Raw genomic sequence first — 267960 nt, 5'->3', positions numbered from 1 at the left:
GGTGCCAATCACTTAACTTCTGGCGGATTATCTTTTCGAGTTTGTCTTTGAGGCTAAAGGGCACTGGAGAACCTCCCAGAGCCAAGGTCCTATAAGCCACTTACCACCCCACGCCCCCTTAGTTGTAAATACCGTGTCAGCATAAAGCAGGACAACAAGCGATAGTTATACTGCTTTTTACAGCTATGAAGATGAAAGGAGGTTTTTCCCGAGGCACCTGAATTCTGACCTCCCGTCCTGCCTCTCCCTTATTTTGGTTGCCCTGCCACTCCCTTATTTTGGTTGTTTTGATTGGAGTCACAAGATGAGATAATTCTCCTTAACATTTGTGTCTTGTATAGTCAACTTCATTATCTACAATTCGTGATAATGCCACATTTTGAAGTCTGGATTCCCTTAAAACTTAGGCCTCTGATGCTTTGGGCAGGCCCTACAGAACATGAAGTGTGGGGCCTCCCTGGGGGCGCAGGGGTTAAAGTCTTAGCACTATCCAGCTATCACCAGCAGTTGGCATGACCACTGCTCCCCTCAGCAGTGTATTTCAGTAGATCCGCCTGTTCTGCTGCTCCCCACTCTGTCACTGGTAGAATGTCTCACCCCTCCCCCCACCTCTGGCCTACACCCCAGTTCCTATATGCATAAATAAAAATATCTTTTTAAAAATGGGCTTAGGGCCTCCCTGGTGGCCCAAGGAGTTGAGCGCAGTGCTGTGAAGCAGTTTCGCAGCCTCTGCAGCGAGAGCTCAATCCCCAGCCAGGAAGCTACCCACATGGCACAGCAGACCTCTCCTGTCTCACCAGCTGCTCCCCTCAGCAGTGTGTTTCAGTCAGTCTGCCTGTTCTGTTCCCCACTCTGTCTCTAGTGAATCCTCTCACCTCCTGCACCTCTGGCCTGTCTGTACCCCAGTTCTTGTAATCATAAATAAAAATAAATCTTAAAAAAAGTAATAAAATAAAAATGGGCTCAATTCAAATGGGCTTAGTTTCTTGTATTTTTTTTTTTTTTGAAGATGACCTTTCATCATTATCTTCCAGCTCCTAAAAAAAAAAAGCAAACAAAAACCCTATCTATACTTCTAGGACAACTCAATGGCATTATCCTCTTGTACGCCTTCATTACAAAACATCACATTACAATTAGTGGCATCTCTTCCCAGATCAAAGTCTCTCAAAATAGAATGTCAGTCTCCATCAGAATCCTCTGGACTACTTTTTAAAAAAAGTGAAAAAAGATTCCTAGACCCCTTCTCAGACCTAATAAATCAGACTATCTGGGGTGGGGCTTCAGGACATGCATTTTTAAATAGGATTAGCCCCTAAACCAGAGATGAGGAAACACTAAGGAAAGAAATGAGAGGAGAAACTTCCTGGAGGGAAGACATTGCATTACTCACCTCTGTAAACCAAGCTCTGGAGATTCTAACAGCTGTTTAGTGAAGTCAGCAAAAGACCACACCTAAAGTTGCAGAGGGAGGAATGAGGAAAGAACTAATAATGTGAATGAGTCTTGTGACCATTTCACATTTATTGTCTAACTTAATCCTTTAAACTAATTTAAGAGATTGCTCTCCCCTTTCACAGAGGAGAAAAGTGGGGCTCAGATTCTCCAGTTAAATTTTCACTATTATGTTTAGTTCCAAAGTTTGTATTTCTTCCATGATTCTAAGCTAGTATATGCCTGAAACAGGAACTAGGGTTTGATTTTTTTTCCTAGGTACTGAGCAAATGGGCTGGATTTAATCCAAGCGCCACCATCCTTTCCTCCGTGCTCTTCTTTTGCTCCTCCAGGACAAGTCAGAATTTAGTACCTGGTCAGTGAGGACACCTGCAGCATATGCTTGTTTAGACAGTTCCCAAGAGCAAGTGGGCGGGACCCATCTTGTCCAATTTGTTTGTAAAATCCTGAACAAATTTCTTTAAACACAAGAAACGAAATTAATGGACATTTCAGAAGCCGAAAATTTTCTCACTTATAAGAAATAAAATTATGCCTATAACATAGCAAGCCTCACATGTATTAAGTGGTTACATTTCAGCACAGCAGTCAAGGCTGTACCGGTCTGCCCGGCATTTATTCAGGTTCGTCTTCCCATTACTGTCCACCGCACTCTCCTACCCTTAACTTTGTTTTTCGAAGTTTCCCCCAAAGTATGCCTTGCTGGGTTTCCAAAGTCCAGAAACAATTCGTCCTTTTGTGTTACCAATGTCATATTGTTATAGGACAGGGAGAGGGGCAGCCCAAACCCCGCAAACCTGCCTATTCTAAATGGGTTTTGCCATCCGCCGCATCAACACAAAACATAGGAGACTTTAATGGGAAGGAACTTTAATAAAAACTAGGAAACAATACAGGTAAGGCAAAGAGTCTAGTTTCTAAATGAAGCACCCAAAGTTACCCGTCCCCTCGTGGGTAAAACTCCATCCATATGGGATCGGCCCAGAGCAAGGCCCCAAAGCCTGCCACAAGTCTAAAGCATCTTCCAGTGGGGACCCACAGAAAAGAGTCAGAAACAACCAAACAAGCCCGGAAGGAAAAGAGCAAAATCAACATCAAGATAAAAGCTGCCATTGTCACCTCCCCATGGGTCTCACCCACATCTGTGTCACCCCGTCCACGACCAAAAGACAAGTGCTGCTTCTTCACGTGTCTCTAGGCTCCATGTGCCTCCTCCAGGTCTCCTGGCTCCATCCTGCTTCCTTCCTCAGTCTCTTCTGCTTCTCCTCTTCCTGCTCAGCTCCACCCTCCCTTGGGTGGGGCAGGGAACCTCCCCCTTTCCTGGGGACCACCCTGTTACAATATCTTCGATTAGAAAAACTTCTACGATGTCTTTCCAATTCCCCTAAGGTACTGAATACTGTCCTCTGTTGTTTGCTTTTGTGACATACCTCCATTAGAGGTATCTATGTATCTGATCTCCTCCAATTCTCTAAGCAATCTGAGGCCCAGATGATGCCTTTCTGCTTTGTATCTTCGAGGTTTTGCCAAGAGCTGACACCCAGTAAATACTTGTTGAGGACATGTCTCATCCCTAACATTCTGAATAAGTCTCCAGCTAGTACAATGCTAAAGATTCAGTTGGTTGCCTTTTACCACTTAAATCATTCTTCCTGACATTTTAAGCCACTTTTCATTAGTTCATTTCCCCCTTTTAGCAATCTGGTAACTGAGAACACTTTACAAATGAAAACACACACACACACACACACACACACAATCCAAAGCCCTCCTTTTACACCACCAAAATAACTTTCCCTCTCAGTAACCTTTCAACAACATCTGTTAAGCACAAAACAGACTAAAATGTCTTTAACCTGTTCTTCCTACATTAGGATAAAGGCACTTAGAAAGAGAGTCCCTAACAAAGCATTAAAGTCTCAATAGTGGGGCCTCTCTGGTGGCTCAAGAGGTTAAGAACTAGCACTATGAAGCTGTCCACAGCCACTGCAGCATGAGTTTCATCCCTGGCCAGGGAGCTACCCACATGGCGCAGCAGACCTCTCCTGTCTCACCCACTGCTCCCCCCAGCAGTGTATTTCAGTAGATCTGCCTGTTCTGTTACCCACTCTGTCTCTGGTGAGATCTCTCACCCCTCACAACTCTGGCCTGTACCCCAGTTCTTGTATGCATAAATAAATGTTTTTTAAAAAAAGTCTTAACAGTCTTCTAAACCTTAACATTCTAGCTCTATGAACAAAAAAACAACATTTGCAGTGCAATGATGACCTGAGAAGCTGGATGGAGCATTACAAGTCCCTCAAGGGTCGTTTCTGAGTCCTGGAAAAGCAAGAACTAATTCAGGAAAGAACTGGCACAAGGCAGGTTTCTGTTTGGAAAACCCAGAAGCTGTTGAGAAATCCAAAGCTGGCTACAGATGTTCTTTATTATAATTATTTAAAATGACTCATTCTGGGCCTCCCAGGTGGCGCAGCGGTTGCCCGCAGCCTCTGCAGCACCGGTTCGATCCCCGGCTGCTCCCCGGCCACCAGAGGAGGGTCCCACATGGCGCGCAGACCTCTCCTGCCGCCCGCTGCTCTCTTCAGCAGTGTACTTCGGTCCTTCTGCCTGCTCTGCTCCCCGCTCTGGCTCTGGTGAATTCTCTCACCCTCCTGCGCTTCTGACTGTACCCAGTGCATGTATAAACAAAACAAACAAACAAACAAAATAAATAAATAAATAACATGCCTCTATTTAAAAAAAAAACCTACTAAAAAAATAATAAAATAAAATGACTCATTCTGTACCTTTGCTGTGTCTTTGCTTCCTTATCTGAGAAGCACTGTGGTTCATTCCTGCCTAAACTGTACCTTGTACTAGGAAGACTTTCTTCAGGACTGCAACCAGGCAAGTGGCTCTGGTGATTCTGAAGGCTCTGAAGGAGGAAGAAAGGCCTAGAGGGAAAGTGAGCTTTTTGTCTGAGAGTTAGGAGGCATGATCAAGAACACAATTTGTTGTTTTTGGAACTGAACCTGGCCCAACCTTCTCGAATATTCTCTTTTCTGAGAAGAGCTGCAAGAAGACAGTCCTGACTGTAAACTCAACTGATGATCTCTGGAACTTGCTGACCCTTTGCAAACACAAAGGTGATCTGAAACATGATGGGGAAGAAGAGAAATGACAGACTCTAAATTCCATAGTCCATCTGCATTCTTAAGCGTCACTGAAGGCGGGTTGGGGACACCGGAAACCCAGAGAGAACCCTATACCCCAAACTGAGCAAACAGAACTTTTCTTAAATTTAAATCAGATCCCTAGGGACTTCAGCTGGAAACAAACACACAATCAAAACATTTCCCTCCCCTAAAATACCCAGTCTCAGGCTCCTCAGGGATCCTCAGCTCACCAGACCAGAGGAAGCAGGTGCTTAACGCCAATTTACTCTCAAGAGTCACCCCACTCCCACTCAGACCTCTGCACACCAAGGTGGCCCCGGTCCTGTCAAACAGTAAAGCTTTAAAAAAAAACAAACCCAAAAGTTCCTCTTTTGACCAAAATACGAAGCAGTTTCCCTTTCCCTTTCCTCTCCTGGGACACGTATCCGAGTCTCTTCCAGAGTCCAGAATGGAGACTCACACCACCCCAGGTTCCCATTCCCAGAAAAGGAGACTGTCCCCGACGGGATCAACAAGTCTGGGAAAAAGACCTGCCCTCCCAGGGCATCCGCAGCTGAGACTAAAGGAAGGAAGGGGAGGGAGGAGCGGGGGGCTGGCCAGGGGCTGGCCCGGTTCCCCCTCCCACGGAGCTGGGGCCACCCTGGGGGCGGGCGGAGGGCCGGGCTGGAGGAGGAGAGAGCTGGATTCATAAACAAACCCGCCTGGGCCACGAGGTGCCCAGAGGAATGGGGTGGGGTTTGCAGGCCTCTCAGACCAGGTTGGAGCTGGATAACTAGTGTGGGCTGGGCCCGGGCCTCTCCACCCCCAGTTTCCGGCTGGGGGTGGACCATTTGGCTTTCCCCAACCGCAAACCCCTCCTTCCTGCTCGGCCCTCCCTCCCTCGAGCCTGACGAGGCTGCTCAAATTCGTCAAGGCCTGACACCTGACTTCTTGTCTCCTCTTCAGGAAGTTTTCACTGTCCCCAGGGCTCATGGTGGTTCTTGTGGGGAAAAGGCCCTGGAAAGCCATGGTAGTTCCTCTTTGGGGTGGCTAAAGGGATGGTGGAGAGCGATAGGTAGGAGAGAACTAGAGTCCCACAGACTTTTGCCTCCTAGAGAGGTTTTCCCACTGCCTCCCTGACGCTGAAGTCGCCCTCTACCTCGGCCTTTCTCTCTGCTCTCCCCTCCCCCACAACTACAGGTCAGGAGTGCCTGGACAGTCCTCCAGAAAGAGCTTTCCTGGCAAGGCTGGTAACTAGCACCTTTAGCTACCAGAGTATCCCCTTCTTACTGATTAGGAAATGAATTCAGAATTTGAGGGCCTCCCTGGTGGTGCAAGGGGTTAAGCACTGCACTATGAAGAAATCTGCAGACTCTGCAGCACGAGTTAGATACACCGCCCTCCCCCCCCCCAGGGAGCTACCCACATGGCGCAGCAGACCTCTCCTGTTTCCCTGCTGCTCCCCTCAGCAGTGTATTTCAGTCAGTCTGCCTGTTGTGCTCCCCACTCTGTCTCTGGTGAATCCTCTCACCCCCTCTCCCCCACAAAACTCTGGCCTGTACCCCAGCTCTTGTATGCATAAATAAATAAATCTTAAAAAAAAACAAAACAGAATTTGGGGCGTGTGCCTAACTCAAGGTAGTTAAATGGGACTCCGATGCCAGTTCTACTCCTCCAGCTTTCCCCAAAGAAAGCAATTGAACCACATAACCTGTCATCTCAGAGATGTTACTGTTAGGATAAGGGAAAAATAATGGTATACTTTGGGACAAAGGCAACCTGATAATGGCAAAATTATGAAGGTGGAATGTGAATGATTGAAGTCTGGGGACTACATCCAGTGGGTACTGTACTGGCCTGGTTTCACCCTCTTACATGCAGTTACTTCTCTTTTTTTTTAAGATTTATTTATTTATTCTGGGTGTAGGCCAGAGATGGGGGGGGGGGGCAGGGGTAAGAGGAGTCACCAGAGACAGAGTGGGGAGCAGAACAGGCAGATCCACTGAAATTCACTGCTGAGGGGAGCAGCGGGTGAGGCAGGAGAGGTCTGCTGCGCCATGTGGATCACCTCCCTGGTGGGGGATTGAACCCGTGCTGCAGTGGCTGCGGACACATGCTGCTGCGTCTTAACCCCTTGAGACACCAGGGAGTCCCCATGCAGTTATTTTTGGGAAGGATGAGGGAGAATGAGAATTTTTCAGCGAGGGAGTAACTCTATGATCTATGAGTTTCCTTCCAGAACCTACATTTTAAAGTTTGAGAGTGATCAGAAAATTTTTTAAGGCAGGAACTAGTAGAGTCAGGAATTTTCTCTGAGCAACATCACCACCTAAGGTCCTAGAGTGAAGAGGCAGACTTCCTGCTCACTGCAGGGCTGGTCTTGGACTGGTTCTAACCCCAACCCTGGTTAGTCTACTCAGTACTGCAGGGTACACACAGCAGGGCTGAAGGGAAGCACCAATGCCTGTGTGGAATCTGTTCCAGGGCAGATCCTGCCTAATCCTGCCCCAAAACTGAGCCAGTTCAAGCTGCCTATGCCAAGCTTACAATCCTCTGAGTGTCTGCTTCCTACCCGCAGCCCACCCTGTGACCTTATAGGACAGCCACCAAGGAGGGAGGCTGAACCCAGTCAGAGTCAGCTCCCAAGCTCACAGGCCATTGTCTGCCTAGGCCCTCTCAGGCTTAGCTCTTCCAGCAGCTTCACATGACCAAATCAGACAACCAGACATGTCTATTAGATGGTCCCGATGTGTGCAATATGAAGACAACTGCTTCACCGAATAAATAATCTTTTCCAAAAAATTGAAACTGAGGGGCCTCCCTGGTGGCATAAGGGATTAAGCACAGTATGGTGAGGCTGTCTGCAGCTTCTGCAGCAGAAGTGCCATGCTCCCCGGCAGCCAGGGAGCTACCCACATGGTGCAGCAGACCTCTCCTGTCTCGCCCACTGCTCCCCTCAGCAGTGTATTTCAGTCAGTCTGCCTGGTCTGCTCCCCACTCTGTCTCAGGTGAATACTCTCACCACCCCCCGGCACCTCTGGCTTGCACCCCAGTTCTTGTATTCATAAATAAATAAATCTTTAAAAAAAAAAAAGGGAAAAAAATGAGAAAAATCCAAAAGGTAGGTTATTCTACAGGGCAACTGACTGTTCCTTCAACAAGTCAATGGCACAAAATAAGAGAAAGGGTTTGTTTTTTTTTTAATAGAGGCATGCTTTATTTATTTGTTTGCTGGTTTGTTTGTTTGTTTTGTTTATACATGCACTGGGTACAGTCAGAAGCGCGGGAGGGAGGGTGAGAGAATTCACCAGAGCCAGAGCGGGGAGCAGAGCAGGCAGAAGGACCGAAGTACACTGCTGAGGGGAGCAGCGGGCGGCAGGAGAGGTCTGCGCGCCATGTGGGACCCTCCTCTGGTGGCCGGGGAGCAGCCGGGGATTGAACCGGCGCCGCAGAGGCCGTGCGCAGTTTCGCAACCCAGCGCTCAACCGCTGCGCCACCGGGGAGGCCCAAGAGAAAGGGTTTTTCTACTTAAAAGAAACTTAAGAGCAAACCAATTACATGCAATGAACAAACCAACTGTGTTTAGAACAAAGCAACTGTAAGATGTCATTTGGGGACAGATGGTAAATTTTGAATATGGGCAATATTATATGATACTAAGAAATGATTGTTAATTTGGGAAGCATAATAGTATTGAAAGCATAATAGTATAAAAACATGCTTTTATTACAATGGGTATTGAAATACTTAGGAATTTAATTTCATAATATCTCTTTATTTTAAAATAATTTAAAAAACAACTGACTTAAATATAGCAAATGTTAGGCCAGTTATTAATAATTATTAATAGCATTAATAGGGACCCCCTGCCAGCCCAAAGGGTTAAAATGCAGCACTATGAAGCTGTCCACAGCCACTACAGCACGAGCTCGATCCCTGGCAAGGGAATTGACCCAGCAGACCACTCCGGTCTTGCCCGCTGCTCCCCTCAGCAGTGTCTTCGGTCCATCTGCCTGTTCTGCTCTCCACTCTGTCTCTAGTGGATCCTTTCATGCCCTACATCTCTGGCCTGTACCCCACCTCTTGTATGCATAAATAAATAAATCTAAAAAAATAAAAATAAAATGCATAAAAACTGAAACTAAATTATAATAATAATTAAAATGTCCAGTGTCTCCTTTCTCCTTTCGTACCCCCACTCCCGGTCCCATTTCCCTTCTACTGGAGTTCATGTCTTCTCAGCTGCTCTGCTTCCTTCGCCTTGCCACATCAGTCTGTGGCACAGTGCCAAAGACATGCCACCTCTTGCCATACATCTCAAGGTTTGGTGATTTAGAGGAGGGAAGTAAACGTCTGAGACTTCTTGTTACAGAGCCTTTTTAGAATCAACAGCTGGGTGATTGTAGCAAAATTTGGGGGGGACTTTCTCCCCTACACTGAAGCCACCCGTGTCTCAGCCACTCAGCATCTGTCACACTGTGGCTAACCCAGAGGATTGGAAGAACTGAGCGATGTCCCCCGGGGCAGACACGTGACAAGATCGAGAAGGGAGAGAGTGGGTTGGACAACTTCCTGCTTCCCAGCCTTGGAATTATTCATCCCCCATCATTCTCTGCTCTCCCCACCCCGGACAAAAGCCAAATGTGATCTGTGCAAGATGAAGAGCTAGAAACTACGGAAGATGAGATGAAGGAGCCATGATCCGCATCAAGGAACCCATGGCTTAGTAGACTCCCACACAGCTCCGTCAGAGTATCCTGCTTCACGTGCAAAGTAGGAGATGCATGCAGAAGTAATCCCTTTTTTCTTTTAAGGTTTATTTATTTATTCATCCAAGAACTAGGGTGTAGGTCAGAGGTGCTGGGCAGGGGAGAGTATTCACCTGAGACAGAGTGGGGAGCAGAACAGGTGGATCTACTGAAATACACTGCTGAGATGCTTGTGCTGCAGTGGCTGAGACTTTAACCCTTGTGCGACCAGGAAGGCCCCCACAAGTAAACCCTTAAGAGACCTCGCGCCCCCATTTTCTCCCCAACAAATTTCTACTCTTCGAACTCCCACCATCCCACTCATAGCAGTAACCAGTCATCAAGTTCCATGGATCTTATTCCACAAATATCTTAGATTCATCCCCGTCTCTCTTCATTCCCCTAGTCACTGCCTTAGTTGGCGTTCCCATCATTCCTTAAGTGGTGATATTACCTAGAGACAAAGACTGGATTCCTTATCTCCAGGTAGATCCTCTTCAAAATAAGCTCCACAGCCTCCCTGGTGGTGCAGGGGTTACAGAGAGCTCTACCAAGCTATCGCCAGCCGCTGCAACATGAGTTTGATCCCCAGACAGGGAGCTACCCACATGGAGTGGTAGACTTCTCCTGACTCGCCCGCTGCTCCCCTCATCAGTGTTTCAGTCAATCTGCCTGTTCTGTTTCCCACTCTGTCTCTGGTGAATCCTCCCAGCCCCCACACCTCTGGCCTACATCCCAGTCCTTGTATGTAGAAATAAATAAATCTTTACAAAACAAAACAAAATAAGCTTCACACTTCAGACCCAGGGAGTCTTATTATAGAACACAGATCTCATTCTCTGGTACAAATCTAATCAAACTTTTGCAGGCCCAACATTTCTCCTAGGGACATCAGCAAAGCCTCAGCTATGCCCACTCAACTACTTATTCACAAAATGGGCCAAGCTGTTTCCTCTGTGACATTCCACTGACACACACAGATGTGTGCCTGGAGTGCCCTTCCCTCACTGTAATCAAGAACTTACCTGTCAAGTTGCAGAACAAGTTTCATCTCTGGAATCCTTTCCAGAAGTACCATTTCTCTCTCTAGAATTACGCCCTCATTGCAACCTCTGCTTTCTCTACCTCATAGCCCCCAACATTTTGTTGCACTTACTTCTCTGTACATTTATAAACACTATGAAGTGATGTGAACCTCGGTGGTGGAGCCACAGGTCAAAGTTCACATCCAGATTTAGGAACTGTGTAACTTGAGGCAAGCTATGTAACCTCTCTGAGCCTTCATTGCTTCATCTATAAAATGAGGACGTTATTGGGCCTCCCCGGTGGTGCAGCGGTTGAGCGCTGGGTTGCGAAGCTGCCCGCGCAGCCTCCGCAGCGCCAGTTCGATCCCCGGCCACCTGGTGAGGGTTCCACATGGCACCACAGACCTCTCCTGCCACCCGCTGCTCCCCTCAGCAGCGTACTTCGGTCCTTCTGCCTGCTCTGCTCCCCTTCTGCTCCCTTCTGCTCTGGCTCTGGTGAATTCTCTCATCCTCCCGCGCTTCTGACTGTACCCAGTGCTTGTATAAATAAATAAATAAATCTTTAAAAATATACATGAGGAAGTTACTAATTTTTTTTTTATAGAGGCATGCTTTATTTATTTGTTTGCTGGTTTGTTTGTTTGTTTTGTTTATACATGCACTGGGTACAGTCAGAAGCGCGGGAGGGTGAGAGAATTCACCAGAGCCAGAGCGGGGAGCAGAGCAGGCAGAAGGACCGAAGTACACTGCTGAGGGGAGCAGCGGGCGGCAGGAGAGGTCTGCACGCCATGTGGGACCCTCCTCCGGTGGCCGGGGAGCAGCCGGGGATCGAACCGGCGCCGCAGAGGCCGCGCGCAGTTTCGCAACCCAGCGCTCAACCGCTGCGCCACCGGGGAGGCCCGGAAGTTACTAATTACCTGGAAGGGAGAGTTGTAGAAAAATTAAATGAAAATGTGGTCAATCTTCTTTGCTTTTTTTTTTTTAAGATTTATTCATTTATGCATAGAAGAATTGAGGCATAGGCCAGAGGTTGGGGGGAGGGGAGGGGTGAGAGGATTCACCAGAGACAGAGTGGGGAGCAGAACAGGTGGATCCACTGAAATCCACTGCTGCGGGGAGCAGTGGGCGAGACAGGAGAGGTCTGCCGCGCCATATGTGGCTGTAGTGGTGATAGTGCTGAGACTTAACCCCAGGCCACCTGGGAGGCCCCTAATGTTTCCTGTTGAATGCGTGGGCTGAAATCACCTTCGTCTTGAAGAAAGAGAAGGAAGGAAAGAGAGGAACAGAGGGTGGAAAGGATGATGGATCTTTCTGAACCCGTCCTCTGACTGCCACATAGCTTCCCCCCGGGGGGTTAGGCAAACAGTTTGGGTATTCTGTTTTGTTTCACAGCCAGGAGTTTCATGCAGTGATTAAGTCTCAAAGTTGTGCCCCTAAGTCAAAGAGAAAAATGAAAGAAAAAACTTGCACTTCAAACAATTTTTCAGAAGATCAATCTATTTAGCTATCTAGCTGTCTTAAAATCCCTGAGAGTAGGAAAAAGAGAATCAAACAAAGCGTATAGAAAAAAAAAATTAGCTGAACATGGACATTTATCCTTTTTTTTTTTTTCAGCTTCGTGGCTTCCTCTATATTGATGTGCCTCTTATCATCCCTCACAATTTCAGTCCCTTCCATTTACCACCCCAAAAGAAAGCAGTGAAAGGAAGGAACTGTGGGGGTTCAGAGCCTGTTGGGCCGTTAGAAAGGAAACAGAAACCAAAACAATCATGGATGTGACAGAGACTGATGATCAAGAAGGCCAAAGCAGAGTGAGAAAAGCCCCTGTGAAGTCGGACTCAAGAGAGTCTTAGCAGGTCAGGTCCGGAGGAGGGAGGCTGCGTTTGAGCCTGACAGAAGAGGAGCAAGTCGGGGAAAGGGAGCCACCTCTCTCTTCGCAGAATGGGACCCCCCACCTCAGGGGTAGCCGCTTCACCGACCGCAGACACTTTCATCACCGAGACAGTGAACAGAAAGATGTCTTCCTTGTGGTGTTCCTGGTATAACTGACCCGCGGTGGCTCTGGTGGGTGGAGTGACGCGGTTGACAAAGAAAAATAAGGCTTCCTCTGCTCAGGGATGAATTCTCTTCGGGAACAAGAAGAAGATCTGATCATCTGTGAGATCAGAAGGCACCAAGTATTTTGTTTAGTCCAGGTCTCCTATCCGAGCTTTGGGGGCCTTTTCTACTACTACCCGTCCCAAGTCTGGCATGTCTTTCTGAGCTTCTTGCCCTCAGTACTTCATGAACTGGTGCAGCCTGGTTGGACCAGGCTGGGCCCAAGGAGTCTGGGGGGAGGGAGAAGAGAGAGTGGGGGAGAATGGGGGAACAGGTCAAGGGCATGGGGAATGGGGGTGATGTGAGGGAGGTAATGGGGGTAGGGGATGAGTGGGTGGAATGGGGATCAGGGTGGAGGGGGCCACACTCACATATTTTTATTTTATTTATTTATTTTTTCGCACATATTTTTATTTTTATTTATTTATTTATTTTTAATTCACAGGTTGTAAGTTTTTTATTTTTTTTAAATAATAATTTTTTTTAAAGATTTATTTATTTATTTATACAAGCACTGGGTACAGTCAGAAGCGCGGGAGGGTGAGAGAATTCACCAGAGCCAGAGCGGGGAGCAGAGCAGGCAGAAGGACCGAAGTACACTGCTGAGGGGAGCAGCGGGCGGCAGGAGAGGTCTGCGCGCCATGTGGGACCCTCCTCCGGTGGCCGGGGAGCAACGGGGATCGAACCGGCGCTGCAGAGGCTGCGGGCAGCTTCCCAACCCAGTGCTCAACCGCTGCGCCACCAGAGAGGCCCAATAATAAATTTTATTTTTATATTCCCCATACAATTGCAGCCCCCCCCATTCTGACCCCAATCCCTCCCCTCCCGCCCCCGCCCCCCTAAAAGTGTCTCTGGTTCATAGTTTTTGTTGATTTTGATTTTCACTTTCTTATAGTTATTCATTTTCCTGGTCCCTTATTTAAGTTTTCTAGATTCCTGCTATGAGTGAGACCATCCGGTATTTTTCTTTTTCTTTTTGGCTTATTTCGCTGAACATGATCCCTTCCAGCGCCATCCATGTTGCTGCAAATTGCATGTGTTTATCTTTTTTGAATGCTGAGTAATATTCCATGGTATATATGTACCACATCTTCTTGATCCAGTCATCTATTTTTGGGCATTTGGGCTGTTTCCAAAGCTTAGCTATTGTAAACAGTGCTGCTATAAACATAGGGGTGCAGGTGCTCTTTGGAATTGATGTTTGTTTGTCCTTTGGGTAAATACCTAGGAGTGGAATTGCTGGATCCTATGGAAGCTCTATGTTTAGTAGGTCCAGAAATCTCCACACAGCTCTCCACAGTCCCACATATTTTTAAATCTTGTAGAATTATTCCCATACCCAGCAACAGTTGAAACCAGAGTGACAAGGACATTCCAGACAGAACAAAGGCAAGGCAACTAAGTATTGCCGAACATTAAGTTCTAGACACAAAGAGCCTTGAATGTTTGGCTTATGAAGAACTCCTGAAGGATTTTAAATCAGGAAAAGAGAGTCTGAAATGTGGATCTTTTTTTCAGTCTCGGTGCAAAGAGCCAATAAATTAATCATACGCTGAGTTCATAGCATACTATTATCATTTGAATTCATATAAGTTTCCTCTCTATTTTTTTTAAAGATTTATTTATTTATGCATACAAGAGCTGGGGTGCGGGCCAGAAGTGCAGGAGGTGAGAGGATTCACCAGGGACAGAATGGGGAACAGAACAGGCAGATCTACTGAAATACACTGCTGAGGGGAGCAGCGGGCAAAAAAGGAGGGGTCTGCTGCACAATGTGGGTTAACTCCCTGGCCGGGGGTCGAACTCAGGCCATTGTGGTGGCAGCTCTGAGACTTTACCCCTAGGCCAAAAGGACTGAAGGAGCAAAATCAAAGTATAAATCAAGGTAAGTGCCGCCATTATCAGCTTTACCCATGTGTGTCTCACTCACATGTCTCTTCAAGTCTCTACATGTCTCTCCTCCATGTTTCTCTTCCAAGTCCCCTTCTAACAGTATCAGATGGGAGTCAGGGTTGCAGAAGCCAGAGAGACCCCCCCGGTCCAGGTGTTCAGTTATGTACCAAGCATGTTTAACTGTATTCCTAGTTCCCAGTAACAACCATGCTCAAGAAGTCCAGTTCAGGGGCCTCCCTGGTGGCACAAGGGGTTAAGCACAGCACTGTGAAGATGTCAGCAGCCTCTGCAGCAGGAGTTTGGAGTTCGATCCCCAGCCAGTCAGGGAGCTACCCACATGGCGCAGCAGACCTCTCCTGTCTTGCCTGCTGTACCCCTTAGCAGTATATTTCAGTAGATCTGCCTGTTCTGCTCCCCACTCAGTCTCTGGTGAACCATCTCACCCCCCCCCAATCCCTGGCCTATACCCCAATTCTTCTATGTGTAAATAAATAAATCTTCAAAAAAAAAAAAAGAAGTCCAGTTCATGCATACTTATAATCCAAGGTGGCAGCATCTAAGTGGGGGCAGAGAAATGGCACCACTGCAATGTCATGCTCCTCTCCCCTCCTGTGGAAATGCGTTCTATATCACCTCCACCCCCACCTCTTCTCTTATGACTATTCATTAATCCTTTCTACAGTGTCATTTAATGTGGGAAGCCTCCTCAAGACTGGACTGGTTGCTGCCCCCTAGCGATTAGAACTTATAATAACAGTTACATCACGGGCAGTGAAATTTATTTTATTTTTTTAAAAGATTTGTTTATTTATGCATACAAGAGCTGGGGCACAGGCCAGAGATGTGGGGGGGAGGTGAGAGGACTCACCAGAGACAGAGCAGGGAACAGAGCAGGCAGACTGACTGAAATACACTGCTAAGGGGAGCAGTGGGCGAGACAGGAGAGGTCGGCTGTGCCATGTGGGTCAGCTGCCTGGCAGGGGATTGAACTCATGCTGCAGTGGCTGGCGATAGTTTGATAGCGGGTCTCCCCGTGGCGCAGTGGTTGAGCGCTGGGATGTGAAGCTGCCTGCAGCCTCTGCAGTGCCGGTTAGATCCCCGGCTGCTCCCCGGCCACTGGGGAGGAGGGTCCCACATGGCACGCAGACCTCTCCTGACTTGCCTGCTGCTCCCCTCAGAAGTGTATTTCAGTCAATCTGCCTGTTCTGCTTCTCACTGTCTCCGGTGAATCCTCTCACCACCAGCCCCCCCCCCCCCGCATCTCTGGCCTGTACCCCAGCTCTTTTATGCATAAATAGGTAAATCTTTTAAAAAGAAGAAGAAATAGACCTTTGCTTGCTGAGTTGAGGCCTAGGAGTCAGAACACCTGATGAGTGTCTTGCCCTCTCTGAGACTAGACTGAGACAAGGGAAAGAATTGGGACTGATAAGCCTCTGAGATGTCTTCCTTCAACTGCACTAGACTCATCTCTGACAGCTTGGCCATTGCCTCCTGCAAAAAGGTGCCAACACTTTGCCCCCAGTCATAAGCCCAGAGTGGGTGAAAGGAGTGTTTGAGAAACTCACTCCTGCCACCTGGTGGCATTGAGCAGCCTTGCTCACCCTTCTGTCTGCAGAGAGAGGGGAAGAACTTATCTGACAAGTCTAGAAGCTATTCGCAGCCTGCTCTTCCCTCCAAAGGTTTTTCCTCCCTTGGCATCCCTTCCTAACACAATGAACAGGGAGGGAGTTAAGGTCCTGAAAGATCCTAATTCTGAAAAGATTGTGGTGCATACCTCTACCATAAGGGATTTAAAACAGACACTGTACTAAAAATAAATAAGGATATGCCACAAAATTCTGGTTTCTCTTATGATGACTATGTTAATGCTTTTGTTTTATAAAATATGAAATGACAAATTATGTCAAAATTTCTATTGTTTCCAGTGTCCTTGCTTTGCTACCCTGTACCTGCCCTGCCTGGTACTGCCAAGTACGACTGGGGAGCACTCTGTGTGCCCCACTTTGGAAAAGAGAATCTTCTGAAGTTAAGCATTCATTCACTCTTTGGCTTATAGACTACTTGAGGGCAAGGGTGATTTTATTTTTTATATTTTGGTCTTTTTTAGGAAACCACAATACCTGGAAGATAATAAATATTCAGTGTTTGGTCTTTTGTCCTGAGGTGATGATTCTAAAAAAAAAATCATCTGAAATGAAGCACTCACTGGCCTGTTGTAAGGACCTTTGGGAGCCCATCTGTCTTGCTTGCTAGGTGCTTACCATGTATCTCTACATCTTTATTTATTTTTTTTAAAGATTTATTTATGCATACAAGAACTAGGGTGTAGGTCAGAGATGCAGGGGGTGAGAGGATTCACCAGAGACAGAGTGGGGAGCAGAACAGGCAGATGTACTGAAATACACTGCTGAGGGGAGCAGTGGGGGAGACAGAAGAGGTCTGCTGCGCCATGTGGGTGACCTCCCTGGTGGGGAATCGAACCCATGCTGCAGTGGCTGTGGATAGCTTCGTAGCATTGCATCTTAACCCCTTGTGAGACCAGGAAGGCCGTATCTCTGCATCTTTAGTTTTTTACTTTGCAAGTCAGTGCCCCTCCTCCTGCTCCCTCCCATGAAGCCTGATTTCAGTTCTAAGAAATAACGTCAAAACTCTACAACTTTAGAACTGGAAGGACCTAAAATGCTTAAAAAAAAAAAAAAAACGCAACTCTACCATTTGTTGAAAACTATTTTTTAAAATGGTTTTCAGTAAGAATAGCCTTTTTGAATTTTATTAAATGTCTTGTTAGCATCTAGTGAATTGATGATGTGATTTTTCTTGTTCAGCACATTGACATGTGCTCTTTTTAAATGCATTCCACTACTAAAGACCCATTCTAGGCTTCCTGAGGTAAATCAGCAAGAAATCTTACAGCTCATCCAGGTCTGTGGTTTTCAATTAGATGCAGCCAAAAACCTTCATTTCAGATGAGGAAATAATGGAGGCGCTGAGAAGAGTGAAGTGCATCATTTGTGCTTTTTAAATATGGTCCCTAGTTTTTTTCATGTTTCTTTTTTTCCTAACCAGGCTGTCAAAACCCCAAAGAGCAAGCACTGAGCAACCTATGTAGCTTTGTCTCTAGAATATTTCACCCAAGGGGCACTCACTCAATACTATTCACTATTAAATTGATTAATAGGCTTTCATACTGCAGTCCAGCAAGAAGTTGCAGGCTAAATAGGTAGCTGGAGGAGGAGGAAGTCATACCTAATAAAGGACTTCTAGGTAGCCAGAGAGGAATACTATTAAACCTGTGAGCAAAGATGGCTTGAGGCCTCCAGTCCTCAGGTGAGTTGAGAATTGGAGGAGATGGCTTCTTTCCACAAGACTGAGGAAAGAATACACTGACTTTTGACCAGGCTGATTAGCTTTGGTTCTTCCTATGATTGTTGTTTTTTTTTTTTTAAGCTTTACTTATTTATGCAAGCACTGGGATACAGGCCAGAGGCATGGGAGGGTGAGAGAATTCACCAGAGACAGAGCAGGGAACAGAATAGGCAGAAGGACCAAAATCTACTGCTGAGGGGAGCAGTGTGCAAGAGAGGAGAGGTCTGCTGCGCCATATGGGTATCTCCCTGGCCAGCTGGGAATGGAACCAGCGCTGCAGAGGCTGTGGAGAGCTTCACAGCGCTGCTCTCAACTGGCTGCACCATCCTTCCTATGATTGTATGATCATCTGCTCCCTCACACCTCTGTAGTGACTTTATGTGCCAGATTTCCTGAGACTTCACATTTTCAAATATTTCCTCTAAGCCACTGAGATGTTCCAGAAAAAACCAGACCATGCATTTGCATTCCCAGCTTTTCCAGAGCTTTGTCTCATACTCTACCCATGCCCATGTTTGTCCCCTTCCCAGCAACAGACAAACAGAAGGCAGCTAAGAATTAGGCCCCTGTACTGGATGTGCAGTGGGTAGAAGAGGATAAAGCTGAAGAATAGGCTGAAAGGGGGTTAAAACCTTCCTGCTCTTCTTCCCAACCACCCTAGCTAAGCTAGAAGGGCTGGGCAGGGGTGGGGGGGCAGTGTGAGTGTGCTGGTGGAGGTGGAAGATGGACTGTCACCAATGAGACCGCAGGGCCTCAGGTTCCCAGGCTCCTGGAGTTCCCTGGAGCTGCCGTCTTGCCTTCTCTTTGTTCCATGGCTGCAACAAGTAAATCTCCTGCACAACACATGCTTCTTCTCCAGGAATTTGGAAGCAACTAGAAATTTCTGTGAGGGAAGCATAGAGGGGAGCACCCCAGACTTTGTCTACACTGTTCCCAGGATCCTGACCTGAAGAGTCATGACTGAGAGCCACCCAGAAGTGGAATAGGGTAGTGAGTGTTGTCTGGCGGGGCACAGGCACTTTTCTGGCCTGAGTCTGTCCCCTCACCCTGGTGAACTAAAGCCTCCCTGCTGTCCTACCCCAGTGTTCTTGGAGTCCCAAAGCAAGGCCCAGGCCCAAGGAGAGTTTAGAGAGGTAAGGGGTTGGGTGAGGAGTGTTTGATCATTTGTACGTGTGCATTGATTGTATTCCTGTGACTTTGTAAATCTTCTAAGGCCTGGCCCCCCGGGTGCCTCAGTGTCACCACGAATGTCATGGCTATGTGGCTGTGACATGCGGTGTGCCTTTGTGTGTCAGGCAGGGGCTCCCTGTGGTGTGCATGTACTGGGAGGGGGTGATGGTGGGAGCGTGGCTCCCTCGCCTCCTCCCCCAGCCCTGCTCCCATCTGGCCTTGATCAGCCTGTCCCTGGGGAGGGAGCCGCGGTTTCGGATACAGGAAAATGTTCCAGGAAGCGGCCACTGTGCTGGGCCCAGCTCAGACTCCCCTGGCGGAAATTGTTCCAGGAGGGAGGGGGGCAGGGAGTGTTGAGATAGGATTAAGGGTGGAGGGGGCAGCTCTTGGCTCTCCTCCCTCGGGATAAGGCAGGATAAGTTGATGAGAACCTGGATGCTGCTACCTAATTCATTTCATGCAGGAAAGCTGAGCGCCAGCAAGAGGATTCCTTTTCTTATCTGGTTCTCTTCCCAGGGATGTTTAAGGACTGGGATCTGGGTGGCCTCTGGGGGTCCCTTTTCTGGCCCTGCTTGCACGTTCCCAAGTTGGGGACCGGGACACCTGGGTCTTGTCTAAAGTGGTGCGGGTTGGTAGAGAGGAGGGGGCGAAGAATTCAGTCCCCTCTTCTCCCCACTGAGGGGGCTTTGAAGCTCGGATCCAGGACTGGGAGGGCTGCCTAATTGGCATAATGGAGGTTAATGGGGCGCCTGGAGGGGTGGCCACGCTCCTAGATCAAAGAGGCCAGCTCTTCCCAACCGCCACAGCTGGAGGTCACAGCTGGAGGGGGAGGGGCGGGGCCGGGCCAGCCGGCAGGGGGTGCTCGGGCTCCTGCGCGCGGGGCTCGGAGTCCGAGTCCTTCTTTGGGAATTACTTTCGCCTGGAGGGTGGGTGCCCGCGGGGGCGGGGGCGGAGGGGCCTGAGCCCCAGACGCCCCTCGGGTGCGGGGCGCGCAGGGCGGGGGCGCAGAGGTGCGCGCGGCCGGGCCGGGGGTGTGCGCGCAGGCGGCGCCGGGCGCCGCAGGTCCAGGTCCCGAGGAGCCGGCACCCCGAGGCCGGACCTGCGGCCCAGATTCGACGGGGCCCAGAGCCCCGGGCGGGGCGGCGGGGGCACCGCAGCCCCCGCCCCCCCGCCCCGCCTGGCGCGCCCTCCCGGGCTCTAATCGGCGCGGCGGCCGCAGCGGGCAGAGTCAGCGCCGCCAGTCTCCGGGACGCGACTCCCAGCAATTGTGGTCGGGACCGCAGATATGCAGCTGCCTCCTGCCCGGGCGCGCGGCCCGGCCCGCCCCGCCCGCGCCCCGCCCCGCCCGGCCCCCGCCCCCCCACCCCCGCGCGGGGACCCCGCGGCGCCCCGGCAGGTGGCGGCCCCGAGCCCGGCCCGGCTGCGGGGGACGGCCGGGGAGACCCTGGGCTCCCCGCCGCGGCTCGGGCCGCACGGTCGGCCCTTCTGGGGCTCCTCGATCCCAGGCACCTGGAGTTGGGCTGAGACCCCCCCAGTCCGGCCTCCACGCGGAAAAGGGGGGCAACGCTCCGAGGCCCCGAGCGGGCGGCGCGGTCGCGGCTGCGGGGCGAGGGCGCGGTGCGGGGGGGCTGCGCCCCAGGGGTCTCAGGAGCTGCGCCTGGGGCAGAAGGAAGGGCGGGCGAGGCAGCCGGGCGGACGCCGGACTTCAGGGGGTTCCGTGTCCGAGAGAAAAGCGGCGGGCGGGGGGCGAGGCAGGGGTGAATGAAAAAGAGGAGAGGAAATAGGTGGGGAGGGGCTCGGGCAGCTGAGAGAGAGGAGAGAAACCCGGTTCTTAGCTCCAGCCGGCTCCCTGGACCCTAGGGCCAGATCCAGCCTTGCCGGGGTCATGCTCAGCACTGAATAGAGAGCCCCCCAAATGCCTGCCTGGCCTGTGTGCACCTACACACACACACACACACACACACACACACGTGTCGTCTTTGACTGCTCCCCTCCCTCACTGCCCAAGTCCAACCAGACACCCAGTCCTGTCTCTACCAACTTCTAAATTTCACCTGACCATTTGCTGCTCCAGATGACATCCTCTCCCCTGCAGCCTGGCCTGCTACCACCAACCAGCTCCCCTGTCCTCATTTTGCCCTCCTCCAAACTCGGACAATAGTAACAGGCACCATTTATGAAACAACTGCGAGGTGCCAGACACTGCGGTAAGAGTTGCACATGTATTATTCCTAATCCTTATAAGAACCCTGAGAGGTTGCTGTATTATGTTTCCCCTCGTTCTAAAGAAGAATCTAAGGCATCAAAGGTTAAAGAGTCTACCCAAGCTTACACCAGAGTAAATGGCTGATTTTCCCAGAACTGCTTGGCTCTAAGCCCCTAATCCATTCTCCTCTCTGCAGCTGGGGTTGTCTTTCGCATATACAAATATTCCCATATGTCGCCCTTGGGATCAATTTCAGATCCCTTACATAGCTGATTAGACCTTCCGCATCAACCTCCACTCTGTGGCTCGGTCACACCCATCTTCCTGCGCCTCAAAAGTGTTGTCAATCCCTCATATCTCTGGATCTTTCTTATACTTTTCCTCCTGTTTATAAAAGTTCTCCCTCCATTCACTTGACTAAACTTACCTTCTTCCAGGAAGCCTTTCCTGATGCCTCAAACACCAACCGAGATTCTTCTTTTGTCTCCAAAACCATTCAATACTGACTCTCTCAAGATTCTTTCCCCTCATGCACTTTCTGATCTGTGAGGCATAGGCCTGGGTCAGGCTCAGCTGAGTCCTCATGCTGGAACCTTGCCCTTTGCATGTAGCACGAAGTAGTTACTTACTGAGCATTTGTTGAATGAAAAACGTTCCTTGTCGTCCAGTCTACATCTCAAAAAGCTGCTCTTAGGATGAAGCAGAGCAGGTCAGAGATGGGGGTGGTGGTGGTTGGGGGAGATGTGTGTCTAGGATTTTGGAGGACCATTCCCTTGGATTGCTCAGCCCCATTCCTAAGGACCGAAGATATGATCAGAATCCTGTCACACCAAGCCTGCCGGCCACTAACATAGTTCATGTGTCATATTCCATGGTTTTAATTTTTTAATTTTTTTTTTCCAAGAAGGCACTTCCTAGAGATGACCAGGCCTTAATTCAATGCCTGCCCAAGCGAGACATCCACTCAGGGAAGGTTCTCGTCCACGCTCCCTTGCATTTCCCGTTGTCCCCTGTCGTCCTAGCTCTTCCTTCTGCTAAAGCACTTCTCATTCTGGTTCTGATCTACCCCCCAAGAACTGCTACTTTAGCTCAGGGCTCAATTATCAACGAAAGAAACTGAGACTCAGGGCGGAAGGGAGCCAGGGTGCTGGCTAGCCCTGGTGCTGAAAGAGGACAGACTCCTAGCAGCGAGGGAGGCTGAGGCAGGCACGTCCCTGCACATGTATACACACATGTTGGGGGTGGAGGCTTCTTTTCCCAACTGCCTTTACAGAAGTCGCCGCAGGCCTCTTCAAAGGGTCCCTTTTCCTCAGTATCCTCAGTTCTGCCTCCCAGAATAGGATCTTCTTCCCCAAGCTCCCCGAACCTCGGCTCAGAATGCTGGCTCGAGGCCCTGGGCAATGTCCCCATGCCTAGGCCCGGAGTGGATCTTCTACACCCAAAGAGCAAGATTCCCAGATCACAGCCCCATAATTTTGGAAATAGCACCAACTGTTTTCCCCTCTGTCTTTGTTTCCCTGACACTGCGGGGGTGGGGGGGTGCTTCTTCTCTTTCCTGTCCCCTCTGTGTTCTCCGTCACTGGTGTCTACACCAGAGACAAGGGCTGAGCCTGGGTGCATGGGGGGTAGTGGCCAGACCAGGGGCCCGGGACATGAGCGCAACTTTCCAAGCTTCTCTTCCAGGCCCCTGTGGTTGGGGAGCTCCACAGAGGGAGAGATGAGTCAGTGGGGCCGCAAAGCAGGGGGGGCCTGGGTGGGGGTAGGGATGCCGGGGTTCCCCAGGGCCAGGGAGTTCACTGGGGCCATCTGGGTCTCTGACCTCTGGTAGATATGGAGTGTAAAAGCTCGGTGAGTCCCCCAAAAGTACACCAGAGGTTCCTACACTAGTGGGATTTGCAGGTGGCAATTTGTAGGACTGGCAGTGTCTGCCACATCACCCTTATTCCCAGATCCTATAAGAAGAGGGGTTCTAAATCCCCTCTAGGAGATCTCAGGGATCTCTAGAGCTGTAAAATTATGATGACAGGCCCATGTGTATGTATGTGACCTATTTCATGTGTGTGTGCGTGTTGTTTTGTGTGAGTTCCTGTGAGGGCTATTCCATGTGACTGAGAGTCTGCATGTGTGTGTACTGCTGTCTGTCTAGTGATGAGGGTTAGTGAGTGTCCTGGTGTAAGTATCATCTGTATGCATATGTCACTGTGTGTCAACATGGGTGCCTGAGGAGTGTGTATGTATATATTCATGATTCAGCATGTTTGCAAGTGTGTATGTGAGAGTGTCACTCAGTAGGCATGTATTAGAGCATGCGTCAATTTCTGCATTTCAGGGGCCATCTGCTATTCACTGATGATCTGTCTAGGGCAGCCGAAACTTCTAGGACAACAGACAGCAGGGCTTAGGGGTCTCTTTGGATTAGGGACCCAGAGGGAGTCAGGCCCTGGTGGGTAGGCAGAGGGCAGTAGGTGTAGAAGGGCACAGCATCCCTGAGGGGGAGAGAAGTCTCTCACTCTCCCCAGATTTCACCCTTTCTCCACCCCCAGTGATCTTTCCAAAAGATCCAAAACCATTAGAGATTGCTGAGGCAGGTTCCAGATCCAAACCCCTCTAACCTTAGAAATCCCACCCTGACTTCTAGGGAAGGGAGGGAAGGGAGTGGTGGTCTCTGTGGTTCAGCTCAGTCCTGGGGTTGAAAGATCAGAAAGGCACCATCCCACCCCTTCCTTCTGGGGCGTCCATCTCTTGGAGCTCAGCGTCTGGGTGGCCATGGGCGGAGGCTGAGGGGCCCCCAGGGTGGTGGGGGGTGGTGGATAGAAACCAGATGCCTAGGGGGTTTACACTGGAAGGACCAGAGCCGCAGCCTCTACCCGCCCCTGCCACATGGCGCCTCTGCCTGGGCCGCCCCACCCCCTGGGAGGCTGGGCTGAGGGAGGCCTGCGAGGGTGGAGGCAGGTCCTCGGTCAGGGCTCCCAGTCACTACCCCCAGTCCTGAGGGCACTAGGAAGGGGTTGGGGGGACTGGACCCAGGAATTCCAGGGCCTCTGCTGGGCTGAAAAACTATTTTTCCTAAGGGTGTGGAAGAAGTCAGAACCCAGAGTCCTGAGGGGGTAGCTGTGGGCCTCAGGTAGTCCTGCTGCCTGGCTTTGGCACAGACTTTTGGGAGGGGACTCTGTGTCCAGGGGCACATTGGGGACTCTGGCTCGCACCTTCTTGGGGACCCTGCCCCTTCCTTTTTCTTCCCCCTCACTCCTGTCACTTCCGAGATAGGATTAGAATGGGAGAAGGGGGTCCTCCCTGTACCCCTCTCCTCTCCCCAACCCTATTTTTCCTCTCCCCCTTTCATCTTTCTTTTCCCCTTTCCGAGGGTTAGAGTGTCTATTCCTCTCCTTCCCAGTCTAGTCTGAGCTCCGGCCCTTCTCCTACCTGCTGTTTCTCCCTGGAGTCTCCGTGTTTCTCTCTGCTTCAGTTGCCGGCCTGGCCTGATGTAACTGGTCTCCAGTTTTTTCTGTCGGGGTGCAGCAATTTCTCCAAAACTTCCCCCTTAAATTGGGGGGGCCCTAGAAATCCATCTGGGACCTCAGGTTCTCACACCCCCACCAGGAGGAGACTGTGAGGTCATGGGGACACCCCAGCATGGGCACTTCCTCTTGGGCAGACGGGCGGGGTGGCCCGGGTAATCATCAGACACAATTATGTGCTATTTATACTGCATCCCCGCCCCCCACCTGCCTGGCCGCTTAACCCTGTGCCTCCTCCGGACCTGGCCAGGCCTCAGGCTATTTTTCTCTGACCTGTCCTTCAGAAGCCATTGTTTCCTCATTTCTGTTCCAGTGAGCTTCTTCATTTTTTCCTGCTTTCTCTGGGTTTTGTAAAGCCACACACCTGGCCTCCTGTTTCCCTGCTCTCTAGCTCTTATAGCCCATCGTGTCTCTTCAGATTCTCTCTTTCTGTGTTTCTTCTTTTGATTATTTTCCTTTGCATGCCAGCTCCCCAACCCTGTCCCCATCCCTAACCCTGTCCCCAAAAGTTGGGCCTGCAGGGTTCCTTGGCCAAATTACCTCAAGGGGCTGAAATCCAGAATTCCTGGGTCCTACCTTAAGCTTGGATCCTGCCCGCAGGGTAACTGGCGGTGCAGCTCTCCCTAGGCCTGCTTCTGCTCCTTCCCCTGCCCATCTTTTCCTTGGAGAGCTGGGAGAGCAAAAGGAGCCAGGAAGGGGGCACTCAAGAAGAGAAAGCAGGACTGTTTGGGGGGGTGAGGGGTGTGGGGAGGTACAGGGCTCCGCTCCTCAGACAGGCAAAAGGGAAGGGCTAGGTGCTGGGAGAGAGCTATGTTGGGGAGTAACTTGCAAAACCACCCCAGCTGGCTGGACCCCTCCAGAGAGAGAGGCTGTTTCTATCACTTGGCTGCCCAGTCCTCTCCTCTCCTTCCCTCCCCCACCATGTAAACTTACCTGGGGTCCAGGTTTCTGTTAATAGATTTTTGGGGTTTCCCACTCCCAATCTGGTTCACATTCCTTCTCTTTTGCCCGATTTTGATGAGAAGTCAATGTCGGGAAGTCCTGCCTAAGTTCCAACTTCAATCCTTCTTGCTGGAGAGGGAATTGGTGCGTGGATGGAAAGGGAACACGCGCTCCCTCCCAGGAAAGTGCCATCACTCAGGAGAACCAGCTATCAAAGAATGGCGATTAGCTATGTGGCACGGAGCTGGCAGGGATGGTTAATTGGTGGGGAATGATGGCAGCTAGGGCATATCTTTGGGAGGGGGGTGGTAATCCAAAGAGACTAGGCTTGCCCTTGGGAAGGATGAGTTGACCCAGTGACCTTCTCCCCCCCACACCGCTTGTCTTAACTGTTCTCAGAAATCAGGGCCTCCCTGGTGCTGCAAGGAGTTAAGCACAGCACTGTGAAGCGTCTGCAGCCTCTGCAGCACCAGTTCAGTTTGAGCCCAGCCTGCCAGGGAGCTACCCTCATGGTGCAGCAGACCTCTCCTGTCTCCCCGCTGCTCCCCTCAGCAGTGTATTTCAGTAGATCTGCCTGTTCTGCTCCCCGCTCTGTCTCTGGTGAATCCTCTCACCCCCCCCACCTCTGGCCTGTACCCCAGTTCTTGTATGCATGAATAAATAAATCTTTAAAAAAAGTTCTCAAACTCAGAAGATCCAGGTTCTGCCCCACAGAGTGAGAGAGGCCTGGTGTTACTGCCTAGGAGTGAAACTGAGGCTTTGGAAAGAAGACCGTGGAAGCCCCAAGCCTATGCCAAGTCCTCCCCTACTCTGCCCCTTCCTTCAGGCCTTGCTTTGGAATCCACCGCAATGACCCTAAAAGTTTGGGCAGCAGAAGCCTCCACCCCACACTATGCCCTCTCTCCTGTCTCACCACACACACACACACACACACACACACACACACACACACTGCTCTGGATCCCGAGGTGGGGAGCCCGGGAGGAAAGCATCCCCAGGCCGCCGCGGTGTGTGTGCCGCCCGCCACGTGAGCTTGTGTGTGCTCATTCATGACAGCGGCGGAGCCGTGCGGGCAGCAGCGTGTGCATGTGGACGTGTGTGGATCGTCCTGTTTGTCCGTGAATGTGTATGTCAGTGTGTTCCAGTCTCTCTGTGTGAGTGTCGTCCCCAATCCCCCATCCCCCCCTGGATCTCTAATTAGTGGTTTGGGGTTTGTTCCTTTTCCCTCCTGTTCCTTCCCTCAGCAGCGCAGCAGCAGCCTCAGCAGCCTCAGCAGCAGCAGGAGCAGCAGCAGCGGCCACCGCCAGCGGCCAGAACTCGGGAGTCAGAGTAGGACGTAGGATCGGAGCTGAGTGGGAGCAGGCGTGCGCCGGCCTGGGAGAGGACCAGATCCTCCCAGGCCCCTCAGGCCACCCTTGCCTGCACTCCCACTGCCCGACTCCAGAGAGGACAGAGCCAGGACACCCAGCCCCAGTGCCCCCAGGTACTTGATACTGGGGAGCTCTGGGAGGGGTCCCCACTGATGCCTGGGGGGGAGGGCTGGGGGCGGGGTGTGGGATACCTGGGCTCACCGGCCCTTCAAGTCTTCCTCCCAGCACCCCCAGGAAGCCCTGACAACTTGCCCTGCTCCTACCCTCCTCCTGTTTCCACCCCTTCCCCGGGAGCCTGTTTCTCTCTCCCGCCCAGATCCCTTCTTTGGGGAGCTCAGCAAATGGAGCAGGAAATTTGGACCCTCTGCCTCCCTCTCTCGCCCTGCTCATTGGATCCGGAGCCTTCTCCGCTGGGAAAGCTGTAATTAGAGGGTGGATCCCTACAGACAGAGAGCAGCCCCCCCACCCCCCACCCCCCAGTCCCTTCTAACTTTAGATCTCTTCTCTCCCATTCTCCCATTCTCCCTCCCTCTCCCTCTCCCTCTCTCTCCGGCTCGCTCTCTCCATCTGCCTGGCTCCTTGGGACCCGCTCCCCAGCCTCAGGATGGCGTCCTCCCTGCTTGAGGTAACTGCCCCTCTGACCCCGCCCGCAGAGCACCAGCTGGCGGTACTGTCCTCCGGGCCTGCCTCCCAACTCGTGCAGACAGTTGCTTCCACGCTTGTCACTTCCAGGGGTCCCTCTGGTGAGGTCAGAGGAGGGGGCAGGAGAAAGGGGACGAGAGTTGGGCCGGGGTCAGAGAACACACAAAGAAGATAAGAGGGGACCAGGTCAGAAGGCTTGGACCCGAGGTCAGCCAAGCACCCCAACTCTGTGTGCGGAAAAGGGATGGAGAAGGGAGGGAGAGGCGTGGAGCAGGAGGAGGGGGGTGGGCGACAGAAGGGCAGGGATGGTTGAGTGGGAAGAGGGCTGGATGGGGTACAGGGCCTTGGGGTCCTGTCCCCTGGGACCCTTAACCTGGCAGCGTCTGGTTTGTATGTGGGGAGGGGGCTGGGCCTCTGGACCCGTGTGTGGAGGCCAGGAGGGGGGCTATGAGAGAAGGGCGCAGGGCAGTCCTGTGCATGTGGGGGGGCTGAGAGGGAACCAAGGAGGAGGGCCAGGGTCTGAGGCCGCCTGCCCAGCTTACAAATATTTAACTTTCAGCCAAAGACAAACTCAGCTCTATTTTGGGAGTGGGAGGCTCCAGGGCGGATGGGGCCACTTCCCCTCCAGGCTGGGACCCCAGCATCCCTTTCTTCTGGTATTGGAGATGGGGGCGACTAGAGTACCATGGGGTCAGGGCTTAGAAATCACTGACTCTGCCAAGGTTTCTGGGGGACTCATGCCCATCGTTGGAAGGGGGGGTCATGACCACTCCTCTCCAGCGGGACTGTCCTCAGCCCTTCCTGCTCCTGAGTCTCTGACTCTGTTTCTCTGTCACCATCTCTGTCCTGATTTCTGCGTCTTTCCACAGGATCTTGGTCTCAGAGACCCCTCCCTTAAGGTCAACCCCCTTCAGTTGCCTCAAGCCTTCCACTTTCTGGGTCCTCTCATCTCTGCTCCCAGAGCATGAGCTCAGTTCCCGGGGTGGTCTGCAAAGAGGAGGAAGACCCCTTCATCCTGGGGAGAGAGACAGAGTGGAGCCCTTCACTGCCTGTGTTCATTGGCCTGAACGGAGGCTGGAACAGGACACAGGGTGCCAGCGTGCGTGGCTGGCGTGGTCAGGCCTCAGTGTGCATGTGTATAAGCCAAGTAGCCGTTAGTCCACGTGAGGACCGGTGCGTGAGTGGAGAGAGTGAGCTGGTGACTGAGTCTGAGGGGATGGCATACAAGGCAGTGGGGTGGACACCATGCCCCTTATCATTGCTCTGTATCCATTTGGGGGTCTCCCCAGGTGCTGTGCCCTCCGCTGCAACGAGGGCAGAGTGCTCACCCCTGCTTTTCCCCAATAGACTCTCTGCTGGGCTGTCATCAAACCACTGTTGTTGGTCCTGCGGACACTGAAAGAATAAGGTGCATGGAATCCTGGGTCCACGCAGGACAAGGGACCATGTCAGTGGGCTTGGGCATCATGCCAGAGTTGCCAGCGTGGCACTGGTGCCTCAGGGAGTGGCTCACCCAGAAGCCTGCTGGAAAAGCACAGATTGGGGTGGCACATGGCAAGACTAGTATATCATGGAAACTGGGCTTTCCTGTCTCCTCACTCCTGTAAACTGGCGATGCCCCAACACAAAAGCATACCAGTCTCTGCATCTCTTTTACCTGTTTTTTGGGCATGGACCCCAATCTGGGCCTCGCCCGGACCCACCACCACCACCAAGAATCCCTCACCTCTTCAGAAGAACTTGGGGGTTCAGAGAGGAAAGTAGCCCCTGGGAGGCTCACCTGGGAGAATGAGCGGGGAGCAGGGAGGAGGGAGGAGCGGGAACAGACAATTGCGAGAACTAAACACTTTGGAAAGAGGCTGAAAAAAAATGAGAACTGGAAACCGGGACTTTGGTGCTGGGGGCAGGGGCAGTCAGCGCTCCGATGTGTGGTGACATTTCCAGGGGAGGCCGGCAGCACCTCCAGGGCCCCGGAAAGAGCTCTCCAGGCCTGGCTGCACATCTCAGGGAAGGAGCTGGGGCAGCTCCTCATCCAGTTCTTTCTCCAGAGAACTCCCTGAAGGGCTTACAATCTCTTTGTTTTGTGTTCATGGCTGGTGGGGCACAGGTAGGAGGGAAACAGCTGTCAGGTGGGACTCCTGGACCCTAGGAGAGCAATGCATTTGCTCAAGCGCTGGGCCCATAATAACCCCTTTCCAGGACCCGCTCCCCAGCTCTCAGGCCAGCGGGCAGGCAGTGGCAGAAGGAAACGAAGGCCCTGGTGGAACTCAGCCAGGTGCCCAGCTCTTGGCCCGGGGAGCCCGAGTGCTCTGCTGCCCCTCCTGGCCCTCTGACCCGGGGGCCACTCTCCCTGGGGCCGGGGTCGTGGCTGGCCTGGGGCTGCCTGCCTTCCTTCACCCCTCCCTTCCTCCCCACAGCTGGGTGGGGTCCCTGGGCTTGGCTGAGGCCCCTGTGGCCACAGTGTGAGGGCCTGGCGGGGGGACGGCGTCGGCGTTTTTTAAAAATAAACCAACCGCAGGGAAACCAACGGAGCCGGGCAGGGCTGGGCAGAGGGGGAGGGGCGGTCAGGGGGAGAAAGAGGGAGGAGCGGCCTGGTCTGGGGGTTTTCTGGGGCCCAGCACCGCAGGGGTTTTCTCCTAGGTGGGAAATCTGCTTTCCTCCTCCCCCGTTTCTAGTTCCTCCCTCCTCTTTCCCTGGCCCAGGCTCTTCCCATCACTTCCCTTTGTTTATTCTCCTCTCCTCTCTCCTGCCTTTTGTCTTTGACCTTTCTGCTCCCTGCCCATTTTTGCCCCTCAATGCCAGTTTCACCTCTCTGTTCCCCTTTTCTCCATCCTTGGGGCTTCTGTGTCAACGCCTCCCTCTTCGTGAGGTCCTTTGCATCCCTTGTCCGGGTCTCTGCCTCTTACCTTCAAACAGCACATTTCTGCCACCGCCTTCTGCAGGGCCTTGGCCTGCCCCGCCAGCCGCCCTGCCCTCGTGCTCCCTCTGCTTGGAAGTCACAGGCTCCAAGGAAACCCTGGCTGGGAAGAATTGGAGGCCTTTGGTGGCTCAAATTTGGGCATCCATGAGGTCAACAGGGAGCCGTAGCTTTGCTCTTGGGGTGCGGCGCGGCAGTGGTGATCGTATACACCCTTCCCTGCCATCTTAAGATCCCAGAACTCGCTCCAGGCTTGGTGACATCCACACATACCACATGCTGGCCGCTGCCAGGAAGGCCTGGGGACCCTGCAGTCTGGGGTTCTTTTTCAGCTTTACCTGGAAGTCACCAGGTACTGGGGCTTCGGAGGGCCCCAGCAAGGAACTGTTCAGGATCCGCCTTTGAGGGCATCTTTTGTGGTGGGAGGCTCGGTAATGGGTGCCAGTCAGGGATTCTGGGTGGCATCTCCTCCTGGGAGGCCCTGAGGCTGCCGTGGAGGAGCACAATTGGGTATTAAGGGCACTCTGGCTTTCTGAAGGCCCCCATGGCCCAGCCCCTTCATTCACTGCAATGTGAGAGAAGGGTGAGACCAGCTTGGGAAGTGCCTGTCGGGGGACACTGGGGCATGGAGGAGTGTGGCTGTGAGCTGGGGTTTTGGCAACCCTAATTCCCTGCCCTAAGGGGCATAAGGACCTTGGGCTCTTCCCATCCTCCCAAAAGGGTCCCAGCTGGCTCCACAAAGCAGGAGGGGCCCACTGCCCTCTTGAAAGGCACTTTTGCCTCGGCCACAGCCCTGGCTTGGGGCAGCCCTATTCCTTCTCAATGTCTCAGTGTCTTCGCATCACTTCTCTTGCTCCCAGCCTAGGGTCCCTGCCAAGAGATTCCTTACCAGGGACACAGGACACAGCCTCAGGGAGACCGGGCGACTGCCTTGGTCAGGAGCCAGAGCACAGATAGGAAGTGAAAGCTGGGACTATCTGGAATGGGGGTAACTACAATCCCCTGATACTTTGCCTTCTCCCCATGCTGCTCTCTGAGCCCCACCGGCCCTCTCCGCATCCCTGACTGTGGCCTCAGGTCTGAAGCCACTTCCAGGGGTGAGGATCCCTAATTCTCATCTCACCCAGGGACTGCCTCTGGCCCAGCATCTCTCTTAACTATTAAAGTGTTTTCTCTTTCTCCAGGCCCTTGCACCCCCCCAGCAACTGCTTCCTGGATTGGGGTGTTAGACTGCAGTCTTGGGGCTGTCCTTCCAGGACTCCATCTGAGCTCTGCCCTGACGCCCTCCTCGCCCCCCAGCCTCACTGGCCCCTCTTACCTCTAATTCCCTGTCAACTCTTCCCTGACCCCTTTGTACTGGTCTTCAGGTCTCAGTCTTAGAGCCTGGCCTTTGTTCTGCGCTGCTCTCCCTAAGCGGCCTCCTTCTCTCCACAGGAGGAGGCGCACTATGGCTCCAGTCCCCTGGCTATGCTGACAGCAGCGTGCAGCAAATTTGGTGGCTCCAGCCCTCTGCGGGACTCAGCGACACTGGGCAAAGCAGGCACAAAGAAGCCATACTCTGTGGGCAGTGAACTTTCAGCCCCCAAAACCATGGGGGATGCCTACCCAGCCCCTTTTGCAAGCACCAATGGGCTCCTCTCACCTGCAGGCAGCCCCCCAGCACCCACAGCGGGCTATGCCAATGACTACCCTCCCTTCTCCCACTCCTTCCCTGGGCCCACGGGCACGCAGGATCCTGGGTTGCTAGTGCCGAAGGGGCACAGTTCTTCTGACTGCCTGCCCAGTGTCTACACCTCTCTGGACATGGCACACCCCTACGGCTCCTGGTACAAGGCAGGCATCCATGCAGGCATCTCACCGGGCCCAGGCAACGCTCCTACTCCTTGGTGGGACATGCATCCTGGGGGCAACTGGCTCGGTGGTGGGCAGGGCCAGGGAGATGGGCTGCAAGGGACACTGCCCACCGGCCCTGCTCAGCCCCCACTGAACCCTCAGCTGCCCACCTACCCCTCTGACTTTGCCCCCCTTAATCCAGCTCCCTACCCAGCTCCCCACCTCCTGCAACCAGGGCCCCAGCATGTCTTGCCCCAAGACGTCTATAAACCCAAGGCAGTGGGCAACAGTGGGCAGCTGGAAGGGAGTGGTGGAGCCAAGCCCCCTCGGGGCGCAGGCACAGGGGGCAGCAATGCCTACGGGGGCAGTGGAGCCGGGCGCTCTTCCTGCGACTGCCCCAACTGCCAGGAGCTAGAGCGCCTGGGGGCGGCAGCAGCCGGGCTGCGCAAGAAGCCCATCCACAGCTGCCACATCCCTGGCTGTGGCAAGGTGTACGGCAAGGCCTCCCACCTGAAGGCCCACCTGCGCTGGCACACAGGGGAGAGGCCCTTCGTCTGCAACTGGCTCTTCTGCGGCAAGAGGTTCACCCGTTCTGACGAGCTGGAGCGCCACGTGCGCACTCACACCAGGGAGAAGAAGTTCACCTGCCTGCTCTGCTCCAAGCGCTTTACCCGAAGTGACCACCTGAGCAAGCACCAACGCACCCACGGAGAGCCAGGCCCAGGCCCCCCTCCCAGCGGCCCCAAGGAGCTGGGGGAGGGCCGCAGCGCAGGGGAAGAGGAGGCCAGTCAGACGCCCCGACCTTCGGCCTCACCAGCACCCCCAGAGAAAGCCCCTGGAGGCAGCCCAGAGCAGAGCAACCTGCTGGAGATCTGAGCTGGGTGGAAGGTCTCTAGCCCCAGGGTGGCCTCCCCAGCCTCTCAGACTCCGTGGACCACTGCTTGCCCCTCACTCCCTTTGCCCCATGCATGCTGCCCTCCGGGGTTCTCTCTCCCACCTGGGCACCCTGGGCCTGGGTTTCTCCCCGCATGTCTCCTCTGCTCACCTGCGCCTGCCGCGAGCCCGCTCAGCAGACTCATCTCAAGCCTCACCTGTGCCTGATTTCCGCACCCCGGCTTCCTCAGCTCCCCTCCCCCTGCTCACAGCTTCTCTCCTTCGCCAGACCAACTCTCTTTCCACTAACTCCCTGATGTACTTCCTTTCTGCCTCCCAAGCTTATTCACCACTACCCCTCGGCTTCCAGGCTCCAGCTCCCCAACTTCTTATTCCACTGCTTTCCATGCTTCAGAGCCTTCTTCCTTTTACAGATGATGATGATAATTTATTGCCCCCTGGTGGCCTCTTCATTAGGAACCAGAGTTAGGGGACTTGGGGTTTAGTGACCTGGCAGGGAGTAGGGTGCCCAGAGGGGGGCAGACTGATGGGGATCTGATCCCAAAGACGGGATGACCCCAGGGTCAGGGAGGCTGCCCCCACGCCTGTATATTTAACCCCTATGTTCCAAGAGAAATGAATAGTAATAATAGTAATTCTATTTATGTAAGTTATGATGACAGGTCAGGTAGAATGAGCTGGGAGGAAGGTGGTCCATTTTTGCTATGGAATTTTAGCCAAACGCATCTCTGTATAGAAAGCGTCAGTGGAGATCTTGTTAATAGAATTTCTATCATCAGGGTCTCCGTTAATGGGGTGTCTCTTTTAATGGATCTCTCCTAATAGGGTTGGCTAGCTAGATCTCTGTTCAAGAGTTGATTGGGTGTCTCCCACTTAGGGGATCCCTAATATTCCCAGTCCCAGTCAGAAGCTGTGAAACCTCAAGTCCTATGGAAGGGAGCACTGGACTATACCCCAGCTCCCTTGGCCCCAGAGCAGGTTCCTCCACCCCCCCCTCTGATACCATGACCCCATCAGGCTAATCCCTTGTTGCTATGGTTATGGAGAGAGTGCAGCTGCCATTTTAGACATGCTCTTTGGGGAAGCCCACCTCACAGGAGGACATTGGTTTGGCGGTGCCCCTCCTGAAGAATAGGTGGGGGAAGGCTTTCTCTGGGATCAGATTCTAATAAATCAAGTATTTATTGGTGCCTACTCTGTGCAAGGCACTGTACTAGGCCCGGTGCCTAGAAGCCATGAGAAAGAAGAATTTATATAGCTAGGAGGACAGAGGTCCCCAAGCTGATTGGGGGGTGTGCTCCCAACCTGGGTCTTCTGATGCTCCCAACTCCACCTCCAGTGACTTTTAAAGCCGCTTCGTGCCTTTGAATGCCTTTCCGGTGACTCTGGATCCTCCTTTTCTATCTCCTTCCTCACGGCCCCAGGTCAAAGGGTTAAAGCCGCTGGAGCTTGGGGACAGGGTAAAATCGTGGAAGGGAAGGGATCATGTCCTCATGGAGTCTTCTTTTTTTAATTTAATAAATAAAAAGGTCGATTTTAAAATGTGTCCTGGTGAGAAAAGGGGAAGAGGCCGGGTGAGCGAGAGGGGTGGACGCACGAGTTTTCCTCGGCGACCAGGGGCCTGGCCCTGGGTGCTCCACGGCGCCCACCGCCACTCGGGGCCCGCGCCAGCGCGCACTGGACCGCCCAGGGGCGCCTGCTGCGCCGGGAGGGCAGGGCGGTTCCTTCCCGGCTCTGTCCACCTCAGGCCCGGCCAGGGGCCGGCTCGGGCGCCCGCCCCGCGGCCGGCCACGGCGCAGACGACGGCTCCGGGTCGGCCCGGCGCGGCCCCCGGCGGGAGGACCCCGCCTGGCACGCCCCCGCCCCCCGCCCCGGGCCTGCAATCAGCGGTGCCCGCCGCCGAGCGAGCGCGGGAACAAAAGCCACTCTGTGGCGGCGTCCCCGAGCCACAATCAGGCTTTGTGCGGCCCCCGCCCCTGGGGCTCCCCCGCTGGGCCGAGGGGGCGCGCAGGCCGCTCCCCCCGGCCCGGGCCCGACCGCGGGCGGCGCCCCTCGCTCGCCGGCCGGCCCGGCGCGGCGCTGGAGGGGGGGCGAGGCGGGCCGGGGGGCTCCGGTTACGACCCCCCCGCGCCGGCCGCCGCGCCCGCCCAGGTGCGAAATCTCCTGCCCGCGGGCGGCGCGCGGCTTCAAAGGCGCTTTGAAGAAACCCGGCTCCGAGGCCGGCTCCGGCGGCCGCGGCGGAAGAGGAGCCGGCCGCGGGCGGGGGACGTCCGGGACAGGCGGCGGCCCGAGGGGACCCCCGGCCGCACCCCTCCCCGCCAGCGGCTCCCCGGGACCCCCCAGGACCCGACCCTCTCGCCCCCGGCCCCGCCCGGCCGGGGCCAGCGCCCGCCCGCCGCAGCCCGGCGGCCCCCCCGCCGGCCCCTCGGCCCCTTTCATCTTCCCTCGACTCCGCTTGGGGTTTTGCTGGGTTCTGGGAGATAAAAACCGCCTCAAATAGCGGCGGCGCGCTGCCAGGACAAACAGGGCCGGGCGGGCCATGTGCGCCTGGTTACCGGCCCCGGGCCGGGCGCCGGGCTCGGCGGCCCGGGAGGGGCGGGGGCGGAGCTCCAGGCCGCGGGCTCCGGCGACGCCTCCCAGGGGGCGCCCGCGGGGGGCTGGAGCGTCGCGGGCCGCGGCCGGGGCGCAGCCCGGAGCCCCGCCCCGGCTCCACGGAGGGCCCGGGGGGACGCGGAGCGCGCGGAGACCCCGGGGCGCAGGGTCAGCGGCGCCGCGTCGCCAGGGCCGTCGCGCCCCCTAGTGAGGCCAGCGGGGAGGGCGCCGAGGCCTGGCTTGGGCCTCCCAAGAGCCTGCAAATTGGGAAAACCGTTCAACAAACATTAAATTAGCCATATGAGGAGCGAGGCGCGCATTAGGAATACACGCAGCACGGCTCCTTTCCTCCAGTTCATATTACTATTATTTTTAAAAAAGATTTATTTATTTATACAAGAGCTGGGGCACAGGCCTGAGGCGTGGGAGGGTGAGAGGATTCACCAGAGGCAGAGCGGGGAGCAGAACAGGCAGACTGATGAAATACACTGTGAGGGGAGCAGCGGGCGAGGCAGGTGAGGTCTGTTGCACTATGTGGGTTGCTCCCTGGCTGGCCGGGGATCGAACCGGTGCTTCAGAGGCTGCGGACAGCTTCACAGGGCGGCGTTCAACCCGCTGCGCCACCGGGGAGGGCCCCCTCCAGTTCATGTTACAGGGGTAAGCGTCAGGCACCTAACTGATCATTACAACACAATATGTTGGCGGAAAATCAGGAGGCAGGTAAGGGAGGTGGAAGTTGCAGGCCCAGGTCATAGTATTTTCTTGGGGGTGTCTGAGGTCGATTGGTGTCAAGATTGAGGTACAAATAAAAAAAAAAAAACTTCCTCGGTGGGTCCTCAGCGCTTTCCACTAATCTGTCAGAGTCCAGGACTCCCTCTTCAACTTGCTCTGCTCCCCCTTCTCAAGAAACTATTCTCAGTCACTTTCCCCAAACTGCCTCCCCTTTTGTGTTAGGTCTTTAAGCTTTCCGTGACTTGCAGGGTGACAGTGAACTAATCTTACAGATTACACAGGGGCTACTCCAAGTGTGGTCAGTGCATATCACCTCAGGGTGGGGGGGCGGGTGTTGGAAGTAACAGCTTCAGAGCTACACCTCAGAATCTGCAGCTCAGCAAGAGCCTTGGGTGTATTCTTTGTCCATTAACATTTGAGACCTAGTAGACTAGAGGCTTTTCTTGGTGAAGTGCAGTTTCTGAGGCACCTTCTGGAGCCCCTTGTTTTCTGACCTGGGATAACTCTCTAGGGGAGAACTTTTCTTTTTACTTTTTAAAAAAGATTTATTATTTTTTTAATTTATGCACACAAGAGCTGGGGTGGGGTGTAGTCTGGAGGTGTGGGGTGTGAGAGGATTCACCAGAGTCAGAGTGGGGAGCAGAACAGGCAGACTGACTGAAATACACTGCTGAGGGGAGCAGCGGGCGAGGCAGGAGAGGTCTGCTGCGCCATGTTGGTAGCTCCCTGGCCAGGGATGGAATTCGTGCTGCAGTGGCTGCTGATAGATTCAGAATGCTGAGACTTAACTCCTTGCACCACCAGGGAGGCCCTGATTTGTTAAATGAACCAACCAATGCCCAAGATTACCTATTTCGTGAGGGAATTATGATTAAAAACAAACACCCTGTCATGTGTTTGACACTTTGCAATTTAATAGTGACTTCATTTCCATTATTTTGTATGGGAATCAACATATGAAATGATCAGAACACTCTGCAAATGAGGAAGATGAAGTTCAGAGAATTCAGTGACTTTTCCAAAATCAGGGCGGAGTAAGAAAAGTAGCTCTGACCCGTTTTCTTCCAGTTCTAGTTTCATCCTGAGGAGCGAGAATAAGGTCAATCTCACTTGTATTCTTAAGTGAGAATGCCTAGTTTTGGTATTTCTAGGTCTAATCTCCATGTTTCACTTTCCTCGAGGCTCTGTACAGTACTCCCCTTGCAGGGTAATGTTGTAAAGGTTATGCAAGCACTTCGCCATAGCAAGTGCTTAGTGGAAGTTGCAGGCCCAGGTCATAGTTCCCATTTTCCCTTCCACACCTGGGCCTGTGGGCTTTAAATTCGGCGGGTGCAGGACAGTCCCTCCCAGGGTCTCTCCTCTGATTATTTTCCTCCTCTCAGTTCCAGTCACTGCCCGCGATATAGTTTATATTTTCCTCTGGGCTATCCAGTCTTGGGAGGGTTTAATTAGGTACTTTCCTGAATGTGGCTTATTTTGGAATTGCTGGGGGGAGGGGACGAGAACGGGAGAAGAGAAACAGACAAGAGAGAGAGAGAGAGACTGCTGGGGAATCGGAGCTGGGAAAAACAACAGTCTCGCAGGGGATAAAAAAACAAACAACAAAAAAAAACCCGCTCAGGCCCTCAACCCGGGGGTTGGCTCTGCGGACGTGTCTCTGCTGTTCCTCCTCCAGCCGCCAGGCGGCGCGCGAGGACGCCCCGGAAGCCTGTCCCGAGCCTGCGCATGCGTCCTTCTTCCCGGTTCGCCTTCACTTCCGTTGGGCGTCTCACGCCGTTTGTCCCGGGCGGCTTCCCGTAGCGTCCGAATGTAGCCCGGGAACTGCGCGTCGGAGCCGCGGCCCCGCGGATCTGCCGGGTCCGGACGCCCTGTGGCCGGCGGGATGTGCACCCTGGGCTTGTTCCCGCCGCCGCCGCCTCGGGGCCAAGTCACCCTTTACGAGCACAATAACGAGCTGGTGACCGGCAGCGGCTACGAGAGTCCGCCTCCCGACTTCCGGGGCCAGGTGGCCGGGCGAGGCGGGAGGGGCGCCCGCGGCGAGGGGGCCGCGCCTCGGGGAGCGGGGTGCGGGCCGGGGCGGGGCGCGGTCTCCAGGCCGGCTGACTGGAAACCGCCTGGCCCGGGGGGAACAGGTCCGGGGTGTGTTTTGGGACTGAGGTTGGAGGGTGAGGGGTGCGAAGGTGTGCTGCCCACCAGAGGGAATGGGGGGAGGAGGGTGAATCTGGGGTGTGGGGGTGCAGGAGGAGTGCTGAAAAGTTGGGGAGTGTCAAGAACTGCTGAGGCACAGCCTGGAGCTTTTTCTCCCCGTGGCATTCCTGGAAAGGAAAAGGCAAACTGACGTTTATTGAGCATTTGCTATGGGAGAAAGGCTCTGCGTAGGGCCTGCAGCAGTGTTAGGACGCGGTAATCACAGCGGCCCGGTGGAGTCTTAGTCTAGTTTTGCAGATAAGGCAGCCAAGGCCGGTTTGTGGAAATGGGAAAACAGGTCTCTGGAGCCTCTTGCCCTTCACCGAGCTCGGAGGGCTGGGGATGGCAGGGCGTGCAGTGGGGATCCCGGGGAGAGATTGAGTGTCACACTTTCTCACTTCTCGGCTATAGTGGATCAATCTTCCAGTCCTCAACCTGACCAAGGATCCTCTGAAGACCCCTGGGAGGCTGGACCATGGCACAAGAACTGCTTTCATCCACCACCGGGAGCAAGTGTGGAAGAGATGCATCAGCGTTTGGTGAGACAAGGCAAAGGGTATCCTGGGCTGTGGTCTACAGATCCTGGAGAAAATGAGTTTGCCAGCCTTCTGCCTAGGGCGGCCCATCTCTTTCTAGCTCAGAGCCATGTATCATTCATCATGTTAAATTAGCAGTTCTTATTGTGGAGCTAAGGATACCCTGCTTTCTGATTTGATTATGTGAACCTTTTCCCCTGTGCCCCCACTCATCTTATTACTGCTTTGTCAGCCTCTAGCTGGAGCTCAGCAAGGCTAGGCATGACATTACAGTGGATAATCTTGTGAGTAGGTCAGTCACTTTTCATATGTAAGAATGAAGCCTTAATGCCTGCATTCAGTTCCAGGCTGTGGCACATTTTTAAAAAAGATTTATTTATGCATACAAGATCTGGGGCACAGGCCAGTGGTGTCGGGGGGGGGGGGTGAGAGGATTCACCAGAGACAGAGTGGGGAACAGAACAGGCAGACTGACTGAAATACACTGCTGAGGGGAACAGTGGGTGAGGCAGAATGGGACTGCTGTACCATGCAGGGTTGCTCCCTGGCAGGGGATCAAACTCATGATGCAGAGGCTGTTGATAGCTTCATAGTGCTGCATCTTAACGCCTTGCACCATCCAGGGAGGCCCTGGATGTTTCTCTTGCTATTACTCTTTCCCTTACTAATGTCTAATTAGTCCTCAAATCCTATTCGTTCTACTTCCTCATTCTCTCAAGTCTGTACTCTTCTCTGTCCAGTGGTTCAGACCACTTCGGCCATTTTTCTAGATTCTGAGGTAGCCACTTACCCCATCTCCTCACCATTCTTGTCCCCCTCTATTCGGCAACCAGACTGATCTTTCTAAAATGCCGGTGTGATCAGTTTCTTTCTCTTTTTCAAATCCTTACATGGCTTTGTGTTCATGGTCTCATGGTAAGTCGTGACCGCTTCACTTGCTCACCAAGCACTGAAAGAACTCTGAGCTTCAGGGGCCTCATTGGTAAAACGGAAGGGCTCATAGTAGTCTGACCCATAACTTCCTCTCCTCATCAGGCGTGATATGGGCCTTTTTGGGGTGCTGAATGAAATTGCAAACTCAGAGGAGGAGGGTAAGTATTTTTCCCTCCTGTTTTTGCTAGTTTTATGGTGGGCAACTCCCTTCCATACTCTCCCTGACCCATCCCACTTCCTGCTGGCCCAGCCCCTTTCTCTTAAGCCCTATTTGTCCTGACCAGTTGTCTAGGTTGGTGCCATCTTCGCTTCTCCCCTCTACCTCCGCCAAGTGCTCCGGAGTGGGTGTTCAGAGTGAAGCATCTAGAGCACTTGTGGGGCAGGCAGATGTGGGGAGTGCTTGTCCTTACTCTTCACTCACCCAAGAGGGCACCAGTGAGAGGCTGTGAGTGGTTTAACCAGAGCTGCTTCCTCAATCCCACAGTGTTTGAGTGGGTGAAGACGGCGTCCAGCTGGGCCCTGGCTCTCTGTCGGTGGGCCGCCTCCCTCCACGGGTCCCTGTTCCCCCACCTGTCTGTAAGTGTGGCCTCCTCCCCTCTCCTTTCCTGACTGCTGCCCCCACCCTTTGCCTTCTTTCCACTGCTTATCCCCGAGGTCAGGGTGGGCAGACTGCAGGGGGTGGGCATGGCCTAACGCCCCCACGGGCTAAGCCCCCCTGGCCTCCGCGCATGGGCCGCCTCCATCCGCTGGCTTTGTTCTTAGCTCAGGAGTGAAGACCTGATTGCTGAATTTGCCCAGGTCACAAACTGGTGAGTGTTCAGCTCCGGGGTTTTGTGGGAATGAAGTTCCTAACCTTGGAACTGGTTTTGGGGAGACAGAAGTCAAGGCAGTAACTACTCCCACCCCTTTCCTGACTGCTCCCCACATTCTCTTACCTCCTAAGGAGAAATGAAATAAAAGTAAAAAAAAAAAACAACAAAACAAACCTGTGCTCACGGGAAAGGATCCAGGCTGGGCTTGGGTGGGTGCGGGTTTAGCTTCCTCAGGCTCGCTCCTGCCAGGTCCAGCTGCTGCTTGCGGGTCTTCGCGTGGCACCCCCACACCAACAAGTTCGCAGTGGCGCTGTTAGACGACTCGATCCGCGTGTACAACGCTAACAGGTGTGTGGAGCCACCTGAGCGGGCTTGGACGTGTCGCGCTCCCCTTTCCTCTCCAGCCTTGTTCCCGGGGGAGTCCTGCAGTTCCTGGGCCTGGGCCACAGGGCTTCTTCCAGAACTGGGGTCGGAGGCTCCTCTGCTGCATGTGTCCTCTTTCCGGATCTAACCTTTATTCCGTGCCACCGTACTCCTGGGCGAAGCTTGCTTGTCGGCCTCTCCCTCCTGCACCGCACTCGGCCCTGCTTTGACTCCGCCCCTGCCCTTTCACCCCAGCACTATAGTCCCCTCCTTGAAGCACCGGCTGCAGCGGAATGTGGCAGCTCTGGCCTGGAAGCCCCTCAGTGCCTCTGTCTTGGCTGTGGCCTGTCAGAGCTGCATTCTCATCTGGACCCTGGACCCCACCTCCTTGTCTACCCGGTGAGTCCAGCAACCTCTGATTCTGACGTGGTAATCTGTTTCATCATTGTTGTCCCATGGTATTTTTTTAATAAAAGACTTATTTTTATTTATTGATGCATATAAGAATTGGGGTGTAGGCCACAGGTATGGGGGGGTGAGAAAAATCACCACAGACAGAATAGGGAGCAGAACAGGTGGGCTGACTGAAATACACCGCTGAGGGGAGCAGCGGGGAGACAGGAGAGGTCTGCTGCGCCATGTGGGTTGCTCCCTGGCCAGGGATCTAACTTGTCCTGCTGCAGTGACTGCCAAGAGCTTGATAGTGCTGAGACTTAAGCCCTTAAGACTTAGGTCACCAGGGAGGCCCCGACTTTGAAATTCTTTCAGCCACTCTACACCTTTCGTGTGTGTATGTGTAAAAGAACTGGAGTGCAGGCCAGAGGTGTTTGAGGGGGAAGATTCACCAGAGTGGGGAACTCAGAGGAGCGACACTGACTCTGACAAGGAAAGGCAGAAAGATGGGCTTTGGAGCACAGGCTGGCTTCTGGCGGGAGGGGTGGTAGGTAGCTCAGGGAAAAGATTGGCACCTTGAGGGGATATCATAGATTGTCCCAGGCTCTGCGGTGGATGCTTCTGAGGAGGGGGCTGTTGTCTAGGATGGAGCATGTGACCTTTCTCTGGCTCAGCCCGTTCTGGTTTTACTGGCCACAAACTTTTGTCTCCTTGGAGCCTATAGGATCCAAGCCTTCCTTGGATCCTTATTCATTTCCCCCAATCTGGGGAGCTTCGGCCGGGGGCGTTGGGATTTAGAGGCTTCGGGAGGAGGTGAGGAAACCAGATCACAGTTTTCTGACCACACTGTTTCCCCTGCAGTCCCTCCTCTGGCTGCGCCCAAGTGCTCTCCCACCCTGGGCACACGCCCGTCACCAGCCTGGCCTGGGCCCCCAGTGGGGGGCGGCTGCTCTCAGCCTCACCTGTGGATGCCGCTATCCTGGTGAGTTGTCCCTACCCGCTTAGCTGTCACTTCAGCCAGCCCTCAGCGCGAGGAGCGCGCGGTCCTCCACCATCTGGTGGTGGAAAATATCCTGGGGGAAGGAGAGGGGTAATTATCTGTTCAGTCTTAAACTTACCAGGCAGGGAGCTGCATCATCTAGACTAAAATTCTGCCCGCTGTAATTACAAATATAAACTTACTCCGGTTTTTAAGCTGCTCTCCCACTTTCTCCCCATTCTGTGTCCTCGTGCCTCAGGGAAGGGCCGCCCCCGGGAGGAGACAGGGACGCTTGAGTTTCCTGTCTCTCTTCTGCTTCCACTCCCCAGGTGTGGGATGTCTCCACAGAGACCTGTGTTCCCCTCCCCTGGTTCCGGGGAGGTGGGGTTACCAACCTGCTCTGGTCCCCGGATGGCAGCAAAGTCCTGGCTACCACGCCTTCAGCTGTCTTTCGGTGAGTGGGGGGAGGGGAGAGTGAGGGCCGAGAGGAAGGTCCTTGGCTCCTGGGACTGACAGGGAAGTTAAGTCCAAGTTTTCGAATGTAGTGGCCCTAAGCTGTGATTTCCCTGTAGAGTCTGGGAGGCCCAGATGTGGACTTGTGAGAGGTGGCCCACTCTGTCAGGGCGCTGTCAGGTAAGAGGAGGCTGTGACTCACAGAAAGCGCAGAAGAGGTGGACGCTGGATCCCCCCAACTTGTCTCTCCTCGTCTTCTATGTCTTTCCCCCCTGCATTCCCCCGCAGAACACCCTTGGCTTTTGCTTTCTGACCCCAGACAGGCTGCTGGAGCCCAGATGGAAACCGGTTACTCTTCACTGTACTGGGGGAGCCGCTGGTTTACTCCTTGTCATTCCCAGAATGCTGTGGTGAGTTTGGGGAAACACTTCTGGCTACGGAGTATCTGGGGGAAGTCAGAGGCAGGAACCCGCTGAACATGCTACTCTGAAAGGTAAGGCAGGTATAGATAGGAGCTTGGGAGACTGCAGAGGCACCGGAGACACGGCAGGGGTCAGCAGGAGGGTCTCTGCCTGTGTGAACCGCTTCTCCCCTCATCCCCAGGTGAGGGGCAGGGGCGAGTCGGAGGAGCGAAGTCGGCAACGATAGTGGCAGACCTCTCTGAGACGACAATACAGACCCCGAGTGGAGAGGAGAGGTGAGCAGAGTGGGTGAGGGGGGAGCGGTGAGTGGGACCGCACTGAGCCCTCCCAACCCACTGTCTCCTCACAGGCTTGGGGGAGAAGCTCACTCCATGGTCTGGGATCCAAGCGGGGAGCGCCTGGCTGTGCTCATGAAAGGTGAGCGGGGAGGGAGGACTCGGGTCACGGCCATCCCCCACACTAGCTGTGCCCATCTCTGGCTGCAGTTTCTCCCTGCCCTGGAATCTACCTCGAGTTCCTCCTTCTCCCCGGATCCATTCTTACAGGAAACCCACGGGTCCAGGATGGTAAACCAGTCATCCTCCTTTTCCGCACTCGAAACAGCCCTGTATTTGAGCTACTGCCTTGGTAAGTGCTGGGTAGATGTTCGGTCTGGGCTCCTCACCAGCCTTCCCACACCAAACCCCAATCCTGCTGCACCCCTCCTGCCCCCCGCTGCTGACTCACCTTTTCTCCCTAGTGGCATCATCCAGGGAGAGCCAGGAGCCCAGGCCCAGCTCATCACTTTCCATCCTGCTTTCAACAAAGGGGCTCTGCTCAGTGTGGTGAGTAGACCAGGTTGCTGGGGTTTGGGGAGTGGGGTGAGGTGCCCTGACTGCCACGTGGCCCTGCTATGTGGCCTTCCTCTGGCCCAGGCTCTCAATAGGCTTTACTTTCGCCTCTCTGCAGTGCTGGTCCACAGGACGAATCGCCCACATCCCACTGTACTTTGTCAATGCCCAGTTTCCACGTTTTAGCCCAGTGCTGGGCCGAACCCAGGAGCCCCCAGCTGGAGGTGGAGGTTCCACTCATGATCTGCCCCTCTTTACTGAGACATCACCAACTTCTGCCCCTTGGGACCCTCTCCCAGGACCTGCTCTGTGCCACTCCCCTCACCCCCACTTCTAATAATAAAAAATTCCCTTCTGTGTTTTCCATTTAATGAACAGATTTACTTTTTCCTGGAGTTGCACTGGGGTATAGTGGGGAAGAAAGGGGGGTAAAAAGAGGCATGTACTTTGGGTAAAGATACTGTCATTTTTTAGCCACTTGTGAATTGGGCCAAATTATTTCACCTTAGGAACTAGGTAGTGCTGAGGGAGGTGCCTAGCAGAGGCTCTGGAACATCACAGATGTTTCACTCCCTCAAGTTCAGCAAGTTCCCAGAATGGTGCAGGACAACAATGGGGCAAGGACTTGGTCAGAATGAGAGAGAAATTTTATTGACTTAGGAGATCTGTGGAAGGCCTGGGCGTTGAGCCAAGGTGGCACGGGCCATGCTTAAGGCACCCTCTCGGGTGTGGTGCCCACCAATAAAGCCGCTGGCATGGACAAAGATGCAGCCAGGAATCCCACTGACCTGGTCCAGGGCTTCATCTCGAAGACCGCGCCACGGCTCCGGCAGGGGCAGCCTACAAGTGAGCAGAGAGAAGTTGGTGGAAGCAAATGGAGGCCTGAGGACCTAAGGGAGTACAGCAAAGGCCCAAGTTAGTGGCCGCTTCTGAGAGGCCGAGAGGTCTACAGGGCGCTCTCCCTGGGGCTCACCGGCTCTGGAACGAGTGGGGCTCCTTGGGCACACACTGCACTCGCCACTGCCCCTCCTGGTCGGTGTAGATAACAAAGGCAATGGTGACCGGGGGTGACAGCTCAGACTCCAGGTGGTAGAGGTGCTCCTTCCAGGGACATCCACCTTTTGCCAGTTCCACTATCTCCCCACTTGAGTCTACCTAAAAGGAAAGGGGCACAGTTAGAAGGTTATGTGCAGGAGGAGGAACCCAGTGACCAGCAGCAGCAGTACCTCATTCTAGGCCTGCACCTGGAATCGCTGGGCCAGGGCCTCTTCCACCAAGGCCCGCGCTGGCAGCCAGCTGTGTTGGTAGAATTCGATTCTCTGCAGAAACTCCTCCTGAACCAGATCCATCGCACACTTGAACTTGGCCTGGGAATCAGAACCATGGTGCTGGTTGGCTGGGGGTGTGGGGCAGGACACAACTGCCCCCTTCCTCCCTGGAGGTTCTACGCGCCAGCCGCCTGGCCCGGAGTCCTCCTTACCTCAGTATCTTGGTTGGGCTGATTCCAGGTGGGATTAAGCCGAGCAACCCGGGCACTCAGGGTGGTGGTCAGTGCATAGCGAGGCTCGCCCACTTCCCACTGGGAGATCCCATTGTCCACTGCATCCACTTCCTCCACGAAGTTCTCGTACATCTAAGGCAGCAGCACGGGAAATGCTCTTGAGGGCCCTCCATTTACATCAAGTGTTAAAGGTTTTAAAGTATGTTTATCACACTTTCATTTAATCTCCACGATAGTTCTGTGAGGCTCTCTCAACATTAACTAGATGAGGAAAAGGGATGGCCAGGTTCTGTGGCTCAAGGTCAGAGAGCCAATAGTGCTGGGGCTGGGATGTGAATGAACTGATTCCTAGTCCGGTGCTTGCTTTACGGCTGCACAAAGCCCCACCTAGGCCCGTGTATGGAGCGGGGAATGCTGGCTTCGGATCAAGGAAGGCCTCAAGTTTCATGAAGGGCTGGAACTGGTTCTCCATGGCTGAGGGAGGGTCCACCTCCAGATGGGCCAGGCTGGCTATTCAGTGGGCTAGTTACCAAGGTACAGGAGGGTCTGGCCAATACAAATGGGGGGTGCGGGGTGGGGTGGTACTGGGATGTGATCCCGGGGAAGCCCATGATGTGCCTCTGCAACAGCTGCTGCACCTCCTGACACTCAGGATACAGTAGGACAAGACCTCAAGAGTTTGGGGCAAAAACAATGTGGGTTACCAGTGCTTAATGCAATACTGCCTGACGAGCTAGCCCACACACCAACATATCGCTAAAGTGCAGCCCAAGTGCTACTCTCAGGCCCAGAGAGACCCCCCAGCCCAACGTCCCAACGTCCGGACTCTATCCTGATGCCCAGTTAGAACTTGGGTTTCATTCAGTCAGTTGGTTAGGAACCCCTCAGCCGTAGAAAGCAGTTGAAAACCTTGCTGTTCCAAAAATTCCAATTCAACTATGTTGCTCTCCCTTTTAGGATCATACCAGCATTGTGTGATGGGGAGCCAAACACAGGCAGAGAACTGAACTCAACAGTTTACACCCCCCAAATAACAACTGGATCTGAGTTTTGATTCATGACCCTCCAAGAGTAGGGCCAAGAAGGGCTCCTTAGAATGACTGGGGCCATGCACACCGGGGCCACCAGCCCTATTGCTTCCCTAACAGTGGGAAGCTACTGAGCTGCTCACAGGGGGTGCTGGTGGAACCTGAAGATACTTTCACAATCAAGTGCTTCCTGGCCCTGCCCCGCCCCACCTTGTGTGCCCCAGGGAGTCATGATTCTAACCAGTCATGATTACCAAGCTGTTGACTCATCATTTTTGATGTGTCTGGCCAAGAAAAAGACTGGGAAACACCACTTTATAAGGTTTTCAAAGCCCTTCCCCAAGTAGTACATCTTGTTCTCGTGTCCACCCCAGGAGAGAGAGAGACATTCTCATGCTGGGCGATGAGCCTGGCAGGGAGGGCGGGGGCCGGCTACGGGTCAGGAAGCCAGTCCGGGTGCTGCAAGAGTCCCACACCAGCTGGCCTGGTGGAGATGCACGTGTGGGTCCCCACCTTGTCATAGAGGGTGCCCACTATGCTGTCCTCTTCACTAGTGCCCAGCAACTGGGCCAGCAGCTTGTGCCCGAAGTGCAGATAGATGAGTCCCGCACTGCTCAGCTTGGTCTGCCACGGCTTCCCGGGGGACAGGGAGCTCATGGTCTCTGTGAAAGACCTAAGGAGCACAGGGAGGCGGAGCTGAGGCGGAGGACTCAGCCCCATTAACCCGCAGGCCAGGGCAGTGAGGAAGCTGGGATGTTACAGGAGGTCCATAACATGGGCCTTTGCTTAGAGTCTCCATTAATGGCGGTTACTTAGTGCTTATTACATACCAGGCTTTGTGCTTTAGACATCAGGGATAAAAAAAAACAAACAAAAAACTAAAAAAACCACGAGATTCTGTCCCTGGCTTCCAGTTCATCTGCTGGAGGCAGACAAACACAAAACCACAAGGCAAATGCTCTAGTTATAACAAGGAAAAGAAGGAAAAATGGGAAGGGAAAAAGAAAGGCTTCAGAGGAAGACAGCCTTCAGTCACTCCTGAGATGAACGAGTGGTTGTTCACTAAAGGCTGAAGGACAAAAGGCACTCCGGGTGGAGGGAACAACACGTACAACGGCTAAGAGATGGGCCTCTTCACGGGACTCCAGGAAAGGTGTGATGAGGAAGGTAGAAGATAAAGCTAGAAGGGTAGGCAGGCCATATAATACTTGGGAGGTTGGGATTTCCCTGTAGGTAATGGGGAGCCACAGAGAATTAAGTAGACAAGTGCATACTAGAAAGAGCATCGTGCTAGCCAGCACAGATGCAAGGAAATGAATCAGAGGCAGGATGAGGAGAGGAGGAATTTGAACACAGTGGCACAGAGACTAGGAAAAGGTATGACAGGATAGGTAAAGAAAAAACTACAGCTGTCACTTTGAAAACCAGTCCATCAGAATCTCCTAGGGAGTCATTTTTGTTTTGATGACTTTTATTACTGAACAAAAAATATGCAAAATATTCACAGGGTATAAAGACTAATAATAACAACCTCCACTCCCAAGAAAAGGTTCAAAAGGCAGCAAAACTAAATGAATTATTGATGGAAACAGGTACAGACTATACTATATATAAGAACAAGGATATGATGAACATAAACTTCAGACTGTGGCTTATTTCCGGGAGAGGGTGGGGGAGAGGAATCTTGACACCATTTATGAAAATAATATGTAGGGGGTCTCGCTGGTGGTCCTATCAAGCTATCACTGTTGTGGCCCAAGTTCGATCCCTGGCTAGGGAGCTGACTGACATGGCTCAGCAGACCTCTCCTGTCTCCCCGCTGCTCCCCTCAGCAGTGGATTTCAGTAGATTTGCCTGTTCTGCTCCCCACTCTGTCTCTGGCGAATCCTCTCACCCCCTTTACCTCTGGCTTACACCCCAGCTCTTATATGCATAAATAAATAAAAATAAATCCTTAAAAAAAGAAAATAAAATGTATACTTAAGCAAAAAGAGAAAGTCAGAAGATGGAGAGAGGGAGAAATACTTAAAAGACACCTAAAACAGAACGTCATTGTGACCCTTTAAACAGTAGTGAAGTGAGGGGAGGTTTTGTATTTTATACACCCCTAAGTAGAAACACTGGCAGGAGAATTGTGATGTGAAATCCCAGAGAGAAACTGACAGATTGGAAGGAAGGAGTTGAGGATGTGGGAAATTTCCTTTGAAAGTCAGCAGCAAGGGGGCCTCCCCGGTGGCGCAGAGGTTGAGCGCTGGGTTGCGAAGCTGCCCGCAGCCTCTGCAGTGCTGGTTCGATCCCTGGCTGCTCCCCGGCCACCAGAGGAGGGTCCCACATGGCGTGCAGACCTCTCCTGCAGCCCGCTGCTCCCCTCAGCGGTGTACTTTGGTCCTTCTGCCTGTTCTGTTCCCCGCTCTGGCTCTGGTGAATTCTCTCACCCTCCCGCGCTTCTGACTACCCAATGCTTGTATAAATAAATAAAAATAAATCTTAAAAAAAAAAAAAAAAAAGGAAAGTCAGCAGCAAGGGCCTCCCCGGCGGTGCAGCGGTTGAGAGCTGGGTTGTGAGGCTGCCCACAGCCTCTGCAGCTCTGGTCCGATCCCCAGCCGCCAGGCAAGGGTCCCAAATGGCACGCAGACCTCTCCTGCCATGCCCGCTGCTCCCCGCTCTGGCTCTGGTGAATTCTCTCACCCTCCTGCCTTGACTGTACCCAGTACTTGTATAAATAAACAAATAAATATTTAAACAAACAAACAAAAAGAAAGTCAGCAACAAGGTTATTTGCAGAGGGGTTTGATGAAGTAGGGGCTTGAGGAGGGGGGAAAAGAATGGGATAGTATTGTGGGTGAGGGGACATGCTGGTAAAAGAAAGATCTCCCAATGGAAGAGTGAATGAAGTAGGAGACCACACACATCTGGGCAGTGACCAACCCGCCAGCAATCTAAAGGCACGTGAATGGATTAATTCCAGTTGGGGTATGAGTCGGGATGACTAATGACAGTGCTGGTGGGAGAAATGCCTGACTGAGCCAAAGCAGGAGTGAGTTAGGAAGGGTGCGAGGACTGGCAACCATGAGAGGCCTGGGCAGATGCCAGGGCAAAGGGAGGTCCAAGGTCAGGTAGATGGATGCTGGGAAGGAAGGATGGAAGCCTACAGTTTTTGGTTTTTAGATTTATTTATTTATGCATACAAAGGTTGGGGTGCAGGCCAGAGATGCGTGGGAGGCGAGAGGATTCACCAGAGACAGAGCGGGGAGCAGAACTGGCAGACTGACTGAAACACACTGCCGAGGGGAGCAGCGGGCGAGACAGGAGAGGTCTGCTGTGCCATGTGGGTATCTCCCTGGTTAAGGAATGAACTCGTGCTGCCGAGGCTGCGGACAGCTTCACAGGTTGCGTCTTAACCCCTTGCTCCACCAGGCAGGCCCAGAAGCCTATAGTTTTAAAGGGACTCAAGATTTTGATTTCAAGGATGAGGCCGTTCCTTTTGCTGACGATGACGGCAGTGGCTGGCTGAACGGGGGCCCTGAGGAACGCTTAAGTCAAGAAAGTTGAAGAAATGCTACCTGAACTCACCTCTGGTGATGATCATATCGGTGTCTCTGAGGATCATACTCGCCACCCACATCTACCACGATGTCACAAGCCGCCAGTTTTTCGGGGTCCCGGGTCCGCACAATCTCTGCATCCTGCGGTGGACACAGGTTTAAGGGGGCTGCCAGAGAAGGTGTGCGCGGCTGGCGGGGAGGGGTGGTGTTGTTGGGTTTCCAGGGGAGCCGGCGGGCAGGAGGGTGCTTGGGCCACCGCAACCGCTGGAGGGGCCCAGTGAGGCGGCCGCGGCCCACCCCGGAGACACAGGCCGACCTCGGGGCAGTTTCCGCACCCGGAACTCGGGCAGGAGGCGCAGCAGGGCGCACGCCAGCGCCTCGTCGCAGTGGAAGGTGCCGCTGTGCGTGCCTATTCGGCGCGGGGCCATGAGGTCGCTGCGGGGCCGCTTGGGGGGCAGGACGGACCCCGTGCTGTGCATGCGGTGCCCGGGCTGGGGGGGCGGCGGCGGCAACAGCAGCGGAAGGAAGCCACGCAGGAGGCGCTGACCCATGCGGCTTCTCCCCGAAGGCCGGGGCACGACCCGGAAGAAGAAGCGCCTACGCAGCCCCACTTCCGCCGCGCGGCCGTTCCCTGGGCAACAGGCCCCGCCCAAGAGCACGCCGCCCAGCGCGGTTGGTAGAAGGATCCCGCGGGTGAAACCCTCGGTGTGAGCACAGCATCAGCTCTGCAGGCCAGGATCCGGGGAGCGGCGCACCATCTCGACCCAGCCCCACCCGTCCCAGCAGAGTACCTTGCTAAATGCAAGAAAAGACCACATTCCGCCCAGCTGACACATTTATTAGCATGAAACATAAGCACCATTTCTTCCCCAACTCTAGGAATTCACTCCCAAAAGTCCCAGGCCCCATTTCTGAAAACAAGTTTCAGGCCTTGGCAGTAGCTTGATTTGCCCCCAACGCTGTGAGCTGCTGAATCTTCTGGCTCATCATCTCCATGACAGCTGTGGGAATAAAACAATTAGGCCCTGGTCAGGACTAAGGAGGAGAATGTAGAGTTACAGAAAAGTGACAGGGCAGACAACCAACTATAGTTTGTTAAACTTTTAACACAGGAATCTTCTCTGAGGGACAAAAACGAATACAAATTTAGAGTCTATGTCAATATAACCACAGGATATAAAAATGAACATGGTATTAAATGAGTCAGATAACACTAGAAAATTATAATGTGGAAAAGAGTTTTGCCTTTATAACAGTGGCTCTCTATCCTGAATATGGAACAGAATCAGCTGGGAGCTTTTTTAAAAACACTGACCACCCTGGAATTCAGCCACCTCCCTGGTTGGTTTAGTTCTCATGGTGCCGCCCAGGCTGTCTGTAAACTACCTGGGTGATCCCAGTGTGCAGCCACAGTTGCCACTGCTAGTACTAGTTCATTTTCATGTATTTTCTTCCCATCCCATCCCCATTAAATGGAAATTGCACAAGAGAGACATTTCTTCTAAATTCCTCAAGCCCCCAACCCAGGAATCTACAAATAATGGGAATACAATGCACAGCCTAGAGAATTATACATCAGAACATAGCCTTAATCCAACTAAGCGGATACTGCCACTCCCAGCAGTGATGATCTTTGCCATCAATGGGACTCTACTTCTAGTTAAGATAAAAACTTAGTGTTGGCCACTAGATCAGCACAGTAAGCAATCATTGTTGAACTTATGTAAAGTGGCTTCACAGAGTTTCATAAAGGAAGAAGCTTGCTTTGCATTAGAAGGGAAGGAAAGGAATTTTAATTCAATTAAGGGAATACTGCCATTGTTCACTCTGCATTCCATGTTGTTTAACATAGAGGTAGAAGGGCTCAGGAGATACCTCAGGCCAAGCTTACCCTGTTTCATGGCATGCTTCTCCTGTAAAGCTGGCTGGATTTTTTCCATTTGCTTGGTGAGGAAGTCTATCTTCCTCTTGAAGAACTCCTTGGCATCCTCAGCTGTCTGCAAGAGGTGAATGAAGGGCTAAGAGACCCCATGTTGCACTGTAGATGTTCCCTTCAGCTCCCTTTTCCTGCTCAGGGAGACATTCCTGTGTTCCCCCCACTCACCTTCTCTACATAGTAGCCAGTTCCCACATCGATGAGTACATGTTCCACATCATGTAGCTTCCCCGGAACATACATCTGAGAATCAAGGATTAAGGAAAAAACTAGCCCAGCATGAGCCATGACTCCCTGTCAGCCAGCCTGCTTGGCATCCTAGGACATTCCTTTTCTAAAAAGAAACGGACTGAATAATCTGGGGCCCTGAAAACTACACCAATAATCTTCGAAGGTGGCGTAATAGAGAAGTTGGTTCCTTATGGAGAAACTAACATCTGTTTAAACATTCTCCTACTCTTAGCCCACCTGCCATCTTCCAAACAGTTCTTATCATTCTTCCCATTAGCCCCTCTTTAGAAAGACTAGATACAAAGATACTTTCCTACTGCTGTTGAGTAATAAAAGCAAAAAATCAGAATCAGTCTTGCTTTCCCTCAACACCCTCAAGCATGAACTAGCTAATTCCTGATGAATTTAATATCCATTATTTAAGTAATCCCTACACTGCCATTCCTGTGCTTCCCTTTAGCCTGTCAGTTCCCAGGTTACACAGTTGTCTTTTTTTTATTTATTTTTATTATTTTTTTTTACAGTTGTCTTATTGTCATAACTGGCTCATTAAATAAAACACTCAGTAGGTAGACACTCCACTGTTATAAAGAGAGCCACTGTTATAAAGGCAAAACAACAGTTTAGGAGAAAGTGTTACAGTTAAATTAAAGTTGAGGATTAATAGAGCCACCCCCCTTCTGTTATTAGTAATAATGTAAACCACTAGTTTTATCTCTATATCAATATCCTCAAATAGCAAAGGAAAACAATCATACCTCAATTCTACATACTCCCTGGTACTCACAAGACATTAGCTGGAGATTGGCTCCAGATTAAGACAGAAAATCTATGTGTAATAAGATTCTTCCATAGAGGCACGCTGGGGTTATCAAAACTACTCTTGTCCCCTCTTTATTTATTTTTTTTTTGGGGGGGGCATGAGGAAGAAAAGGCAGTTCCTGTGGAAAGGATACAGAACTTGTCAAAGGGACGAGTAATTCTTTCCCTGTGAAAGCAATTAAGACAAACATCTGGAGGAAGGCTGGCAGCTCCAAAATGAAGGTGTTAACGGGTGTTCCAATAGGGCACAGAGCCCGGAGACAGTATGAAAAGAACCGAAACAGGGGGGACAGGAGCGGAGGAATGTCCTGTACTTTTCAATTCTAGATAGGCAACATGCAAAGGGCTCATGAAGCGGCATACAATAGGTATGGACAGTCTTCTCCCCTCTAGTACGGAAATTGGATTGAGAGACAGGACGAGAGGAGAAGCCAGGCGGCACAGCCCCCCGATGGCCTCCACGCGTCCACCCCATACCCTCGTTGGTCTTGTTCAGCACGTTCAGACAGTCCTTGGCTTCCACATACTTGGTCTGGACCACCTTGAGCTGGGCAATGGACGTGGATAAGAACTCCACTTCCTACAGGGGACGGAAACAGGGTCAACACCGGGGCTGGAGGGGGCGGAGGACTAGGGGTGAGCACTACCGAAGAGGGGGCGGGCCCTGGGGTGAAGTGTTTCTCCTGGAAAGGGAAGCCTCCCAAAGTGGGGAGGAATGCGGGGCGAGAGAGTACCCGCGGGCATGAGATGTGGAGATGTGTGGCAGGAAAAGGATGTTTCTGGGGCCCGTCCCCACCTGGTCCAGCTGGTTCTTGAGCATTTCTAGCTGCGGCAGATTCAGCTCGGTGATGTTAACTGACTGCGCCATGTTGGGAAGGAGGACTACCGACGCGGAAGTGACGCTCTAGCCGCCCTCTGCACATCTCTATGGCTGCTCCAGGCGGCCTCGCTGCGCCGGACGTCTCTATGACCCTCCGGCCCAGTAGGGACGGAGGCCGGAAGCTCTTGCACAGACCTCAAATGTTGAGGGGCAGGGGCGCCTTTTCACAAAACATCGCAAGCCCCCAGTAGTGAAGTTGTAGCAGACAAGACGCCTGCCCTCAGGAACTTAAGCTTTATTGCTCAATACCCTGTCTTGTTTTGTATTTCAAAAGATTTATCTATTCATGCATACAAGAAATGGGGTACAGGCCAGAGGTGTGGGTGGCGGGGTGGGGTGAGAGGATTCACCAGAGACAGAGTGGGGAGCAGAACAGGCAGAGGGACTGAAATCCACTGCTGACGGGAGCAGCGGGCAAGACAGGAGAGGTCTGCCGTGCCATGTGGGTTACTCCCTAGCCGCTGCTCGAACTGTTGCTGCAGCGTCTGCCGACAGCTTCATAGGTTGCATCTTAACGTCTTGCACCACCCGGGAGGCCCTGGTCAATACAGTTTTAACCACATTAGATGTGAGGAATACAGGAGAGTTTTAGTTACATGCTTCCTGGGAGCTTAACAGTTCAGTTGGGGAGAGAACAGTCATCGTGAGCAGCAGAACGCCATGGAATTGGCTGCTAAAACGCAGGGCGCTGACAAGTTTAGCAGTTGTCTGTAGGGAGAGATCGGTCATTAATGTCCACTTAGGAGAGGGGCAGGGCAGCTGTGGCTCTGCTGCTAGGTGTCAGTCCCAGGGTAGCTGCGGGGGCTCTGGAAGACAGACCTGATGGTACCCGACCCACACACTGTCACTGGGAAAAGCCTCTGTCCCCACTTGGAGCATTTGAATGCCCTCTTCTTCATCTTGTCAGCTGAGGCCCCGCCAGGCTCAGCTTTATCCTTGGCTTTGCCCTTCTTCCCAAGGTTTCTCAGGCTTTAACAGCCGCAAGTTGTTCTCATCTGTTTAGATTGTTAAACGTGGTGGGAGGGGAGCAATAATCTTGTCTTCAAATATTCCCAGATGAATTACACAAAACAGGGTTCAAATGATAAATCTTTATTATATTAAGATAAAATCAAAAGGAAATGTTTCATAAAAAACACTGAGGAAAATTGCTTAAAACATTTATCCTAAGGGTTAAACAACATTTGGAGGTAGAACAGTCAAATGACTTCTGTGGGTTATAGGACAATTTCAAGGGGTCACCGCAAGCAGACAGGCAAGCCATAGGCTACAGGTGCAGCCCCAATAAGATACTTGAGTCGGGGAGCCTGCCGGGCCTGGTTGACATAGTAGAGAAGGGGGGCTCCTGGGCCTGCACCGAGCCAGCCCTGCAGCAGAGCCTCTGTGTAGCGGTCAATGTCACGGTCTGTCACATCCCAGAGGTTACCCAGAAACAGGGGACTGGGAAAAGAGAAGGAAGAAATACAAAATAAGAGCTCTATAACAGACTCTACGGGCAAACACAATTGGTGTTGGTGGTGGATGAGTAGAGAATTGAGCCGTGAGGAAGTCCCATGGCCCATAGTTCTAGGTTAGGAGAGGGAAAAGGCCAAGGCACGTGCGGGAACTATTACTGGGGGGGGCGGAGGGGGCACAAAGGAGGGAAGATTTAGGAGTTTACACTGGGGAAAGAAACTGGGGTGGGGAACTTAGGATGGGCATTGCCCTGGAGACTCACCAGCCGGCCATGATATACTTGAGCACGATGCCAGCCCCCTCCAGGTTTCCATGCACAGCCAGGGCTGCACTGCTGCAACCAAAGAGCAGGGCGACTGCCCGGCAGCTCAGCCGCAACACAGCCTGCCCATCTAGGAAGCGGGCACCGGCACCATGGCCTGCATAGCTAAGGCAGAAGGAGATGAGCCTGCACCAGCAGTATCAGGCCTTTGCTATGTCTCCAGGGGTATCCTGAATCAGTCAGGGGCTCCCCTGGGATTCAGCCCTCCCCACCTCCCTGCTCTAAGACTCACATATATAAGTCATGTTCTGTCAGGGCCACCTGCACCTGCTCCGGCCTCGGCACCTCCCCGACCACGCCTTTCCAGCCAACTTCACTGCAGGGGAAAAGTAGGAGTTAAGAATGGGGGTGATGTGGCAAACAGGGCAGGGGGCTCTCAGGAGGTGGACTGCAACATTTGATCCTGGAGAAGAGTCCTTTACCCTTATATGTTGCCTCTGCCCTTCCCACTCACTCCCTTTTTCTTCCCCCCCACTGACCTGCTGAAATTGGCTCGAAATTGCTCTTCTGTGCTTGATAGGTTTTTGTGAGGGTTCAGGACATAGAAGGTATTGCGCGGATCCACCCCATGGCTCAGCACCGATGAGGCCCCAGCCTGAGGAGACACAGGATCAAGATATCTTGGTCTGGCCACAGGGCCAAGTTTTGACAAACTCCAACCTCTTCTCTGTGACTGATCCATTCCTGAGACCTCCGTCTTCCTAGATTGCTTTTTTCATTTTTTTCCTGTTTTCCCCAAACTATCAGTCACCCCCAGTCCGCACATCCTAAGCCCCACCTCTTTGATGATGGAGTAGCTGAGTAGGAAGTGGAAGGAGGGTAGCCGAGTGACAGGCAATGTCCGGAGGCTGGGCATGCTCTCCCATGGCAGTTTCTGCAGGTCCTGGGCAAAAAGAACTCTGAGGTTACTGTCCCCAACAGTTACACACAGGATCAGAAGGGAGTGGGGGCGAGTAGGTGCCCAATGCCCACCAGACACTGCAATGCCAACCCTAGCTCTGTACCTTGTCCAGTACTAAGACCAGGTGCTTATTGCTTGGTGTTGTCTGACCCTGTAGACGCCCCAATGCCTCACTCAGAAGCTCCTGGGCTCGTTCCGGCTGGGCTGGGCACAGCCCATAGGCTAGGATCTGGACCTCCTCAGGGGTGAGGGTTCCAGCCCCACTGAGCATGATCTGCAGGGAACAGTGGCCAGTGAGGACACAGCTCCCCCATCCCTGCTCCCAAGGACAAGTGGGAAAGAATGAAGTGTAGCTGCTTCACCCTTCCCTGATTTTTCAACTTACTTTCAGCAGAGTGGAGTCAGGGTATTTCCAGCCACATTCCTGCAGCAACTCTTGTAGGCGGGAAGACTCTTGGGCAGGACCAGGGTCCTCACTGGATGGCAGTAACAAGCCCCTCCAGCAGCCCAGCACATGCTTCTCCAAGGAAGTGATGAGAACCTGAGTGTGCAGAAACAACCGTCAGTCAGTCAGGGAGGAGCTGACTCTCTTTCCCAGAGGAACCAACATTTTGGAGAAGACGAAAGGGGTGTTCTATGTGTATTTGTCTTACACTTGTTCTGCCAATCATAAGAGGCAAGAAGTTTGAAACAGTTTGCATTTGCTGAGACTCTGGGGGAGGATGGGTCAGATGATTTGTTGTTACATGTCACTATTTTGATAACTAGGAACAGGTGGGCAATGCAAGCTAAAGCTATGCGGCTGATACTTGGGCTGAAATCTGTTTTCTTGCATGTGTCTTGAAGCGTTTCATTGCCACAACACCGTCAAAGTTTGGGGGTTTAATGTCTTGCTTAAAGACACTTCCCAAGTGATCCCATTTTTTATTTAGGCCTTCACGTCCGGAACAGATTTGAGGTAGTTGAGAAGACCCAGCACCTCTGGCCGCACCACACCCTGGCAGCACACACCTCCATCCTGTGGTCCAGCTCCAGGCGCCCCATCCACCACTCCCGCTTGTCTGTGCAGCTGCTGTTCTCTTTCTGATCCTTCTGGATGGCGTCGAACTCTTTTAGGACCGAACTCAGAGGAAACTTTAGAGGTGAGATAATGAGATTTCGGCTTCTCCATGTGACCCCACCTCTCCATTCGCCCCCACCCGCCCCAAAATGTGTGTTTGACCCGAAGCCTACCCTAGGACACCTACCTTGTTCTGGGCGGTGGGGATCTGCACAGTGACCGGGGGATGGTCTTTTTCCAGTCGTGTCAGTAGGAGGGTGTCACCCACAGTTCCAGGCTGGAGAGTGGCCAGGGCCAACACACACACAGTCACTCCTGACACACAGGACATACCCAAGGTCATTTCAGCTGTGACGAGGATTTCCGTTCCCTGACTCCTGCACTTCGTCCCTATTTATCACTCAAGACAAGTCCAGGGAATCTTCCCTGGCCCCCGGAGTTCAAGGTGCTCTCCTGTGCTCTAACAGCTTCCGGTAGGCAGAGACCAGATCTTATACTTTGTGTCCCTCAGAGAAGTTAACAAGGGGCCCTGCCCAGACTGGGCACTGAAGTCATCCATTAACAAGTGTAACACTAGTGCAGAAGGCCTCAGGCACCCTTAAAGACAGATACTGAATTTGTTGAAAACTCAAAGTTGAGGTTAGGGGGGGAAAAAGGCTTCCAGATTTAGGCTAGGCTTGTTCAGTGAGAAGCAAAATGACTAAAGAAGGGTTTGATATGTCCTTCCACAAAGACCAAAAATCTACATGAACTAACTAATCCCTTAGCCCACTTCCCCAACTCCTCAGTAAAAAGGCACGTCAGGGCACAGGCGAGCCCGCCACCTGCCGCCATACCCCTGGGAAGCAGGGCCAGGTGCTCCTGGAAGCGCTCCTTCTCGGGCCGGGGGAATGGGCCAGACCCCGCAGTCCTGAAGGAGAAGAGGCGCTGGAGGCGGGCCAGCGGGACGTCTCCAGGCCTCTCCTGGAGGCTCAGTCCCTGCAGCTGGTCTGCCACTTCAAGTGCTCCACGCTGCTTCTGGGCCTTGCTGCGGGCAACACAAGCGGGTGAATTCTCCTTCCTTGGAGGCCTAGACCCTCTTCAGTTGGCCCCATTTTGAGTCTCACAGGTGGAGGGCACTAACCTAAGCTGCCTGTGGAGGTGAGTGAGTAGCTGGTGGCGGCAGGTGATGGAGACAGAATCGATGACAAGGCATGCAGTGGCATAGGGGTCCCGGTGGCCCAGGCACAAGGCCAGGAAGCGGCAGAGGTTGGCATAGGGCCCACTTGGAGGGCAGTGGCTGACTCCACGGAAGGCAACACTCAGCGAGTCGCAGATGGCATCCAGGGTAGAGAGATCTAGAGGAAGGTCAACACGCTCAAAAGATTCATAGATGAATCCCCTACTTTCTGGCAGGCATCATGCTCCAAGCAGGAGGTCTACCTCATCTCCCACTCAGGAAATAGCAGGTACCGTTTAGGGAGGGCGATGTGCCACTTGGGGAGTTGCACAACTTAGAGGCATGAAACTGCTTCATCCTCCCCGAGCCCCATTTTACAGTTAAGTAATAGAAGCCCAGAGGCTGAGAGTACTGGGATTCAGATGCTACCAGATCCAGATGGGATGCAAAGTCAGAACCCTGGCAGACTGGAAAGGCATGGGGACCCAGGCCCCACAGCCTCAGCCCTCAAGTGGCCAGGTCTCGGTGGTCAGTTAGCATATTCACCAATGGCTACAGGGGTCGTGGGGAATCTGAGCCGAGCACGAATATCCTTGTTTCTCTCCTTTTCTGGGCACAGGATGGGCAGCTCCTCTTTTCCAGAATCCCGTCTCAACACCTCACATTCTCCTAGGCTTGTGTTGGGACCTGATACTGGTACCTTCCCACCTAGGGAGAGAAGACGACTTTTCTGTGGCATTCTCTCCTCCTGCCATTCCCTCCAGTCCCAGGGAGAACAAAAGAACTTTTCATACTATCTTTGGCACCAGTTATTTCTTGCAGTCTGGCCCCACAGCAACCCCCAGAGAAGATATGTATCGTCTGCCTTCCCATCCTTGTATCGTACCTGTGGCTGAGTCTTCCCCATCAGAGCCCCTGAGGATCTCAAAGCTCATTTCCATCTGGTTGTCAGTCAGCTCCTCCTCAGGGATGCTCCTCATTATCTCCAGCATCTCACGATGTCCTGATGGCACCTTCTTGGCCCTTCGGCCTCTGCCGCCAGGGCCAGGATTCCCGGGGGCAATCTCTGGGGCAGCTGCACGGTCAGTCTTTAAGCTGGAGCCCTTCCTAGCCTGGCCGCGGCCCCGACCTCGGGCAGCCGTGCCCCGTCTCTTTGGTCCCTCTGCAAGCTGTACCTCACCTGAGACAGGGTCTTCCAAGTCACTGTCATCACTGAAGCTCACCTGGGAAAGGGAGAAGGACCAACGGGCCTTCAGTAACAAGATCTGGCCTGACGGCAGGTGGCGCTATGGAGGCGCCATGACAGGGGCCCTTCGGAAGATTTGATTAGCGCCCACAGTCACCTAGCATGCTATTGGAGGCAGGAACTCCTGGGTGTGGAAGGAAGGAGAAGGGACCAGAAGGTAAGAAGGAGAAAATGAAAGGAACCAAGAGTTAAGGAAAGCGCCTTTTATCTGAAACAAAGGTCAGACTTGGACCTTGCTGTGGAAGATGTGGGGATCCTGCAGAGAAGCACCAACGGTCCCAATAGCTGGGAAGCTATTTCATAGAGACACCTGCACCCGCCAGCATCCCATCTCACCTTGAGGCGTGTCTGGACCCTCTGTTGGACCCTGGGGGCCTTGGGAACCTCAGGCTTGCTCTTTGCAGGGAGTTCCTCAAACACAGTGAAAGGGACTCGGGGGCCAGCCTGCCTGGCCCTACCCTGAGGCTTAGGTGTACAGGGTGTTCCTCCACTTTCCAGGCCTTTCAGAGAGGCATTACAGAGAGGCCCCACCTGCTGGCGCCCTCGTCCTGAATGCTTCTGGCTCCGAGGTTTAGAGGGCTCCGAGGCTGCGAGCGTCTTTAGCGATGGTGGCTGCCAGCCCCAGGAGCTTCCAAAGAGTTGGGTCATGCAGCAGCTGAGGCCAGTCAGTTTTGCAAGGGCCTGAATCAAGAGCAGGCTGGTTCGCCAGGGCTCCAGGTGGGGTATCCGTGCTGCCACAAACTTCAGCCCTGACTCCAGGGCCTTCCCCAGGCTCTTGTCTGATGGCCGGCTCAGCCCTTCCTGCGCCAGCTGTGTGTATGCCTGAGCCAAGATCTCATCAAAGAGGCTTGGGACAGGGGAGGAGGGTGCTTTGTGATTCAGGGAGGCTTGGAGAGCTAGGGTGAGGCGTTGGGCGGCCGCAGGACAACCCTTCAGCACAACATGCAGCAGATCCAGGCCCTGGGACTCATGGCCCATGGCTAGTTGTAACCCTGCTGTGACCAACGCCCAGCGCAGACAGATGGCGGAGAGGACAGGGCTGCCACAGAGTGAGCAGTCACAGGTGAGCGAGTGGCTCAGGAAGCCAGGGCTGGGCTGGGACTTTGTTTTCAGGATTGGAGAAGAGTTAGTAGAGGGTGCAGTGGGGCCAGGCTCCTTCGCCACAGTGGCCACCAGCTCCAAAGCAGGACCTTTTAGGAATACCTCCTCTTCTGGGAGCTCTGGAGGATGGCGAACCGGAGCCTGCTGGTTTCCCTTCTTCAGGTGAACCTTCTTCACGGAGTCTGGGTGCTGGGCTAGGCCACCGAACTCTGAAGGGAGAATGGAAAAGCATTATAAAACTGGAAAAATAGGGCCTCCTTGATGGCACAAGGAGTTAAGCACCATACTGTGAAGCAATCCACAGCCTCTACAGCACAGTTTGATCTCCGGCTGGCCAGAGAGAAACTGACATGGTGAGGCAGACCTCTCCTGACTCACCCACTGCTCCCCTCAGCAGTGTATTTCAGTCTGCCTGTTCTGTTTCCCCATTCTGGTGAATCCTCTCACCCCCCACATCTCTGGCCAGCACTTGGATGCATGGATAAATAAATCTTAAAAAAAAAAAACAAACAGGGCCTCCCCGGTGGTGCAGCTGTAGAGCGCTGGGTTGCGAAGCTGCCCACGGCCTCTGCGGCGCCGGTTCAATCCCCGGCTGCTCCCGGCCAACAGAGGAGGGTCCCACATGGCGCGCAGACCTCTCCTGCCGCCCGCTGCTCCCCTCAGCAGTGTACTTCGGTCCTTCTGCCTGCTCTGCTCCCCGCTCTGGCTCTGGTGAATTCTCTCACCCTCCCGCGCTTCTGACTGTACCCAGTGCATGTATAAACAAAACAAACAAATAAATAAATAAAACATGCCTCTATTAAAAAAAAAAAAAATGAAAAATAATACCAACTACTTCCTGAGCTACCCCCGGCACTGCTCTCTAATATATGAATCCACTTGTTAATTACTCATGTGTTACTGTACTAATATCAAGTATTAGTATAGTTCATTATTTGTGACATAATAAAAGAAAATATTATCTCTAATGATTTCTTTTCCCATCAAACAGCAGATCAATGCAGCCCCCACAGCTGCAGCTCGGAAGGCGGCATGGCTCCGGCCAGCACCAGGAGGCCAGAGTCTTGATCTGGCTCCTCCCCACACCAGTCCTGTAATCCTGCTCAAAACATCCAATTTCTCAGCTTTCTCATTTCACAAAAGAAATAAAAGAGGTAAAAGTGGTTGATTAAAAAATTCTCCATAACGGGCTTTCCTGGTGGCCTAGGGGTTAAAATCTCAGCGCTACCACCACAAAGGCCCACTGCAATGGCCTGAGTTCCATCCCTAGTGAGGAAGCTAACCCATATGGTACAGCAGACCTCTCCTATATTGCCCGCTGCTCCCCTCAGCAGTGTATTTCAGTAGCTCTGCCTGTTTGGCTCCCCACTCTGTCTCTGGTGAATCTTCTTACCGCCCCCCCCCCACCCTCAGTTTGGCCTGTACCCCAGTCCTTCTATGCATAAATAATAATTTTCTTTTAAAGATTTATTTATATTATGCATACAAGAACTGGGGCACAGGCCAGAGGTGTGGGGGGTGAGAGGATTCACCAGAGACAGAGTGGGGAACAGAACAGGCAGAATGACTGAAATACACTGCTGAGGGGAGCAGCGGGCGAGTCAGGAGATGTCTACTGCACCATGTGGGTAGCTCCCTGGCCGGGGATCAAACTCGTGCTTCAGTGGCTGCAGACAGCCTCATAGATTGCGTCTTAACCCCTTGCGCCACCAAGTAGGCCCATAAATAAATCTTTAAAAAAATTGCTCCATAAGGGCTTCCCCTGGTGGCACAGCAGTTGAGCGCTGGGCTGTGAAGCTGCCCGCAGCCTCTGCAGCGCCAGTTCGAGGGTCCCACATGGCACTGGCAAGGGTCCCACATGGCACGCAGACCTCTCCTGCAGCGCCCGCTGCTCCCCTCAGCAGTGTACTTCGTCAGTCTGCCTGTTCTGTTCCCCGCTCTGGCTCTGGTGAATTCTCTCACCCTCCCGCACTTCTGACTGTACCCAGTGCTTGTATAAATAAATCTTAAAAAAAAAAAAAAATTGCTCCATAAGTATATTTTATTATTAGTTTAAACGTGAGGATACTCCCTTTGGGCTGTCCCACACAGTAGCCACTAGCACGAGGCTATTAAGCGTGTTAACGTGGTGAATGAATTAGGAACTGAATTTTAAATTTTACTTAAATTTAAATCTAAATAACCAAACTGCATTAGAAGGTGCTAAAAACTAGAACCAGGCAGGGTTAGTCCTCGACACGCTGTGCAAAGAAGGGACACTATGGTTAATAATTGGAGCTTTGCCCTGGGACCAGACAGCAGTCAGGCTCTAGTGTAGAAGGACGCTAGAGCACCACATACAAAGAAAGATGAATGGATGTGGGTGTGTCACTCTGAGCCCAGCCTATGGCCTGGGGGTGTGGCGGCTCACCTGTGCAAGACTCAAGCAAGAACAGCACCTGCTTCAGGTCCGACTGACAGAGGTCTGGATCATTTCGTGCCAGCTCCAACTCCCCCTTCAGCACCAAGAACAAGGCACACCTTGTTGGGAGAGGCAATGAGAACCAACTCGTGAAATCCTTTGTTTTCCTGGAGAGTCTCTTTTTGCCCCTTTCTAGGCAGTCGTTGCCATCGCTCCCAGGCTGCCTGGGGAGAACCTTCTACGCTCATCCCAACTCATTCTTATGCGTGGGGACAGGATTTCCCAAACTGCATTCTGGGGAAAAGGACCCTCTGGGCAAATAAATGTGGAAACACGGTATACTAGATCTCCCTTTTGGAGGTTTCTCGTGCCTATTAGCATATTGCAGGACAGCTGAAGTCCTATAGAAAATAAAAGGCTAACCTTGAACTCTTCACATCTCACTTATTTAGCCATGGGCTACAATCTTCCACCCCCCCCTTCAAACATAACATGTTAATCTGCAGAATAGTTTGGGAACCCACAGCCAAGGGCACAGGCACCCAAGTCCTGGAATTGGCATTCTCTTGGGCCGTGTACTTACTGCTGAGGTATCTGTAGCTTTGTGGTAAGTTTCAGAGCCTCTAAGCAAAAGGCCTTGGCTTCGCTCACACTACCCAGGTAGCCCAGGCGGGACACAAGCTTCTCAGAGCAGCTAAGCACCTCTGTAAGAACCTGCCATTTCTGTACCAGATTTTCACCTGTAGCAAAGAGACAAGACTGTCATCACTCAGTCATAGTGATGATGCCATCTGGCCTGTGCATCCCACAGGGACCTGCTCTCCTCCTCAGACTCACCATAGTCCAGAAACGGTGTCTCCACAGCTACTTTTTGAACAGAGAGCACATCACTGCCCATGAGGAGGAGGAGGATGCTTCGCAGGAGTTTATGGGAGTCAATGAGCGCTATCTCAGGTGTCTGCCAGCCTGTCAGGTGGGGGGATAAGGAGTCATGTGGCCAGAACTTCTATTACCTGACTACTAAGAGAGCAAATGCAAAATTTGCTGCTGCTCTTATCTTTCTGCACCCAAGGCAGACAGAGCTAATCAATCACAGAACTCTTTCCCTTTAAGAACACATAAGGTGGGCCTCCCCGGTGGCGCAGCAGTTGAGTGCTGGGTTACAAAGCTGCCTGCAGCCTCTGCAGCTCCGGTTCAATCCCTGGCCACCGGGTGAGGGTCCCACATGGTGCGCAGACCTCTCCTGCCGCCCGCTGCTCCCCTCAGCAGTGTACTTCATCAGTCTGCCCGTTCTGCTCCCTGCTCTGGCTCTGGTGAATTCTCTCACCCTCCCGCGCTTCTGACTGTACCCAGTGCTTGTATAAATAAATACATAGGGCCTCCCCGGTGGCGCAGCGGTTGAGCGCTGGGTTGCGAAGCTGGCAAGGCCTCTGCGGTGCCAGTTCGATCCCCGGCTGCTCCCAGGCCACCGGAGGAGGGTCCCACATGGTGCGCAGACCTCTCCTGCGGCCCGCTGCTCCCCTCAGCAGTGTACTTCGGTCCTTCTGCCTGCTCTGCTCCCTACTCTGGCTCTGGTGAATTCTCTCACCCTCCCGCGCTTCTGACTGTACCCAGTGCTTGTATAAGTAAATAAATAAATCAATCTTAAAAAAAAAAAAAAAAGAATTTAAAAAAATAAATAAATAAATAAATACATAAATATTAAAAAAAAAAAGTCTTAAATATTAAAAAAAAAAAAAGAACACATAAGGTCTCAGAATCCTTTATAGTACCCAGGCAGTAACCTAGCAACCCAGTGGCCTCAGCAGAAGAATGAAACTCATTTGCTACCCCAGGCTATTCTGTGCAGCTTTTAAGTAGGCTAGTCCACACACTTGAACAGCAGAAGAGACAAGGGCTGAGAAGAGTTGACAGCAGACAAACCACACATTGACCAGGAAGGCCATCCACCCTATTCTTTCACCTTGGGCACAGAGCTGCTCCCCCAGGGAGGTGGAGAGACTGTCTGATGAGAGGCTAAGGTAGACTGCTACCAGCTTCAACGCCTGGACACGCAGCAGGTACCAGGCCTTGGACGACCTCTGGAGGGCAGGGTCCCGCAGCACCGACAGCAACAGAGAGGCACCCTCGGTCACCTGGGAGAAGGAAGGGCCAAAGGAGAGCAGAGAAGTGGAGTCAGATGAGCAACTCAGAGCTAAGGTGCCCCTGGAGATCACCTGGCCCAACCCCCTGCTTTTAAGAATGATAAAAGCTATAGAGAAAACTACAGAGAGGGCACAAGACCCAACTAAGTCCCACGGCTATTTCATGAGGACGCTCCTTTTGGCTCCCGCTGGATTTCCAGTCCAGGGCTCCAGTGTCATTCCAGTTTCTAGTCACAGGGTAGATTTCCCCTTGGCCCCGAGGAAACTGGCAATGAGTAAAAAGGATGTATCTCTACTGGAGGAGCACTGATGAACCGTTCACGGCAGAGGGCATGGCTAGGAAACAGTGCTGCCTCACTGCACCAGGAACATTCTCCCTCTCTTTGGACGAATCTAAAATCCAACACCCACATACCTTTAACCTTTGGGGATTATGAAAGTGACAAATACCTTCCGGTGAGCACAGTAGAGTTGGCTTTGAAGGAGATCTCGGGTCAGGGAAAGGAGCAGGTATGTGTCCGTGGTGTGATCCAGAAGCTTTAAGCTTGATTCTGCCTCTTCCAGGTATAACTATGGGAGAAATCGGAGGGGTGAATGAGCTGGTAACGGGGCAGCCAGATTCTTTCCACTAAAAATAGATTATTTCAAACATTATCTACACAGGAGCCATTCAATCATTCACTAAAACATTCACTTAGTACAAAGTGGAATAAGGAGTAAAAAACAGGACCATCTATGCAGCGGGGAGGGGCTGAGATACAATGCCATTAGTGGTATGGGGACTGAGGGAAAGTGGTTGGTTCTGCCCTTGAAGAAGATGCATAAAACGCCAGAGTCAGAAGGGACACTGACCTAGGCCTTGAAAAGTAGAAACCTGCTGAATGAAAAGGGGAGAGGTGGGCAGTTGCTTTTAGGATGGAGAGACTAATACAACCAGAGAGAGAGGCATGTACAAAGAATATGACGTAACCGGGGCCTCCCTGGTGGCGCAAGGGGTTAAGACACAACCTATGAAGCTGTCCGCAGCCTCTGCAGCACGAGTTCGATCCCCCTGCTGGCCAGGGAGCTACCCACATGGTGCAGCAGACCTCTCCTGTCTCCCCGCTGCTCCCCTCAGCATTGTACTTTGGTCAATCTGCCTGTTCTGTTCCTCACTCTGTCTCTGGTGAATCCTCTCACCCCCCACACCTCTGGCCTGTACCCCAGCTCTTGTATGCATAAATAAATAAATCTTAGGAAAAAAATAAAATAAAAAACCTAAATAAATCATAAAAAAAAAAAAAGAATACGAAGTAATCAGTAAGGATTGGCATAAGGTTCATGGTAAGAAGCAGCAAAAAAAAAGCATGAAGAACAGCCTAGAACTGCAGAGGTGTGCAACACAGAGTAGAAGGTCTAGACCGGTAATGGAGAAGCTACTGAAATCCTTTAAACAAGAGAGGTAAGATCGGGTCTGTGTCTAAAAAGATCCTGCTAGCAGTGGTTAGGAGAGCAGTGGGAAAGGGAGAAAGCAGAGGCCGAGACCAGCTAGAAGGCATTACAATAGTTCTGTGCACGTGAAGAAGCATCAACCAGGGCAGCAGAAACAGTTGGGAAAACAAGATTAGTGGTAAATTCTTGGTGCAGAATCTGGAAGACTTAATGACAGTTGGTTTTGCAATGAGGAGAAAGAAGCCAACTCTTCCCTCAGTGCCTCCCCACTACCATGCTCCAGCTGAGCCCAGAGATGGAAGGCAGAGAAGCTGCCCCTTCATTACCCGTCTTATCTTCTCAGGGAAAAGATGAATCACTGAAGCCTGATGCCCTCTGCAGCGCGCAGGGCTGGCTGGGGGGCACTCACCTGAGCATAGCTGGGACAGCCGAGTGTCAGGAGGAGCTGAGTGACGTGGCAGGAGGAACCAGCTGCCTTGGTGTGGTCTTCTAGTCTCTGGGAGATGATCCTCACAAGCAGAAGGACCTCCAGAGCCTGCAAGGGCTGGTCAGCCAAGAGCAGCAAGTTTACCAGATCCTGCACAAGCTTCCATCTCTACTCTCTGCCCCAGTCCTCTGGGACCTTGGTCTGACCTCTGGGCCTGAATGGCACACAGCTATCCACACAGAGCAGCTGTCAGTCACCCTCAGAGACCAGAGGAGAGCAGCAGGGGAGACTGCAAACCAACCCACCCCTGTTTTAAAGCCCAGTTATCACTAATAGCCAGGATTTACTGAGTGCTGACTATATGCCAGGTACTGTGCCAAGAGTCTTACACGCATCAGTTCATTTCATCTGCATGGCAACTCTAATCCCAATTTTACAGATGAGGAAACTAAGACTCGCATAGTTGGGTTGTTTGTCTAAGTTCATAAGACAGGTATGTGGTAGGGCCAGGACTAAACCTAGGGCGGTGGCATCTTTCCAGGATTCTTGTGCTCGACAGATGTCTAAAGGCCCATAGTAATAAACATCCTTAATGCACAATGGCCTTTTTCGGAGGTTGCTAATGTGCAGTCCAGGGAAGAGTTACAGGGAGTCTCTGAAACCTCCTGACATTGCATATAAAATGCAAAATTTTATCTATAGGCATTTATGCATTTTTCTGAGTATATTGGTCTCAAATTATCTAATTATAATAATCATGGCTAACATTTGAATATTCCATTTATAAACAACATCTTCCATGCATGACCTCATAGAATGGGAATCATACTATGACGTTATTGCCCTCATTTTAGAAATAAGAAAACTGGGCCTCCCCGGTGGCGCAGCGGTTGAGCGCTGGGTTGAGGAGCTGCCAGAAGCCTCTGCGGCGCCAGTTCGATCCCTGGCCGCCGGGCAAGGGTCCCACATGGCGCGCAGACCTCTCCTGCCGCCTGCTGCTCCCCTCAGCAGTGTACTTCGATCCTTCTGCCTGTTCTGCTCCCCGCTCTGGCTCTGGTGAATTCTCTCACCCTCCCCACGCTTCTGACTATACCCAGTGCTTGTATAAATAAAATAAATAAATCTTTAAAAATAAAATAAACATATTCAGTTATACATCTTTATAAACACTATAAATATTTAAAAAAAAAACAAAACAGGTTTAGAAACTTAAGCAGCTTGGGCCTCCCTGGTGGCACAGGGGTTAAAATCTTGGTACTATCAAACTATCAGCAGCCACTGAAGCACAAGTTCGATCCCTGGTCAGGGAGCTGAACCACATGGTGCAGCAGACCTCTCCTGTCTCACCCGCTGCTCCCCTCAGCAGTGTATTTCAGTTGATCCACCTGTTCTGTTCTTTACTCTGTCTCTGGCGAATCCTCTCACCCCTACTCCCACCTCTGGCCTACACCCCAGTTCTTCTATGCATAAATAAGTGAAAATAGGGCCTCCCTGGTGGTGTGAGGGGTTAAGACACAACCTATGAAGCTGTCCACAGCCACTGCGGCACGAGTTCGATCTCTGGCCAGGGAGCTACCCACACAGTGCAGCAGACCTCTCCTGACTCGCTGCTGCTCCCCTCAGCAGTGTATTTCAGTCAATCCACCTATTCTGTTCCCCACTCTGTCTCTGGTGAATACTCTCACCCCTCTGGCCTGTACCCCAGTTCTTGCATGCATAAATAAATAAATCTTAAAAAAATAAATAAATAAATCTTAAAAAAAAAAATTTAAGCTCCGCCTAAGGCCATGTGCTAATAAATGATGGCATCAGACTCAGGGACTGAGACTGGACTCAGACCCAGGGAGACTGATGATAGAGCCCACACTGGGACCCAGGCTTCTCAGCAGGTACACAGGTCAAAGAAGATGAAGAGCTGGGTTTCTGGTCTGTGCTAGTGCCCTGCCCCACTACCTTTGCCAGCAGCTGATAGAGGGCGGCTAGGATCTGCAGTGAGGATGCTGTCTGCTGAAGACTCCGCACGGCTGGGGCCTGCCCCTTGGTGAGCACCGCCTTCCACAAGGCCAGGGCTTGGTCCAGGCAACTGGATTGAGCTACATGTTGGAAGAAAGGGACCAGCCATTCTCTCAGCATAAGACATCTGGGGAGGAAGTGGCTTTCTTCATAACACCCTCTGTGCTTTATGCACCCGGCCTACAGGCCAGCCTCTCCCACACCCACACGTGGTGTTCGTGTTCTACTCATAGGAAGCCATAGAGTAAACACTATCCCATGCCACTCTACATTCACAACACTCACCGGCATCTGCGGCCAGGTTGAAGGCAATATTACTGTATAGGAAACGATCTTCCTGGAGTTTGTCTTCATAGTTCAGGTCATTGACTTCAAATTCTTCCAGGTTACGAGGGGCCTGGGCTCTTCGATCTCGCTCAATACCCTGGATAGGGAGATCAGGGGTAGAAGAAGAGCTGGTACTAGTTACTGGGGGCTCAGGGGAAATATCCTCTATGCCCACTTGTGCTGAGTCCCAAAGCAGCCACACTCACTTCTTGCATCTTGGACTCCAGAGTACAGATGTAGAGCCACAGCAGGGCCTGTGCTTTATCATCCAGAAGCCAGTCCTTGGTTTGGGTATCAGGCTTCACAGACTCCAAAAGCTGCAGGGCTTCCCGGATGGCATCCAGGGCAGAGCTGTGAGAAGAGGATGCACCTAAGCTGAGCCTTCTGCATGACAGCTGGCCTCACACTTTGAATGACATGGTCACAGCCTGAAGGGTTGCTCACGGTCATGGCAAAGGAGAAAGGCTTTGAAGAGAGTAACAGAAGCTAAGGCAAGAAGCATCAGTGGCCTCCCAGGTTTTCCTCTCACCAGTCGGTCTGCTGGGCAAAGTCATGGTAGCAGAGCACCTGAGCCAGTTCCACCAGGTGGGTGGCTCGTGCCCACGCCCCAGCTGCTGTTTCCTCTGGGCTCAGCTCCAGCAGGTCACAGATGACGTTGAACCGTTCCTGCCCCGTGTTGGCCCGCACCGCCTTGTAAGCCTGCAGCTCTTCCCTCAGCAGGAGGACCAGGGTCTCCGGGTCCCATCCACTCAGGCTGTCTCGCAGGGTCCTGAGAGAGGGCAGGTCAGCACCGGGGGAAGCCGGTAAGGCACAGAGTCCCTGCCTCAGCCGTGGCTTGCTGAGAGTGCAGTTAAGTCTCCAGTTAACTGGAGACTTAAAAGCAAGAACACTGTTCCCCTGTACCTAGCACAGTGGCTGGCACAGAGTAGGCACTCAAAGAATAATGAATGGGGGGCCTCCCTGGTGGTGCAAAGTGTTAAGCGTCAGTACTATGAAGCAATTGGTAACTACTACAGCACCAGTTTGAGTTCGATCCCCAGCCAGGGAGCTACCCACATGGTGCAGCAGACCTCTCCTATCTCACCTGCTGCTCCCCTCAGCAGTGTATTTCAGTCAGTCCACCTGTTCTGTACCCAACTCTGTCTCTGGTGAATCCTCTTGCCCCCCTGCACCTCTGGCCTACACCCCATCTCTTGTATGCATAAATAAAGATATCTTAATAAAAAAGAATAATGAATGGAGGCATCAGTGCCTTTTCAGATATAAGCGTAAACATGACCAAAAATACAAGAAGCCAGGTGTAAATGTGGGGTAAACGTGGTTGTTCCCCATCCCACCAGCTCACCTCAGCTGTAGCTCCCTGTCTCCAGCTTTGGCTGCATCCATCTTGACCCGGACCCAGAAGGTGACTGGCTCAGTCATGTGCTCAGGGCCACAGGGCCGCAGGGCTGCCAGCCAAGAGGTTACCATTTTGCAGCCTTGGGCCTGTTTACCCAGTTTCTTCAAACTCTCTACATGCAGCCTGAAGCACCTATGCAGCTGAGAACAAGAACAGACCAAAGTGGAGAGAAAACATTGAATGTGTTCAGGAGAGAGTCTAGGCACGCACAGGCGCCCACATTGTGCTCCTCCTGCCCACACCCTGGCCCTGAGAGAGAACCCAGAAAAGAAGTATAAGTACCTGGGTGGTCTCCAATCTGAGGCTTCACTGCATCCTCCACCCACAGTCATCACCCACGCCCCTGTGGACCTATCGTCCTCCTGCAGTCCTCAGCAAGTCCCGGACTTGAGCGAGAAATGTGAAGCCATGCTTGACGCTTTTCCTTCTCCCACAGCCAGTCACCTAACAGGTTAAACCCTGACCTCTTGTCCCCAACCACTGCTTCCCATCCCTCGGGCAGGTGCTTCAGTCCACCCTCCCTTTCTTGCCTAGGCCACCTGTTATCCTCACGTTCCTCTAAGCAGTAATGCCAGAAAAATCCGAAATGCCAATCTGCTATTGTGGCTCCCCTTCCATCCTTCAGAGGCTCATCAACCTCACTCAAGGTGAAACGTGAGGTCCTCCACAGCCTACCCTGCCTGCCAATCCAGACAACCTATCAGTGATGGCTATTCCTTCAATTTAAGACAGTGGTTCTCACTCTGGTTGTCCTAGGACCACCTCAAGAACCTTTAAAATGGGGCCTCCCCGGTGGCACAGTGGTTGAGCGCTGGGTTGCGAAGCTGCCCGCAGCCTCTGCAGCGCTGGTTCGATCCCTGGCTGCTCCCCGGCCACCGGGTGAGGGTCCCACATGGTGCGCAGACCTCTCCTGCCGCCCGCTGCTCCCCTCAGCAGTGTACTTCGGTCCTTCTGCCTGCTCTGCTCCCCGCTCTGGCTCTGGTGAATTCTCTCACCCTCCCGCGCTTCTGACTGTACCCAGTGCTTGTATAAATAAATAAATAAATCTTTAAAAAAAAAAAAAAGAACCTTTAAAATGTCTAGATGACTGGGCTCCTAAACCAGAGATTTGATGAAATTAGCTTGGGGTAGGCCTTAGAATATTCTAAGTTCACTCCAATGACTTTAATGTGCAGCCAGCTTGAGAACCACTGGCTGGGGACAAGGCTTAATGTAAAAAGTGAGTCAATTGAAGGAAAAATATTAAGTAAATAATGGGGCGGGGCTTCCCTGGTGGCCTAGGGGTTGAGTCTCAGAGCTGTCTCTGCTACAGCTTGAGTTCAATCCTCAGCTAGGGAGCTGACTTACATAGCACAGTAGACCTCTCCTGTCTTGCCTGTTGCTCCCCTCAGCAGTGTATTTTATTTTATTTTATTTTTTTTAAGAGGCATGTATTATTTATTTGCTTGTTTGTTTGTTTATACAAGCACTGGGTACAGTCAGAAGCGCCGGAGGGTGAGAGAATTCACCAGAGTTAGAGCGGGGAGCAGAACAGGCAGACTGACTGAAAACACTCTGCTGAGGGGAGCAGCGGGTGAGACAGGAGAGGTCTGCCGCGCCATGTGGGCTGCTTCAAGGCTGGCGGGGATCAAACCGGCACTGCCACTGCAGAGGCTACAGACAGCATAACAACGCTGCGCTCAACCGCCTGCACCACCAGGGAGGTCCAGCAGTGTATTTTAGTAAATACGCCTGCTCTGTTCCCCACTCTGTCTCTGGTAAATCATCTCACCCTTAGCACCTCTGGCCTACACCCCAGTTCTTCTACAAAAAAAGAAAAAACTTCTGTAAAAAAATAACTAATGGGCAGGTGAGGCCTGGAAACACTGCCCCAGATACTGGTGCCTACATGCAGCTCTCAACATCCTACTCAGGGCAGGGTTCTGGCGAGGCCCTTTCATGTCCCTCAAGTCTTCTCCATCCCCCAACATAACCTCCCTTCCTGCTCTCTCACCTTCTCAGGAGGCAGCTGAGGACAGGTGCCTGGCTTCGCTGCACCCAAATGCTGACAGAGGGGCTCGGAGATGACACAGGCCTCCGTGTAGAGCTTGTGAAAATAGAAGCTGTAGGCCAAGTTGCTGGTGTAAGAGGCTGTAGGGGACAAAGGACAATTGATCACAGACATGACTCCCATTGGAGGAATGACCGAAGGCAGCAGAGACCTCAATCTGTGGTCAGCTCAATCTGTAACAGTTCAGCAGCTGTTTGAGGAGACAGCAACCTCTATCATTTGGGAACAAGAAAGGGGCAGCTCTCCTTTCCCTGTTTTACAAGAGCCGAGGCCTCATTCCCATCCAGGGCCCATCCCACCTCGCCGCCCCCCAAGTCAATCTGTCTTCATCTTGCTCCAAAGTTCAGCACGTTAGCACACATCCTCTGGCCTGTCCTTTAACTGTCTTTCCTTCATTTCATGGAGGCCACACTAGCTTCCTTGCTGTTCCAAGAATACGCCAGTCCCTCTTCTGGCTAGGGCGTGGGCACGGGCTGTTTCCTCTGCCTCCTTCCCCGGGTTTACATGGCCACCTCTCCCACCTCCTCCAAGTTGTGCTCATGTTACCCGCGCACCAAGGCCTACCCTGACCACCTGTTAAACATGGTAACTTGCCGCCCTCATCCACCCTGAGCCCCTAATTCCCTTTCTGAGACTGCCCTACCTTTCCTTTCCCCCAGTATTTTGAACATGTTGATAATTCACTAAGTTTATTGAGTATGTTCATTTCTTTCTTCCTCAACAAGAATGTAGTTCCAAGAGGGCAGGGGTCTTTTCTTGTTTACTGACTTAGCGAAGTATTCCCACAGTGCTTAGCACATAGTACATAATACATAGTTGAATGAACAGGCTTTTTTCTTAAATTCTAATAACTCGTTTGTGTAGCTTTTAGGCTATTAACATAGATGAGTGGGAGAAAATACAAATGGCCTTTACTACGCTGTGGGTAAAACTTTCATGCAAATAATTTTTCTGACTCCTGATATCTTTATCTCTGTGGCTAGATTCAACTCCTGAAACTATGACTATGAAGAGTTCTCTGAAACTTTCGATGGCTGAACTCATTAAGTTCATATCGTTTAAACTAAAAGCCACACTTTTAGTAAAATGAGGGAGAAATTCCTCGTGAAGAAAATAGACAAAAGTAACGTAGGCTTTTAGTCTAGTGGTTATGTCAGGAGGCAGTGGCTGGAAGGGGACACAGAAGGGGTTTTTTTGGGTCTAAGTCATGCTGTTACCTGACTAAATGTTGGTTATAAAATGTACTCTTCATGAATTTGTACTTTTCTGTATGCATATTTCAATAAGAAGAGAGGGGAGAAGTATGTGTACATGCTTCTGTGCATATATATACATAGTATATCTCTAGAATGATACACAAGAAAATGATATTATTAGACGTGTCTACAGAGGAAGACTTGGATGACCAGGGTTAGGAGTGTCAGAGGGACTTATTACGCATGCCCTTTTGTACAATTTGAATCTTGAACCATGTGGATGATTTAAAAATTTTTTAAGTGATAAATGTTCTTTAAAACTGAAATAAATAGGGTGGGGGCCAGGAGGGGAGGGATTGGGGTCAGAATGGGGGGGGGTTGCAATTGTATGGGGAATATAAAAATAAAATTTATTATTTAAAAAAAACAAACTGAAATAAATAGAAAGGTCATAAAGTGGCTTATCACTTGCAAATGTTTTCATGAAACAAAATATCACATCAGACTTCAAAGCCAACGGAAAAAAACACCATGCCCCCTGCTAAGTTAGCCTCATCCGCTTCTCTACTGCTATTAAACATAGAGAAACTGGCATTTATGAACATCTCTTTCATTGCCTCATTAAACCAAATGGTGCACCCACAGTGTCAGAACCATTCAGCAAGTGCTCTTTGCCTGTCTAAGGACTGATGACCCTCCCAAGAACCCTGGGTCTGGGCCCCAAGGTACCAACCAGTCATCCCTAGGCAATCAGTCAGTTCTTGACCCGACAGGCCCTGTAAGGCCTCCAGCATCCAAACCGCTGTAGATTTGCAACTTTCCACTAGGCGGGCCAGGTCAGCCAGAGCAGCTTCCTGAAGGGACAAGAAGGATTTCAGGATGAGAGGAGTCGTGACAGGTCCAAAGTGACATCCACCCCACCCATGCCCAAAGCCAACCCAAAGTTCTACTGAAGGCAGTTGAGCAAACCCAGACTAGGTTCCTTATTTCCTAGGCAGTACCTGACAGCCTTGGGCAAAGTCATAAATGACCACAGTGTAGAGGTGAAGGGCCTGAAAGTGCATCTGTACCAAAGACTGGTGCTGCTTGGAGGAGACATCACACACCTGAGGAAGGGAGGAAGAGGCTGGTTTGAGGCAGAGATAAAGCATGAGCTCTAAGTTGAACAGCCCTGAGGGCTGACAAGCTCAGGAGGAAGGAAGGACATAAGAACCACTGCCCACTCGGGGAAGACGAGGCTGCTTGCTGCCTGGCCAAGCACAGCCCAGGGTGTAGCCTATTAAGGGAGGGAGCCAGGGTTTCCAAATCTTATCAAAAACCTTAGGTTGATAGTGAGTCCACAGAACCACACTCCCACCCCTACCTCTAGGTTCTTAACTCACACCATCCTGCAGCTGCCGGATGAGGGAGCAGTACCCGTCAAGAAAAGCAAAGAGGCCCAGAATAGCATCAAGTTCATAGCGCCTCTTGGTGCCTCGCTCCAGGCCTGAGAGGAAGAACTGGCAGCTGTCACACAAGGCCCGCAGTGGGGGTGATGGTGCCTCCATACTGTGGTTCAAGACAGAGCATGCCTCAATCAGAAGTTTGACCACTTCCTGGGGTCTTCCCTGCTCGACCTGTAGCAGCTCAATCCCCAGCTGGCAAAGCTGGAGGCTAGGGGCCAGACTGGTGTTCCTTAAGTAATCACGGGTCTTTTCCAGTGCCCTGGTGGCCTTGGTGTGGTGGCCACTCCAGCAGAGGCGACGGCAGTGTTCCAGGGTGAGCTCCATGAGACAGAGGGCCCTCTGGGGAGAAAGAGGACCAGGAGGGCCTCCTCCCGCATCCACCAAGGCTCGGATCACATGCCTAGAGAGCAGGTCATGTAGGAAATCAGCATCTGCTTCACTCAGAGCATGCCCACTGGCATCAAATAACTGATGGGCAGCTACCACTCGACAGGCTGTTGGAGAAGCAAAGTGGGGAACCTCACAAGGGGTACTTTCATCCTCCAAGAGTACTAGAAAGCTCAAGGCCTTTAGCCGAGCTGAGAATGCAGCTCGCTGATCCACCAGGGCTTCTGCCCCCTTCCAAAGCAGAGAAAAGCTGCCCCGAGCCACAGCGTCATAGTCCTGGGGAGCAGCTTGGCGAGAGCATTGCACCAAGCAGGCATGGAGGGGTTGAGCAAGACGAAGTGTAGCTTCTGGGATTCCCTGCGCAGCAACATTCCGTAGAAAGATGAAAAGAATTCGTTCCAGGTAGAGGGGTGGGCGCTGGGGGGTAGACGCTAAATAGCCACTGCAAGCCAACTCTGCCAGCTCCAGCAGGCTCTCCAGGTGCCCAGGGCAAGCCAGCTTGGCAGTAAGCTGGTGGTTGCAAGCCCTCAGGATGGCATCACAAGCTTGTCTTCTCTCTGCATCAGATCGGCAACTGGAAATATCAGCTGGAGGCGTGGACAGGAATTCCTAGGAGGAAAGGAAGATGTGAACCGGGCTACTGATGGAGTGAAAGAGGCAGGAAAAGAAACTAGAATGGTCGCTCAGGGTTTGAGCTCCTACTAATCTATCTCCCCAGATAAGGCAAAAATCAAACAAAACAGCTCAGCTTAGTAACCCAGTGTAGCCAGGGCCAGACAGCATCCTCACCTTCAAGTCAGGGAGCAACTGTTCGGCTTCCTTCGGGTTGCTCAGCAGCGTCCCAAAGTTGACTCCTTTGAAGTTCCTCATGGCTCCCAAACGCTAGAGAAAAGACGGGGATTAGGGAAATCTTAATGGACCTAAACGGAGGACGCGAGGGACGCGAGAAGGGCTTGAAAACCGCGGAAGGAGGGGGAGGAGAATCCCATCAGGCGGGAAAAAGGCCAAGAAGCCCAGACGTCGAGCTCCCATTGCCAACTGATGTTCCCGCTGCTCCTTCCCCGGCCTCATCGCCTCATCGCCCGGCCGCCCGCCGCCCGGCCCGGAGGGCTCCGCCAGCCGCCAGCGGCCCCTAGGCCGCCCCAGGCCTTCCTCCCCGCCCGCCTCGCCCTCACGTCAGCCTCGGGGACCCCCGCTCACCTGGGCGCGCACACACACGCTCACGGGGGCCCCCGGGTCTCGGCCACCCGGAGGTCACGATCCTTTCTGGGCCCAAGACTTACAGTCAGACGAAGCGTCCCGCGAGGAGCCCAAACTTAACCTTCGTTTCCGCGCCAGCCCCACCTTTCAAATATCCGCAGGGACCAATCAGCGAGAAGTGCGTGACGCCGGCGAGCCGCGCGGCATGCTGGGAGTTGTAGTTTACCGACCGCTGGGCGGTTCACCCGGAGCCCGCCCGCGGGGGTCCGGCTGTTCTGGGCGTTAAGACCTCTGGGGGGCGCGGATTTCCTCTCTTTTTCCACTGAGGCAACTTTGAGGTCCTTCCTCAGCTAACTGAAGTTTAGTCGCTATCAGGAAAGCCAGGCCGCTGCTTCTTTCTTATCTTGAGAGCTCAGAAAGTTTAAATTTCAGAGAAGAGAAACAGGCTAGGAAACAAAAAGCACTTGGAAGGACACCTGATTTGGGTTACTAGGGTGGGGAGGGGGATGGCGGACCCTTTCATGGAATTCTTTAAAAATAGTCTTCTAGGGTCTGGCCTCCCTGATGGCACAGGGGTTAAGAAAAGGATGTCCCAGGCAAATTCCATATAGGCTTTGTGGACTCCACCCCCACCCCAGGTCAAAGCCAGACACTGGGAACTCCAAATCCCATCACCACCCAAGGGAAGGTGGCTGGGACCTGAGGGTGGGGTGAAGCAGCCAGGTGGATACAAAAGGCAGACACGTGGGCTTTGGGGTTCCCCCATTTTGGCTCTCCACCAGCTCGCAGCTTCCAGCCAGCTCTGAGAGTGCCTTTGGGTTTCCAGGTCGTCGGATCGGGTAGGACGCATTAAAGACTTTATTTCCCTATTTTCTCCCTGAGTTGTACATTTTCCTTATTTCCTTTTCTCTTGTAAATAAACCTTTTATGAACCCTTTTGTGTGTGTCTGTAGTAGAGTATTCATAAGTCCCTTTAAAGCGCGCGGGTGAGGACCCACAGCCAGGAACCCGTTTAATATCGGGGTTACTCTATAACAAAGCCACTGCAGCGCTACTTGGATCCCGGCCAGGGAGCTACCCACATGGCGCTGCAGACCTCTCCTGTCTCCCCCTGTTCCCCTCAGCAGTGTGCTTCCGTCAATCTGCCTGTTCTGTTCCCCACTCTGACTCTGATGAATTCTCTCACCCCCCACATCTCTGGCCTGTACCCCAGTTCTTGTATGTATAAAATAAATAAATCTTAAAAAAAGTTTTCTGCGATCACCAATATTGAATACCACTGCCCTGACATCCAGCTCTCTGCCTTCCAGGCTTGATCCTTCCAACGACAAGATTTGTTTCAGAAAACAGGATCTAGCACTCCTTGATGTGGGATGCAGGGAAGGGCATTGTGAGTGACTGGAAGAACTGGGAAACTCATTCATTGGGCTCCTTCACAGTCTTTAACAACATGTTGATAAAATACTAACCTTGACCATTCAGATTCAGCTGGCTCTACTTCTCTTTCCTTCCCCCACCTAAGAATTCAGCTCAATACTCTGGTCTTAGAGTTAGCTGTTTCCTCATGAACTCTGCGAGATAACAGCCTTCCCTACCATGGTATTTTTTCAACAACCTCTTTCAGGAGTTGAAAATCTAGCAGGGAAGACTACTTAAAATTAAAAAAAAACAAAACAATGACATCTCCCAAGAATCTCAGGGTTGGTATGTCAGGAGTATTATTAATGCAGATGCCAAACACAGAGTTACACACATTACAAAGGGATCGCCTAGAGGACAAGGGCCCCACCAGAGAGGAGATGTTCATAAATGTGTGGTCAGTGAACACATCAAACTTCACAGTACTCATTTGCTCTTGCTTACACGTGAGCATCAGTGCTCACAAGTTGTGTAGCACTAGGACTTTTTCCCTGTGTATTATATTTACTTGATTTTAAACTCTTCAAAGACAGAGAACTTACCCTTCTTTATTCCTCTTCTACTTCTTACAAAATAGGAATTTTGGCCTCCCTGGTGGCGCAAAGGGCTAAGCGTCAGCACTATAAAGCTATTGGCAGCCACTGCAGCATGAGTTTGATCCCCAGCCAGGGAGCTACCCTCATGGCGCAGCAGACCTCTCCTGTCTTGCCCACTGCTCCCCTCAGCAGTGTATTTCAGTCAGTCTGCCTGTTCTGCTCCCGCCTCTGTCTCTCTGGTGAGTCCTCTCACCCCCTACACCTCTGACCTATACCCTACCTCTTGTGTACATAAATAAATCTTAAAAAAAAAAAGGTAGGGGGCCTCCTCCCCTCGTGGCGCAGTGGTTGAGCGCTGGGCTGCGAAGATGCCCGCAGCCTCTGCAGCGCCAGTTCGATCCCCGGGCGAGGGCCCCACATGGCACGCAGACCTCTCCTGCTGCGCCGCTGTTCCCCTCAGCAGTGTACTTCGGTCCTTCTGCCTGTTCTGCTCCCCACTCTGGCTCTAGTGAATTCTCTCACCCTCCTGCGCTTCTGACTGTACCCAGTGCTTGTATAAATAAATAAATAAATCTTTAAAAAAAAAAAAGTTAACAGTTTGGTGTGTTAGGTAGCTTTGGTGGTCTTTGGAAGATCATGATGCTATGTCTCTATTTATGGAGAACTCTTTCTGCAGGAAATTTATTAAAAAAAAAAAAAAAGTAAAGAAAGGGCCAGGGAGAACCATATGATGGGCTTTAGAAGGGTGATGGAGAGGGGACCCTACACCCAACCAAAGGGCAATGGCCATTAGCTGGGAACAAGCCCCACCTTTCTCCGGGTCAGTATTGAATTTCCAGGAAGAAGCAATCCTGCAGGCCTTAGAACTCAGTGCTGTCTTCATGCCCCGATCCTCCTTTCTCTTTGTCCATTTTCTGGTTTCTGCTCTTCTCAGCATCACATAAAAGCTCCAGATCAAATAATTATGTGTCCAGCTGCAAAGTCAGAAAATCAGGAGTTTCAGTGCAAGATAGTAGTTATGTATCATGTCTGACACAGGCTGACCTTCCACTTGAGGAAGAGGAAATGAGTTCAAGTGGAGTATACGGACACCCTCCTCAGCTGCTCACATACCCTAAAGCAGAAGGCCTCTCGGATAGCTTGATACTTCTGTTTGGGCCTGAACCAAGGATAAACACTTCTGGGAATCACCCAACCACTGGGATGTACTGGAAAGTTCTGCACCCCGTTATAACCCCATCCATTCATTCTCACACCCAAATCCAGATAAGTTTAGTGGACTGAAAGTTTAAAAATAAAATATGAAAGCAAGTATTTATGAAGTACTTACACTGTGGGCCAAGTACTGTCCTAAGCACTTAAATGATGCATTTAATCTTCACAAAGACCTGTGGTGTAGAAACTTTGAACTTTCTTAAAATGGGCTGATGTACTATCATGCCATTTTACAGATGATGAAACTGAGGCACAGATTTGCACCCAAGCAGTCGGGCTCTGACCCCAAGCTCTTAACCAGCTCCCTAAGCTGCCCCTCAGCATTGGCATCATGGGTAGTGTTTGTGGGCTGTATGCACTTGATGAGCCAACCCCTCATTTGACCCCTATGGGCACATACCCCAGACAGGACCAGATGGTCAAGGCTAAATACTTCAGGCATGGGATAAGGAAGCAGGGCTACAGGGAAAAGGCAAGTAGGTGAAACCCCGGGGGACACAGACAGTAAGATGCAAGATTTAATTGTGGCCTTGCATTCACTTGTGACATGGCCTTTAAATGGATTTTCATCTTGAGTAAAAAATTTCACCAGTACCTAGTGATACAATGCATGGCATATAATAGGTGCTTAATAAAATGTTTTAACATCAAATGGACAGTCTCTAAGCTGTTTCTGCACTCTTAATGCTCTATGCGTCTGACAAGAAGGAATCCTCCCCACTGTCATCAGCCCATTTTAAGAAGTTCAACAGATAAGTCTTAGTGCTACCATTGTGATGGCCTGAGTTTGATCCCCAGTCAGGGAGCTGACCCACATATGGCACAGCAGACCTCTCCTGTCTCATCTGCTGCTCCCCTCAGCAGTGTATTTCAGTAGATACGCCTGTTCTGCTCCCCACTCTGTCTCTGGTGAATCCTCTCCTGCCCTGCATCTCTGGGCTACACCCCAGTTCTTGCATGTATAAATAAATAAATCTTAAAAAAAAAAAATATCATTAAGTTGGCTATAGAGTCTAGTCCAACAGACTTCCCAAGTGGGCAGCTCTTGAAAAGTCAGGTGTCATCTGGTCTGTTTCCCCTCCAGACATTCATTGCTGAGCATCACCATGAGCAAAACTCCCACTTGTATGTATATAAGGGGAAGAAAAATGCGTAAGACAGTTTCTTCCGGTCTGAAAGATCATTGTATGATAGGGAGAGATGGAAAGTCTACAGATAACTTCAGGATATATCTAGGTCCAGGTCAACAGTCAAAAAGAGGAAGCAGAGTTATTGTAGCAGACTGTCTTGGTCTCAAGATGGGGGAAGGAAAGGATGTTTTTCTGTACTTAACTTCAACTTCTATTTCCTTCAGCCTGGGTGGGAGAACGTGTGTTTCTTTCTGCCCTGAGCAGGGACCCGAGACCACCTGGCACTCCACCCTCAGCCTCACCCTGCAGAAGCCCGTCTGGGCTGCGAGGCTTCTGCAGTACCAGCTGATGTTCTCCGCACACAAGTTGGGACTTGCAGGTCTTGGACTCTCTTGCATCTTGCTGTCTGGGAAATGGTCTGGGACCAGAGGGAAAGTAGTCAATCCCTTTCCAGAACAGGTGGGTTCCCTCTGCCCATTTTAAGCACATTCCAGGACACACCCTTAAGCCTATTCTCCCTCCATCCCCACCCTTCTCAAAGCTGGCTCTGCTTCCCCTGAGAAGCCCAGGTTTTGGTGGGAGGAGGAAAGGCAGATATAATCAGAGGTGAGGCAGGGAGGGGCCCACAGAACTGGTGTTCCCACTAGTGCTGCTTCCTGCCCTAGTGGCTCCGCCACCCTCACTGCGGCTGGGTGGGGAATAGTCAGGTACAGACAAGATGTCCCACTGCTCTCCCTCTTGGCAGTTTCCCTTGGGTTTCATGCAAGGACACAGGACCTGCAGGGTCCAAGTAATGCTGGACAAATGGTGCATTCATAGCCAGAGAGGCCGAAGGCAGGGAGAAGCTTGTTCCTGCATGGAGGCCAGAGAAGTTGCCCAAGCCCCTGGAGTCTTTGCTCAGTGGCGTGAGCATTTATGCCGTATGCTCCAGAGAAACTGTTTCACCCTGGCTGTGTAGCAAGGGCAGTTGGGGACAGTGCCTGTCCCCAGGGAAAAGAGATGAGGACAACCTAGGGGCCTCAGGCATTTTCCACCCAGTTCTGCGGAGTGGTGATTTACAGCTCTCGCTTTAAGGGGAAAGACACAGAGAAGATAGAAATACACGCTTTCTGTGGGGAACCCAGCTCGGTCCTCAAAACTCACCAGAGACTACTGAGGTGGGTACAGGTGAGGAAGCGTAAACCAAATCAATGCATGATTGAAGTATTTATTTTAAAAGGGAAAGAGAGTAACACAGAGGCAACATTTGGCATCTTTCCAGTTCATCATCCCCAGGTGCTCCCCAACCCAAAGCACTGGCAGGAGGGCCCCCAGGACAGAGAGGCCAGAGAGTTGCAAAGTCCGTCACAGAGAGATCTGTACAGCCCTGGAGAGGCAGGATTCAAGAGTCTGTCCCAGCCTCCTCTGGAACAGGGTTAGAGCTCAGGGGCGTAAGGTTCCCCGGTGGGTGAGGGCACCCGCAGCTCAGCGTCGTGCCTGACTACTGTGAAGAGCCCCACCACTGCCAGCAGAGCCATCACCATGACGGCAGAACAGATGCTGAACATGTTCCGAGTGCCCGTTTTGCGGTCACTGTCATGGAGCACAAGGAGGCCCAGGCAGGCCAACAGGTGCAGGGGCACCCGGAACCAGTTGAGCACACCAGCTTGCTCTGTCTCAGGGATCACCTTTCTCCGCAGGAAGCTCATGCTGGGAAAGTACAGCCCACAGGCCAGTTCGATAAGCAGGAAGGCGATGAAGGACTCCACCGGACTCTCCTGGCCTGGGCTGGTGGAGAAAGTCAACATGAAGAGGGAGAAGACGACGATGAGAACAGCAAGGGAGAGGAGGTGCATGGGCTGGAGGTGGTACCTCTTGGAGGTGGCGATGCGGTACAGGGAAGAGCCAAGCAAGCTGGCTGTCATGAAGCTGGAGAAGACGATGCCCAGTGGCGCCCCGTGTGGGTCCAGCACAGGTGTCCAAAGGAAGACAAAGATGAAGATGACACTCTCAAATAGGGCCTGTATGGTGCCAAGCAGCAGCACACGGCGGTCTGACAGGAGGCAGCGCAGGCCCCCAGCACAGGTCCTGGAGAAGGCACGCTGCCGATCGTAGTTCTCGCCCCAGTTGTGAAGGGCCAAGGCCCCAGTCAGAGCCAAAAGAGGGATGGCAGCCACAAAGGGGGCTACAGGCCCCAGTCCCATCCAGCAGGCTACGGCCTCGGCCACCACACCTGCCACGACAGCCAGCACATGGTTCCAGAAGGCAGCTCGGGCAAAGGTAGCTGGGATCCACTCAGCTGGGAAGTCATGCCGCTCCACGTGCTCGTGGATGTACCACGCCTCAAAGGCTGAGAAGAGCAGCGCTGTGGACAGCCCACCAAGTGCTCGGCCCACCAGCAGCACGAAGTAGTCCCGAGACAGTTTGGTTAAACAGCAGAGAGAGTAAGTGAGGGAGAAGAGGACACAAGACTTCTTGCGACCTAGCCAATCCACAAGTGAGGAGGACACTAGTCCGAACAGGACTGTGGAGGCAAGGCCACAGACATAGAGGATGGCAATTTGACCCTCCAGGAAGTGGTAATGCTGATAGAGTTTATAGAGGTAGGGGGCCTGCAACCAGTCAGCTGCCAAGGCCAGGAAGTAGACCTGATAGAAGTCCAGTTGAAAACGAAGAAAGGAGGGATTGCTGCATGCCCTTCCAGAGGGTTTAGCCTGGCATCGTGACAGCTCCAACCCCAGGCAGGCAGCCAGGAGGACCACAAAGGCTAAGTAGGCAGTCACCAGCATGGCGGGCCCCCGGACGACCTGGGGAGAGAAGGGGGATTCAGGGTAACAGCCATTGCTCCAGTAGCTCTGACAAGGGGCTGGCTATCTAAGCAGAAAGCAGCTCCATCCAAGCCCCCTGCCAACTGCATTTCCCCACCCCTCAATTCCACTCCCCCAGAGCTCAGACCGGAGGGACCAGTTGAGTGGGTGGGAGGAGTGACCCGTCAGAGCGGTCTCTTAGGACACAGTGGGGCTGGGAGGGGTAAGAGGAGAGGGGAGAACACTGAGCTTTCGCCCCACCCTTGCCTGCCATTGCAAAGAGGGAGTCCCTTCAAAAATCCCAGCCCCGCAAGCTTTACAGAGGTTTCTGCCCAATTCCACGGCCGCTTCTGCATACGTCTCTATATTACCTCCCATCCTCTCTGGGGAGATGGTTTTTGCCCTCCTCGTATCGGTGTAAGTCCCGGGCAGACCTCCCGCCCGCGCGGGCCTCTCCAGTGGTTTCACAGTCATGCGCGTGCACCTCGGATCCCCCCTCCTCCAGGTCAGAGCCCCTGCGCCCCCTAGCACCAGCCCAGAGCCCCGCGCCGCCACACCCTCCCGCGCCTCGCCCAGACCCCGTCTCACCTGCTGCCCCGGTCTGCGGGGACGCTCCGGACGCGTCCGGCTCCAGGCCGCCCGGCCGCCCTCCCCGCTCTACCTCCGGCTCCGGCTCGGGTTGCGGCAGCGGCGCGCCCGCCCCTCACAGCCTGCTTCCGGGAGCCGAGTAGGCCTGTGGCCGCCGCCATGATGGATCCGTCACGTGACGGGCGCCCCGCCCCTGCCCGCCCCCGCCCCGCCTTCTCTCCCCTCCTGGGCGTCGGGCGTCGGGCGGGCGAGCGGCGAGGGCCGCGGCGTTGCTGTCCCGCCTGGTGCGCTGCGCTCGCCTCACTCTTCTCCTTCGCCTCACTCTTCCGGGATCCCTAAGGGGCCACCCCGAAATAAAGATCCACTTTCCCTCTCTTCCTTCAGCGCCGCAGGTTCGAGGCACAGTTGTGCCCGGGAAAATGCCCCCAGGCCCACGAGCCCGGGGCTGGCGCTTCCCGGGAGCACCGCCACCCTAAGCCTGTCGGCCCCGACCTCCCTCCGCTCACTCTTAGTGACCCCCAGGCAGAAGCCAGCATGGCCCAGACACCTGAGGGAGGCGGTGTGGTGCAAAGGACTTGAACTCGGGTTCCCAGACAAATTAAGCTCAAATCCCACCGCAGTCACTTAGCTAGTCACTTAGTGACTTCCTCAGGGAAGTCACATAACTTCACAGTGTCCCAATTTCTTGGGGGAAAAAAAAAAAAAAAGGCTAAAGTTCAGCAGCTGGGTAGGGTTAAGAACTTCAGCCCTGGAAATAAACGCCCACCTTCTGCCACTTACCAGCAGTATTAACTTGAGGACTATTTTTTTTTAAAGATTTATTTATGCATACAAGAGCTGTGGTGCAGGCCAGATGGGGGATGAGAGAATTCACCAGAGACAGAGTGGGGAGAACAGGCAGATCTACTGAAATCCACTGCTGAGGGGAGCAGAGGGGGAATCAGGAGAGGTCTGCTGTGCCATGCCCTGGCTCCCTGGTGGAACTCTTGCTGCAGTAGTTGCAGATAGCTTCATAATGCTGCCTCTTAACCCCTTGTGCCACCAGGGAGGCCCCCTTGGGGACTTTTTTTTTAAAGATTTATTTATTTATGCATACAAGAGCTGGGGTACAGGCCAGATGTGCGGAGGGTGAGAGGATTCACCAGAGACAGAGTGGGGAACAGAACAGGCAGACTGACTGAAGTACACTGCTGAGGGGAACAGGGTGGAGACATGAGAGGTCTGCTGCACCATGTGGGTTGCTCCCTGGCCGGCCAGGGATCGAACTCGTGCTGCAGAGGCTGTGGATTGCTTCATAGTGCAGTGCTTAACCCCTTGCACCACCAGAGAGACCCTTGGGGACCTTTTTTAACCTCTCTCTAGCTTTATTATTTTTTCCTCAGACCCTTCAATAGTTCCTCATCTCACTAAGCGTAAATGCCAAGATCTTTCTAATGGCCTAACAACCCTCTGTACTCCGTTCCTCTGCTACTCCTGGGCTCTCTTCTCACATCCCCACAGGGCTTTTGCAAACTGTCCTCTGTAGGGCTCTGGTTCTCTCAGACAGCCACATGGTTCCCTCCCTTGTCCCCTCTAGTTCTCTGTTCAAATGTCACCTTATCAGAGAGACCTTGGCCATTCTGTTTAAAATAGCAACAACACTGCCCCCCTCATAGTAATCTACCTGCTTTTCTTCCAACTCTCTTCTGCTTTGCTGCATTTTCTCCATAGCACCATCTGGCACATTATATATTTTAATTATATTTATCATTTATTTGTTTATTTATACAAGAGCTGGGGTAGAGGTCAGAGGCACAGGAGGGTGAGAGAATTCACCAGAGACAGAGCAGGGAGCAGAACAGGTAGATGCACCAAAGACACTGCTGAGGGGAGCAGAGGGTGAGACAGGAGAGGTCTGCTGCACCTTGTGGGTATCTCCCCAGCCAGCCGGGAATCGAACCTGCACTGCAGGGGCTGCGGACACCTTCACATGGCGGTGCTCAGCCCCCTGCGCCACCGGGAGGCCCTTTACAGATCTTTATCTGTTTTGTTCACTTGTATACCTAAAATGGTTACCGATATTTAAAAAAAAAAAGATTTATTTATACAGGTACTGGGATACAGGCCAGAGGCGCGGGAGGGTGAGAGGATTCACCAGAGACAGAGTGGGGAACAGAACAGTCAGATGGACAGAAAACACTGCTGAAGGGAGCAGCGGGAGAGACAGGAGAGGTCTGCAGTGCCATGTGGGCATCTCCCTGGCTGGCCTGCCATCATAAATATTGGCACTGCAGAGACTGCAGGCAGCTTCACAGCACAGTGCTCAACTCGCTGTGCCACCGGGGATGCCCGGTTACTGATATTTTTTTAATTAAATAAATATTTGATGAATAAATTAATGAAGAAGTTCATCCATGTAAATTACTCTTAAACGTGCTGGACCATGTAAGCTGGTAACACTTAGCAAAGTTTTTTATGTACCCAAGCTCTATTTTAAGAAGACCAAGTTCATTGCTGTAAATGAATTATTTTACCGTCACAACAACCCATAAGGTAGGTACTATTGGGCCTCCCCGGTGGCGCAGCGGTTGAGCGCTGGGTTCCAAAGCTGCCCGCAGCCTCTGCGGCGCCGGTTCGATCCCCGGCTGCTCCCTGGCCACCGGAGGAGGGTCCCACATGGCACGCAGACTTCTCCTGCTGCCCGCTGCTCCCCTCAGCAGTGTACTTTGGTCCTTCTGCCTGCTCTGCTCCCCGCTCTGGCTCTGGTGAATTCTCTCACCCTCCCACACTTCTGACTGTACCCAGTGCATGTATAAACAAGCAAACAAACAAACAAATAAATTAAAAAAAAAAACATGCCTCTATAAAAAAAAAAAAGGTAGGTACTATTATTATCCTCCAGAGTTGGAAGGGTTAGGTAACATGCCTGCCCAGAGTCACACGGTAAGAGGTAGAGTCAGAACTGGAATCCAAATCCTTCCAATACCATGCTCACACGGTTTTAAATAAATTCAAATGAGTTCACCTACCTGCACAGGTAATGAGTAAATGTTGGTTTTCTTTATACTAAAGCTTGGTGTTTAAAGAGTAGTAGGGCCTGTGATTATAGCTCAAGAAATTCTTTCTTATAATAAAGGAAACAACTGAGCTTTATAGCCTACAAATTCCCAAGTTCTTTTATCCCTAACTGGCAGACTTCTAGAGAGGAGAAAAGGGTGGTGGTTCCCAAGCGTTTAACTAGAAACACCAAGACTCAAAAATCATGATTTCGGGCCTCCCTGGTGGCACAAGAGGTTAAGCACCGCACCGCACTTTGAAACAATCCACAGCCTCTGCAGCACAAGTTCGATTCCCCCGGCCGGCCAGGGAGAAACCCACATGGCGCAGCAGACCTCTCTTGTCTTACCCGCTGCTCCCCTCAGCAGCGTATTTCGTCAGTCTGCCTGTTCTGTTCCTCACTCTGTCTCTGGTGGATCCTCTCACCCCCTGCATCTCTGGCCTGTAACCCCAGCTCTTGTATGCATAAATAAATAAATCTTTTTTAAAAAATCATGATTTTTTCCAAGGCGATTCAGGAAGTAAGGGCATAAGGGACCTAAGTGCTCTCCACCTGAGTCCCAGACTGAAGCTGTTTGAACTTATGACACCCACTCTCTCAATTCGTGGTGTTCTTTTCTCCAGGCTGAAGGTTATCCTGAATGAAGGCAGGGAATGGAATAGGGTGACCTCACATTCCTTGCTTCCTGTTTTCCAGGATGGAGGCCAGTTTTCTCCCATGATTGAACTGTACTTTGTGCAGAAGCATCTGACAGAGACACTTAAAGTAAGATCCCATTATTTAGGATTATTTTTGTTTATTATCAGATCTATTCAAAATATGTTTACTCTTTAAGGGTCGCTGGTCTCCAAGAGTTGTGAAGCACAGTTGGGAGAGGTCCTAAATATGGGAAATTTGCCAATAGAGCAGAGGAAGGAATAATGGGCTGCCTGTGAACATGATCATTTCTAGGACACGCTTTCAGTTAGTGGCAGGGAGCACAGTCTGTGTGTGGGGAGCCACATTGGAAGTCCTGCCTTTCAGGACAGGTGGGGAAGTTGCTCTGGGAGTTACTAGGGAACAGGCTTAGCAGAAGAGCATCATATTATTTTTTAATATGAAAATGTCCAAACATTCACAAAGGTACAGAACATAGTTCTATAAAATCCTACATATTTAATTCAACAATATTGATTTCATCACTTTTTTCTTTCTATTACTTTCTTTTTGACCCTTTTCATTTTTCAAAATATTTAAAATTAAAGATGTCAGTTCAGCCGGGCGTGGTGGCGCGCGCCTGTAGTCCCAGCTACTCGGGAGGCAGAGGCAGGAGGATCGCTTGAGTCCAGGAGTTCTGGGCTGCAGTGCGCTATGCCGATCGGGTGTCCGCACTAAGTTCGGCATCAATATGGTGACCTCCCGGGAGCGGGGGACCACCAGGTTGCCTAAGGAGGGGTGAACCGGCCCAGGTCGGAAACGGAGCAGGTCAAAACTCCCGTGCTGATCAGTAGTGGGATCGCGCCTGTGAATAGCCACTGCACTCCAGCCTGGGCAACATAGCGAGACCCTGACTCGAAAAAAAAAAAAAAATAAATAAAGATGTCAGTTCATTCCAAACTTCATTATGTATCTCCAGGAAATAAGGACACCACCCCACTTTTTTTTTTTAAAGATTTATTTTTATTTATTTATACAAGCACTGGGTACAGTCAGAAGCGCAGAGGGTGAGACAATTCACCAGAGCCAGAGCGGGGAGCAGAGCAGGCAGAAGGACCAAAGTACACTGCTGAGGCGAGCAGCGGGCAGCAGGAGAGGTCTGCGCGCCATGTGGGACCCTCCTCCGGTGGCCGGGGAGCAGCCGGGGATTGAACCGGCGCCGCAGAGGCTGTGGGCAGCTTCGCAACCCAGCGCTCAACCGCTGCGCCACCGGGGAGGCCCCCCACTTTTTTTTTTACATATACACAAAGCCATTTTTATATCTAACAAAATCAATACTCTTTCCTTGACATCATAAATACTGGATCCATAATCAGATGTGTCCAACCGCCTAACAATGCCTTTTTATAGGTATGTCATTCAACCCAGAAACAAAGCAAAGTCCACATGTTCCATGTTGTAGTTTCTATGTCTCCTCTCACTTTATTTCCCCAGCCATTGACTTGTTGAAGAAACTGGATCAGATTTCCTGTGTCCCACATCTGGATGTGTCTTCTTACTTCCTTGTTATGTCCGCTGTTGTTATTCCTCTTAAATGGAAGGTTTGATCAGGATCCTATTCCGTTGTGTTTTTGTTCAACGAGCGTACTTCCAAAGAGGTGGGGAGTGGTTCCGGTTGCTTCACATCCATGGCGTGTGGTGTGCTCCTTTTAGTGAAGCTAAGATTCATCAGTGGAGTAACGTGGTGACAGGTTGATTCCTTCATTGTACAGTTCTCCATCAAACATCACCCGTGGTTTCATCCATCGATGATTCTTACATTAATCAATACTTTTTAAAAAGATTTTATTTATTTTTGCATCGAACTCAGGTGTAGGCCAGGGGTGCAGGGGATAGGGAGAGGATTCACCAGAGACAGGATTCACCTACCAGAGTGGGTAGCAGAAAAGGCAGATCTGCTGAAACACACTATAAATATTTTTTTCCACCCCTTAGTATTTTTGGCGACCCTAAAATATAATTTATATAGGACAGGCAGTATAAGTGCTTAATTCTTTTTCATTTTAATTGCTAATTTTCAGAATAGGAAGTTTGGAGAAGCATCATTTTTAAAAAGGTTTAGACTTACAGCTGAGCAGGGATGGATGGTCTGGACAGTGGTCTGGGAAGGAAGAGACTATTCTGGTGACCAGTCCTCACTCACTTCAGGCCATGAATATAGGTATGACAGACAGACACTGGGTGGCATCGTGTCTTGGCCCTTGGCATCAGTGAGATGAGCAAGACACAGGTCTAGTGTGCAGACAGCTGCAGGACCCAGGTAAGGAGGGGTTGAAGAGAAAGATTAAGAGAAAGGGAGGGAGATATCAGACTCAATATGGGGAGGCAGAGAGAAAAGAAATATAAAAACAGCTAGATACAGAAGATATGAAGAGAGACAAAGACAGGGAGAAATAGAAATGAAAAGATGAGAAAGAAATGCATTCAGAAGCAGAAAAGGACAGACAAGCAGAGAGATGAAGTGGCCTGAAAGAGCAAAGAAGTAAGTAGGCATGAAGACCCAGATTGAGACAGAGAAGGAGGAAAGAAAAAGACATACAGGTTAAGTAGATATTAAATTAGAAGGAGAGGGACCTTCTTGGTAGCCTAGGGATTAAGTTTCAGCGCTGTCACCCCCATGGCCCACCTGACGCTCCGCCCACTGTGGCCACTGGAGTTCCAGCCAGCCAGGGAGCTGACCCACATGGCACAGCAGACCTCTCCTGTCTCACCCACTGCTCCCCTCAGCAGTGTATTCCAGTAGCTCTGCCTGTTCCCCACTGTTCCCCACTCTGTCTCTGGTGAATCCTCTCACCCCAACCCCTACATCTCTGGCCTGTACCCCTGCTCTTCTACGCAAAAATAAATAAAATCTTTTTTTTTTTTTTAAAGAACAAATTAGAAGGGGAGATAAAAGGAGGAAGAAATATAAGGACAGTGAATAGCGAAAACATATAGAAATGCAAGTTAGATAAAGAGAATGTCCCGGGCCTCCCCTGGTGGCGTAGTGGTTGAGCGCTGGGCTGCAAAGCTGCCCACAGCCTCTGCAGTGCCGGTTCGATCCCTGGCCGCTGGCGAGGGTCCCACATGACAGACCTCTTCTGCCACACCCACTGCTCCCCTCAGCAGTGTATTTCATCACTCTACCTGTTCTGTTCCCCGCTCTGGCCCTGGTGAATTCTCTCACCCTCCCATGCTTCTGACTGTACCCAGTGCTTGTATGAATAAATAAATAAATGTTAAAAAAAAAAAGAATGTCTCAGTGATAGAAAGAAGGAAACAAATGAAAAGTGCTGGAGAAAGACAGAAGGGAAGGTCAGTTGAGACAGAAAGGAAACAACAAAGGGTCCGAGAGAAGAGGTTAAGGTGATTGAAACAGATTAGTGTCAGCAGAGCTTGAGAAATTCCGAGGGGAATTTAGGAGCCGTCAGCTTAGGAATCAGTCCTGGGCAGATCCTCAGGTCTTTCACTTTCTCTCAGTGGCTTCTCCAAACTCCCAGTCCCACCTTCAAATACGGGGACTTACAACTGGTTATGTGCGGATGGGTCATTAGGAGTCTGAGTCAAGTGTTCCAGCTTCTTTCACGCCCAGGCCAGATGAGCATGGATGTCACAGATAGGATTATTCCTGTGAGATTGAGGTCATGAGGCTGGGCCAGCACTCAGAGATCTGAGAGACAAGACATCCAGGCCAGGAGCATCAGGGTCCTAGATGCAAAAGACCATGAAGGTTGTCACCACACCCGAGGGGAGGGCACGGCAGGAGCCTTCAGCTTAGCCTCTGCTTCTGGTCCAAGAGTCTCTGACCTTCTTTGCCTGGCTCAGATGAGAAGTAAGGGGTTCAGAGACTCTTGGATGAATGAGGGATATGGGTGGGGGCCCAAGGAGCAAGAAGTTGCCCCTGGACAAAGGTGTTCCTTTGCCTCTCGAGGGAGAATCCATCTTACCCAGAACTGCAGAAAAGTGAGCCAAGAAAGGTCTTCAGTGGAGGCTGACTAGAAGGGAGAGACCAACTTGCTCACCTTTAGGAACCACAGAGGAGGCTCTGAGAAGAACACTTTCCATTCCAGAAGTTGCAGAAGAGGAGGTTCTGGAACCAGCAGGTGACTGCCCAGAAACTGACTTCAAAGCAGATCCCCACAGTCACTTCCAGGACTGAGGGGGGTGTCTTGAGGGGGGTGCTCTGAGCAGCCTGCTACCTCTACCTGCCTAAGTGAGGGGCTCAGCTGATCCTTCTCCTATTTCCTCTTAGAACTTCTGCCTCCTGCCTGAGGAAGAAGCTACCTGCATGCTCCAGGACTCTTACAGTCTCTCGGACAGCAGCTCTCCTAGACAATCAGACAGCGCCCCTGAGAGGTGCGTTGTCCCCTGAAGCAGCAGCGGCAACGGTCATTGGAAACTGAAGGCCCCCAGGAAGCCCCTGGACCACAGACACAGCTGTCACAGCAGCCTACGCAGGAGCTCAGACAGACGGCTCGACCCTTGGTATGAGGGAAAACGGGGCAAGGTGAGGGGCAGCAGGTTAGATGGGGGCCAGAGCACGGGATGCAGGAGACATGGGGACAAGTCAGGGGAGGACACGCAGGGCAGGGAGGGCAGGGGCAGGCACAGGGTGGGCCAGGGAGGCTGGGACAGGAGGGACAGGTCGTTGTGCACGAGGGATAGGCAGTGCAGGAGTGGCCAGGGCAGGGGCCGGCGCAGGCAAAGTGGGCACAGGCCGGACAAGAAGCAACTGGCAGGCCCTGAGCAGAGGGTGCAGGGGGACGCTGGTTCATGGCCCTTTTGTTCCGAGATCCCAAGCACAGACCCAGAGAGAAGTCCATTCAGCTGCAGGAATGGCCAGCTGGGAGTTGGGTGAAGGGAAGTTAGGCGTGGAGGATTGTGGGGGGCAGGGGTGGAGCAAGATTAAACTTAAGACACTGCTGAGCCTTGCTGAGCCTGTGGGGAGCTCAGACCTCCCCCTCCAGCCTTCCCCTTCCAGGCCTGCCCAGCAGAGCTTTCCTGTCACCTTACCCTCCACTGAAAACCCTCCCACTGCACCAGACCAGAGCACATTCTTCTAATGTGACAGGCGCTCTCATGCCTCCACTCAGCCCTTCGTTCACACGGGTGCCATCTGCTCCAGCTCCCATTCCCCTTTCTCTACCTGGGAGGCCTAGCAGCTCTCAAGTCCTCCCCTTTATTTAATCAAAAAGTATGTGTTGAACTCTAGACACCTGGCCCTACCTGGGTAAGGGACCGGACCCCACCTTTCTCCCTGCCCCCCAGCACTGATGGTCTGTTCAGGGCCCCCAGACAGTTCCCAGATGGGAGTTGGGGAAGCAGCAGTCGCAGAAGTGCTCTGAGCCTGAGCCAGGGAAATCTCTGGGCTGGCAGTGGAGGGAGAAGGCCTAGATTCTGGGAGTTTCCAGGCAGGGCAAGTCCCAGGTGTGGGTGTGGGGGGCTCCTGGCTGTCTCTGGGAGACTTTCAGCCTGGAAAATTGTTTCTTGAGGGTCTGTCATGCATCAGGCTATGCTTTGACAGCGAATAAGACAGATTCATTTCCTCTCTTATCGAGCTCCCATTAAAGTGAGGGATGGGGTGGGCAGGGAAAAAACAGGTAAACAAATACATTAGCATATCTAAGAGCATAAGTAGGGCTGGGGGGAAACAGTGATGTAAAAAAAAAAAGTGACTCAGGTGGGTCCATAGAAGGGGCAGCTAGACAGCCCCCCAAGAGTCAGGAGTGACTCCTTAAGGATTTGGGGGGAGACACAATTTACTGAGTCTTGACAGGCGAGAGGAGAGTCCCAGCCCAGGTGGCTGGGCTGTGGAGAAAGCGTAAGCTAAGATGGGGATAAGGAATGCTGGGGTTTGCAATCTAAAATTCAGTGATCAGAGCCTCCCTGGTGGCACAAGGGAGCACAGTGAAGCTGTCTGCAGCCTCTGCAACAGGGGTTCAAACCCAGGCCGGCCAGGGAGCTACCCACATGGCGCAGCAGACCTCTCCTGACTCGCCTGCTGCTCCCCTCAGCAGTGTATTTCAGTCAGTCTGCCTGTTCTGCTCCCCACTCTGTCTCTGGTGAATTTTCCCACCCTCTCCCCCACACCTCTGGCCTTTACCCCATTTCTTGTATGCATAAATAAATAAATCTTAAGACAACAACAAAAAATACAGTGATCAGGGAAAGAGCCATCGAGAAACTATATTTTAGCAAAGACCTGAAGGGAGATAATCTAGTGGAAGAACATTCCAGAGAAGGGGGACAGCAGGTACAAAGAAGAGAGCCCTAAGGGCACAGGTCAGAGAGCGAAGCAGAGGCCCCATCCCACAGGGTCTCAGGTCAAAGGGAAACCACTGAAAGTCTTAAGTGAGAAAGTATAGGGGGCTTCTGGGTCCCACCCCATCTCTAGTTAAAATGTTCTGCCTTCTGTGTGATTGGTATAACCATCTTGGACAACAATTTGACCTTATCTGAAAAATTTGAGATTGCTTGTAGATACACTTTGACTCTTAATTTTATAGCCTAGAAAAACTCTTGTGTGTCTGTACAGGACACCTGTACAAGCATGTTCTGAGCAGCATTATGATAGCCCACACTGAAAAACAACTCAAACATCTACCAACAGTAGAATTAAAAAAAAAAAAAAAAAGACTTGGGTACAGTCAGGCAACTGAATCCCACACAAAAGAAGAGCAAAAGCCAAGCTGTATCATGACATAAGAAATTGAACACAGGGGCCTTCCTGCTGGCACAAAGTGTTAAGTCTCAGCGCTATAAAGCTATGGGCAGCCACTGCAGCACGAGTTCGATCCCCGGCCAGGGAGCCAACCCACATGGCCCAGTAGACCTCTCTTGTCTTGTCTGCTGCTCCCCTTGGCAGTGTATTTCAGTCGGTCTGCCTGTCTGCTCCCCACTCTGTCTCTGGTGAATCCTCTCACCCCCTGCACCTCTGACCTGTACCCCAGCTCTTGTATGCAAAAATAAATTTTTTTTATTTAATGATTTATTTTATTTGAAATTTTTATTTATTTATTTATTTATTTAAAATTTATTTACTTTAAAAATTTATTTATTTATGCATACAAGAGCTAGAGTACAGGCCAGAGGTGCGGGGGGTGAGAGGATTCACTAGAGACAGAGTGGGGAACAGAACAGGTGGATGGACTGAAGTACACTGCTGAGGGGAGCAGCGGGCGAGACAGGAGAGGTCTGCTGCGCCATGTGTGTTGCTCCCTGGCCGGCCAGGGATTGATCTTGTGCTGCAGAGGCTGCAGACAGCCTCAGGGGTTGTGTCTTAACCACTTGCGCCACCAGGGAGGCCCCTATAAATAAATAAATCTTAAGAAAAAAAGAAATTGAACAGGTAAGCGAGGCACAAAAGAGAAAGCCAGTTTCACTCCAGTTATAGGAACTTCAAAAGGCAGCAAAATGAAGCAATATTGTTTAGGAATGCACGCATATGTGCTAAACCCTGAAGAAAAACAAGGAAATAATTATCACAAAAATCAAGATGGTGGTTACTTTTTTAGGGGATGGGGGAAGTAAGGGACCCATAGGAGTTTCTGGAGTGTAGAAAACACTCTTTCTTGATCTGGAGGGCCTTTAATTGGTATTCACTTTATTCCAGTTTATGCTGTACCCTGTACAGAAAGAGAAAATAAAACTACCAGTTCTTTTTCTGCTCCATGCAGCTTCCTTCAGATTGGATCCTTCAGGTTAGATACTTCCTAGTCCATCTACCTTGCTTTCCCAGCAGACCTCGAGGATTTCTATATTCCTGACACTTGTCAGTACCTAGCAAATAGCAGACGCTCAATAAATGTTTGCTGAATTCGATTGGATTAAATTTCCCAAGTTTCTCATCTCATGGAGAGGTTAAGAAAAGGTGGTCTGTGGCAATGAGAGCTCTGGACCACCAATCCATCTTAACTCTGGCCTTCTTGTGTGATATTGGGCAAGTTGTTTATACTCCCTGGTCTCAGCTCCCTCTTCTAGATATACCACCTCTCTGGACTGCACTGTGCATTAAGGGAGCAATATATATGCCTAGTGCAATGCCTGGCACATAGTAGGTGCTTAACAAAGGATAACTTTACATGTCCCTCCTCCAGGCCTACATCTTTTCTTTAAAGAAGTCTACTAGAAGGGGCAGCCAAACATCAAAGAATGTCCCAGAGAGTGAGCCCATATCCTCAGGGCCCCCTGGGGGCTGAGGCAGAGATGCAGTCTGGCCAAGAGCTGGCACACAAGAGGAGCAGACTGAAGTTGAATAGATCCCAGGCTGTCGGTGGGAGTTGGCAGGGGAGGCAGGACACCAGGGTTCTGGGAGTTTCCATCCAGGGGAAGTCCCAGGTGTGGGTGCAGGGTTGCCAGGCTGGCCCCACCCAGCACCCTGGCCCCAGGGGATGTGGGCACAGGGAGGAAAGTGGGTCAGAGCAGGGCTGGTACTTAACCCCACTGGTCCCATCCCTCTTTGCCAGCTCTGGAGGAGGCACAACTACAAAGAAGCCGGCTCTCTCCTCCAATCAATTCCTTTTCTTTGCAAAGGAAGAATCTTGGAAACTTGGTGTCTGGGCATGAGAAACTGGTAGCCCCCCAGTGGACAGAGGAGAGATAACCCCCTGGCCCCAGGATGGAGGTTCTGCAAAACAGACTGCTACACCCACCCACACAGTGATTGGCAGACACCAGGCGCACTCACCTCACACACACTCCAGGCAGACGAGGTGGAGGCAGACATGCTCCTGTTCCAGGGAGTGGGACAGGTCGGGGCTGGATCGAGAGCGGGAGGCGCATGATAGAACAGCTCAGAGGAGAAGACTTTTCTGTGTGGGGAGGCTCCAGCTGGGCAGATGCTGGAATCCCTCACCCTGGGGGATTTGCCACAAATGTGGGGCCCTGTTTTCTGTGTCTAATCTCGGGTCTAAGCCTCTTTGCAATCTGTGCCTCTGTTTCCCTTTCTGGACTTGGAGGAATGGGCGCAGTCCATCCAGGACAGGGTCACTAAGTGCCGCAGGGTCCTGCTTGAGCCACTAGGAAATGCTTACGACCCCTCCCTTACAGCTCACTGAAATCTAGGTGGGGAGCAGCAAAGAAGGGCCCCTCTTCTTTCTGGGGGAGCAGGATGACTGGGAGCCGGGACTCTAATTCCATAATCTCTCCCATACTTTTTTTTTTTTAATTTATTTATTTATGCATACAAGAACTGGGGTATAGGCCAGAGGTGGGGGGGGTGGGGGTGTTGAGAGGATTCACCAGAGATAGAGTGGAAACAGAACAGGCAGATTGACTGAAGTATACCGAGGGGAGCAGTGGGCAAGACAGGAGAGGTCTGCTGCGCCATATGGGTAGCTCCCTGGCCGGGGATCGAACTCATGTTGCAGAGGCTGCCTTTCCTGATCTCTTTGACTGGAGGGAAATCTCTTAGGATCCATTCCCATAGTACCCTTGCCTCTTCATACTGGTTCTGACTTTCAGCTTTGTGGATTACTTGGTTAACATCGGACTTGTCCAGCCAACTTTGAGTCTGCAAGTGCAGAGACCATACCAAAGTATTCTCAGGACCTGGCACAGTGCTTGGCATACAGTGGATACTTAATAAAGATTTGTTGAATTAATGAGTGGTGCATGTTCAGGGATGAAATTCCTAGAGTTGTTTAGGCTAGTTCTAAAATCCTGTGTTTCAAAATCAAGATGTTAAAAAAAAAAAATCAAGATCTTATTCTATGTGGGAATCTGGGCAGCACCGAAGCTGGCAAGGACCTTCCACACGCAAACTCATTCACCTAGAGAGCCAACAAACTGGCAAGCAGAAGAGGCCTGGTACAGGGGTAGAATTGAGCAAGCTCCTGGGGCAGGGCACCAGCCTTGGTACAAAGCAGGCCTAGGAAAAAAAGGGGGGAGAGGCGGGGAGGGAAGGAAAGGAGAAGACACGTGTTGTACAAAACATGTTTTCATCACGCTCTCCCTGGGTGCCCAGGTCTCCAAGCCCCGATGGCACTTCCATGCCTTAATGATGTCCTCGGGGGTTGTAACATAGCTTCCCCCACCTCCCGCAGACATCTGCCAGCCACCTCTGGGTGTGGCAAAGGACATTCCCCCCAGCACCAGACTGGGCATGGGAACATTACTTAGTTTCCTGACCCTGGTGGGGAGGGAGTGGGGTGAAAAATTAGGGGTGGGGCAAGATAGCAAAGTCAAGGTAAAGTCAGGGTCTGCTGGATCTTTTCCCTCTCCTCTGGATCTACCCTTTTGGTCTTTGTGATGAAAGGTCCTAGGGTCCCAAGATATAATTTCTCCAAGTCGCGCGGGTGATGGAGTGAAGCAACCACATACCCAACAAAGCCTGAAATAGGGATGACCAAAGAGAACGAGCACGTGAGGGGGTTCTGGCTACCTGTTTCCAAAGTGGGGTCCCTTCTGGGATACCAGGATAGAACACTGGTCCCAATACAAGAAGGAGAAAGGAACCTGAGCCCCAATTTGATGGCTTGTTTTGTTTGCTTACCACACTAGTGCGGTGAATAGACCCCAGTCTTTGGGTCTTGGGGAGGGGCAGGGTGGAGGCTGGAGGCAAGGCGATACCAAGAGGAGTGGCCGGCACTGGGCTGGCACTGGGCGGGTCTTCCTGGGCATCCCCCCATCCCCCCAGCTGCTGTCCTTGGCTGGGCACCCAGGATGCCACCAGAAGGGAGGAGTCACAGTTACCAAGACTGATGGAGAGACAAACACCCACCAGAGACAAAGACAGAAGCAGACAGACAGACCAAGACAAAGGAGGAGGGAAAAGACAGATGGAATTCTTGTTCTTTCCCGTCCACCCCGAGTGTTTTGTCGCCCCCCACCCTTTTTAGTCCCTCTTTGCTACCCCGGCTGCACAGTCTCAGAGATCCAGCTCTTGGGGACCATCCCCTGAGGCCCTCTAAGAAGCAAAATGGGAAGGAGATACCCAGCAGGGAGAGCATTATGGGCGTAATGCCTGGTTCTCTGTCAGGATGCCCTGCCAGGGGCCAGGGAGGGCCTCGCCCGGTTCATGAGGACAGGAGACTCATTCACTGTAAACCAAGTACAGATGTGCTGGAAGGGGGAGGGGAGAATTAGGGTCACATTCACTAACCGCAGCTGGGCCCGCCCTCCTTCCACCAGCCACCACCAGGGCAGGAGGGGTTAATTTGGCAGCCTCCTGGCAGAATCCCTGCCACACAGGCGGGGCGCCATCCCACCCCAGCCTGGACGCCTGGTTCCAACTCTCTGACACCAGCTCCTCCCACACACTGCCGAGAGCTGCTCCCAGGGTAACCAGGCAAAGTCAACACCAGCCAGGCCACCTGGGGACGGGACCCTGGAGTACCTATTCCCAGCTCTTTCCACCCTGGAGTGAAAGGGAGGGCCTTGTCTGCACCCCCAATGACGTCTCCTGTTCTCCTGGGATCGTCACAGCATGCCCCTTCCCCCCCCCCCGCCCCCCATCTGACTCTGGCTCCCAAAAGTGGCCTTTCCCTGGAGGGAGGACATCTGGCCCCCCGGGTAGCAGCGAGGACAGAGCAAAGTAATTCCAGCACGGAAAATGTGACGTGACCAGGAGTCCGTGTCCCCAGTGCTGGTCACCCCGGGATTGTTGCTGGGGAAGGTCCTCAGGGTGCATCTCTCCGGTGGAGCCCAGCCCCTAAGACGGCTCCCTCTCTTTTCTCACTCCCACCCCTAATCCCAGCGGGTGTGTTTGGGGTCCGTGTCAAGAGCCGGGACGTCAGGATCTTTCTTCCCCTCTATGTGTCACCAGCAGGACCGAGACGGAGGAGACTGACGCCCCGAGCTGCCCATCGCGGCCCGAGAGCTCGCGGCGATCGAGGCGAAGTCAGAGGCCGCCCCCGCCCGCGCCGCCCCTGCCCGGCACACGTGCACGCGCCCCGGGAATCGGCAGGCTCGGGGCGCACCCACCGCATCCCCCGGCGGGCGCAGGCGGCCGCGCACCCCGGGCCGGGCAGGCCCCCCGCGCCCAGCCCCGGCTCCGCCCACTCGCGGCCGCGGGGCCGCCAGGTCTCCTCCCCCGTCGCTCCCCTCCCAGGGCCAAGCCTAAAGGTGGGGACGGCGTCGGCAGCCAGGGGGGCCGGGGCGCCCTAAGTCCTGGCGCCTATTCGAGGCAGAGGGAGAGGAAGGGGGGTCGTCCAGGCCGCAGCAGCCCCCCACGGCCCGCGCTGGCCTGACCCGTCTGCGCCCGGGCCGGAGGGTCCCCCGGGCGGGCGGGGGGCCGCGGGCACCCCCTGGCCCGCAGGTGACGGCTCCGCCAGTGCAGAGACAGGGACGCCCGCTCGGCAGAGCCCGCCCGGCGCCCCCACTCGCGGGAGGCCGGGGTTCGGGCCGCTGCGCCTCCCCTGCGGGGCGGCCGGACTGGCCCCGCGGGCCCCGCCGGGCCCGAGAACCCGCCCGGCCCCCCAGATGGCAGAGGGCGCGCGCCGAGAGCGAGCGCGGCCAGGCCCGGGACGCGGACCCGCCGCCAGCCCGGCCCGGCCTCCGGGGCCCGAGCCGCGGAAACACAACACGGGGGAGGGGCCGAGACCCAGGCGTCCGGGGCGCCCCGCCCCGCCCCCGCCCCCCGCCCCGGGGCACCGCGGAGGGAGCCGGGCAGGGGCAGGCGGCAGGGAGGGAGGAGCGAGGGCGGGCGGGGGGAGGGAGCGGGCTGGGAGGGAGATGGGGGGGTGGGGAGGGAGAAAAAGAAAGAAAATATTTTCCGTGTCCCCGCCTGCAGAGTCAGTGTGCGGTTTGGGAGAAAATGTGTCGGATATTTTGGGGCGGTCACGTGGGCGGGCGGGCTCCGAGAGGCCCCGGGACGGTCCCAGCCTAGAGCCCGCGCCCCCCCAGAGCCCCCCATTGCCGCGAGCCCCCGACGCCGCGACGCCTCATCCCCGCGACCGCCCGACGCCGGGACCTCGGGGCGCGCGGCCGCCCCCCCTCAGGTGAGTCGGGCGGGACGAGCCCCGCCGCCGCCCGCGAGCGCGTCCCGGGAGGTGGGCCGGGCGCGGGGCTGCAGGGGCTCCCGCCGTCGGGGGTCGGTTCTGACGCGAGAAGGGAAGGTTTGCGCCAGGCCGGGGCTGGGCCGGGCTGTCGCCTCCCTCTTCTGGCTGCGCTGAGTCGCGGGGGGGCTGGGGGTCTTCTGTCAGGGGCGCCCTTCCTACCCCGGAGCCGGGCGGGAGGGGAGCACGGGCCCCCCGCGGGCACAGACCCCCGCGCGCCTCCCGCGCTCCGCGCTGCCCGGGAGGCCGAAGGTGGGCTTGTGGCCCCGGCTGGCCCGAGCGCCTCTTCCTGGCGCAGTGGCACCGCTCGGGCATCCGAGGGGCAAGGAAGGGGCCGGAGGCCGGGGACCCCCGCCCTTGGGTCCGGGAGTGCGGAGCGACAAGTGGGTGGGACGGGATCTTCCAAGTGTCTTCAAAGCCACCGGCAGTTCAGGATCCCTCCCAAGTACTCCCACCCTCTGGTGCAAGTTTTGGCCGAGGAGGCGGGGGCTCCCCAGAACTATTCTTGAGGGGATCCCAAAAGGAACAAAGGAAAAGCAGGGCGACCGGGCAGCGATCCAGAAGTCCTGGCCCGGGAGCCCCGCAAGGAGGGATGCTGCTCTGTCTTGGCGGGTACAGCCCTGTCCGCTCGACCTGACCCCCTATGTCGGGGTCTCTGCAGGTGGCCACAGGGCCAGAAAGTGCTTGGGGGGGGGCAGGCCAGGGAACCCGAGGAGGGGTCTGTAGGGCAAGAGCAGAGGTGACTGTGCCCCTTCAGGCCCAGGGCCGTGGCAGCGTCAGTCCTTGGCTCCTGCCCTCACCAGTACCCCCGGGATGCTGGCCGAGGACCACAGGCAAGGTCCGCGTCCTGGCGGCAGGAGGGAGAGGACCGGGAAGGGGCCAGGGGGCAGTGGGAGTGAATGGGTGCCTGGAGTGTGGGTATCCAGAAGAGACACACACGCATACACACCGTGGCTTAGAGTAGCTAGTAGGTAGCACAGGGCACACCCCCACCCCGGCACACCCCCACCTCTGGCTCAGAAAGCCACCTAACTGGCACCTCCAGTTCCCCCTTCTGCCCCACCCTGCCCATGCCCTCCGATGCCCACACACATTCCACTGGCATTGCCTGCCTGCCTGCCTCCTGGGCACTGCCCCTCCCTGGGGCCAGTGGGGTGGAGGGAGGGCACCTGGGGATGAGAGGTGGAGACTCAAGGGTCTGGACTCCCCCAAGGGTGGCGTGAGGCCAGGGAAACCCAGCCCACTGCTGCCTCCTGGGGTTCCCTCTGGGGGCCCAGGCTAGAGCAGAGGATGCCTGGGTTCTCCTCCCAGGCTGAGGATGGGGTCATGGAAAAAGGTGGTCGTGTTTATACAGAGGGGAGGGGGGCGGCGGTGGAGAGCAGCCGACAAGAGCAGCTTTGTTCCAGACTCTGGGTCGGGCAGGGCTGCAGGGAGATGCCCCCCCCCCACCTCCATCCGGCAGCCCCTTCATCCATGCCCTCCCCTCAGCTCCACCTCAGCTCTAAGAGAAGCAGCTTTGTAAGGGCCCCTCTCCCCTGGTTGCCTGCTCCCCCTTCCATCTGAGGTGGCATCTTGGGAAGAGAGAAGTGTTCTCTTTCTTCCTCATGTTCCCTACAGAACCCGGCATCTGGGTTCCTAGTTTAGGGTTTCCTTTTACTCACGGTCTTCAGTTCCTTCATCTCTTCCTCTACCCTGGACTCACGAGACCCTCCCCTGCCCTGCCCATCCGAGGCAGAGAAACCAAGATTCTGAAACGGGGTGTGTGTCTGCCCCCTTCCTCTCTCCACTCAACTCTGGTCCCTTCTCCAAGGCAAAATAGGAAGAGGGCCTGGGGAAGCTGGGCTGTCCTTTGCTCATTTGCTGCGCCGTTCCCCGGCAAGGACTCGGAGTCTGAGCATCCCTCTCCCGGGGCTTCGCGCTTTCCCCCACACCCTCTGCTTCCCATCTGAAGGTGAGAAGCAAAGATAATGAGGGTTGGAGCAGACGGCCTGGCTCCCAGTCTAAGCCAGTCTGGGGAAGATGGGGGGGTTGGGGGTGGGGGTTTTAGTAGCTCTTCACCCTTGGCATTGGAGGGGTTAATCCACCTGGAATGTGGCCCAGCCTGTTGAGCTATGGCCTAGGGGCCTCAGGGGCCCGGACTCCTGGCTCCACCTGGTCTTTACCAGGGATGAAGACTTCAGGGAACAGGGGAAGGAAAGGAGAGGGACCCTGGGGGTTCTCTGCTCAGACTTTTAGGGCCTGGGGAGACACTGAGCTGGAGATTCTGAGGGTGCTGGGGATCTGAGTGGTGCAGTGAGGGCTGGAGCTGCTTCATGCTCTGGGACTGAGTGGAGGGTTGTGGTGTGGGGGGTCTGAGTTCCTCAAACCTCCTTGACAGTTTACCCTCAGGAGCTTGAAGTCCTAGGTAGAGAGAGAGCAAAGAGAAAGTAAAACAAATAGCAGGGGTATAAGACTGAGAGATTTTGATTCTAGAAGGAAATACTGATGGACACAGATGCAGAAATACCCAACACCGAGTCTGGACCTGCTCATCCAGTGGTCTCTGGGTGCCCTGCTCTCTCTTCATCCTTCTCCATCTCAGCCCATTATGTTTCTGGCTGGCAGAGGAGGTGCCAGGCTGGGAAGACTCTCCTTCCCTAACCCCTAACTCCCTGGGGTGGGGGCGGGGCTCTGCTGGCCCTGGGAAAACCAACCTTCCCCTTGTCAGAGCATCAGGAGAAGAACCACCCCTGAGACTTTAGGATTATAAATCTTCTCTCCCTTATGCCCCCACCTTGGGTTAAAAATTTCAGGGGCCTTGCTACCTTTAAGTGTGTGGCTGGGGTGGGGGGCGGGAAGTAGGGAGGGTTTCCAAGGAACAGAGGACTCAGAGAGAAGAGGAGATGTAGGAACAAAGTGAGCTGAGGACAAGGAGATCAGAGATGGAACTCCCTGGCATCATACCTGGTGCACAGAAGGGGTTCCACTAACATCTGTGAATTTGAAGAAGGTATAAGAGAGTGTAGGGAGTGAGGGGAAACTGGAGACAGAGGAAGAATTAGGAGGGGAAGCTGGGAGAGGGAGTATGGGGGAAGAGAGAGGGAGAAGGAAATGCTAATTAAAAGAGGTATGGAGGAAGAGAAGGGACAAAGAGAAATAACATGAGACACTCACGTGGTATTCAGTGCTGCCCTGTTATTAGTCTGAGCACTTTATATGTGCTAGATCACTTAATCCTCCCAACAACCTTATGAAGTAGGCCTTGTTTTTATTCCCATTTGACAGCTGAGGAAACTGAGGCACAGACAGAGTAAGTAGCAGGTCCCTCCAAGCTCCCACAGCAAATAAGCTTTGGCGCTCAGCTGTAACCCTGACCATCGCACTGCACTCCGCCGCAGGGAGGGGTCGGGTCCCAAGGTGACGAGAGAGATACATTTGCTTTTTCGGGGCAGAAGAGTTGGCATCTTGGCTCCACCACTTACAGCCAGTCACTAAACCTGTTTCCTCATCTGTGAAATGGGAATGAGTTTCTGCTTCATAGGACTGATGGAGGGCTAGGTCAAGTGTCTCTCCCAGTCATGGAGCCCAATGGCTTCTTCACTCCGCAGCTTAGGAGGCCTCTCTGCCAGGAGCTCACCACCGGTCACCTGGGAAACTTGGCTTAGCTTTCCCTGGAGAGTTTCTCTGAGTCTGTGGAAGCACCTGCACTGTGTCAGCCTCTTCTACTGCCTGGTAGAGGACCTTGGGCCAGGGCAGCCCCATCCCCTATACCCCTCCTACCCTTCCAGCAGCAGCATGGAGGGAAAAAATTCCAACTGAGAGGGCCCTGGGTCCCAGCACCTGAGTTACCATTCTCTCATCCTCTTTTTTGCTCTTTCTCCCTAGGACGCTCGGAGACCCGCTCTGCTGGGCAGTCCAGGCGGGGTGGGCACGGAGCCTCCCAGGCCCGGGCAATGGGCATGGGCGGGGGCTGTGGCTGAAGACCTCCCCCGCCCACTGCAGACCCTGGGGGCCTCCCCCCCACTCACCACAGCTGCCATGGCCACCAATAAGGAGCGACTCTTTGCGGCTGGTGCCCTGGGGCCTGGATCTGGCTACCCAGGGGCTGGCTTCCCCTTTGCCTTCCCAGGAGCACTCAGGGGGTCTCCACCTTTCGAGATGCTGAGCCCTAGCTTCCGGGGCCTGGGCCAGCCTGACCTGCCCAAGGAGATGGCTTCTCTGTGTGAGTCTCAGGGATCTTGGGGGATGAGGGCAAGCGGGAAAGGGAGGGCATTTGGTGGGTGGATGCTAAAAAAAAATCGGTAGCCCACTTAGGAAGGCACATGGAGATGGGGGAGGGGTGGGCGGGGCGGGGGTGTATGTGGAGCAAGTGAAAGTGTGCCAAGTGAGAGTCCTGCTTGACCAGGCTGGACAGCAGCATGTCTACACTTTGGGGGCCTAAAATGGCCTCCTGTATAAATCACCTGGCAAACGTGAGCACCTTTGCCTGGCAAGCCAAGGGTGGGTCTGGTGAAGTCTGAGACTGCTGCCTGCATGCAGTGGCAGGAATGGGGGGGGTGGGTGGGTGGGGGGAGGCGGAGGGGTGGGGACCCAGGCTGGGAAGTGGAGGAGCCCCGGGAGGCCAGTCAGCTGACAATGTGAGCAAGAGGTGAAATTGTTTTGAATTAGGGGAGGCTGCGACAAGAGACAAGAGGGAAGAAACCCAGGGCCAGGTGTCCAGAGACGTGGGGGTCAGGAGATTCTCTAGTTGGTTCTGGGAAGGGTGGAAACCGCCACAAAGAAGGTGGCTCTTGCACCATAAGTAATCTGGGAGGTGGAAGGGGTGTTCCAGAAGCATCCTCTCCTCTAGCCATGTGGGCTCTGGACTCCTCCCCTCCTTCCAGGCCTGGCATAGCGCCCACATGCTGTGCAGATCCCTACTTGCCCCTCAGGCCTGCCCTCTTTGGGCTAAGCCTTTGAGTGCTGACAGCAGGCAAGCCTTGGGCCTCTCCTCTTCCCTCTGGGTCCCTTCTCCTCCCGCTAGGTAGTTGCTCTTCCTGGCCCGGCCATTACAGGCATGAGCTGGAAGGCTGGGTGTTGGGTTCTGAGGGGTAGGCAGTCAGCACGTGAGCTGGTGTGGAGAAGGCCCCATCTGGGGAGAAGAAGAGGTGATGGAAGGAGGCAGAGATGCACAATTCCAGAGAGAGAGATTCCAGGATCTGGAGAGGAAATTACAAAGAGATTAAGAGGCATCCTCTCTAGGAGAAGGGCCCTGTCGTCAGGAGGGGGCACTCGGGAAGGTTGTGTGTTTGTGCACAGGGGTGACTGGAGGAGGCTGGCAGCTCTACTGGAAAGAGTGTGCTCATCTAGAGAAGGTGCGCGAGCGTGCGTGCGTGTGTGCACATGCGCATGTGTTAACACCATGTGCAGTTTGGTGTGTTCACTCTGTCCCTGAGACTCTGATCATATGCAGAATTCCAGTGTGTACAACAAAGAGTCAGTGTGAGGAGTGAGGCAGTATTTAATGGGGCTGCTGACAGCGTGTCTGGCTGGTGTTCGGTGAGGCCTGCCGGTGGCATGTCTGTAGTCCAACAGGGGTTACTTGGGTGGCACATGGTGAACAAGCGAGCACAAAGTGCCCCTGTTTGGAAATTTCAGCTGGGCTTTCCCCGACCTCATCTGCACCCCATGAATCTGTCTTAGGGCCTAGGGAGGTGGGAAGGAACCATCCTCTCCACATGAATGTGCTTCTTGCTGAGAACATACTACTTAATCCCTGGGGACTTGATTTTCCCAGGTTCTGGGGAGGCAACTGAAGTTGCTGGGGGAAGGAGAAAGGGAATGGAAGTAGGGAGTGGGAAGTGCTGAGAGCTGGGAGCCAGCCTCCGGTGCCCTGAACACTTGGAGGTCAAGGTCAAGGTTCAAAGTGAGGTCAAGGAAAGGGAAGGGGTCAGACTGGGCCCCAGTCCCCAAAGACTGCCCTGAAGGGGGAGGGGGGGCTGAAAGGAGAAATCCAAGGGAGGAGCCGAAGCCGGCACAGGTAAGGGGAGGGTGTGGCTGGCAGTAGGGGACAGGCCTGGGCAGAGAGGTTGGAGGCGCGGGGAGGAGGGGAAGACATAGGTCCAGGCAGCCTTCTTGGGAGTGGGGCTCGAAGCACCTAGTGGTAAATGAGGGAGGTAGAGGGTGGGGGGAGAGAACTGCAGTCTGGGAACGCTCCGACTGCATGAGTGCAGCCAGAGGGTGAAAGAGTGCAGTCTCCTTTCTTGCTGTCCCTCATGACTTACTGTCCCTGTTTGGCTGGGGCCTGTTAATGGAGAGGGATTGGAGGCCTAAGCCACACTCTGTGTCTTTCTTCATCCGCTCTCTCTTACTTTCTGGGCAGGAGGGTGGTCTGTGGAGGAGTCTGGAATTTCTCCCTGTGGCTGACCCCTGGATCCTACTGCTCCGTCTCTAGCACCGTGGAAACATGCTCCTTGAGGGGGGAAGGCTTGCACTGTCTTGGGGTTTCCCAGGGGCCTGAGGCAGGCATTTCAGAACGTGGTGGTGGAGGATGGGAGAGGGGAAGGGAGCATGTGCTGCTGAGGCGAGTACAGGCCTGAGTGCAAGGGAAAGTAGAGGCACTTGTGTGTGTGTGCACACATGCTCGAGAGCGCTCATACGCGCACACTTGCATGAGAAGCTGGTGTCTGCATCCCTGTGTAGCTCTGTTTATAAACACTGGTGTGCTGCACGTTTGCTTTATGGAGACTACAGGGAACAGAATGTGATGGGAGGGAAGGGAAACCTCGTCCTCTCCCCCCTCTTGCTTGAGGGGTTATCTGGGGTCCCGCGAAGCTGGTCCAGTTTGTCCTCAGAACTGGATGCCAGTGTCCCTGGGCAAGGAGCTCTGACTGTGCCCCACTGAGTCAGGTGGAGAAACAGGGTAGGCTTCTCCAGCAAGAAAAAGAATTCCGCATAAAAGAAACCGAAAAAGAGACTCACCGACCTAAATGAGATGATTGAGAATTATACAGGCCGAGACGGTGCAGCCACAGAGAGCCCAGACAGGGGGAGAGGCGAAAGAGCAAGCAGGCGGGTCAGGGTGGCCAGCGGGCGGCAGCGAGGCCTCCTCCAGGAAAGAGCCCCAGCCGACTGCCTCCTTTCCCCTCCCCTCCTGGTCTCTCCTCCTCAGGCTCGGGCTCCAGCTCCAGGCTGACACAAACGGGGCTTTGATTGCAACAGGAAACCTCTCTGGCGGGGGGAGCCGGGCAAGCCGCCGCCGCTGGGGCCCAGGCTGCACCCCCCTCTCCTGGCCCCCTACCCGGTCCCAGCCCCCATCCTGCCAGTGCTCCTTACGTCCCCGCTTTGGGCCAGGCCTTCACACCTCCCTATTCCCACCCCGCTTCTCTCGCTGTCCCCTCCTCCAGCCCCCTCCCACTGCCCTTCAGGTGGGACTCCGGAGCTGGGGCTTACCCATGGGGCGGGGCTTTCTTTGCTTTGAAATGCCCCCTTTTCAGTTTTTTGAGGGAGGCTTTTGGAAGAAAAAAGAATTTAGCATGAGGAATTCAAGCCAGTTATCCTCAAGCTCCATCCCGAGGTGGCAAGAGGTGGGGGATGGAGGGGTGCAGGAGTTTGCCATCCCTTCCCCCATAGTCCCTCATGGGCCAAACTCATCCTTGCCAGGGTGGTAGAGACTCCGAGGGGTGACCGGCCAGACCCAGTGCTGGCGGGTTCCCTGGTGGGGGTGGGGCAAACTTCTCCTCGCCTCTGGGGCATGCCTTTGTGGGACTCTAACTGGGAGGGGTATGCTATGGTGGTGGGGATCTTAGGGAAGGGGGTGAGTCAGGCAGCAGCCCCCCCTCATACTCCCACCAGGCTGGTGGAGAACATCTGGTTCCCATGAAATGCTAGAAGGCTAATGGGTCTAATTGCTGCAATAAGGGCTGGGGGGACTTTGGGGAAAAGAGGGGGCACTAGATTCCCCCATCCTCTTACCTTCTCCTCAAGATTGTGCTAAGACTGTCTAGAATGGGGGGTTGGGGTTGGAGGGAAGGGTGGGCCTTACACCCTGGTAGCTGGTGCCTTGTCAGGCCTCTTCTCCTTGTAATGCCTGGGAAGCACGCAGATGGGGTAACGAAGAGTGGGGTGCATCTGGTGAAGAGAAAGGGGGGCTACTGAGGACTCATGACTTCCTGGAGCCCTCCCCCTACTCCTTCTGTGCCCCCCTCCCAACCCCCTCTCTGTGGCCTGGCCACTTCTGGTTCTAATTACCAACCAGGCAGGCCTGACTTAATTGGGACCTTTCAGATTTTGGAGGAGGGAAGAGGGCGGACGGCTGACAGCCTGGAGTTCACTGATCAGGGCTCTTTCCCCTGTTTTAGGGGTGCTCTCCATTTGGCCCTTAATTGACATTTTTGCTTCTGGTCAGATTCTGATTCAAAAATCCATCGCCTTGTTTTGGGGAATGGCTGGATTCAGAAATGGGGTATCCGAGGGTGGGGGCAAGAGCAGCCGGGCTGGAAAGAGCACGGCCTTCCCTCTGGAACCCGCTTCCAGCCCCCCGTCAGCCCTGCCACTCCGCGCCGCCACCCCCACCCGCGGGGCCGGCCCCCCTGCGCAGCCCTGCCCACCCCACCCCCCCTCCCCGGTCCCCGGCCGCCACCCCGCCCCTCCTCCGCGCCGGCCTCCCCTCCCCTCCCCTGCTCTGGCACCCCTTCCTGTTCTTTATTCTTCCAAACTGGCGCCCCACTCCTGCTGCACCCCAGTGCGCCCCCCGCCCGGTACAACAGATTCTTAGAAAAGCGCGCCCCGCCCTGGCCCGGCCGGCGGGGGAAGGGGCCGGGCCGGGCGCCGCTCCCGCTCCCCGGGCGCCCGCGCGCGGCGCTGACAGAGCCGGCTGGGCCTGCCGGGCGGGCGGGCGCGCGGGCGGGGCGCGGGGGGGCGGTTTCCGGGAGTCGCCGGCGCTGGCGCTGTCCGGGGGCCAGGGTCCCCGGCTCGGCCCGGCCGGCCAGGGCGAGCTCCTGACGTGGCCACCCCCGCCCTCCCCCTCGCCGCCGAGCGCGGGCACGGGGTGCCCGGAAGGGGCAGCCGGAGCCGCGAGGCGCGCCCCGGAGCCCCGAAGGGCCCGAGCGTGGCCCCGAAGGGGCGCCGCTCCGAGCCCGGGCAGCTCCGCCCGCGGCGGGCAGCGCGGCGGCCGCGCCGGCCCCGCTGTCGGCGCCCGCGGCGCGGCGGCTCCGGGGGCGGCAGGGGCGCGGGCGGCAGCGGGGCGCGGCGCGGGGGTCGCCCGGGGCAGGGCGGCGCTGGGCCGCAGGCCCGGGAGGCGGCGGGCGCCGGGGAGTGTCCGGCCGGGCCGGGCTGCGGGGCCGGGCGCCCGCGGGAGGACGGCGGGCCGGGCGGGCGCGCGGGCGGCGCTGGCGGGGGCGGGGGACTCCGCCGCGCGCTGGCGACGGCCTGGGCGGGGCGGGGCGGGGCCGGGTCAGGAGGAGGTGAGCGCGCCCGGCCACCCGCCCCGAGGGGGGTTCCCGGAGAGTTCACCGCGGGCGCGCGCCCGGCCGCCGGCCGGGGGCGGGGAGGACGGGAAGGAAGGGGGAGGCCGCGCGCGCCGAGCCGCAGGAATGCGCGGCCGGGCCCGGGGCGCGCGCGGGGGGAGGGCGGAGCCAGGCCTGGGAATGAGGGGGTGGAGGGAGCGCAGGTCCCCGGGCCGGAGGAGCGCCGCGGGCGGGGAACCTCCATGTTCCCTTCTCCCCGGCCACCCCGACGTCCCGGCTGCAGCGGCCGCGGAGACGGCGGGCGTGTGGGCGCGGGGCGCGCGCGAGGAACGCGCCCCCACGGCCCCGGCCCCGGCGGGGCGCTCGCAGGGCCGCCGGGCGCGGGGAGAGAGGGCTCGCGGGCGCTCTCCCGGGCCAGGTGCGCCTCCGCAGACGGGTGTGCGCCCGTGCCTCTCCGGGGGCGCACACGGGCGCGCGCGGTCGCGTGTCTGCAGATGCCGGTGCCAGCCGAGAGGGGCAGCTCGGCTGTGCGCCCGGGCCCGCGCGCGCCCCGCGGCGCGAGCGTGTGTTTGCGAGTGCGCTCCGCGCCGAGCCTGCTCCTCGCGGTGCCCGGCCCCCTCCGGGCCGCAAGCCCCACCCCCCACCCCTCCGGGCTTCGCTTCTACAAAAGGTCCCCCCAGCGCGAGCCGCCGCGGCGCCCAGAGCGAGCCGGACCGCGGCCGAAGCGCCAGCCCGGGCTCAGCGCCCCGCCCCGCCCTTGCCCCCGCTGGGGATCCCCTCCTTCCCCGCCCACCCGTTACCCCCCATGCAGCCCGGCGCCCTATGCTAGCCCTTCCCCTCCCCCCTCCAGGAGCGGGGCGCCGCGGGGGGAGGAGGGGGCCTCGGCTGCGGGCCCACGGTGTTCCCAGCGCCCAGCTCCCCTCCACGCCGGGTCGCGATGTACGACTGCATGGAGACGTTCGCGCCGTGCCCGCGCCGGCTGTACGGGGCGGCCGGGCCCGGGGCCGGCTTGCTGCGCAGAGCCGCGGGCAGCGCCTGCTTCGCGGGACTGGAGCCCTTCGCCTGGCCGCAGCCCGCCAGCCTGCAATGTAGGTACCGGCGCCCGGCGGCGGGCGCGGGGCGCGGGGTGCAGGCGCGGTAGCGGCTCCCTCCGAGTGTGGAAGGTGGAGCTGGGCTGCAGGCAGAGGTTCTGACCCTTCCCGCCCGAGGGGGTGTCTCCGAAAGCGGGTGCTGGCCCTTTAAACGTGGGGGCCTCGGCGACTCCTTGGGGTGTGTGCAGGAGCGTCTGGAGTGTGAGGGTTACGATGGGCGCGCAGAGGGGCCCCGTGGAGGATGGCACTCGAGTCCCGGGCGCAGGGAAAGGCGGAGGCGTGTTGGCGCTTCGTGCCCATCGGCCCGTGGCCGGGGCGGGATGTGGCACCCCAGCCCGTAGGTGGCGTTTGTAAAGCCCATGTGGGAAGCTGGGAGTGTAAAAAATATTATTTGCCGAGCGTGGGACTCCCTGGAGCGCCGCGTCTGGGCGGGGTGGGTGCAGGGCGCCCCGCCGACGGCGCTGGCAGGTCCGCAGGGCCCTGCGTGGGGCTGTTTGTGGCGTGAGGCCGGAGGGCGTGTGCCCTGCGCGGCCTCGGGGGCGGTTGGGAAAGTGCCGTGTTCCAGCGCGCATCCTGTGCGCTCCCCGCGCGGGTGGAAGGGGGGGTGCGCCCCGCCGGGGGCAGGCTGGGCTCTGGCGCCCCCTCCCCCGTTTTAAAAAGAAATGTTGGCAGCCGTGTGCGGGGCTGTGCGCGGAGATGGTTTTTCCCTCTGGCTCCGACGCACACAACTTCGGTAGGAAGCGAAAAGTTTAAAGCAAAAGTCTGTCCGGTGGGGGGTGGCCTGGAGGTGGCAGCGGCGGGGACAGTGTGACTCCTGGGTCCCCAAATGTCCATCCTTCCCGCTCTGTGAAATGGGAGATGCCAGGCCTGGGGCCCTGGAACCCCTTTCCAGAACGGTAATAAAAAGCTGGGGACTGAGAGGCAGTAAAAATGAAGTCCAGATGAGAGGCGGCTTTGAAGCCTGGGCCGAAGTGCCTGGCGGGGGTGGGGGTGTGGGGAGGGGCCAGGAGAGAGCCTGGAATACCCCCCAAATTTCCCTGGGGCTGGGACCAAGCTCTTGCCTGGGTGCAGACTCTGGGGAACTAGGGACTTGGGGGCACGCTAGACCCAGACGCAGCCGGGTGCAGGGGGAGTGCGCTCGGGGTCACCAAGCCCCCGCCAACGCTCACTCCTTGGCACTGGGCTGCGCTGTTTACAAGTTCGGCTTTTTTTTTTTTTTTTTTTTTTTTTGGTCTCTTGGTTCCAGGGCAGAGCTGCTCAGATTTAACAACTGGGAGACTGGGAGAGGGAGGTGGCAAGCAGCAGACGCACTTTAGGGTGGAGTGGGGTAAGAGAGGAAAGGGTGGCATTTAAAGGGGTGGAAGCAGGGAGCTACCGCTCTGCACCAAATTCTTGTGAATTCTGAGCCTTCCCCTCATTGCATAATAGGATGGGGAACAGAGTATGCTGGGAAGGGTGCTGAGGTGGAGACTCTCTCCTGGGGAGGGCTTGGCGGGGTGGGGGAGGACACCCATGTCTTTCTCAGGCCCGCGAAAGCTCCTTGGACTTGGCTGGTCGTAGGTTTTCGCATCTCAATCTCGACCAATAATTGTGGCCGGGAGGGTCTTGGTGAGCACACAAGCCAGCTTCAGGCCTGCACCACACACTTCTAGGGAAAGCAGTGTAGCTGTGTGGCTCTAACCCGGGAAAGGAAAGTGGTCTCCAGGGGGCCACGTGGTGTGTCCCCCTGTCCCTTCCCTGGCGTCCTGGGCTGTGCTGACAGGCCTGGGCACCTCTGTGGTAGCAGAGCTGCTTCCTTGCAGATGTGAAGGGAGCTCTGGGGCTGCGTGTAGGTGTCGTGGTTGTGTGTCCACCTCCACGGTGTGCCGGGGAGTGTGCCTTTATGCCCACCTGTGTGTTCTGCGTCAGAGCACGCTTGGGACTTAGGAGCCCACTGGTGATATGCCCGTCTTTGTGGCCTGTGTGGTGTTGACATGTGAGAGTGTGTCTCCAAGGAGGTGTGTGTCAGTTTGTGAGTCTGGGCTTCTCAGCCCTGGGCCTCGCAGCTGGGAGCGTTTACAGCCGGTTATAAAGAGTTTGTTTGAAGCTCCGCTCAGCCTGGCCAGGAATTTCCTCAATTTCAGCAATTTGGGCTTTAAAAGGAGAAAAACCCAGAGCCCACCCCCTCCTCCTCAGCAGGGGCCCCTGCCTAGCCCAGGAGTAGTGTCCCCTCCGCGAGCTCTCTAGGCCCAGAAAAAGGGAATCCGAGGAGAGGTGGCTCCATGAGCCTCCCTCCGCCCTTAGCCCCAAGGTGACCAGAGCTACTCGGTTGCACTTGAGGGTTCAGGGGTTAGGGGTGGCGGAGGGATGCTGAGAAGCAGTGACAGTAGTATTTAGTTGGGAAAAGCTGCCCCTAGGCCTGTCTCCCTGCAGCCCCCAGTCTTGTAATTGACTGGCACTGCCCCATGCCAGCCTGACCCCACCCAGGCCCTTACGCAAGAGAGGAAATGAGGCAGCGCTCTGCGGGCAGGGAGGGCGTCAACACTGAGTGACACCAGCCCACGCACTGGCCTGTGGACAGCACATGCACCCTCAGAGGACACCGGAGGGGTCCTGAAAGGCATTCCAGCCCCCCCTGCTCTCCGCACCAGCCCTTCCTGCAGCCTCCCGCCCCCAGCCCGCCCCCAGCCCGAATAGATTGGCAGGCACCCTTCTTTCCTCTGCTCCCCGCTCTCCATTCCCTTTGGGGAATCTCACTCCCGGAGGATTCTTATGCTAATCGAGCGTCTGTGTGTGGTGGGGGTGGGGAGGTCTTCCCTCCTGTGGGGTGGGTGGAGCTACCCTAACCCTGGCATCCCGGGCATTTCTCTGTCCTCTGGCCCCCGGCCAGGTGGACTTCTGACCATGTGGGTTGCAGGCTGTTAGAAGGAAGGTGTTTCTGAGGTGGGCGTGTGGTACCTCCTTGGGGGGGCATTAGGGTTTTCTTGCATTCACTTGGGCCCTCCAGGTTGGGGCAACAGGTCCTCCAGCTTCAATAATTATTATATAGATTTGAAGATCAACCAGACACCCAAGGCAGGTTCACTCAACCGCCTCCAGAACAGGCCCCCCCCAACTATGTGACGTGACCTCAGACCCCTTTTGAGCTGCTGGTGGATGTCTGTGGGAGTTTAAGAGTGAAGACATAGGGTCAGAGGGTGCAGAGGTGGTCCCCTTCTCCCCGCCACCTGTTTATCTGGTGTCACCTGACTTCTCCAGGTTGCGACACCACCAACAGCTTGTAGACCTGAAAACCTGAGCAAACTGCTGCTTTCCGTTCCCCAGCTTCTCTGTCTCCTGGCCTGGCTGCTTAGATTAGTCAGAAGAACCAGGAGCCTTAACTTGCCCACCAGCTGGCATCTTGGCGCTGGCCAGTCACTTCTCTCTCTTGCAGTCAGTTTCTTTGGTGTAAAATAAGTCTAGGGCATCTCCCCTAACCTACTTTCTGGATACTTCCATCCCATTTTCTTCACTGCCCCAGTGGCTTCTGGGGAAAAGGACACTGGTGGCTCTCTGGGTGAGAGGAACGCTTTGAGGATCATCCACCCTGTGCTACTTGAGAGGAAATGAGGCCCTGATCTGCCGACTGTGTATCCCAGTGGGTCATTTAGCCAGGTGCTAGCTATAGGTAGCCTGTAATTGCCTACCCACCCCCAGGTCTGTTGCCTCAGGAGGAGGCTGGTGGAGGCAGCCTACCTGACAAGGATCAACCCCTGTGACAGGAAGTGACTGGAGAAACTGCTCCATCCACCCACTTCAGAACTGGGGAAACTGAGGCTGAGAGGAACTAGCTTCCAGGATGGTCTGGGCCTGGAATTTGGAGAACTGAGCAGTGTCACGTTGGGCTCAAGCTGGCATGATTGTGGGAGGAGATGGGCAGACTGTGGGAGCTGCAGTAGAAGGGCTTGTTTGGGGCTTTCTGGAAGAGTTTACTGTGGGGCCACATGTGGTTGCTGGGACTTGAAACCACTATGATAGTGATGATGTTGTCATTACTGACCTTGAGGAAGAAGCGGGGAGGGGTGAAGGACTGTGTGTGTGCGCGCACGTGTGTGTGTGTGCGTGTGCATGTGATGAGGACGCCTGGAGATCTGAGGGGGTCCTTCTCCTCTGACCTCATCTCACTGCTCTGTGTGTGTGTGTGTGGTTGTGCGCGTGCGTGTACACGTACGTGTGTATGTGATGAGGATGCCTGGAGGTCTGAGGGGGTCCTTCTCTGACCTCATCTCACTGCTTGCCCCCCAGCGGTGGAGACACAGAGCACCAGCTCAGAGGAGATGGTGCCCAGCTCGCCCTCGCCCCCTCCACCTCCTCGCGTCTATAAGCCTTGCTTCGTGTGCAATGACAAGTCCTCTGGCTACCACTACGGGGTCAGCTCTTGTGAAGGCTGCAAGGTGTGTATGTGGCGGGGCTGGGTGCCCTGGGGAGCTGGGTGAGGGAAGCTCTCGGGGGCCAGGCCAGGGGAGTGAGACACTGTGTGAGTGGGCACCCCCGTGGAGGAGGAGGAGGAGGCAGCTTTGCACCTCGGAGGTTAATAGATTGGGTCAGGTCTGGGGCCACCTGCGAGGCCTGTGAGAGCCTGGTACTGCCAGCATGACTGACACCCACCCCAACCCCCAACCCCAGGGCTTCTTCCGCCGCAGCATCCAGAAGAACATGGTGTACACATGTCACCGCGACAAAAACTGTATCATCAACAAGGTGACCCGGAATCGCTGCCAGTACTGTAGGCTCCAGAAGTGCTTCGAAGTGGGCATGTCCAAGGAAGGTAGGTGCTGAGCCCCTGTCTGGCCGGGAGACTCCCGTCCTAGCCTGTGGTAGCTGCCCTCTTCCCACTGGCCACCCCCACTTTCCTGACTTCCAGACCTAGTCTGCCCTAGCTGACGCTCCTCCCTGGCCAGTCCATCTGATTAGCTCCCTCCACTCAGGGGGCCCCACCCCTTCTCACGCTGCCCTCTAGCCAGCCAGCCGCTCAACCCTCCCTCTGCAAGAGTGAATGGGGTTACCTTCTCACATTCCCATGGGGATGTAGGGGGGCCTTGCCTGTCCTCTCTCTTGCTCCCAGGACTGAAGGGGGGATGGGGTGTCCCCCCCCCTCCTACGCCATTGTGCTGCCAAGGTTATAAGTGGATATCCTGCTGCCTGCATATCCTGCCCCCCCTCCAGCTCCTGCAGGGTGACAGGAAGGGCAGGACTGAACCAAGCCCCAATGGCCTGGGGAGGGAGCAGGGGCTGCAGGCCTTGGGTGGGGCTGGAGAGACTCAGCCTGGGAAAGGGACCTAATGCAGGAGATAGGGAAACTGAGGCATTGAGGAGGGTCCCCGGGAGTAGCTGTTCATGATAAGGACTGAGCACATGAAATTAGAGTGAAGGGGAATACCCAGAGGGAGGTACATACTGAGTTTCCTGACCCTCTCCTTCTGTTCCCCACCCCCAAGCTGTGCGGAATGACAGGAACAAGAAGAAGAAAGAGGTAAAAGAAGAAGCATCACTTGACAGCTACGAGCTGAGCCCCCAGTTAGAAGAGCTCATCACCAAGGTCAGCAAAGCCCATCAGGAGACCTTCCCCTCGCTCTGCCAGCTGGGCAAATACACCACGGTGAGGAGTGGGGGGGACTGTTCACCTTGGGGAATTGGAGGGCTTGTGTTGGAGCCCAGGATCTGGTGGGGCAGACAGTGGGGGAGCAGAATCCAGAGGCCAGCGCTAGGGCGATTGGCAGCAAGACAAGCCCAGGGTGGCCTCACCTTATGTTCTGACCCCCACTCCCTGCAGAACTCCAGTGCAGACCACCGGGTCCAGCTGGATCTGGGACTGTGGGACAAGTTCAGTGAGCTTGCCACCAAGTGCATTATCAAGATAGTGGAGTTTGCCAAGCGGCTGCCTGGCTTTACAGGACTCAGCATTGCTGACCAGATCACCCTGCTCAAGGCCGCCTGCCTGGACATCCTGGTAAGTGGCTCCTGCCCCAGCCTGAACCTCCGGAGACGAAGGAGTTGGTCCACACAAAGATTTCATTATCTCTCTTCCCTCTTCCAGTCTGGCAGTCCCCAGAGTGCCTCCAAACCCAAGGCCTGAACCCCGCCGCTAAGGCCTGTCCCTAAACTTCAGGCAGCTCTGCCCCCTAGCTTCTCTCACCCAGGGTTCGGGTCCTCTAGCCCCTGCCTCCCTGCCCAGGCCTGCTCCAGGTCACCCTTCTGGGCCCATCTCCTCATTTGCCATATGCACCTCACTCTTTTTTCCCATGCCCTGCCCCAGAGATAGCGCTAAGCCTTCCCCTTGCCACCTGCAGATGCTGCGGATCTGCACAAGGTACACCCCAGAACAGGACACCATGACCTTCTCTGATGGGCTGACCCTGAACCGGACCCAGATGCACAACGCCGGCTTTGGGCCCCTCACAGACCTCGTCTTTGCCTTCGCCGGGCAGCTCCTGCCCCTTGAGATGGATGACACCGAGACCGGGCTGCTCAGCGCCATCTGCCTCATCTGTGGAGGTGTGGGGCGCCCCCTGGCGTTTGCTAATGCCCCTTTCTCACACCTGATCGCCAAGGAGGCGGGAGACCTCGGTCCCCGCCCCTGGGATTGTCCTACCTGGCTCCATACACCGGCTTCTCAGATCCATACAGGCTCCCCAGCAGCCCGGACAAAAAGAGGGGCAAGGGCTGAGTAGACATGACCCGGATGCTGGTGCTGAGACAGGGATCTGCGCAGGAGTGATCAGCAGAGAAAACCTCTTGCTGAAGGGGAGAAGGCACAGGACTTGGAGCGGGAGAGACGATCTGGGTGGGGTTCAGGGACAACAGGGGAGGGGCTAACGGGACAAGTTTGGGGCCCACAGGCCCATAGGCCAGGGTCATTTGGGGATCAGCCACTTGTCACCGTCTTCTCCATCTCTTGCTCTCTTACTTGAGTGTGCTTGTCCCCACAGACCGTATGGACCTGGAGGAACCCGAAAAAGTGGACAAGCTGCAGGAGCCACTGCTGGAAGCCCTGAGGCTGTACGCCCGGCGGCGGCGGCCCAGCCAGCCCTACATGTTCCCAAGGATGCTCATGAAGATCACCGACCTCCGGGGCATCAGCACCAAGGGTTAGTCAGCGGGGAGCTTCCCCTCTCCCTGGAGCTGCTGGTCTCCAAGTCAGGCAGGGGGATGAGCAAAGACGAGAACAGGGCCGCTGAGACCCAGGTCGCCTGCCCTGGAATCCTAGCTCTGCTCATGCTGTTGAGGAGACTTCGGGTAGATTGCTTGCCCTCTGGTACTTTCCTGTGGCTCAGCTGGGCTGATTTATAGCTGCCTCTTAAACTTATTCTGAGGACTAGGCGAGTTGATGCACCACTGTGCTCAGTGACAGATTCGGTTCTGCCTGTGTTTTGGACAGAGCAGGTGTTTCCATCATCGCAGAAAGTTCAGTGGCCAGTGTCCCTTTAGAAGGATGCCAGGGAGACAGCGATAATTATTAACCATTATTGTATCTGTTAATAAGAACAGGCCTAGGGCAGGCTCTGGACATGAGAGGAATGTTAGGGGCCTGGGGGTTGGGGTTACACATTGGGAATGGGGTGACCTTTGAGGAGACCACCTGGAAGAATGGAAAAATGGGCAGCAGACTTGGCGGAGAAGCCAGGTATAGGGGCTTCAGGCAGAGGAGTGGCCCCAGGAGGCCTAGAGCAGTGAGGTGAACTAGGGACCGAGAAGTGGTCGGCCTGCGCTTGGGAGCCCCCAGAGGAGAGTCATAGGGCAGTTGAGAAAGGTTGGGGGGCTGGCCTCAAGGGACATTTGCCTCTGCCTCCCACCCCCTAACCTCTTTGTGTCTCCATTGCAGGAGCGGAAAGGGCCATCACCCTGAAGATGGAGATTCCAGGCCCCATGCCTCCCCTGATCCGAGAGATGCTGGAGAACCCCGAAATGTTTGAGGACGACTCTTCGCAGCCTGGTCCCCACCCCAAGGCCTCTAGCGAGGATGAGGTTCCTGGAAGCCAGGACAAAGGGGGCCACAGCCCCCAGGCTGAACAGGGCCCCTGACTTCCCCTGCCCTGGGGGTCGGGGCTCCAGGCAGCAGACTGACCATCTCCCGGGCAGCGCCAGCGGCTGGGGGAGGACCTGCTCTGCCCTCTCCCCACCCCTTCCATTGAGCTCCTTGTTTTTGCCAAAGTTTCTAGGGGTGCCTCTGTGTTCATCCCCTTCCTGCTCTACTCGACTCCCTCTCCAGTTTCGGGGGCCTGTCCTGCTCCCACTGGGAGAGAGGATAGCGGGGTCGGCCTGGGTTTGGATGCTAAAATCTTCATGCTGCCCCTCAGATACCAGGGCCCCAGGCTCCCCAGGGCAGGAGGAAGATCCTGCCATTCCACAGTCCCTCTGCCAGGTGCTTAGGCCTCTGGGAGCAAACAGGAACACTAGAGACCAAAAGAGGGGTGAAGGGGGAGGGCTGAGCCTACTCTCTCGCTCCTTCCCTTGGTGCCTAATGCTGCGTAATGCACCTGTCCGCACCTGCCAGGTGCATGCCCTCTGTGCCCCATCCTCGTGCCAGGTCAGGGTGGGGCAGGCTGGGCCCCTCATTTCAGAGGGGCCGGAGGGTGAAAGGGGCAGATGCAGGTCCATTCTGCACTTCTTCCCTGGGGCTGGCCTGCCTGGTGGCCTCCGTTACAAGCCGCCCCCCAGCCCTGTCATGTGCCTTGGGCTCCCCTCGCCTCCCATCTCAGCCATTGGGGCGGGGACCCTCCTACACTACAGAGGGGCCGGCGATCCCTCTGCCCCCAGTGCCTTCTCCCTTGACCCCCCAGAGCAGCTTGGCCCCGGGAGGGGGGGGTGGGCGCTGCTTAGCTGATCCCGCCTTGACCCAGAGGAAGCCTCTATTTATTTATTAGCTTTTGTTTACACCCTGGAATTGATCCCGTCCTCCGGGGGTCTTGGGAGGGGGAGCCCAGGGCCCCTGTGACCCCTCCCCTTTCCCCGCCAATCCCCTGTTTGTATTTAGCTGCCAAATAAGATTCCCAATGGCTCCCCTTTTTCTCTGGGGGGTCAGGGTGCTGTCCCCTCCCCTCTGTTTACATTTCCCCTCAGCCCGCTGTATCGCATATTGCTGAGTTTTCTATTTTTGCAAAATAAAGTGATGGAAACTCTTGGGATGTGGCTCCCTCTCTGAGGTGCTAAGGAAATACCTAGAGAGGGAGGTGGGTGAGGAGCTGAGTGCCTAATCTTCTGGATTTTGCAGCTTGCGTAGGGGAACCAAGGAGACACTCCGATGGTGGGGGTAGCCGGCAGGGCCACCCTGAGTGTCTGGGCCTCCCACAGCCACCCGTGGGCCCTCTCAGATTGGACCCTGTGGGCCTCTCGGAAGGCGGGCATGGGCGTCAGCTGTCTCTAGCGCTGTGCCCACCCCCAGTGGGGGGTCTGCCTATCTGCCCTTCTCTGGGGAAGGTTCACTGAAGTTTCATTTGGTTTTCATGAGGGTCCCTGGCCCCGGGTCTGCATCAGAGTTAGTGTTTCTGTTTCATACCAGCCCTTCCGTGAGCTTTCCACTGTGACCCCACTGTCTCAGGTCACTGCCTCACCCCTTCTGACTCTACTCTTCACCCCCCAAGCCTGCCACAGCCCCACTGATGCCTTCTGTGCTAGTACCTCCCCTTGCCCCTACACCTCTAACCTCTGCTATGCCCCAACCTCAGCCCCTCTTCTTTGGCTTCTACCGCTGCACCCTCTGTTGTCTTGTCTTGCCCTCTGCGACTCCCCCTCAGGCCTCCTCCTGGCGGCCTGCCTTCCCGGACAGTGCCTTGCCTACCTTGTGCCTGATGTTCTTCGCCGGAGACTGGTGCTTATGGGAGACAGAGGCTGAGGACGTGGGAGCAGGGGAGGAGAAAAGAGTAGGGGAGAGGCAGGGAGAGTGGAGGAAAGCAGAAGAAGAAAGTGAAAGAAGCTTTAGAGGAAACCACCGGCCCTCTCCTGGGAAGAGGGTCATTGCCATGGTAACCCTTGGCTGTGGGGGAAGGGTAGGAGGCCCCAGAGCCTGAAGTCCAAAACAGCGCCCCCCCCCCCACCCCAAGAAGGTGCCCCTTTGCCCCAGTTGTCCCTCCCACAGCTGCATGGCTGCCCATGGGGACCTACTGAGGCCTCAGGTGAGAAAGGCACTTCGCCTGCTGCTGTGACTAGTCAGCCCTGCTCGCACAGAGTGGTCTAGCGGGGAGGACAGACCTGTAAACACAGCCTCATGTCCAGTTTCCTCTGCCGGTCACCGTGTCACCTGTGGCCAAGCGTGGGCCTGGGGCATAGCTTCTCCACACCCCTCTTGCCCTGTCTGCGGGCCTGGGCTCCAGCTGTCATTCCCACGCACTCCCCAGGGTCCACCGCCGTCTGGGTTCCTTGGGCCCCAGTCTCATTCGCTGAGCCAGGCCCTGAGCCTCTCCAATTTCTCAGCAGTCTGGCCCTTGAATTTCTCAAACCCCCCTACTTCTCTCCTCTGCTATTTCTCACTAAGCGCTTAGTGCGTGCCAGGTTCTTTTCCAAGTTGATGGGACTTATCTCGTTCGGTTCTGACAACAGTCCTATGGGTTCCACTTGAGTGACGGAAACACAGGCACCTGTAGGGTGAAGTACCTTACCTGAGCCCACCACCTCGTACAGGGGAGAGCCGGGATTTGACTTGGGCAGTTTGGCTACAGAGGTCGGGTAGTTAAGCACACCTGGTGATACAAAGGGCACTGGGTCTTCAAAATGAACAGTAGTCACATAGGCCCCCTCTCTGCAACGCTGCCGCCATGGTTCTTCCTGCTATGCTCTTACATCAGGAAGTGGAGAGGCCATCAGTTTTGAGACAGGCAGACCTGGATGGAAATCCCAGACTCTGGGCACCAAGGTCTGTGACCTTGGGCCAAGTTCTTTCCTTCCTGCCTGCAAGCCTCCATCTCTGCATCTGTACAACGGGCGAGGGAGTTGTTTACTGACTCCTATGTCATGAGGTGCTTGTTAGGATTGTCTTTAACATCGCAATGCACTCAGCACAGAATAGGAGCTCAGTCGCTGGGCTTCCTCCCAGATCCCTGTACCATCAACTTGACCCAGTTCCACTTCTATCTGCTCCACCTTCTAGTAGTCACCCCCCACAAAACTCCCCCACCCAGGCGTGTCACTTCCTCCTCTGTAGGCTTCCAGATCAGTACACAAAGACGGCTGCTGCCAGCTGCCAGCGAGGAAGGCCGCTCTGCACGCACCTGTGAGTACCATGGCACTGGCTCCCCGTCTCCTCTCTTTGTTAGCCTGGGCCTCACCTCCCTGGAAGAGGGCTGGGCCCTGAAGACACCCGTGATTCTGTGGAGACTTGAGCAAGGCTGGGAACTCCTTTTCGCTTTCCTGAAGTCCCTGTCCCTGTTTCCTTCTCCGGCTTCGCCGACCCTCCTCTCCCCCACCTCTCTCTCCCTTGCACTGAGCGGGGCTGGGGGAGGGAAGACCAGGGCGATGCATTCTTGCTGCCCTGTGCCAAGAATTATGCCAAGTTAAGGTGGTCTCCCGCATTGCTCTCCCCGCCCTCCTGCCTAATGCCAGTGCCTGGACCTCCCAGGTGACAGCTGGTCACAGACCCCACACCCCTGGAGAGTGGAGCCAGCAGCTTGGTTTTTCCCTCCTGTGACTGTGGGCAGCAGAAGGTTCCGCTTGACCTGGCAGAGCTGATGAGCCGGGAAGAGGCTGTTCTCAGCTGCAGAGGGGGCTAGAGAGTATATCCTGCAGTCAGAGTTGAGGCCAGGAAAATGGGATGACCCTGGAGACAAGATTGAAGAAGATGCTCAAGGAAAGAGAAAAGAGGTGATGAAGAGCCGCTGGGGAGCAGGTGACAGGCAAGAACTTGCAGTGATGGTGACAGTGACGCCAGTGCTGGAGGCGAGGAAAGCGGCAAACAGGACAGGAGCCTTATCTGCCACGACCCCCTCCTGCCTCTAGTTCACTGTTGACCTTGGCAAGTCATTTATGCTTTGGGATTTTGGTTTCCATTTGTAAGGAGGAGGTTAAAGCAGAAAGTTCTGCCATTCTATGGCTAGGGTCAAAGGAGAAAAGGAAGTAAAACAAAGAACTGTGAAGCAGTGGAAAGAAAAAGCAGCAGAGAGATGTAATTCAGTATTTGAAGAGAGAAAGAAAGAGAGATTCAGAGAATCACTTCACAGATCCTGGACCCCAAGGATGGGAGAGGGGGGAGCAAAGGGAGCAGGGGATTGGAGAGGGCTGCCCAGGGAGTCCAGGCCCCCTTTAAGGGACATGGGCTTGGCTTGAGGTCTCTGGGTTACCCTATCCTGCGGAAACAGCGTGAGCAACAGAGCCCCACCTGTAAGAGATGAGTCAGGACAGGCCTGTGCTGCAGAGCTGCGCCTCCCTCCGTGACCACAGCTGCAAGGCAACAGGGCTGAGGTTGCACTGAGGCTGAGCCCGGGGCCTGTGTGGAGGGGGAGTGGAGGCTTCGTTATACAAATATTACACCTGAGGTCACAGTTGGCGGGCGGCGGGATGGGTGGTCAACAGTTTCTAATAACTCACGCCCTTCCCCACGCTTGGAGCAGGGCATTTGGGTCTGAGTCTGGGCCCCGGCCGAGGAGGATGTGGACTCATCACAAGCAGTTGGGTGGGGATACCAGCGAGCACAGCCGCCGACACACAAGTGATGCCTGTTCATCCCAGTGCATCCTGTCCCAAAGGTTTATCTGACAGATTCCCTTACATGTGACATGTGAAATAAAAAGTCCATGAACGTTCACTGCAGCATTGGTTATAACTGAACAATTAACAGCAACTTAAATCTCCGTTATAAGCAATTAATTACCTACAATAGGATACATTTGTGAAATGGAAATCTACATGGCTGTAAAGTGTACAAGGAAGATTTTTATTGTCTTGGGTAGCAGAATCTCCAAAAAAAAAAAGTAATTAAAAGAAAAAAGAAAGTGCAAAACTGTCTGTAAAATAATCTACCATTTGTAGAATTCTATTTGATTCTACCATTTGAAGAGTGTGTATATTATATATATATATAAAATGTGTGTGTTCAAATTAGTTTGCATATATAAAATAATCTCTACAAAGATTATAAGAAACAAAATATGAAAATAAATGATGGTTATTTCTTTGGAGCAGGTATGGAGGAGACGGGTGGATGGGAATAGGAATGGGAGATTTCTCACTATGTTATTTAATTTCTATTATTTTTTATTGTGTGAAAATACACATAGGGCCTCCCTGGTGGCACAAGGGGTTAAGACGCAGCACTGTGAAGCTGTCTGCAGCCTCTGCAGCATGGGTTCAATCCCTGCCAGGGAGCTGACCCACAGGGCGCAGACCTCTCCTGTTTCCCCACTGCTCCCCTCAGCTGTGTATTTCAGTAGATCCGCCTGTTCTGCTTCCCACTCTGTCTCTGGTGAATCCTCTCACACATACACACCCCCCTGTCCCCGCACCTCTGGCCTGTACCCCAGTTGTTGTATGCATAAATAAATAAATCTTTAAAAAAATACACATAAAATCAGCCATTTTCACTATTTTAAAGTGTATGATTCAGTAGTATTAAGTTCATTCACATGTTGTGCAACCATAACCACTATCTAGTTCTAGAACTTTTGACCAGAGGGAAACCGCCCATTTAGCAGCCACTCCCCTTCACCCCTCCTCTCTAACCCCTATCAATCACTAATGTACTTTCAATCTCCCTGGATTGTCTAGTCTGGCTAGTTCATATAAATGAAATCATACAATATGTGTTGTTTTTGTTAGCGGTTTCTTTCATTCAGCATGTTCCCAAGGTGCACTGGTGTTGTAGCAGGTTAACAGTACTTCATGCCTCCTTGCGGCATGAAGATAATAGTTCATTGTATGCTTAAACTGATTTTTAAAAAAATATTTATTTTATTTATGCATACAAGAACTGGAGTACAGGCCAGAGGTGTGGGCAGTGAGAGGATTCACCAGAGACAGAGTGGGGAGCAGAACAGGCAGATCTGCAGAAATATACTCCTGAGGGGAGCAGCGGGCAAGTCAGGAGAAGTCTGCTGCGCCATGTGGGTAACTCTCTGGCTGGGGATCGAACTCAGGCTATAGAGGCTGCAGATAGCTTCACAGTGCTGTGCTTAACCCCTTGCACCACCAGGGAGGCCCCCTAAACCGATTTTTGTTTATCCATTCATTAGTTGATGGACATTTGGGTTCTTTCTACCTTTTGCCTCCTGTGACTGCTACTGCTATAACATTCATAAACAAGTTCTTGTTTGAACACCTCTCTTCAATACTTTTGAGACTATACCTAGGAGGGTTTTGTTGGATCATTGGGTAATTCTGTATTTTACCTTACTGAGGAATTACTAAACTCTTTTCCACAGTGATCGTATTGTTTTACATTCCCACCAGCAACATAGGAGGACTCCATTTTTTCTTTCATTTATTTATTTTTTTCTTCTATTTTATTTTTAAAGATTTATTTTATTCATGCATGCAAGAACCGGGGTACAGGCCAAAGATGTGGGGTGGGGGTGAGAGGATTCACCAGAGACAGAGTGGGGAACAGAACAGGCAGAATGACGGAAATACACTGCTGAGGGGAGCAGCGGGCGAGACAGGAGAGGTCTGCCACTCCATGTGGGTATCACCCTGGCCGGCAGGGAAATGAACCTGCGTTGCAGAGGCTGTGGACAGCTTCACAGGGCTGCGCTCAACCTGCTGCTCCACCGGGGAGGCCCTCCATTTTTTTTATTATAGTCATCCTGCTGCAGGTGAAGTGATGTCTCATTGGAGTTTTGATTTGCATTTCCCCAATGATGTTGATTGAGTACCACTGGCACTTCATGTCTTTATTGTCTACGTGTATGTCTTCTGTAAAGACGTGTCTATTTAAGTCCTTCACCAATTAAAAAAAAATTTTTGTGGTTGTTGAGTCCTAAGAATTCCTTACATATTCTGCATGCTTAGGGATATAGGATTTGCAATTCCACCCCCCCCACCCCATTCCATGACCTATCTTTTCACTCTCTTGAGAGTGTCCTTTGATGCACAAGTTTTCAATTGTAGGGCCTCCTTGGTGGCCTAGGAGTTAAGTCTCAGCACTATTAACACTACAGCCTGAGTTTGATCCCTGCCCAGGGAGCTGCAGATCTTTCCTGTCTCTTCTGCTCTCCACCCTGTCTCTGATGAATCCTTTCACCTCCCTGCACCTCTGGCCTACACCCCAGTTCGTCTACGCAAAAATAAATTTTTTAAAAAGTTTTCCATTTTAATGAAGTCCAATTTATCTGTTTTTTCTTTTGTTGCTGTGTTTTGATGTCATACCTAAGAAGCCATTGTTGAGTCCAAGATTTTGAAGCATTACCCTTATATTTTTTTCTTAGAATTTATAGATTAATCATTTACATTTAGTTTTTTTTTTTAATAAAGATTTATTTATTTAGGAGTCTCCCTGGTGGCGCAAGGGGTTAAGTTGCAGCACTATGAAGCTATCCACAGCCACAGCAGCACGAGTTCCATCCAGGGCCAGGGAGCTGATTCACATGGCGCAGCAGACCTCTCCTGTCTCCCTGTTGCTCCCCTCAGCAGTGTATTTCAGTGGATCCTCCTGCTTTGCTCCCCACTCTGTCTCTGGTAAATCATCTCACTTCCCCCCTCACCTCTGGCCTGTACCCCAGTTGTTGTTTTTTTCTTAAGATTTATTTATGTAAGAACTGGGGTACAGGGCCTCCCCCGTGGCGCAGTGGTTGAGCGCTGGGTTGTGAACCCACAGCCTCTGCAGCGCCAGTTCGATCCCCGGCCACGGGGCAAGGGTCCCACATGGCGCACAGACCTCTCCTGCTGCCCGCTGCTCCCCTCAGCAGTGTGCTTCGGTCCTTCTGCCTGCTCTGCTCCCCGCTCTGGCTCTGGTGAATTCTCTCACCCTCCCGCGCTTCTGACTGTACCCAGTGCTTGTATAAATAAATAAATAAATCTTTAAAAAAAAAATTAAGAACCGGGGTACAGGACAGATGTGCTGGAGGGTGAGAGGAGTCACCAGAGACAGAGAGCAGGGAACAGAACAGGCAGACAACAGAAATACACTGCTGAGGGGAGCAGCGGGCGAGACAGGAGAGGTCTGCTACGCCATGTGGGATTCTTGCCCGCCAGCTGGGATCGAACCCACGCTGCCAAGGCTGCGGACAGCTTCACAGTGCGGTACTTAAGCACCTGTGCCACCAGGGAGGCCCCTACCCCAGTTCTTGTATGCAACAATAGTCTTTTTTTTTTTTTTTTTTAAGATTTATCTATATATGGATACAAGAGCTGGGGTGTAGGCCAGAGGTGAGAGGGGTGAGAGGATTCACTAGAGATTGGCAACAGCTTGACAGCGCTGTCTTTAACCCCTGTGCCACCAAGGAGGCCCTTCTTCCCTTTCATTCTTATACTGTCTTTCTTCCTTTAGAGCTCTTGACCCTCTTCCCTTATTTAGAACACAAAATTATGACAGTTGCAAGACCGTAAAATTATTTATTCAACTTCCTTACTTTACAGTTGTGAAAACTAAGGCCCAGAGAGAAAGTCTGACTGGTCACCCAGCCAGTGAGTAACTAAGTCAGAGCCAGGACTTGGTCCATTTCCTTTTGTTTCTATTTCCACTGTGACTTGGAGCCTAGGTGAAAAACCTGAGGGTAGATCTCAGGGCCTCCAGTCAATCCCCAGACTACTGGTTAGGCCAATTTCACCACTCTGGCCTTGGGCAGTCTGCACATAGGAAAGACTGGTCTTCTCTGTGGCCTATAATCCAGCCATGTCCTGTCCCTTCTTGCCATTTTGAAGAAACTGCTGAATCCACAGAGGGAAGTACAACAACGAGGGGAGAAGAGCTGGGCTACAGTTTTGAGACTGACAATCACAGGCTAACTTCAGAGGATCTCCTCCCTGAGGACCCGTGTCCCCTTGGTATCTTGTTACAGGTCATGATGACTTTGTCAATGACCCTTGTTTTCCTGGTGGCCCTGAGCAAAGGTGAGAGTGAGCAGGACATCAAGATCTCATCCCCAGGGAAGGCCGCAGCACGGAGGGATCCTGACCTGTCTCTGCTGGGGTCGTGCCAGCCAGCACCCTCCTGTCGGCAGTGCATCCTCTCACACCCAAGCTGTGCATGGTGCAAGCAACTGGTAAAGAAGGGCCAGTGGCCTTTGAACCTTGTGTGTGTATGTGATGTGTGTAAGATTGTGTGAGCACCTGTGTGATTTTGTGATGCTCTGTGGGTGCACCTGTAGTCCTGTGTGTGACTGAGTTTGTGCACACGGGACTTCTACGTACTGTTGTGTGTGTGAGCATGTGTAAGTGCCATGTGCATGTCCAATCATGTCTGCGTCTGTGTTTGTCCATACATGGAGAAGACTTGTGACCGTGAATATGGAGGAAGTATGTGCTTGTCGGACTTATGTTTAATACACAGATAGAGGACCTGGTGCCACAACAAAATACCATAGGCTTGGCAGCTTAAGCAGACTGTCTCTCTCAAAGCAAGATAAGAGTCAGATAAGAGATGCGGGCAAATTCACGAGGAGGCGGGGCCATGGTGGCTGAGGCTCTGGAGAAAGGCGCATGGGGAATCTGGGGCATGGAAGGCAGGGGGATGCTCAAGAGAAGGCAGGAGGCAGAGGGCAGAGGTGCCAGGTGGATGCTCTGGGACAGCAGGGATGTGTCTACCTCCACCCCCCAGAGCAGGGGCTGGCTCCGGACAAGCTCCTCTAACCATTTCCTTCCTCTGTGGCTGCCCAGCCAGTCCAAGGGGTGCCAGACTCATTGGGGGGAGGGGTCTCGTCTTCTGCCTCTGTCCTTCCCCTTGCGGGAACTGTGGGTCTTAGCCTGGGCCCCTTCTCATTTTTTTAAAAAGACATTTTATTTATACATACAAGAACTGGGGTGTAGGCCAGAGGTGTGGGGGTGGGGTGGGGTGAGAGGACTCACCAGAGACAGAGCGGGGAGCAGAACAGGCAGATTGACTGAAATACACGGCTGAGGGGAGCAGCGGGGGACAGGAGAGGTCTGCTGTGCCCAGTCTGGGATCAAACTTGCTGGCAATAGCTTGATAGTGCTGAGACTTTAACCCCTGCGCCACCAGGGCCCCCCCTTCCCATTTTGATAAGAGCTTGCAGGAGAGGTTGGACTAGGAAGCCAGGCTTTATTTATTTTTTGTGGTAGTGGGGTATCTGAGATCTCACTGGATGTCCGGGCCCAGAAGAGCCAGTGGCTGAGGAAGGGGAGGGAGGTCCAGAGGAGGGAAGGGAAGCGGGAGTGACCCAGAAAATGGGATTCAGACTAGGGAGAAAGAACCAGCGGAGGGCAGTGTGGCGGGGAGGCGCGGGGAGGTCAGAGGGGCTCCGTGGGTTGAGTGGGTTAGAAGTGGCAGGGGATGGCCAGGTGGGCCTGGGAGCTGGCTCTGAGGGACCCGGGGGGGCCTGGGGTGCCCACGCCTCTGCTTGTGCAGAACTTCACCACTGTGGGGGAGGCGGCAGAAAGGCGCTGTGCTCTGCGGGAGGAGTTGCTGGCTCGGGGTTGCCCCCCGGAGGAGCTGGAGGAGCCCCGCGGGAAGCCGGAGGTGCTGCAGAACAAGCCGCTCGGCCAGGGCACCCATGGCGAGGGGGCTACACAGCTGGCACCGCAGCGGATCCGGGTTACACTGCGGCCGGGTGAGTTGGGGCCTGTCGGGAGGGGGCTGGGATCTGGGCTGGGATCCCAAGCACCGGGCTGACCCAGCCCCGGCCCCCCAGGGGAGCCCCAGCAGTTTGGGGTCCACTTCCTCCGTGCTGAGGGATACCCCGTGGACCTGTACTACCTCATGGACCTGAGCTACTCCATGAAGGACGACCTGGAGCAGGTGCGCAGCCTGGGGCAGGCCCTGCTGACAAGGCTGAAGAACGTCACTGGGTCTGTGCGCATAGGTGAGCGGAGTCCTGCCCCGCAAGCGCCCGCCCCACGCGTCACTTCCCCTCTCACAGATGCCTTAGCTTCTGCCATGTCCTGGACACACCCAGGCCCCAGCCGCCATCTCTGTATTTAACAGAGTTGGCCCGGCCACGGGCTCCTGACATTTCTCCCCAAAGACATCGGCCCCCCAGGTCAGACCCGGAGGGGACAGACGAGACGGTACAGGAGCACTCATTGTACAGCGGGGGTAGCCCAGCCCAGAGTCCGGAAAGACTGCTCAGAGAGGTCCATGGACCTGCCAACCTGAATACTGCCTCAGCCTGGTGTCCCTTGGACAAGGCCTAAGTGTCACTGTCCTGGCTGCCTGTTCTGCGCTTATCTCTCCCTTACGCAAGAGCCCCCCCATGCTTCACCCTGCTACTGTACCCTACACCCTGACATTCTTCCTCAGCCCTCAGGAAACTGCCTGACCCCCACCGGGCACAGCCCCCCTTAGTCTTAATCCCTCCCATCATCCACCTCTGAGTCACCTTTTGCCCCTACCTGGCACTGGGGCCCTGCCCTCTAGTACTCTCTCCCGTTATCTCCTCCTCTGTGACAGCCTCCCCAGCCTCCCACCCCCTCCCCTCCTTTCTGAGTCCTCAGCCTTGGCCCCCATCCTGTGACGCCCTTGCCTCTGGTCAGCCTTCATGCCTCCTCCCTCGTAGGCTTTGGCTCCTTTGTGGACAAAACGGTGCTCCCCTTTGTGAGCACAGTGCCCTCCAAGCTGCGCCACCCCTGCCCTAGCCGGCTGGAGCGCTGCCAGCCACCTTTCAGTTTTCACCATGTGCTGCCCCTCACGGAGGATGCCAAGGCCTTCGAGCGAGAGGTGGGGCGCCAGAATGTATCTGGTAACCTAGACTCGCCCGAAGGTGGCTTCGACGCCATTCTGCAGGCTGCTCTCTGCCAGGTAAGGAGGGAGGGCAGAGGTGAGTCTGAAGGGCTGTTTGGGGCTAGGATGCCACCTAGGTTGTGCAGTGCGTGTGCCCAGGGGCTGCCTTTCCTATCATAGTTGCTGTAGTTTACATATTCATGTTGACAATTTCCTGGTAGCCTGGGGGAAGAAGATATGTTTTCCTAAATCACAAGAAGGTCTCTGCTAGCAAGCAACCCTCTCTTGGGGTCTGGGGAGTAGGAAGCTGGAGGCAGGGGGATGGGCAAGTCTGGTCAAGTCCTTGGCTGGCAGACAAGGCTGGGGGCCAGGCCAGGTGCACAGCCTACCCCAACCCCTCCCAGGAGCAGATTGGCTGGAAAAATGTATCCCGGCTGCTGGTGTTCACTTCAGACGACACGTTCCACACAGCAGGCGATGGGAAGCTGGGCGGCATTTTCATGCCCAGTGATGGGCGCTGCCACTTGGATGGCAATGGCCTCTACAGTCGAAGCCCAGATTTTGTGAGTCCCACCCTCTCTCCTCTCCTCCCAGACTGCCACCCCCAGCCTCATTCTCCTTACCAGGACCCACCCTGCTGTCTTCCCCAGTGTCTCATCACCATGTCCCCCCAGCGCTGACAGAATCTGTGTCTCCCACTCCTGAGTCCCTCCCTCCTCCTTGCCAAGCCTCCGGAACCAGCTGGAACCCTGATTACTCGCTTCCCTGGGCTATGGGCTCTTGCATGGGGTGAGGGCTGTGGTGCTCACGTTGCCCCCACCCCTGCCCCAGGACTATCCCTCAGTGGGTCAGGTAGCCCAGGCCCTCTCTGCAGCGAACATCCAGCCCATCTTTGCAGTCACCAGCACCATACTTCCCCTCTACCAGGTGAGAGCTGTCTGAAGCCCCAGACCCCTCCCTAAGCCTTTCTAATCCCCTCAAATTCCATTCTCTCCCCCACCCTTATATGCCCTCCTTTCAGCCCCCCAGAAGCCCCTTTGCCTAGAGCTGTGATCTACCCTTTCCCTTAACGCCTCTGAACTCAGGAGCTGAGTAAGCTAATACCGAAGTCCGTGGTGGGGGAACTGAGTAAGGACTCCAGCAATGTGCTACAGCTCATCATGGACGCATATAACGTGAGGGCCAGGGACGGGGGATGGAGAGGGTGGGCAGTGGGAAGAGTGAGAGGGTCCTGAGGGGGTGGTGACAGGATTAAGCGGGGAAGGTCACCTTCTGATGTAACACCTCATTGCTTCTACCCACAGTTTGCACGTGCCTATCAGACTAGTTCATGCACGCACTCACTCCTGCATTCATAAATCTAGAAAGCCTGCTGGGTACAGGGCATGGAGCTCTGGGCCATAAAGCAAAGTAACATTCACTGCTTTGATTTTGTGCACTGTTGGCTATCTCATTTAAGCCACTAAAACCCTGCTTGTGGGCCTCTCTGGTGGCCTAGGGGTTAAGTCTCAGCACTATCACCAATATGGCCTGAGCCTGAGTTTGATGCCCTGCCATGGAGCTGACCCACATGGCGCAGCAGACCTCTCCTGTCTCACCCGCTGCTCCCCTCAGCAGTGTACTTCAGCAAATCTATCTGTTCTGCTCCCCACTCTGTCTCTGGTGAATCCTTTCACCCCCACATCTCTAGCCTATACCCTAGTTCTTTTTTTTTTTTTTTAAAGATTTATTTATACAAGAACTGGGGTACAGGCCAGAGGTGTGGGAAGGTGAGAGGATCCACCAGAGACAGAGCGGGGAACAGAACAGGCAGACTGACGAAATACACTGCTGAGGGGAGCAGCGGGCGAGACAGGAGAGGTCTGCCGCGCCATGTGGGATTCTTGCTGGCCGGCTGGGATTGAACCCGTGCTGCAGAGGCTGCGGACAGCTTCACAGTGCGGTGCTCAACTGCCTGAGCCACCAGGGAGGCCCCCCAGTTTTGCTTTTTTTAAAGTTTTTTTAATTATACAAGAACTGGGGTATAGGCCAGATGCGCGGGAGGGTGAGAGGATTCACCAGAGACAGAGTGGGGAACAGAACAGGCAGACTGACGAAATACACTGGTGAGGGGAGCAGCGGGTGCAACAGGAGAGGTCTGCCACGCCATGTGGGACCCTCGCTGGCTGGGACTGAACTGGCGCTGCAGAAGCTGTGGACAGCTTCACAGCGCTGCGCTCAACCACCTGCGCCACCAGGGGAGGCCCAGTTTTTTTTTTTTTTAAAGATTTATTTATGCATACAAGAGCTGGGGTGTAGACCACAGGTGTGGGGGAGTGGGGGGTGAGAGGATTTACCAGAGACAGAGTGGGGAACAGAACAGGCAGATCTACTGAAACACACTGCTGAGAGGAGCAGCAGGAGAGACAGGAGAGGTCTGCTGCGCCATATGGGTAGCTCCCTGGCTGGGGATTGAACTTGTGCTGCAGTGGCTGTGGCTAGCTTCGTCGGTTGCATCTTAACCCCTTGCACCACCAAGGAGGCCCCTACACCCCAGTTCGTCTGCGTAAAAACAAACAAAGCCCTGCTTGGTAACCCTTCATCATCCCTGTTTTATAACTGGGGATGCAGACAGAGAGGCTTAGTGAATAGTTCAAGGTCACCAGATAACAGACGAAAGACTGACATTTACTCCCCAGTCTGCACATAAAGAACGTCCCCCCTGGAGCTTGCTTTCACTGAGCTAACAAGCAATGCAGAGATAGTATTTACGGGAATCAGTGTTTAAAAACGTAAACACTCTTATGTATTTCTTGGGTTTAGGTCTTATTTCTGCAACTAGACAGTAGGCTCCTTGGTGACAAGGACCATGTCCTAAACCCACAGGAGAACATTGGAGACAGTGTCAGATTTTCCAGGACAGTCAATGGAAACAATCTGCCCTTCTACCTGTATGCACACAGGCTACAAGTCCTGATGTGGGGTTTGAAAATCAAAGCTACTGCGTGGTCCCAGCCCACGGCCAGCCCCTGCCCCCGCCCCCAGCAGCCTTGCTGCTGCTGCAGCAGAGTGCCGGATCAGAGGCCATGGACCCTGTGTGTGCCACTCAAGCTTCTCACGGGTCTTTCCTCCAGAAATGCCTCCCGAGAGGGCAGAATGGAAGGAGCCCCAAGGGGGGATGAAGGTGGGGTTCTGGCAGAACTTGGGATGGCCAGAGTAGGCACAAGGTGCTGCCTTCGTGTGGTCACTTACTCACTCTCTCTTTTCCAACAGAGCCTGTCATCCACTGTGACCCTCGAACATTCTTCACTCCCTGCTGGGGTCTATATCTCCTATGACTCTCAGTGTGGGGGTCCAGAGAAGAGGGTGGGTGAGGCCGGGGATCGGCGCCAGTGCAATGATGTCAGGATCAACCAGATGGTGAGAACCAGATAGGCAGAAGGAGGGAAGCAGTGGTGGGAGTGGCAAATTGAAGCAAGAAAAGTTGGGGGGCAGGCCCAGAGAACAATGCAATAGGGTAGCTCTCCATCCATCCTTGCTGAAAGGGAACCAACGGGTGGCTTCCTCGAGCATGTTTCTAGGAGATGGGGGTTGGTATACTGCAGCGAAGGTTCTGGATGATCCACAGGCTTGGGGTATATGTATATATGCAAGCCGTTAGTCTGGTTTCTGCCCATCCTGTCCTCAGGTGAATTTCTCGGTTACTCTCCAAGCTACCCAATGCCTTCCGGAGCCCCATCTTCTGAGGTTCAAAGTCCTTGGCTTCACAGAGGAGCTGACTGTGGAGTTACACACCGTGTGTGACTGTAACTGCAGTGACTCCAAGCAAAATGCGCCCCACTGCAGTGGTGGCCAGGGACACCTACAGTGTGGGGTATGCAGGTAAGGGCCTCCTGCTTCTGTTCACCTGTGTGACTGCCCACCAATGACAAACCCCTGAATTCCTCTTCCTTTGCCTTCCAGCCTCCCACTGAAGTCTCTAGACATCTTCTTTCCTAGATATCCCAAGTCTCCACCTTTTTCTCCCAAAGCTTCCCAGGCATGCTGAGGCCCTCCCCTCCACAAATTCAGCTCTTCTAGCTCTTGGTGTTCCACGTTACACTGGACTCCCTTCAGCCACTGTCTTGGGTTTAGAGAATCCTGGAAAGGACAGGACAGGGGGTACGGGAATGCTGACCCCCTTCCTCTCCTTTGCTCCCCACCAGCTGTATCCCTGGCCGCCTGGGTCAGCTCTGTGAGTGCTCTGAGGCTGAGCTTTCTTCCCCGGATCTTGAATCTGGGTGCCGAGGCCCCAACGGGACAGGACCTCTGTGCAGTGGGAAGGGACGGTGCCAGTGTGGACGTTGCAGCTGTAGTGGCCAGAGCTCCGGGCGCCTGTGCGAGTGTGATGATGCCAGTTGTGAGCGACACAAGGGCATCCTCTGTGGAGGTACCTGGAGGCTTCTGGAGAAGGGGGAGGTCAGAGTGACTCTCTAGAGGGTACTTAGGCCTGGGAGCTTCAGGGCACTAAGGGCAAATATTGAAGACTCTGGCATAGGATTTGGAGGCTGTGTCTAACACACCTGAGAGGAAACTGGATGCAGATGCACTCTAAGTAGCATGTGATGTCCAGCTGCATGCAGGGAGCATGGCTGTCACTCTGAGCATGGCTCTGCTTCAGGTTTTGGCCGCTGCCAATGTGGAGTGTGTCACTGTCATGCCAACCGCACGGGCAGAGCGTGTGAATGCAGCGGGGACACGGACAACTGTGCCAGTCCTGACGGAGGGCTGTGCAGTGGGCATGGACACTGCAAATGCAATCGCTGCCACTGCTTGGATGGCTACTATGGTGCCCTGTGTGACCAGTGCTCAGGCTGCAAGACATCATGCGAGAGGCACAGGTGAGGCCTCATGTCTTGCATCTTGGGAGCAGGGGAGGGGGGGTTGGGTTTGCTGAGCCACTCCCAACCCCCTGCTCTTTCCTGCCTGTAGTGTGGGTGACAACTGCCCAGTGGGTAACGTATCGGTATCCACTGGACAGGGACTGTGCAGAGTGTGGGGCCTTTGGGACGGGTCCTCTGGCTGCCAACTGCAAGGTAGCTTGTGTTAATGTCACTGTGATACTGGATTCGGGCCCTGTCCTGGATGACAACTGGTGCAAAGAGAGGACCCTGGACAACCAGCTGTTCTTCTTCCTGGTGAACACAGCTGGAGACAGGACTGTGCTGCAAGTGAGACCCCAAGAGAGTAAGTGGGCAGGGAAGCTGTGGATGTGCCAAACTGAGCCCTGGAAGTTGAGGGAGGCACTCAGAACTCTGGGGATGGGAAGGTAAAGACAATGGGTAACAGGTGAGGGTGTGAAGCAAAGCTGTGAATCCAAGCAAAAGGGGACAAGGCACTGGGCTCTGAGGATAACCTTGGATGCTACCGAGTTCCGTTTTTAATGACAAGCAGGGCTGGGGCCAAGCACTTAGCAGGTCCTGTCCATCAACTGCGATGTGGCCACACCCAGAAATCTGTGTTGTTTCATCCCCATAGAGAAAGACCACACCATGGTCATTGTGCTGGGCTGTGTAGGGGGCATTGTGGTCGTGGGAGTGGTCCTGGTCCTGGCCTATCGGCTCTCAGTGGAAATCTATGACCGCCGAGAATATAAGCGCTTTGAGAAGGAGCGGCTTCAGCTGAACTGGAATCAGGTGAGGACACTCTGGCCCCTGTCCCACTGGGCTGGGTTTTACTCGCTTGGCTGCTGATAACTTCATGGTGCTGAGACTAAACCCCCTGCCCACCAGGAAGGGCCCTGGTTAAGTCCTTTTTGCTCTCTGCCTCCCACCCCTACTTTGGTCTGGGTCTCCTCTGCACACTTAGTAAATTCTCCCACCCGCCTCTCCCTCCCAACACCCACCAGCTGAGGGGCCTGCTCAAGTTCTCAGCTGGCTCATCAGAGCTGGATAAAGCACGAGGCCTGGGACTTTTCCTCATCATTTCCGACCTCTTTCCTCAGGACAACAATCCTCTCTACAGAAGCGCCATCACCACCACCGTCAATCCCCGCTTTCAAGCAGAAAGTTCACTTTCCTGAAGGCGGGAGGGACACTCCTCAGGGCTCTTCTCTCTTGGAGACTGGTGGGTCTGTCACTCGCCTGCTGCTGCGTGAAACAGGCATTCCAAATGACACCCAAGCCTCACAGGGGAATGCTTCCAGCCTCACAGAGCGGGGCTCACCCCTCAGAGTACACAATAAAGTCTTCAGAGCAGAGCTGTCATTTCATTTCCCCCACCACAGCCTCTTGCCACCTGAGCCAGGTTCTTAAACTTGAGTGTGCGGGGGCGTGCGGCTATGGCTGTCTGGGCAGCCACTGCTGGGTGGACTTGTGTCAGGCTAACGCTCGTGGGGGAGGGCCACAGACCGCACTCTGAGAACCACTGCAAGCATTTGCACCTCATTCTGTCATGTGCCTGTTTTTTCTTATCAATATCAAAACTGATACTGTCCACGTCTACTTCTTCCTCCCGTGGGAGGGTGGGTTTTAAAACGGCCATTTACAGGGTGCTAGAAGTTGTGAGGTGGATATATTTGGGTGGAAAGAAGGAAAACTACTCTGGCCCCAGTGAAAAAGCTCCCCCATCAGATATTCTCCCCAAAGAGGAGAGAGTATGTAGAAAAGCCCCATTTTATTTTTATTTAAATATTCTAAATATATCACGAAGGAACATACACTGTACTTTAATGGTAAAAAGATACAAGTTTATAACATCTTATAAAAACTACCATTTAAAAGTGATCTTGTTCATTTGATATTCCCCTCCCCCAATAGCAAAATAAGTATATTCAAAAAAAAAAAAGGGTAGAGAGGAAGGGGAGGAGGAATTATTGAAAATAAAATCCCCAGGGCCACAGCAGAGGCAAAGAGCATCTGGGGAGAGGGTTAAAGTGGTGCAGCCACACCTCATGTAACCCTCCAAATTCAAGCCAAGGGGCATAATCAGTAGCTAAGTGATAGATGACAAGAGGCTTTGGGGAGATGGACGGAGAAGACTTGGGGTACTGGGAAGGGCAAGGCTGGTAGGGCCAGGTACAGCAGCCTACCCAGAAACTGGTGCCATTTTCTTTCCCAGATCCCCAATTCCATGTCCTGGTCTCTGAAAGGCTGCCCTATCTCCCTTTCCCCTCACCCCAAACACACCTGAGGCATCTTTCCAGTGATAGACCCCCCACCACCCTCAGCAAAGAAGGCAGGATATTGGGCCCGGAAGCCTAAGCAGCGGTCTTAGTCTGTGGTTTCCCGGGAGTATCAGTGGGGCTCCGAGGCCCTCTGGGCACTAAGTCACTCCTTTCGCCACACACATCCACTGCCCCAGTACATTAGCACCCAGACAACTAAACCAACCACCTGCTGTGAGCTTCCTCCACATCCAATCCTCGGGCCCTATGCTTGAATGCTCAGGTCTTTCCAGCTCACCGACAGGCAGGAAGCTGAGATGGGTGGGGTGGGGGAGGGCCAGGGCCCAGCCTGACCTACCACACATTCACACACTGGGGGCGCAGGTCACTCACGGGATACCCTCTACAGCCCCCACGTCTCAATAAACACATTTAGCTGCAAGTAGCAGGGGAAGAGCCCTCCCATTTTCAAAAGCTTTGAGAGGACAGTTTCCTGAATATATTCTTCCCAGAAGTGAATGATACTCCAGCCTCAGCAGCCCCTTACAGGAAGGGGGCTGGTTCACACAAGGAAACACGCCCTGCTTGCAGGGACCACAGGGTAGATCAAGGACTGAGGTTTCAGCTCTGGACCACATCAAACAGGAGTGCCAGAACAAAGCCTGAACAAAGGGTGCCAACACATTCCCCAGCGTCTCCCCCAAAAAGGATCTCAGATGCTGTCAGGGTGCCATGACTCCTTTTTCCTTGAAATCCTCATGCCTCAGAGGTATGAAGGACCCTCCCCCTCCCCAGTTATCCCCTCTGGAATAGGTAACAGCCAGAGATTGCTGCTGCTATTCCTTACATTCTCTGGGAAATGAAAGCCTCCTCCTGGAGGTGCCACTTCAGACCCTCACTGACAGCTTGGTCAGGTCCACCTAGCCTCCATGATTATTCCTAAGACAGTTCCCCTCACCCCACCGTGGGAGTGCCTCCAAATCCCAGAACCCCTCCCAAGGATCCTTTCCTTAGCAGAAAGAGAGTTTTCAATTTTGCCTTAGAAAATTCATTCATAAGACCCGGCTTGGGTTAGAAACACCCTAACCACCAGCCTGTTGCATCATCCTAAATCCAAAAAACAAAACAAAACAACCCTCTAAAATAAAGCCCTCCAGTCCCCTAATTTGAATTCTTCAGCTCCCGCTGAGACTTCACACCCTTCAGGTGTGGGTGGCAGGAGGCCATATTTTGCTTAGCCTTTCCTAAGCTGAGGGCCAAGAAGGTTTGGCTCAATAACATGCCACCTTTGAGCATACGAACACGTATCACACACACACACCCCTGATCACTTTTTTGGGGGTGAACAGGGTGGTGGTGTTAGAACAGAGAGGAACAAAGAATATGGTTAAGAATAAAACCTATATTAGGTTTCTTCCTCAGTCCTTGCTCAAGTGGCACCTCCCCACCTCCAATTCTTTGTTGGGTGAGGGTGGCCACCAAGAAGGAAGCCAAGATCTTGTTCTTTGGGACCGAAGGCTAGACCTCATTCCCTCTACGTGAATACAGTGATAGGACTTGGGCAGGGAGAACAGCTCCCACTGCTCAACGGTCATGTCAAGGGACCCTGAATTCCCTTATTTCCTGCACAGTTGTTACTCCATGTGGGCACCAGGAGAGAGAACCCACTTTGACATCCATGACTTCCTGCTCAACATCTGTCTGGCTTAGGAGTCAATGGCAACGAGGTAGCCACAAACTATCTCCAGGATCAACTGCCTAAGGAGAGAAGGAAAGGGTTTTCTGGGCCCTTCTTGCCCAAGTTTCCTCCACAAGGCACTGAACTGACCTCATCGGATACCAGTGTGACATGAGCCATTGTAACACCCAAGCACACAACTCCTGCTCTTCCCTAGAGGGAGCAAGAGGCACCTGTCCACTCATCTTGGATCCAGCCTCGTCCACTCCTCCCACTGCTCTTCTTCTGCGCCTACAGTGCATGAGGAGGCTGAACTCTCACCTGCCTTCCCTGACCCTACTCACCTTCAACTAGGAGGTGAAGTGCAGGATGTGGAACACTGAAGATCAACTATAACCAAAAATTCAATTTTGGGGGAGGACTGGACCAGCCAAAATCCCTGCTTTATCCCAGGACTTTATGCCTCTAGATTACTTGTATCCACAGTATGCCTACTGAAATTGCTTTTGGATAAACAAAAACAAGAACAGAACAAATAAATCCCTCTCCCCAATCTTTTCCATTTCAGCTGCCAGCTAGAGTCCAAGGTTGTGGGAGCCGTATTTCAGTCTTGGTCCTATGCCTGGAGTCTCCATCTATGACCTCAGCCAAGGGTCCAGGGACTAGCTTCCCTCCCCAGGAATGCTGCAGGAACATCCCCGAGATACTCAAAGTCTCAGATTATTTACAGAGCTGAGGCTCTGGGGCCGCTGTCCCTTGATGCACTCTTCTGGTCTCCTGGGTCCACTCCTCCAGGAGGGGGACAGGTACAGACAGGGTGGTGGTGGGACCATCAGACCAGAGGGGGTGCACTCTTCGGTAGATTCTTCTGATCACTCCCACCACCAGGGGCCCCTTGCGCCTATAGAGAAAACTGCCCGTCGGAAGTCTTGGACTGACACCCTTGGCACATCCGTTTGTGTCTGAGTAATCGATCTGTCCGAGAAAAACACTGAGAAGAAAGGGAGGGTTAAGTAACAGAGGTGAGACCCAGATAGCTGTCGGCTAGATGTGCCTTCCTCGCCCAGGAGGCACATGCCCTATTCTATGTCCCGTCGGCAAGTACACAGATGGCGCGAGCCAGGGGTGAACGACGTGAGCCGATGTCTGAAACCTGGCTCGGCCACTTAGCAGCTGTGTGACCTCGGGCAAATTGTCTAACAGTCCTAAATCTGTACAGTCATCTGTAAAATGGGGCTAAAAGTGCCTACTTGTAAAGTGGTTGCTTTACTCAAAAAGATTATCTCACGATTAAGCACAGAGTGAAGAACTAGAAGGACAAAGTCTCTGCCTCACTAAGCTTTCATTCCAGCATTAAAAAAGTCAGTGAAAGAGGGTGGAACAAAGCTCGAGACCTAGCAAAGCATCCAGGAAGTGTCAGCTGTAATCATTTCTCATCTCATGCTCTTGTTGTGTTTTGGTTCTGGTGCTCCTACATTTTCACTGGATCAGATAATGAGCCCCATGGCAGAGATTATATCTCTTCCTCCAAAATGTAGCAGCTGTAAAGTTCGATTGTATCTAGTGTCTGCCCTTGCTCTCTTGTGTCCTTGAGAAACTGAATCGCTCTGAATCTCAATTTCCCCAGTTGTGAAAAGAGGATGACATAGCTACTTTATGGAGTTAATGCGAGGCCTAAATAAAACAATCTACAGCAGGTTTGCTCTCGCGGCGCCTGACAGAGTACTCAAGAAATGCTACCACCGCCACCATTACAATTATTCTAATAATTGTAATTCTTATGAACAGCTGCAAAAGGCCAGAGAGATGCACCTCACTCTGAGGACTAACTTTATCATAGTCAGAAATTCCAGGAGGTTCCTTCTTGGGCAGGGAGTGGGGCCGGCCCTGGGTCACGGGTGTAGGGGTGGATGGACGGCGCGGGCTCACCTGATGACATCGTTCGCACTGGTAAGGCTTCTCACCACTGTGCACACGCTTGTGGCGCTCCAAGTGGTACTTCTGGATGAAGCGCATATCACATATATCACATTCAAATGGCTTCTCACCTGGGCCAGGTGGAGAGAGAGGTTCGTATCAGGAGGCATACATGGCAGGGACCTCATTCCAGGTATTTCCCAGAAATGCTAACTTTCAGCAGTGTATACGTCTGGGGAAGAGTTTGCAGAGCCAGTGGTCTCTGAGACCACTGAGATGCAGAGCCATGCGGCCTGTCGACCTCATTCACTTACCTTCCTCCTCTAATATCTGCTCCTTAAAATAAACCCAACAACAGCTACACACACACACACACACACACACACACACTCACTCCAAACTACAGACTGGTTTCCCCTTTTGAATACAAGCAAGAGACTTACCAGTATGAATAAGGATGTGCCTCTTGAGGTGGTAACTGCTCCTAAAGGCTCCAAAGCAGTGTTCACAAATAAAATTTTTGGGAATCTTTACTTGAAAAGAACCATTTTGTTCCACTACCACCACCTGGGGGCAACAATCAGGCATGTCATGAAGCAGCGCTCTGCCCGCTCTCTTGCCTCCATTCTACTCTGGATCTACTTTCACGACAGGACAAAGCAACTTCTGTGACGTCATCATTTCCCACATCCCTTGAAGTGAAGAGACCCCCCGGGGGAGGAGGTGGTGCGGGTTGAGCTCCTGACTCTCAGACCCAACACTCTGAGATCCACAAGTGACCCGAGGGTAATCTGCTTGCCCCTATGCCTCAGGAACGTCTCTCTCAGGGCCCCCCGACTCTCCTTTACCAAGGATATTCCAGCGACAGCAGAGATCAACTACCAAAGCGATCTCTGGATAAAATCAGGGTGACATCCCTGGCAGTGAAAGGACCAAAACATCTAGGGAAAGCTCCACGTTGAGTCACAGAGGGAAGAAAGAGGACTGCCCCATTCCCAAACTTTTCAAGTTTGGGGATTAGATTTCCCCATTACCTGCCTTTTTAACAGTCTTTTTGGAATGAGAGGCCTCGGCCAAGCTGTCATCATCTTTACGGCTCCGGGACTTATCGCTGTCTTTTCGGTGGCCCTTTGAATACAAATCAAATCTGAATTCACAGTCCATCTCAGAATGTAAGCCAGGAGACCGAATGCTGCTTTCAGGTAACTTACTAGTGACAGTAAACCATCTGCCCCAATGGTTTCATGACAGTACTCATCCATTCCTTTCCATGTACCCTGGTCTTACGGGGTTGCAGGTACAGAAAAGACTTTCCTCGGCTCTTTAAAATGCCCACGCTCCTTCATTCCCTTGCTGGACCCCTTAGTCCCACTTCCCTAAACAGAAGCATGGAGGAATCAAAGCTTGGCATCTCCTGGCAGAGAGCTTGGGCTGCCCAACCCCCAGGCGCCACAACGGACTCAAGCGCCGTACCTGACTTGAGCACCTCAGCACATCAGGGCTACCTGCCCGCTCTCCATTCTCGGCCTGCTTGCTGGCAATCTGGCTCAGCATCATCTTCTTGCTGGCTGCAGTGGGAACCAAACTCACACCTGCTAGGCCTTCACAAGCCAGGAGACTTGCCTAAGTTGAAAGGAGATGAGGTGTCAGGTCACCCAGCAGGGCAGGACAAAAAAACTGCCATCTTCCACAGAACTATCTTCACACCCAGCTATAAACAAACTGCCTTACTCCAAGGAGTTCCCACCTCACTGAGACACCCTGCTTCCTTCAAGAGTCCTCCCTAAGACATCTCACCAGGAACTACTTATTGTGTCATTGGTTAGCATTTAGATGTACATGAAGTGAACTATCAAGCATCACTGATACTTGTCATCAGTACTGTGCTAGGTACGGTTTGTGTGTACCTGTGTGGCTACATGGTTCTGAGGAGTATTTCTACTTGTGAGTGGGCACGAGGTCTGTCCTGCTGACCCACTGAAATGCGAGATTTCGAGGGGACCTTCCTCCTACAATAGCACCCAGTTCCCCTAAATGGAAGATCTAGTGCCAACTACATATTCCATCAGGTCCCACAAAATAGGTTTATCAATAAAATTAGTTCATTTTCCCTTTAGATTTTAAAATTTCTGAATGTCAGCTGCAACAGATAAAATTAAAACACTTGGATTCTAGAGTTGAATATACAATTTCTCGTCCTCTGCACCCATCTATGTGTATGCACGCCCATATATTTTCATGTTCCAGGCTCTACATACAGTTAAAATTATTTAAATGAGCAATATTTAAGAAAATTTCCTCTCTTCACTGCTACAGTCTTTAAACTGACTTTACAGCCTTCAAACGGACGTTGTTCAGCCAGCAATAGACTTTTCTTACTGAAGAAACATTTTTAAGAAATAGTTGGGTCAGCAAACTTCCAGAAGTGATTTAAAAAGAAATTCCTTTGAGATAACAAGTATATCCTGGGAACTCTGCTCACCCCTTCGAGGACTTTGGAGTGAAAGGTCTGGAGGTAAAAAACTTCTCAGCTTCCTTAAGTGCAAGATACTCATCTATACTCACAGGGCCATGGGGTTACTGTAAGGTGTAAAGCACTCAGCAGTACTCAGTACAAAATTATCGATGAGGGAATGGCAGTATTCTCAAAACAAGAGCAAACACGATGCCACAAAGTGGGTGGCAACCAGACAAAAGAAGAAGCGGGAGGGCTCCTACTGTGCAGAAAAGGAAGCTACACGCGCAGCAGGAAGAAAACCCATTACACTATAATCATGCTGCCATCCTGGTGAGACTGGGAGGGGAGGGTCCCTGGAAGAAAGCAGGGAAAAACTCTGGGGATGTTAAACACAGCTTTTCTACCCAGATGATCCCACCAGCCTCGCTGGTCATCCTGCCTCTCTAACACATCCTATAGTCCCACAATGGCAATTACCGTCTAAATACACTGATGGAAAGTCACTCTGCTGTTCAACATTCTCCACATAGTTCACCCTACAGAATAAAGTCTAATTCCTTCGTAAAGGTTACAATCTGCTTACTTCTCCAAGAAACAATTCACTCACCCTAACTTCCCCATTCATTACTATCTATCCCACCCCCCAACAACTGTTCAAACCTTCTGCTCCCTGACTAACACACTACCTGCAGTACTCCTAACATCATCACATTCTCCCATGCCTCCAAGCCTCTGCCCAAGCTGTTCTTGTCTGAATGCTCCTGTTCTGCTACTTTATATGTAGCAAAATATACCTCCTTCAGGCTTCATCTTTCTCCATCCAGGCAAAGGTAGAATCCTCTCCTGTCACTGCACATCTCTCTATCACTGCACATCCCTTCAATCAACATATTCACTGAGTCTCTATACAAGTCAATCACTGTGCAAGCTGTTGTGCCCATAGAAAGTAAGACTATCTCTCCAGCTCTCCCCACCCCACCCTAAACAGCCTGGAAGCTTGCTGGGGACAGGGAAAACCTTATTCATCTTTGTATCCCCAGTACAATGCCTTGCATGTAACAGGAGCTCAATAAATTTCTGTTGAAAGAAAAAAACAAATGAAGCATTCACCAGACTGTCCACTCCCTCATGCCCCTTAGTACTTAATGTACCAAGTGTAAGCTGAGCACACGTTGCTTAGCAGGTGTCCCATCAGTGCCTGTGATGCAGTATCGCCTACCTCCTTCATTTGACTGGAAGCTCCCTGAAGGCAGGGGCTGTGGCCTGTCTCCTTTCCTTCCTCTAGATCTCCCCCTGGTGCTTAATACAGAGCTTGGCTCACTGGGCTGGTCAACATGTTGACTAAGGCAGCATTCAAGAGTGAAATTGCAAACAAGCTTCCCAGTGATCTTGAAGGAGGAGGACTCTAGAGTTTTTTACCTGAGCCATGCTGATTTCTCACTTAACGCAACCCAAAGTTCAGGTGTTTCTTGATCCACCCTTCCTTAAGACACTGCTGTTGGAAGAACTGTCACCAGATCACTGTAACAACTCCTTTGTGTCCCTTCAGTCCTGCTGCCATATTGAGTTTTCTTTGTCTTCAAATAAAACTTAGTGTCCTCCAAAGGGAAGAGAGATGTTGCAAGAATCCCTGGACTCTGCCTGGCTCCTGTCTATTGAATGAAGAGTCTGCCAGTCTTGGTTTTCCAGTTGACTGCTCTCGATGAACTTCACAATCTGTTTCATAAACCTGAAACCAGAAGGGGAGAGGAGGCTATTAGGTGCCACATCCTCAAGCCTTGTGACCTGTGGCGGGTTGAAAAAATTTTTTTTTGCCAGGCGTTCCTTGTGAAGTTCAGAAAGAGGACATGAGTCAAGAGAGCTTTCTAGGTCAAGAGAAGAAACTGGTCTCCTGGCAAGGTGGGGCAGTCAAGAAGCGCAAAAGTAACCGGGGTCTCTTTGGAGGAAATCTGTCACTAGATCAACAGCTCCGACTTGCCCTCTTAGGAAAGGCACCAGGGGGCGGGGGCCCTTCGGGGCTTTTGTGCCGAGTGGGCCGGCCCGCGAAGCTCGCCCTCGACGGAGGCTGGAAGCGGGTGGGAGGAAAGCCCAGGGCCGTCGCTGGGAACTCGGGGGGCGGGCAGAAACGCCTGGCAGAGTGTGCCCGGGCCGGCCACACGTGCGCGCGCTCCGCGGCCGCCGGGAGGTGGGGAAACCCGGCGCGGGGGTGGACGGCGGGCCGGCGAGGCCCCGCGCGGCGCGTCCCTCCCTCCCGCCCGCCCGCCCGCCCGCCCGCGGCCGCGCCCGCCGCCCCGAGCCCGCGAGCGCCGAGGAGCGCGCCAGGTGCGTGCTCGCGCCCGCGTCCCCGCAGCCGGCGCCCCTTCCCCGGCCGGCGCCGCGGCCCGACGCACGGGCCGGGGGCACGCGCGCCCCTCCCCGGCCGGGCCCTCCGCCGCGCGCGCCGCCTCCCCTCCCCCTCCCGCGCGGCGCCGCGGCCTGCGCGCTGCTGAGGCGCCGCCGTCGGCCCGGACGCCGCTGCGCCCCCGGGGCGTGCTCTTACCTGCCGCCCGCCGCCCGCCCCGCCGCGGGGCGCCGCCTCCGGGCCCCCGCACGCCGTGCCAACCCCGCGGCCGCCGCTGCCCCCGTCGGGACCGAGGCAAGTTTACAAACACCAGCCCGGGGCCCGTTTCCCCGGAAGCACTTTCCCCTCCCCCCGGCCTCTCCGCCGAGCCGCGCGATCCACTTCCGGGCTCGGAGCCTCGACGGGCGGGGACAGCCCGAGAAGGGGCGAACTGGGGATGCGCCGAGGCGGCGCGGCGGCTGAGTGGGCGGCGCCGGCGCGCGGGGGACGGGAAGCGGGAGGGGCCGCGGCGCGGCGCGGCGCGGCGCGTGCGCCGTGGTGCGGCCGAGCCCCGGCCGCCATCTTGACTGAGGGCAGCGTGAAGACCCCGAAAGGTTTGAGCGCGGGTTGCTGGTTCGCAGGTTTTTCTAGGTGAAATGGTTCAGACTTTTGAAAAAGCAAAAGCAAAACAGTCACCCCCCTCCTTTCCTCGCGTCTTCCCTCCCTGTCGCTTCTGAGCCTGGAGCCCCAAGTAGATCCCGCATCATTGGTAACGGCTTTTGACGTAACTCGGGGAGCTGTCTTCGCCCGGGCTCTCCTCAGGCTGAGGGCCGCGATCGCCGGCGGAGGAGCGAGGTTTCTCAGAGCGCGCCCGCCGTGTGCACCCCGCCACAGTCTGAAAATGTGCGGCCGTGGTAACCCAGTCGGGCTACCTTATACCGCTTCCCTCCTCATTGCGGGCCGCCCAGGGTCTAAAATTGCCCTCCTTGCCTGGAAAAAGCTCTAGAGCTTGCAGGCTGCTCGTAGACGTGCGATGCAGGGTGGTTCCTGGGACCTGGAAACTTGAGCCTTCAAATACTCCCGCCAGCTTTAGCTGTCGGGTTTAGGTGTTGAGATGCTTAGTCCTGCTAAAGATGGACCGTGCCCAGAGCACTGAGTGGAGGGAAGTGTCGATTCCTTTTAGGGCCCAGTTTATGATTAGGTGCTTTCAGGTTGCGTTTAGGAGAACCGAGAGTGAAAGAAGACAAGGATTCCCAGCTATTTTTTTGCACACAGGTTTCGTTTCCTGAGCACTCCACGTTTTGAGCTATTCATAGTAAGTTCCTGTGCGCTTAGGAGCATCATGAGGTTGATATAAAATGGAGAGAAACTGTCATTAGAACTGCCTTTAATTTTTAAAAAGTTATGGCACTTTGAAGCAATCTGCAGCCTCTGCAGCACGAGCTCGATCCCTGGCCAGGGAGAAACCCACATGGTGAGGCAGACCTCTCCTGTCTCACCCGCTGCTCCCCTCAGCAGTGTATTTCGGTCAGTCTGCCTGTTCTTTTTTTTTTTTTTTTTTTAAAGATTTATTTATTTATACAAGCACTGGGTACAGTCAGAAGTTTGGGAGGGTGAGAGAATTCGCCAGAGTGGGGAGCAGAGCAGGCAGAAGGACCGAAGTACACTGCTGAGGGGAGCAGCAGGTGGCAGGAGAGGTCTGTGCGCGCCATGTGGGACCCTCCTCCGGTGGCCGGGGAGCAGCCGGGGGATCGAACCGGCGCTGCAGAGGCTGCGGGCAGCTTCGCAACCCAGCGCTCAACCGCTGCGCCACCGGGGAGGCCTGCAGTCTGCTTGTTCTGTTCCCCACTCTGTCTCTGGTGGATCCTCTCACCCTTGCATCTCTGGCCTGTACCCCAGCTCTTGTATGCATAAATTAAAAAATCTTAAAAAAATATTTAAAAAAGGTAACTCATAATTACTTTAAAAAATCCATACAACAAAAAAGAATAAAAGGCCAAAAATGCTTACTTTCTCTCTCTACTAGTTCATGCTCCGGAAGGTTGTTTTTACCAGTTTGATATACAAACTACTACTAGGCTTTTATTTTTTGCTCATATAAAATTTTTTTTTCTTAATCCAGAGCTTATTATTGAGCATCTACAATGTGCCCTACATGTATTCTAGACTTTTTTTTATGATTTAAGAGAGCTGGAGTGTAGGCCAGGGGGGAGGGAGTTTGTAAAAGGACTCACCAGAGACAGAGTGGGGAGCAGAACAGGCAGATTGACTGAAATACACTGCTGAGGGGAGCAGAGGGGTGAGACAGGAGAGGTCTGCTGTGCCATGTGGGTTAGCTCCCTGGTGGGGGATGGGACTCATGCCTCAGTGGCTGGTTATAGCCAGATAGCACTGAGACTTTCAAGGAAGAGCAAAAACCATTTTGGAAAACAGAGTGAGTAAAATTACTAGGAGGGGAAAATAAAGTCATGAGTTATCTTCAACCATTTTGCTGCCTTTTTTACATAGACTTTTAAAAGTTTTACATAGTCAAATCTTCCTGTGGCTTTTGGGTTTTTGTGATATGCTACCTCGAGGTTATAAAAATATTTCCGTATGCTTTTCTTACAGTTGTATGTTTGCAGTTTTTATTTATTTATCTTAGCTGCAGTTTATTTTTGGTATGGTGAGAGGTAATGAGAAATGCCAGACTTAAACGGGAACAGTAATGCAGTGGGAGAAGCACTGGTCTCGAAGTCAGAAAATTAGGACCTGGGCTCCTTCCCATGTCACATTTGTAACCTTGGACAAATAATTCACCCTCTCTGGCCCAAGAGTCCAATGAGAATGAATCACTAAATATCTTTTCAGGCCAATTTCTGGCCATGAGGATCAGATGAAATTACAGATGAGGAGGCTTTGAGAAGAGGAAAAAACTTTTTGCAAATCTTTCTAAATTAGCTTTAATACATATTTTTGGTTTATATGACTCAAACGTAAGGTCATACAACATTATTTTTTAGTACATAAAGTAGGTGGTTGATTCCACAGATGTTTATTTGTTTCCTTTGTGCAAGACCTTGGGAGAAGAGAGTGGAGAGTGAGGAAGATGGAAATTAACATTTTTGAAGTGCCAATTTTCTCTTTGTTGCTTTACTTAAAGAAGGAGTTTACAATCTAGAAGGGAAGAAAACACACCTAAGGCAATTGGTCCCTCTATTAATGTGGGTGTCCAGCAGTGGGGTTTGTTAATAGGTAGACACCACAGGGTCAGTTTTCACTTTCTGACAATAAGTCTGCTTTTCACAGGCAGCATTGCTTTTCCTTTTTCCTCATCTTGTGATCTTCCCTAACTTCTTTTGGGAAATTCATGCCTCATGTCCACCCAGCACTTAGGGAGACAGTATTGTAAAGGTACTGATAGGGTTTTTCCTGCCTTAGGCTCCCTATGGCCTTAAGGAGAGTCTGAGTGTTTCCTCCCTGAAGGCTGCCCTGGGCCACTTGAGCAGAAGTAATTAGTCCTGTTGCTCTTCAGTGAGTGCTCTGGGCTGTTGTGGTGATAATGCCTTTATTTTACATGCCACCTCCTTACTGTTAGCTGAAGCACATAGGGCAGACGCTGCTTTTGGCAGACACAGTGCCAGGCAACAGTACTAGGTACTCAGGCAATATTTGCTGAACTGGCTGAACCCGTTCCTCTTTGAGAGCTCTTTCGGCTGTGGAATAGAAATGAACGGCATATTTGCTATACTTTTGCCGCTTAGACCTTTTTGGTGGTAGTGGATCAAGGAGTTGGGAAACCACATGATATACTACGGTCATTTCTTCTTTTTTTAAAAGTCATTTTTCTTTTTCTTTTTTAAAGTCTTATTTATTTATGCATAGAAGAACTGGGGTGTAGGCCAGAGGTGGGGAGAATGAGAAGAATCTACAAAGTGGGGATCAGAACAGGTGGATTCTACTGAAATACGCTGCTGAGGGGACCTGTGGGTGAGACAGGAGAGGTCTGCTGCGCAGTGTGGGTCACCTCCCTGGCCTGGTATTGAACTTGTGCTGCAGTGGCTGCTGATAGCTTCATAGTGCTGAGGACTTAACCCTTTGCGCCACCAGGAAGGCTCTAGGGTCATTTCCTAAGCATTTTGTGTATTTTGGAATTCTTATTGCCCCTTAATTCTTTCTTAACTTTTCTTTTGTTGCTGTTGCTTAAAAAGTAGCCATAATTTTGGGCCTCCCTGGTGGCGCAGCAGTTGAGTACCCGCTGCGAAGTTGTCCGCAGCCTCTGCAACGCAGGTTTGATTCCCCACCAGCCAGGGAGAACCCCACATGGCGCAGCAGACCTCTCCTGCCTCACCTGCTGCTCCCCTCAGCAGTGTCTTCAGTCCATCTGCCTGTTCTGCTCCCCGCTCTGGCTCTGATGAATTCTCTCACCCTCCCCCACTTCTGACCTATACCCTACTTCTTGTGTAAAATAAATCTTTAAAAAAAAAAGCCTTAATTTAAATTATAGAAGTAATATGAAATTATTGTATAATTTAGAGAAATATGGAAAATTAAAATCATCTATAATTCTAATACTCAGAAATAACCAGTTAATATTTGGAAGTCTTTTTCCTTTTTCAGTGTTTTAAAAAATGAATGGATAGTGATGCCAGTAGGTATGGCGTTTTGGAGGGATGATGAAAATGTTCTGGAATTAAATAATGTGATTGATATATAGCTTTGTGAATATACTATAAGCCATTGAGTTGTATACTTCATTTATTTTTTAAAGATTTATTTATTTTATTTATACAAGCACTGAGTACAGTCAGAAGCGCGGGAGGGTGAGAGAATTCACCAGAGCCAGAGCAGGGAGCAGAGCAGGCAGAAGGACCGAGGTACACTGCTGAGGGGAGCAGTGGGTGGCAGGAGGGGTCTGCGCGCCATGTGGGACCCTCACCCGGTGGCCGGGGATGGAAGCAGTGCTGCAGGGGCTGCGGGCAGCTTCACAACCCAGCACTCAATTGCTGCGCCACCGGGGAGGCCCGAGTTGTATAAACTTTAAAAGGGTGAACTTTATGGTATGTGAATCACATCTCGATAAGACTTTTCTGAAAATGCTCATAGATATATACATACCGTGTTATCTTTACTGAACTGAAAGTTGCAGATATCATGCTCCTTTACTGCTAAATATTTCAGCATGTTTTCTAAGAATCAGAACATTATCTTACCTAATCACATTGCAGTAACCAAATTCAGGAGATTTGACACTGATAAAATGCTAATATTTATGATGCCATTTACAGTTGGATTCCATCAGTTGACCCAGCAACATCTTTTTTTTTTTTTTTTTTAAAGATTTATTTATGCTTTCAAGAGCTGGGGTACAGGCCAGAGATGGGGGGGGGGTTGAGAGGATTCACCAGAGACAGAGTGGGGAGCAGAACAGGCAGACTGACTGAAATACACTGCTGAGGGGAGCAGCAGGGAGACAGAAGAGGTCTGCTGCGCCATGTGGGTCAGCTCCCTGGCCGGGGATCGAGCTAGTGCTGCAGAGGCTGTGGATTGCTTCATAGTGCAATGCTTAACCCCTTGCACCACCAGGAAGGCCCTGTTCCAGTAACATCTTTAAAGCAGGTTTTTTCTTCCTTATCCAGGTGCTGATTTAAGATCATACATAACTTTTAGTTGTAATGTCTCTAGTTTCCTTCTATCTGGAACAGTTCCTCAGTTTTTGATTTTCATGACATTGACATTTTTTAAGAGCACAGGGTAGTTGTTCTATAGAATGGCGCTCAACTTCGATATAATTAATTTCAAGTTATGCATTTCTGGCAGAAATAATACATAAATGCGGTTGAGTGCATTTATGTAATAAATGTGTATTTATGTAATAAATGCCTCCTGTCAGGAGGCCCATGATCACTCTGCCATTATTGGTATTGTTAGTTAGCCTTGATCACTTGGATAAGGTGGTGTCCACCAAGTTTTTTCACTGTGAAGGTGTCAGCTTATCTTTAAAGCGTTTTTAAGGGCCTCCCCGGTGGCGCAGTGGTTGAGCGCTGGGTTGCAAAGCTGCCCGCAGTCTCTGCAGCGCCAGTTCGATCCCTGGTCGCTGGGCAAGGGTCCCACATGGTGCACAGATCTCTCCTGCCACCCACTGCTCCCCTCAGCAGTGTGCTTAGGTCATTCTGCCTGTTCTACTTCCTGCTCTGGCTCTGGTGAGTTCTCTCACCCTCCCGTGCCTCTGACTATGCCCAGTGCTTGTATAAATAAATAAATAAATCTTAAAAAAAAAAAAAGAGTATAAAGAGTTTTTAAGGAAAAGAATATTATGACATAGCCTAGAAGAAAAATGTGAATTTTTCTTAACCAAATTTTAGTGCAATTCTGCTGTTTTTGAAGGAGAGAGACAATGTCATAACATTTGAAGATTAAATAAAAAGGAAAAAAATCTGTCCAGGGTGAGGAGGCAGAAGATCAAGTTGGAATGTAGGTTTGAGCAGCCAACAGGAGACAGTGCTGTTCACTGAACCAGGGAATCCAGGAAAAGCAGGTCTGAGAGGGCTGGTAAGGAGTTTGGGTGCGTTCAGTGTGAAGTGCCTGTGAGCCTTCCACATGGGGCAGGTATCTTCACCCCGCTCAGAAGAGAAATCTGGGGTGGAGGAGTCACCAACACTTTGCCCTGGGAGTGGATGAGATTGTCCTAGGTGAGATGCAGCATATAACTTAGAGAGGGCCTGGAGTAGAACCCTAAGACTCTAGCATTTATGGGAGAGCAGAGGAAAGGCAAAAACACAAAGGATGCTTAAGAAATGGCCAACCTTAGTTATTATATGGATAGCAATGAAATAAACTTTCAAGATAGGATGGCAGAGGGATCAGATAGAATAAGATGGTTTGGATTTGGAAGCAGGGAAGTTCTTAGTGAACTTAGAGGGTGGAAGGTGCTTGGAGGGGGGCTGAGGAAAGTGGGAGAGAAGTGAAGATGGAGGTGGAGACAACCCTTCAGAAGGTTGACTTTGAAAAAAGGTAGCTGGAGTGGGCACATGTGAGGTTTTAGGAAAGGGGAGTTGAATAGATGAGGGAGGATGATCAAGAGGGTATTGCTGGGGGAATAGGAGAGAACGCCGTTAGAGTTTAGAGTCAGACACCTCCAGGACCAGGCAGGTAATGTATGCGTGAGATATGCTGGAGGGCTAAGGTGAGACGATGCAAAACTCTAATGGCCGGACTGTGTAGGTGGTTTTAACATTTTCATCCATTGCCATGTGATTTGCAGTGCCCTCTGGTGGGGAAGAAGTTACACCCTCACCCCTGCCCTAGTGTCGCTGGGATATGAGCGAACAAATGTGTCATATGCCAGGTCTGAGCATAAGCTTTAAGTTGGTGTATCGTTTTCTCTGCCTTTTGTTCTTTTCCTTCTGCCGTGAGAACATCGTGACAAATGAATCATCTGTGACCATCCTCACCACCAACATAAACTGTGAAAGAGAAATACAGAAGCTTCTGTTCTTGTAAACCAGTGGGATATTGAAGCTATTTGTTACTACAGCAAAACTGACTAACACAGGAGTTCAGCTAAAGTAAGACTGTACTGAAATAGCATTTTATTCACTCCTCAAATTCAAAAGATTCAGAAGTTTGACTGCATACTCTGTTACTGAGGGTGAGAACACAGGCAGTTTCACGCACTGGTATCAACATGCAGATGACTGAAACAGAAAAGATAAACATTGACAAGTCCGGCCAGGATGTGGAGAAATTGGAACCCTCATTCATTGCTGGTGGATGTGTAAAATAGTGAAGCTACTTTGGAAAACAGTTTGGCAATTCCTCAAATAGTTTAACCTAAAATTGCCATATAACCCAGCAATTCCATAACCTGGTATGTGCCCGTGAGAATTGAAAACGTGTAGCGTTGTTCATAATAAAAGTGAAGACAACCCACATGTCTATTAGCTGGTCAATGAATAAATGAAACATGATATGTCCATACAAGGGAAGATGTTTTGGCCATAATATGTGTTATAGCCTGGCAGAACCTTGAAAACATCATGCTAAGTAAAAGAAGCTGGTCACGAAATTGATGTATCCATTTATATAAAATATCTGGAATAGGCAAACCTATAAAGGTAGAAAGTAGATTAGTGGTTGCCGAGCATTGGGGAGAAGGTAGAATGGGGAATGATTGCTAGTGAGTTTTTTGGGGGGTGATGAAAATGTTCTGGAGCCCTTCCACAAGGGCCTACATGCTGCCACTGCGCTGCCGCCATGTCTCTACCACCCTTGAGAAGTCCTGCACATTTGGGGAGTGCTCAGCACCAACATGGGCAACAGAAGTGCCTTTGCCCCCATTGCTCTTAAGGATGTGGGGCAATAATCAGCTGGTGTGGGGTCCAGGGAATGAGATGTTGGCCTCACTAAGAGGGCAAGGGAGTTCATCGAGGACGAGGTGGAACTTGTGGTCACCATTATGCTGAATCTACGCCAGCGCAAGACTTCGGACTGACAGACGGAAGGCCATGAAGGGTGGAAAATGGAATCAGGTCCTAGCCAGCGGTCTGGTGAACAACTTCCATGAAAACCTGGAGCTACTGAAGATTTGGGCCCACAGGAGATTGTGCCACTCTGGGGACTCTGCGACTAAGGCCGGCACACCGACTGCAGGACACGGGGCTGCGCTGTGGGTGTGTCCAAGAGGAAATAAATCTGTAGGTGTGGACTGTTGAATCGTTTTTGTACCTTAAAAAAAAAAGAGAAAGAGAGAATGTTCTGGAATTGGTTATGATAGTTGCACAATTTTGTTACTCTACAAAACTTTATAATTTAAGGAGTATGTTTTGTGATATGTAAATTATCTCTCAGTAAAGCTGACATCTTCTTGGAAAGGATGACTGAGTTCTCTATTGTTAGAAGAGTGGCCACATATTGTCAACTGAGAAAAAGCAAGGCGCAGAACACTGACTGTGTGCTCTTATGTGGAAAAAAGAGTGTGTGTGTGCGCGCGCGTGCACTCACATTTCTTAGTATTTGCTTTAAAAACTCCAAAAAGTTACCAAGAAACTACTAAAAATGGTTACCTTTGGGAATAGGGATAGGAGTGGGGCTTATCGAATGGGGTGGGATTTAGACTTTTAATTATTAATATTTTTATATGTTTTGATTTGTGAACTACCTGAATATTGCATAATCAAAAATAACAAAATTAGCAGCACTCCGTCTGCCCACTTGTGACTATGCAGGTGCCTCTTTTCACCAACTCTCTCCCTCTGCAGGGCGGCAGCCTTCCTGCCTGCCCGTGACCTGGCAGGCCGCCCACCCGCGACCATGCAGGCCTCTCTTAGCAAACCTGTCCCTTCTGGGGCAGCTCTTCCTGCCCGCAGTGTCTCTGCAAGTGTCTTTATCTGTTTTATCCCTTCCCTAATAAACCTGCCCTTTAAAAAAAAATAACAAAATTAAAAAGTAAACATACTAAATGGGAAACTACAAAAATAAAAGGGCAGTTGCCATTTATTAATTGCAATTTGTTAATTCAGTTCTAGTGTTGCTAGGTCTGACCTTGTTGTGTACAAGAAGCCGGAAGTCTGTATTTACATGTGAGTATCTTTCAGTGTTGACAATTGTTTTTAAAGGTTGCACGGTGCAAGCCAAACGAAACCACGTTTGTGGGTGAGAGTTGGCTCAACCGTCCTCTAGTTTGTGACCTGTGTTTTAGACTGTGGACTTCATGAGAACAAGGATTTTGTTGTCTTCTGCTCTCCATCGTCCCTCCAGCAGTCATCAAAGTGCTTGGCACACATCAGATAGCGAATGAATATTAGAGGAAGAAGGGAGGGATTGAGGGATCCAGAGTGCAGGTAGCAACAAGTTGAATACATTTTGACGGCTTTTGTTTTCTCTAAGAAATTTGAAACGAGAGAGGAAGACAGAGAGAAAGCTGGCAGGCCAATAATTTGAGAGGGGTCGGAAATTTTGGAAACAGTTGCTGTAATAGTGTCTCTGAAACCTCAGTTTCCTCATCTTTACATATAGGTTACAAACTTGGCATAAGCAGTTGTGAAGATTAGAATAATGCATATTAAATACCAAGTGTGCATTTGGTCAATGCTTCAGTGGCACCTGGTTTTTTTTTTTTTTTAATTTTTTTTTTTTTATATAGAGGCATGTTTTCTTTCTTTCTTTCTTTCTTTGTTTTTTTTTTTGTTTGTTTATATATGCACTGGGTACAGTCAGAAGCGCGGGAGGGTGAGAGAATTCACCAGAGCCAGAGCGGGGAGCAGAGCAGGCAGAAGGACCGAAGTACACTGCTGAGGGGAGCAGCGGGCGGCAGGAGAGGTCTGCGCGCCATGTGGGACCCTCCTCCGGTGGCCGGGGAGCAGCCGGGGATCGAACCGGCGCCGCAGAGGCCGCGGGCAGCTTCGCAACCCAGCGCTCAACCGCTGCGCCACCAGGGAGGCCCAGTGGCACCTGTTTTTATTAGCCTCGGTCCTTCAAGCCTCTCGCCCTAAACCCCACACTGCTGCCACCCTTCAGGGGAGCTAAAGTGAGAACTGCTCAAGGATTGATTCTTTAATTCTCAAGGCATGGGCCAGCTCCCCAGTTTTTCCCAAACCCAGTGTACTAAAGAAAAGTTGAAGGGGAGACGCACCAAGGTCCTTTGGGCTGTGTTTTCACCTAGTCCGAGGGTCTGGTGACTGTTGGCAGTGGGTTACAGTAGAGCCGCCTACTTTGAGGAGGGCTCCTCCCTTTCCAGATTTTCTTGATCCTCTTGCTCCCTCATTTTGGGGCAGGGGGAGTTCCCTAGGCCTTGGTGTTTGCCTCTGTCTCCCTGGCCATCTCTCCCAATATCCTCTCCCTTGGGGAATGGATCCCATCACAAGGCTTCAGCTGTCCCCTGACCCTCAAATCTGCTTCCCGCCCTAACATCTCATCAGAGCCCTGGGCCTGACTCCTCCCATGTGAGTATCCGTAGCCTGAGGAGAGCCCCACTTGGTTGAGTCGAAGAAATAGTCATTTTACTTTCCATTCAGCTTCCCCTGCCTTGCTCCTTGTTTCTTTTAGGGGCATGATTGTTTTTGCTGGCCACCCAGGCTTGAAACCCCAGGGCCATCTTTAACCCTTCCTTCTCCAGCATAGATTCCATAAGTGTTGAAATCAGTGTAATCCAGTGAGTGGCTGAGCCTGCAGATTTCTCTGTCCTTTCCTAGTAGCGCCACCCTTATTCAAGTGTGAATCACCTCTTGCCTGGATTACTGCAGCTGCCTGCTAATTCTGCCTCCCGCTGCTGTAAACTGGTCTTCTGAGAGTGTCGATTTCATCACATTATTTCTTGCCACAGAATTTTCAGTGACTTTCCACTTTCTGCAGGATAAAATTGAGATTCTTTGGCCTGGCTGGCATTCGGCTCCCCATAATCTGCTGCAGCTTGACCCACCCTGCCTTTGCTTCAGCAGTGCCCTTGCAGGACCCTCCCTCCAGGCAGCCAGGTGCCTTCATTGGCCTCAGAACAAGCTGTTCTCATTCCCCATGTAAGTTCATGCCTTACCTCCCCTACCCCTCAGTGCCTCTCTTCCTCCCTTTCTCCTAGCCCTGTCTCCTGCCCACCTTCAAGATGCAGTTCCAGTCCTTTTGCAGGGCTTCCAAGTCTTTAGCCTCTTTTGCTCTCCTCTTATTCTGAATTCTTTTTTTTTTTTAAAGATTTATTTTATTTATGCATACAAGAGCTGGGGTGTAGGCCAGAGGTGTGGGGGAGGGGGGCGGGGGAGTGAGAGGATTCATCAGAAACCTAGTGGGGAACAGAACAAGTGGATCTACTGAAATATACCGCTAAGGGGAGCAGTGGGCATCAGGGGAGGTCTGTTGTGCCGTATGGGTCACCTCCCTGGCCAGCCTGGGATCGAACTCATGCGGCAGTGGCTGGTGATAGCTTCATAGTGCTGAGACTTAACCCCTTGCGCCACCAGGGAGGCCCCTCTTTTTCTGAATTCTTTTTTTTTTTTAAGATTTATTTATTTACTTATTTATATATATAAGAGCTGGGGTACAGGCCAGAGATGCACTGGGTGAGAGGATTCACCAGAGACGAGTGGGGAACAGAACAGGCAGACTGAGTGAAACACACTCTTGAGGGGAGCAGCGGGCGAGACAGGAGAGGTCTGCTGCACCATGGGTTGCTAACTGGCTGACCGGGGATTGAACTCGTGCTGGAGAGGCTTTGGATTGCTTCATAGTGAGGTGCTTAACCCCTTGTGCCACCAGGGAGTCCCTGAATTTTTTTTTTTAAAGATTTATTTATTTAAGCATACAAGAACTGGGGTACAGGCCAGAGGTGGAGGGGGTGAGAGGATTTACCCGAGACAGAATAGGGAGCAGAACAGGCAGACTAACTGAAATATACTGCTGAGGGGAGCTGCAAGAGAGACAGGAGAGGTCTGCACCATGTGGGTAGCTCCCTCACCAGCCGGAGATCCACTTGGGCTGCAGAGGCTGCGGACAGCTTCACAGTGCTGTGCTCAACCTCTTGTGCCACCAGGGAGGCCCTTTTTCTGACTTCTGATAGCATTGGGAAGAGAACCCAGCCAGGACCTGAGCTGTAACTGTCGCATTGTGTCCTCCCAGTGGACAGCGAGACCTGCTCAGTCTCCAGCACCCTGGCGAGAGCACAGATGGTGCCCATTTCAAATAGCTACTCCCGATTTAATTTAGTACCCTCAGCCTGCAAGGCTCAGGATGACACTAGCTTAACAAAATGCTTCCTCAGTGTGACCTCCTTTCCTTCCTGCCCTGGGAGAGGGCTTTAGAACTCAGGACGGTTCTGAAAAGACTCTGGGGAGTGGCATACGAGAGAGGGGCCTCTGAGCCTGACAAAGCATTGCACCTCCATCAGCCTCTTGGGCTTCCTTCCCCAACAGGCCCAGGGTCCCCTGCAGCAGTGTTCTGAGCTCACCTCTGCTGTCTTGAGCAAAACACCTCCCCTTCCCTTCTCTGGATCCTTTGATTCACGTTGGAATCACCCCTTCCACTGGCCGCCTGAAGTTAATGTGGCACCTGTTTTTACCTTTCGTCTTATTCCCCTCCCTCCATGTCAGCTAATGATTATTCAGGGGACTTATCTGAACCTGTTGTCCCCGTCCCAAATCTGTGTAAGTTCTCTTAAGGGCAAGGGTCACGAGAGTGATGTCACGGTCATGTGACTGCTGCCTATAGTTCACTTCCTCTGCTGCTCTGGTCCTAACGTTCTGGAAAGCTAACTGTGTACCCTGCCTCCAGCTCACCTGAACCGAGACCTGAGCAGAAAGGTAAGCCTCTGCTTCGGCCGAAGGCGGGCAGTGGCCCCGAGATCCCTCCCGCGCAGTGCTCCTGCCTTTTTCTTTCCCACCTGTTCCACTGACTGCTCGCTGGACACTCGCCCTTGCCTGGGTGTGTGCAGCGACGGTTGGGACGGAGCTGCAGAGCTGAGACCTTGCGCCTGTTACAGGACTGCAGTTCTTACTGGCTGCGTCCAGGTGGGGTTCGCAGACTGAGGCGGGACTAACCCCTGCTCTACTCACAGATCTGTGCCCATGGCTGACGCCAAACGCCTCCCCTCCCTTGACGGGAACCCGGTGGCTGCAGAAACCTTGCTCCGAGATGTGTTTGGGATTGTTGTGGATGAGGTCATTCGGAAAGGGACCTGCGCCTCTGAGAAGGTGGGTCCTTTCTCCCTCCTCGTGCCCATCGAGCCTGGCTGTCCCCTCTCTGCTCCTCCCCGGCATTCATCACTGTCTCGCTGTGTGCCTCGGGGTTATGTGCTGGCTCCTGCCGTGTTCATTTACCCTTCTCGTGTTGCTTTGAAAGTATTCCCAGTGTGGTGATTTCCATGCAGGTTGGTGGGGCCTTGAGTCTGTTGAGATGTGAGCTGGGCAGCAGTCAGTGGGGTGTCTAAGCGTCCCCAGGACACCCCACTTCTCCTAGGTCTGTGAGTGGAAGGAGCCGGAGGAGCTGAAGCAGCTGTTGGACTTGGAGCTGCGGAGCCAGGGGGAGTCGCAGGAGCAGATCCTGGAGCGCTGCCGCGCCGTGATCCACTACAGCGTGAAGACCTGTGCGTCCCGGCGTCTGGCGGGAGGACTGTGCTGTTTGTGGGCACAGCGTCACTCTGAGCTCCCTGCTCCCCTTTTCCAGGTCACCCTCGCTTCTTCAACCAGCTCTTCTCGGGGTTGGACCCCCATGCTCTGGCTGGGCGGATTGTCACCGAGAGCCTCAACACCAGCCAGTGAGCCATCCCCAGGCCCCCTCCCTCACCCCACAGAGGAGTGGGGTTTTGGGAAGAAGTCCTTTGGGGGTAGAGGAGGGAGATGGTCTTGCCCTCCTCTCCATTTTCTGAGACTCTCTGCTGGTAAAGTCTGTTCCTTTTACCCCTTGGGCCCCATCCTCATGTCTCCTGGCCCCATGTGGTCCTGACACTCGTTTCCCTCATTGTCTTTCACCAACTCTGCGCTCTCTTGGACCCTGCCCTGGTTCATTCTTGCCACCTCCTTTCTCTGACGCCTCTGAGAGTCTGCCCCGGCCCCCCTCCCTGACGTGCCCTCTCCCCATCCCTCTCTCGCTAGGTACACGTATGAAATCGCCCCCGTGTTTGTGCTCATGGAAGAAGAGGTGCTGAGGAAACTCCGGGCCCTGGTGGGCTGGAGCTCTGGAGATGGGGTCTTCTGCCCTGGTGTGTGAGATGGAGGGGCCTTGCCTTTGACCTTTTTAAGAATTTCGCCTCCTCCCACTATTCTCTCCATGCAAGCTGGCAGCGCCAAGCCAGTCTCCTGTGTCCTGGTGTTTGCCAAGCAGTCCAGGGCGTCATGCTCTTCCAGCATCCACTCTTGCTCTCACTGGGTGGGGCTGTCTGGGGCCCCGCAGGTGTGGAGGAGAGCAGTCAGGGGGATCTGCAAGGACCCTGGTGCTGTTCTGGATTATCATCATGCTATGTGTACCCTGGGAGCCAGTCGTTCCTGCTTTATCCAGTTCTGGGTGGGAGGTCAGGGGAGCAAGCTTCAGTTTTAACCCACTGTCCTGGCCTCTGGGCACCGCCCACTCCCTTCTAGGTGGCTCCATCTCCAACATGTACGCCATGAACCTGGCTCGCTATCAGCGCTATCCGGATTGCAAGCAGAGAGGCCTCCGGGCACTGCCGCCGCTTGCCCTTTTCACATCACAGGAGGTGGGCAGAGGCACAGGCCTACTCTGGGCTCCCGATTCTAGTTTCCAGTTGGCCCTGCCCAAGACCCTTCAGGTCCTCTGCCTGCCTGGACCCATCTCCTCGAAGGCCAGCATACCCCCCAGACGGATATGCTTCCTTCCCACCAAGGGGGCTGAGTTAATGCTCCCCCTCTCCTTGACTTCTGTCTTGGGGAGAGACAGTGAGTGCAGTGCACACAGTCCACACCCTTTTGACTCAGTGTGGTCCATGGGCCAACAGCATCAGGAGCATTACTGGAAATGCAGGCGCTCAGGTTCCATTCCAGACCTACCGAATTTGAACTTTAACCAGATGCCCTGGTGATTTCTAGACACATGAACTTTTGAGTAGTCCTGGTCTCATCTATTGCAGTTCACCTTTGACTTTTACCAGGCCCTGTCCTCCCCACCCCCGCCTTCTCAGCCCTAGCCTGACCTGCCCTCTGCCTTCCTCTGCAGTGTCATTACTCCATCAAGAAGAGCGCCGCTTTTCTGGGACTTGGCACCGACAGTGTCCGAGTGGTCAAGGCAGATGAGAGGTGAAGGTCCTTCTGTTCATGTGGCTTTGAACCAGTTGGCACAGTGTACCTTCCTGTTACCAGAAGCTCTGGCCTCAGATCCATGCCTCTGGTGGATTTCTCTCCCCTCTCTCTTGCTGCAGAATTGCCACTTCTGTCTCCCAGTGCCTGCTGGAGTCTCCCACCCCATCCCCTAAGATCCACTTACCCCCTCAGGGAAAAATCCACATATGGCCTCTGCATTGCTAGCCCCATATTACCTTGCCCAAACCATTCTGCCTCTGAGTTTAGAGAATTTGTTGCTTCTTCAATTTTCTTTTCCAGAGGGAAAATGATCCCTGAGGATCTGGAGAGGCAGATTAGCCTGGCTGAGGCTGAGGTGAGTTGAATGAGAGGTGCTGGGGTGGGAGAGGATGCCACCGTCCCCTTCTTGGAGGGTTTTTAGGGCTGTCCCTCAGCCCCCAACTTGACCTCCATGCCCATCTCCCCGGTGGGCTGGTGTGATCCCGGGGAAGCTGAGCGGTGGGGACACTGTGGTACTCTTCACGACTGCCCACACCCCCTCAGAGTTGGACCCCAGGAGGCAAGAGCCGGACTGAGTCACTCAATAGAGTACCAGGTGGCCCCATAGGGAGGAAGTTGGGCCCTGAAGCATGGTGTGGAAGGTGACCTGGGAGGGCTAAGAAGGAGAAGCTGAGGAGACGTGGCCAGCGGGAGATGGGGAGGCAGCAGCACTCCCCACCACACTGGGTGGTATGTGGGCCTGTCGCCACCTTGGAGGGGTGGGCATGTGGGCACTATTACTTTTTTTTTAAGATTTATTTATTTATGCATACAAGAACTGAGGCACAGGCCAGAGGTGCGGGGGTTGAGAGGATCCACCAGAGACAGAGTGGGGAGCAGAACAGGCAGATTGACTGAGCCTACTGACTCAGCCCACTGCTGAGGGGAGCTGCAGGCGAGACAGGAGAGGTCTGCCTCACCATGTGGGTTGCTCCCTGGCCGGGGACTGAACTTGTGCTGCAGAGGCTGATGATAGCTTCACAGTGCTGTGCTTAACCCCTTGCGCCACCAGGGAGGCCCTGGATGCTATTACTTTTAAATTAAAAATTTTACATTTTTAAATGTACCTGTCTACGGCATCAGAGGCCCACTGCAGGGTTTACGCTATAAGTCACCATCATAAGCACATTGAATTTTGTGCATGAGAATGTTTACTGGAGCAAAGTATAAAATCACAATGAAAAATTTTAAATGTCCATCAGTAGATAAAATAAATGATAGTATCTCTGTGTGTTTCAGTTTCTTCCTTCATAAACCAAACCTAATATTGAACTTAACCACAAAGCATAGTTGGAAGGGTTAACTGAACTAGTGTGTGGAAAGCACTCAGAACAGTAAGGGACTCTATAAATATTTGTTGCATTTATTGTTGTTGTTGTTGGAGTGCTATGTAGCCATTTAAAAGAATGAGGTGAAAATATATATATTGACCGTATCTCCACTACATATTTAAGTATATCTGTGCACACAGATATATGTATATCGTTATATGTTGCAAATGGCAACATAGAATGGACATGTTGAGCATGTTAATGAGAACAATGTGCAGTGTGGCTGTTACCTCTGAGTAACCATGTGGGCAGCAGCAGAATAGGACAGTTGTTTACTGTGTAGGATGGTAATAGCTTCATTGAGCTAGAACTCACCCATTTAAAGTGTACAGTTCAGTTATTTTTAACAGAGTTGTGCAACCATTGCTATAATCAATATTTGAACATTTTTATCACCCCAAAGAGAAACCATATGCACTTTACTACCAATCCCCAATTTGCTCCTATTTTCTAACTCGAGGCAACCACTAATTTGTCTTTATGGATTTCCCCATTCTGGATTTTTCGTGTAAATAGAATCTTATTATATTTGGTCTTTTTTTTATTTTTTTAAGATTTATTTTATTTTTATGCATACAAGAACTGGGGTACAGGCCTGAGGTGTGGGGAGGTGAGAGGATTCACAAGAGACAGAGTGGGGAATAGAACAGGCAGATTGAAATACACTGCTGAGGGGAGCAGCGGGCCAGACAGGAGAGGTCTGTTGCACCATGTGGGTAGCTCCCAGGCCAGGGATCAAACTTGTGCTGCAGTGGCTGTGGTTAGCTTCATAGGTTGTGTCTTAACCCCTTGTACCACCAGGGAGGCCCTATATTTGGTCTTTTGATGAACTCCTTTCACTTAGTTGAATGTCCTCAAGGTCCATCTATGTTCAAGCATGCTATAGCACTTCATTCTGAAATATATGGACATACCCATTTATTTATCCTTTCATCAGCTGATAGACATTTGGGTGGTTCCTACATGTTGCTTGTTATGAGTAATGTTTCTATAAACATATACAAGCTTTTGTGTGAACATAATGCTTTTGGTTGTTTTTGTTTGTTTCTCTTGGGTATATAGCTGAGAATACAGAGTTACTGTGTGATAAGGTAACTATATTTAACCTCTGAGGAACTGCCAGTTTTTCAAAGTGACTGCACTAGTTTCCAATGCCACCACCAGCAGTGTTTGAGGGTTCTAATTTCTCCAGTCCTTATCCAAACTCACTTCTCTTTTTGTTAAACCCATCGCAGTGGCTATGACTCGGTATCTTGTGGTTTGGATTTGCAGTTCCTTGATGACTGGCGAGGCTGAGCTGGGCCTGGGCTTACTGACCACTTGTATAGCTTCTCTGGAGAAATGTCTGTTCAGCAGATCCTTTGCTAAACTTTTAATTTTTTTTTTTTATTACTGAGTTGTAGAAGTTCCTCATCTATCTTAGTGTAAGTTTCTTATCAGGTACTTGATTTGCAGAGCGCACCTTCCTTTCCGCAGGTGGTCGTTTCATCTTGATGGCGCCCTTTGAAGCACATTTACATTTTGATGAGGTCCAATTTATGTGTTTTTTTCTTGTGCTTTTTGTATCATATCTAGGAAGACTTTGTCTAACCCAAGCTCATGAATGTTGACTCCTCTATTTTCCTTTTTTTTTTTAAGATTTCTTTTTTTTTATTTATGCATACAAGAGCTGGGGTATAGGCCAGAGGTGCAGGGAGGTAAGAGGATTCACCAGAGACAGAGTAGGAAGCAGAACAGGCGGATCTACTGAAATACACTGCTGAGGGGAGCAGCGGGCAAGACAGGCAAGGTCTGCTGCGCCCGTGTGGGTCACCTCCCTGGCTGGGGATTGAACTCGTGCTGCAGTGGCTGCCAATAGCTTCATAGTGCTGAGACTTAACCCCTTGCGCCACCAGGGAGGCCCCCAACTCCTCTATTTTCTTACAAGAGTTTTATAAAAACAAGTTTTTATAGTTTTAGCTTTTCCTTTTAGTTTATGATTCATTATGAATTTAAGTCTGATTATGATATGAGAAAGGGGTGCAGCTTCAGTCTTTTCCATATAGATATCCAGTTGTCCCAGTCCCAATTGTTGAAAAGACTATTGTTTTTTTTAAATTTATTTTTCTTGTATCATTGTTCATTTTTGTATAGTCCCCATAAATCTCCCACCACCACATCACTCCTGGACCCAGTTCTATCGCCTCTCTCCCCTCCTGTATGCCTTAGATCTATAGTTTGCCTACAAGCTTTGGAAAAGACTATTCTTTTCCCCAGTGAATTGTCTTGGCACCCTTGATGACATCAGTTGATTGCAAATGTGCAGACTTATTTCTGGATTCTAAATCTGATCCACATATCTGCATGTCTGTTCCATAGACCACATTGTCTTTTTTTTTTTTAATTTTTTTTTAATAGAGGCATGTTTTATTTATTTATTTGTTTGTTTGTTTTGTTTATACATGCACTGGGCACAGTCAGAAGCGCGGGAGGGTGAGAGAATTCACCAGAGCCAGAGCAGGGAGCAGAGCAGGCAGAAGGACCGAAGTACACTGCTGAGGGGAGCAGCGGGCGGCAGGAGAGGTCTGCGCGCCATGTGGGACCCTCCTCCGGTGGCCGGGGAGCAGCCGAGGATCGAACCGGCGCCGCAGAGGCTGCAGGCAGCTTCGCAACCCAGCACTCAACCGCTGCGCCACCGGGGAGGCCCCACATTGTCTTAATTACTGTAGCTTGGTAGTAAGTTTTGAAATCAGGAAATATGAATCCTCCAATTTTGTTGTCTTTTTCAAGATAGTTTGGCTATTCAGGGTCCTTTGAATTTCAGGATTAGTTTGTCAAATTTTGCAAAGAAGTCAGCTGGGACTTGGGTAGGGATTATGTTCAGTCTGTAAATCTGTGAACATGGAATATCCTTCCAATTTCTAGGTCTTCTTTTCAACAGTGCTTTCTAGTTTTTAGAGTATGCTTTTTTGCATATTTTATTAGCTTTATTGCTCTTATTTTACTTTTGGTGTTCTTGCAAATGAAACTAAATTTCATTTGTGAATTGTTCATTGCTAATATATAGAAATACAATTAAGTTTTGAATATTGATATTGTACCCTGAAAACTTGTTAAGCCCATTTATTCTAATTTTTTAGTGAATTTCTGAAGGTTTTGAATATATGAAATCATGTTATCTGTAAATAGAGAGGTAGCTTTGTTTTTTTCCTTTTTGATCTGGATGCTTCTTACTAGATTTTCTCCCCTAAATGCCCTACCTTCATTGCCCTCAGTACACATAATCGAAGTGGTGATAGCCACCCTTGTCTTGTTCCTGGGGGAAGGCGTTCAGACTTTGACCAATAAGTATGACATCAGCTGTGGGGTTTTGGGGTACATGTCTTTTATCAAACTGAAAGTATTTCCTGCCATTCTTAGTTCTGGTGGTTTGGGTTTTTTTTTTATCTTGAATGACTATTAGGTTTGTCATTTTTTCCTGTACGTGTGTAGTGTGATTTTGTCCTTTATTCTATTGATAAATAACATGCATAACTGATTTTTGCATATTAACCCAACATTGTACTTCCATGACAAATCCCACTTTGTCATGGTGTATGATTCTTTTTTTTTTTTTTAAAGAGGCATGTATTATTTATTTATTTGTTTGTTTGTTTGTTTATACAAGCACTGGGTACAGTCAGAAGTGTGGGAGGGTGAGAGAATTCACCAGAGCCAGAGCAGGGAGCAGAGCAGGTACAGGGACAGAAGTACACTGCTGAGGGGAGCAGCGGGCGGCAGGAAAGGTCTGCGCGCCATGTGGGACCCTCCTCCGGTGGCCGGGGAGCAGCCGGGGATCGAACCAGGGCCGCAGAGGCCGCGGGCAGCTTCGCAACCCAGCGCTCAACCGCTGCACCACCGGGGAGGCCCTGTATGATTCTTTTTATTTGTTGCTGATTTCAGTGTGCTAGTGTTTCCTAGATATTTACGTCTGCATTCATAAGAGATAATCTCCGCTTTCCTTGTGACCTTTTGTCTGGTTTTGGTATCAAGGTAATACCAGCCTCACAAGGTGAATTTGGAAGTGTTCCCACTTCTGGGTTTTTTTTTTTTTTTTTTTAAGATTTATCTATTTATGCATACAAAAGCTGGGGTACAGGCGAGACATGCGGGAGGGTGAGAGGATTCACCAGAGACAGAGCGGGGAACAGAACAGGCAGACTGACTGAAACACTGCTGAGGGGAGCAGCGGGTGAGACAGGAGAGGTCTGCTGTGCATGTGGGTTGCTCCCTGGCTGGCTGGGAATGGAACTCGTGCTGCAGAGGCTGCGCACTGCTTCACAGTGTGGTGCCCAACCCCTTGTGCCACCAGGGAAGCCCTCTTTTCTGTTTTTTTTTGAAGTTTGTAAAGAACTGGTATTAATTCTTTTTTGAAAGTTTGACTTAATCAATGAAGCCATTTGAGTCAGGGCTCATCTCTGTGGATAGTTTTTTGAATACTAATTCAATTTCTGTGTAAATTTAAGTAGTATTAGAATTTTTTCTATAACTTTGTGTTATAACTGCAGTGACATGAGCTTACAATACTGTATATGAACCTGGGGGTTCACACATGTCTTCAGGTTATGTTACCATGCCACACCCACCACCAGAGCATCTATAATCCTCCACCACAGACCTTTGGACCCCATTCTCCCTTCTTTCCCCACCGCGCGCCCCAGTAGTCTCAATTCTGTAGTCATATTTCTAGGATTTGTTTTGGTTTAGTGTTGTCTGTTTCTTTGCCTTATTTATATTCACACATGCATGAAATCATCTGGTGTTTGTCTTTCTCCTGGTTTCTTTCACTCAGCATAATCCCCTCCAGTTCCATCCATGTTGTTGCAGATGTCAAGATTTCATCTTTCTTTTTTTTTTTTTTTAAATAGCTGAGTAGCATTCCAGTGTGTATAGCCCACATCTTCCCCACTCATCGGCCCTTGGTCGTTTCCTGTAACTGGCTATTGTGAATAGTGCTGCAGTGAACATGGGGGTTCAATATACCCCTTCGAATTGGTGTTTTTGCCATCTTTGTGAATAAATACTGAGGGGTGGAATTGACAGCTCATATGGCATATGACATTTGACATTAAAATTTTTTGAAAGAGGTATGAGCTTTGGAAACAGACCTAGGTTTGAGGAGCTTCAACTTGGGGGTAAGTTTCTTAATACCTCTGAATCCATGTCCTCGCCTGCAGATGAAAGGGGTCAGGAAGGTAATATAAAGTTAAAAGGGCCCAGGACAGGCATATGAAGAGTTTAGAGCTGGGCCCCTGCGTCAAGCTTTTGATATGACTTCATAGCCTCTTTCTCGCTCTGCATTTTTGCCACAGGGTGCTGTGCCTTTCTTGGTCACTGCCACCTCTGGCACTACCGTGCTGGGCGCCTTTGATCCTCTGGATGCAATTGCTGATGTGTGCCAGCGTCATGGGCTGTGGCTGCACGTGGATGTGAGTGGGACTGGGCCTGAGGGTGGGGTGGGCTGAGCTGAGGTCAAGGCCTACATTGTTCCTTCTGCTTCACAGGCTGCCTGGGGTGGAAGCGTCCTGCTGTCGAAGACACATAGACATCTCCTGGCTGGGATCCAGAGGTGCCCTTTAAACCCTTGATCCAGAGAGGTCGTGGTCTAGGGCTTTTCGTCTGGGAGTTGAGGAAGGAGATTGGCTGCAGGGGATTGGAGAGATGATTGATTAGGGTTGGGAGGTCAGAATTCAGACTTGGGAATTCTTCCTGACTGCTGGGGTGGGATGAGACTACAGACCTTTTACCCTAGATCTATAAAGGGTGGGGATGGCCTCTGGTTGGGCATCTTGAGGAGGGACCAGCTGACCCAGCTTTGCTATGCCATACCACAGGGCAGATTCTGTGGCCTGGAATCCCCACAAGCTCCTCACAGCAGGCCTGCAGTGCTCAGCTCTTCTTCTTCGGGATACCTCGGTGTGTCTGCCCCTGCCTGTGATGCCGTTCACCCTAGCCCTGTCAGTTCTTCTGTCCCAGCTAGAGGGGGTCCTGCCTTTCCCATGTTCTCCTTACCATCCCGTCTGAAGCTGAATATGTGTGATCACCCTAAACCATTGTCTTGGGCTCCCTTACTTACCCCAATGACCTATCTTTAGGCAAAGGAAAATTTTTAACTTGAAGTCATAATCGAAGTTTGGGAAGAACTTGGTGTTGGGAGAAAATCCAGGGAAAAGGGCTAAGTCAGCTGGCAGCCATCCCGTCAGCACTGCCTGATTCCAGGGAAAGAAATAGGCAGACCTAGCTGAGAAATCCCTAACTAGCCCCAGTGAAAACATCAGTGGAGAATTTGGGGTCCCACAGTCTCCCCACTCTCCACAGAACCTGCTCAAGCACTGCCATGGGTCCCAGGCCAGCTACCTCTTCCAGCAAGACAAGTTCTATGATGTGGCTCTAGACACGGGAGACAAGGTGGTACAGTGTGGCCGACGTGTGGACTGTCTGAAGCTGTGGCTCATGTGGAAAGCACAGGGCGGGCAAGGGCTGGAGCAGCGTGTGGACCAGGCCTTTGCCCTTGCCCGGTAGGAGTGGGAGATGCTGCCAGTTTTCCTTCCTCACCCCTTTCCTTCTCTCATTACCTCTCTGGCTCTTCTGTTTCTCTGTCTCTGCCTTTCCTCCCCGTGAGTGCTCATCCTCTGTTGGCAGGTACCTGGTGGAGGAGGTGAAGAAGAGGGAAGGATTTGAGCTGGTCATGGAGGTAGGAGGAACCCCGGGATCTTTTGCATCCCCCGCCCCGGGCAGTGAGACCATTCCCTTCCTCAGCTCATACATCCCTCCTTCCTCCCAGCCTGAATTTGTCAATGTTTGCTTCTGGTTTGTGCCTCCCAGCCTGCGAGGGAAACAGGACAGTCCAGATTACAGTGAGAGGCTGGCTAAGGTAGGCTTTCTTTTCTCGGTGCTGGTTAACCCTAAGTTTAGGGAAGCGATGCAACTGCTGTGGTTCTGCCCCCTGCGGGCCTTGACTGGTATGGCACGTCCCTCTGCTTGTCTCTTGTTCCGGAGGTGCTGTGGACTTTCAGAAGATAACACCAACCTGTTTTCATTTTATGGGAGTGGGGACGGGGGAATAAGGTATGTTTCTGGAAAGTAAGAGGACAGAGGCGCTTTACAGGATAAGTCACATAGATCCCTGGCTGGAAGTTCTGCTGGGAGCCCAGGCCCAGGATAGATATATGAGGCACTAAAGCTTTCCTGATGGGGACAGAACATTTGAGTAAGGCCTGCCCACATGTGCCTCCTAGAGGTGAGGAGATACCCCATCGTGGCTCCTAAAGTGACTGACACTGCAGGTGATCCAAAACAACAAAGATACTCTTGCCCTAAGGGAGTTACTATTTTTGAAAAGTATAGTTATCTATTTCAAACCAAAGTCTCCAAGGCAATCTTATAAATTACATGTTGGATCACAGGGTAAAAGACATGACAAGAATTAAGACAGTGAACAAGAAGATGTTAAAGATGACCAAGGCTTGGGCTTCCCCAGTGGCACAGCGGGTTGAACACAGCGCTGTGAGCTGTCTGCAGCCTCTGCAGCGTGGGTTCGATTCCCGGCCAGCTGGGGAGCTACCCACATGGTGCGGCAGACCTCTCCTGTCTCGCCCCGCTGCTCCCCTCAGCAGAGTATTTCAGTCTATCTGCCTGTTCTGTTTCCTGCTCTGTCTCTGGTGAATACTCTCACCCACCCGCACATCTGGCCTGTACCCCGGTTCTTGTATGCATAAATAAATAAATCTTTAAAAAAAACCTGTTTAAAAAAAAAAAAAAGATGACCGAAGCTTGAAGTTCAGCTAAAGCAGTGTCAGGAATCAGGAAAAGTCAGGATTTGGCAGCAAATGGCCCCAGGTGGCAACTTGGAGATATCTGCTCCTGGAAGGAGACTGAGTGTATGCAGGGTGGAAGTGAGGAGGGTGGGCAAAAGCTGCATCTCAAGGGCAACACCCACCCCCTGTCCGGACCCCAGGCTGCAGCAGGAAGCTCTCCCCCCTCCACAGGTGGCCCCAATTCTCAAGGAGCGCATGGTGAAGAAGGGCTCCATGATGATTGGCTACCAGCCCCATGGCGCCCGGGGCAACTTTTTCCGAGTGGTGGTGGCCAACCCTGCCCAAACCCAGGCCGACTTGGATTTCCTCCTCAACGAGCTGGAGCGGCTAGGCCAGGACCTCTGAGCCCCTCCTTCTCCCTGCTGGTCCTGACAGTCTCCTGCCCTGTGTTCGCCAGACCAAACTTTTCAGGAAACAAAGCGACCTTCGCAATGTTTTTTTATGCTTTGATCTACTAACTCTCCTAACAAATATTCGATTTTAGGAAAATGTTTAAATATACTGTATCCATATGATGGAATGTTATTCTGCCATCAAAATTATGTTTACAAAGAGGATTTTTATTAACAGGGAAAAATAATTTTAATATACTGTTGAAAAAGCTAGATGTAAAACTATATAGAGTATAGTTATTTGAATACAGCTGACCTGTATTCAGAAATACATGGGAAAAGGCAGAGGACCTGAAATATGCCAAAATGTTAATAGTGTTCCCTGGGATAGGATGGTGGGCAGCTTTAACATTGACTTCTTAATGCCCTTTGTGCGTCCCTCTTTTCTTATACAATGGATTTTCATTGATTTTATAATAGCAAAATAATAAAGTTAAGTGTTCGACTCTATGTTTGGTTGTGTGAAAGCTTTTTACCTTTCAGTCTAGTTCGTGCTGGTGACAGAACTTAGGGGCATGGGTCGGCCTTGGTAAAACTGACAGACAAGGGAAACCCGTGGGAGGTTTGGTTGCACTTGTGTGGTAGTTAAGGACGAGGGACAGAGTGTGCAGTGAAGCATGTCATGGAGGAGTACTTCATGTGCGAGAAGTAAACAACAGGGGGCCTCCCTGGTGGCACAAGAGGTTAAGTCTCAGCACTATGAAGCTCTCCACAGCCGCTGGGGCATGAGTTTCATCCCCAGCCAGGGAGCAATCCACACAGCGCAGCAGACCCCTCCTGACTCGCCCACTGCTCCCCTCAGCAGTGTTTCAGTCAGCCCGCCTGTTCCGTTCCCCACTCTGTCTTTGGTAAATCCTCTCACCCCTCCATACCTCTGGCCTGTACCCCAGTTCTTGTATGCATAAATAAATAAATCTTGAAAAGATAAAAATAAAATTAGACTTTGTGGCTCACAAAGTCTAAGGATTCCTCGTGGGTCTATTGAAGGAAAGAAGGCCTGCTGTGAGCCCTCTCAAAATGTGCTAGAAGTTTCTGGGAGCAGGAGGATTGACAGGGCATGGAAACCTGAGCTGAAGAAGTCAGGTTGGAAGAAGGTGAGGCCTGGTTTGGGGGAGAAGTGGGCGGCATACAAAGGGTAGGGCAGAATGTCACCCAAGGCCCTCAGTCCCTCCTGCCACAATGTCTTGCTTCTGCTGACACAACTCTTCAATAGTGTCATTCAAAAGTGGGCCTTCGACAAATAGATGAATGAATGATGAATGAATAAAAAGAAACATAGAGTTTATTATTGTATTGAAAGAAAGAATCAAACCATACTCAGACCTTGATGGCCCCAGTTTCTCTAAGTCACCCTGCATTTACCAACTCTGTAAGGTCCTTCAAGTCTCCCTCAGTCTGGGCAGCCATGGAGTGGGAGGGAGGCCTGTGCCCAATCCATGGGGACCAGAGCACCATTCTGAGCCTGTGCTCTGCTGTCCGCAGGTCCACAGATCTCAGTTCCCGGAGTTCCCTGGTGGGATTATGCATGGCAGGCCCTCTCAACTCAGAGCTAAGTCTGAGAGTGCAGACACAGGAGCCCCAGTTCCAGGCTATGCAGGCAGAGAAGAACTTGGCGCTGTCGTCTGGGTGGTGAAGGTGTACTGGCCTCTAGGTGTGGCAGGACCAAGATCGAGGTGTCACCAGCCCCCAGAAAGTTGCCTGTGCCAGAGATAGGGGAACCTATAAATGAGGTCCTGTAAATGAGGTCCCTCTGGTGCCACCCTGTGCATCCAAGACATGGGAGCCCATCAAATCCAAACCAGGCCCTGTCCCTGATCATGGCTGTTGAATCAGGCAATGATAGGGGGTTGGCTATTGGGACAGGAAGTATGGATGGGGAGCTCAGAAACAATGGTCATCCCTTACCTGGGGCAAGGGACAGTGCCGCCGTGCATACCACTCCTGACAGTACAGGCTGACCTGGATGCCCTGGCCCAGAAAGAGCAGGGTCCACATCAGCACGTTCCATGCGGGGCCTGTGTGCCGGTCATGCATCATGAAGTTCAGCAGCCCTGGTGTGGAGGGAAGATTGTTACTCAGCTCCAGGCACCTGTGCCTCGCCTTGCCGACTGCCCTCCCACCCCAGAGCACTGGGAAGAGATGGAACAGAAAGGCCTTCCTGGGGGTGGTCTTGAGCCCTGTTCCCGAAACCCGTGGATGCCTCAAGTGGCTCGTGTGAAACCAGGATTCCTGAGTTTACACTTCAGTATCCTGAATCTCATACCAAACCTCCCTCCCTCAGGCCAGTTTTCTCCCCGTTCGTCTCTCTCTAAGCGCAGATGCCATTCTGCAGTTAGAACTCTCCCACACCGCCCCCTCCCATACCCTTTCGTGGTCTCCCTCCTTGCTCCCAAGTTCTTCCTCACCCCAACTCTCATGCCTCTCACACCCCCTTCTGTCTCGGGTACCTGGCCTTCCCCACCAGTCTGTAATCTCCAAGAGCAAGACTGCAGGCCTGCTCCCTCTTGATGGCTCCCTCTGAGTGGCACACAGGCCAAACCTACCTCCAATGACGAGGAAGAGTATCAGCATGACGGGGTAGAAGAATCCCAAGACGAAGCAAAAGATGTACTCATGGACCACTGCGGAGACCAGGAACACGCCCAGCATGGCTGGCCCTCGGGCTCGGCCACCAAGGAGCTGGTGAGGGGAGGGCAAGAGGCGGACTGAGTCTCCCTAGGACTCCACTCCCCGGGCTTCTCCCTAGGGCTTCCAGCCAGGAGGGGGTGTGGTACAATAGAAAGAAGATGGGATTTGGGGGCCCCAAGGACTGACAGTCTTATTTCAGAGTATTTTATTAGCCCCTTGGACCTTAGATGCAATTTTAGAAAGGAAATATACTACCACTTGCTCTTAGGGCTAATAAGCTGATTAAATGCATGTGACATTCTTGTTAAACTGAAAATTGCTCTATGCATGTTTCTTAGAAGCCTAAAGAGGGAAGAAATGTCTGAGGCAGGGGGTGGAATTAAGGCTAAGGAGAGAAGGAAGTTAGAACACAAGGATTTTCTGTCCGTTGTGTTGGGTGGAATGGAAGGAGATGGAAGACAGGAGGGCCCTGGGGTCGGGAAAAGGTGGATGCTGCAGAGGGAGGAAGGGAGAGGATGGCCCAGGGAGGCTCAGCCAGCTGTGGCCCAGGGAGCTGAGGGGTCCGCGGATCCGTACCCACAGCCCATCCTGATACACGTAGCTGTACAGCCAGTCGTGGACCACCACGTTCCAAGTGCGGTAGTAGTTGGAGAAGGATGTGGAATTCCACCAGTCCTGGGGGAGGGGCGGGCGGGTGAGGGAGGGATGTGAGCATGGGGCCCTGTCTTTTCCCAGGCCCCAGCTTCTCACCCCTACTCCCAGCACCTGTCTCAGTGTCTCCCCCAACATGGGCTGGCCCCTGGTCAGACAGAGACAGAAGGTACTTTCCCAGCTCCCTCTTCAGGACGCTCCCTCCTCCTCCTCCTCTCAGCACTGGAAGATTCCAAGGTAGGGGCATGAAAAGCTGTCACCCTGCTGGTCAGGAGGTGGAGGGGCAGCAACCCATAACCACACCCAGAGAAGCTGTGTCCTTGTGGGAGATGGACAGACCACTGAGGTGACGCCCAACATGGCTCCCGTCCCTCCCACACACCCCTTCCCAGCCTTCCCCGCGTCCAGCTCCCAAGCTAAATCGCTCGCTGTCTCTACAGAAGGTGCAAAGTGTTCTAGATCCCACCTGCCCGGAGTAAGGAAAGACCCAGGTCCAGAACCCACCCTGTAGAACATCCTGTCTCCAAAGCGGAGCATCTCTGCGAAGGCGTTGAGCCAGCAGTGCAGGAAGGCAAAGAAGATGAGCAACAGCATGAAGATGCCTGGCAAGTGGGGACACAGGACTGCAGGTCAGACTGGTCCACAGGGCCCCCTCCACCCCCAGGAAGATGCTCTCCCAGCAACCAGGGGACCTCAATCCCTACCCCTCATTTATTAGTCATTCACTAATTCATGCATTCATTAATTCACCCATTTGCTCATGAACTCCATGCCAGACGTTGGGGACACGGAGATAAATCTCAGAGTCCCTGGTCATGGGGAGTTCACAGAGTGATGGGAGAGAGAAAGAGAGAGACAGAGGCAGAGATCAAGACAGAGACAGCAGGCACCCGAGGCCAGATGTGTTGGGAGTTAGGCACGGTGGCCACTGATGAGCTCGGGAGTGCAAAGCAAGGAGTGGGTGATGGTGATCAATGGCTAAAAAGGGAAAGCTTGGGGCCTCCCTGGTGGCTCAAGGGGTTAAGACGCAGCCTGTGAAGCTGTCCACAGCCTCTGCAGCACGAGTTCTATCCCTGGCCTGCCAGGGAGCAACCCACATGGCGCAGCAGACCTCTCCTGACTCGCCTGCCGCTCCCCTCAGCAGTGTACTTAGGTCGATCTGCCTGTTCTGTTCCCTGCTCTGTCTCTGGTGAATCCTCTCACCCCCCATCACCGCTGGCCTGTACCCCAGCTCTTGTATGCATAAATAAATAAATCTTAAAAAAAATAAAATAAAATAAAAAGGGAAAACTTCTTGGAGGAGGGGACATCTCAGTCATAGACCTCCAAGAAGAAATGGAGTCCACAGCAAAAGGGCATTCCAGGCTTAAGGGCCAGCCCGAGGACATGGGCGTATGTGGCTTTCAGGGAATGCCTGGCTTTTGCTGGGGTGTGAAGACAGCCAGGGCTGTATGGGAAGGAACCTTGGAAGTGAGGGCAAAATTGAGAATCTTATCTGGAGATGCTGCAGTGGTGAATCACTGGAGATTTTGAAGCAGAGTAAGGAATGATGGATCTGTAGGAGAGAAGTTCATCTCGGCAATAATGCCCAGGGCAGCCGGGGAAGGAAGGATCTGGGTGATAGGTGACGAGGCTGGGTGGAGAGGGGAAGGGGCCATCTGAACTGAAATCCTGACGATGAGAGACAGCTGGAAGAGGAAGCAGACGTGAGGGAAGAGGCAGCAGGAGAAGGTGCTGAGACTGACTGCAGGTGAGCCGTTAGGGAAGGGAGGAGTTCCTGATAATGCCACCCCCCGCCACCCGGCGAAGCCTTCTCCAGCCCCACCTGGCAAGGTGGCATGCATGATGGAGAGCACCAGGGCCCGGGTGCTGAAGGGCTCCCGGCTCATGTTGGCAAAGACAGGCACACAGAGGCGGCCCAGGATGAAACAGGCATAGAGGACGCAGCCCAAGGCCTGGAGAGGGATGCGGACACGTCACTTCAGGAGAGGCCCTGGCAACTGCCCCTCACTCTGGGATCACACTCAGGCCCAGCTCCTGCCTCCCTCCCTTAGGGCCACCCGCTGACCTCCTCCCCATGCGTCCCCCACCCTATTCCCAGATTTGCTTCCTCAGCCACCATAAATCCCAGGTGGCCCACCCTCTACCCCAGCTTCTGACCTGGGCAAAGTTCTTGGCCACATAATTCCACCTGACACTGGGTGTCCTGCAGCAGCAACGGAGAGAACGTGTGTCATTCTTTTATCTTGGTTCCTGCTCAGGGCCCAGATGCTGGGGGCCTCTCTCCCCAGTTCCCTCAATTGTTCAGGCCTGGCGGGGGGTGTTTCTGGGGAGTGGGATCTAGGACACTTGGCACCTTCTGTGGATTTAGCTTGGTTGTCAACTGAGGGCACCATCCATCTGCAGTTTGCTTCGTACCGAGGGGTTTCCCAGCACGAGGGATTTTCAGTGCCCAAACTGAGACAACTCTGGGCAAGCAGGACAGCTGGTCACGCTGGGCCACTATGGCCCAGGTGAGGAGGAGGGTTAGCTTAGCTGCTGCGTATTTCCCACCTTTACAATGGGCCGCTTCGCCAGCAAGTGTTTGGGCTGAGACTAGGGACCTCAGGGAGAGGAGGGGAGGAGGGCCAGGGCCCTGATTTGCCTGGGCCCTTGGGGAAGGGGCACAGGGTCTCACCTGGGGTATGTCTCCCTGTAGATGAGTGTGGGGCAGAAGAGGAAATAGAGGTAGCTGGAGAAACTGGGGGCCTCACCTAAGGAGGGGCAAGAGGGGAGGTCAGGGGTGGGAAAAGGGTAGAAGTAAGTGGGATGCTGGGGAGGGTGGTGGGTCCTTTCATTCCAAGCACCCCATTTTCTTGTGCAGGACTTGCTGTGGCCAGAGCTTCATTTGGTACCAAGTGCCACCACCCATCTCCCCCATTTACTTCCTTAAAAAGGTTCTATACCCTGCGTCCTTCCAGGCTAGCCCTGGAAATAGGAAGGGGCAGAGCCCTGGCCACCAGAGGTGCCAGCCCTGCGAGCTGGGCCCGAGACTGCGAAGGGCAGCGCCCAGGGGGAGCCACAGCTGTGCCGCGCTGCGCCAGCCACCCCTGCCCAGGAACCAGAGCTTTCAGGAGGGCCCCCCACTGCTTGCTCCCTTGATTATTTCCAGCAGATGCAGCTGAAGGCTTCACCTCCTTTGACACCACAGGTCGCTGGCGCAGCCTCTCTCAAGAAGGAGTAGCTTTTCATCAGCAGCCTGACCTGAGGCGGAGGGGAGGGGGGTTGGGGTGCTGTGTCCTTGTGCTCTTGCTCACGGCAGGGGGCAGGACGGCCGCAGCGGGAAGGGCACCCGAGAGGCCTTCAGCCGGGAAGCCCTATCGCACCCGCGCCCCCAGCAGCGTCCATCGCGCCCTATTTCTCTGGGGCAGCCGGTCCGCTCGCGTCCCACCCCCTCCGCCCTTAGGCACGAGCTCCACCGCCCGGACCCAGACGTCCCGGAGAGCCCCCCTCACGTGAACCCAGCCCCCCCCACCCCGCCTGGCCCCGCCCATCACCTGCTCGAAGACAAGGATGCTGCGGGAGGCGGGCGGGAGCTGGTACCGCACCGCCACGTGCACCGGGAGCGCCCCCAGCACCGCCGTGTGCGCGGCCAGCAGCGCGCAGGCCAGGCCGGCCCCCAGCGCCCAGGCCCCGCCCGCCCGCGGCCTCGCCCACAGCCGCAGGGCCTGGTAGGGCACCAGCAGGGTGGACAGGAACATGGGCACCCAGGTCACCAGCGCCAAGGGCAGCTGTCCGAAGCTGAAGATCAGGAGGTCGAACTCCATCATCAGCCTTGCAGGGGGAAGGAGAGAGCAGACGCGCGTGGGCCCACCCATCCCTCCGCCGCGTTCAGGCCTCCTGGAAGATGGACTGAGGGTTCTGTGGGCGCCGGTTGCCCTGGCTCTGGCTCAAGGCTTGCCCTAGGAGACTCCCTCACGGGGTGGGTCGCCCTGGGACTTTCCAGTGCTGCAGAAGGGCTTGGGACGTGTCAGCCTCCAGGGTTGGGACGTGATGTATTTGGGATTTAACTTTTCATGCGTGTCTTTCCTCTGGAGTGTCTGCACTTGTCCACTCAAGCTCAGCCAGAAGAGGTTGCTGAGTGTGGTTTGTTTAGGCCAACAGTGTTTGGTTTGTAACAGTAAAAAGCTGGAAACCACCTGAATTGTCCATTAGGAAAGGACTAAATAAACAGCATCTGGCCCTTCGGGACTGCAGTTATTAAAGATGAACTGATATGGAACTATCTGGAAGAGAGTCTTAGGGAGTGGAACAAATCAGTAGGTACATTATCTTGTTTATGTAAACCTCCCACAAAATACATCTCCTTGGTTCAGCGTATCCATCTGGAGGTCTATTGAGGGAGAGCGCTCTGGAGGGAAACCCTCAAAACTAAAAATTGTTACCTCTGGGGAGTGAGCTGGGATTGAGGGGGGTGGTCAAAGACTGTCATTTTCCGTATACTTGAACGTTTTACTGGAAGTTGCACCTTATACTACTCATAATCACCAACAGGTTACAAAAAGGAAGTGCTGTCGCTGAACCTGCAGACCCTAAGCCTTACTCAGGGTGAGGGGTCGGGGGGGACCTGCAAATACAGACCTTCCCAGGGGTATATAGTCTGCTGAGCCTTGTCCCAGAGTGGGGTGCCCTGTGGGGAGCACCACCGATGGGAGCCCTGGTGTGCATGCGGGGCTTCTCCCAAGATTGGGAGGGCCTCACAGACAGGGTGGGGTCTGCCCCTCATCTCTCTGGCCTTTGGGGTTGCTGTTTCTTCAGTGCTCAGTGGAGGTTACTTGAATTAATCAGCCCTGACTGGGAAAGGAGTGTGTGGGGACAGGTGCCAACACATGGATGTCTACCTGAGGGCAAGGTTCCTACTGAGAAATATTAAAGAGAGGTGTGTCCTCAGAGTGGCTGACCCTGGGAGGACAGAACACGGGGCATCTAAGGCTGAGGCGGGAGAAATCCAAAACAGCATAATAAGTGGGAAGGTTGTTGGGTGCGATGCCAGTGCATGTTCAATAATCAAAGGCCCTGAGCTCGCTCAGGCTAGTGGCAGGTGGAGCTCTGGGGCCCGGGGTCTGACCTGATCCTGTCCCGAGTGGGAGGGGCCTACCTGCCCTCGTCAATGAAGTCGATGGCCAGGGTGCTGATAATGAAGACACACAGGCCGGCGATGAACATGTGGTAGATGGTGCGGAAATGTTGCACCTCCATCAGCTCACTGGAGAGATAGGGCCCAGAATGTTAGCGTGGGAGGGTCCCCAAGGCAGAGTGGGCTAGGTCAGACACTGTCCACGTGTGAGGTGGGGCCCGGTGATTTGGAACTTGCAGCTAAGGGCCGGGATGTGGCTGGGACCGTTATCCAAAACCCTTTCCCACCCAGACACTCCTTATCTGGGTGGCTTTTTTCTGTAGTCACATCCAGGACGAATATCTTAATTCCCTCTTTTAAGTCCTCCCCACAAATCACCTCGAGTCTGGGGATGACAGAGGAGTTGTTCTGAACCCCCGACCTCCCATCCTCTGTCCTTACCCCTGACTTACTCAAGCAGGGACTTGCGGATGATGAAAACTTTCCGCTTCCCCACGGATGTCTCCCTGGTCCTGAAATGAGATGGCTGTTCTGGGTCAGGGCCCAAAAGAAGAAATCAGTAGCCTTGGGAACCAAGGGCAGTAGTAGGGGAAGGTCAGGATTAGGGCCAGAGGGCAAGACCCGGTGGAAGGTCAGGGCCAGGGTACCGCAAGGCCCAGAGGTGGAGGTCAAGAAGGCAGAAGCAGGAAGGGGAGCGGTGGGGAAGCTGAAGTCAGGGTCACACCCGTGCTGGCAGGAGCAAGATGATGTTTATGCCTCAGTCTTGAACATGATCCCACTCCAGCCATTCCCCAGCCCCTTCGCTCCTCAAATTCATACTTGCTCAAGGAATCTGGAGGGTTGGAGGGCGGGGGTCCGCCTTGGGGTGGGTAGGATTGTACGGCCTCCCACATGGCCCGATCCAGCAGCTCCATCAGCTGTCCCTGTGCTTTCTCCAGCAGCTGTGTCTTCACAGCCTACGGGACAGAGCAGGGCAGGGCCCACAGATCCTGCATCCAGTCGGTCATCCTGTCATTCACCAGACAGCTACTGAACTGCCTTCTTGTCAGGTTCACTAAGTACTAGCAATAGAAACGAACAGGGCTGAGTCCTGCCCAGAGACTGTCCAGTGTGTCTCCCTACGGCGCCCCAGGGCAGCGGTGAGGATCTGGGGATGACAGTGACTGCGACACTTTGTCTCTGGGTCTGAATCCGAACCATCTTGTCAGCTCTGTCCCTCTCTCTTCTCCTTGGCCCCGGGCTCTCTCCTGACCTTTCACCCCACTCTCTGGAGAACTGCTCGCCCGCTGACTTTTGGTCCCTGCCCTAACCCCTCTATCTTAATCCTCGGCTCTACCCTTATCCAAGAGCAGTTGTCGTCACCAGCCCAGTGCTCGCTCCTCTCTCCCTCCACTCCTGACTGGACCCGTCCGTCTTGACCCCTGGCATCCCTCACCTCCATTTGCCGGGTCCATTGCACCAAGTCCAGGCCTCTGTTTGTCTCAGTGTTCCCTAGGAGGGGGTCAAAGGGCACACTCAAGGGGAGGAGCCAGGCCTCCGTGGCCTCTCTGCAGACCCAGAGGCTTCCTCTGTGCAGGAAATGCTTCCTACCTGCTCAGCAGCCTCCCAGCCCCCACCCAGTAGACTTAGTCTTAGGTGGGGCAGTCACAAGGGGAAGTTCTTTTTGCAGGGGGTGGGGAAGCCTTTGACCGGCAAAGAGCCTGGTGACATTACTGGAAACGGGATTCCCAGAGAGCAGGAAGCTACTGTCTTCACCCGCTGAGGTTAGAGAGTCTAAAGGCAAAGCCATGGCTCTGAATGGGCTTTTCTGCTCCTCTCCCCACTGGGCAGCGAGGATCAACGTCAGGATCCACCTTTCCTGCTTTCGCAGGGCCGCGGGGCGGACAGACTGTGCACAGTGCATCACGGCCACCACCCCACTCCCGGTGCCTGAGCTTCTGCTCTGAGGTGCTCACCTTCTCTGCTGGGGCGGTCCTCCTGCTGGCCTCTCTGGCCCTCTCTCTTCCGCAAGTGGGCCGCCTTTGATTCCATGATGGGAGCCTTCACTGGGCAGCGGGCAGCTGCGTCCCTCTCTCCTCCAAGGGCTGCCAAGCTCCTATCTCACTCAGCTTAGCGAACAGCGCCAAAGACTAAAGTCCTCTCCAGAGGAGGGGGCCTCGGGAGTGTGAAAGGTTATCTGCTCCGAGAGCAGAGCTTCTCAGCTACAGACTCAGCTCTGCTGGCCGTCCTGCTGCAGAGATGCAGCCCCCAGCTTCCCCGCCACCCAGGTGCCCGGTTCCCAGCATGCCCTCCCGCCCTCAGGAATGGTGCTGTGCATCGTGGGGAGGGGACTTTGCCTCTCAGAGCCTTATCTCCTTCCATGGCTCACCCTCCAATCTCTCCCTGCAGGCTGAAGGTGGGGAGGAGTCGGAAACATCTTTATGTACGGAGCACTGGGCTATTGCAGATGGTGAGATAGTGTGTGACTGAACTGTGTAATTCAGAAGCATATTTGCGTGTGATTAATATTCTGGTGGTATTGGCACCTGTGACAACTCGGCGCTGTGGCCCTCAAGGAAGTGCTGGTGCCAGGACCCCTGAATGCCAGCTCATCCCCACACCTGCTTGGGGTGGCTTGTAGGCAGAAGCAAAACACACACGTATTCAGCCCCGCCGTGATGTCAGGTATTGTCATACATGGAAGAACAGGATTTACACCCTCCTGTCATCTACTGGCTGTGTAATTTCAGGCAAGTGACCCAGAGATTTTAAGCCACAGTTTCCTCCTTTGAAAAGTGGGGCCCAAAATCCCTCCCTCACAAAATGAGGCAGTTCCTAAGTAAAAGCACGTGGTCTGTGAGAGGAGCTTGATAAATAATTATTTCCCTTCCCTTTTAGTAGGAAGTAACAGAAAGCTCTTTGTTGGGCTTCTGCTGGGGATTAACTATTAAGCCTTCCTCTCCCCTTTGTGTTCAAAGATCAGTATTAGAAAGGAGGTCACCACCTCAGGCCAAAACCATGGCCCAGTGTCTCCCTCCACACACACTGGCCTCCCCACCCTCTGCTGGGTAGTTTGGTGAGGCTGGAGGGTTTGAAACCTCTGCCAGCCTCCTTCCTTCCAAGTGCAGCAGAAAGGACAGAAGGTGGTCCGCAGGCTGCGGTGGGGTGCTGCTACAGCGGGCTGGAGTGGAGGTAGAGAGAAGGGCCGTGGGTTCCAGAAATGTGAGAGGTGGAAGCAGGGATGCAGGTCAGACACCCCCAACACAGCTTTATTACCGCCCAAGCCAACAATTTTGCCAGGCGTGAGGCCCCAGGGATAGGGGAACAACAGGGTAGGGCCTGAAGGTGAAGTGTGGAGCTCAGGGCCCCTGAGCTACTCATCACTCAACAAATGACCCAACATGACAGCCCCAGGCTCCTGCTGGAGGCCCTGAAGCCCCCCACCCAGCCTCAGCCACTGCTGTCGGTGGCACAGTGGGAGTGTCCATCGCTGTTTGGGGGCCCTGGCAAGGGCTGGCCCATCCGATCCACACACCAGCAGGGACCTCGGCGTTGCCCCTGGGAGGAACGGCACTGAGGAGAGAGGTACAGGGATCAGGGGTGAAGCCTGAGGCTTCCAGGAGGAGAGAAGGGACTCCTGAGTCTGAGTGTGCACCTGAGCTCTGAGCGCTCCCTTCTCTTGCTTCTTCTCTTCACCCACTAAGTTGTGCCTGTTGTTTTTTAAAAATTTTTATTAGAAGATCTGGGGTGTAGGCTAGAGGTGCAATGGGGGGTGGGGGGAATGAGAGGATTCACCAGAGAAGAGTGGGGGAGTAGAACAGGTGGTTCTGCTGAAGTACACTGCTCAGGGGAGTAGCTGGCGAGACAGGAGAGGTCTGCTGTGCCATGTGGGTAGCTCCCTGGCCAGGGAAGGAACTCAGTCTATGACAGTGACAGTGCTGAGACTTAACCCCTAGGCCACCAGGGAGGCCCTAACTCGTGCCTGTTCTAGGCCAGAACTGTAGTTCTCAAAGCATGGTTCCAAAAAAGCAGCATCAAGCATCACTAGGGACTGATTTTGAAATGCACATTCTCAGGCCCAACCCACACCTTCGGGATCAGAAACTCTGCAGGTAGGACTCAGCCACCTGTGGGACACACTCCTAGGCACTCTAACTCCCCAACTACAGCACCTGGTTGTTTTTTTCTTAGGTTTGTGTGGATCCAAAATTTACGAATCCTTGAAGGCAGGGTCAGGGGCCTATCTATGCAACCTTGTTAGCCCCCACCCCCTGCAGGCGCCGTGTGCAGATGGAGTAAGCTGAGAAGAGTGGCCCTACCTGCCGCTTCCGGTAGAAGCCTCGGTGGTCACAATTAGGCACATAGAGCGTGTGAGCCCCTCGGTAGACCTCAGTCTGGAGCTGCTGCAGCACTGAGTCCAGATGCCTGCGGCACGGGCCCTAGGGCGCAGGGACAGCAGGCAGCTCAGTCCGCCAGTCCAGTCCCATGGCACAGCCCGCAGGTCCCACCAACCCGACTCCCAGGACTGACCCTGGAGACTCCTGTTAGCCCCGGGAACAGTCTCACATGGAGTGTCCAGGGCGCCCCCCCTCCTGCTCCCTCCACCCCCAAACACACCATCTCAGTGTCTTGGACACCCCCAGAATTGGGCCGGGCAGGATTGGTAGAGGTCCCGGGATTCCTCTGTTGGTCTCTGCGGCTCCCATCCTGTGGGCGAGGGGTCCCTGCTCGGGGTCTGCTCTCCTTGGGCTTCTCCCCTACAGCCGCAAGAGAAATGGGGGAAAAGCTGGAAATCAGCCAGATGTCAAAGACCAGAGCTAGCGGGAAAGAGCTTCTACCAGCTGAAGAGAGAGGAAGAGACTTAGGGAGCGGGGAAGTGAGGGGTGTTAGAACCTTCTCCACCTTCTTCTGGTCTCAGTTCCTTTCTCTGAAAAACGGTGATAGTACCTTTCCCGGCAGTATCTTCAGACTAATGTTCAGACTTACAGAGAAGCATTTCAGAAAGCAAAGATTGAGAACAAATCCAAATACATGAGGAGACCTTGGGCTTGGGGGTGAGAAGCTTGGGCCGGCCGTCCCGCTAGTGGCCGGCAGGGGGTGCACCGACCCAGGGCGATGGAGCAGAGGACACCAGATGTGGGCAGGGGTCAGCCGGGGCCCAAGGGGAGGGCTCGTCCCCGCCGTGCGCCTACTGTGACTCTGCTGTGACTCGGCTCACCCCTTGCAGGCAGGCCTGAGACCCGGACTCTTTGGGGGCATTGCAGCAGAGCCCTCTCCCTTCTGGCCCCCTGGGGTTCAGCGCTGCTCAAGCCCAGTGTTTCCAGGAACATGTGGGATTCAGTCCTTCCCCCGGACAGGCTGAGGGCAGGCTGCAAAGGTGTCTGGACTGAGGGGCTTCTAACCCGCAGGCTGCTCCTGGCTTCCGAGAGAGTTTAACACGTGGTGTCTTGGGGGGCCTGGGAGAACTCAGGACTGGGAGGGGTGCGGAAATAAGTCTGGGTGAGGAAAAGGCAGGGAGGGGAGCATGCCTTGCTCGAGTTTGCCTTGTTGTAAAATTAGATCTTAAGACCCCGGAAGGGATGGTCGCTCCCTCTCCAGGCCCAAAGACAGGCTCGCCGCAGGTTCTCAGCCCTCAAACCTGGACAGTCGCTTCCTTGTCTGCTCCAGCAAACCCAAAGCCATTTCCTCTGCAAGGCTGAGCCCAATCCTTCTTCCACCCTCCTGTCCAGACCTTGCCCCTCCTTCCCTTCATCGAGCACCGGACCACCACCAAGATCCCAGTTGGTCCTCACAGCCACACCACCCCTTCTAGGGGGACCCCTAGCAGCCTGGATCCAAGCATTTGGGATGAAAAGAAACTCTGATTTAATTTTCCATCCCTTCCCATGGAAGGAACCAGGAGCTTCCTGGGAGGGCTCTTTGCATTTCCTGCCTTCCCTAGCTCCCTACTGCCCCCCCCCCCTTTTGGATTCTGATTCACTCTGTCCCACCCACCCAGTGACTCAGCCTCTGGGGTAGGGTGGGGTGGATGGAGGCTTCTGAGCAGCTTTAAATCATAACCCTGATTTGACAGATTCCTTCTTTTCCGACCTCTGTTTCCCTCCCTGGGGGCCCCGTCCGTCCTCTCACCTTGCCTGGCCTGAAATAATTCTGAATTTGAGGCATCTTCTGTTCTAAACCTCATGTTCAGCTGCTTGTCTTAATACCTTGGTTTTAAGAAATCAATAGAATTATTTATATAATAGAATTATTTTTTCTTAATTCAAGTATTTTCTTAATACACAGATATTAAGAGGGGAGAGGGAGACAGCTTGTACAGGGTTTGGGAGGCTGGGGTCCCCTCCACCCTTACTCCAAGTGGAAGCTGGGAACATGTGGGTTCTTTCTCCAGCTTGGAGGTCTGGGGCTGAAGGAGCTGGGCCCCTGGGTCATAGGACATGCCTCAAAACCTCTTCATCACCCACTACTTTCCCTTCAAGAGAAATTAAATAGAAGAGGGTGGGGGGCGGAATCCTGAGGGTCAGACTATCCCTGCCCTCCTTGTCCCTAGGACCTCTAGCCTCACCCCAAATTTTCACTTCCCTCCACGGCCCCCTTCACCCCCAAATGGAGCCCCCAGAAGTGGGAAAGAGGAAGACTCAATGGCAGGAACCAGGGGTTTGCGGGGCGGGAGGCGCGCGCCTACCCAGAGCCGTGCCCGCAGACTTGGGGGGCTCAGGGGGGCTGGCCAGGCGGAGCGGACTCACCCGAGGGCGCGCGCGCAGGGCCGCAGCGGCCCCGGCCCTGCAGCAGCGCCCGCAAAGGGGCCTCCTCTTCCTTGGGCGGCAGACACTGCAGTCCCGGGGCGCAGTTCGGAGTGTAGACCCCGCACTGCTGCCCCTCCCGCCTGAGACAGCCCCCAGCTTCCGCGCAGCCCTCCTCTGACAGCCCCCCGTCCTCCTCCTCCACGCAGCCCCCGCGACAGCCCGCCTGCGCTCCCGGCCCGCAGCCTGGGCACCGTGCCAGGGCGGCTCCGGGGCGGGCAGCGAGCAGCAGAGTTAGCAGCAGCAGCGGCGGCGGCAGCCTGGGGGGGGTCATGGTCAGGATGGCCCCGTCCACTCCTCTCAGCAGTCCCGGCGCAGCTACTGCCCGCCGCCGCCCCTCCGCCTTAAGTAGCCGCCTGCCAGGGGCCGGGCCCTTTAAGAGCCAGGTGCAGGGGGGTGGGGGAGCAGGCTTGGCCTTTCCCTAAACTGGGTGGGACGGCAGGCCCCCTCCCCGACACCTGCGGCCGGCCCGCCCTTCGCGCCCCCTCCCTTCCCAATTTCTGTTTACTTCCCAAATTATTCTGATCTTTCTTGCTTTGTTCCCAGGAATCGCCTCTGGAATTTGGGAGCTGGACGGCTGGGTGGAGGGACTGGAGGGCGGGGTGGGCTGGAGAAGGGAGGACGGAGCTGGGAAGGAGGAAAATCTGAAATCCAGTTGAGTAGGAGGAGGAAGGGGTCATAGGAAGGCCAGGGAGTGAAATGCTGGGGGTCTCGATGTGGGTGCAGTAGGGATGGTGAGTGTGTGGGGAGGTCTTGAGGCCAGTGGGGAACAGCACAGAGTGGAAAAGGCCGAGGTGATGGTCTAGGGAGACCCTTCTGCAGGGGAGAGAGTAGACCAAAGCAGAGCAAAACCCAGGGAGAGAAAACCTCCCGGAGCTGTGACTGCCTGAGAGAGAGCCTGTCGGGGCTAGGATGGTGAGAGGGGTTTCGGGGCGCAAGGGGTGTGGTGGAGAGTAGAGAGACACACATTGAATGAACGCTCCGAAACCACAGTGAGTCTGGGAGGATGGCAGGGGCGGCAGAGAACTGGCTGAACACCCGGGAGGGAGGGACAGGGCAGAATCGGCAAGTTGAAATTATGGGGGAGAGGGTAAAAGTTGGAGGAACCCATACTCCATGTTTTTGGGACCAGTAACTTGAGAGCCCACCCCATCCCCATTCCTGTCCTTCATCCAGGCCGGCTCACCCCTCTATTCCACGCCTTGTCTAGAATCTGCCCCCGACCCCATCCCCAACCAGTATCCTCCACTGGGGTTTCTGGACTCATCGGGCTGTGCAGTGCCCGGGGAATGGTGGAGAGTGGAGGGCGATTGGTTGGGGCGCTTCCGCCTGCCTGTTTGTGGCCTTCACTGCACTGGTCTGTTCCCCCCAATACCCCTTCCTGACGGTCCTTCCCCAGGCAGGGCCCCACCCATCCCCAGCACTCCCGGCCTGGCCTTCCTTCCTAGAGGGAGGAAGAAGGACCAGCAGTCCACACCCACCCAGCTCTGGGTTATGCAACAAAGGCCATCTCATTCTTTCCTAAAACAAGGGCTTCGGGCATTGACTAAATTTAATTCTGGGCCTCCCAGCGCTACCCCCTTCACCCCCCCCCCCACCCCTTACAGTGCAATCCCAGGACTCGAATTTAGGGACCTGTGTCTCTCAGGAACCCTGAGACACTGACTGATGCAGATTGGTGGTGGGGAGGGGGGTAGTGAGTGAGAGGGGCCCCCCCTTCCACTCTGTGGAGGCTCTGTGGACTCTCTTGCCCCAAGCTCTGACCCCAGGGCAAGGAGCTCTTTTTCTGTCCCCAAACCCTTATCTCTGTTTATTTTGCCCTGCATGGGGTTCTGGCTCCAGCTTGTTACTCCTGAATATAAGGAAAGGCCTATGGGAAGTTGGGATGGGGAAGAGAAGGCCATGCTCCCAGGATCCCTGCATGGCTTCTTTTTTTTTTTTTAAAGATTTATTTATTTATACAAGCACTGGGTACAGTCAGAAGGGCGGGAGGGTGAGAGGATTCACCAGAGCCAGAGCGGGGAGCAGAGCAGGCAGACTGACGAAGTACACTGCTGAGGGAAGCAGCGGGCGGCAGGAGAGGTCTGCGTGCCGTGTGGGACCCTCCTCCTGTGGCCAGGGAGAAGTCAAGGATCGAACCGGTGCTGCAGAGGCTGCGGGCAGCTTCGCAACCCAGCGCTCAACCACTGCGCCACCAGGGAGGCCTCCCAGCATGTTTTTTTTTTTTTTTTTTTTTTTTAAGATTTATTTATTTATTTATACAAGCACTGGGTACAGTCAGAAGCGCAGGAGGGTGAGAGAATTCACCAGAGCCAGAGCAGGGAGCAGAGCAGGCAGAAGGACCGACTTTTTAATTGTGTTTGTGCCCCTGCTTTGTAGGTTATATTGCAGAAAAGCCCAATACACATCCACCACTCCCTTCTCTACTGCCGCCTCCCACTACTGGCACCCCTACAGATTCCTCCTGTCTGGCTTGACGCCCCACTGCTGTCTAAGCTGGTTGTGCATCATCGTGCCCACCTCGGGGCAATGTCTTTCCCCTCCCGCATCCCTCCAGCCTGGATGGCCAGAGTTCCCTGGGGTCAGTGCCAGGAGTCTAATAGCTCCTTCCTGCAGACTGAGACCTTGAGCTCCACCTCACACCTGGAGCAGGAATAGGGCACTCAGGTGGAGTGTGGGCCAAGGTGCAAGCCCCTGGGACTCTGGCCTCTTCGTGAGAGAAGAGCTGCAGACGGCTTCTGCCAGGACCGTGAAAAGACAAAACAGCCTGGGTCACTACTTGGACTTTCCCATAAACTCTACTGCCATGTCCCCCTCTTAAACATTCCCCGCTGTCCTAATGCCCCTCGTGCCCTGCATTGCTCCCGCCCAGTCTTGCCTCCAATTCTGGCATCCCCAGATACTGACTTTCTTTTGAAAACAAGGGGTAGATGAGGGGGTCTCCCAGACCTTTTTGAGCTTTGATTCTGAGGAAAGACAAGTGGTGGCATAGTCCACAGACAGAAAGACCTAGAAAAGGGCTTCATTGGCTATATCATCAGCTACCCCAAAGCCACCTGGCTGGCCTCCAAGCTTTCAGGTCACAGGGACTAAACCCTTGTTACTATTCCTTCACCACAAACCACATTCTTTTTTTTTTTTTTAACATTTATTTATTATGCATACAAAAACTGGGGTACAGGTCAGAGGTGCGGGGGCTGAGAGGATCCACCAGAGACACAGTGGGGAACAGAACAGGCAGATTGACTGAAAAATACACTGCTGAGGGGAGCAGTGGGCGAGTCAGGAGAGGTCTGCTGCGCCGTGAGGGTAGCTCCCTGGCCGGGGATCAGACTCATGCTGCAGTGGCTGCGGACAGCTTCATAGGTTGTGTCTTAACACCTTGTGCCACAAGGGAGGCCCCCATGTGTCCCTTTTTAACAACTCTAATAGTTTATCTTGTTCTAGCGGCTTTTCATGTATTATGTCATGCCTGCTTCTGACTAGCTTATGAACAGGGACCACATCCTCTAGTTTCCTCTGTAAAATGGGTGTGGCAGTATTTGCTTTACAGAATTGATGTAAGAGTTAGAGATAATTCATATAATGTACATGGTGGGCACTCAGTGATTTAGTTTTTCTGTAATGAATGAAGTGACTAACTCAGTTCCTAGCCCACCCTAAAGTATTCAGTATTTGTTGGAGGATTGATGCAACCTTGGTTCAGAATTGTCCTGTGCATTGGATAGCCTCATTGGATTGGAAGAGATACAGAGAAAGGTAATGTTTCCGTGGGGAGAAGATACCAGCCTGTCTGAGCTAACTAAACCGATAAAGGCTCTCTAATCTGAAGAGGAGGCAGAAATATTCATATTCAACTGAAGTTCACTGAATGGTTATTTATATTTAGCATAATTCTCACAATGTTCCATTACCATCTCTATTTTGCAGATAAGAAGACATATTTAGAGAGACTAAGTATGTTGCCAAAGGCCACCAGGATAGATGGTGGGATCCACTGGATTTCAAGTGTAGAAAAACTTTCATTATGTAGAAAAACATTAAGAATGTGGATAAGGGGCCTCCCCTGGTGGCACAGCGGTTGAGCGCTGGGCTGCGAAGCTGCCCGCAGCCTCTGCAGCACCGGTTCGATCCCTGGCCTCCGGGCGAGGGTCCCACATGGCACGCAGACCTCTCCTGCTGCCTGCTGCTCCCCTCAGCAGTGTACTTTGGTCCTTCTGCCTGTTCTGTTCACCGCTCTGGCTCTGGTGAATTCTCTCACCCTCCCGCACTTCTGACTGTACCCAGTGCTTGGATAAATAAATAAAGAAATCAGAGTGTGGACGCATACAAGTTAAATGCAGACTTGTATGCTAGATTCTTTAAATACTCAAACCACGTGTAATTTCTAGAACTAAAGGCTGTTGTTTTTTGGCAAATAAAAGGGATGGTTGCTTTATATTGGAGTGGATGGAAATAAACACAATGAACATATTATGATAAACAGCACAGATTGAAAAAGGAAAGAAGTTAGAAAAGAATTAATAAAATCATAGATAAAATATCTTTGGCAAGTCATGAAAAGACTAGACTTCTTCCTCTTCCTGAACTTTGAGTATACCTCCGAGCCTATCCAAAGGCAACCTGGGGCAGTTTGAGAGCTGGGTTCTTGTGCTTTTGGGGGGGCTAGCTGACTTCCCTTACGTAGACTGTCTTTGGCAAAGCTGTTGAAGAACGAAACCCGACTCTAACGAAATATGGGTTATAATTAATATATATTTTTAAAGATTTATTTATGCATGCAAGAACTGGGGTGCAAGCCAGAGGTGGAGGGGGTGAGAGGATTCACCAGATCCAGAGAGGGGAGCAGAACAGGTGGATCTACTGAAATACACTACTGATGGGAACAGCACATGAGAGATCTGTGGTGCCATGTGGGTCACCTCCCTGGCCCAGGATGGAACTCTGCTTGATAGTGCTGAGACTTAACCCTTTGTGCCACCAGGGAGGCCATGTAGAGTACCTATTTTTTTTTAAGATTTATTTATTTATGCATACAAGAGCTGGGGTACAGGCCAGAGGTGTGGGGGGTTAGAGGATTCACCAGAGACAGAGCCGGGAACAGAACAGCCAGACTGACTGAAATACACTGCTGAGGGGAGTAGTGGGCGAGACAGGAGAGGTCGGCTGCACCATGTGGGTTGCTCCCTGGCCAGTCCAGGATAGAACTCATGCTGCAGAGGCCGCAGATTGCTTCATAGTGCGGTGCTTAATCCTTTGCGCCACCAGGGAGGGCCTAGAGTACCTATTAATGGTAAGTCTTGGATGGGGCCCGGGATCAGAAGGAGCTCACAATCCAGTGGAGGCAGCTCTACATACACAGGTGACTTTAATAATAAAAGACTGTAATTAGTGCTACATGTGGGGTGTTAAGGACACGGTATTTTATTTATTTTATTTATTTAAAGGTTTTTAAAATTTATTTATGCATACAAGAGCTGGGGTGTAGGCCAGAGGTGCGGGGAGTGAGAGGATTCACCCAAGGCAGAGTGGGGAGCAGAACAGGCGGATCTCCTGAAACACACTGCTGAGGGGAGCAGCGGGCAAGACTCCTGAGGTCTGCTGCGCCATGTGCGTTGCTCCCGGCAGCCGGGAATCGAACTCGCGCTGCAGAGGCTGCGGACCTCCCCACAGCGCGGTGCTCAACCCCGGGAGGCCCAGGACACGGCGTTTTAAATGCAGAGGAGGGGAAAACCTTCATATCTGGTGAAATTTGGTGACGGGAGGAAATTGGGGAAGTCCGCTACCTCCCTCCCCGCCCCCCGCAATAACCACCCTTTAGAAGGTGTCCATTAAATCGACATCATAAGCCCAGCCTGACTTCCTTTCCCGCCGAGGCCCCTGGCGCCTGCACGGCCTGCGGTCTCAAGCCACGGCCTTCAGCGACCGAAGCTTCTCCTCCCGGAGCGGCGCACCCCAGTCAGGACGGGCGTCAAGACACGGGCTCGGGCGACTCTAACGCACACGATGACGGCGAAACTGCACGAGCCGCGGGCCCGGCCGGGGCCTCACCGCCCGCGGAGGGCCAAGCCCGGCTCCTCGGGGCGGCGGGCGGCCTGCGAGGACGTGCCTCAGTCCCGCCATCGCGCCGGCCCCGCGGGAGCGCCCGGGAAGGGCTCGCAGCATTTGCGCGCACGTAGAGACCGTCGCCCCGGCGTCTGCCCGCGCAGGAGCCGCCCCCGCCGCCCGGCCAGCGCCCAGCGCGGCGCCCCGCGCGGCTCCCGCGCCGCCACGTCGCCGCCCCCGACCCTGCCCGCGGCGGCGCCGCCCGGCCCCGGCCCCACGCGAGGTACCGGCTTCACCGGGCCGCGCCCCGACCGGCCTGCAGCTTCCGATTGGCTCCTTCAGGTGTCTGTCCTCCGGGGCCGCTGCGGATTGGCCGGGCGGGCGGGGCGGGGCGGGCCCGAGGAGCGTCGCCAGGGCGGGGCCCCGGATGTGTGTGGTGGCGGCGGCCGAAACCTGGAGTGCGGCGCTGAGAGGCCTATGGATGAGGAGGACGCGGCGGCCCCGGTAGGCGGGGATCGGGGCGGGGTCCCGGAGGCCGCGGGTCTCCCGGGAGCGGGAGGCGGGAGGCGGGGGTCTTGGGCGGGGGCTGCGGGGTCAGGGGCGGGGCCTGTCGCTCGGGCCCGCGCTTCCTCCCGGGGAGCCGCCGCGGCGGGGCGGGCGGGGCCGGGCGTAGCTCCCGCCGGGGCCGCGCCCCGCGCCCCGCGCCCCTGCGAGTCCGGAGGGACCGGGCCCTGCGCGGGCGGAGGCGGCGTCCAGGGCGGCCGCCACCCGCGGGGGCCGGGGCTGTGGGGCCGGGCGAGCGTTGCCCGAGGTTTGGGCCCCCGGGGTCTCCCGGGGGTCGTGCCCGGGCGCGGGGCCCCTGGGGCTGGGCCGCGTGGTGCAGGGGGCGCTGCAGAAGGGGTGATGGGCGCAGCGGGGTTGGATCAGCCTGACCAAGGCGTGGTGAGCACCTACTGGGTGCAAGGCCTTGGTGGAACCCCCGATCAGGGTTTTAGAGGTGGGAAAAGCAAAGAGCCTCACCATTTGCTCACCCGGCCCCAGGGAGAAATTCATTCATTCATATGTGAGCACCGCTGGCTGTTTGAGTGCCTGGAGCGTCGTAGTCTCTCCATCTTCCTTCCTCTGAACTGCTTCTCTCATCTCAGTTGTTCAACAATCTCCTCATTAAAATTTTTCGTCACTTCTGCTTTTGCTTCTTATGTTCAGTTCCCCATCCAGCAGCCCACTGGTTTTTAAGATCTGATAAACTTAAGGTCATATCATTTCCTTGTTTAAACTCTTCATAGGGGCCTCCCTGGTGGCGCAAGGGGTTAAGCACCGCACTATGAAGCAATCCACAGCTTCTGCAGCACGAGTTCGATCCCTGGCCGGCCAGGGAGCAACCCACTTGGTGTGGCAGACCTCACCTGACTCGCCCGCTGCCCCCCTCAGCAGCGTATTTCAGTCAGTCTGGCTGTTCTGTTCCTCACTCTCTCTTTTGGTGAATCCTCTCACTCCCCGCATCTCTGGCCTGTACCCCAGCTCTTATATCTATAAATCTTTTTTTTTTTTAAGATTTATTTATTTATACATGCACTGGGTACAGTCAGAGGCGTGGGAGGGTAAGAGAATTCACCAGAGCCAGAGCGGAGAGCAGAATAGGCAGACTGATGAAGTACACTGCTGAGGGGAGCAGCGGGCGGCAGGAGAGGTCTGTGAGCCATGTGGGACCCTCGCCCGGTGGCCAGGGATCGAACTGGTGCTGCAGAGGCTGCGGGCAGCTTCGCAAGCCAGCGCTCAACCGCTGCGCCACCGGGGAGGCCCAATCAATAAATCTTTTAAAAAAAAAACAAAAAAACTCTCCATAGGTTTCCCGCCCCACTTGGAATAAAATCCAGACTCCTTAATGTGGGCTGTAGGCTCTTGATCTGGCCCCCACTTTCCTCCTGACTTCTTGTACATGGCCCCTGCATTCCCTGCACACCAGCCACCCTGGCCTTTCTGTTTCTCTCCCACCTCAGGACCTGTTCCCTGGCTGTCCCCTCTGCCTGGAATGCTCCTTCTGGGGCTTGTCACATGCTGGTATCTTCTCATCGCCACTCAGATGTCACCTCCTCAGAAAGGCCTTCTCTGTCCGCTCTCACCAAAGTATTCTTTAGCTAGTCTTCACCCCATTATTCTTTATCACGTCACCCTGCTCTTTACCCCACTAACACTGCCATGTCTGTTTACTGTCTGTCATGCCCCCCCACTTGAAGGAACCCCTGTGAGGACAGGAGTCCTATCCATCTTGTTCACAGCTGCTTTCTCAGCACCTCAAACAGTGCACAGTGGGAGCTGAAATGATGAATGAAAGGGTGAGGATGGGGATTTTGGGATCAGTCTGGGCAGCTGATTTCGAGGCCAGTGCCCTCTCCGCATTCTGGGTCCAGCAGCTCGAGGGCTCTGCTCAGGCCCCTGCTAGTCCTCAGGCCGCTTCTCCCTTTGGCAGGTTTGTTCTCATGAACAAGATGGATGACCTCAACCTGCACTACCGGTTTCTAAACTGGCGCCGGCGGATCCGGGAGATTCGGGAAGTCCGTGCTTTTCGATATCAGGAGAGGTTCAAGCACATTCTCGTAGATGGAGACACTCTGAGGTGAGTTTAGAGGAATGCGTCCATGTTTTCTTGCCTGTGCCACATCTTTGGCAGAGGCAGAGGACTGTCAAGACTACTCTGGGGGAGGGGGCTTTTGACCCTGGAGGCCTTTCTGAGTAGAGGGGTGGGTTTTGCTTCATCCTGAACTCCCTTATGTCTGCCTTTGGGTCACACTGTCCTCGTCTGGCATTGTCAGAGCTGGGAGGCTGCTGGGGTGTCGGGGTTGCCCAAATGCCTTGTTGAGAGGACGCCAGTGGGTCTGTGGGGTGTCTGGGTCCCCTGCCTGCAGTTCAGTGGCCATTGTCAGTAGTGCAGTTGCTGTTTTGGGAGGGACAGTTCTGTAGTGCCTCCTGCCCACCATCTTCCAACCCTTTGGCTTGTGTATTTGTGTGTTTTCTTCTTCTTTTCTGGCTTGATCCCTTTCCCTGACTCCTTCTGAGCTGAATTCTCTCACAGAGTTGTCCCTGACGGAGTGTTGGGGAGGGAAGGAAGTAGTGCTATTTAGCCAGAAGATAAGAAAGCTGAGGAAGGGGCATTGAATAACTGTCTTTCAATCTACGAAGGGCTGTGGTACAGAGGATAGAGACCAGCCGTTCTCCAGCTCCACTGAGGACAGAGCCAGAGGATAAGGGCCGAAGCTGCAGCATGAGGGATTGAGGTTAGACAGGGTTGTGAGACCCCGGCAGGCAACTGAGGGAGGCTCTGCATTCTTTTCCCCCGTAGATGAAGAAGCCCGGCTTGTGTTGGTCTGGTATGGGTTGGACCCTGGCTGCAAGCAGTGGGAGGGGTGGGGCGGCTCAAGTATCTTGTCACGGTGTCTGCGCAGATCCTGAAGTATGGCCTGATGGATTCTCCTCGTGCTGGCCCTGGCAGGGTGGGGGTGGGGATGCTGAGGCCCCCCCCGCAACTCATGAACCGGCTGCTAATGGAACTCTCCCTCATTCCTCCTTCAGTTACCATGGAAACTCTGGTGAAGTTGGCTGCTATGTGGCTTCTCGACCCCTGACCAAGGACAGCAATTATTTTGAGGTGATCCAAGCAGTGGGTGGGCAGAGCAGGGGGTGAGATGATTAAGCTCTAAGGAGCTTTTGTCTGAGATTCATGATCTGATCCTTTAAATTTCCCATCAAGGCTGTCCTTTTGTGTGGGGAAGGGGCACGCATCTGAGAGACAGGTGCCCTGAGTGCTGCCACCGGGCCCTTCCGCTCCCTTGCTCCTCCTCACCTAGGTAGACTTGGACCCATGTCCTTTCCCACCCCCTGATCCCAGCCCACCATCTACTCCATCTTCTGTCTTTTCCCTAAGCAATGATAGTAAAGTAGCCCCCCCCCCCACCGCCCCGCTCTCCCTTTGGGTGCCCTGTCTTTGTCTCAGATTCTCTCATGTCTTTTACCTCTTGGGGGCTCAGCCTCCTCTGATGTCTTTGTTTCCTTCCCCAAAACACTCAGCAGTTCATCCCTTTCCCCACCCCTGCTAACTGCCGGCTGTCCCCCAGGTGTCTATTGTGGACAGCGGGGTACGGGGCACCATTGCTGTGGGCCTGGTTCCTCAGTACTACAGCCTGGATCACCAGCCTGGCTGGCTGCCTGACTCCGTAGCCTACCATGCTGACGACGGCAAGTGAGTTGCCCCCGTGAAACCTGCCCCTTTCCTGTGGATTCGGGAATCTTAGATATAACAGGCTACCTCAGGGTGACCCTTGTCATTCCTTCACCTGTCTTGGGGTATTTCTTGGTTTTTCTGATCAGGACAGGCAGGTGGTCCAATGGCTACCCTTGGATGTTTGCAGACTTGGAGGGGAGGGTGAACCCCATGGCAGGATATCAGGATCTCACAGAGTGACTGGGAGCAGTGAGACATGAAGCCTCCGCTATCAGCGCGGGGGAGAGGTTGCGAGGCCAGAGTCGAGTCCCATGTCTGTTTTCTGTCCATAGGCTGTACAATGGCCGAGCCAAAGGTCGCCAGTTTGGGTCAAAGTGCAACTCTGGGGACCGAATTGGTTGTGGCATTGAGCCTGTGTCCTTTGATGTGCAGACTGCCCAGATATTCTTCACCAAGAACGGGAAGCGGGTGAGTGGGAAACCCCAGGCGGGCAGCTTGGAGCTGTCCCAGCACGCGTGCGGCAGCGATAAACAGGAGTGCTGCCGGGACCTAGCCAGGGGCCCACAGGCTCTGTCCCCACTGCCTTCAGTGCAGCCTCTGATCCTCCTGGAGTAAAAGGTTCTTCTGCATGTGGAAGGCACTTTCCCAGCTCAGAGGCACTAGGACATTACCCTGATGTAGCTGTGGAGGGCAAGTTATTGTAGTGGGGGGCAGAAATTGTGGGGGACAAAATTGGGAAGGATTTGGGCAAAAAAAAAAGGGGGTGGAAGATGATAGTCTGACTGTAGAAAGCTGGAGGTCCTCTATGTATTGTTGGCTTGAGAGCTTTTGAGGATATGTCCTGTCTGTGTTTATTTTGCTTATATTTTGCTTATATTTCCCTTCCCTCTTCAGAAAGAGACTTTAGTGGTGATGAGATGGATACATGAGCGAAGTGAAGCCAGAGACTCTGGCTTTCTTTCTTTTCCCAGCTCCATCTCTGCCCTGGGAAAACTGCTTTCTAAGGCCTTGTCTGGGTGGTCCTGCTCCCTTAGCATCTGTACCTCCTGCTTTGCTGCTCCGGTTCACACTCATGTGTACCCAGTGTATTTGGCAGCAAGTCAAGGGACTTGTGTTGGCCTCTAGCTCTGTGGTCACTTTGCTCTACCAGGAGGGCTTCGCAGCTTTTTAAACTTTTCTATAACTCTGGGTTTTTCTTTTTTTTTTTTAAATCTGTCAGTGTGTATAATTATTCGTTGCATTATCTCAAAAGGACCCTTGTGAAAATGAGGTGAGCTATGGGGAGGGGAGCCAGCTAGCAGCTCTGTCCCTCTCTCCACTGCAGGTGGGCTCTACCATCATGCCCATGTCCCCAGATGGGCTGTTCCCAGCTGTGGGCATGCACTCCCTGGGTGAGGAGGTGCGACTACACCTCAATGCTGAGCTGGGCCGTGAGGACGACAGCGTCATGATGGTGGACAGTTACGAAGACGAATGGGGCCGGCTGCACGACGTCAGAGTCTGTGGAACTGTGAGTAGGGGGCCCTTGGAAGGGCTGGGCAGAACTGTAGGCCACACAGCAGTTGGAATCACTCAGATGGGGATTGGGGCAGTGGCTTTTGTAGGGGTTTGAGAGACAAGAGTGTGAACAGGATAGCCTGAGACATGGACACGGTCTGTTGGGTCTAGATCCCTGTTCTTCTGGGGGCTGAATCCCTTTCTTCTCTTCTGTCATGTGACAGCTCAGGTTAGTTTCGCTTGCAGAACATGTAGTGGTTCTCTTTCACCTTCTTTGGTTCCTTAGACACCTGCTGCCCTCTGCTGCCCTGCCTTTGAGGGGTTGGGGCTGATTTGGAGACAGCTCAGCTGGCCCACACCTTCCATTCACAGTGCTGTGGGACAGCTGTGGCCCCAGGTCCCACACGTGGGGGTGGAGGCTCTTTGAGACTTTTATCAAGTGTCAGCGTTAATTTCTTCTGTTTTCCCTATACATTCATACAGGGTGAGAATAGAGGTGGGTGAATATTCAGTAAGAACCCCTAACCCTAAATCTTAATCCCTAATCCCTAAAACTTCATATCATGCCTGTATTAGGTTTTAAACTTCTTTGGGGAGCATGCCTTGAGAGAGGGAAATTCTTCATGTCTACCCTCTGTGAGTGGATGCTGAGTCAGGGGTTTGGCCGTGACCTCTCGTGGGCTGCTCAGGCCTCCTACTTCGAATTGTCCCTCTCTTGCCCTCCTGCCCCGAGCTCAGCCTTCTTCTCCACCCTCTGGCCTTCTCACCCCAACCCGGGCTGTTTTCAACTCAGCTTTTGAGAGCAAAACAGAAGCAGTGGGGGGTGGAAATGGATTATGAGCAAGACTCTCCCCTTCTGGAGTTCAAGGTGAGTCAAACTCAGGAAAATGGCAGAAAGTGTGCCCTCCTGCTACTTCTGACACTCTGCACCTCCTTGTGGCACTGGGATCACATACTGCAGTGGTTATGAGCTAGGAGGCCTTAGTGCCCACTATGTGACCCGTCTTTCCCCTTCCACCACCATTTTGACAACATCCACACAGTTGAACTTGGGCCTGAGCCAGGGCGATGTTCCAGCTCTTATTCCTGACCTCTCCTCAAGAGTTTTTTCCTGGCATCCTTTCCCTGCCTGGACCTGTCCCCACTCTGCTCCCAGCTCCTCCCAGGCAATCTTTTTTAATTGATGCAGAATCTTGTAGTCATTTATAAATAGCTTTCCTTCCTCTCTGCCTTCCCCCAAGTCCCCTCAGGACACTCATTTAAGAATTTTTTCTTTCTTAGACGTAAACTGTTGAGTTTGGCTCTTCTCAGGCCCTCACCCCAGCTTGGGACAGCTGTCAGAGTGGGCAGCCTGCTCCCTGCGTCCTTGCTGCTCTGGGGCAAGCTTGGGTATGAGCCTCTTGAAGGACAGCTGCCTCTCTTCCGGTCTTGCCAGCTCCCCCCATCCTCTGCTGTCCTGCCCACCAGCCCTCCTTGTCTCTTGGCCGCCTTTCTTTTTTCTCCTCCTAACCATGGGCTGTATTTCTGACCTGGTGATCAGCATTGTGTTTGCCTGGAGAAGCCTGGGAGAGGTCATTTAGGTCATGCGTGTGCTCCTGTTTCTAGAGATGTCTAGCACAGCTGTTTTTCCTTTTTGCCCTTCCTGATTTTTACACCTGCCTCCAGGGGGCCCTTCCTTGGACCTCAGACCCCTGCAGCTTCTCCTGCCTTAGGTGAGGTTCTCAGTAAAGTGCCTTTTTGGAACATAGAGTTTTGAGAGAGACTTTGATGTCATCCATTCCAGGGTTTCTCACAGGGGAGATTGTTGGTATTTTAGGTGAAACAGCTCCTCGATGTGCAAGAGGTTTAGTATTCCTGGTCCCCAGACATAAGGTGCTAGCAGCCCCCTCCCCTAGGCATCGTGACAGTCACACAGCTCTGAATAGCTTCTTGTTTTGCTGTTGATGAAAAAATAGTCCCAGAGGAAAATGAAAAGTTTTGTTGAAATGTCCAACAGCGAAATGGTAGCAAAACTTAGTTCAGCTGCTCATTCTTTGCTCCCTGCCCACTGCCTTCCACTAATACATGCTGAAACCTTCTACCCAAGCCTGCCTTTCTGTCGCCAGTCATTTCTTCTCCTCCTGCCTGCTTCTCCTAAGATGAAACCGGAATTCCTGGACTTAAATTCCCACTTCTCCTGGGGTTCCCCGTCTGGTTTCTGTAACCAAGACCCTTGTAGGTGAGTTTGCTTCATAACCTTGGGATTCTTTCTCTCCTAGCCATTTGTCTCAGCTTTGATGTCTCGCTTCTCATTGGTTTTTCCTACAAAGGAAAGCAAATTCAATTTCTGCCTTTTATTTTTCCTCTAGCATTTCACTATGAAAAATTTCAAACATACAGAAAAGTTTAAAAAATAGTTCTTTGAACACCCATATACTTAACCATATAGCTTCAGTACTTGTTAATATTTGGTCCTGATTGATCTGAGCATTTAGTTGCAGATAGGCCTGGTCTCATGAGTAGAATGCTCCCCCTGCTTCCTCGGGCCTCAGTTTCCCTCCTAAACGGTTCCCCCATCGCCAGAACTCTGAGGTCTTGAAGAGTTGCTACCACATTTACTCAGAGTAGGGGTGTTGCTCCCTCCTGACTCCTGTCCCCAGGACTTGCAAAGTGAGGTGAGTGTGGAGGGTGGGGGGCAGTAGGTAAAGCTGGGGGATTAGGCCCATTCTTTCTTTGGTTCCTGTTCATAGTTCCTCTGACAACTCCTTAGAGACTGCGCAACAGCTTTGGTATACAAAGTGGGGTGAATGAGGCCTCACCCTCCCAGGGGTCCTCCCCAGACCCAACCCAAGTAGAGTCCGTGTTGGGGCCTGAGCTGGCTGGTGGGGAGCATGATCTTGGTTCTTGTTTCAACTGCTCTGGGCCCTCAGGGCACTGAGCCCTCCTTGGCTGCTGTCAAGAGGGATTAGGATCTCTACTGGGAAGAGGAAGAGGGTGGATACCAGCAGGGGAGAAGAGACTGAGAAGGCCTACGGGTGGGGGCGGGGGAGCAGTGGGGTGCAGGAGGCTCTGTGCACTCTGGCCTCAGTTACCCAGTTAACCTGTGTGACCTCTTAAGGCTTTGGTGGTTGTGTGCATGTACGGAGTTGGTGTGGGTAGGAGGGGACTTGAAAGCTCTGAGGAAAGGGTTCCCCTTACCCCACCAAAGATGTAGAACATTCCTCTTGTGTAGAGAGATGCTGGGAAGACGGCTGCTCCCAGAGTAACTAGGAGTGGGCGTCTGTCCTGGGGAACCAGTGACAGTTTTGGGAGCCCCTAATTGGTGGTGAGGGCTGGGATGAAAGTTCATTTCCTTCTTTGTGATTGGCAGATCTAATCGATGGTAGCTTTGAGGTGGCTGTTAAAGTTTAGGGAGCACTAATATGCTAGCATGTTCCAATGCAACCCTCATTTCCAGCATTAGGAAAGGCAGAAATGTGTGTAATCCCCTATTGGCTGTCAGGCTCCATGCTAAGCACTTGACCCTCCCTTCACTGGGCCTCCTCACCCATTTATGGAGATGCAGGTCGTAGTATCCCTATTTTACAGAGGTTTAAAGAAATGTAAGTCGTGGGGCCTCCCTGGTGGCGCAAGGGATTAAGTCTCAGCTCTATGAAGCGATCCACAGCCACTGCAGCGCGAGTTTAATCCCCGGCCAGGGAGCTACCCACATGGCACAGCAGACCTCCTGTCTCCCTGCTGCTCCCCTCAGTAGTGTATTTCAGTAGATCTGCCTGTTCTGCTCCCCACTCTGTCTCTGGTGAATCTTCTCACCTCCCTGCACCTCTAGCCTGTACCCCAGTTCTCAGATGCATAAATTAAAAAAAAAAAGTGCAGGTCACTTGTTGATGGTAGGTAGCTAGTGTGTAAGGGCAGTTATGGTTTGAACCCAGGTCTGTTTGCTTCTCTTTCAAACTAAGAGCCATCTGAGACATAGATCGAGGGACCAACATGAAGATTCTAGCAATTCAGACTGTAGGAAGTAAACTGCCCATCTCCTCTGTGTTCCTCTAAGGAGGGTAGGAGTGAACTCAGATTTAAGAGTCAGTCTATCAGGCTGGCTGCCCCCCTTGTGTAAATGTTCCCAGGAGGCTCCCTGGGGCAGGGAGTCAGAGTGGATCAGGGATGACCCGGGCCAGTTGGTGTGGCTTCCTCCCCAGGGTGAGCGGTTCTCTTGCATAGGCACCAAGTCCTCCAGGCTGTCGCAGTCTGCGCAGGCTTCTCTGCAGGATGGAAGTGGGTTTTAGAGTCCCATTTTAATGCATTTCTTCCTCTTGCATAGGGGCGAACTCCTGCCTGAGCCACAGATGAAACTACCGCAGCGGCCCTTGTCTGGGCTGAGGCAGAAGGAATGGCTGGGCGGGTTTTTCCCAAGGACCATGATCTGGAGCCGCTGTCTCTTGGCTCCGGAAGTGGAGAGCACTGTTTTCCTATGCTGAGGCCAGTTGGATAGAGTGGTCTAGGGCAGCTGTGGGGTCCCCCACCCAGTTCTGCAATGCTGGACGGAGAGGGTGGGCTCGGGCTGCTTAGACTGGGAGTGTAAGCTGATTCATGTGCGCCAGGCCACAGCCTGCTTGGCCGGTGGGGAGCGGTGGGGGGCGGGGAGCCCAGGTCAAAGAGAGGACACTCAGGACCTTGAGCAGAATTCGGACAGCGTGGGACTTCGTCCCCGCTAAGGCAGAAGACAGCCTGGCGGGGGATCTCTTCCTGATGAGAGGAAGTGTGGGAAGACCTGGACTAGGAGCCTGACTGCCAGACAGCAGAGCAGCCCGGCTGGTGTCAGATCGGGCCGTGGGAAGTAGAGCAGGGCGAACCCGGGGGTGAGTGTAGCCGGTGCCCCACACGCCTCTGGCTTCTCTTCTGGATCCTACCCTGTGCCTCCAGCTCTCTTTGGAGAGGAGGTGGGGATGGGCTGGAGGTAGCAGGGCTTTGGGGAGCCAGGGCTGAGAAGGGGACCAGGTTCCCCTATTCCCACTCTCCGAAGGCTTCCACTCTGGTGCAGGCGAACATAATTCCTTTCTTGTTCAGGCAGGAGTGCCCTGTGGGATGGGAGCCCAATACCCCAGGGTTTTTCAGGGCTGAGCAGAGTCCCTGAGGAGCGTTTTCTCTAGGGCTAGAGGGCTGGGAGGGTAGAAGAAAGTCTGGTGGGACAGTTTGGCTAATTAAAAAGGGATTAAGGGATCCCAGGTGATGTTAAGGGTGGGGGAGAGAGGGGATGGGGTTGAGTCATCGTCCCATTATTGTCATGACAACGGATAAATAAATCCTCCCCGGTTGGGGGTTGCCACCCCATCATGCCCAGGCAGGACCATTGTGGGACTGGAGCGCCCGTCAGTCGTGCCCGCTCCCACCTCCATGCCCTTGCCCCAGCTTGACAGGACCACGAGGGCTGGGAGCAGGAGGCCTGCCTTCCTGTCTTTCTTCTGCCTGCTCCCCTCGCATGTTAAATGCCAGAGTCAAGCTGGCCCTTCCGGGCTCCCAGCTCCCCTGACCACCTCCCTGGCTCAGCTCCGAACAGCCCTGCTCGAGCCAAGTAAAGCAGAACCCTTGAGAAATGACATCAGTCCCACCCCAGGCAGATTTGGCTTTGGAGCTGGTCCCCCCGCCCCAAACATCTGGAGATGGCACAGGCCTCTGCATCCTCCCTGTCCCCATTGCGGGCCGCCCCCGGAAAGTCATCAGGTTTCCTCTGGCCTGGCCCTTGCTCCCGGGTCTCGGTGCTCGGGGGCGCTGGGGTGGGCCTCTCCCGGCAGGGAAGGGCAGGGTTATTCAGGGAGATGATGACATCACCCTGAGCCCCTTCGCCGGGGTGGCTGTCCTGTCGTCGCTGTCTCTCTAGTGGGCAGGTGGCTGCGGCAGACGAGGGGGAGGGGCGGGGGGGGCAGTGTCGTGGCCCTGTTTTTCCTGCCGCCACCTTCACTGCCCCTCCCAGTTCTCCCAGCCCGCCTTGTGCCTCCAGGCCCTTTCCCCTCCTGCCAGGCCTTTTTGTCAGACCCAGGAGACGGGGTCCCAGACTCCCTGGGGTCCAGGGTTCCAGGACAGGAGTCAACCTGCCCCGTGGCGCTCACGGCTCTCCCCCGCAGCTGCTGGAGTACTTGGGCAAGGGCAAGAGCATTGTCGACGTGGGGCTGGCTCAGGCCCGGCGCCCGCTCAGCACCCGGAGCCACTACTTCGAGGTGGAGATCGTGGACCCTGGAGAGAAATGCTACATCGCCTTGGGACTGGCCCGGAAGGTGCTGGCTTTTCCCCTGCGGGGCTCCACTCTGGGCTCTCGGGGTGGGGCGGGAGCTCTTGGAGGAATTGGGGCGAACTGTGGAGCGTTAACTGTCTCAGGTTAATTATCTTCTCGCGAGACAGACAGGCGAGGGGATCTGCCGTGTAGGCGTGTAGACCCCACGTGACCCAGGACTTGTGAGAGTGTCACGTCTGTACCCCACACGCTCAGGCTGGTGGCTGGTGGGGCTGCGGCAGCCTGCGGCCCTGCCCGAGAAAGCCAGGTTGTGCTTCCCCTGCAACCTTTTAAGTGCCTGAAGGCTCTCAGGCTGCGGAGGTGAGCAGCCATGTGTGTGGTAGCCTGTTCCAGAAAATTAAAGGCTCAGATGCCACTCTCCCTTTCTGTGTGTGGTACTATAGATTTTCTTCTGTCTTCTTGGTGCAGGATTATCCCAAGAACAGGCACCCAGGATGGAGCAGAGGGTCTGTGGCTTATCACGCAGGTGAATTGGGCTGGCTTGGGGACGCTGGGATTGCGGGGGGTGCAGACACAGGGATGGCCCATCTTCCTGCTGTCCTTACCAGTGGCCCCTCCTCCAGCAGCTGGCTGCAGAGACTCCCCTGCTGCCAGACCTCCCCTCCCCAAGCCTCCAGTGCTTTCTCCTCATCTGTTTTTCCTCCTAGCCCTTAAAGCCAGGGGAGCAGAGCAGGGGTGGGGGGGTCTGGACAAAGCTGGACATTCCAGGCCTCTGAGCTGCTTCCTTCTGCGCCCTTCCTGTGGATTCTGCATTTTCTTTTTTTGGTCAGCTTGATTTTTAGGACTTTCTTTAGAAAAATACAAGCTGTGAGTTCCTGACCCCGCTGCTGCCCTCTCCACACCCCCTCACCTTTGGACCATCTCCCTGAGGGAGTCTCCCACTAGCCTTTGGAGCTACCAGACATTGTCTGGTACCCTCTCCCCACTTCGGACCCTGCCCTTCCCGGGGGCTGCGGGGCCAGGGAATCATCCCCTGCGAGCGGGCACTGTCTGGGTGGGCATAGACTGCCAGTCCCTGTTTCTTCAAGGGTATGTCCTTTTGCCTTCCACAGATGACGGCAAGATCTTCCATGGCAGTGGCGTGGGGGACCCCTTTGGGCCACGCTGTTATAAAGGGGACATTATGGGCTGTGGAATTATGTTTCCCCGGGACTACATTCTGGACAGCGAGGGTGAGTGGGGTGGGGGTGGCTTAGCAGGCTGGTTGGGCAGGGTGGGGGTGGATGCACAGGAGCTCAGGTCTCCTGGACTTCTAGGTGACAGTGATGACAGCTGTGACACAGTGATCCTGTCCCCGACCGCCCGAGCCGTCCGGAACGTCCGGAATGTCATGTACCTGCACCAGGAAGGGGAAGAGGAAGAGGAGGAAGAGGAAGAGGAAGAAGATGGGGAAGAGATAGAGCAGGAGCATGAGGGCAAGAAGGTGGTGGTGAGTAGGGGGAGGTGTGGGACTGGCCCATGTTCTTGTGCCTGGGCAAGGGCTAGTCCTAGCCTGGTATCCAGTGCCCCTGGGGCGGTGGAAGTTGCCTGGGGGCGCTGAGCTGGGGAGACTGGTTTCCAGCCTCAGGATGCCCTCTTGTGGTTGCTTCTAGCATCACCCTGTCTCCCCTTTCAGCCGGGCTGGGAGTTGGGAGTGATCAGGGTTCAGGCCTGTGTGGCCCTTGCCTCCCCTGAGCAGAGGCCAGAGCCACCTGTCCCACCTTCTCCCCCCTCCACCCCTAGGTTTTCTTCACTCGGAATGGCAAGATCATTGGCAAGAAGGATGCCGTGGTACCTTCTGGGGGTTTCTTCCCCACCATTGGGATGCTGAGCTGTGGGGAGAAAGTCAAAGTGGACCTGCATCCCCTGAGTGGCTAGGAGCTCCTCCCTCGCCTGCGCCTTCCCCCTGCTTACCCTGTGCAGGACCAGGTAGGCAGTGCTGGGACTTCCACGAGGATTGGCTTAGCAAGTGGCCCCTGGGGGTGCATGGCCACTGCACCTACCAGATTAGGCCCTGCCAGGCTCCCCTGTGTCCATCTTTCTGACCTGGTGCTGCCTCATCATCAGTCCCTGGGCCTGAGCCCCTGGTGGGACAGGGTAGGCTCACAGACGGCTGCTGCTGTATTGGTGGGTCCCACCGGCTTGGGCTGTGGGCTCTCGCATCCTCCTTTCCCCACCGGCCCTGGTGGGTGGCAAGGCGTGCGCTCCCTGTCTCAGCTGCTCTTTGGGCATGTGGCTTTGCAGAGGGTGGAGGATAGACGGCCCCTCCCGTTTACCACAGTATTTCCCTTGCACTCTTCTGTTTCTGCTCCTGGTCCTTACCACGTGGCCCAGTTGCTGCTGTCATCTCCCCTGGCTGGGCTAGGGGACTCTTCTCATCGGCCGCCGGCCTACACAGACCCCCGTAGGGCCTCCACTCTTTCCCCGGAGTGCCGGCTTCCTCCCAGCTGTACATAGATGGGCTCCCGTTAGCTGTTTCATGGCACGACAGGGGGGCTGTGGGGAGTACTGGGGCCCTTGCTCCTATCTCCACCTCCCATTCTCGGCTCACCTGTGGCACCCTTGTCCCTGGTTCTCTGGCATGCAGGCCGAGCTGGGAGCACGTCTCCTGCTGTGGTGAGGGCAGACCTCAGCTTGGCCCCTTTTCCTGTCCCACCCTGTCCCCATGTGCTGCCTGTGCCAGTTGCCTGTTTTGCTTCAGTGTTTGATTCTAGCACTTACATGTGTTTCTCCCTCAGACACCCCCATCTCTAGCCCCTTGACCTTCGGCCCCTACCCCTGCAGTGACTTCTCCTGGGAGGAAGCGGGAGCAGGAGCTGTGGGTTGGTTCGCACAGAGTGGGGAGGGCTCAGGGGAGGTGGGTGAGTGGTTGTGCTGCTGGGGCCTCCCCTGGGCCCTCCCTTCAGGCCCTGCACTATGATGTATGAAATGTATGTACAGACCAGAGATGTTTATACAGCCAATAAAGACGGAGTTTCCGTATTTATCAGTACGGCCGGGACCGGGGAGTCCTTTCTAGTACTTCAGGATGGAAACAGGGCAGAAGATGGGGGCTGCGTGGTCACTGGGGGTATGACATCAAGGATGGGGGTCATGTTTGTTCCATGGACCTGGCCGTGGGCCTGGGCAGCCCCCAGGAAGCATGGGAGACGTGAGGCACTGGCCTTCCTCTGACCGCGGCATAGCTCCAGCCTGACTAAAAGTTATAGAGATTCTTTATTATTAGACAAAAATAGACTCTTTCCCCCCCTTTTCATGTGATTCCACTCTGGTCTTTTTGCTCAGAGGGGGAGGCAGAGGAGGAGTGCCTGCCCCTCACACCTCTCCCCTGTCCCTGCCATACTAGGACCTGCAGCTGGGCGCAGCTGGCAGGGCCTGTTCCCATCCAGGGCTGGTGTTCTCGCGCAGGCGGGGCTGTCCCGATCCCCTCCAGGGCTCAGCTGCTGGTGCCGCCTCACCCTTCACATGCCCATCTCTGCCATCTGCTCACGTGCGAGGTCATGTCCCGGGCCCGTCCACTTAGCTTAGCAGGCTGGGGGCAGGGAAGGGAGCAGCGCCCAGGTCAGTGCCCTCTCCGCATTCCTTAGGGAGCGGGCTGGCTCCGGGCCTCCTGGGTCCAGGCCAGGGGAAGTGAGGCTGTGGGGTGCTGGGAGAGGCGCAGTGTTGATGTGGGCTCTGAGCTGGTGGCCTTCCTTCATTTTCTCTGGCCCAGTAGAACTTTAGTGATGAAGGTGACAATGGCACCTGCAGGCTGATCTGGGTCAAGCTCTGCAAAGAGGTGACACACGTTCTCCCAGGGACTTCCCGGCTTCTTGGCCACGAAACCAAAAATCCTGGGGGCACAAAGCCAAGGGGGGGGCGGGGGCTCAGCATCCCTTCCACAAGGGACTGCAAAGCCAGGTCTGGGGAGGACGGAGGCGCCTCATCCCTTGGAAGAGGGACTGCACTCTGTGGGGGGCTTACTTGGAGGTGGTCCCGTCGGGGTTGGTCCATCTGCAGAAGGAGAAGAACTGTGAGGAGTGCACCCAGAGAGGAGCTACCGAGGAGGAGGGGGGCTGCGGGAGAAAAGGGTTCAGAGGGAAGGTCACCTGCGGTCCTGCGGGTCCGTGCTGGAGAAGGTGATGCTGGTTACCGGATAATGGCGGCGAAAGAAAAGCCTGCAGGGGGAGGGGGAAGGTCAGCCAGGAATTGGGCCTCCGGGGCAAAGCTTGGGGCTCCCCAGAGGATGGGGGCACACACTCACTTCCTCTGATTGTCTGTCAGCGTGATGCCCTGGGCGGAGACCTTGAAGTGGACAACGGCCGGCGTGGGGCGGGGGCTGCAGCTCAGAGCCGCGGAGCTGGCCCGGGCCACGGCTTGGGGGCCGGTCAGTGACTCCGTCTCCACCGAGGTCAGGTAGAGCACACTGCAGGCTTGGAGGGCGAGAAGCGGGTCGGCGGTGAGCACCAGATCTGCCACCGCCCCTCCCCACCAAGAGCTCCAACGCCCGCACCTTCCCCAGTCAGCGCTGCTCTCAAACGCAGGCTCTCTGCCGCCCCAGATGTGTAGTCGGGCATGCTGGGAAGAGGCCTGAGCGCCTGCATTCTATCACGCTCCTCCCCCCGCAGCGATTCTCATGCTCACGTGACCTGAGAACCTGGACGGAAGCTGGCCCTTCCGCCTCCTGCCCGCACACGCGGGCCTCGCCCTGCTTTCTCGGGTGGGCGCGCTCAGGGCCTTCCCGCGCCCCCAGCCGGTCTCGTCAGGGGCTCCCTTGGTGCCCAGGAAGGGAGAAGGGGAGGCGCCTACCAGCTCCCTGCCGCAGGAGGTCCGCCGCGGTGCTCATGTTGGTGGGTACCGGGGCCTCGGGGGTCTCCTCCAGAGGATCTGATAGACACGAGGGTCAGCGGGCCGCGCTGCTCCCCAGGAGCTGGAGAACCCCCTCTGCCGTCCCAGGGGAAGGCAGGCCGGGAGCCAGGACCTGGGGGTTGGCCGTGGGTTGTGGCTGAAGGGGAGAGGTCGGGAGACTCGTGACCAGACACCCACCTTTGCTGGGGATGCGCAGACAGCAGGGCAGGGACAGTGGGGAGATGGAGTGCTGGGAAACCAGGGCGGACAGGCTGCCTGCGGGGAGAGGGGGACGGGTCCCGAGATGCCCACAGGTCTCCCCGCTTTCCCGCCACCCTCCGAGACCGCCTGGCCTCCCTCAGCCAACCCAGGGGAGCCTCTCTGGCCCTGCTCACCGAAGTAGGGCTCGGTGGGACAGCCCTTGATCTTCACCCCTTTGGGCCCAGTCTCAATGAGAAAATGGCGGACCAGCTGCTCCAGGGGGTCCCCTGAGAGGCGAGAGGAAGGCTTTATCAGATCCCAGGTTCCTGCTTTCTCCCTGCCCGGATTCTTCCCAGCGCAGGAATAGCCACTTCCTGCCTCTCCCAGCCCCCCCCACCCCCCCACCCTGTCTTGCCTTTGGTGCCTCCCTCCACGCCTCTCCCCTTCTCCCCTAGGGCTGGGCACTCCCTACCTTTCCAGGGCTGAGCGCTGGGTGGGGGCGTCGCCACCTTGAGGGCCAGCCCGTAGGCTCCTTGGAATGAGTGACTGTCCCTGATCAGGAAGGCCCCGGGGTCCTTGTCCTTCAGCAGGGCGATGGCTGGGGGAGCGGGAGACGGGAGACGGTCGCGGTGGCCGGCTGCTAACCAGCTCCCCAGACCTCCCACCCTGCCCACTTCGGGGTGCTGGGCCTCTGCGGGCGGAACTTCAGAGCCAGCAGGGCATCGGCAGCATCGGGCCCAGACTTCCTTGGGCCAAGGCCCAGCGTCAGCTGCTGGCGAGGGGCTGAGGCCGGTGCACGGCCGCCGGGCCCCGGGGGCAGCGCGGGCCTCGAGCGCGGCGCCTGGACAGCGCGGGCCGGGAGGGCGCCGGCTGCTCACCTTGGTCGCGGGACAGGTGCGGCTTGTACCAGAACTTGGACGTGTCCTGGACGAACTTGACGTTGCTCTGGCTCTCCGGCACCGGGGGCTCTAGGCCAGACGGGGACTGAGCTGGGGCCGCCCGGCCCGCGCCCTGCCCCTCCCCGGGAGGACAGGTTCTCCCCAGGGGGCGCCGCCTCCTCTGGGGCCTTTATACCTGGGGCTGCGGGGGTGTGATCCCGGAGCAGGGGCGCGAAGGTGACGTGGTGACTGGTGCCTTTGGCTGGGGGGGACGCCGGCTCCGGAGCCCAGGCGCCGGGCTGCTGCCCCGCCACGTGGCGCTTCTCGGGCAGCGGGGGCTGGGCGGGGCCGGCCTCGTAGGCTGCGGCCAGGGGGAAGGCAGGCGTGGGCGAGCTCTGAGGGGGCTCCGGGCTGGCCACGAGCCAGGGCATCTGGGTGGGCACGGGGGTGAGGGGGGACCCATCCGGGCTGTCGGGGGGGTCTCGGAGACCCTGCCAGGGGGCATGGCGGAGGCCAGGCAGCGTGGTGGGCACGGGGCCCCTGGGGCTGGTCCTGTCCGAGTGGCCTCCCGGGCTCCTGTCCTGAGGCCAGTCGTTGGGGGAGCGGGGAGAGGAGGTCGGGGAGAAGGGCCCTGGGGCCGGAGGCTCAAGCCCACTTCTTGCTGGCAGCTCGGAAGCCTTTGCGGCGCCTCCCTGGGACGCGGGCTGCACACAGGCTCCCTGGGGACCGGCGCCGCCCTGCGAAACAGGACTCCGTCGCTGGGCGGGCGCCGAGGTGGGGGACCTGGTGTCCTGTCGCCGGGTGCTGCGGGGCAGGGCAGGTCGTCAGAGCCCCGCTGTAAGCTGCCCCGGCCCTGCAGGGTCGGCCTCTGCTTGAACAGGAAGCACGCGCACCCCCGAGCTCTGCCTACCTCTCCTTGCCCTGCACGGGGCTGCTGGTGTGCAGGGGTGTGGAGGGACCAGACAGCTCGGAAGAGGCCCCGCACTGGGCATCTCGGGGAGACCGAGGCAGGGTGCTGTGCCCGCTGGGGCCCTCCCTCCAGGACGCCGGCTCAGGTGACTCTGCTGGGGATGGGAGAAGAGGGGGTGTGAGCCAGGACGATGCCCTCTGCTGGGTGAGTTCTTTCTCCCTGTGCCGCCTCCTCACGGTCTTCCAGAGCCCTCCTCTGCCCCGGGCCCTCCGCACCCCATAGCCCCTCACCTGCTGATGCCAAGGGTCCCGCTGGGGCCAGGTGCCCGGGCAGTGGATACCTGTCCCCGCCTTCTTCTGCAGGGATCTCGTAGCTCAGCTTCCGGGACTGTGGGTAGGGTGGGCTGCCCGGGGAAATGGAGCCAGCCCGAGGGGAGTGGGCACCAGGGCTGGGGTATCCTCTGCCCTCGCCTGAAGACCCACAGTTGTGAGGCACCCGGCCATAGGCCGGGCAGTAACTGGGCACTGCTCCTCCATAGCTGTATGTCACCAGGGTGGGGTACCCGGGATGCCCATACCTGCCTTCGGGGCACATGGCATAGGGGTAGCCCTCGTGCCCTTCCTCGCCTGCCTTGGGAGGCTTCAGGCAGCTGTAGTCAGGCATGGGGGCGTGGTGATGCCCGCAGGCAGGCACCAGCAGGGGCAGGGCGTGCCCAGGCTGCACGGGGTGCAGGAGAGGCTTGCCAACCTCACTTGCCCATCCCTCTCCAGCCTCCCTCTCCAGCCGTAGCCCATACAGGGCTGCGGTGGGCAGTGCCAGCTTCTCCTCACAGGCGGGGCAGGGGCACACGGCAGGCAGCCCGGGGTCCTCCAGGATCACCACCTCCCGGTAGCTGGGGGCGCGGAAGCCGAAGTCCCCATTGGCTGCTTTTCCCAGCTCGGCCGGGTATGGGTAGGGCCCCTCGGACAGGGACCGGCACAGGCGCCGCTTCTCCAGAGGGCCCTCGGCGTAGGCCTGGGGAGGGCCCTCGTAGCCCCCGTAGGCCAGCCGCCGCCTGTCCAGAGTGCCCTCGGGCCGGTAGAAGCCCCCGTTGGGGACGCCGCAGGCCTCCCGGTAGCCCTGGCGGCAGGAGCAGTGGCGGCTGAGGCCGGGTCGGTGGCCAGAGTACGTGGCGAGGTGGGGGCCTCCGCCCGCGGGGGGCTGCTCTTCATCATCCAGGATGGCCGTCTCGCGCCCGGCGCCCCGGCCCCCACTAGCCACGCCACAGCCGCCCAGCAGGCGATCGAGCTCCTGCCTTTCGGCAGTCGTCGGGGGCGGCCGGCCAGGGGACTCGGCAGCCGGCTCCGTGGTCAGCATGGAGGAGTGGCCGGAGTCGCTGCTGACGGACAGCATCGGGGGTGGGGGCGGCTCTGGAGACGGTGCTGGTGGGGTCTGGCGGGGGGCGCGCTGCACCTGGGCATAGGGGCTGCCATCCAGGGGGCCCCGGGTGTGTGTCAGGGAGCCTGAGTGGGGAGTGGGTCAGGGAGGGAGGACACGCAGGGGGGAGGGGGGTAGAGAGAGAGAGAGAGAGAGAGTCAGTCACGGGGGACAGCGCTCGAGACTTCAGCTCAGGGGGTCTGTTGGGTGGGGATCTGCCCGGGAGGAAGGCGCGTGTCCCCCAAACCCGCACCGCCCACCACCCCTGCCCCACGCACCGTCCACGCTGTCCTCGTGGTGCTGGTTGAAGTTCTCGTAGGAATCCCAGCGCACGGCGGGCTCCGCGGTGTTGTAGTCCACAGACACCGAGGGGTCATTCCGCGGGGTGCTGCCTGCAGAAAGGACGCCAGGTGTCAGGGAGCAGGGAGGGGCGGCCTTCAGCCCACGCCCCAAGGCCCTGCTGTTACCTTTGATCTTCTCGGGGCTGGAGGAGAAGACAAACTCCACCGAGGCTTGGAAGGGGAACCGCTCGTCTGTGGGAAGTGGACAGTGAGGAGCCTGTTCCCGCCCCCCGCCTGCCTTCCCCTGGGCCGCAGCTCCCAAGCCACTGGTCACCCACTCACCAGCCCAGGCCTCATCCAGCTGGTCCTTGGGGAAGGTGAGCCGTGGCCCGTGGATGGTGCACGTGTGGAACTGGACTCGGAATACAAGGGTCCGGTCTGTCCTCCGGCCCCCCTTGTGGTAGCACGTCACCTGGAGGGCGGGAGGCTGGGGGTCAAGAGCTCATGCTCACGCACCTCTGTGCTTCTGCCCTGGGGACTGCTTCCACCGCAAGGCGACCTCTCCACCTAGGGGTCTCCTTTTCACCCGCCAACGGACAGTCAGCTGGCAGGATGCACGCCGCACCCGCTCCATCCCCGCGGCTGTCCGTGTTGCTGGGGCCAGCTCACCATGACATCGCCCTTGAGGAGGAGGGCTGGCTCCAGGCTGATGCAAAGCTGCTGGGGGCCGGGGCCTGCAATGTGACTGCGGAAGAGAGCAGACTGGTCAGAGGCGCTCGGGTCCGGAGCGGCCAGGAACAGCCGGGAGGGACGGGCGCCATCAGGTCTGGGAGTCCTGCAGGATGGACCTTTTGGCTGGAGAAACAGGACTCCAGGCCGTGGAGGTGTCAGGGGCCTGGGAAGAGAGACTCACTAGATTCCGGATGTGTAGACAAGCTGCATGGACTGGTAGATCTTGAGGAAGGGCTGGAAGCCTGGCAGGGCGAGAAGGCGCATGAGGAGTGCTGAGTGGAGGAGGGTGGGTGGCCGCTGGTCCTCACATGGAGAGCAGACTCACCTGTGCCAGGTTCAAAGGCTGGCAGCACGGGCACCAGCACATAGTGCAGGAAGAGAGGACTGCTGTTCATTCTGATGGAGCCGGACAGCAGACCACTGAAGTAGCTGACGTATCTGGAGGGGGATAAGCATAAGCCCCTTGCTCTAGAGGCCCCCTTGGGTCATTGTCTGTGTACACCCCACCCACCCCCAGAAAGCCTGCTCTTCTCAGCATTTCCCTCTCATGTCCCAGCTCACCAGAGAGTCCTTCCTTGCAGCTAACCTCAACCCGTGCTAGCTCAAGGCGGGACTTGTTTCTCCTCTGCTGGAATGCTCTTCCCAGAGCTCATGCTACAGAGGTGCCCCGGCTGCGCTGCCAGTCTCCATCACAAGACTTAGTTTTATTCATAGCCTTTTCCACGATCTAAAATGATCTTGTCTATTTATTCACAGGCATTTTGCCTCTACGCCACCAGAACATTAGCTCCAAGAGGGCAGGGACCTTGTTGGTTCTGAATTCTTGGCACCTGGCCCCGCGTCTGGCCCCAGCAGGTGCGCTGCATGAATGCCTCTTGGCCTTGGGAGCCAAGGAGGGCCAGAGCTGCTCCTCTGGCTCATCCCCACCCGGGCTGCTCACCGGCGCTGGGAAGGCTGCAGTTCCGAGGCCACCTTGTCCTCGCAGAACTTCCGCATGGTGAGAGTAGCCAGCGCCTGGTCGGCCCTGAGGAGAGCAGGGCCAGTGCAGAGCATTAGGGTGGCTGTCTAGCCCCATCTCCCACCCCTAAGCCCCAGGGGAGAAAGGAGGGGGGCAAAGCTCTCAAGTCTAGAGGAAACCCGGAATGGGGGTAAGGAGAACTAGAAGCCCCACATACAGTCACTTTATTAGCTGTTGGGCCTCAGGTAATTGTTCCCTGAACTTTAGTTTCCTCATCTGTAAAATGGGGTAATAAGACCATGTTAAGGCTTGACTTGTGTCCTCCCAAAAAGATATGTACCTCAGAATGTGACCTTATTTGGAAATAGGGTCGCTGCAGATGTAATTAGGGAAGATGTCATACTGGAGGAGAGTGAGCCCTTAATCCAATGACTGGTGTCCTTAGAAGAAGAGAAGAGACAGACACACACAGGAAGAAGGTCACGTGAGGACGGAGGCAGAGGCTGGAGTGCTACGTCTGCAGCCAAGGACACCAAGGATCGCTGGCCTCCACCGAAACCAGAGAGAGGCGAGGAAAGTGTCTACTCAGTCTCGGAGGGAGCGCGGCCCTGCTGGCGCCTCGATGTTAGACTTGCCAGTCTCCAGAGCCGAGACAATACATTTCTGTCGTCCCAACTCTCCGGGGCCCTCTTTCATTGCAACTCTAAGAAGCTAATACAGACCGTGTGCTGGGAACAGGTGAAGGACAGGTGAGAGGAAGCAGGAGGAAAGGCCCCGTTGACAGTAAACTGCTCTACGAGCACGGAGGAGATGGGCTCATGAATGGTCGCTGCAGGAAGGGCCATTGGGGACGGGGTGAAGCGGGTCAGGGAGGCTCACCCTGCAGAGATCTTGCTGTAGTGCATGTAGGCAGAGATGATGACGCCAAACTTGCCTTTGCTCCCCTGAGGATATACACGGACAGGGAGGGGTGACGCGGACATAGACCAGGGTGGCTGGCCAGGGCCGGGCCCCGAGGGCACTCCTGCCCCCCCCCACCCCGCGGCCCAGCCCACCTTGCAGTACAGCACCACCACGTGCTGCGGGTCGGCACTGAGCCACGTCTCCATGGCTTTGCAGATGGAGCACAGCTTGTCCAGGGGGGGTGCGTGCAGCTCAGGCCACCCGAAGTCCTGGACCTGGTGGGGAGCGGGGGAGAACCGCGGGTGAAGAGATGGGTGGGGGTGGCAAAGGGACAGGGTGTCAAGGTCTGGGGTGCAAGGCCGGGGGCTGGTGGGCGTCCATGAGGGCAGCGACACTTCTCGCCGACAGTGGGTTGATGCCAAGCTGCACCACCCTTTGGGTGTCTCAGAACAGAACATTCGCGAAAATGCTTAAGAAGGACACGGATTCCGACCGCTACTATTAAATGAGGAGGCCGTGGGCTCTGGGGGGGGGGGGTCCAGGGTAATGGCTTCCATCCCCTCCTACCTTGGGGTTCAGGCGGGTCAGGTCGTGTCTTTTCTCTGAAAGGTTGAAGAGCTGCAAGTAAAGGGGACCCTTAGAGGGAAGTGCCCGCCGGCACGGAGGCTGGTGATGGGTGCGGGTGCTGCCCCCGCCGTGACCCCCAGTGAAAGCATCTCCGGCCGGGCTGTTGCTGAGGCGCCCCGCGTCCAGGCCCGCGCGCTCCAGGCGCCCGAGCCCCGCCCCCCCCCCCGCCCCGCCCGCGCCGGCGGCGCCTCACCAGGTACTTGTCGCGGTGCTTGCTCTGCAGCACGTGCGCCAGCTCCCGCAGGTGGCCGCGGAGGCGCTGCTCGTCGGGGCGCGCGGGGAAGGCGGCGGCCAGGATGCGCTCGGTCACGTAGGTGAGGTCCAGGTCCCAGCGCCGCTCCATGAGCGGGTCCAGGCTGAAGCTCCTGCGGGGCGCGGGCCGGCCTGAGGCTCCGGGGGGCGCGGGGGGGGGGGCGCGGGCGTATTGGGGGCAGGGAGGTGGGGGTGTGTGGGGCGTCCGCAAATAAGGCCCGTGCGCCCAGGGTGGCTGGGGCCGCCTGAGGGGCTCCGGGGGGTCAGAGCCCCAGCCGAGGGGCCGGGCCGCGGAAAGGGCTGCGGGGGACCGGCCGGCCCTACCTGGGCAGAGTGCTGCGCTGCTTCGCGTGGTTCAGGGACTTGGTGGAGCCCTGGCGGGTGAGACACGCGGGCGGCTGTCCTGGGGTGTCCCTCCCTCGCGGCTTTCCTCCCCCCCCCCCAGAGGACGGAGCACCGCGCCCCCCTCGGCTCCATCAGCTTCTGGGAGCAGAGGCAGGCTGGGTCCTTAGCCCCGAAGCCCAGAGCCAGGGGCTCCCGCCGCCGCCCATCGCCTCACCAGGTGCTCTATGCGCCGCACCGGGGCCGTGCTTCTCCGCTGGAGGGGGGCGGGAAGGGGTGGTCAGGGCCGGGCAGGGCCCAGCGCGGGCCCCATAGCGGGGAGGGCAGGCCAGTGTCCCTGCGGAGCTGCTTCAGGCGAGGGCTGGGGTCCCAGCTCCCCGCAGGCCAGAGGCCCGGAGGGCAGGCTGCTCAGACACCCCCACACCCCCTCGGGGCGGCCCGTCCCACAGCAGCCGGGGGGACTGCGGGGGGCTCTCTCCGTCCAGGCCTCTGGACGCTGCAGCCAGTTCCTGGCCTCCCCCGCCCGTCCCGGGGCAGGCTCACCAGCTCCGGAGGAGGCACGGCCTGGCAGGATGAAGTCACCTGCAAGGAAACCCCAGCGAGGGGCTGAGCTCCCGAAGCAACGGGCTCTCCTGGGTTTGAGGATGGGGCCACCCCTCAGCTTCGGCAAGAAGGTGGAGGGGTCGTCAGCAGATGGGAGCAGGCTCCAGCTGAGGTACCTCTATTTAAGGGCGCCTTTCCTGCGGCCTCTTGGTCCCCCACCCCCAGGTCCCCAGTTGTTGCTCTTGGCTCCCCGCCCCCTGCCCACACAGACCCCCATTCATCCAGCTGCAGGGCAGGAGTTATATATAGAGCCGCGCAGGCAGGCCACGGCCAGGGTCGGACACTGGCCTCTTTCACCGGAGACCCCGCCCCTGGGCACACAGCTCCCCCTAAGTCAGCCCCCGGGTGCTGGGACCCCCCGTACTGCAGGAGGACCGGGGAACCGCCCCAGTGGGCAGTGGGTACCAGCTACAGATGTACCTTCTGTCTAGCCTGCCCGGGGCCTAGACCCACCCGGGCATCCCGAGGACCCTTCCCCAGAGGGAAGGCACAGCCCATCCGGCTGCCCAATCTCTGAGATCCTGCTCCCCCACCCTCCCACCCCACCCTTCCTCCTCCCCATTTTGCCCCCCCACCTCTCGCCAGCTGCAGCCTGGGCACAGCACCAAGACAAACGCTGTCCACGGGCCGGGCCAGCCCCCAGGGGGTGGAGCAGGGCGGTTCTTAAAGGGCCCAGGACAGCACCCTCTCCCAGCCCAGCCGGGTGCCCCCTGGCGAGAGGGTGGAGAGAGAAGGAGGTTTCAGAGGAAGGGGCCCCGTCCCCCCCAAGTACCCACCTTGGCTTCACATTTTCTGTGGGTTGCCACCTTGCAGACTGGAGGGCGGGAGAGGGGAAGAGCGGGGTCAGCAGGAGGCTCGGGGACAGTGGGAGGGACGGGCCTCCCAAGCCCCGGAACTTGGCCCCGGGACTCCCAGGACTGCAGCTGCCCTGGGCTGGCTGAGGGGCCAAGGGGAGAGAACGGCAGTGGGGTGCGCGGGCCGGGAGGGGGCCGGGGACAATGTCCTAGGGTGGCTGGGGTGGGGGGCCGAGGGGGAGGAGAGGGAAGCCCCCAGTCAGGGCGGGGAGGTGCTAAGAGCAGTAGATCTGGGCTGCCGGGGAGTCTGGCCTGGGGAGTGAGGGCGGTTTGCAGAGAAGGCAGAGGCCTGGCCAGGCCGGGGCCGCGTGCACGACGTGACTGCTGCTCCGCGAGCCGGCCGCGCGGTCCAGGCGGCGCCTCACCTCTGCATGAGACGCCCGTCCCGTCGACGGTCACCTTACACACGGCGCACACAGGCGGCTTCTTCCGGAAAACCTTCTCCCGGAAGCTGTGCGGCTCCGCTCGCCGGGGCTGGGGTGGCGGGACAGAGGGGCAGAGGCAGCAGGGATTGCGCCTGGGCTCAGCCCTGCGCGGGGTTCTTCCTCCCTCCGTCCCCATTCGGCCCCCGCACTTGTAAGGCGCCCTTGGCCACAGCTGTTTCCGGGCAGTTGTGGGGCCGCAGGTCCTCTACGGTGCATGGAATCTGGCCCCTTGCGACACCCTAGCTGGGTCAGCTCCTCCCCAGGGATCGCTTGCACCCCTCCTGTGGCCCTTGTGGTCACTACCACCCCAACTATAGAACTTCCCTTCTGGGAGGGGCCGCGCGCTGAGGGTCCCCTGCATCTCCTCCCGTCTTGCTCTCCCCACGGAGGCCCCTGGGGGGGAGGGCGCAGGCGGGAAGGTAGGTGGCAGGCACGCAGAGCCAGCCCAGACGGACCCAGCAGGGGTGGCCTCTGCCAGTCCGGCTCCCCTGGCTGCTGCTACCCCACGCTTTAGGCAGCTGACATGCCCTCCTCCCCCGACTGTCAGAACAACATGTTTACTCATTGTGCATTGAGGCGGCAGGCGGGCAGGCAGCAGGCAGGCTGTGTGTGTGTGTGTGGGGGGGGGGGAGGTGCCGAGGAGCGGCAGACAGAGGCATGGCCCTGGGGAAAGGTAGCTGCCTTGCTGCTCCTGGATGTGGTGACACCCCATCACTTGAGGAGCTTCAGGTGGGATCAGCATGGGATAAAGGTGGGGGAGGACCAGATGCTCTGTGGGGTCCCTCCCTGCCCAGGGTGCAGTGAGGCGGGAATGCCCCCTTAGGGCCCAGGCCTACCTCAGCCCCATCCCGCCACTGTGGGTTCACACCTCCCATCCTGTGGGGACCACTTGCTGCCATGCTTCCTTTTCTACCTCTCTCCTGTGGAGGTCAAGTTCAGCCCCCCCCCCCCCCCCCAGTATTGTCTCGTGTCATCCTGAGCTGTTTCTGGGATAAAGCTGAGAAAATGTGGGGAGAAGGAGTGATGGAGCCTTTAGGCCCCCCAGCCTGGAGGACCCCAGGCATCAGCTCTGGTCTCTTGGCTGTTCCTGAAGCACCTGGATGAAACCCAACCTGAACTCTTCTGGGCTGGGCCAGCCCTGCCTGCCGCTCTAGGAAAGTCGGGTGCATTTTGGCCTTGACAGCGTACACAGATGACGTCAGCAGAAACCACAGCCCCAGGAGGAAAGCGCTCCTGAGACCTAGCTCCCCCCCTTCCTTTCCTCACCCCTACCCCACTACCCCCAAATTCTCTGCCCAGGGAAGGGGTGTGATCTCTCAGCCCTAGCTCTAGGATACTACCTACAATGAATTACATCTCGCCACAGGTTTAGGGGTACCAGGACTCCGAGGACTGCCCCAGGCAGGGGAGGGGAGAGAGGAACTAAAAGGGACACCAGGTTCTGCTGCTCATGTCGCAGAGCTGATCACCCCATAAGGGCAGAGTAAAGAGGGGGTGCATGCCAAAGGGAGAAGGCTGGGGCTCTGAAACTAGGAAGAGGGTCCAGCCTGAATCCTGCCCCCCCCAACCCCTCCACCCCTGCCCCTCCTCTGCCCACCCAGTAGGCACTCCTACCCTGCTGGTGGCCCGGCTGCTGTCCCTCCTCCCCAGAGCTCTGAGCAGCCTCTCCACCGGGCCGCTGGACTTCATGGTGTCTAGCTGGCTGGGGTGTCGGCCGAGGGGCCCGAACAATGCTGGGGCCTGGCCCGGGGCTTCCTGGAAGCAGCCTGGCGGAGGCAGCCGCTTCCCCTGGGTGGAGGGTGGGCTGTCTGGCTGGTGCGAGGAGAAGCCCGGCCCTGGAAGTGAGGGGAGTGCAGGCGGGAAGGGGGCAGGTCGCTGCTCCAGGAAGTGGGGGTGGGGGAGGATGTGGGGGCGGCCAGGAGATCAGATTCCCAGGATCTACCCTGCTGGGAGTGTCCGTTTTGGATCTCTTGCCTCCCACCTACCCGCTGGAGCTGCCCCCAGGCCCGGGATCCACCCTATCCAGGGATCTTCGGGATTCCCAGGGCCAGCCCCTGGCGGGGCGGGGCCGGGGCCGGGTGGGAATTTGGGTCTCAGGGCTGGGCCCAAGGGCCTGCAGGGAACACGGTGTTCAGCCGGGCCAGCCACCCAGCCAGAACTCAGCTCTCTGGGGACTTCCGGTGGGGAGGGAGGGGAGCTGGGACTCGCGAGCCCTGCCCAGCCCGGCCAGCCGGGATCGGAGTGCATCCTGCGGGTCAGGGGAACTGGGGCTGAGGGCCACCTTCCCGCCTCCTTCTCACTGGCTGAGACTAGGAAAAGGAAGACACGCACGGCCCCTTCCCCCCCAGACGGGAAGGCCACATCCCAGTCAGAGGGCTGCTGTGCCCGCAGGAGTGAGTCATCCTCTTGCTCCAGTCCCGGGCGTCTCAGGCCCTTCTCCCGAGAGCCCCCCCACCAGCTGCTCGCTCTGGACAGTCCCCCACTCACCCACCCCCTGGCTGTGTGGGCTGCCCATCTCAGGTCCTTGGCTCCACCCCAGTGCCAGGGCCGGGGCACACCCCCTACCCCCCAAAGCCTGAGTACTACCTTCATGGCTCTCCTTGCACAGCCGCTGTCCCAGGGCTGGGGGACTGGACAGGAGGCCTCCTCCCAACATACACTCCACCCCTCTCCACAGGCCTCCTGCCTTCCTCCTGGGAACGCGGCCAATTTCCTGTCCCAGGAGGCAAGGGAAGGAGGTGGATTGGGACCTTGGGAAAGGCAGGGGGGTAATCTTCCCAAAATATTAGGGGTTAATAGATGGCCTGGGGTCCTTAGCCCAAGCCTTGGAGAGCAGCCCCTTCCGCTGGCCACAGCTGTCACTCAAGAGAACATGCAAATGTGCCCCCCGTGGTATTCCCTGAATGTATGGCATTTACTGCGTATTCACCTCGGCATGGAATTTACTGAATGGCCCGGAGCTCAGGCAGCACCCCAGCGCTAGCTCCTGCCGCCAGGGCCTTAGACGTCCCTTCTCCCTCCTTAGTGCCCACTGGGCTGATCTGTCCTGCCTTCCCTGGGATGGGACCCCGTCTGGGAAGCCCTTCGGGACACTTCCCTGGACCGCCCTGTGCTGGGCCTGGCCTGGAGCTTCTCGGCGAGGCTCTGGTTGTCCTAGGTCAGGAAGCCTGTCCCCAGGGTGTCTTGATGGCAGGGAGGCATCTGTGGGGCCAGGCCTGGCCTGTAACTAGAGCGGGGTACTGGCTCCGCAACCCACTCCCACCCCGGCCCTGGCTGGGTCCCAGGACATTCCAGGCTCTTGGCCAGTGTGGGCCACTGGGTCTGGCCTGGTCGGTCCCTAGCCCAGCTGTGGCTGCGCCTGCTGCCCACACCCTGACCAGGACCCCCCAGCAGTTTGCTCTCCCTTCTTCTGCCTCTCACTGGGCCGTCGCCCTCACCTGGAACAGGTTCCCCCGGTATCACAGGACACTTGCTCCTCATCTCTGGGCAGCGCACTAGCCCTGTGGGGCGCCCCATGGGCACCTCCGAGGAGGATGGAGGTGGGAGCCAGCGGGCTCCGCAGGGGGAGCTGAGAGGAAAAGCAGCTACGGGGTGGACGGAGCCCCCCGGGGCCCTTGCCGTCCTCCTGCGGGGCCTTCCCTGGCCGGCCTGCTCTGCCCCTGCCCGGCCCTCCCGCGCAGAAGCCGCGGGTTTGTTTGCAGACCCCCCCTTCCTGGAAATAGCTGCGGTTGGGTGAGAGGCCGGCGCGGGCCGGCGGCGGAGGAGGGGTGAGGCCCGGGAAGGGGGGTGCCACGGTGTGCCCAGGGGATGGCGGGAGCGGCGGAGGAGGCCGATGAGCGGGGCTGGACGGTCACGCCTGCCGGTGCCCTCAGCCTCGCCCTCCGCGGCGCTGCCGGGCCGGGCCGGGGCGCCCGCGCGCTCTCGGGGCCAGGCCGGGGCCCGCCAGGCTCGCGCGGGGAGCGGGGGCGGCGCGCGCCTCGTGCCGGCGGGACGGAGCGGCGCCCCGAGCCCGAGAGGGCGTGACCGCCCGCCGGGGTGTCCCCCCTCACCCCCGCCCCCGTGCCGGCCTCCAGGGGCCCCCGCGGCCGGCCCCAGCCCCCGCGCCCGCTCGGGGTGCCCGCGGCCCCCCGCGCCCCCCGCGCCCCTGGCGCTCGCCCCCGGCCCCGCCCGCCCGGCGTGACGCAGAGGCCGCCGCGCGGCCACTCACCTGCGGGGGGCGCCCCGCGGGGCGGGGGCGCGCCGGGGCGGGGCAGCAGCAGGGGGAGCCCCCGGGCCAGCCCATCGCGCTCGGGCCCGCGCGGGGACGCGGCGGAGGCGGCCGGGCCTGAGGCTCCCTCCCCCGCGCGCGCCCCGCGCCCGCCCCTCCGCGCGCGCCGCCCGCCCCGCGCCAATCCCCGCGCCGCAGCCGCTCCCCGCCCCGCCGGCCCCGCGCCCGCCCCCCCAGCCCACGCGCACAAAGGGCCTCGGGGAGGCGCAGCGCGGGCCGCGGAGACGCGCCGGGCCGGGCCGGGCCGGGCCGGGGCCCGAGGGGGCGCGGGGCGGGGGCGCGGGCCCGGCGAGGCTCACGCGAGCCGCACGGCCGCAGGAGCAAAGGTGGACGCGGACCCAGAAGGCGGCAGGAGGAAACAGAACCCCCGCGGCCGCGCGGCCCCGCTGCTCGGGAGTGGGGGGCTTGGGCCTGACCCCGACGCCAGGCCCCCTGCGGCCCGGCCTGGCGAGGCGAGCGCCGCCCGTCCACGCGCGAGCCCCGTCGCCGGACGCCCTCGCCTGCCCCCCGCCCGCAGGAGGCGCCCGCTCGCCCTCGGAGGACGGGTCGCGCGGACCTGTCGAGTCCAGCCCCCCCCCCGCACCCCGTGGCCAGCACCCCGAGGCCGGCACCCCGAGGCCGGCACCCCGTGGCCGGCACCCCGAGGCCGGCACCCTGAGGCCGGCACCCCGTGGCCGGCACCCCGAGGCCGGCACCCCGAGGCCGGCACCCCGTGGCCGGCACCCCGAGGCCGGCACCCCAGGCGGTCACTGCCGCTTCCAGGAGCCCTGCTGGGAGAGGCTTCCTCGCATTGAACTCAGGGCCCGGGGTCCCAGCGGGGCTGGAAGTTCACTCTGCGGCCTAAGCCCAGTCCGCTTTGCAGTGTCTGGACCTGGGGCTTGGCGGGGGCTCGTGCCCCCTCCCCCCCCCAGGGAAGGCAGGTGGGGGGCGAAGGCCGGGGCGCCTTTCTAACCGCTGCGGGTCTGCCCCCCCCTGCCCCGGCCTTAGCGGCGAGCACTTCCAGCGCCTCTCCCCCCGCCCTCCCCACGGGGTTTTCCATGATGCAATCTGGGGGGGAGGGAGGGGGGTGTGTTCCGAGGCGCCAGTGCCCGGGGCCAGCGCCCAATGCCTGCTCGCGTCAGCGCTGCTCCTGAGAGGGCTGGGAGGCCCGTCCCTCCCTGTCCGGTGTCGCCACTTGTGTGTCCTTCTGTGCGCATCTTGCCTTTGGCAAAGGCTGGGAGTCTGGTTCTGAGGATGAGGGGGCGGAGCACCTGACTCCAATCTGGAGGCCAGGAGGAGGCTGTGAAGCAGCCCTGGTGACAATGTGGGTCCCCCGAGACTGGCTTTTGGGAGGGCGGGTGTGGCTGGACTTGGGAGCCTTGATTTTAACTGCTTTTGGCTCAGCTGATGTCAAGTAGACAGACTCAGAGCTGAGAGCAGCAGGGGCGCTGGGGCTGGGGGCAGGGGGTGGGCAGATGCCGGCGTTGGGTTGGAGGCTGCCAGGGCAAGGCCGAAAATCATTCAGTGTATTTTGGCAAAATTTGATTGTGCAGTTGAGATACGCGAGTTATAAACATTTGCTCATTTCTGTGGAGCCTCCAGCTATCTCTTTAACGTCTTCCCCTTCCCAGAATCCATTAGGGTTCTGGTAGGTCTGGGATGCCGGCCAAGAGGACAAGTTCTGGTCTCCACAGGTACCAGAGCAGAGACTGGGACTAGAGACGCTCTTGCCTGGGTCCCAGAGAGGTGGCAGAGCTCCAGCTGTCCCGTCTGTGGGTGTTGCTGCACCTAAGAGGATCTTACAAGGTTCCAGAGAATTGGGAGACAGTAGCTGAACTTCCAGCCCCGACTTGATTCCTACTCTCAAGATTGGGGCCGGTGTGAGGGAATCTGCGGGAGGGAAGTTGAGGAAAAGGTTGAGAGTGAAAAATTATACAGACTGTGTCTGGGTGGGGGCAAGCCAGGCATCTTGATTACCAGCTTAGAGCATCAGGAGCTTCAGAAGGGAAGGTGGGGCCGGGGGAAGCCAGGATGATGTTAATCAAGGTGAAGCAATTTCTGGAACACACTGACACTCCATCCATGCAAATTCCCTTACCTTGATGATGCAGAGGGCAGTCCATCTTGGCACTGAAGGCTGAACCCCCTCTTTCATGGCCTGGGGAGATCCCATGCCTGTGGCCGAGTATGCTCAGATCCTTGGGGTGGGGATGAGGACATTGAGGGTGTAGAGGACCCGGTCAGGGGAACTTCGGTGGAGGGTTTGGGCACTGGGAACCAGGAAGTGGGGGAAGGGGCAGAGCTGACTTCGGGGCGGGTCTCCTGGATGAGGACAGAGGGTGCATTGTCCAAGTGGGAGGCTGCTGCAGCTGGGCGGGAGCATCCAGCTCGCCTCTTCAAACTTTTGGCGAAAAGGGAGGGTGAGGGAGGGGTGAGTCCTCCCTTCACTGGTGGTCCTGGGGGCTTCAGTGGTTGCTAAGAAACAAGATTTTATATGAGAAATCATGTTTCCCTGGGACAGATGTGTAAGCGCTCCCATTTCCTGAGCGCCCGGATGCTGGGAGCTGGACTGGCACTTGAGGTGGGGCCCTCAGCACCAACGGGACCACAGCCTAGTGCTTGTTTAGAAGCTGGAGTGCGCAAGGGGCCCAAGCGCAAATCGACCCCTCTGAAGTAGGATCTCAACCCACACCCGTGGCTGACCAGTCCTGGGGTCCTTCCCTGCGGGCACGGGAGTGGGGCTGGACGAAGCACCCTCGCTCCCCCGGAATGGAGAGCGCCCTCTTGGGATGTGCAGTGAGGTCCTAATTCCCCGTCCGCTCTGCACGCAACCAACACAGCCTCTTTCAAGGTAGCTTCCCCTTGTCTCCTGTCGTGACGTGACCCACGTGAGGGGGGTGGCTGGAAGCAGAGGCTTGAATGTCACGAGTGACCTCTGCAGATTTCCGGAAGGGCGAGGTGGGGTGGGGGGGTGCATTCCTTACCTAAACCCACCTGAAAGGCTCTTGAGTCATGACACCCACCAAACCGCTTTACCCTGGAGATCGCCCCAGCGGACGCTTCAAGGTGCTGCAGCGCCAGGAAAGCCACTTGTGCAACTTGTCTTCCCTTCAGCGTCCCCTCCCCAGGGCTGTGTGGGAGGGGCCCGGGCTTTCTAGCCTCCACCCGCTTGTGACCTTAGGGGTTCTTGGCCAGCCTGGGTCCGAACCCCCTTTCCTGCCTTGCCACAATGAACGGTCTGTCCCCGTTTGGAAAATTCCCACCAAATCTAAGCCCTGCCGAAGGGAAAGTGGCCCGTAGTAGCCCAGACCGCCCTGTTAGACGAACTCCGTTCGCCTGGCGCGACACGGATGGCAAAGTGGCACCACGCCAGGCTGCCAAGGGTGAGGGTCAGAGCCACTGCCCAACGAACATGAAGATTTCTCCCTAGAGCTGCCTCTTCCTTGAAGGCCCGGGCAGCGGGCTGCAGGAAGGTGCGGGAACACCGGAGGGGAGCAGGGGCAAATCCCAAGCTCTTAGTTGCCCACAAGCAGTCAGCTTCCCGGGCAACCCCACCCCCTCTGGTGCTTGCGCCAAGTCTTCGGTGCCCAGAGAGGTCAGAGATGGAGATGGGGCGAGCGGCCGACTGTGAACCAAGGGTCCAATGAAAAGCCTTGGGAGGGTGAAGTGATGTCAAAGAATTTCAGCATTAAAAATATGAACTTTAAAGAGCAGATTTATTTGGAGAAAACAAACAAAAAAAACCCCCACAACCCAAAGGATGGGATTTTACATCTCAAGACATCTCCCAGGTATTAAGTCTACAGATTACAAATCATTTTCATAGAAGATATTTTTGTACAAATTTTACATGTATCGAGGAACGGGGCATAAATCCCTGCTTTTCCTTAGCGGGGCAGGGGCAGGGAGGAAACCAGCTTTTCTGGATACAACTATTTGGAAGTAGACACGAAGAGGGCAAACCCTACCTTTTCATCATCTACAGCAAATGGTTTTTAAAAAACCCTTCGACCTTGGGTATCTCTAAAAGCCACTTTTCCTAGCTACTAGTCAATCCAAGCCAATTATTTCAAGTTCATTCACTTGCTGTATCTTTTATGTTCACCAGGGAAATGATTCCTTGTGTCTACTGCTGCAGCACTCAGACCAACAACCCAGCGTGGCCGGACAAGGCCTGGCCCGGGACTGATGGGAGAAGGGATTGCAAAAGAGAGGCCGAGATGTCTTATCTCTGCAGGTACCAATAGTGCCCGTAGGGCATCACCCACTGAGCTGACAGTACAAAGGTGCACATAAAAGCAGGCGAGTTAAGCTGCTGTGTTCCAGAGAAACCAGGACCTTGTTAAATATTCTCTCCATTATCATGTTTTCTCAAGGGAGGCTTAAAAAAAAAAAAAAAAAAAAAAAAAAAAAAAAAAAAAAAAAAAAAAAACAACACCCCAACAAAAAACCCAGAACAAAACAAAACACATTGGTCTAGGCCACATTATAAGCTCAAACACTGGTGTGGGATTTCAGTGGAGCGGATGTGTGTTATTAAAAAAAAAACAACAAAAAACAAAAACAAACAAACAAAAAAAAACAACAAAAAAAAAAACCCCAAAAACCCACCCCCCCCAACAAAACCTAATCAAGGTTGTAAGACAGGTTATTACAAATTTTTGAGGTTTAAAAGGGGTCAAAGCAGCAGCAGGAATGGACGGAGGGAAGGATTCAGAGCCAACAGGCACCAAGGGGCCAAGATTTGCCTGGAGAAAAGCAGTGATTCCTCGCTGGGGCCCCCAGGGCGCCAAGCTGGGATGCCTGGGGGTCAGATTCGACTTAAATAGAAGCTACTTTTGGGAAGGTAACAGGTTAAAGTAGCATGAGGATGGTAAGATGGCAAGTCTAAAATTTTAAAGCTTCAAGATTTCAACAGGATTTGGATAAAACTGCACTTTCAGAAAGAACAGTGTTTAACTAAGAAAGGGCGGACACATAAAAGACTTGGGAATTCCCATGACCCCTAAGTGCTTCCTGTTCCAGGAAGCAATCATTCATGTGTTTACTGGAGGTCATACCACTTTCCCCTATTATTGGTGCAAAATAATTCATTACCTCCTCAAAGCTGCTTTCCAAACCACGATTTCCCCACTTACTTGGTCACCAACAAGTCCTATTCTTTAGTGGCCTGTAGACTTACTCCCAGCTACCCCCCTGGGGGGTAAAAATTAAGGAATTCCCCCTAGGCTGGCCCCAGTAACTCAGAATTAAATAAGAGGTGGAGCTGGCAGCCTCCTGGAGACTAAAACAATTTCAGAGACTAAACCTACCTTTCCAAGGATGGAAAATTTATTCAGATAATGTTTGAGAATTCATATATGCCACAATAGTATAGTTAAGAATTAAAAGTATAAATCTCGCACTCTTCCTTATACCTGTCCTACTGCCCAACCAGAGTCCAGACATTGCATCACTGTCACTGCCATTTTCTAAATGGAGGCCCTACCACTACTGACACAGGTAACTGCACATCATAAAAATGAACCACAACTTTTCCGTTAAAAGCTGTAGCATCTTTCTCTCTGGCTACAATGGCAATTCTCCAGTTAGTTCAATACTTTAAAGGCTGCAGCAGCATGCAAAAGAATTTCATTCTTTAAAAAAAAAGTTAAGAAAGGTCTCCAGGAGATGGTGAGTTTTATTTTATCTTGTCTGGATAGAGGTTTGATTTGCTCTCGAATGTTCCAGGGTGGAGAGAGACTAGGAGAAAGCACAGGATGTAGAGGTCTATTCAGTGTAATCTCCCTCATTTTCATCTTCACCATCAACGGAGAGAGCAGCATACTTGCTCGCAGAACTGAATTTCTGTAACAGACAAGAGTGATGAGATAATGAAACCCTGAATTATTACATCAAAACGCAAGAAACAGGATACTATCACTTTGGCAAATATTGGGTTGTTGGAAAAGTCTTGACGTATTTTTTCTTGAAAAAACAGAACAAAAAATGTGTCCTGACTCTTCCCACAACCCAACAGCGCCTGCCTGCTCAGAGGCGTAGGTAAGGAGACCTGTGCCATGTCACGGAGGAGCGAGACTTAGTGACAAGTACAAACAGGCTCTTCGGCACAGCCACGCCTTACTCCGAGCCACCGTCCGCGGCCCTAAACAGAAAGGATCTTGGACACTCACAGAGGCTGGATTTTCTTCAGGTTTCTTTGGCTCAGGCGCAGATCGGGAGTCTTGATCCTTTTTGCCATCTTTCCTGAAGAGGTAGAAGCATAAGATCACATCTCTAGGATACAGCTATCCCACTAACCCAGCAGTTTTGTGGCATTCATAGGTACCTCCAGGCAACGGTCCTTGTTATCTGGGCATTTTATTATTTCTAGACTCAGAACTGCAATGTCCTGTACTGGATGACTTTAGTTTGTGCACAAAAGACCTGGCAAAGCCTAGAGAATGAATAACTTCTAATTACACGGACGTCTACCTAGCACTACAGAAGACGGCAGAGCGCGCGCACACATACTTATCTGACTCCTTCCAGTGGTCTTTGTTCCCTCCTTCTCCTGGACCACGGCTGCAGTTCCCGCTTTGGCCTTTTGGGACGCTCACCCCATCTACTTTATTTTCATCTGCTTAGGTGGAGACACAAAAAGAAACTGAAGGCAAGTAAACTCATCACTCCCCCTTCCCCCAAGGTTCCCTAAGCTGAAACACAAGCGTGCGCATTTGCAGAGGAAAATTAAACCTCACCCTTGACCCAGACTTCCTTCTTGAGTCTGTCTTCCCAGGTCATCTCTAACCCTCCACCCACTTGCCCAGATCCACTAAGAAGTTCCACTGTAGGGTGACACTACCATGGAAGTAAACAGGGAGTAAGGACTATGGTGCTGTGTGATGACCTTGGCCTTCCATGGTGACGTTTATGATCTGGACAAAGCACGTTTCCTTCCGATTCTCCCCCACACCCCCTTTCAAAGAAATGTTCTACCAGGAAAGGGCAGGTCTCCAAGCTCTCTCCAAAGAGGTCATTCCTGCCCTCTACTGGCAATGAAAGGCAGATAATCAAGGACTCTAACAAAAAGCGGATATAAAATAGAGCTCTACAGGCTTCTAAATTTAGGCCTCTATCGAAAGGCAAAAACAAAAACCTACTCCCCCTCTTACCTCTCCTTGCTGGTCCGTCCTCAGGTGGTTGGGCTGGAACTACTTTCCCCCCACCACTAGAAGGAAAACATGTAATCACATTCATCAGCCGTTTCAGGGAAGGAACATGTAAGAAACATTCTCCAAGTACAAAATTAGCTTCACAGAGAACCAAAAATACATACTAACATTGTGGAACATTAAAACAGGAAAAACCGCAAAGACAGCAGTCATTTACCATCACTCATCAAGTGCCATGTCATTTAGATTCATCACAGTCACACCAGGTTATTCTCTATTTCACAAATGAGGGCAAGATCCTAAGATTTAGGGAAATGAAATGACCCCCCGAGGCCATGCTGTATGGCAGTAGTGGGTTCTGATTTACAGAGTTTGCAGATTTCTGTAAACACAGCACATTCAAATCATCAAAGTTTTGCCATCTATCAAAACTCCAGAAAATCAAACATTTGGCTCGTATGAGCCAGCTCTACTAACCCCCCGCTGAATGTGAACCAAGAGATGACAACTTATAAGATGCCATGTAACTGGCATGGAACTTTGCACAATCACATCACAATAGTTAAGATATTATAGAGCTCATCTAGCAACTGCGGTTTCCAAGCTGACTCACCTTGTAGGGGACTGCTGCTCTGTGTCTGAGCTCTGAGATCGAGCAGGAGGGTTAGAACTTCGCTTCACCCAAGCATTCTCCTTTGGCGGAGGGGCTGGCATTACCTTGAGAGGCTGTTCAGGTTTGGGAGGCTTAGAAGTTGGAGAGTGACAGTCTTCCTCCTTATTGAATGTTTCATTTTCTAGAGATTTCTCACTCTCTCTCCTTCGTGCATCTGTGAAGCCCCAATTATATTATAAAAGGCTTATTGTGCAAGCATCAGTTAGGTTTCCAACACAGAAGAAAATGGTCCACATCCAATTTTACTGCCTTTTTATCATATTCTTAAACCCAGAACTTATGTTGGCTCCCCAAGGATGAAACTGTCCCTCAATCAGTGGTTTCTCAAAGTCATTTTGAGAAAATATTTTACCGATTCAAGAGATTAGGAATCTCTAAGGATAGCCATTTGAACTTTTCCTAAGGAATATTCTCTATTTTATGGTTATAGCTTTTCTTTCAACGCCTTCAAAGCCGACCAGGCAAAAATCATTCCCCCTTCATTGTTTAGTTTTAAAAACCTGTCCTATGTATTTTCTCTCTTCAGCTCTTCTACTACCCCACTACCACCCTCTCTTATACCCCCCCACAATCCTCTTATTTATCGCTTAATCTTAGTTATCAACGCCAGCTAATTTATAATTGTTGCATCAACTCATTACTTTGAGTATATTACTCATATATATGAAATTGTCTAGTATTTGTCTACCTCTTTGGCTTACTTCCCATAACTCCCTTTGCGTTCTTTTCATTTTTGCTGTAAATGGTTATCTTTCATCTTTCCTTTCAGCTGAATATTCTGTGGGGCTATAGCACATCTTTGTGGTACAATCCCCTACCAGGCACTTAGGTTGCTTCCATATCCTTGCTACTGTAAATAATGCTACAATAAACACTGTGGCACATATAATATTTTGAGATGATTTCATGTTCTTCAGATACCCAAAAGTGGGACTGCTGGATCATGCAGTATTTACTTTTGTAGGCAAAGCCCCGACGGCTTTCCAAAATGGCTGCACCAATCCACATTCCCACTAACGATGTATTAAGAGGTTTTTTTTCATATTATTTCAGGATTGTTGCTTTTCTACGTTCTGTGTTAAAATGCACTTATTTGGCGGAATCACAGGTCAACCTCAACTTAGCAACTCACGTACTACATAATAATATACAACTATATTTACAAAGAACACTTTTTTTTTTTTAAGGAAAAGGTAACGTCTCCTTAAAATGAGAGCTTGTTTTGTCAGATTCCTTCTACATTTTAAATGCACTGATCAGAAATTGGTATATAAATTAAGCAAATTTGGCCCCTACTTGCCTCCCAAAGAAGCAAATCACTTCAAGCCTTGAGATATGTTTTGAAATGCTCAAGCACAAATTAAGAGGTGGGAGAAGAAATCTTAAGAAACACTGGCTGACAGCGGAGGAATGAAGGGTATAACTGAATGTTTCCAATAACACTAAACTTGCATGTGACCAATCAGTAAGCACATTAAAGGAAAGAATAGCAAACCACCGATGCCTGAGACACTGCTCTTGTCACACAGGGAGGACATTATGAAAAGCTACTCTGGCAATAGCTCATGGAGAGGCTGCAGGACCCTGACTACTCCGAATACAAATAAAATGACAAATCTAAAAGTCAAGCACACTCTTTAGTGGGAAATTATTAAACAGATGGACACCTAAGTATCTTCTCGTCCCTATTTCTCCGACTTTTCAGAACACGCGATGGGAAAGTCAGATCAAGCCATGCTAACCCAAATCAACAGTCCACGACTGAATGTATCATCCTCAAGCCTCTAATAACTTGTTATGTGTAAGTTATAGAAAAGAGCAATAAGATGATACCCACCCTGGTCTGACTTACTTCTGCCAGATGTGGCTGAGGTCCCAGTCTGTGATGACTCACTTCCTGTCCTTGACCGTTCCCGTTCCTGAGTTTCTTCACTTCGCCAGCTTGGGTGTCTACACAGAAGAGATGTAACGAAATTCATCATGAAAACACACAAACCAGCTCAATGAAAGTCACCGTGAACCCATGCCAACCCTATAAAGGCCATCCCACATATTTCATCACACTTGTTCAATCTAGGGGTGGGAGTCTACAAGATGTCTTTTGCCATCCTTTTCCCGCCAACCATTTGAAAGCCCCAGACATCAAGACACCTTGGCTGTAAAAACTTCAACAAGCATCAGTCAGTGTTAAGACTACTCTACATGCGACATTGCCTTCCCTTACTGGTAACACAACTCTGCAAGGCATTCAAATCTAATTTTTCAGGACATTATATAGGAGCCCCCCGCCCTCCCGCCGTGTTACAGGGATTATTATAGGCTGGCTATGTTTCAAATGGTGGAGCTTTTTTCAATTCCTTCAGTCTCTCAACGGTGGACTTTACTGTGACAGCAAAGTGGTGGGGTCAGTCCAGGTACTCACGCAGAGTGCCAGATTTTGTTGGTTCGTCTCTTTATCTTGGTTTGGCCACAGAAGGAGTATAAGTACGTGCTATATTGGCAGATTTCAACTTTCCTATTTCCCCGAGGGAGGCACTATAATGGGTCCTGTATTTACCCAAGATCCCAATCTCCTTGGCGTGCTTGGCCATCTTTCTGCAAACTAGGTTAGAGCCTGGAGAGCAGCAAATTTTTTTCTTACAGGGCCAGATAAATAGGTACAGACCATCAACTGATGACTCTTGTATTAAGTACCATCAGTTTATATTTGTTGCAGGTGTACTCCAGGAAATCTTCAAAATTGTGAGGAACAATTCTTCATTGGGTGAAAACCATTCCACACACTGTAGACCATGTAACAGTCCCAGCACACCAAATGCTAAGTGACAACCAGCGACAGCCATACAAATCTCCCTGGAGACGTACTGCCCCCATCAAGACCAATGGGCTCACAGACGGGCAATGCATAAATGAGAGGCTCACCTCTCCCGAGGCCGTCGTTCTAGTTTCGGCTCATCCAGCTGACGCTGCAGTTTTTCCTGTTCCTTTTGTAGCCGCTCTTCTACCTCTCGTTCTCTAGCAGCCGTGTCAACAGGCTTTGCCCCTCCAAAGATAGAGGCTGCTCGACTGGACTGGGAGGTGCTAGCAGAGGAATCATCTTCTTTAGGAGTACTCCGAGGCTTTAGATTCAGTTTGGGTCTTTGGGGGGGACCTAAGTTAAACAAAACTCTAAGTAACAGCTTTTAACAATCATCAGAAACTGATGTCTGGAAACCAGATTTCCAGACACAATTCTTATAAAATGCTAGGGACTCAGGTTAAAGGCCTAATCAAACTAGTAATAAAATTAAGAGAGATCACAAGAAAATGGGTGGCTTGAATAACCAAGTCCAATTAATCTTTCTGCTCTCACATCCACGATGTGGTAGTAGCAGATGAGAAATGTTAAATGGAAAGAGTTAAATGGGTAAAAAGGTAAAATTTACATGTAAATGTTAAATTAATCATTTATCAAGATTACTATCCCAGGAAGAAATTTTTGAGTATGACGAAATTTGGTCTTGAAGATGGATATTTTCAGTAGGTGAAGCATAGCTTGTAACATTGATAGGAAATGATTCTAGCTCCTATACTCTTGCCTCTGTGTATAAATTTAACAGTGATTCTTAAGGCCAAGCATGCAACACTGTACATCTGAATATAAACTGTAGGACTAGAACCTGATTTCTTTGTGGATCCAACTTGTCAGACTTACTTCTCAAAATCAGGGTTAATCCCGGAAATCTCATTATACAAAAGTTATAGAGAACATAAAGATAACTTCTCCTACCATCATGCTGCTATTTGGTATTTCTCTTTCCCAAGCATGGGTGGGTTTTTTTTTTTTTAACACTTTTACTATGTATCTACAAAGAAGGTATTGTTCCTTAAGATTGGCACTCTCTACAAAGGTTTTAAGCTGGTAGGCTTATGAACCCTCTCCACCCCCTGACACATTTTTAATCTGTGCAACTTTGTGCAGTTAATTCTTCACTTTTATAGGGCGAAAGTGTAGACTCAAAACGACTATATGGATTTCCTGTGCTATGGAAAGTAGAATGTTTCTATTTGGTGTGTTTAGGAAGGCTCATAATTTTTTCTACAGAAATTAATGGTATTGGCATACCCAGACCTAAAAAATAAGCTGCTATATCATACCAAACAGGAACATTCATTTTTAGATAGTGGGGGAAACCTGTAGGTCATCTACCTAATACTTTGTATTTATTTATTTAAAAGATTTATTTATTTATACAAGCACTGGGTACAGTCAGAAGCGCGGGAGGGTGAAAGAATTCACCAGAGCCAGAGCGGGGAACAGAACAGGCAGACTGACAAAATACAATGCTGAAGGGAGCAGTGGGCGTGGCAGGAGAGGTCTGTCACACCATGTGGGACCCTTGCTGGCGGCAGGGGATGGAACTGGATGGAACTGGCGTTGCAGAGGCTGTGGGCAGCTTCGCAGCCCAGCGCTCAACCGCTGCGCCAGTAGGGGAGGCCCTAAAACTACCCATTTTAAGTGTAATTTATTAAATGAGGTTATATCGTAAGAATATCTGGGAAACTTCTTTTTCTTCTACACTGAAAAATCTATTATGTTACAATGAATCAGAAGTAAACCTTGCTTTATTTCCATGATGTCATCCTTAACCAATCTTTTTCTAATACACTGATTATCCTTTATAATGTGTAAAGGATATTTGTACCAACTTAAGGGGTTTGAGGCATTAACTGAAAAATTTCCACTCAATTTCCCCAATGCATGTGTTGCATTAATATGCAAAAGAAAACGATTACCTCTATCATCACGCCTGTAATCATCCTGAGAATAATCATCTCTGGAGCTCCATGACCGATCATCTCGTCTGTCGTATCTGCCTTCAAAGCGGTCCCCACCTCCTCTGTAGTCATCATCCCTACGGTACCCGGTACCAAATGCTCTTCTGCCACTGCCTATTCTGGAATCATAGCCTGTAAACATATGCCAAATTATGATTATCATACTTGAGGGTAGAAAAGGAAAAAAAGACCTTAAAAGCACTTTAACTTGTGTTTTATGAATGACCTCTATCATAATCTCTGCTGCCTCGGTCATAACGATCCCGGCTTCCGTATCGATCCATATCCCGGCGTGGCCCATCACGGTACCCATCCCGATACCCATCATATCGGTCTGAATCATAACGATCTCGAATCTCTAGAGAGAAGAAACAGGTAGTGAATTAAATTGTCTTATTATTTGATTTAAGCAATTTTCTCTGATGATTCAGTAAATTTACTGGGATACAATTTAGGAGGAAAGTAGGAGAGAGGAAAATCTATCTATCACATAATGAATATATAAAATTAGAGATTCAAATATTAAAAAACAAACACTAGGAGAAAATGTAAAGAAATCATCCACTTAAAGACCACTTAAAAATTTAGCACAGGGTCTCCCCGGTGGCACAGCGATTGAGCGCTGGGTTGCGAAGCTGCCTGCAGCCTCTGCAGTGCTGGTTCATTCCCCGGTCACCGAGTGAGGGTCCCACATGGCGCGCAGACCTCTCCTGCTGCCCGCTGCTCCCCTCAGCAGTGTATTTCATCACTCTGCCTGCTTTGCTCTCCGCTCTGGCTCTGGTGAATTCTCTCACCCTCCCACGCTTCTGACTGTACCCAGTGCTTGTGTAAATAAATAAATAAATAAATCTTAAAAAAAAAAAAAAAAAATTAGCACAGGGGCCTCCCTGGTGGTGCAAGGGGTTAAGACGCAACCTATGAAGCTATCAGCAGCCTCTGCAGCACGAGTTGCTCCCTGGCCGGCCAGGGAGCAAACCACATGGCAAAGCAGACCTCTCCTGACTTGCCCGCTGCTCCCCTCAGCAGTGTACTTTGGTCCACCTGCCTGTTCTGCCACTCTGTCTCTGGTGAATGCTCTCATCCCCTACACCTCTGGCCTGTACCCCAGCTCTTGTATGCATAAATAAATAATTTTTTTTTAAATTTAGCACAGGAAAATAACGTACACCATAAATATGAAGCAGCAAACAAAATGAGAGAACCGTGACATGACAATGGATTGTCTATTACTTAAACAACTAAAATTACTTGAAGAAATTAAAATTAATACTGGACACGTTTCCATTATTAGCAAAGTTACAGAAATACATCAATTCCTAGACTGCTGAGTTTAAAGTAGTACAATCACTTTGAAAGTGGTTTCAGAGCTATGCAATACAATGTTTTAAATCATATAAGTCACCAACTTAATTTCTAGAAAATATCCTCAGGTAATAACTGATCACACAAAGATACATGTACAGGATGTTCAGTGCAACACAGCTTATAATATAAAAACCACTGAATGTATAAGATATAGGTTAAATAAATTAGGAGGCATCCATACAAAACAATCACTAAAAATGAAATGAAAAATTTGTTTACTAAATGTGTTCATGCACAGTACTTTAAAAAAATATACCATAAACTGCATTTTACACACATACATGAGTATCAGTGTCACAGACTTGTAACTGCTAGAAATCTGTATAAATCTTAGGCAGCAATCTGGACAGTAGAAGACATTTATACAAGGGGGATAGCAGCTATTAGGTCCAGCTGACTGGTTATAGCTTCAGTTTTTTTGAGATAAACTGGAACTCAGATTTTTATATGAAAAATCTCATTTTCCAAACATGAACTAATTAAAAAAAAAAACTTATTTCTAGGATCATTTTCTTTCAGACAACACTTTAATTTGGAAATAGCATTTTGTCCATGCAAACACTCATTCCCTGGTAGTTTGATTTTATAAATTTAGGAGTACTGATGCTACTAACACATTATACACAGGAGAGAATTAAAACAATTAAAAAGTCAGTCATGTGTTTAGAAAAACAGTATTTAATTTCCTGAAGGTCAAAAATGGTATTTCATTTGGTTTAAATAATTTCATGTGGTTAAGTAAGTCTGCATGCAGTAAGAAACATGGACGAAGAGTGAAGAAAAGCGGATGTGAGTATGCTGCTATTAAAACAACATTTGGCCAGGAAACACAAGTGTTTCGATTTTAGAGCACTATTTAGTATAATAATCTGCAAACCCAACATGTTTTTTAATCAGGTGAATGCTCAGGATAGGAGTCTCTGACCTCTTGATACAGTCTGAGATCTCCAACAAACTGGCAGAGCTGACGTTGGGGCCATAAGCACAGCAGCTCTGGGAAACAACAGCACACTCACTTATGTTATCACTCCTGCTTGCTTTAAAAATTCAAGGTTTCAGGCGAGAAATATTTCAAACACACAGGAATATAAAGAAGCAATTACAACAGAATTATGAACTCATTACCTAGGTTTGGTGGATGCCAGTATCTTGCCATACTTATTTTTATTTTCAAATGTAACAGCATGTTACAGACACTGTATGTTAACAGTATGCAAGAGTGTATTACAGATACTAAAGGATTCCTCCCATCCTATATTCATAATCACGAGGGTGGTATTTCTTACAACTATGTATTAGTAACACACAGGATAAAGCTTTTAAATTTTTACACATTTTTGCTTTTCCCCTTAAACAAAACAGGTCTTTAGTATTATCCCTCATTTGTTTGTTTATTTATGGTATTATATAAACATTCCACTATACGGACAAACTACTACTTTATTATTTTTTTTTTTAAAGATTTATCTTTTTTTTATGCTTGTATGAACGGGGGTGTAGGCCAAGTGTGGGGGGTGAGAGGATTCACCAGAGACAGAGTGGGGAGCAGAACAGGCAGATCTACTGAAATACATTGCTGAGGGGAGCAGTGGCCGAGACAGGCGAGATCTGCTGCGTGGGTTACTTCACTGGTTGGGGATTGAACTCGTGCTGCAGTGGCTGCCTATAGCTTCACAGTGCTGAGACTTAACCCCTTGTGCCACTAGGGAGGCCCTAGTTAGTCATTTCTTTACTGAACAGTAAGTTCTTTCAATTTAAAATACTATAGTGTTGGGTCTTCAAGTATTTTAATCAGGGAATAATTTTCTCCACAAAGGTTTTACAAAGCTTTTCTGGTGTGAGGTGGTATATGTAAAGTTGCAATTCATCCAACCCTTACCACCTTATGGCAGTCTCTATTCTCCTTGTATTTATCTGCCTATTGTTTCTTTCCCCCACTATGAAAAATGCAAATGAGGACAGGATTCTGTCTGTTTTGTTCACTGATAGACCATGAGCTTAGAATTGTAGTTGGCACATGGTAAACACTGTTATTTTAAAAAGGTTTCTTGGGCCTCCCAGGTGGTGCAGGTGTTAAGATCTCAGTACTATCAAGCTATCGCCAACTACAGAAGCATGAGTTCGATCCCCGGCCAGGGAGCTGGCCCACACAGGACAGCAAGACCTCTTGCCCGCTGCTCCCCTCAGCAGCGTATTTCAGCAGATCCGCCTGTTCTGCTCCCCACTTTGTCTCTGGTGAATCCTCTCACTCCCTGTACCTCTGGTCCACACCCCAGTTCAGGTATGCATAAATAAATAAAAATAAATCTTAAGAAGTTTTTTAAAAATCACATTTGGGGCCTCCCCGGTGGCGCAGTGGTTGAGCGCTGGGTTGCGAAGTTGCCCGCAGCCCTGGCAGCGCCGGTTTGATCCCCGGCTGCTCCCAGGCCACCGGAGGAGGGTCCCACATGGCGCGCAGACCTCTCCTGCCGCCCGCTGCTCCCCTCAGCAGTGTATCTCGTCACTCTGCCTGCTCTGCTCCCTGCTCTGGCTCTGGTGAATTCTCTCACCCTCCCGCGCTTCTGACTGTACCCAGTGCTTGTATAAATAAATAAATAAATCTTAAAAAAAAAAAACAAAACCAAAAAAAAACAAAAAACCACATTTGACTGCTATTAAAAGCCACCAATTTTTGCGTACTGTCCTTAATGCAGCAATCTTACCATACCTTATTTTGCAGATTATAGTGTTTCTTTATATATAATTAAGTATCTCCAAAAGAGAGAATGTCTGCTCTACTCTATTTGGTAAGGTTAAAAAAAAAATTAGAACTTATAAATTATTTTGGATATTAAAAATTTCTTTTCTACAACATGGTCTATTGATGTGATCATCTACAGCAGTACATTTGTCCTATAACAGTCCCTCAGGACACAGAAAAAACTAACGATAAAAATGAACTTACTGTCTCCAAAGCTATCATCACCTCTTCTAGGTGGGTAGTCATCAAAGCTGTCTGTGGCAGGACGGGCCCTCCAGTCTGTATCTGTTTTGTCAGAATCCCGATTTCTATCTCGGCCAAAAGAACGATCATCCCTGTCTGCAGAAATATAAAACAAAACATTTTGCTTAGATTTCTCACTTGCACAGAACTGCCTCTTCCCCAATACATTACTTTTCTTTCATTTCAGTGTCATTACCAAGTCCCCATTGGTTTAATGTTTATCCTCATCTTCTGCATAAGCCAGAAGCCCAGAAATACATAAATTAGGCCCTCCATGTGTCCAATGTGCTGCAAGGCACCTAATATAATTATGCTTAACATCTGTCCAAACCAATCAGGGATTCTCAATTCTAACACTACCAACATTCTGGGTTGGATAATTATTTGTTGTGGGGGACTATGCAGAAGAGGATTAATCTGTATATTGTATCTATATGACAGATGTCAGGTGCATTCCCCAGTTTTGACAATCCAAAATGTCTCCAAACACTGACAAACCATCTCTGTCTCCAGTGGGACAAAACTGTCCTCAGTTGAAAACTATCGCTCTAGATTCAGATAGGTCTATTATGTACTACTACTGCTGCTGTTGCTGCTACAACTACAACAACAACAACAACAACAATTTTCTGGAAAAGGCTACCTCTGGCTTTGTCACTGTAGGACTATAACAGAACAGGGTAAGTTTTATAAGCTTTCTTACCTTTATCCTGTGCTTGGTCAGCAATGTCCACTCGAATTCTCCTGTTACCTAGAGACTGAGAGCATAGGACCATATTAACCAACCTTTTGCCCCATTATGCACAATTCCCATGAGTGACCTTGAACGTCTGGGCATAGAAGAAGCACTGGGGGAAGGAAGATAAAGGAAAAACACTGTAATCTAGCCAACACTAGAGTAGGTTGGCTAAAGAATCCTTTATTACAGACTTGAAAACTGAAGTAACCCCTTAGAATTACCAAATTTAAGTTGGGTTTAAGTAAGTGGTAAAGTATTTTACTATCTTTATGAAGCTAATTTCACAGAAAAGAATTAAACTTTTTATTATCTATAGTAATTTGTCAACAGTAATAAACTAAAAATATTTCCCAGGAAATTAAAGGTATATTTGGGTCCAGGGAAATTAGTTAAACCTCTATAGAGCTCCTACTCTGCACCAGCAAAGTTGTATAAAGTATGGCTTCTGTGTATAATGTCATGTTTTTTCACTTCATGTTACCTTTGGATAAATTAGTTCCTCCAGAATATCCTGACTTCCCTTTCCTATATCATTATTTATTTTGAACCCAATTAATTCTAGTGAAGATTTCATAGCAGAATCATAAACACCATATGATGAAGTCTCTAAATACAAAGTAAACCCCTAAACTTGGACCATGAGAATATTTTACACAATAGTTAACCCAGAAAACACCAGATATTTTTTCTTCTTACATATACCAAAAAGTTAAAATTAGCAACGTTAATAAATCTAAAACTGATCTAAGAAGAACTTTGGAACAACTTCAGCTTTTCTTATATTGGACATTTACAAATTATGGGTATAAAAAGTATTTTAAAAGACAGTGATTTTAAATGTGTTACATGGTAGATTTGGATTATAAAATTATGATGTTAGATATTGTCTCTCAACATTGCATTGTTTCTGGAATTGAAAGAGAAGAACAAGTTGTTTTTCTTCCCAAATATAATTAGTTTGATTAGGAAAGTCACTGGAGGTTAATAAAACCAAAAAGACAGTTCCCGGTTTGTTAATTTTCCAGGTAAAAATACTTGAATATCCTTTGCTTGGGGTTAGTCTAAGAACCAAATCATTCAAATAACTAATCCCCATGTGCCCGTCAGGATTAACAGCTGACTTGACCCTCCCTACTGAACCTCTAGTTTCTCTGGGTAGAAAAACATCTAGGGGTATGTTAAGAAACAGAACTAAATGTTTATTGTCATTCTCCTATATAAGATTCCTCAAAACATATTGTAAGAGACATCCTAGTGATGTTTCTGAACCCTCTTGAAATTATCAAAAAGCACCATTAAAGAACTATCAAAAACACCATTACTTCCCTGAAAGTGAGATGACTTTTCCTATTTGCCTTGATCAGGTCAAATTATTTTGAAAAAGCAAAACCATGAAAGCTGAGGCAAGCTATAAGTACTAAGGAACAAAAAACTACTTCACATCTACTGAAGCTATAAAAGTCTATCTTTTTTTTTTTTTAAATTTATTCATTTTCATACAAGAACTGGGGTACAGGCCAGATGCGCAGGAGGGTGAGAACACTGACCAGAGACAGAGCGGGGAACAGAACAGGCAGACTGATGAAATACACTGCTGAGGGGAGCAGCGGGAGAGTCAGGAGAGGTCTGCCGCGCCATGTGGGATTCTCGCTGGCCGGCTGGGATTGAACTCGCACTGCAGAGGCCGCGGACAGCTTCACAGTGTGGCACTCAACTGCCTGCGTAACCAGGGAGGCCCTAAAAGTCTAGCTTGATGGACTAGGTTTCTTCTACATTTTCCAACTAAGTACCTTCTTAAATTATTGTGGCCTACTAAACTTGCAGAAGTGAAGTGTGACTTGTTAGTGAATATTAAGTGTTTCATTACTAATACAAGATTTTCTTTGTAAATATGGGAAGAATCTTGGAAACAGTTGCTGACCCAATCTAAAAATTATGTTCGATAAACATGAGATCTGTCAGCTCCCACCCCTCAAGTTTCCCACTCTTATTTTCTTTACCTCTTCATTGAGGCTCAAGGCACTGAGCAAGGAATCCAGGTCTGAAAACTCAGCATAACCAAAACCTTTCAACCTTTCTGGATTGCTGGGTTCACGTGGTAAACGAACTGCACTGATCTGAAGGAGTAAAGAAACAAAAATTTCCCAATTTAATGACCTATTTCATTTCAGTTCTTCCTTTTGAGCACTAATAAGCAATGAATTTTTCTGAAGCACACACAAGAACCTGCTTCTCTCCAGGATGAAAACTGGTATAAAGGGGTAGAAAAGAGAGTGCACTGTACGATGGGCTAACTTTCTCAATTTGAACACTATGAACTTAATCCTTAAACGGAACAAAAAATCCCCATGAACTTGTCTTCAGTTTATCCCTCGTAGCCCTTATTTCTATCTTCTACTTTTAAAGCTCTTTTCCAATTAAGAGCAAATGCTTAAGAGCAACGGCCTGCCCGCCAATCAGGTGAGTCAGTGATATATTAATGACTATATTTCAGTTGGTTCCAAAATATTTTCAACTCTCATTTCTCAGAAATTTCACTCATTTTTTTTTTTTTTGCCAAAAAATCACGGACAGTGTATTTTTGGGAGACTATACTTATCTGTGATATGTCTTCAAATACTCACAATAGCTTGACTGAATCAAACAGCAGACTGTAAATAGCCCCGTGACCCCTAACCACTCTGATGAATTCTCAGAGGGCTAGGCACTGAAGTTTTGCTTTTTGAAGTTCAGGAGATAAATTCATAGTAACCTGGTTGTAATTTAAGGTTAACTTGCATTTTCTGATTTTTTTCAAGTCTACCTACAAGCTCAAAACCCTTTTTCAACACAGAAAATTCACAGTTACAACCAATACACCACTATAGCTAGTTAATTGCCTAAAACCTTTACACTTACATTTAATCCTCTAAAGAAGTCCTTGATGGAGTCTTCTGTCACATCATAGGGTAGGTTACCCAGAAAAGCAGTGTAGGGTGGTGATTTGGGAAGACGGCTCCGGTCAATATTGGGTTCCCGAGCAGCCCGTGGAGCAGTGGGCAGAATGGAACGGTCAATTGGAGGTGCCCTATACACGTCATCGTCATTACTGTGCCAAGTGGTTGAAACTAGCATAGAAAAGTAGACACAATAAATTAGAGAAAACTTCCTAACCGCCATAGTGAAATCCTATCCATGCTAACAGCCACGTATTAAATAAGCTCTAGCAGGAAAGAAACAGATAAAAAGGGTGAAGGTTCAGCAGTAAGGGCAACTTTTCAAAAAGATGCTCCTGAAATGTCAAAATCAGAATAGCAATGAAAAAGATTCAGTATTCACCATCTCTTTGTTTTGAACCACTTTAAGACCTTTAAAGGATCAAGTTTTTTTTTTTTTTTTTTTTAAGGTTAACATTGATTTACAACACTGTATGTTGTATGGGTATAGGTTCACATCTCTACAAATGTTATCACACCATGCTCACTACCAAAGCGCCAATAATCTATCACCATAGTCCACTGAATTCCCTTCAACTCTCCTTTCTGGTGGACCAGGCTTTTAACAAAACCATGGGAACTCTTATTCCTCATGCAGCAGAGATGGGAGGCTATCAACCACGAAACATTTATTGTAAATGTCACTATGTGCCAGGTGTTTTATATCCCACCTTATCTTTTCTTGTTAAAAAGATTTATTTATTTATGCATACAAGAGCTGGGGTACAGGCCAGAGGTGTCTATGTGTGTGTGTGGTGGGGGTGAGAAGATTTACCAGAGACAGAGTGGGGAGCAGAACAGGCAGATCTACTGAAATACACTGCTGAGGGGAGCAGCGGGTGAGCCAGGAGAGGTCTGCTGCACCATGTGGGTAGCTCCCTGCCCAGGGATCAAACCTGTGCTGCAGTGGCTATGGACTGACTCACTGGTTGCGTCCCAACCCCTTGCGCCACCAGGGAGGCCCTACAAGCAACTTATATATTCCTTCTTTTCAGCTGGACAAAATACTTCCTTCACAGGAACGAATGAATAAATAAAATTTCACCCCTAAACAAGGTCTACGCATTTAAACTTCAGACATCAGCACTTATGTTAAGTACAATTTATATAAATTTCTCATTATGAAACTAAGTCATAAAAGAAAAAATATTCCTCACTTTACAATAAAAGTTTTAAGGAAAAAATAAAAGTGACTGATCAGATTTCAGCAATACTGAAAACAACTATATAGTTCTCTCCTAGTTCCTGACTACTATCCAAGGCAAATCACACCCCAATGTCTCTTCTGTTTCTCTACCAAAATTACTATTCCCATCCCTTTTCTTCAGGCCATTTTTGTTTACTCAGGAACACCCTGACATCATACAAATAGCCCCCAAATGAATTATTCCTTGATGCCAAAGACCTAAAAGGAAATAATCTTACTACTTACTTTCCAAGTGAAGAAAATGGGCTCGTATCCTAAGTCTGTAAATCCAAGAGCCAGAACTAGCACTAACCTCTCTTGAACCACCACTTCAGTCTATCACAAACTCATATCATTAAAGCTAAAATTCTATGAAATACATCAACCCAAGATTTCAGGTTCTGCAAAATGAGTTCTTTTCAGATCACATGTGTGAACTATTATGGTATAGAGGTTTTGTTTAGAATCAAAGAAAATTCTAAGCATGATGGAAAATAAGAAAAAATTACCATCTCCTTCCAAGTCGTCTGTTTCATCAGCCCAGCTGACTGGTTTGGGAACGTAGGGACTTCCTCCACCAGTCCCTCCATCCTCAGCCAGAAAGTGTGTCAGGGAGACAGTCTTCCCCTTCTTATTCTTCTTTTTTGCTGTTTCAAAAAGGTAAGAAAAAGATTATTCATCAATACTTATTTAGTTGGATAATGTACATGTTATTTAATGTTTATAAAGGAAGCACCATAAAGGCTTAAAAGATTGCATTATGGCACAATTATACAAAGGAATATACAAATATCAACAAAAAGAAAACACATGTACTGACACAGAAAGAAACAACAGGAAAAGAAAAAGTCAAAAGGTTGCAGAATACATATTATGCTATCCCCATTTGTCCAAATATACATTAAGCTTATAAAAAAGGGTCCAGGAGAATTTCCAATAGTATCTCCCCTGAGAAATAAGACTGGGATGGGGGCAACCCTTACTTCCTACTATATTCACCCATGTATCATTTGAGATTTTTAATTTAGAAACTGTGTTTAAACAAGTAAACTACATTTGTTGCTCCTGGGATACACAGAAATAAAATCCCTACCTCAATGACATATTCTTATGACATTTTTGAAGACTGATACTTGTAAAAATATCCACCAGGTGTGAATTATTACTATCAATTTACAGAGAAGAAAACCAAGTCTTGGAAGGTTAAATGACTATCCTAAAGTTTCAGGGATATTAGATGGCCGAGCCAGAATTCAGCTCAGGGTTTTGGACACCAAATCTAAGGCTCTTCCCACAGGAGCCTTAGCCTCTAAGAAGAGGATTCATTCTGCAGCAGGTTGCCACACATGGCAAAGTGTTCTCAATGTCATGTGTAACTGTCCAAAGAGTAAGGCTCACACACAGCTGCTCTGTCCTCTATAATAAACAATGATCTACTTTCCTACTTGAACACCACACACGAAGATGAGAAATCATCAAGTGGGAAAGTAGGAAATGCCTAAGAATCAACATTTTAAATATTTCCCAGTTATAAAATCTGTAGGACTCTCCAAATGGCTTTATATAGTAGACTGTGGCTAATCAGCTAGTCTTCAGAACTTCTAAGGTGGCATCCATCAGCAGTTAATACGGAAGAGTTGAAGTCCTCACTGTACTAATTAATTAGCCCCTTAGCAGGCACTACACAGTAAGAAAAACGCAAGCAGCTTTGTTGTAACAAAAATCAATTTCACAGTTTTCATAATCATGAGTTCATCCTCCATGTTCCAATTTTCACATAGTCATCAACCCAAGAGGACTAACAATATATAACCCGACACACTGCGTAATAGAAGGTTCCTCTTTCAGCTGGTACCTACCCTTCTTTTAAAATTCAACTTTCAGAAAATGAAGATGACTTGTTTGCTATGAACTTAACTACAGTAACCAAGAAAAGATGGCTGTGAAGTTTCCACACTTCTCTCAAATGTCTCCCAGAATATCACTTATAATCAACCAGGTTTTATTTTGGATCTAGCCTATGCTTTGAAAGAAAGCAGTTATGCAGAGATTGGGTTTTTCAGCACTGATACTGCCCCTAGTTCATATGCAAAGGCTTTGGGGAAATTTTAGTAACTTAATTTGAACAAAGCATAAAGCATACTTTTGAGGTAGAACACTTACAGTGGGGCTACTAGGTTTAATTTAGTTTAGTCTGGTATATTCTCTAATTCAAGAACAGTGTCTGGGACTAGTTGCTAGCCAGAGATCCTTAACCTATTATCATTAGCTAATACCCAATTATCAAACCGGTCCAGTCACTGGGAAAATAAAACTGGTGGTCAGTCCAGACAATGAAGTCATGTTCAACGTAAGAATAGAGTTAAAGTATTCCTTTTCCTCTTGTTCTATATACATATGTAATACCCAAATAGCAGAATCTGGAATTAACTTGCCCTTTGGTCTGATTCTGGCTTAAGTCAACTTTCTAGATGAAGGTTTCTCAACTTTTACCCCTCGACTTTTGACAAACAAGTCTCACGATCTCCTGTAATGTTATTTGAATTTCAAAATAATAAACATCATGACTAAAAGAATTAAAGTGTTGTTAGTTTCAGAAAGTCTTTTCAAATGATCCATCTCCCTTTCCCCTCTGATTCTGTCACTGCTCCCTCCAAAAGCTGGTAGAGAAGTCACTGCAGGACGAAGCTTCACTTAAAGACAGGACATTTTCACAAGCTCTTTAACTTACATCTACATGTTTCTTTACCTCTGGCAGCAGCAATGACTCAGTAACAACTGAATCAGTAGATTTAAAGGAATTAATCCTTAAAAAAGGGAAAATCAATAAATCTAAAGCGTACATCACTGTTTGTTCCATTCTATTTTATCTGAATAACGGAGAGATATTATTGAAATCCTCTTTCAAATTGCCCTTTGCTCCCCCAACATTTAGGTCAGGTCCTGTTCAGGATTTCAGCAAAGTTCTCCTCTTTATAAGTAAAGCTTGCTTAATGTTTCAGATGAATCAACCCCTTGCTATAATGAGCTGGTCCAATTTTTAACTTTCTTTAAATCTTTTATGTGAATTGGTTAAAAATTAAAATCAACCACCTCATGAAACAAGTAACTTGTGTCCCAACTGTTTCAGGCTAAATCCATGGGTATAAGAGGGGGAAATCCCACGTTTCAGAAGTTTTATCAAATTCTCTAAATAACAGCTGCCTCATTTACAATTTTAAGTTATTAAACAAGTACTTGGTACTTGTGAAGCTCTTAATATATTCAAATAAGTTAAACATGTCAAGTCTACAAATCCTTAAATGAGACAATACACTGTGGCCTTCTTAATAAATAAGCTATCAGTTTAACTATTAGTTTCTCAATTTTTGCACCAGTGACTTTTAAAAAAAAAAGATTTATTTATGCATACAAGAACGGGGTACAGGCCAGAGGTGGTGGGGGGGTGAAAGGATTTACCGGAGACAGTAGGGAACAGAACAGGCAGATTAACTGAAATACAAGGCTGAAGGGAGCAGCAGGTGAGCCGGGAGTGGTCTGCTGCACCATGTGGGTCACCTCCCCATGTGGGGATCAAACTCGTCTTAAACCCTTGCACTACCAGGGAGGCTCCACCAGTGACATTTTAGCTCAGGTAGCACTGTGGGGGCTGTCCTGTGCACTGCAGGATGTTTTAACAGTATCTCCGGCCTCTCATTTAGATGCCAGGGGCAAACCCCTCAACCCCACTCTGACAACTGAAAATGCCACCAGACATTGTCAAATGTCCCTTGCTTAGGTGGGTGAGACACAAGTGTCCCTTGGTTGAGAATTACTGTTCTAAGTGATATTTCACATCACCAAGTAAGAGGATGAACAAAATGAGGTTAAAGCACACTAGCAGAAAGGTACCTGCAATAAACCCAAGGCTTTACAGCATGTAAAAATCTCTCCTTTATTTTCTCTGAATGTTTCCTTATTATTATTCCACTTTATTAGTAATAAATGGAGTGATAAAATCTACAAACTGGCTGTTGGTTCTTTACTTCAAAACAGAAGACACCGTAAGGTACTATAAGCAATGAAACTTATTTTACCATACAGTCCCCCCGCGTCTCTTTCATAAACTAGCATCTCTTTATTTAGGAAGGGGAATTTATGTGGCTCAAAAGTTGAAGTCGGGCCTCCCCGGTGGCGCAGCGGTTGAGCGCTGGGTTGCAAAGCTGCCCGCAGCCTCTGCAGCGCCGGTTCAACCCCTGGCTGCTCCCCGGCCACCGGAGGAGGGTCCCACATGGCGCGCAGACCTCTCCTGCCGCCCGCTGCTCCCCTCAGCAGTGTCCTTCGGTCCTTCTGCCTGCTCTGCTCCCCGCTCTGGCTCTGGTGAATCCTCTCACCCTCCCGCGCTTCTGACCGTACCCAGTGCTCGTATAAATAAATAAATAAATCTTAAAAAAAAAAAAATTGAAGTCGTCAAAAATTAAGTCTCATTATTTCAGATTTTGCCCAAGCCCACTTACCGTGTAGGATTACCAACTCTTCTGAGCATTTTTTTTTTTAAGATTTGTTTATTTATGCATACAAGAGCTGGGGTACAGGCCAGAGGCGTGGGGAGTGAGAGGATCCACCAGAGACAGAGTGGGCAGCAGCACAGGCAGACTGACTGAAATCACTGCTGAGGGGAGCAGTGGGCAAGACAGGAGAGGTCTGCTGCCATGTGGGTAGCTCCCTGGCCAGCTGGGGATCGAACTTGTGCTGCTGCAGAGGCTGCGGACTACTTTACAGTGCTGTGCTTAACCCCTTGTGCCACCAGGGAGACCCTCTTCTGAGTATTTTTTTTTACCTACAGATTAAGAAACTGAGAAGAGGCATAAAAATCTGTTTAAGATCACAGCAGCAAAAAAACTGGCAAAAATCCAAATGCCCATAAATTTGGCAATAAAAATGAACAAGTAACCATGTATCCTACAATATGGATCAACTCTGAAAGAAGTTAGTAACAAACATCCATTTATGAAATGTATGAAATGTTTAGATGAGGTAAATAATAAAGAAATAGATTACCTGGGGAAAAAAATCACTGCTAATGGGTCAAGTGTTTCTTTTTGGGACGTGAATCCTGCCAAATTCTCCAGAATTAAAAATTAACGCATGTTTCCTTATATAATACTGTGTAAATATACACAAAATACTAAAATCCCTAGAATTAATTATACTGTATAGAGTCCAGTCATGAGAACATGCTTCACATATGCAAATATAATGATGCTGAGGGATCTCACCTTTAGAGAGCCGCACACCTTTTATTTATTTATGCGTACAAGAGCTGGGGTACAGGCCAGAGTTGTGGGGGAATGAGAGGATTCACCAGAGACAGAGAGGGGAGCAGAACAGGCAGACCTACTGAAATACACTGTTAAGGGGAGCAGTGGGGGAGGTAGGAGAGGCCTGCTGTGCCATGTGGATCACCTCCCTGGCCAGGGATGTAACTCGTGCTGCAGTGGCTCAGGGTAGCTTCACAGTGCTGTGTCTTAACCCCTTGAACCACCAGGGAAGCCCCTCAAGGTTGTTTTGAAGTATATACATACATGTGACATTATTTAGAAACACTATGCTTCACCTGACACTACCCTATTTGTACTTGACTTTGCAAAGTTTTAGTCCTGGCCTTCAGAATCTGGGTCTCTTACTCCCTGTAAGAAATGTGAACAGCAGGCATGTAATGGCAACCACTGAAAGTATTTTTAACTTTAAGGGTGAGCATTGTATGAAAACAATCATGAGCACCACCTTCTCTCCATGAAATTAATCTAAAAATGAAAGTCAAGATGTCACATATAATGGCATCTTGGTGTTATGCAAATGAAAGACCTGGTGTAGATATGCTATTTCCGATTTCCTTTTTAAAGATTTATCTATTTTTATACAAGAACTGGAGTATAGGCCAGATGTGCAGGAGGGTGAGAGGATTCACCAGAGAGAGTGGGGAAAAGAACAGGCAGACCAATCAAAATACACTGCTGAGGGGAGCAGCAGGAGACAGGAGAGGTCTGCCACGCCATGTGGGTATCTCCCATGCTGGCGGGGATCAAAGCGGCACTGCAGAGGGTGTGGACAGCTTCACAGTGATGATCTCAACTGCCTGGAGGTCCTGCTATTTCCAATTTTAAAGCATTTTTGTTTTACAAAAATGTTCACCCTTAATCCAACACATCTGATTCCCTACAGATGAGAACAGATTCAGTATTCCACTCTGGAACACTTCCAGTTCTTGAAGGTCAATAATGGGTCACACAGGATACTAGTATCATTGCAAAGGATGAAAAAGAAAATCTCACTTAATGGTAGAAGCAGCCTAGGAAGTTTTAGCATGTATTTTCACTAAGAAAATGTAAGATGTATTTTCAAAAGACACTGGGCAGCATTAAGTATATTGGAAAAAACACTGGTTTCATGAATACAGGCATATCTGAGAATACTGGCTGTTTAACAAAGTCAATGTGCTTGAAAAAGTTTCAAAGTGGGGAAATTTGACAAATCCCAAACTCCTTTAGAGCAGAATGTCAGGTGTAACCTTGTGCTCAGATACCAGCATACTATCCTTATATTACAAAAGCTAAAAAGATTTATGGAGCAAAATTAAAGGAGATGACAACTTTCAAGGGGGAGAGAAAATATGGTAGAAGGAACACTAGTAAGCAAATACCTTCAACTAGTCCAGATTTCACTGAATTGGACATAAATTACTAACATTTCGACCACCTCTCAAAATTCCACAAAAGTTTTGGAGAAAGGGAATATAAATGATGACAGTAGACTTGTCAAGATGGCAATTCAGGCCAAATAAACACGCGACTTCAGATGAAGCTTTCAGGCAGTATCTTAAACTTACAATGACAGAAAGCCAATCCTGGTATTTTCAAATTGAGTAGAGTCAGGCGTCTCAAAGATTTCGACCTTACTCTGACACTGGCAAGTAGTGTGACCTTGAACAAATAATTTCATTTTCCTCTGCCTACATTATTTCACAGAGGCTCAAAGGAGACAATTTACATAAAAGTGGACAGTGGACTATCAAGTGCTACATCAGTGAAAGGTATGTTCAAATGCACCTCAATTCCCATATTGTCCAAATGTTAGGGGGAAGAGGATGTAGACAAACACAAAACGTGGCCTCCCACATAACAGAGAAGAAAACCTCTTAAGAGAGGATTGGGGATGAATGAATGCCTTGGAGAATGAAGGATCGTGGCACGGATGAGAACCTGTATACCCCACACTAAGATAAGTGCTCTAAAATACTGCAGTCGGCAGCTAAATCCACTAGAAAAGCAAGCAGACTAGCGTGTTATTTTTCCTGAAAGGCGTCTTAAAAAAGAAACCAAGTCTGGCCTTCGGGATTGTTTTAAAGCACCCCCTAAGAATCGTGCAATTAAAATAGAGCGAATCCTCTCCTGAAACTGTCAAAAATCAAACAAAATGGTAGCTGTCACACTCGCTCACCATTTCATTTCTAACACCTTGAACGAATCGTGTCTTGGCATGTAGTTTGGGCTCAGTAAAAATGTTAAGGGGGAAAAAAGCCTAAAAAAAAAAAAAAAACCAAAAAACCTCCTGGCTTCCTCTCTGCCAACACGTGGGCGCAGGATGGGGTTCCCAGTCCCACGTAATCCAATAGTTCCAACCTGCAACCCTAACGTATCTGGCCTCTGAAGAGCACGGGGGTCGGGCCAGGCTCTAAAAAGGGCAGGGCAGGGCAGGGCAGGGCAGAGCAAGGCCCCGCAAGGCAGCCGCCCCAGCGCACAGCCCTTCCCCATCTGGCCGGCGCGCGTGCTTCCCGGCGCGCCCGTCCTCACTCCCCGCGTCCCTCCGACCGCGCACGCGCGCCGGCGCCTCCCCCGGCCCCTCCCGGCCTCGCGCCCGCGTTCTAACTGCCCCCTCCCTTTATCCCCTGCCCCCACCCGGCCCGCAACGGCCTCGCGCCTCGGGGACCCCGCCTGGGGTGCACCCGTCCGCGCGCCAACCGCCTCCTCCTTCCTCCACGCGGGCACGGTGCTTCCCGGCTCTCGGGCGGCCTCCCGCCTCCCGCGGATCGCCCTGCGCCTTCTCCTCACGCCGCCTCGGGCCCGAGGCCACCCTTCCTCCCCACTTCAACCCCGCGCAGACCGGGCGAAAGCGTGTGCGGGGGGAGGGGAGGGGAAGGTGCCCTTCCCCTCCCCCCAAACATCCCGGAGCGATACCCTAACGTGGCCACGCCGCCAGCCCGCCGCAGCCCGGGAACCCAAAGGGAAGCGGTGCCGCCCACTCTCTGACTGAAGGGGATCCGTGGATCAGGCTCGGGGGGCGCCTTCGGAGCCCAGTCCTTGGCCGCGCTCGGCCGCTCACTCACCTGAGGACGCCATGTTGGGAGAGGGAGAGAGAACGCAAAGGACCCGGATGAGGCGGTCACGTGATTATAGCGGGCGCGTCGGGCTCGGAGACGCGGAGCCGGGGGGGGGGGGGGAGGCGAGGCGGGAGGCGGGGCGGCGCAGCTCTAGGTTCGTAAAGCAGCGCGAGGCGGTGGCGCGGCGTCCGACGGGAAGCCCGGCGCGACATGTGGCTGAGGGGGTGGGGCCTGGGGTGTCGCGAAACCGCACACGCTTTACGTAGAGCTACGCGCGGACGCGGGGCCCGGCTGGGCCCGGGGCGGGGGCGCCGGGTTCCTGGACTTCCGGCCCGGGGCTGAGCGGAAGGGGCGGGGCGCGCCCGGGGTTCCACGTCTGTGGCACCGAACGCGGGGTGCTGGAACCCGAACGGCGGGCCACAATGCGCTTTCTGAAGCCAAGATTCGGAGCTGGTGTTTAAATCGCGTTTTGTTCAGGCGGAGCAAGCCCGCTCGCCTGCGGCAGGCTGGCTTTTATTGGGGCTGTTTCGAACGCATGAGAAAGTAACCTACTGAGCATTTGTTTGCCAGGGGCTTTTGTTACCTCATCGAGTTTTTAATGTTTTTGACTCGGTTCAGTGAAAATCAGGCCCTTATGGCCCTACGTGCTAGCATGTTCCTCTGGCCAATGGTACTTTTTGTCATGGTATTTAGCCAATGTTAGGTTTTATAGGGTTTTCATGGAGGCACCGGTTTGGCATTTTCGGGTACAACAGAGAACAAAATTGTCCCAAAGGAGGTTGTAGTCAAGTGAGGGAAAGACAGTAAGCTGTAAATACACACAGTACTAGAAACGATAAAGACTTCGCAGGTAATTAAGGTGATTTGATAAAGGGTAGTTAGGTGCAACTTTTTGATTGCCTGGTTTGGGAAGATTAAGGAAGTGGCACTTAAACAGATTCGAATTGCAGACAGCTAGTTCTATGAACTTTATGAGCCGTGGAAGACAGCAGAAGAACGTCTACATAAAAAGCTGCAAGGCAGGAATATCTGCGTACTGAGGAGTTTAAAGACTAGTAGCTAGACTATGGTGGGGGACAGGGGTGAATACAAGGTGAGTTTGAGAGAGGTGGGGGTTGGGTCATGTGAGGCTTGAAGCCACATTTAGGAGTTTGGATTTTACTCCAATTTGCCTGGAAAAGCGTGGAATGATTTTATGCAAGGGAATGTCATGATCTGAAAATGAAATTTTGAAAAGGGTTGTTCTGTATCTCTTGTCGTGGGTGGTGGTTCCATGAGTCTGTGTGTAAACATTCAGATAGTACATTTAAGATTTGTGCACTTTAATGTATAAAGACACACTTTAATAAAAACCAAAATTGTGGTGATGGTGCATGGGTGTATTGGGGAAGGAAATTCTATAGGGACTAAACCTGAGGGAGGGAGGAAACAAATATTGTTTAAAAATGATCAATGATGTAAAAAGAAAATAGCATTAAAAATAAATTTTTAAAAAACCACCAAAATTACTTAGGTTACTAAGTAGAGGATGGATTATACTAATCTGCTAAAGGATGAGAAAGACCAGTTAACAGGTGGTTATTGTCAGGGCCCAGTTATAATTTTTCTAGGCATTATGCCTTCATAGACCCATTTCTTTTTTTTTTTTTTTTGATTTTTTTAATACTTTTTTTTTTTTTTTTTAGAGGCATGCTTTATTTATTTGTTTGTTCGCTTGTTTGTTTTGTTTATACATGCACTGGGTACAGTCAGAAGCGCGGGAGGGTGAGAGAATTCACCAGAGCCAGAGCGGGGAGCAGAGCAGGCAGAAGGACCGAAGGACACTGCTGAGGGGAGCAGCGGGCGGCAGGAGAGGTCTGTGCGCCATGTGGGACCCTCCTCCGGTGGCCGGGGAGCAGCCGGGGATCGAACCAGCGCTGCAGAGGCTGCCGGCAGCCCTGCAACCCAGTGCTCAACCGCTGCGCCTCCGGGGAGGCCCCCATAGACCCATTTCTCTCTAAAAACGGTATCAAAAGTTTTATGACTGTGCTGGTACAGAGGTGAACATACTATTATACCTTAAAGCATTTTGTTTGATCTAAATGTTTTCTTATAATTTTAAAATAGATTAAAATGCTTTGTGGCCTCTAAAAGAATAGCAGGACCCAGGAACCATACCTGCTTACCTGCTGGCTAAATCAGCCCCGGCTGCTGTAATCCTGATGAGAGAGGATGGTGATTTGGACAAGAGTATAGAAATGGAAAGGGACTTACAGAGATATATTTTGGAAGTAGACTCGATGATTGATCTGTTTATTGCCAGGTGTCACAAGTGACGCTGCTGAGGGGAGCAGCGGGTGAGACAGGAGAGGTCTGCTGCACCCTATGTGGGTCAGCTCCCTGGCCAGGGATTGAACTCGTGCTGCAGTGGCTGCAGATTGCTTCATATTGCTGAGACTCAGCCACTTGCACCACCAGGGAGGACTGAAGCTGGGTTTTTCTACTGTTACCCACTGTTCTCGTCACTTAGAGCAATCCGTTCCTTTTCAGTTGTACTAAGTCCTTTGCAGGAGAAGCCCTAACTACTTCAAGACATTGTCCCAAGACAATGTTTTTGGTCTAGTTTCACATTTAGTTACAGACTTGGTCTATTTCATCCTTCTGATTAGATTATAAACATCAGAGTGCTTTTTTATACATGTTTGTTTTTTCCTCTCTCCAAAACCTTGTACCCTGAAAATGATGAAGATTTCTGTTTGAGGGGTGTGGGTGGACTATTCTGGCCCAAATCCAATCTCTACCACCAAGGACGCCAGAGTGTTGGAGATTGTTAGTCAAAGGTGGGACTGGTGTGGACTTTGACTAGAGATTTGCCATACAGTGTTTGAGATCCGAACCCACCCCTGGACCCACACAGGAGCACAATCTGGGGTCGCTCTTTAGGCCAGGCTTCACAGTAGCATGTGTAAGCTACCCTCTTTTTATCCTCACTTACCAGTTCAGACTCTTTAATGCTTAAATGCTTTTGAGAAACAACTAACGGCCCTGTCCCTTGGAGTTTACAAATTTATGCTTTAATTGTGTGCCCTTGCAGGTGTTGAAAAGAGAATAATTCACCTGATTATGATTTTTCTTGTTTGTCTGTGGATAAATGAAAAATAAATAGTGAAATACTCTTCATAGACACATCAAAGGCAAGTGCAACAGGGGAAAGGAGCTCAGGATGAACTCATCACCAGGTGAGTTACACTCTTTCCCACCGTGACCTTGCCTTGCCTGTGATGGTTTCCTCTTCTTTCTCCGTCCTTATCCAAGTCCTGCCCATCCTTCAAGGAGCACCTAAGATGACTCCTCCTCTAGGAAACCTTCCTGGATGACTCTGGATTCATCATAGCCTGCTTGAATACCAGAGTTAATAATCTCTGCCACACAGTTTAGAGCCTAATGGAGCACTTCAACACTTGATTGCCTTTTTCTGTAGATTTCTACTTAAATTCTAAGTCCTTTGAATAATCATAATCACAGCAATAAAACAGCTAATGCTTATAAGCATTTATTTTGAACTTGGAACCATGATAATATGTCTAATGATTTTATCTAATTTCATCCAGCCAGCAGCCCTATGGAGAAGTACAATTATTATTGCCATTTCACAGATGAGCAAACTGTGTTATAGGATAATTTTCAAGTAGGTAAAATAATGACTCTCACATACACATAGAGTGAACGTGCAGCCAAGGTTGTGTTTAACTGAGGAGGGTGTCTGCACTTTGTTAAAACCAGCTGAAAGGCGAAGTGAAGAGCAGACGTTCAAGGCAACCAGGAATGCGTCAAATGGTGAATAGCCTGCAAGGCCTGGGCTGTAATATTTGGAATTATCTTTTCTAGTGGACAGAAACTCAGTTTATTTCACTCCACAAAGCTGATTTGCATTTCTGTGAACAAAAATCACTTGCATGACTGCCAGGTTTTCCAACTTGCAGAGCTGTAAATGAGTCTAGTGAGCAGGTTTCATGGAACACATGGACTATCTTTTGGGCATATCTGGAAATACGATGTTAAATCCCTATTGAGTCTTTAAACTTTTTATGAATTAAAAAAATCAAAGACATAGACTCCCATAGAATCAAATATCACCAAAGGACCCACCCAGACGAAGCCCAGCACCCCTGGCAGGCACCCAGTGATTTTTTGTTCATTTCAGTCTTCGACGATTTTTCCTGCACACACTGTGTCTTGGGGTTTCTTCATACTTCAACACAGTATCTAGTGCATATTAGGCATTCGGTAAGTGCAGGATGGTTGATCGATGGGAATCATTGCATAGTGGATTATTGAAAAACATGATCAAAATTTTTTACAGCTCCTTCCTCAAGAGGTAGACTCTCCTTTCCTAGTCCTTATATGTAGAATTGCCTGTGACTTGCTTTGGCCAATGAATATGTCAGAAGTGACAATGTGTGACTTCTGGAGAGTAGATTTCCAGAGTGCTTACAGCACTTGGGACCTGCCGTTACCAGGTTGAGAAAACCAGGCTGTTCAGCTGAAGAGCTGACAGTCCCGGCTCCTGCCTTGTGTGCGAGTGAGGCTATCTTGGGCCATCCTGCACCAGGTGACTGCAGCCACCCGAACAACTTCAGGTGAGACCAGCGGAAGAACTCGCCAAGGCAGGGAAGAATTATGAACTAATAAATGGTTATTGTTGTAAGCCTTTAAGCTTTGGGGTGTTTTGTTATGCAGTGATGGTTAAATGGACACAGTACTGTCTTTGTAGTCACAGAATATAGGTGAGGGCAAGAGACAAGTGGTACTTTTTTGGGGAATAGCCTGGTCCCCGTGATTGAATTTCTTGACTCAGCTGTTCTACACTCAAGCTGGTTGGGGTTCTTGCATTGCTCCTTGAAGGAAGTGGCACTACCTGGATATGAGCTTTGGCACTGAACTCTCTAGGTGCCCATGCAGCAGCCCCTTTGACAGGCTCCTTATCTGCACTGGGTTGGGGACTCAGAGAAATGGGAGTCAACCCTCTTGGAAAGAACCGGTGAGTAAGCAACACCCTTCTAGGAAAGATACATGCGAACACAAATTAAAGTACAAAGTAACCCTATCAACATCTGGTACTTCCTTAACATTTTTACTTTCCAAACACCTTTCTACTTAGTTTATTTGAATCCCAACATAGCCCAGTGAGTAAGGACAGGTGGGGAAGTCAGGAGATTTGCCCAGCTCTGCACAGGAGCTTAATCTGGGCCAGGTCCCCGGCCTTTTGCTGAGGCGCCCAGTGGCTGAGTACTGGGGACTGCCGTCAGCAAGTTCCATGTGCAGCCCTTCCTCTCCCATGGCCCTCAGTCCAGGATGCACACTCAGTTCACACATGAGGGCTCAGGATGGTGTCAGGCTGGCAGCGTGGTGTCAAGAGAAAGATCTAGTATCAGTTCGTTTAGCTCAATGAGTGTGTGACCTCATGCAGCCACTTAACCTCTCTTGGCCTCAGTGTCCTCATCTGTAAAATGAGATTACAATTATATGTACCTATACATTAAAAAAAAAAACAACCTATTATTTAAAAAAGTGTAAATAAGGGTTGTATCTGGAGTAAGATATGGGACTGGGCATCAGGGATAGGAGGAAGACTGACTTTTCATTGTATATCTTTTGTACTATTCAATTTTGTAATTGTGATGATTTATTTTATGTGTCCACTTGGCTAAGAGATGCTCAGATAATTGGTGGTTTCTGTGTGTTTGAGATTAGCCTTTGAATCAGCGCACTGCGTAAAGAAGATTGCCCTCATTAGTGGGAGAGGACATTATCCAATCTGATTAGGTCCTGAATAGAACAAAAGTTGGAGGAAGGACGAATTCACTCTCTCTGCTTAGGCTGAGACATCCATTTTCTCCAGTCCTCTGACAATAGTGGTTCCTGATTCTTGGACTTTTGAATTCAGACCAGGAGTTACAGGATTGGGCCCCTCATCTCAAACCTTTGGACTCAGACTGAATGATAGCACTGGCTTTCCTGGTTCGCCAGTGTGTAGATAACAGATTGTGGGACTTCCTGGCCTCTGTAACTGCAGGAACCAATTCTGATAATAAATCTTCTTTTATGTATGTTTTATGTATCATATTCTGTTTTTCAGGAGAGCTGACTAATACAGTTATGTAGGGCAAGCATTGTTCTTTCAATAGCCACACTAATTAACCAAGAAATAAATGATTAATTCATAGCAATTCTTTAGCCAATAATCATATCCATCAACAGAATGAAAGACAGCCTACTGAATGGGAGAGATTTGCAAGTCATATATCTGATAAGGGGTTAATATCCAAAATACATAGCTCATACACTTTAGTAGTAAAAAAAAAAAAAAAAAACCTGTTTGAAAAATGGGCATAGGATCTGAACAGATGTTTTTCTAAAGAAGACAGACAAAGTGTCCAAGGAGGGGGCCTCCCTGGTGGTGCAGGGGTTAAAAACAGCGCTATCAAGCTAGCACCAGCCACTGCAGCATGAGTTCAATCCCCAGCCAGGGAGCTACCCACATGGTGCAGCAGACCTCTCCTGTCTCACCCACTGCTCCCCTCAGCAGTGTTCTTCAGTCAGTCTGCCTGTTCTGTTCTCCACTCTGTCTCTGGTGAATCTTCTCACCCCCTGCACCTCTGACCTGTACCCCACTTCTTGTATGCATAAATAAAAAAATCTTTAAAAAACAAACAGGGCCTCCCTGGTGGCACAAGGGCTTAAAGCACCGCACTATGAAGCAATCCACAGCCTCAGCAGCATGAGTTCGACCCCCGGCCAGCCAGGGAGCAACCCACATGGTGAGGCAGACCTCTCCTGTCTCTCCCGCTGCTCCTCTCAGCAGTGTATTTCAGTCAATCTGCCTGTTCTGTTCCCTACTCTGGTGAATGCTCTCACCCCCCACATCTCTGGCCTGCACCCCAGCTCTTGTATGCATAAATAAATAAATCTTAAAAAACAAACAACAACAAAAATAAAATGGCCAAGAGGTAGATGAAAAGATGTGCACCATCACTCATCATCAGGACAATGCAAATCCAAACCTCATACCTGTTAGAATGGCTATCTATTATCAAATAGGCAAGAAATGACCAGTGTGGGATGTGGAGAAAAATGGAACCATTGTGCACTGTTGGTTGGGATTTATTTGGTGTAGCCACTATGGAAAAGTGTGGAGGTTCTTCAGAAAATTAAAAATAGAACTACTGTATGATTCAGCAGTTCCATTTCTGAATATTTATTTGAAGAAAGCAAAAGCACCGAGTTGAAAAGATATCTGCACCCCCATGTTCCTTGCAGCATTATTTGCAATAACCATGACATGGAAACCGTATGTAGGGATATAGCTACCGCTTCCATGGTCCGGGAATCTTCTGATCCCTTGTGCTCCCCACCATCCTATACTTCTGCGAGATGAAGGACTTCAGCGCATCCTTTTGGGGGCCTCTGAGGTGCTGAGGCAGGGCCGGGTTGGAGCCATCTCAGGCTGGCAGCCCCTCCTCCTTCACCTCTCCTTCCCAGGCCCCCAAAGCTAGGGCCAGCATCCATGGAGCCTGCTCCCCTGAACAGATAGGGACGCCCTCCAGGAAACCTGCGGTCCTGGTGGTAGTGCCTCCTCAGTGCCGGCTGCCTCATCTTGGATGCCCCAGCAGCAGCAGAAGACCTAATTTCTTCTTTAGACCTTCCAGGCCTCTGCAGGGGCTCTGCGGAGATGGGCACCTGACCTTGGACCTCTGAGCTCTGTCATTGCATGTCTTCTTTGTTCCTGGCACCACTCAGATGCCCTGAGAGCTTCTGCATCATGTCCCCTATTGTGCCTCTCGGGATGTGTGCAAAACCAGGCACACAGGCTCCTGTTACCTCAGTAAGGCCTCCATATGGAAGTTCCCCTCTGACAGCAGAGGGGCCGAGTCTTCCAGGACCTGGAGCACATAGGAGAAGATGATCTCGCCTAGCCTGCAAGGTCAGCCTCTGAGAGGGGCACCCTGACACAGAACTAGGTGTAGGCCAGAGGTTTGCGGGGAGGGTAAGAGGATTCACCAGAGACAGCGTGGGGAGCAGAACAGGCGGATTGACTGAAATACACTGCCGAGGGGAGCAGCGGGCGAGACAGGAGGGCGGCCTCACAATCCCGCCCGCTGCACCCTCTCTCTTTTGCTCTACTAGGTGTCGCTGGCAACTTGTCCCTCGAGGTGCGTTTCTCCTCCTCCAGCCTTACCAACTCGGTTTTCCTTTTTGAAACACGGCTGACAGCTTGTGACATGACTGATAAACCTGTTCAAACCCAAGTCTGGTCTGACTTTCCATTCTGCCAGTCGGCCTAGCTCTAAAACCTATTTTCTTGTTCTAATGTAGAGGCCACTGCTGCCTTCCTGAATTGGGAAGCTTAGGCGAAATGTGTTTCACATTTGAAGCACAGTACCCACATAGTACCCTCAAAGAGTGGTAACTTCGTACAAAATAGCTGAAAAACTGCAAAGCATTTTACAAATATTAGGATAAAGATTCCATCTTCTAAATGCATTTATCGATTCTGATTTATGTTCTAAGTAAAGTCAGAGTAAGAAATGTGGGAACCCAGAAGTTGAGGGCTGAGGGGTTGGGAGTGAGATGAGAACTGAGTCTACTGGGTCCTGTGCTTACTGGGGAGGGGAGGGGAGGGCCGCAGTCATCCCAAGTGCCTAGAATGGCTCTGTGTGAGGCAGGTCAGTTCTATAGAGTTTAGCAAGTTAAGTTTGCTACCCTCAGTAATCTTAACAAAGCAAAGTTACTTTTAAAATGGCCAGAGAGGGCCTCCCCGGTGGCGCAGTGGTTGAGCGCTGGGTTGCGAAGCTGCCCGCAGCCTCTGCAGTGCCGGTTTGCTTCCCGGCCACCGGGCGAGGGTCCCACATGACATGCAGACCTCTCCTGCCCCCCGCTGCTCCCCTCAGCAGTGTACTTCGTCAGTCTGCCTGTTCGACTCTCCGCTCTGGCTCTGGTGAATTCTCTCACTCTCCCACGCCTCTGACTGTACCCAGTGCTTGTATAAATAAATAAATAAATAAATCCTTAAAAATAAATAAATAAATGAAATGGCTAGAGAGAATAAACTAAAAATAAATAAAATGGTCAGAGGGATGTCTTTTGCAGTTCATTTTATGATGGCAGAAAGCTAAAAGCAATGTAAATATCCCCAAACTAGGAAACTGGTTAAACAAATTATGCTATATCCACTTAGAGACTACTATTCAGTCCTTAAATATAACAGTATTAGATTCTTGGCAGATGAATATTTATTGACAGAGAAATTCCCATTATATGTTTTATGCGTAAAGGGAGATTACAAAACAGTGGGTACAATCTCGCTTTTATGAAACAAAAAGTGTATTGTTAAAAGATACTGAAGAATGCATATCAAGGTATTAATGGTATTCTGCTATTAATATCTAAGTATTAAGGACTGTGTTAGTAGCTAATCTGGAAAAGCCTCCAGTAGGAAGCTGATGATTTTCCAAGCAGGGTGAAGGGGGTGCGGTGGAGACATTGGGGAAGGGGCATGAGGGGGCAGGGCCAGGAAACTGGGATAACTTGGGCCCTAGGGAGCTGTTGGGTTGACGGTCCCATGCCTGACATTCATCTTGCCAGTTCCTTGACTGCTGGACAATGTCACTGTCACTCTACCCACACCTCTACCACGGCTAGAAGGAACTTCGAGCATGGATGAAGCTTTGCCTGGATCTCTGTCCACTGATGTCTCTTTCATTCCAAGAGTTCTATGAACCCCAGCTCAGGTGGGAGGTTGGGAATTCGGGCAGAAAGTCGACTGTTCGCAGACTTGGCCAAATGGTGGTGCTATAAAGCCAGAAAATCAGAAGATGGCGCGGGCCTCTGCCCTGGGCGGCACCTGCACGGACAGGCCACCAGGGGGCAGAGGCGGGTTTGGAGGGGAGCTGCTTCCCCAGCGCCAGCGGTGTCCCGGGTCTAAGGAGCCAGGAGCTGCAATTCAACTAAATGAATAGAACAATGAATTGCCAGCAACAAACTGGAGTGGCTCAACAGATGCAGATCTTGGAGTTAAAAGCCTAAGGGCTCAAGGCTCCTCTCCAGCCTCAGGCCGGAGTCCTGTCCTGCTCCCCTGGCGACCTCCTGGCTCCAGCCCTCATCCTCTCCCGGGTCTTCTCCTTCCCTCAGTGCTCTACTTTCCCTTTCCCCCACTAATGGCACCTTCTGGGTTCCAGAGCACTTAGTCAGCACCAGGAAGGGAAGGGAAAGGTCCCGGAGGTTGAGGTGGGAGGGAGCTAAGCGTGGTGCTTTTGTGTGTGTGTGTGTGTGTGTGTGTGTGTGTGTGTGAAACAGATGTGTCAGGTAGGACTGGCAGAGAACACCCCACTCCCCAGGTCCTTGGGCTGGAAAAATATGGCTCTTGAGGAAAACCAGGGAAGTCTAATGTGGCTGAAGGCTGGTCAATAAGGGGGAGACAGGAAGGATGGAGTCAGGACTGCGTGATTTTGGACATTTCCAAGGCCTCTGAAGGGTTTCATGTAGGAGGGGCCAGCCTGGAGTGGACTGGGGAGTGGACAGGGTTAGGGAAGGAGGGCCTGTGAGAGGAACAGAGACTGAGGGGGGGAGCTGGTTTGAAGGGGGGCAACACTAGAATATGTTGAATGCTAACGGGAAGGCTCTCAGAGGGAAAGAAATCTGCTGTAGGAGAGAGGCCCCGACAGTGTGCGGGAGGGTGTGGGTCCAGACCTCTGCTCCTGCCTATCCCTCTGCTGCCACATCTGGCACCATCTTACTGCCACTCACCTCGTCAGAGCATTCAAGGACCAGCTCAGATTCACTGCTTCTGAGACAAAACTTTGTCTCCACTCCTAGCAGCACGTTCACTGCCGGCGGTAGTTTCAGCTGCACGTTATTGAGACTCTGGATGAAGTGTCTGCACCCCAGCCCTGTGTCGGACGCATAGTGATTCTGAGTGGACGGCCAGATGGATGAAGAATAGACACCCTGGACACCATAGGGCTGGGAAAGGGTGACGTGTGTTTGTGTGTGTTTGGGGGTGGCATGGCAGGCTGGCTGAGAGAATTGCTTTCTCTCAGTGGTCATTTCAAATGTTTTTTCTGCAGGAGCGCTGCTCTGACAATTCCCAGATCCTCTCACAGAATTTCCCTAGGAATCTAGCTCAAAGGATGGCCCAAGAGACAAACAGGAGGCCGAGCCCTTGCGCCCTTGCTCCTATTGTCCCCTGCAGCCAACTTGGAGGTTAGAGAGGAGGAGAGCAGCATTAGGGAGGCCCCCCAATTCCCAGCACATTGGAGGGATCCACAGATATTTTCTAGTTGAGAGGAGGAGAAGCAACAGGGGCCATCTGGAATGTAAACACCAGATTAGAACGGACTCCCCTGCTTGCCAGGAAGTATTTTCTTTCTGGTAGGATGAATACCGCGTTCTTGTGGGATGAATACCACGTTCTTTCCCAGGAAGGAGTTTCTGTCTCTTGGGTCTCTGCAGTTTATCTTCTTCCCTGGGGGGAACAGTCTTGGCCTCTTGGTCTTTCCTCCCTCTCTCTGCCTCTGTCCCACGTCTGGGTCTCTCATACACTATACGCTATACACCATACACCATACACTATACACTGTACACTATACACCATACACTATACACCATACACCATTCACTATACACTATACACTTTACACCATACACTGTACACTATACACCATACACCATATACCATACACTGTATATACTGTGCTTCTGAACCTGGAGGGGTCCGTTCAGTTCATCACCATGGACATCTTTTGGGTGGGGGGCCGGGGTTACTGACCCTGGCTGTGAACTTCTCTTCCTGTTCCTTCCAGAATAACAGTAGTCGTCTTCATTGGAACGACACAGTGTGCATCCCAGCCTTTGGGGCGGGCACCTCAAGTACTGAAAGACACCCTCCATGAGTGGTGCCAATAAGAGGTGTCCTCTAGACCTGCCACAAGGATGGGATTAGAGGGACGCGCTTGGGAAGATGAGAAATGCTTTGCAGACACCAAACCTCTCATGAGGTTGAGCACATGGAATCCCAGGCCTTCTGGGTGGGGGGCACCACATGGCCATCTGTGCTGACTTCCCACCCAATGCTGAACCCCAAGCTATCTCACTGGGGTGAGGACGCAGCAGGCAGACCTCTGAAAGTCCATCATCTGAGCAGAAACTGCCTCCTGCAGCCTCCACACTTCGGTCTGGTGGTACTTGAAGACCAGGCTAATTTAAATCTCTCTTCCTCAGTGACAGTCCTTTAAATATTTGGTGTCATAGAAAGTGAAAGGGAACTTAGCGATCAAAGGCTAAGTCGCCATTTTAGGAGAAAACTGGGCCCACAGAGGAAAAGCCCTTGTTCACATTGCTCACAGTGTCTGCCGGGGCCGCCCTGCCTCCTGACTGTGCCTTACCTCCCAAATGCCCTTCTCCAGGCCACTCTCCACGGAAATCTAGCTTTGAACTGTATGTGCACATTCCATCTGTCCGTGAGGTCACCCTGTAATTCATACACTGTCCTGCCCACAAGGTCTTAG

The 267960-nt window shown here is 52.8% G+C and overlaps 16 protein-coding genes across 23 annotated transcripts; 6 read left to right on the top strand and 10 right to left on the bottom strand.

Moving 5' to 3' along the window:
- Positions 1-31914: 31914 nt before the first annotated feature.
- SP7 (Sp7 transcription factor) lies at positions 31915-33192 on the top strand (the record flags this gene model as incomplete). The annotated part of the gene is made up of 1 exon (XM_084255046.1): positions 31915-33192. The coding sequence occupies exon 1, from the start codon at positions 31951-31953 to the stop codon at positions 33190-33192; it is 1242 nt and encodes a 413-aa protein (XP_084111172.1). The 5' UTR covers positions 31915-31950.
- Positions 33193-38083: 4891 nt separating this feature from the next.
- On the top strand, positions 38084-44809 carry AAAS (aladin WD repeat nucleoporin). 2 transcript variants are annotated; one of them, XM_084255624.1, is made up of 16 exons: positions 38084-38539; positions 39133-39260; positions 40293-40348; positions 40675-40766; positions 40953-40999; positions 41252-41350; positions 41621-41764; positions 42620-42740; positions 43067-43191; positions 43310-43370; positions 43510-43600; positions 43794-43887; positions 43962-44029; positions 44158-44239; positions 44352-44436; positions 44561-44809. In XM_084255624.1, exons 1-16 carry the CDS (start codon positions 38417-38419, stop codon positions 44777-44779), a joined length of 1635 nt encoding a protein of 544 aa, XP_084111750.1. In that variant the 5' UTR covers positions 38084-38416; the 3' UTR covers positions 44780-44809. The 2 variants fall into 2 exon arrangements, with proteins under 2 accessions (XP_084111750.1, XP_084111751.1); XM_084255625.1 differs by lacking the exon at positions 41252-41350.
- A 268-nt stretch (positions 44810-45077) lies between these two features.
- On the bottom strand, positions 45078-51067 carry MYG1 (MYG1 exonuclease; the record flags this gene model as incomplete). The annotated part of the gene is made up of 7 exons (XM_084255156.1): positions 45078-45282; positions 45416-45597; positions 45687-45809; positions 45923-46075; positions 47485-47644; positions 50545-50657; positions 50852-51067. The coding sequence occupies 7 exons, from the start codon at positions 51065-51067 to the stop codon at positions 45099-45101; spliced, it is 1131 nt and encodes a 376-aa protein (XP_084111282.1). The 3' UTR covers positions 45078-45098.
- An 85-nt stretch (positions 51068-51152) lies between these two features.
- On the bottom strand, positions 51153-54373 carry PFDN5 (prefoldin subunit 5; the record flags this gene model as incomplete). Its single annotated transcript, XM_084254606.1, has 6 exons — positions 51153-51517; positions 52408-52513; positions 52621-52695; positions 53640-53671; positions 53983-54085; positions 54302-54373. 6 exons carry the CDS (start codon positions 54371-54373, stop codon positions 51441-51443), a joined length of 465 nt encoding a protein of 154 aa, XP_084110732.1. The 3' UTR covers positions 51153-51440.
- Positions 54374-55623: 1250 nt separating this feature from the next.
- On the bottom strand, positions 55624-77719 carry ESPL1 (extra spindle pole bodies like 1, separase; the record flags this gene model as incomplete). Its single annotated transcript, XM_084256493.1, has 30 exons — positions 55624-55825; positions 56103-56267; positions 56395-56478; positions 56642-56757; positions 56941-57045; positions 57167-57337; positions 57449-57604; positions 58075-58197; positions 58311-58438; positions 58960-59150; positions 59247-59460; positions 59829-59990; positions 60169-60505; positions 60865-61838; positions 64040-64149; positions 64614-64770; positions 64868-64996; positions 65994-66165; positions 66625-66744; positions 68015-68149; positions 69986-70125; positions 70331-70469; positions 70579-70723; positions 70902-71141; positions 71718-71911; positions 73765-73901; positions 75751-75871; positions 76019-76123; positions 76400-77458; positions 77639-77719. 30 exons carry the CDS (start codon positions 77717-77719, stop codon positions 55624-55626), a joined length of 6312 nt encoding a protein of 2103 aa, XP_084112619.1.
- Positions 77720-83764: 6045 nt separating this feature from the next.
- MFSD5 (major facilitator superfamily domain containing 5) lies at positions 83765-85884 on the bottom strand (the record flags this gene model as incomplete). The annotated part of the gene is made up of 2 exons (XM_084256144.1): positions 83765-85135; positions 85843-85884. The coding sequence occupies 2 exons, from the start codon at positions 85882-85884 to the stop codon at positions 83765-83767; spliced, it is 1413 nt and encodes a 470-aa protein (XP_084112270.1).
- A 7879-nt stretch (positions 85885-93763) lies between these two features.
- Positions 93764-94210, bottom strand: LOC311185518 (uncharacterized protein; the record flags this gene model as incomplete). Its single annotated transcript, XM_084256143.1, has 1 exon — positions 93764-94210. The coding sequence occupies one exon, from the start codon at positions 94208-94210 to the stop codon at positions 93764-93766; it is 447 nt and encodes a 148-aa protein (XP_084112269.1).
- A 12237-nt stretch (positions 94211-106447) lies between these two features.
- RARG (retinoic acid receptor gamma) lies at positions 106448-120986 on the top strand (the record flags this gene model as incomplete). Its single annotated transcript, XM_084255257.1, has 8 exons — positions 106448-106631; positions 117210-117358; positions 117591-117732; positions 118403-118563; positions 118738-118914; positions 119255-119459; positions 119894-120052; positions 120787-120986. The coding sequence occupies 8 exons, from the start codon at positions 106448-106450 to the stop codon at positions 120984-120986; spliced, it is 1377 nt and encodes a 458-aa protein (XP_084111383.1).
- A 3098-nt stretch (positions 120987-124084) lies between these two features.
- Positions 124085-138760, top strand: ITGB7 (integrin subunit beta 7; the record flags this gene model as incomplete). The annotated part of the gene is made up of 15 exons (XM_084256141.1): positions 124085-124170; positions 129884-130087; positions 131410-131611; positions 131693-131863; positions 132557-132798; positions 133125-133283; positions 133552-133647; positions 133806-133895; positions 135973-136119; positions 136388-136581; positions 136905-137128; positions 137360-137579; positions 137720-137925; positions 138217-138374; positions 138683-138760. Exons 2-15 carry the CDS (start codon positions 129887-129889, stop codon positions 138758-138760), a joined length of 2388 nt encoding a protein of 795 aa, XP_084112267.1. The 5' UTR covers positions 124085-124170; positions 129884-129886.
- Positions 138761-142422: 3662 nt separating this feature from the next.
- Positions 142423-145055, bottom strand: ZNF740 (zinc finger protein 740; the record flags this gene model as incomplete). 2 transcript variants are annotated; one of them, XM_084255395.1, is made up of 5 exons in its annotated part: positions 144912-145055; positions 144477-144602; positions 143882-144005; positions 143451-143569; positions 142423-142512 (listed from the first exon to the last, which is right to left on the bottom strand). In XM_084255395.1, exons 1-5 carry the CDS (start codon positions 144993-144995, stop codon positions 142423-142425), a joined length of 543 nt encoding a protein of 180 aa, XP_084111521.1. In that variant the 5' UTR covers positions 144996-145055. The 2 variants fall into 2 exon arrangements, with proteins under 2 accessions (XP_084111521.1, XP_084111522.1); XM_084255396.1 differs by having other exon boundaries at positions 144477-144566.
- Positions 145056-161742: 16687 nt separating this feature from the next.
- On the top strand, positions 161743-173476 carry CSAD (cysteine sulfinic acid decarboxylase; the record flags this gene model as incomplete). Of its 4 annotated transcripts, XM_084255733.1 has the most annotated exons (14): positions 161743-161868; positions 162134-162260; positions 162341-162431; positions 162769-162875; positions 163252-163367; positions 163844-163923; positions 164227-164281; positions 170627-170743; positions 170819-170883; positions 171149-171230; positions 171633-171832; positions 171957-172008; positions 172099-172188; positions 173303-173476. In XM_084255733.1, 14 exons carry the CDS (start codon positions 161743-161745, stop codon positions 173474-173476), a joined length of 1482 nt encoding a protein of 493 aa, XP_084111859.1. The 4 variants fall into 4 exon arrangements, with proteins under 4 accessions (XP_084111859.1, XP_084111860.1, XP_084111861.1 ...); XM_084255734.1 differs by lacking the exon at positions 172099-172188; XM_084255735.1 differs by lacking the exons at positions 170819-170883; positions 171149-171230.
- Positions 173477-175027: 1551 nt separating this feature from the next.
- Positions 175028-183949, bottom strand: SOAT2 (sterol O-acyltransferase 2; the record flags this gene model as incomplete). Its single annotated transcript, XM_084255155.1, has 15 exons — positions 175028-175221; positions 175429-175574; positions 176067-176202; positions 176728-176826; positions 177307-177404; positions 178628-178757; positions 178963-179008; positions 179480-179555; positions 179976-180045; positions 180339-180615; positions 181940-182047; positions 182371-182430; positions 182738-182874; positions 183354-183409; positions 183874-183949. 15 exons carry the CDS (start codon positions 183947-183949, stop codon positions 175171-175173), a joined length of 1566 nt encoding a protein of 521 aa, XP_084111281.1. The 3' UTR covers positions 175028-175170.
- A 1180-nt stretch (positions 183950-185129) lies between these two features.
- Positions 185130-189007, bottom strand: IGFBP6 (insulin like growth factor binding protein 6). The gene is made up of 4 exons (XM_084254708.1): positions 188644-189007; positions 186515-186654; positions 186217-186336; positions 185130-185470 (listed from the first exon to the last, which is right to left on the bottom strand). Exons 1-4 carry the CDS (start codon positions 188972-188974, stop codon positions 185348-185350), a joined length of 714 nt encoding a protein of 237 aa, XP_084110834.1. The 5' UTR covers positions 188975-189007; the 3' UTR covers positions 185130-185347.
- A 6165-nt stretch (positions 189008-195172) lies between these two features.
- On the top strand, positions 195173-208586 carry SPRYD3 (SPRY domain containing 3; the record flags this gene model as incomplete). The annotated part of the gene is made up of 11 exons (XM_084255671.1): positions 195173-195249; positions 197216-197362; positions 198316-198391; positions 198858-198982; positions 199297-199432; positions 200289-200474; positions 206563-206712; positions 207138-207195; positions 207782-207901; positions 207986-208158; positions 208452-208586. The coding sequence occupies 11 exons, from the start codon at positions 195173-195175 to the stop codon at positions 208584-208586; spliced, it is 1383 nt and encodes a 460-aa protein (XP_084111797.1).
- A 1325-nt stretch (positions 208587-209911) lies between these two features.
- On the bottom strand, positions 209912-225199 carry TNS2 (tensin 2; the record flags this gene model as incomplete). Of its 3 annotated transcripts, none has more annotated exons than XM_084255254.1 (29): positions 209912-210541; positions 210672-210701; positions 210797-210865; positions 210952-211120; positions 211497-211574; positions 211734-211811; positions 211931-212023; positions 212209-212334; positions 212615-212704; positions 212811-213418; positions 213525-213675; positions 213815-215026; positions 215219-215332; positions 215408-215473; positions 215564-215693; positions 215891-215966; positions 216135-216195; positions 216279-216391; positions 216894-216977; positions 217791-217855; positions 217967-218089; positions 218382-218432; positions 218635-218806; positions 219018-219067; positions 219253-219291; positions 219579-219617; positions 220415-220452; positions 220858-220966; positions 225125-225199. In XM_084255254.1, 29 exons carry the CDS (start codon positions 225197-225199, stop codon positions 210403-210405), a joined length of 4248 nt encoding a protein of 1415 aa, XP_084111380.1. In that variant the 3' UTR covers positions 209912-210402. The 3 variants fall into 3 exon arrangements, with proteins under 3 accessions (XP_084111380.1, XP_084111381.1, XP_084111382.1); XM_084255255.1 differs by lacking the exon at positions 225125-225199 and adding an exon at positions 222532-222606 and having other exon boundaries at positions 215201-215332; XM_084255256.1 differs by lacking the exon at positions 225125-225199 and adding an exon at positions 222532-222606.
- Positions 225200-230832: 5633 nt separating this feature from the next.
- Positions 230833-255434, bottom strand: EIF4B (eukaryotic translation initiation factor 4B; the record flags this gene model as incomplete). The annotated part of the gene is made up of 15 exons (XM_084256140.1): positions 230833-231010; positions 231337-231409; positions 231677-231782; positions 232318-232373; positions 232931-233144; positions 234843-234940; positions 235913-236141; positions 237767-237940; positions 238035-238166; positions 242118-242252; positions 242860-242914; positions 244896-245012; positions 245794-246002; positions 247566-247703; positions 255422-255434. 15 exons carry the CDS (start codon positions 255432-255434, stop codon positions 230933-230935), a joined length of 1827 nt encoding a protein of 608 aa, XP_084112266.1. The 3' UTR covers positions 230833-230932.
- Between the last annotated feature and the right edge of the window lie 12526 nt (positions 255435-267960).

The sequence above is a fragment of the Talpa europaea genome (assembly GCF_964194135.1).
Source record: "Talpa europaea genome assembly, chromosome: 15".
Taxonomy (NCBI): Eukaryota; Metazoa; Chordata; class Mammalia; order Eulipotyphla; family Talpidae; genus Talpa; species Talpa europaea.
Note: the sequence above shows the minus strand (reverse complement) of the source record. Positions and strands in the feature narration are given on the sequence as shown.

Excerpts from the sequence above, each read along its gene's own strand:
- AAAS (XM_084255624.1), top strand. The coding sequence starts at position 38,417 with ATGTGCACCCTGGGCTTGTTCCCGCCGCCGCCGCCTCGGGGCCAAGTC. Across the intron at positions 44,030-44,157 it reads CCTGGCTGTGCTCATGAAAG|GAAACCCACGGGTCCAGGAT; the intron begins GTGAGCGGGGAG and ends CCATTCTTACAG. Across the intron at positions 44,240-44,351 it reads GTATTTGAGCTACTGCCTTG|TGGCATCATCCAGGGAGAGC; the intron begins GTAAGTGCTGGG and ends TTTTCTCCCTAG.
- IGFBP6 (XM_084254708.1), bottom strand. The coding sequence starts at position 188,974 with ATGACCCCCCCCAGGCTGCCGCCGCCGCTGCTGCTGCTAACTCTGCTG. Across the intron at positions 186,655-188,643 it reads CCCTGCGCGCGCGCCCTCGG|GGGAGAAGCCCAAGGAGAGC; the intron begins GTGAGTCCGCTC and ends TTGCGGCTGTAG. Across the intron at positions 186,337-186,514 it reads GTGTCCAAGACACTGAGATG|GGCCCGTGCCGCAGGCATCT; the intron begins GTGTGTTTGGGG and ends CCTGCGCCCTAG.